Source organism: Nelumbo lutea, chromosome 7 (genome assembly GCF_056320005.1).
Source record: "Nelumbo lutea isolate HS-2025 chromosome 7, American lotus-T2T, whole genome shotgun sequence".
NCBI lineage: Eukaryota > Viridiplantae > Streptophyta > Magnoliopsida > Proteales > Nelumbonaceae > Nelumbo > Nelumbo lutea.
The window spans coordinates 59,816,546-60,093,024 of NC_142690.1; the positions used below are offsets into that span (position 1 = coordinate 59,816,546).

The 276,479-nt window shown below is 39.0% G+C and overlaps 9 protein-coding genes across 23 annotated transcripts; 5 read left to right on the top strand and 4 right to left on the bottom strand.

The window, feature by feature from the left end:
* The first annotated feature begins 9,589 nt into the window (after positions 1–9,589).
* Positions 9,590–12,077, top strand: LOC148846606 (uncharacterized). Its single transcript, XM_088955984.1, has 2 exons — positions 9,590–10,205; positions 10,325–12,077. Exons 1-2 carry the CDS (start codon positions 9,742–9,744, stop codon positions 11,667–11,669), a joined length of 1,809 nt encoding a protein of 602 aa, XP_088812110.1. The 5' UTR covers positions 9,590–9,741; the 3' UTR covers positions 11,670–12,077.
* Positions 12,078–19,654: 7,577 nt separating this feature from the next.
* LOC148846607 (cationic amino acid transporter 5-like) lies at positions 19,655–22,212 on the top strand. The gene has a single exon (XM_088955810.1). It carries the CDS (start codon positions 20,287–20,289, stop codon positions 22,063–22,065), a length of 1,779 nt encoding a protein of 592 aa, XP_088811936.1. The 5' UTR covers positions 19,655–20,286; the 3' UTR covers positions 22,066–22,212.
* A 1,647-nt stretch (positions 22,213–23,859) lies between these two features.
* On the bottom strand, positions 23,860–34,625 carry LOC148846608 (uncharacterized). Of its 5 annotated transcripts, none has more exons than XM_088955811.1 (8): positions 34,029–34,625; positions 32,892–33,041; positions 29,669–29,845; positions 24,916–25,004; positions 24,757–24,821; positions 24,445–24,547; positions 24,211–24,321; positions 23,860–24,119 (listed from the first exon to the last, which is right to left on the bottom strand). In XM_088955811.1, the coding sequence occupies exons 1-8, from the start codon at positions 34,168–34,170 to the stop codon at positions 23,994–23,996; spliced, it is 963 nt and encodes a 320-aa protein (XP_088811937.1). In that variant the 5' UTR covers positions 34,171–34,625; the 3' UTR covers positions 23,860–23,993. The 5 variants fall into 5 exon arrangements, with proteins under 5 accessions (XP_088811937.1, XP_088811938.1, XP_088811939.1 ...); XM_088955812.1 differs by having other exon boundaries at positions 23,860–24,129; positions 34,029–34,504; XM_088955813.1 differs by having other exon boundaries at positions 23,860–24,136; positions 34,029–34,504.
* A 29,977-nt stretch (positions 34,626–64,602) lies between these two features.
* On the top strand, positions 64,603–179,216 carry LOC148846609 (S-adenosyl-L-methionine-dependent methyltransferases superfamily protein). Of its 11 annotated transcripts, XM_088953557.1 has the most exons (12): positions 64,603–64,717; positions 64,855–64,945; positions 69,425–69,537; positions 103,600–103,825; positions 103,943–104,098; positions 134,757–134,979; positions 171,905–172,091; positions 172,987–173,171; positions 173,790–173,808; positions 173,887–173,927; positions 177,496–177,563; positions 178,892–179,100. In XM_088953557.1, exons 3-11 carry the CDS (start codon positions 69,450–69,452, stop codon positions 177,523–177,525), a joined length of 1,155 nt encoding a protein of 384 aa, XP_088809683.1. In that variant the 5' UTR covers positions 64,603–64,717; positions 64,855–64,945; positions 69,425–69,449; the 3' UTR covers positions 177,526–177,563; positions 178,892–179,100. The 11 variants fall into 11 exon arrangements, with proteins under 11 accessions (XP_088809683.1, XP_088809680.1, XP_088809681.1 ...); XM_088953554.1 differs by lacking the exon at positions 177,496–177,563 and having other exon boundaries at positions 178,892–179,216; XM_088953555.1 differs by lacking the exon at positions 177,496–177,563 and having other exon boundaries at positions 103,943–104,077; positions 178,892–179,216.
* Positions 65,039–68,112, top strand: OTP84 (Tetratricopeptide repeat (TPR)-like superfamily protein). Its single transcript, XM_088953545.1, has one exon. The coding sequence runs from the start codon at positions 65,190–65,192 to the stop codon at positions 67,878–67,880; it is 2,691 nt and encodes an 896-aa protein (XP_088809671.1). The 5' UTR covers positions 65,039–65,189; the 3' UTR covers positions 67,881–68,112.
* On the bottom strand, positions 179,159–182,918 carry LOC148846611 (ALA-interacting subunit 1-like). Its single transcript, XM_088953558.1, has 8 exons — positions 182,371–182,918; positions 181,454–181,512; positions 181,263–181,337; positions 181,067–181,180; positions 180,869–180,939; positions 179,919–180,216; positions 179,512–179,801; positions 179,159–179,405 (listed from the first exon to the last, which is right to left on the bottom strand). Exons 1-8 carry the CDS (start codon positions 182,675–182,677, stop codon positions 179,351–179,353), a joined length of 1,269 nt encoding a protein of 422 aa, XP_088809684.1. The 5' UTR covers positions 182,678–182,918; the 3' UTR covers positions 179,159–179,350.
* A 31,976-nt stretch (positions 182,919–214,894) lies between these two features.
* On the top strand, positions 214,895–216,957 carry LOC148846612 (Leucine-rich repeat (LRR) family protein). The gene has a single exon (XM_088953237.1). The coding sequence runs from the start codon at positions 215,310–215,312 to the stop codon at positions 216,561–216,563; it is 1,254 nt and encodes a 417-aa protein (XP_088809363.1). The 5' UTR covers positions 214,895–215,309; the 3' UTR covers positions 216,564–216,957.
* Positions 216,958–239,885: 22,928 nt separating this feature from the next.
* On the bottom strand, positions 239,886–246,515 carry LOC148846613 (cytochrome P450 714C2-like). The gene is made up of 6 exons (XM_088955985.1): positions 246,218–246,515; positions 245,946–246,116; positions 245,033–245,259; positions 241,871–241,996; positions 241,366–241,764; positions 239,886–240,411 (listed from the first exon to the last, which is right to left on the bottom strand). Exons 1-6 carry the CDS (start codon positions 246,513–246,515, stop codon positions 239,986–239,988), a joined length of 1,647 nt encoding a protein of 548 aa, XP_088812111.1. The 3' UTR covers positions 239,886–239,985.
* A 19,376-nt stretch (positions 246,516–265,891) lies between these two features.
* Positions 265,892–268,017, bottom strand: LOC148846614 (cytochrome P450 714C2-like). Its single transcript, XM_088952942.1, has 5 exons — positions 267,718–268,017; positions 267,326–267,552; positions 266,952–267,199; positions 266,445–266,805; positions 265,892–266,317 (listed from the first exon to the last, which is right to left on the bottom strand). The coding sequence occupies exons 1-5, from the start codon at positions 268,013–268,015 to the stop codon at positions 265,892–265,894; spliced, it is 1,560 nt and encodes a 519-aa protein (XP_088809068.1). The 5' UTR covers positions 268,016–268,017.
* Positions 268,018–276,479: the final 8,462 nt, after the last annotated feature.

Genomic DNA, 276,479 nt, shown 5'->3' on the forward strand with positions numbered 1-276,479 from the left:
GAATCAAAGACCACAATCTCATCTAAGTCGATTAAGCAGCTCTGGCCTGAAATGTCTTCTAACCTGCAACTCATCAAAATAGGAAAATTGGTCACAATATGTCCTAACTCCCATCAAAAAAGTTCATGCATTACAAAAGAGCAAGCAACGTGGTTCTCAATTCTTACCTCCTGCATGACTCTCTCCCTAGCACTCTGCATTGTATGTTTGCCCACGAGTCCTGCAAGGAGATGGTCTGCTCCAAGATTTGAAGTTATAATGATCACTGTGTTGGTGAAGTCCACAGTGCGCCCTTGGCCATCAGTCAGTCTACCATCATCAAGAACCTGTAGGAGGGTTTTGAAATAATATGACACTATAAGGTTTCCGCCTCACAGCCTCAGTGAGCTGCCCGCCTTCCTCATGTCCAACATATCTGAAATCCCAACTTAAATGTGAGGAACAAAAACTCATTTTCTGGCAACAGAATGTTGCTCCATGTACTCTGACATGTCAATCCTCAGAAGCAGGTTCTCATCATCAAAGAGTTGCTCAGCAAGTGCCTTGGCAAGCTCAGTCTTACCAACACCAGTTGGACCCAAGAAGAGAAATGAACCAGTTGGTTGCTGTGGTCGACCCAAACCAGCTCTGGACCTTAACACAGCCTCTGCAAAAGCACTCACAGCTTGGTCCTGTCCCACAACTCTCTTGCGCAGCCTCTCAGCCAGCCCGATCACCCTCTCCTCATTTTGTCCAAGCCTGGTTGGATTCTACCTGGTAATCACATTTGCATATTCAGGATCGCCGCAAGATTTCTGCGACAATTGGGCTCGCCTGATTACCTTAATCAAAGAAATTGAGATGGCTTGGTTGAGGATTCGTTCAAAGGAGTTCACGGCCTCTTCTCCACTACCAGCATTGGCGACTGCTTGCCGGATGATGCCATTTGGGTCAGTTATCAATGCGACGGCCATGTGAATTGGAGTAAACTGCACATGGCCAGAGTTCATTGCCAGTTCATGATCCCCAGCAATGGCCTCGTTTGTTTTGTGAGTGAACTTGTTTAACAGGCCGGTGTTGAAAAGGTGAAGTAACAAGAAAACAGAAGGTAGAAGAATCATACCCTAACATTTTTCAGTCAAAAAAATGTTTAACAGGCGGACTCACCATTTAGGGGCAGTTTAGTAATGAAATATTCATTTAGGTTGACGTGGACAATTTGGGTCATTGAACTTCAACCGTTTAGGGACAGTTTAGTCATGAAATATGTATTCTAACAGAGTTTTAGATAATAAAATCCAATTGACATAGTAAGTTTTAGAGTTTTGAAAAGTTATGATGAGTTTAAGAGAATTCATAAAAAGTGATGGTGGGTTTTGGACAATTTCCCTTTTTTTTCCTTCCTCTTCTTACAACTTAAATATCTTCCAATATGGGCTGCCATGACAGTGAACGAGCAGCTCTTTTGAATTTCAAATCTTTTTTTGAGAGACCCTTATACTCGTTTGTCTTCTTGGAAACGCTTAAACTGCTGTAACTATCGGGGTTGGATGGAACCCCAACCCCGATAGTTACATACTTAGGACTAATACTGAACTGGTCTCCACCTCTGCTTCCAAATCTACTGCCACTAGTCTTTTTTTTATTATTATTATTTTGATTTTTTGGTAAGGGATGCAACATTTATGGTCTGAGTATGCAACATTCAAAGCTAGATTCTGATATCGTAAATTGCCGTTTATAGTGTCTCTATTTATTCTTTATGGGGCGGAATCAACTCACTTCATTAGATAATTGAAGACATTTAATTCAGCTTTTCTGTTTTTTTTTTTTTAATTCAGCTTTTCTAAATACCATTACACGGTATTTAGAACTGTAATGTTGCGTTTCCATTTTTACTGTGCGTAAGCACAACGTAGGTGATTGACTTTAACATACAAAAAACACATTTGATTGGGCATCTTTTAATTTTACAGTTTCATCACATGGATTCTATGGATGAAGTATATATATATATATATACCCGATTTGCCGGTAGGGGCATATCGGACGAATCGATACTACATTTTGTGTCTTTTTTATTTTTTTTGCAACTGGTTCAGGGGTAGCCGGTTTAGGGCTCCTCCACCCCCTGAACCGGTCAGACCCCTGATACACCCACTGTAGGGGCGTATTGGAGGGGTCCCGGAATGATACGTATCGGCCGATATGGGCCGATACGTGTCAATACTTTGAACCTTGTATGTATATATATATATATATATATCAAGGGGTATCCTATGAAATGTTTTGGTTTTCAGACCTTTTAAGAGGTTTAAAGATTAGTACCATCCTAATATATCTATTTGTAAATTTATCAAACCGAAATTGTTGAAAACCATCTATACAAATTTTGCTTGTCCGAAGTAGTGATACTCTAAACCAGTGCTTTAAAAACCAATTGGAAGGCTAAATCATTTTTGCCTCCAGGTCACCCATTTGACTATATGGGCCGAATGCGTCAAATCATGTCACATCATCTACTAATAAAAGAAATGTATAATTATATGTAACACATATTTTATCAATAAATAATGTATAAATATATTTTATAAGGTCAAAAGGGAGGGGGTTGCCAAAAATAGCAGTATGGGGATGGGGGCGGGGGGACGGGGGTGTTGCTTGGGATGCATAGATCTCAAAAAGGTATCAAAAATTAAAAAAAAAAAAAAGATCATCCCAATCAGACATTAGAATGCAAAGTTGCGTTGCATATACATTTATTGTGCAGCCCGTGACCGACCTGATGACCAGGTTGAATGGATCAACAATTCAACTGCCCGGATTGGATGGTTATTTGACCAGGTCACTATTTTGAACAAATATCAAGTTTTTGTATATTCAGAACTAGAATCAAGGCCGGCTGCCTGCTCAAATTGTTCAACAAATTAGGTCAATCATGGATTTGAAAACATTGCTTTGGACCATGGGGAAAATGTCAAAAAAAAACTTTTTTTTTTTTGGGTAATAAAGTCTTTCATGAACTAAGACACTCAAACAGAACAAACCCCAAAAAGTCTTGAGAACCAAGAGGGCAAAAAACATTCCCACCATTTGGAGTGTGTCCTGATAGCACCTATATGTGTGATATTATGATAAAATATTGTGCGGTGTATTTTGTGTCAAAACATCTCATTTTCCTGAATGTTACCACGAACATTCTCCCATCCCGGTTTCTAATGGCGAGAATTTTGTTCATACGTTAAAAAAGTTTGAAAAGATTAAATGTAACAACCTTGTTAACAGAGAAGATGTGACGCCTTTCTGATGAAGTAATAATTCACCAATTGAAGGCTTTGCTTGAACAAGAGGTAACATCTTAGACTGCTTGAAGACCAATTAAAAGAGTATTTATCTTCTTATTCTCCATGCTTGCTCGCTACATCATTGATTAAATTAATTATTATAAAGTCAAGGGGTGACGTTAATGAGGATACAGATAAGCTTCTCATTCTCAATTCGAGTTAGCATGAGCAAACCTAACCTTAACTGAATCAGGGAAAAATCCATACACACATACAAGTGAGACAGCAGTGGGTTCAATTGGGTAACCAGCCTTTGTTATCAAACTGACTCGGACATTGAAGATGGTCTAAGGACTAACAGACGGAATGCATTATATAAATTATAATAAACAGAAACTACCTGCGCTATCTGACTTCCATGGAATAAATCATCTTTTCTGCATACCTGACCAAAATGCACTATATGAACTCTTGTACTGACGGTTTTCCTCTTTATCTTTCTGTTCCTCCATCTGTTCTGAAGAAAGTCAAGCTTAGAAATGAAATTCCATACCATTGCACTTCTTCTTCTTCCTCTTCTTACAACCTGATACGCTCAAGTTATCTAACAAGAGGGAGAAGGATCTAGAATAAGGAGAAGAGAGAGAGAGTTTGTTTGTAGAAAAGTCAATGCCAATTCCATTCATTCAGGCTATATTTATAGCCTTATTGTGCTACAAGCTGGGAGTAGAAATAGGAACTACTGCCCCTTAATCTTAGGAGCTTATCAACAGAAAAACATAATGCACTTATCTAGGAAACAAAATGCACTTATCTAGGAACAGAATTGAAGACTTATCTAATGCACTTATCTATGAATAAAATTGATGACTTATCTATTCTAACTGAATGGCTAAGGCTTATCCCAAGTAAGAGCTAACATGACTGGGTCTTCTACTGCTATCCACTTTGACCGGGTCTTTGGCTGTTGTGCGCCTAGTGCATGCATGCACATGCACGTATCATTTCCTCCCCCCCTGAAGGATCCTTGTCCGCAAGGAAGTCGAGATAAGATTTTCTGAAGCGCAATTCATTCTCCCAGGTTGCATCCTCAGCTGGCGCCCCAATCCATTTGACTAAGACTTCGGATTTTGGGTGGAAGTAGGGGTGATGGGTCCCAAGTGCTTCCGTAGCAAACTAACATGAAACACATTGTTGATTTGAGAGCCGGGGGGCAAGGCTAAGCGGTAGGCTACTGGACCAATCTTCTCAATGATTGGGTATGGCCCAAAATAACGTGGGACGAGCTTCATGGAATGCCGAAATGCCACCGATGTCTGTCGGTAAGGTTGTAGCTTCACATACACGAAGTCACCTGCTACGAACGAGACTTCTCGTCGGTGCTAGTCCGCTTGACATTTCATCCAGTTCTAGGCTACCTGGAGGTTATGTTGTAGCTCGCGTAGGATGATGTCCCAGTCACGCAAGTATTCGTCAACTACCCCTACTCGAGCAATACCCGGTACATAGGTTAGGAGACTAGGGGGTGGGATCCTGTAGACTGCTTCGAAGGGTGTCATTTTGGTGGAAGAGTGAGTGGAGGTGTTATAGTTGTATTCTGCCCAAGGAACCCACTCTAACCATTTTCGCGGCTGGTCACCTGCAAAGCACCATAGATATTGCTCCAACGTTCTGTTAACAACTTCGGTTTGCCTGTCGGTTTGGGGGTGGTAACTTGAGCTCATACACAATTTCGTCCCATGCATCTGAAAAAGTGTCTGTCAGAATGAGTTGATGAATACCTTGTCACGGTCACTAACAATGGATGTTGGTACTCCGTGTAGGCGGACAACGTTGGCAACAAATGCCTTCGCGACTGTGGTGGCAGTGAATGGGTGTTTTAAGGGAATGAAGTGGGCATATTTTGTCAACCGATCCACAATTACCATGATAACCGTGTACCCATTGGAGGGAGGCAATCCTTCGATAAAGTCCATGGAGATGTCTGTCCACATTTGAGTAGGAATTGGTAATGGCTGAAGCAATCCCATTGGCTTCATGCAATCTGTTTTGAAGCGTTGACATACGTCACATTGCTGCAAGAACTCCTTCACCGTCCGACGCATGTGGGGCCAAAGGAAGTTGTACTTGATGCGAGAGAGGGTCTATGAAAACCAAAGTGTCCCCCTACAGGGGATGAGTGGCAGTCCACCACCACCTCTGAAATCAAGGTGGAGGCGGGGCTCAAATAAATCTTGTCCCCCTTGAACCATACCCCATCCCGTTGAAGCAACTTGTGGGGGGGTCGCCTTTTCATCAATTCCCCATAAAAGGTGTCTTGTTTGTCCTCTTCCTATAGCGTTGGCCACCAGCCTACGTATGGTATAGAGATGGAAAGAAACTGAAATTCAGCCATACGTGATAAGGAATCCACACCTTGGTTCTCAGCCCCTTTTTTATACTCGATCTCATAGTCGTAGCCCAGTATCTTTGGCAGCCACCGCGTTTGTGCCGGTATTGTTATCCTCTGCTCGAGTAAATATTTAAGACTTTTTTTGTCAATGCAGACTGTGAATGGTTTCCCAAGCAGATATGGGCGCCATTTCTTAACAGCTTTGACAATAGCTAACATCTCCTTCTCATAGGTGGATAATGCCTGAACCTTTCAATGCTTCACTGAAGTAGGCCACTGGTCGGTCTTGCTGAATGAGGATGGCGCCAATCCCGGTTCCACTCGCATCGCATTCAATCACAAACTGTTGGGAGAAATCTGGTAGACGTAGGATTGTCGGTGAAGTGAGTGCCTTCCTCAACTGCTGAAAGGCCAGCTCTGCTGCCTCGTTCCATTGGAATCCCCCCTTTGGTCAATAGTTGGGTTAAGGGAGTTGCAATGCTTCCGAAGTCGCGGATGAACTTCCGGTAATATCCTGCTAACCTGAGGAAGCCACGAACCCCCTTTGCTGATGTCGGTGTAGGCCATGCGCGAACAACTTGTATTTTGGCTGGATCAACGGACACGCCTTGTTCTGAAATCACATGACCTGCGAAACACCAAATTGACATTTTGACATTTTTGCAAATAATTTGTTAGAGGATAATACAGTTAGAACAACTCTCAAATGAGATAGGTGGTCTTCTCATGATTTAGAATAAACCAGAATGTCGTCAAAGAAGACCAAAATAAATTTCCGGAGGTATGGGCGGAAGAGGTCGTTCATGAGGCTTCGAAAAGTTGTAGGTGCATTCGTCAAGCCAAACGGCATCACTAAGAACTCGTAATGCCCTTCATGTGTTCGGAAAGCCGTTTTAGGAACATCTTCTTCTTGCACTCGAATCTGATGGTATCCCGACCGTAGATCTAGTTTGGAGTAAAATTTGGTGCCGTAGAGCTCATCTAATAATTCATCAATCACGGGGATGGGATACTTGTTTTTAATAGTGATTTCGTTCAGTGCTCGGTAATCCACACAAAACCGCCAAGCTCTACCAGCCTTCTTCACTAGCAAAACCGGCGATGAGAATGGGCTATTGCTTGGTCTTATCAGCCCTGCCTACAAAAGCTCCTTCACCATCTTCTCTATTTCAGTCTTTTGGTAATACGGGTATCGATATGGCCTCACACTAACCGGTCCTTTGTCGGGAAGTAGTGCAATCCGGTGGTCATGTGGTCGTTTAGGAGGCAGGCTTGTGGGTTACATGGGAAAATTCGATGAGAAGGTGGTCCATCTCGGGTGGAAGAAAACCTGGTTGGCCGCTGCTATGTGAAGGAACTATTTGAAAAAAAAATCATGTACCTTGTAACCCATTGCATTCCTTGTTGGTTAAGTCTTCGATGCTGGCTCATCCCAATCCTTGGAAGGTGCAAGAGAGTCCCTCCTTTTTGAACGTCAAGGTTAGTTGTTTGTAATCCATCTCGATGGGTCCAAGCATCTCTAGCCACTGTACTCCCAACACCAACTGGCATGCTGCGATGGGAAGAACATAATAGTCAGCGGTAACGGGGTGTCCTTGAATGAAGAGGGTGAGAGCTCGGCACTGCCCCATGCACTCAATCTTTTCACGATTGGCCACCATAACTTGAAATCTCTTGTCTCGGTTCACTAGCAACCCAAACTTGGAGACGATGGCTTGGTCAATGAAGTTGTGGGTGTTGCTGCCATCAATTAATACGGTCACATTCTTGTTTTTCAGTTTCCCAAGAACATGTATAGTTTGCGGGTGCTCAGCTCTTACAATAGCATGGAAGGAGATTTCAAAGATGGCTTCTTGGTTTTCTTCCTCTGATTCGACAGTCTCCACGTCCGCCGGTTCTGGATCCTCAATCATGAACAGTTGTGGACGTGCACAACGGTGGCCGGGGGTGAACTTCTCATCACAGTAGTAACACAGTCCCTTCTCACGACGTTCTCGCGCCTCCTGGTTGGTGAGTCGCCAGAATGTTGGGGAAGGAGCACTGGAAACCTGGTTTGCGTGCGAGCCTGGTGGAGGCCCAAGTACTCTGGCCATGGGGTTGGGTGACGCCTTCTAGGTTGTCATGGCTGATGGGGATCGAATCGGCTAGCTAGCTCTCCGCTGTAAGTGATTTTGTTCCTCAATTAACCGGGCCACTCCAATCGCCTCTATCAAGGTTCGAGGCTGCTTGATCTTCACATCTAAACGAATGTCATCACGAAGTCCTGCAATGAAACAACCAATGAGAAAACTCTCGGGCAGGCCGTCAACTTGGTGAGAGAGCCTCTCAAAGGCTTCTTGATAAGCCATCATAGTGGTGGTTTGCTTTAGGCGGGTTAACGCCTCTGATGGGTCCTCGTAATCAATGGGGCCGAACCGTTGTAACACCGCTTTGGAGAGTTCTTCCCATGTGAGCGGTCCACGATGCTTGGTCAACCACCTGTGCCACTGTAAGGCGATGCCTTCCAAATGGAAGGAAGCTAACTGCACCTGTTGGTCCGGAATAATATTTTGAAATTCAAAATACTGTTCCGCCTTATAAATCCAATCGCTTGGATCATCCCCGTTAAATTTTGGGAATGACAGCTTGACGTGTTGATGAGGGTGGTCATGGGTGGAGCTTGAACGGGAAGTATGGGGATTTGAGGATTCTTCATGGGCGAAGGGGTTGGTCTCGGGAGTGGTATTGGGAGTGGTTCATGAGGCTCGAAGGGTTTGGAGTTCGGTTAGCACTGCTTGTAAGACAGTGTTCACTTGGTCGATGCTCGACTCATGTTGCGCTAAGGTTTCATTGACCTGATTGCGGAACTCCGCGTTAGTCTTTCCACGGGTGTGCATGGTCGAATCGGCTCTGATACCAATGATACGCTCAAGTTATCTAACAAAAGGGAGAAGGATCTAGAATAAGGAGAAGAGAGAGAGAGTTTGTTTGTAGAAAAGCCAATGCCAACTCCATTCATTCAGGCTATATTTATAGCCTTATTGTGCTACAAACTGGGAGTAGAAATAGGAACTACTGCCCCTTAATCTTAGGAACTTATCAACAGAAAAAACAGAATGCACTTATCTAGGAACAGAATTGAAGATTTATCTAATGCACTTATCTAAGAACAGAATTGAAGACTTATCTATTCTAACAGAATTAAAACTGAATGGCTAAGGCTTATCCCAAGTAAGAGCTAACATGACCGGGTCTTCTGCTGCTATCCACTTTGACCGGGTCTTCGGCTGCTGTGCGCCTAGTGCATGCATGCACATGCACATATCACAACCCCAATATCTTCCATTGTGGGCTGTCTTGACAATGAAAGAGCATCTCTTTTGAATTTCAAATCTTTTCTCACAGACCCTTCTACTCGTTTGTCTTCTTGGCAAGGGCTGAACTGCTGCAATTGGACCGGAATACGTTGTTCTGATTCCTTCCATGTCATTGCCATCGACCTTCGGAACCCCAATCCAGATAGTTATGTACTTAGCACCAATTCTGAATTGGTCTCTACTTTCGCTTCCAAATCTTCTGCCATCAGTGGAACAATCGCACCATCGCTTTTCACACACAGCCATCTCCGCTACATTGATCTCAGCTTCAATAATTTTCAGTTTTCTAAGATCCCATATGAGTTTGTTAGCCTCAAAGTCTCACTTACCTCAACCTCTCAAATTCCAAGTTCAATGACTCCATTACAACCCAGTTTACCAATCTTTCCTCCTTAGAATACCATGACCTTTCATGCTCTTGCCCAATAGCCGATCTGTCAACCCTGTCCTTTAACATGTCTTCAATGAGGGTTTCCTTAAAATCTATGTCCACTTACATTCTAATGGTCACCTGTCGATTACAATTTTAAATTGGTTGCGGGTGTTAGAAAACCTTAGAGAACTTAGATTGAGTGGTGTTGATATGTCTGAGGCATCTATGGTAACTAACTAGGCAGAACCCATTTCATATCTTCATGATCTTAGTTTGCTTTATCTGTCTGATTGTAAAATTTTTGGTCCTATTCCCATAGACCATTTTCTTAAACTCACTCATCTGAGTTCTCTAAACATGGATTTCAATTTTCTTGCCTCCCCAGCCCCAGGTGAGCTGGTCAATTTGACATCTCTCTCAGTCCTGGATTTGACAAGCTCTCATCTCCAAGGTTCACTCCCCTACCTTCCTCAATTGCAAGAACTTTATGTAGGTGACAACCAAAATCTAACCATTGATCTGAATTCAATGTTTGCAAAACCGTGGCCCCATTTGCAGAGGGTTTCTATTTCTTCAACCAATGTAATTGGACCAATTCCAAATTTGATTTGGAACATCAGTACTTTGGTTGAATTCTCTGCTTCTAATTGTGGAATTCAGGGACCAATACCCCCTTCACTGTTCAACCTTTCAAACTTGGAATTTCTTGACCTCTCTTTCAACCTCTTAGAAGGACACATTCCATCTTCAATCTCCAATGTTAAAGGTCTCCGTTATCTAGCTCCAGAACAACTTGGAAGGACCAATACCCAAATCAATCTGTGAAATTTCATCATTAGCATACCTTCACATGGGAATCAACAACATCAACGGAACAATTCAGATTGCATGGACCAGCTGTCTAGTCTCCAGGTTTTATATGTGAGCGACAACAATCTTGATGGAATCCTCCATTTCTTTCTTTGGTCAGGAACTCCAATCCAGTTGTAGTAGGTTTAGGCTCAAGTGGGCTAACTGTCATAATAGACAAACACCCATTTCCATCTGAGTTTCAGCCAAAGATGTTAGATATGCGGTCATGTACCCTAGGGGGTGGTATCCCAATTTTCATTTCTAATTTGACCCAACTTGCATTCTTAGATTTAGCAAACAGCCTCACTGGAACAATCCCTTCCTGGCTGTTCAAACTTCCGAAACTTGCTTTCCTAGATCTGTCATACAATGAGCTCCAAGGAGTCCTCCCACCTACTATTCAACTTCAATCTTTCTACGTACCAACAACATTGCATTTAGCAAGCAATAAACTTCAAGGCCCTATTCCTCTTTTACCTGAAACCATAGAAATTGTTGATTTGTCAGCTAATAATTTCACTGGAGTAATCCCACCACAGATTGGAGAACGACTACAGAATGTAAGATTCTTGTCCTTCTCTGGGAACAAACTTACAGGTCCCCTTTCACGTTCTTTCTGTACGCCAGGTAACGTTGTCCTGCAGAACCTTGATTTCTCTGACAATAGTTTTTTTGAATCAATCCCTTCCAATTTAGGAAACTGTAAATCCCTCGTTTCTCTAAACCTTGGTGCGAACAACCTCAGAGGAAGCATCCCAAACGAGCTCACGTGGTGCAAAAATCTGAGCTCCCTCCAACTAAACGATAACATGCTTGATGATTTGTTTCCGAAATCCATTCAAAATCTTGAGAGGTTGGAGTTCTTGAACCTGGGAAAAAATAGCTTTGAAGGAACAATTCCTAACTTCATTGGAGAGCTTCCTAATGTTCGTATTCTTGTGCTTGCATCGAACTCTTTTGATGGGTTGATCCCAAAAGAAATAAACAACTTACAGAAGCTGCAAGTCTTGGACCTCTCCAACAACAAGCTCCTTGGTCCCATCCCCGAGGGATTAGGCAATTTGAAGATGCTAAAGAATCGACCCAAAGATGGGGTCTTGCTCGGTTACATGACCTCATTCATGTACAGTGGAGTGAAATTGGAGATGGTAATCAAAGGGACACTTCGTCGATATGATGCAGTATTCAGCTACACTAGTGGAATTGATCTTTCAAACAACTCTCTAACAGGAGAGATCCCGCCAGAAATAGGACAATTACAGGGTCTATACATGCTCAATCTATCGCATAATAAACTCTCAGATGAGATCCCAAGTAGTATAGGTAACATGAGAGGCTTGGAGTCGTTGGGTCTCAGCTTCAACTCTTTCACAGGAGAGATCCCAGCATCATTGACTTCATTGGACTACCTTTCTATATTGAATTTGTCTTAAAATAATTTGAGTGGGAGGATTCCAACGGGGATGCATTTTGATACATTGAGGGGAGATGGAGATGGGGACGGATCACCTTTCATGGAAATGCTCTTCTCTGTGGCGCACCTTTGGAGAAGACATGTAATGAAACTGGACCCATTGATTCTGGTGGTGGGGTGGATGATATAGAAGTTGGGGCTGGAAGAGAAGACTTACCATTTTACTTGGCTTTAATTTTGGGCTATGTATTTGGGTTTTGGGCACTTTTCGGGGTTTTAGTTCTGATGAAAAATGGATGGTTCTGGAAATCATATTGGAGGATGGTTGATATGATGGCATTGAGGATCTTCCACTATCTATGTAATTCTATGTAATTTATTTATTTATTTATTTATTTTTGATAGAGGAAAGAAGGATATATACAAATACACACATATACATACACTTATATGTACGTTCATAGGCTTTTTCATTCCTAACATTAATCTGGATCTCCTACCCAAGACACTATAATTGTATATTGGCAACATCTCCCTATGAATGGTAATATAAAGATAAGGAAGATGTTCTCAATGTACAATTGTAGTCTCTTGTGGGTAGGAGATCCAAACACCCCCATAGTTACAAACACATCCCCCCACCACCACCACCAGAATAAAGATAATAAAACAAAAAAATAATTTCACCAAATGAAGTTGGAAAAACAGATTTTGAATGCAATAGCAAAGTTAACAACGAACATTTAAATGAAATAATCACATTATAAACCCTGTTATTCTTAGATACAAGCATGTCATCAACAAAAATAGATCCTTCCCAATTCCAAAACAACTCAACTTAGCTGATCACTTCCGAGTGTAATTTTTGTTCAGAAAGATTAAATTAAACACCTGAATATCAAACACCAAAACCCTAGAACTATGAAATCTATCAAGGGTAACCGAGATTATTTTGGGGCCATAGATGCGACAAGAGGGAGTTCTTGAGTGTTATTCACCTTTTTCTAGTGTTTTCAACCCATCATTGAACCATTCGAACTGTCACACAATTAGGATTTCAGGTTCGGTTCTGTTAAAACCCGTTAGTCAGAAATTGTTGACTTGGTCAAAAACTATCTGACCTAGGTGATTTAACCGTCAACCCGTTCAACCTGGTACTAGGTCACAGGTTGCACACTCAATGCATGCAAATTTTTTAGGCCATAACTTTGCATTTCGATGATCGATTAGGGTGATCTTTTTTTTTTATTTTGGATAACTTTTCGAGATCTAGGCATCTCAGGTGCCTTACCTCATTATTTTTGTAAAAAAAAAAAAACTTTTTGGCCTAAAATCACAATTTTTAATATTTTTATAAATAAAAAAATAAAAGCATAAATTAAATATAAAATAATACATATATGATATCTAAAATAAAAATAATAATATTTTTATAAATAAAAAATAAAAAACTGAACCGCGGTTCCCGCAATTCGGTTGGGGTACATGGTATTTTTTTGAAATTGAACCGATACACCAGTTTTTAAAATCCTCAAACCAAATCAATTGGTTTTGGTTTTTGACCAATTCAATTCTTTGATCTATTGGTTTTTATCTTTATAATATATATTTTATAAATAAATGTATAAACATACATAATATATTATATTATAAATAATATATAATATATTATTATAAACATAATAAATTTATAGATAATATATGATATATATGAAATATATATAATATATATAACTTAGTTCGGTTAACCATCGATTTTTAGGTTAATAGATAACCAAATCGGTTCTTCAGTTTTAAAAAATATTGAACTGTTCAGTTTGGTTAATCATCTTTTCGGTTTGATTTTCTCGATTTGGATCAATTTTTTTATTTTTTATGATTATAAACAAGCTATGCGCAACATGATTTTTACCATTAAGCAATCCTACCAAAAGAAATTTACAATTAAAACTAATCAAATGCCATAAAAAGATGACAAGTGTGGATAAAAATAGGACGTTGGATTTTAACATTAAAACCTTAATGTCAGGTGGAACACAACAAAAAAAAATTTACAACTATGTTTTTACTTTTTTTTTTTTTTGCTTTTTGAAGTAAAGGTTATAAGGCAGATAACGCTATAAACTAATTCATTAATAAACTTGGTCAACAATCATATGACACAATATTATCAAAAAAAAGATGGAGTAATAAACCAAGCGTACGTGCATAGCATGAAGAGATGGGGCATGTTTAGACAATGAGTGAGTGAATTTATTGCCTGCTTGTGCAATACAAGATACTGAGTGTGGGGTCGTCTCCCAAGGGGCTTGAACCGGCTCAGTCCGCTTTTTAAATGGAGTTGTCACTTAAATTTTTTAAATGGGAATTTGTGAAAATCTGAATTTTTAAGAAAAATATTTTTTTTTAGTGATTCTTGACACAATGAGGATGAGATCTATTATGGGTTTAGGGATCAAGGTACAATGTGGGAAAGTGTTAGGCACCCCACACACTAGCCTTTATTTCACTAAATTCCTAAGGCTACGTTCGGGGTGGAAAATTGAACCAAGGTAAACTTTACACCCCAGTTCGATTTTACTGGCGTTTGGTAAACATGTAATTTTATGTCGAAATTTGGTGTAAAATTACATCTTCTTCTCCTCCTCTCTCTCTCTCTCTTCTCCTTATCTCTTTTTCTTCTTAGGTGAATTTCAAGCTTTTCATTTCAATCGATGTATCTAACCAAAAGGTTACTTCATCGCCATCGTCCACTAAGTCGATGCATTCTACACTAGTTCCAGTTAACTCGTTGAAACCCTTCAATCATCACAATAACCAACATCATTATCATTCTTCTCCAATGGGGTTTCGTCATAATCAGAGGAGGAATGCATTGAATAAGAGGAGAGGGAACAGAGAGGAAGATGGGTTTCGTCATAATCAGAAGATTCAGAACTATTCAAATACGTGTCACCACAGCACCTTTTGTGATTGGAATTCCATTTGAGGGTTCAATCTCTGGCCGAGGAACCCACATCAACCGTTTCATGGATTTGTTAATGGTCCCGCAGGGTTTCTTCCGCCACCACCACCACCACCTCTTTGGCATTCTTTCCCTCCTCTGATTGCAATTGTCAATCCTCCTTATGTCAATGTTCTTCCTCCATATCCCCCTCCATTTCCAGGCTGCATGCCTCCGTATGGGTATTATAATAATGCTTACTTTCCACTTACAGATGCATACTATGGTCCATTGGTGCCACCGCAGCACCTTTTGTGGAAGCTATTAATGGCAGACCATTAGCACCTTTTTCTCTTTCCGTCATCGCCGCTGCAACTGGTTGTAGCAGCAAATCTGAACCCCTATGGCCTGTTGGGTTGTTATAGACATTGTGAGCTTTGCCGTTCATGGTGGATATCCTGTTTTAGGGCTTGTTTCGTGGTTTTTACTTTCAAGGGTTTGGTTTGGTGGTGAGGTGAGACACAACGGAGAGGTTAAGGGAATGCGTCCAGTATGAAATGGTAGATTTGTCTCTCTTCCAGTGTGAAATGGTAGATTTGTCTCTCTTCCGGTATGAAATGGTAGATCTCCAGAAAGGTCAACGGAGAGGTGAGACACAACGACAGATCTATCTCTCTTTCGTTCTCTCTTTCTCTCTTCTCCTCCTCCTTTTTCTTCTTCTTCTTCCCCTACTTCCCTCTTCCTTCTCACCGAATTTACACCTTGACAACCAAACAAGGTAAGTGTAAATATTCAAAATGAACCGGATTTAATTTCCATCGATCACTAAATCGGTTCATTTTTTCCATGGTGTAAAATTTGAATTTACACCTCAAACAAATGCAGCCTAAGGAAATTTTAATAATTTTATGGCTTAAAACAACATATAATAAGCAACTTTCTATAAATATGGTTTTTTGCAAGATTTATGCAATTTTCTATAAATTTTTTGGTATTTTTATGCATTTTGTGAATTTTCTTCAATTCTGTAATTTCTGAATTTTTCTTTTTTTTTCAAATTCTATAAATTTTTTGGTATTTTCATGAAATTTCTGCAAAATTTTTGTAATTTTTGCATTTTCCTGTAAATTTTTTGCAATTTTGTAATTTCTACATTTTCTTATTTTTTCTACAAAATGTCTACAAATTTTTTGGTATTTTCATGCATTTTTTTATTTTCTGCCATTTTTTTGTAATTTCTGCATTTTTTGATATTTTTGCAAATTTTCGGGTATTTTCATAGTGTTTTCAACCTACCATTGAATCAACTGGTTGAATTGCTCAAACCATCACCCAATCAAAATTCCAGGTCCGATTTGAGTAAAATCTAGAGGTCAAAAAACCATTGACTTGGTAAAAAACCACTTGACCCTGACTGTTGGACCATTGACCGTCCAACCCAATGACCAAGCCACAAGTTGCATACTAACTATATATGCAAACTTCAAGAGGCCATAACTAGGGGTGTTCACGGGTCGGGTTGGGTCAGTCTATTGGGGTTTTCTCAACCGACCTGACCTGGTCGGGTTACCTGAGGTGGAAACCGAAACCGACCCATCGATAGGCCAAACAGACCTAGCCAGTTTGAGTCGGGTTGGGTCGGTTTGGGTCAATTTCGGTTTTGCTCCTGTACAAAAGGACACCTAATTGAACTCTAATTGTAATTGCCTAATGGGTTGCCCATTTGGTGTAAAAGACTATAGAAAGTTAGAAACTAGGATAGATTGCCTATTCTAATTGTAACTGCCTAATGGGCATTCTAGTTCTAGTAGAATACTAGTTATAGTTAAGTAGGAAACTACTCAAACTAGGAACTACCAAACTAGTAGAAGACTAATTCGGTTCGGGTCGGATTGGTTTCGGTTTTCACACAAGAAAACTGAAATCAACCCGATATATCGGTTTATATATTTGTCCAACCCGAAACTGACCGGTACTAATGAAAACTCGGCCGACTCGAGTTGGGTCGGTCCGGGTTGGTCGGTTTGGTCGGGTTGGGCATTCTTATGAACAGCTCTAGCCATAACTTTGCACTCCAATGTCCGATTGAGGTCATTTTTTTTTATTTTGGGTAACTTTTTGAGATCTATGCATTCCCAAGGGGCCATAGATGCCTTGTCTCACTATTTTCGCGAAAAAAAAAAAAGAAAAAAAAAACTTTTTGGCATAAAATTACAACTTTTAATATTTTTTACAAATAAAAATGTAAAACTAAATTAAAAAACATAAATTAAATATAAAGTACTTCATATATTATATGTAAAACATAATTATACATTATTTATTGATAAAATACATATTATACCTACCTACAGTGTGGCACGTTTTGACTCGTCCGACCCGGTCGGTCGAACCAGTGGTCAGCAACCCAGAGACAAAAACAATTCAGCCTCTGGGCTGTTTTTAAAACACTGTATTTTCATGCTTTTTTTTTATTTTCTGTGAACTTTTTGTAAATTCTGCATTTTTGTGCAAAATTTGTGCATTTTTTTTATTTTTAACATTTTTGCAAATTTTCGATATTTTCATGCATTTTTATTTTTTATTAGAGGAAAAATTAGAAATCATGACTGATTCCGATTTCAGCCTCGTAATAAACTAAACAGCATAAATCGGAATCAATTGATTCCTGTCTATTTGGGTAGGGAGTAATAAGCCATTGCGGTTTCGAATCCGATTCTAATCACAAACAAAATGGACCTAAATGAGAGCCAATTTGGACCCTCTAGAATTCTCACCAAACATAACTTTAGGTCGCCTATATAGGGCCCACCTAAGAAGGCCAAGAGTTGTTGTGCTGCCTGAAATGATAGCCCTTCAAGTGATCGACTTACAGAAATTTGGGTCAGACTTCTCGCCAAACATAATTTATATGCTGTCCATGTGGGTCCCATCTAAGGACAGCTAGAAATAGAAACCGCTACAAAGCCTATAATAGCTTATCCAAAGTGCCAGCTTAGCTGATGAATTCAAACGGAAGTTAACTTTTGCTAAGCGATGGACTAACCGTTATAGAATATGCTATGATAGAGGCGTATCCTAGTAGTGTGGTTCGATATGTTAATGTATTAGTGTATATCGTATAATATCAGTCGATAAATCACTATATCGAAACAGATTTTGACAACAGAAGTATGAGTGATTCATTATAAAAAATGAGCATATCGTGGGCGTAATTTGATCAGTGGTGGTCCGGAGTGGCACTGCATACCAGAGCATGTGACTTTACCATTAATCCATCCTTTATTTCTTATCAAAAAATGAAATAAAATAACATTTATTAACATTAATGTCTACATGCAAATCTGCAATCTAAACATGCAACATGCACTTATATTCAATAATTTCAACTATAAATTAAAAGAAATAATATTTAAAATTAATATTTTATAAATCAATGGAATAAATAATTTATCAAATCCACATATGTAGCAAAAAATGATTTTTAACTTAAAAATTTATACAAATAAAAAATATTAATAATTAAATAATTATTTTAATACCTAAAATTTATAAATTGGCACATGATATGTATCCTAAATTTTTATGAATTATTAATTAATATTTTAATTTGCATTAAATGACATTGTATTTATTATTTAAAAAATAAAATATTATTTACAAAATATTTGAGAATATAATATAAATTGAATCTATCAAATGATTCAAATCCACTAATCTACATTTATATAAAAAATAATCTTTTATTTTATAAAATCTATAAAAATAAAAATATTAATAATGAAATAATTATTTTAGTAATAAATTTTATGAATTTTCATATGCTATGCATCTTTAAATTTTAATAGGTTTGATATATTTTAAGTTAAGATTATTTGTTTTTATAAATTATTAATTGATATTTTAATTTACATTTTATAATAACATATTTATTGTTTATAAAAATGAAAATATTGTTTACCAAACATTTGAGAATTAATTTTTGAGATAATTTTTTTGTTAATATTTAAAATTAAAAATAGTAAAATAGAAAAAAATGATATAATAATTCAAATGTAATAGTTGCATATGTTTTGTGCCTTGGACTTCAATAGAAAATAAAGTAATTATAGCTTTTTACATGTATTAATTTGTAAAACTCTATATAATTCGTGCCTTCGACTCTTGATTGATACATTAATTGTAATATATTTTTTTCATATATATCATTAAAATATGCAATTCCTATGTATTTATGCATTATTTATAGTTATTTTGGCATTAAACTTATTGTTAATAGTATATTTATATAATTTGCATACATTTTCCCAATCTAAGCGCTTCCATATTTTTCGTGAGTATCCATGCGTTTTCCAAGTGTATTCGTATCAAGTTATCAAATACAACACCCAATACTGATACTTTGATCCTTGGTTAAAACATAAAATCATAGGCTTAGTGGGGTCATGACAATAAATAATCAAAGACTTTGATTTACTTATTTCAGCACAAGACTAGGACACTGTCATAGCAAATGTGGATTGGTCTAACGGACCCTAATCATGGAAGAATAAGGCTAATGGGAGGAGAGTAGAGTGCTTAGTGGAAAAAGCGCCAAATATCTAGTCTAGTCCTGTCATGACCATGGAATGACAGCCTTTTCATGGTTGTGCTTTTCATATGCTTTGCAATGGTGATGGAGAGGAGTAAGTTCGGTCTACCTCTTCTCCTTGTTTTTTTATTTTGGGAAAAAAAAAAAAAAAAAAAAACTCAAACCCTAACAGATGCAAGCCGTAAAAGTTGAAAATGGTTGGAATTATTCAAATTAGATCTGACGTTAGACAAACGCCGTAACAAATCGTCTCTCATTTAAACGTTGGGACAAGCAACTCTGATGTGAATTAATAATTCCAGCTGGTCCAATCAAAATCTTGGGACGGATGCTTTCATCCATTCTTATATGAGAGATCAAATTAGCCCCCCACAAGATTGTCCCCATAACGTCTCACAGAACATCTCTGCCGTGTATTGAGAATATCTTCCAAGGGGGGGGCTGATTTGAATTCAATCCTTAATGAGCGAAAGAGAACTCCACATAAATAAGTTGCATTGCATCCACTAGTCCCACTCATCTGGTTTCAATTTATGGATGGAAACAATTTCTTTTTCGTTTTGGTAAGATATGACATGGGGATGGAGCCCAACACGCTACGCCACGCATTGGTCTGACCAACTTCTTCGTCAAGCCAGTCGCAGTCGATTTGATCACTACTTATCAATTACTAACATGATCTACAACCAATAATGCATTTGAACCTGCACATCCAGATTGATTTGAATGCTGAATATAAGAACAAAATTAACTAGAGAGAATCAAATGCCAATAATGCAAAGTAAAGACACCCCTTCTGGCATCTGGCTTCTTCCACAAAAGTCATCATCTTAATTTGTCGTTCCTGACAGACATTAATGACCATGAGCTAACCCGGCCCCTTTGGAAGTTCTCTGAATGGCTGAATCCCAAGCTGTGTCAAGCTTCGAAGTAGTCCACTACTCCACTTCTTTCCATGGATTTCAGAGACCCCTGCAGATTCTTTTTTGTGAAAAGAGACCTTGAGATTCACTGATCATCTATAAATAAATCAGTGAAGATTCCATACACCAAGATTCACACCCATTATTGGTTCTTATTGAGAAAAAGAAATCTGCATTCATGGGTTCAATGGGCGAAGTGGGTGATGGCATCCAACCCAGAAGCTATTGGAGATGGAGCAAACAGGATTTCTTCCCTGAACAGTCTTTCGAGAGCTGGAACAGCTACAGATCGGCACTCTCACAAACGTGTTTCAGATTCAAGGACCGTCTCCTCAGCCGATCTGATGATGCCAATGAACTGGGAGAGCTTCGGAAACAAAGCGAGAATGAGATGAAACGTTGCCTCAACTGGTGGGATCTTATCTGGTTTGGGTTTGGGTCAGTGATTGGAGCTGGTATCTTCGTCCTAACAGGCCAGGAAGCCCGTTACCATGCAGGCCCCGCCATAGTCTTGTCCTACGTTGCTTCAGGTATTTCAGCACTGCTCTCTGTCTTCTGCTACACGGAATTTGCAGTGGAAATTCCAGTTGCTGGAGGGTCATTTGCTTACATGAGAGTGGAATTGGGAGACTTTGCCGCGTTTATAGCAGCAGGGAACTTACTTCTGGAGAGCATCGTCGGTGGTGCAGCAGTTGCCAGAGCTTGGACTTCTTACTTCGCCACGCTTTTGAACCGTCACCCCAACTCATTAAGAATTCACACAAATCTTGCAGAGAACTACAATCTCCTTGACCCAATCGCTGTGGTAGTTCTGATAGCTGCTGCAACGCTTGCCATGATCAGCACCAGGAAGACTTCTTACTTCAATTGGATTGCATCTGCAATAAACACTGTGGTGATACTGTTTGTGATAATTGCAGGCTTCTCCCATGCCAACACCTCCAACATAACGCCCTTCCTGCCATATGGGGCTAAAGGGATTTTCCAAGCAGCTGCAATTGTGTACTTCGCCTATAGTGGATTTGACAATATTGCCACCATGGCTGAAGAAACAAGGAACCCATCAAGAGATATCCCACTGGGTCTGCTGGGATCCATGTCTATAATAACAGTGATCTATTGCTTGATGGCTCTGTCACTGAGCATGATGCAGAAGTACACAGACATAGATCCCAATGCTGCCTACTCCGTGGCATTTCAAAGCGTTGGAATGAAATGGGCCAAGTATCTGGTAGCTCTAGGAGCACTCAAGGGGATGACCACCGTTTTATTGGTGGGAGCGCTGGGCCAGGCACGCTATACTACTCATATTGCAAGGGCGCACATGATACCACCCTGGTTTGCACTGGTTCACCCCAAAACAGGGACACCCATCAACGCCACTCTCCTCATCACCATTGCCAGTGCCTGCATTGCTTTCTTCTCCAGTTTGGATGTCTTGGCAAGCTTGTTATCTGTGAGCACACTCTTCATTTTCATGATGATGGCAGTTGCCCTACTTGTGAGGAGATACTATATGAGAGGGATCACTCCTAGAACAAACCTCTTGAAGCTAGTCATATTTCTGCTGATCATTATTGCTTCCTCGATGGGTACTTCAGCTTACTGGGGCTTGAGGCCCAAAGGTTGGCTTGGTTACACAATTACTGTTCCTTTATGGATTCTGGGGACATGGGGGATTTCAGTATTTTTACCTCAGCAGCGGACTCCTAAAGTCTGGGGTGTTCCCCTTGTCCCATGGCTGCCATCCTTGTCAATTGCAACAAACCTGTTTCTCATGGGTTCCCTTGGTCCCCAGGCTTTTGAGAGGTTTGGCATCTGCACCTTTGTTATGCTTGTTTATTACTTCTTCTTTGGGGTCCATGCAACCTATGACGTGGCCCAGAAAAATGCAGAGATGGGATCACCATCAATGCAGAAGGAACAGCATAAATCTGAAGTTAGTTGTTGTTGTTAGTCATTGAATGCCAAACTCCATAATAGTTGGCCTTGCTCTCCTTCCTGGAACATAGAGAAATGAACCTTATGATCTACTTCCAATAACTTGTTGTGAACCCTTAATGTTGTATACCCATCAATTCCACTACTTGTTCATATTCAGAAAGCAGGGCTTGTCATTCCTTCCTTCTCTTAAAGGTCCAATGTCTAAAGTTGACGCAAGTAATGTTGGCATATCTAAAGTTGAGAAAACATGGTAAAGCGCACCTGATGGCACTGTCTCTATGTTGTCTTTTCAAATCAAGTGATCAAGGATCACAGTTGTACCATTGCAACTTACAGACTTCCATGCTTAAGAATCTTTAGATTAGGGAAATAAATATAAATATTGCTATAATAAGGAGGAGAACAAGAATTGAAATATAATTTTGCCTTTGGCTTTATATGGATGGTGTCAATGCTAAATCTTCTTGGGATGGCAATTGGGTGGGTTGGTAACTTCAAATGGGTGATACGGATTGAAGAGCAACCCAAATCATTATATTGACAAGTAATGAGAAAATTTATTAATTAATCAACAAAGGAAGTAGAGTATACAATGAAGCTTCCCAAGAAGAGCCATGAGCTGCAGCCTCAAATACAGAAAACCCATGCACCCTTTGTTTAGCTAAGTAGCCCGCAATCTCATTAACCGATTGATTGAATTCTTAGAGACAAATTTGTGGTCAACCATTTAAATCTTCTCATTGATTCCCTATAAGACCAGATTACAGAATCCGGGTCCTTAAGCCACCCAATTATTAAAATGGAATCCCCTTCGATTAAAAGTTTATCAAAATTCAGATCTTTTAGCAATCTGTAATCCCTGCAGGACTGCTTGGAACTCCATAACATGAACTTCAACTGTTGTTAGAAAGATAGAGCCATGTCTATATACATGGATTCACAAATCTGTAATCCATAACATGAACTTCAGCAAGAAGTAAGGTGGTGGTTGCCTCGTGGGATTGGAAGCACTTTAAAGGAGTAAAGGACCTTCAATCGTTGATTTGAACTGTTAAGTTGATCTCATGATTCCAGTATGAATCCTAGAACTTTATACAAGTAATGGAAGGTGGGTTCTTCATTCATTTGGCTAAATCCATCTTATTGATGAGACAATATTTGATATCAATAGGGCTATAAGTGGGTTAGATTCAGATCAGATTTGGATTTATCCGAATCCGCTTTATTGTTTTAAAATAAAAAATTAAAAAGCTCAAAAAAATAATTACTTTTTAAATTATATATATAATAAATTTATATAAATATAAAATATTGATTTTATTAATTATTTTTATATATTTGTATATAATATCTATATCCATATGCATAAGGACTTCAGAGTCAATCGACAGCCCTAGTTGAGAGCCTACTTCCCATGCCATTTCAATAAAATAAAATCACCAGGGCCTCATAATAGCTCCTAAAGGAGATCCCTCTATTATAAACAAAACCCAATAGATGACCTTAACCAAGGTTCAAAATATCACTACGCCCGATACGCCAGTATCAGCGTATTGGGCGAATCAATACAGCTTTTTAGTGCTTTTTTTATTTTATTTTTTATTTTTTTTCGCAACTGGTTCAGGGGAGCCGGTTTAGGCCTCCTCCACACCTTGAACCGGTCAGACCCCCGATACACCCACTGTAGGAGCGTAACGGAGGGGTCCTGGAACAATATGTATCAGCCGATACGGGCCGATACGTGTCGATACTTTGAACCTTTAACCTTAACCATTTCATCAATCAACATTATCGGTAATGGCTATTCTTCACTCAAGTGGGCACATGGTGTTTCCACGTAGATATATCTTCTTCCAATTACAGCAAATACAGAGGTATTAGTACAAAATTATTGTCATTGGAGTCCCAAAAGACCAGCACAACTGCAAGGTTTATGAGGTCTTAAGCTGCCGCATCTGCAGAAGAGGAAACCTTCTTAGTAATATAAACAGGATCTCCCACCTTAATAGCCTTTCCCTTCCCTTGAGTGAGTGATTCCCTGCATACTAAATTCTGGCCAAAGAAAACCTGCAAGCACCTTAACCCTTTAATAGCCTAAAAACATATTACCATTTAAATCAGATATACATTGTTGCATGGTTCAAATCGATTGTCTTACCTTTCCCTGATGTTTTCGGCCCGGAAACAAGACTTTGTCTGACCGGAACTTCATGAGTGTTTCAGTTGGCTCAGGTCCTGCAATGCCATTTTCTTGATTGATTGTGGGCACCTGATGAAAATAAGAATTTTATTTATTCAATTGTAATATTAGAAGCTTGTGATCCTCACTAAATGTCAACTTGTAATATTAAAAAATGAATATATTAAATAAGTGGTAAGGATAACCTTCTACCTTGCAGCGTGAGCATAGCTTGACACCATTAAATGTCAACTTGTTTATTTTGATTTCAGTCCACAAATCTTCTGAAAAAGGATCACATCCATCAACAAGGATGCTGAGAAATTCACAGAAAAACAACTTATCAGCTCTCCAAGCCATGTTGATTAACCCATGATCTGATGGTATGGATATAAAGCATTAACTTTGGACATAAAGATGTAATAGAATGTCCAACTATGCATGCTATTAATACCAATGCTTTCAAAATTACATTTCAAAACTTGAAACTTCCATGAAAAGAATCAAGATATATTTTTCACATACTTGGGTCTGAAGCGGTTAACAGATAGGGGCTCCCTAAGAAGCTCATTTAATGCATTCAATGATCCCTGCAAAGATGGAAATTATTCAAGATCATGGTTTAGGATATCTCTGGAATCTGGGACTCATTATGTTAGCATTTGACTAATTGCTTTGACTGACCTGAGAAAGCAACAAGAATGGATACCCATCTGAAAACATGGTGTTGTATCCATGAGCATATGCAGGATCCACGGCCCTAGTTTCCGATGCTGCAGCCATAAGCAACAGATAATGTACTTGTCAACTAAGGTGCACACGTTCATTGATAAATCTATGTCCTTGACGCAAAGAACATTAAATCAAAACATAATAAGATAGAATTTCAATACAGCATAATTGAGATAATCATCATAAAGATTTTTTCAAGGTATATACTTTCAGACACTGAAATACAGTTGTTAATTCATGATCTTTTCTTTTGGTCTTTTTTATATACTAAAATCGGATGGTGGTGGATGCATGTTCTACTCTAGATACTGATGGTAAAATTGTTAGTACTTCTATGATCAATCAGATTTATATGGAGGGCATATACAAACTGACATGATATAAAACATAGTCAATTGCTTGAAACCCATGAAATTCCCCAACAAACTAATTTATTGCAAACTGAAGAAGAAACTTAAGATGAAATTCAAAGGTAATCCACCAATATGGAACATCACACAAAATAACCAACCTATCAAAAAAGAGTTCGACTATGACGCCAAAAAGACATGATACCAAAAAAAACTTTATAACCCAATCAACCGGCATCATAAAAGTGGTAACCAATCAGGTGGGATTTCATCAACTTTCACTGGGGGTTTTGATTGGTCAAAGTCTTTCCAGTATCATGTCTTTCTGGCATCATAGATTTTCCCATCAAAATATTGTTCAAATAGAATATGAATTCACTGTGTAAGACACAAGAGCTCCATATTAAAACAATTTTTTTTTTAGAATCAATTGCAATCTTCAGCAATTTTTTCATAGTAAAACAAACTTTTGTTAATATAAACAATAGGAATAATAGAACTGAAATAAGTTGTTAAGGTAGCACCTTGATACAGCTTAATTATAAATATCCAAAGGTACAACAATTGAATTTTCAACAGTAACCAAAACTGTCTCCAAACACTTATCTACTCGTCTGAGCAAAATCTGATAGAACTAGCATCCAATCCATAACCATTTTACCTAATATCAACCATAATTCTTTCAGTCCAAGATTTGCTTTTAAACAATCTCCCATTTCTCTTCCATATTCCCCAACAAACTCCAAATGGGATGTAACTCTAACAGATTTTTGCTATTTTGCTTCCTTGAAAAACATGGAGAAAAATCACTTCTGAAGTTTTAGGCTGTAAACACTGCATTCCTAATAAAGATGAATAGAACTGCTAGATGAAGTCCACCTTAAAAGAAATAATAAGATGTTTTACATTCTCCTCTTTAAGACACGTATAGCATATGCTGACCATGCTAAACCCTATTCCTCGTTAGATGGTTTGCTGTCAATATGCTGTTTATTGCCACAAACCATGCAAACCCTTGGGGCAATTGAGTTACCCCAAATTATAGAGAAATCTCAATATGTTTCCTTGTAAATGCAGAATAAAAATACTTGACTGAGAAAATACATTCCTTCCACCACAGTTCATCTCTCTGCAAAATAGAGACCCTCACTTCCTCTAGCTTTCTTAGCAACATGGTACATCCTTCCACCTCCCTAAAGAGTAAAGGTCTCCTAAACTTCAGACACCACACCAATTGCTCTCTCTGATCTCATAGCATCTATTGATCTCATTATTGTGCAAACTAAGCCTATATAACCTTGGACAAAGATCACAAAGTTTCCCCACTCCACATAACCACATCACTCATCTTCTCAACCATCCACCAATGTTAACTTTGTAAAATTCTTTAAACTTTGATGAATTGACATGATTCCCTTCCATACACATTCCCCATATGAAGAAGATACCTTCCTAAAATCCCAGTCAAATCTAACTACCCCATATTTACCAACAATCACTTTTCTCAAAAGAGTTTCCCTCTCCTTTTCTAAATCAAACCCCCATAACCTTTTTTTGGAAAAAGGTAAAATATAATGTATTAATATAAAAAAAAAGTAAGTGAACCTCTGTACAATGAAATTATACATGTATATTCAATTTAGGGACCTCCAAAAGAGTCCACTCTCAAAAAAGAAACAGAAAAAGTGTCATCTTTAAATACATTGCGTATAGCCAATTCCTAAGTTCCTCTATTGCCAAGTTAATCACCCCTGCTTCTGAGATTAATTCTGTTCAAAAATTCTGTTATTCCTCTCATACCAAATGGCCCACATAGTCACTACTAGAATAGTTGACCAGCAAACTTTTCCTTTCTTGGACATGCCCAGACACTGCCATTTTTCTAAAAATGCTTTTACTGAGCTAGGAAAGCACCACTGTAAGTTGAATGCGCTGATAAAGTGATGCCAAATATAAGCACTAAACCTGAGGTACAAAAACAGATGGTGTGATGTCTCCACCTCTGTGATGCATAGCACACACATCTGGAATATTGAAGCCCCTCTTCAACAACATTTCTTTTGTATGACACTTCTCCAAAGTTGCCACCCATATGAAAAACTTTACTTTTGATGGAGAAGCAGCTCCCCAAAGAACTCTACTTTTCATGTATTGCATACCATATAATTTAAAATTGCATAAATAATAAAATTTTCATTATTGGATGCCATAGGCCCAAAGCCTGTCCTGGGCTTGGGCTTATATTTTAGGCCTAGGGTCCAGGCCAGACCTGGGCTATAACCCTTATCATAGGTCCTAAGCCTGGCCTGACCCATGATCACCCCTATCCTTTTTTTTTTTTTTTGAAAGTGATCACCCCTATCCACATCTATCATAACAGTTTTCAATAGATTGACCATAATTCCATTAACAATTTAAAGCTCTTCAATATAGCCCTCAAATAACTTGTTCAACTGATGCATCAAGGAAAATTAGGAGTACTTAGCATCAACAAACTAGTGTAAGGGATATGAGTGCAACACTAGAGGTCCTCTCTAGTATAAAAAAAGGGCAGCCCAGTGCAGGAGGCTCCCGCCAATGTGGGGTCTGGGGAGGGACAGATGTACGCAGCCTTACCCCTGCACATACAGAGAGGCTGTTTCCAAGATTTGAACCCTGGCCACCCAGGTCAGAATGGAGCAACCCAACTGTTGAGCAAAGGCCCACCCTCAGGTCCTCTCTAGTATCTTTTCATTAAATAACTCCTTGACAATAAGAGTTACATCCTCCTTTAAGTTATGCCAGCATAATTTGAAGAATGCTAGATTAAAACCACCAGGTCCTGGGGCTTTGTCCCCATTCAACTCCTTAAGACTCACATATTCCTCCTCATCAAAATCCCTCTCTAACCACCTTGCTGTCTTCCTTTAATTTATCAGGAACAAGATCCGCAATGAACAAGTTCTCCATGTATTAGCTGAAAGATCCCTTCTTCAGGTCATGGTTGAAAAAACATCTTTAACTCTACAATGTTTAGCAGACAATATGAAATCCAAAAAGAACCCAAGAAAATCCCAAACTATCCATAAGAATGACAATAGTTTGGATAGTATCCAGCAAAGACTTCAGTATAATAGAAAAGTTAGCAGGAAAATTCTTCAAACAGAAGTTGTAAACCTGAGACTTCTACATTCCTATTTTATGGATTTTCCTTTTAATTTTGGTTGTGCAGAAGCAAGATTGTGCAATCAGTGGCTCCATAAACTAGATAAAAAAAGAGTAAAGAAAAACCACAAAAAACAAAGGATTTTATGTGGTCTAGCATTATGTTCACAGGAAAATACAAGCAGAAAAATATCCACTAATAGAAAAAGGAGTTACAATAAGAATCCAAAATCCAAATAAGAATGTCAAAGAGAAACTCTCTTTCCAGGAATAATGCTTTCTCCCAAAGCTATATTCTTCCAAAGAGAAACATTCTTCTCACACTAATCTCACAAATGGATCTCTACATTAAACGTCAACAACTCAAAACATGGGAATACAAATTGTATAAGACCCTAAAATCTATAATCAAGGAACATCCAATGATGAACCTAAAAAATTTCACATCCCAAAAGATATCTCGTCGAGGACACAAGTCTCTCACTAAAAAATGTCCAAAATCATACAGATGTAGGACCCTTTTCCTCATACCAAATGGGACATTAGTTCAAGTAATAAAAAGACAAGACAGGGACAAAACAGAGAGAAAGAAGGGTTTGGGAGCAAAAACCATGAGAGTTCAATTGGTCCTCTCTAATAACATTTATAACAAATGATGAAATGACAAGAATACCCCTGTGAACATGAAACAGCAATGCTACAATATCAAGATACCACCAATGATTTCAACCCACTGTTGACCCAGCCGGTCAGACCGGTCACCCTATGAGCCAGTCACAATACCAGTTTGGGCCAACCTCCAATTCACTACTTCACCAAAAAAAAAATTGTTGACATGGACCTGTTGACTTGGGCAGTTGATCCATTGACCCATCTGACCCATTGAGTGGGTTACCAGGGTCTCTTTTTTATTTTTTTGGTTTTTTTATGTTCATGACATCATGGGTTAACCTGTTAACTCGGACAGTTGAACCGCTGACCTCGAGAGGACAATGGTTCAAGCTCCAGGTTGGGTTTTAAAGCAATGGATACCACAATAAAACTGAATAGAATGTGGTATTAGTTTCCAAATGGGAAACTACCCAAAGAGACCAAAATATATGACTTAGGACTTAAGGAACTACTTCCAAAAGTTACATTAGTCGAATCCAAGGATTGTGGAAAACCAGAATCCCGGAATTAATTGATCCTTAATTCCATTTAAGAAATACCTGCATTAAAACGCACTAAACAGCTAGGTTTCCCAAGATAGTTTGAAAACCATTCAGATGCTTCAGCTCCTTCATCCACTGCAGAACCAGACCACTCCCATACAGATACATTGTCAATGACTTCGGAAACTTTGCTCAAAGAAATCCTTAGTTCATCCATCCCAGGAGCTCTTAACACTGCATGGGAAAGTGAATAAGAAATAGGTTAAAGGAAAACTATAGCCATAAAGCCCACCCCTTTGAAATGTAATCCATAAAATCTACATATAGAAACCAAGACTAATGTTTTTTCATTTTAAATATTATCTCTTCTCAAAGAAAAAGATTAATTTTTTCATTATAAACTGCAAACTAAAAGGGAAAGCAATATTTAAGGTTTCTCAAAAAGTAAAATATAGTAGTTGAGTGGTTCATCCATATGAAGAACAATTATCCCTCAGAAGGAAAGGAAGAAATAGGAAGAAATACATAGAAATCTTCTCCATGCTTCTAAGTATCAGACTAAAAGGGGAAAATTTTATTTTTTTTGTAATAAGAAAAGTAATTAAAAATTAAAATAACTGACTACTCAGTTACAAAATCCCAAAAAAAAAAAAGGAAATATGTCAACTTTGGCATACTGTTTACGGTGGTAAAACATGGGGCTGATCATTCCACCAAGCATCAAACCAAACTTTGATTCTTTTTATGATACCAATATCAGATCTAATAAAATGAATAAGAGATGGATTTCTTTTTGTTTTTTGAAAGAAGATGCAAAAAAGGATACATTTTAACGATACCATAGGTTTTTTCTATCGACTTGAGTTCATTAGCGCATGCTAAGAATGACTTTACCCAAAATGAAGAGATTTAAAAACCTCCATGGCAGCTTCCCCAAACACAACATATTTCCCAAAGAGATGCAACCCTTCTCCACCCCCCTCAACCCAATAGGAAATACTGTCACAATTGTTCAATCCAATCCCTCATTTTAGCAGACTTTCTTGATTCTAAAGGTTTTAAAAATAAGATAAACATGTATAAGTTTACTTCCTTGGAAAGGTAATTAAGCTTCTAAAATGCTGCTGCCACTTTTTACATTTCTCCATGACAAGGTCCTGACAAGAAGTAAAGTTGGGCTTTCCTCCAAGTAGAAGGTCCAAGTATCTAATAGGACACTTTTTTTCTATGCATTCGTAAATGGCATTAAACCAGACATGTTCTAATCATCCATATGAGCCCTTATAATATTTCTGTTACTCCATTTATCTTTACACAAGAGAAGCCTCAAACAAATGCATAGGACCATCAAAGGATGAAAAAATTGGATATTTGCACCCTCTTCTTCTTCCTAACTCATATCCTTTATTAATCAATAAGATTAACATGAGAAATTTAAAGAATTCCTTTATGAGAAATTTAACATGAGAATCACACATTGTACCAATCTTTTCATTTTGTCATCTTTTCCTTTCTCTCTTCTCAGCTCTCACTTAATCTGCGACAGATAACATAGTATAAAAGCATTATCTATCATGATCCAATCATGTAAAGTACAGCCTCAATCTTCACTAGGATGTAGAGAAGTTGGAACTCAAGCCAACATATATGCATATGGATCTAATCACAAACCTGGGGAAAATGGTGGTAAAGTGATAACTGACATCAGATAGTTCTAAAGGCTTGTTGGAAGATTGTTATATTTGTTAACTACTCAACCAGATATTGAATACAATGTAGCCTTGTAGGTATTCTCGGCCAATATATGCACTCTCCAAGAATGTCAATGTCTTGGTGCAACTGAACATGTGCTTAGGTACTTAAAGAAGCATCCTGAAAGGGAATCCTTTTTTTCTAAGCATAATCATCTTAGAGTAGAGGGATACACAGATGTGGATTGTGCTGGATCAACTAATTGAAGTCAAGAACAGCAGTTCACATTGAACAAAGAAAACACCAGCTGAAGAAAACTTTTTCCATGACTAAACAGATCATTTGTGTTCTCCCATAAAGCAAAAAGTACTCTATTATGTTGAATGCAACTTTTTTTTTTTTATAGATATCATGTTGAATACAACTTTGAGGCCTGTAATGAAGGAAATTTCTTCAATTTGTATGAATGGCACGGAAGATCCATACAGTCCATTTTTATAGGACAACATCAGAGAAGTGTTTTTGTCCATGTCCATCTGATAGATCACTGTGCTTTACTCTTCTCCAGTAAAATAATAGCCTTTTTTTTGAAAAAGGTAACTTGTAGATGCACTAAAATAAAATAAAAAAAGATACAAAAGACTGGAAAGTATAATAGCCTTTAAATATTACTTTGTGGAAACTTATTATGAACTCACTCTAGATTGCTTCTGAATCAATAAACTTATTATTATTCATCAAAAAATATTACTTTTGTGGAAAGTATACTATATAAAAGACTGGAAAGAATGGCTACTTTGTGTTGTGGCAGGGGGCAAATTGTCTGAAGTTTGTCATTTGGAAATAAGGTACATAGAAAATCATCTGGATCCATTTTGCAGTCTCACCTCAGCTGCCACAAGTCATAACTACCTGGTAGAGGGATTCCAAACTTTTTTCCATTAAGACAGAAGACTTGGCCTTATACACACACACACACACACAGGAAGGTGGGCTTTTGCGCAACAGTTGGGTTCCATTACAACCTGGGTGACCAGGGTTCAAATCTTGAAAACAGCCTCTCTGTATGTGCAGGGGTAAGGCTGTGTACATCTGTCCCTCCCCAGACCCCGCATTGACAGGAGCCTTGTGCACTGGGCTGCCCTTTTTTATTTATGATGAGTATAAAAAAGTTCAAGAATAATTTTCATTCAAACTTAATGATGATATCTATCCATTTTTTTATATGGCATTTTAATGTGTAGCAAGCAAAGGTTATTTGTCTGAAACTTGTTATCAGAAATAGGGGTAACTAGACAAATTACATAGATCCATTTTGGGGTGCCACCTCAGCCGCCACAAGTCAGAACTGTGTAGCAGAAGGATTCTAGACTTGTTTTGCTTAGACAGTAGATTTGATCTATATATGATGGGCATAAGAAAAATGTTAGAGAGAAAAAAGAGATTCAAAGATTACTAAATATATTTATCTATTGATTTATATTTGATGTTTGTATATGTATGCAGATAGACAGAATCCTAGAGAGAGAATCAAAGAGAACAAACATGTGAAATAAGCACATACCATCCAAATAAATAACATTCATACCTAAATATGAGCTATTTGTGGGTTCCCAACCCTCAACAAATGCGTTTTGTGGAAGCTCTACTTCAACTAGTGCAAGTTTTGGCTCAACTCTTTGAGTATAAGCTCTTCCTTTGGAATTTATTACTACCCATTGTCGATCCCAATGTAAGCCTGTTAATTCAACCAGAAAATGAACCAGTTGCAATCACCATCAGTTTCATGTCTTTTTATCTTCTAATGTTAAGTGGGAAACAATATAGAGCAATAAAAAATTGCTCAAGGTTATATCGGTATTAATCAAAGCTTTAGACAGAAGCTGTAGAATAAAATAAGTCAATAAAGTATACTAGCATGCATCTAGCACCTTAGAACCCAAGTAAAAAACCATGATTCATAAGAGAGAGAACCGTGCATCCTCTATTCACACTTCTCAATTTCTTTCTGGTATACTTACAGACTTCAATACTTCAATCCAATATACAGCAACTCCATTTTTCTGATCCATTTAAGTGTAGCATTTCTAATTCACATCTAGATATCACAACGGCTTTCTGATTCACTTTCATTCTTAAATTTTTCATTTAAGTTTAGCATTTCTTTTATTTTCACTCGCGTGCTCTATTAAGTATGGAAACGTAAGACAATAAAAGATAAAAATACAGAGTTAACGATTGTGAAAGGACATACATAGTTCAGCTGTAATAGTTGACACCTGATTAATGCACTTAAATTTGTATCCTAAGAACTGGATTCAATGACAAGGGCCCCTTAAGAAATGAGAGAATCTTCATCAAACAAGAGGACCGCGGAGGATACGGGTTAATAAGCTTTTCTAATTATGTCTATATGACAAGTTCGTTAGGAGTGCATGCAGCCACAATTCAATTGCTTGCGATCCATGGACATGGGGTTTAGTACTTAAGTCTCTGTTTACAAATGATTTTTGCTAAAATATTAAACAATGAAATAAACGTAAGACAGGAAATTAATGAAACAGATAATTGCAGGATTGAAGCCTTCGTAATGAAATAAGAAATAAGTAGATTAAGGAATTGAGCCTAATTCAATAATTACTAAGATAAGTAAATTGCATATTAGAAGTTTCCATGAATAAACAAGATATGAATAGACTGAAAATGTGGGTGGTGTTTAGTTTACCAGTAGAAGTGATGGGTGCTTCGAAAACAGAGATTCCTCGGCATGATTTAATTGGGTAAACGAAGATTGATGAAACTGTAGCTGCAGGTTCAGCTGCAGCACCTCCAAAGATGGAGCCGAAGATCGCTGAAACCTTCTCCATTTCTTGCTTATTTCCAAAGCTCTCTTCTCTCTATCTTAAGTCGCTTAAAATACAGATACTTCCCACGAGAAACATGTGCATTGAGAAAATTCAATCACTTAAAAAAAATTCCATAAATGCATTTGATACGCCTGCTGTATAGTATATGCATTGAACTAGATGAGGTGAGAAGACCAGGAGAACAGAACACGAAGATGTCGTGGATTGTGACAACGTTCATGGTCCCATCTCAGATATCGGTGATGTTTGGTACCGTTTACGTTTTATCAGTAAACGTTTATTGATGTCCACATAGGCACCATCTCAGCATTTTCTCTCTGTTGCTCTTCTATTTACATAAAAAATATAAAAAGTGAATTTTTGTTTATATACATATCAGCCGGTTTGTAGAATTTATTTTTTGAATCTTTCACAAACCGCAGGCGTTTATTTACGGTTACGCTGAAGTGGCGCCCAATTGTCATAAACAGTTGCAATTATTGCATTTCTCGGTTTTACCAGTATATAAAGTACAAACGTTTATTCAATAAACATAAACGGTACCAAACACATATATCATCACACATATTGGTTTATTTGGTGGGACCATGGGAGGCTTTTCTTCCATAAAAGGGGCCAATGTGAGGATGTTTTATCTATTGTAGATAAAATCAACCCACCAATGCCTCAATGTTCCGACTTCCGACCTATTCGAATAAAGAATTTTATTTTTTTATTCTTCAGAAGTAACAAATACATTGGATAAATTGTTCTTTTAGAAGTTTTTTTTTGTTCTATAGAAACAGAACTAACGCTTGGATAATGAAACTATTTCTTAACATCAGTTTTGCAAATTCATCCACAATAAGTCTAAAATTAACTATAAATAAGTTTTGGTTCATAGGAATAATTGAGTCATTTTTACATCTTGATGTAGGGTCTGGTCATTGTTAAAGTTCATTCAAAATTTTAAAGTCAATGGCCAATAAATTAGAAGCTGCAATTTATCAAAAATAAATAAATAAGTTAGAAGTTGCAATGGTTTTGGTTTCTCTTGATAGGGTATGCAGTAGCAATTTCATAATTAAGACAAACACTAACACCCAAACCATCCTAGTTAAGCTAGGCATATTTTTTGTAGAATTTTCCAAAGAGCTTGTCTTGGTGTTCTCTTTGTAATTTCTTCTATTTATCTCTCTAATCTACCATTAACTTCTACTCTCTTCTCCTCCAACAATATCAAATCTAATGATGTAGGATGAGCCCCATGGATACTTATAACGTTTCATCGTCCTACCAAATCTCATCTCCTGATTTCATAATTTTTTATGTTAGTTCACAATCTAGAATTTTCATCCTTATGCAAGACAGACTCGAAACTACACCAAACTTGGTCAAGCATTTACATTCATCTAGGGCAAAATACTTACAACGTTTCATTGAAAAATTCCAATCATAGATGGAATTTGATGCCCACATCACTACTATGGTCAAGCATTTACATCCATCTAGAATTACTACTATATCCCATCAAATGTGGAGTCCAAGGCAACTCATTGATCAATCAAAATGAGTATCAATGCTTCACTGAAAAAAGGGAATAGAATAACCAAGACAAGTCATCACATTCTGAACAGCCTAGGCATGCATCAATCACCTCTTGGTGACAAACTCATGAAGGAAGATTTGGTCCGACCTCTTTATTATGTGACACGTGGCAGAAACGATAGCTCGGCAAAAGGGGCCAAGCCTAGGCGGGAACAAGGGGACACATTTCACCGAACTGACCCACCTTGTAACAGCTCGGGATGGACTTCGCCGAACTGCCACCTTGTAACAGCTCGCGATGGACTTCGCCGAACTGCCACCTTGTAACAGCTCGGGATACACTTCGCCGAACTGACCCACCTTGTAACAGCTCGGGATACACTAAGCCGAACTGACCCACCTTGTAATAGCTCGGGATACACTTCGCCGAACTGACCCACCTTGTAACAGCTCGGGTTACACTTCGCCGAACTGACCCACCTTGCAACAGCTCGGGATACATTTCGCTGAACTGACCACTTGTAACAGCTCGGGATACACTTCGCCGAACTGACCCACCTTGCAACAGCTCGGGATACACTTCGCCGAACTGACCCACCTTATAACAGTTCGGGATACCTCCGAGCTCAAGACCGCCTCGCTCAGCACTTCGCATCATCCTCTGGACACCAAAGCCAAACAAGTCGTACCATGCCTAACACTAGGGAAGTCCGTGCCCGAGGGTGCCACGCCTGACTGACTTGGGATCTGACGTTTGGCAGCAGCACTCTAAACGGCCACCTGCTACCGCCACTGACGCCGCCATCTCCAGTTAGACGGTTAGGCAGTGACGGTTCTGTCTCAGCAGAAAGGACAATGGCCGAGTTGACAAGCACAAGGGTAATCATACCCGATCTGACAAGGGCCTCGGGACGAGTACACGAAGTGACTATAAAAGCCCCCTGCCCCCCGACAACGGAGGTATGCAAACTTTGCGCTATCTGGTATTACCTTGCTTTTGAAGGATTCTAACTTGAGCTTCGGAGCCTCTACACCGGGTTCCCCCCGGAGCTTTCCCATCTCTTCCGTTTCAGGTTCCCTGCTACAACGTTCGGAAGCAAGGCAGCGGACAGTTAAGACCAGCCGGATCGCGCTCCATCAATTGGCGTCGTCTGTGGGAAACGCTTCGAAAAGCCTCCCTCCAAACTTCGATACCCCCCTTTTTTCTTCAAAAAACCCAACACTCATGGCCTCCTTCAGCAACACCGGACGTGGCACAGAGACAAACGCCACCGGGGAGCAACTTCAAGTCCCCGTAGTGTGCGTTGGACAGTTCACCATCCCCCTTTCGGCGGATGGGATCCCCATCTTGAACACGCCACAAGCAGTGGCACCCGTAAACCCTCCTACCACAAACGTCCCCTTTCCTCTCCCCATTGAGACAACCTTCACTGAACCAACTGCCGTCCCCCTGGCAGCTAGCCAAAACCGATTGGAGGACCTGATGCAATGCATGCGGGCAATGCAAGCCCAAATGCAACAGTTCCAACAACACCAGCTTCACCAGCACCAAGTGTTGCACAACATCTCCCAGTATCACTATCAACAGCAGTTCCCCCAACTGCCACTGAACCAACCACTACTTCCACCTCGCCACCCCGCTCCGAGGCCGGTCAAGGCCTCCCCGCAGGATGGGCGCCCCCGCCAGGCGAAGGCCTCCCGGCCCCTGAACCACCCCAACAGCCAGGCCTCGTCCCCAGGCCAAAGAGAGAAAAATGTCATCCCCGCCTCGCAACCCGCATGCGGGTCGGGAACCTCGCCCGCGAGGTCGGCACCCCGGCACTCCAAGCCCGAGCTCCCGCTCACCGAAAACTGATTCAGCGCCCTGGCGGCAGACTACAAGCACTCCAGGCCCATCGAGCTCGGTAACACGAAGGCCAGCAGCGTCAGCACAAGGACCGCTCAACGGCGAAGGCACCGACGAAGTCGCCAAATCGCCACCCGCGCCTTGTCGGAATTCAGAGGCAAAGACACGAGCTCAGACGAGGAAGGGGCTGCCCCGGCTCTCTCCGTTCCTTCCCCCCTCGCATCGGAACTCCTGGCGGTCCCCTTACCCAGAGACTTCAAGCTCCCACCTCTGGACAAGTACGACGGGTCCTTCTACCCCGACGACCACGTTGACGCCTTTCATTCGCAAATGCACCTCGCCAAGGCTAGCAAATCGTGCATGTGCGTGGCCTTTACCACAACCCTCAGGGGGGTAGCCCACACTTGGTACAGGAACCTGGCCCCCGGGTCGATAAAGTGTTGGGCCCAGTTCATGCAAGTCTTCACCACACACTTCGTCACCAGCCGACGGTGCCCCAGAACAGAAGAAAGCATCTTCGGAGTGGTCCAAAGAGAAGGAGAATCTATTCGGGGCTACATCAAGCGGTTCAACAAAGCATGCTTGCAAATACCGCGGTTGGACCCCGCAGTGCAGCTCGCGGCGGCCAAAAGAGGGGTGACGCACAAAGAGTTCAAATGGCACATGGGGGCCAACCAGCCCGCGACCGTGGCCGAATTCCTCAAACTCGCGGATAAGTTCATGAGGATAGAGGAAGAAATCAACCAACGAACCGAAGGCGGGAATGAGAAAAGAAAGAGAGAAGGCGAGCTCTCCAACCCGGTGAATAGAAAAAACCCGACCCGGGAGCCGAAGTCGAACCAGTCCTTCCGGGCCCCCCTAGTAGTTCGGATGGACTACACGTCGTTAAACACGAGGCGGACAGAGATCTTAATGACGATCAAAGACGCTCCGTACGTTAAGTGGCCACCTCGCCTAAAGGGAAATCCGAACGAGAGAAACAAGAATTTGTATTGTAGTTTCCATAGAGACCATGGTCATAGCACCGAACAGTGTAATAACCTCCGGGACGAGATAGAGGGACTCATCCGTCGCGGATACTTGAGAAACTTTGTACAGCACAACAATAATAAAGCAGGTCGGCAAGGGGAGCACGAAAAGGATGCCCCCGAGTCTAGCAACATACCTGCCGAACCATTGCAGAAGCAGCCTCCGGAAGAGAGGCCAGTTTGGGGAACCATCCATGTAATAGTGGGAGGTTCGGTGGTAGCGGGGTGTACCTCGGCAGCAGCCCGGACTTCAGTTCGCGAAGCGGCACTCGAAGAACGGAACCCCCCAAAGAGATCAAAGACCAAAGAACCAATCTTTTTCACGGAGGACGACGCGCGAGGAGTCCACTACCCCCATGATGACGCGCTTGTCATTAAGCAAAGGATCAGCGACTTCGAGGTCAGGCGCGTACTCGTAGATTCGGGCAGCTCAGCGGACATCCTCTTCAAATCAGCATTTGACCAACTGCAGTTAAAGAGGAGCGAGCTGAAGCCCGCGACCACTCCCCTGGTAGGTTTCAGCGGAGAGGAAGTCAGGCCCCTCGGAAAAGTAACTGTCCCTATGGAAGTCGGCACATGGCCTTGTGCGGTCAGACTCAACCATGATTTCCAGGTAGTCGGGACCCCCTCCCCATACAATGCCATAATAGGGCGGCCGATCACGCATATCCTACGGGCGGCGGTCTCCACCTACTATTTGGCCATGAAGTTCCCTACGGACTTCGGTATAGGGGTAGCGCGGGGCGACCAGCTCGAGTCCCGCAAAGTGCTACGTTGCCGCCCTAAAGGGAAAAACCAAGGCGGCCGACGACCTCGAACTGGAGCGGCCGGCGGAGCAAGGTGAGGAGCGAGCTTCACCCACGGAGGAAACAGTCGCAATCCCGACTTCAGCTATGGACCCAGCTCACACACTAAGCATCGGAGCTTCCATCGAAGACCCCCTACGAGCCGAACTGGTATGTTTTTTACTTCAAAATTTAGATATTTTTGCCTGGTCCGCGGCCGACATGCTCGGCATTAGCCCCGGACTGATAACTCACAAACTTAATACTGACCCTGTAGTCAGACCCGTTAGAAAGAAGAAACGCAACTTAGCCCCAGAACGCTGGAGAGCGGTCGACGAGGAGGTTGAGAAGCTCCTCGCAGCAAACTTCATAAGGGAAGTCCACTACCCGAGCTGGGTGGCCAACCCGGTGTAGGTAAAAAAGGCAAGCGGCAAGTGGCGCATGTGCGTCGACTATACCGACCTGAACCGAGCTTGCCCGAAAGATTGCTTCCCCCACCCCAGAATTGACCGCCTAGTGGACGCGACCTCGGGAAACGAGTTGCTAAGCTTCCTAGACGCCTACTCGGGCTACAACCAAGTTAGGATGGACCCATCCGATGAGGAAAAAACCAGCTTCATAACCGAGTTTGACCTGTATTGCTACAAAGTCATGCCCTTCGGACTAAAAAATGCTGGGGCAACTTTCCAAGGACTTGTAAATAAGCTATTTCGGCCCCTGATTGGTACGAAGATAGAGTGCTATGTAGACGACATGGTCGTTAAGACTCAGTTTTCACAAAAGTTAATACAAAACTTAGATTCTGTTTTCCAAATCCTGCGTCACTTTAGCATGAAGTTGAATCCCAACAAGTGTGTCTTCGACGTCACCTCGGGCAAGTTCCTAGGCTACATTGTCAATCGACGCGGTATTGAGGCGAACCCAGACAAAATAAAAGCCATTCTAGATATGAAACCACCTCGGAAAGTAAAAGAGGTTCAGAGGCTAAACGGCCGCATAGCCGCTCTAAGCCGCTTCTTGTCTAAGTCAACAGACCACTGCCTACCCTTCTTCAAGGCAGTCAAAGGCAAAGGGTTCGAGTGGACCCAGGACTGCCAGTTCGCGTTCGATGAACTAAAAGGTTACCTCGCTAGTGTGCCAACCTTAGCCCGGCCCGAGGTGGGCGAGGTCTTACAACTGTACCTCTCGGCGAGCGACGAGGCGGTCAGTTCGGTACTAATAAAGGAAACAGACCGGGTCCAACGACCCATATATTATGTTAGTAAAATTTTGCAGGGAGCATAGGCAAGGTACCCGGAGATAGAAAAACTAGCATATGCCCTAGTAATAGCAGCTCGTAAACTCCGCCCGTAATTCCAGGCTCACACCGTCATCGTCCTAACTGACAAACCTCTTAGACAAGTTTTACTCAAACCCGAAGTCTCCGGTCGACTGACGAAATGGGCCATCGAACTCAGCGAGTACAACCTCCAGTACAAACCGAGAACCGCTATCAAGGCCCAAGCTTTGGCAGATTTTATCGCCGAGTGCACTTTCAGCCACGAAGCCCCACAGGTCGAGCCCGAGGTCCCCAGTTGCGGCGAACCCGGAGCTCCTGAGCCCATAGAGTTTGAACCCCGTGAAGTAGCACCCAGTGTGGCATCTCTCCTGGTCAGGCGAAGAGCGAATTGGGATGAGGAGCCCAGGATCCTTCACGTGGATGGTTCCTCGAACCGGCAAGGCAGCGGAGCTGGAATAGTCTTCTGCGGCCCGAGCGGCACAAAAGTAGAATACGCACTACGGTTTGAGTTCGCGGCATCCAACAACGAGGCAGAGTACGAAGCACTGATCGTCGGGCTGGACATAGCGCGAAAGGTTAAGGCAAAACACTTGGTCATCTGCAGCGATTCTCAGCTCGTGGTAAACCAAGTTACCGGCAAATACGAAGCACGCGATCTCTCCATGATCGCATATTTGGCCAAAGTAAAAGAAGCCATGCTCAACTTCCGGTCACACATCATCAGGCAAATCCCGAGGTCCGAAAACACTGAGGCCGACGCCCTGTCCCGGTTAGTCAGCACGAGTCACAACAATATGAGAACTGTGTACATAGAGGACTTACCTCGGCCTAGTATTCTCGGGGGGACAGAGGAGGTCGCTCCCATCTTAGAAGCAGAGCCGAGCTGGATCGATCCACTCGCGAGCTTCCTGATAGACGGAACCCTCCCTGCAGAATGCAATGCGGCCAAGAGGGTGCAGCACCAAGCGGCAAAATACGTCATAATAGACGAACGGTTATACCGACGGTCGTACACGCTCCCCTATTTGCGGTGCCTGCGACCTACCGAAGCCGAGTTTGTACTCCGCGACACTCATGAAGGCCTGTGCGGCAGACACTTGGGGGGCAGAGCACTTGCCCAAAAGGCACTTCGACAAGGATACTACTGGCCAACGATGAAGGCAGAAGTTGTCGAGCTCGTCAAAAAATGCGACAAGTGTCAGAAGCACGCTAACATCCACCATCAACCTGCCTCCGACCTCAAATACCTCGCCAGCCCGTGGCCCTTTGCACAATAGGGCATCGACCTCCTAGGGCCATTCCCACCAGCAACAAGCGGAAGAAAATTCTTAGTTGTTGCAGTAGATTACTTTACGAAGTGGATAGAAGTCGAACCTCTGGCAACCGTCACGGCTCGAAACATACAGAACTTCTTTTGGAAGAACATAGTATGTCTGTTCGGGTTACCTCGGGTTCTAATCTCCGACAACGGCAAACAGTTCAAGGATATCAAGTTCCAAGAGTGGTGCCAGAACATGGGGATTCGGCAAAAATTCACGTCAGTCGCGCACCCACAGGCAAACGGTCAGACGGAAGTAATGAACAAAGCCATCCTGCGCGGACTGAAAGCACGTCTGGATCGAGCTAAGGGATTGTGGGCCGAAAAGCTACCAAGTGTCTTATGGGCTCACCGAACGACCGAAAAAGCAGCCACGGGAGAAACCCCCTTTAAACTCACCTACGGCACAAAAGCGGTGATCCCGGCGGAAATCAAAATACCAACGTTGCGATTAGAAACATACGACGATCGGACGAACGGAGATGAGTTACGCACCAACCTCGACCTACTGGACGAGGTAAGGGACCTCACGCACATCCGAACAGCGGCCTACCAGCAGCAGGTAGCTCGCTACTACAATAGCAGAGTAAAGCAACGAAGCTTCCGAGTCGGCGACCTGGTCCTCCGTAAGATTATGGTGCCCGAACCCGGCGTCGGCAAGCTTGGACCTAATTGGGAAGGGCCCTATAAAGTAAAAACAGTGCTCGGGGGCGCATACGAACTCGAAACCTTGGAAGGCAAACGAGTACCCCGAACGTGGAACATCATGAACTTGAGGCGATACTACCTATAAACCACCTAGCGAAGTGGACGAAATCAGGCCATGCGCCACAAGGCAAGCCGAGGAACTTCAGCACATTATCAGCTCGGCAAAAAATCAGTTCGCGGCATAAAAGACCACGAAAATTTAAAAACCCGGCAAAGAAACAGCTCGGGGAAAATGAGCAAGGGGAAAAAGACACTCCATTGCAAGAAACAGTACACTGGCAAAAAAAAAATTTACATGCCCGAAGCCACTTCTTCGCCATTGGAAGGCACTTCAACAACACCCGAAGGCCCTGCCTCTCCTTCAGAGTCCGGCTCGCCATCGGCAGCATTGGCCACCTCCTGAGTTATACGCAAAGTGGTTATGGCACTTACATCGAGGTCGGGGTATGTATTCTGGATCATCCACCGGCTCAACTTGAACCCCCTCCTGTAAGAGTCCACCATCAGATCGTCAAAACGCGGGGAGGCAATGTAGTCTTCAACTGCCTTCTTCTTGGCGTCTTCAATGCCTCGGGAAAAAATCTGTGTTCTCTCCCTAATGTCCTCCTGAAGATACTCGACTTGATGCTGCAAATCCAACTTCAAGTCCACCATATGCTTGACAACTACCCCCATGGCCTCGGCGTCACGCTGAGACCTCGCCTGTCTGGCCATCGCAACGCGAGCAGCCTTTTCAGCAGCATAAGCAGCCGCCTCAGCAGCCCGGGTATTTGCCTCTGCAGCACGGAAGGCTTCTTCAGCAGCATGAGCGACAGCCTCAGCAGCTCGCGCCTGTCGCGAGCTCCTCTCCACTTGGGCTGCCAAGGCATGAATCGAAGAATTCACCTACCCAAAGAAACAAGTGAGCAAAAGGACAGCAGAAGCAACAGAATAAAAAAGGAAGACATAATCTAACTTACCACCATGGCATGTGTTACGGCGCGGCAAGCGACCTGATTTAAGGGAAGATTGGTCCACGCCGCGACCTCCTCGGGGAAAGTAGCGTCCCTACTCTTCTGAAGAGCGTAGTTCGGCGTCAACACGCTCCTAAACTCCCCTTGAGCTCCCGAGCCTGAGGGCCCAGCCCGCGCATGAGCAGGAGCACTTGAGTACGCAGGAGCGCCCGTATGAGTGGTTTCAGCGTAAGTAGCCCCGGCAGTCTCGTGCACCGGTGGAGTCACTTCGGGCTCCCTGGGCAGATCCTCTGGCATATGGTCTGGGGCTTGGGGCTCCTCATCCAGGGGCAGCTCGTTACGAGTTCGCTTGGCGACCCACTTCCTCCTCTTCATACCTTGGAACAAACGCCCCCCACGAGTTCTCTCCGCATCCATCACACCTACAGAAACGAGTTCGACATCAAAAAAAAAAAAAAAGCCGCATAGCCAGAAACCTACCCGAACTTAGGCCGGCTGCAAAAAGCTTAGCCTCCATTAAGTAGTGGTGGCACTTTAAGCCTTGTCGTGCCCATTGCCGGAGACCCTTCACCGTCTCTTTATCAAGAGTTACGCCCAAATCGGGAGCGGCCTCACCCCACCCGGTCTAAAAGGGCTATCCTTATGCACTTCGCACGCCAAAGTAGTCCCGCTTCCAAGCCGGGACCTTATTAGGAAGATTGTGCAGAAGCTTGAAACCCTGGCGAGGAGTAAGGTAATACGCCCGTCTCCCCCCTAGAAGAGAACCCGCCTGTCTCTTGAGCATCAAGATAGAGGAGAATATCTCTAAGTCTAAGGGAAAGTTCTGCTCGCAAAAAAGGGAAATTGTCCCCACCAGGTTCCGAATAGAGTTCGGATGAAGCTGGCCAATGGTGACACCAAAGTGGTTTATGACTTCGACGAGAAGGGGATGGAAAGGAAGTCGCAACCCTGCAACAAGCTGCTCTCGAAAAATCATGATCTCGTCGGGACCATGTTCCCAAGGAAAGCTACCCGAAGGAATAAAATATGTGTACCCCCCAGGAAGATTGTAAGACAGAAGTATGGATTGAAGCCCCTCAGGCGTCATGGTCGAAGGGCCAAACCGGTCTAGCATCCGACCTCGACGGGAGGTAGACGCCAAACTGCCCGAAGCGACTCGACCTGCTGGTTCGTAGTCTTCAAACTCCACCTCAGGATCACTGAGGCAGTCTAGGGACACGGCTCGGTTGGTGGAACCTACATCGACCCTACTCGAAGAGTCGTCTGAGCTATCAAAGCTAGACATTGGGGAAAAGACGAATTCAAGAAAGTACTCACCGGAAGGTTTGAAGAAATACCAAAGAACCGTGAACTGTATAACCAGCCTTGACGCGAGCTGGAAAAGACTTGGACGCGAGCTGAAGGGTTGGACGCGAACTCAATAGACAAACCGCAGAAGTGACAACAACCGGGGTCCCCCACTATTTATATCTACAGTAACCAAGAATCGACCGTGCAGACCGAAGACGATCCGACGGCCCACGTTCTTACCGACCGCACGACCCTTAAGGTCGAGACGTGACAGGCGCACGTCTTTCTAAAAAAAGCGAAACATCAGCGCGTCTTTTTGAAACCGACGTCGCTTCGACACGCGTCTTTTCGAAACTGACGCGCCACACGTCTCCCTGACAGTCGACCGTGCACGTACAGCAGTGGCGTGCCTTTTTGAAATGACCCGCTGTCACGTCCCAGTGGCGTGAACTGGTTTGAAAACGCGCGGTCACAACCACCAGCGTTCTTGAGTAAGCACGTTTCCAGCATTCTCGAAAACCGAAAGAACCCTAGCAAAAGCGTCTCGTACAGTGAAGGTTTGAAGGACGGGACAAATTCACCAGCTATCTCGCGAAAACTCCCCGCACCATGGCAAGACCCTCGGCGCAAGGAGTGGGGGGCAATTGATGAAGGAAGATTTGGCTCGACCTCTTTATTATGTGACATGTGGCAGAAACGACAGCTCGGCAAAAGGGGCCAAGCCTAGGCGGGAACAAGGGGACACACTTTGTCGAACTGACCCACCTTGTAACAACTCGGGATGGACTTCGCCGAACTGCCACCTTGTAACAGCTCGGGATGGACTTCGCCGAACTGCTACCTTGTAACAGCTCGGGATACACTTCGTCGAACTGACCCACCTTGTAACAGCTCGGGATACACTTCGCCGAACTGACCCACCTTGTAACAGCTCGGGATACACTTCGCCGAACTGACCCACCTTGTAACAGCTCGGGATACACTTCGCCGAACTGACCCACCTTGCAACAGCTCGGGATACATTTCGCTGAACTGACCACTTGTTACAGCTCGGGATACATTTCGCCGAACTGACCCACCTTGCAACAGCTCGGGATACACTTCACCAAACTGACCCACCTTGTAACAGTTCGGGATACCTCCGAGCTCAAGACCGCCTCGCTCAGCACTTCGCATCATCTTCTGGGCACCAAAGCCAAACAAGTCGTACCATGCCTGACACTAGGGAAGTCCGTGCCCGAGGGCGCCACGCCTGACTGGCTTGGGATCTGACGTTTGGCAGCAGCACTCTAAACGGCCACCTGCCACCACCATCTCCAGTTAGACGGTTAGGCAGTGACGGTTCTGTCTCAGTAGAAAGGACAACGGCCGAGTTGACAAGCACAAGGGTAATCATACCCGATCTGACAAGGGCCTCGGGACGAGTACACGAAGTGACTATAAGAGCCCCCTGCCCCCCGACAACGGAGGTATGCAAACTTTGCGCTATCTGGTATTACCTTGCTTTTGAAGGATTCTAACTTGAGCTTCGGAGCCTCTACACCGGGTTCCCCCCGGAGCTTTCCCATCTCTTCCGTTTCAGGTTCCCTACTACCCCGTTCGGAAGCAAGGCAGTGGACAGATAAGACCAGCCGGATCGCGCTCCATCACAAACCAAACATAACTTGTAAATGATTGGGTTTGCAGTGGGAACAAAAACATATATAAGAAATTCCAGAAAACATATATAAAAGAAAAACTATCATCTTCTTCTGCCTCATCTTCCAAAATTTGTTCCCCCTCCAATGACCCCCGGCGGTGCGCGAGCTTCATCAAACTTGACTTAAAGAGGGAACATTACATCAGCAGGGGAAGAAGAGAATTTTGAGCAAGAAAACCGGTCCAAATGGCAACGTTAGAAAGATGAGTGATGAGATTTCAATTTCATATGGAGGAGATTAACATTAACAGTTGTAACAGACTCTGTTATTGCAATGGGAGCAAAAAAACGATTTCAGGGTGAATCTGGCCGGAGTTTAAAATAGATGCCAAAAACTATACATGTTGACACTCGCCAGTGTATTCCGCTCACCATCCGGTTGGAGACAAGTTGAGATCTTTCTTCCTCTGAGATTTGCAGCAGCAAGTTTTGGAGGAGTTCACTGTCGAACGAAAAGGTTAGTAGGGCTTTCTATTGTTTAGTGCAAAAATGCGAAAACACCCCTTCTATCATGTTTATGTCTATCACACGTGTTCGTAAATATGGGCTAACGTAGTGGAAACCGCGCGTACCCTGCGAACACGTTCTTTGGGAGCATCCATTTTTTTCACTCCCAAAGAATGCGGAATTTGGGTGTTGTTCTCACGTGAGAACAATGTGTTTTTTATTGTATCAAACACGTTTCTGCTCCGTTGGAACACCACGAACGCGTGAAACACATTTTCAGGCAACGTTGCTAAACAAGGCCCAAGAAAAGAGCCACACAGGGTAGGGGTAGCTGAGATCAATTTCTGTCAAAACAAGCTCGTGCTCATTGAGTGGCAACAGCCTCTTCAACCTTGCATCGGAAATATCTTGCCATCAAATAAAATAAAATGTATAAGTACGGAAATATCTAATATATGTATTAAAGGAAGGTCTTTGTAACATATCCCCACCATTCAAATACGTGGCCAACTTTAACTTTACCAAAAAAAACATCTTACAAGTTGGTTATTCATATTTTCAAAAAGAAAACTCACTCCTTATATACATAAATTGCTTTTGGCTATATTTAAATTTTTAAATTCAAACATGTGGCACTCTAAGACAGGTGTCATGCATTCATTAATAGTTCTTTAGAAATGCATGAGAAGTGGGAAGCTACTGATGTGGCATGATTTGGCTGCTCCCTCATGTCAGATGATTCGGATTTTTCCTAGTCAGGGCCGAGTTGGGAGGTGGTCGAGATAATGTGTTCAGCAAGGGAGAGGGTTAGAGTGCCTGGTTATATTTACCCGGGGAGGGCACTCCAATGATTAAGTCAGAATATGTTTGAGGATTCTATAAGAAATTGAGAGAGCTTGAGAGTGTATGTACGTGTGTACCTTTACAAGTAGAAGTGAGTGCCTTATATAGGCATTAGTGGTCTAAGCCCTCTTTCAACAGGCTTTAGCTTCTCATGGAGTCGTTTCCGCTTAGATGGGCACATTAATATGTCAGTTACGAGATCTGCGCGGAGGTTACGATCTACCCAAGTAACTCTAAGGTGTGAGATGCAGTAGGTCGGTCTAACGGTCAAGGTATCGACGCTCTGAAGATCTCGGGTTGGTAACGTACTGTCAGTCTAAGTCAACGAGCTCTCCCTTGCAGGTTGCTATGGATTCCTATAGCTTGGCTGACTTCCAGAACATGTCGCTGTGATTTAAGGAACCTACCAGTTCGGCCTTGCTAAGGTGGAGATCGGCCTGGACGAGGTGCTCCAGACTAACTTGTCGAGCTAGTTTGCTTACTCAATGCCGATGTGTCATTCAAGGGCCACATGTTGCAAGATTATTCAGAGGACGAAACTACCCCTCATCAATTGCCCCCCACTCCCGAGTCTACATTAGCTCGGCGAAGGGAGTAGCTCTTAATAAGATAATTGGTCCGACTAGTATGACTCGACCCGAGGTCGGGCTAGTTCATGACATTTTTCAAATTTCAAATCTAAAAAAGAGGCGCGCACTATGGGCGTGTATATTCCAAATTTGAAAAAGAGCACGCTCCGCAGGCATGCAAATTTTGAATTCAAAATCTTCTACATTCATCGCCAGCTATAGATTCAGTGTTCGTCTCTCTGTCCAATGGGTTATAAGTATGGGGTCCCCACTGAGGTCCCACTTGCACTATTTTTAGAGCTTTCTAGGGTGGTGTCTAATCAGAGGAGGTCATTGTTCTATGTCTGCTCTATCAAGGTCTTGTTGGCAGCTGTCCGATTTCCTTTATCCTTTTCAATGAGTATCTTACGTCTTTCGATGTCTCACAGCCCGTCCGGTAGTAGGTCGTTTGACCAAAGGTTGGATGACGAAATAACTTCCTCAGCGGAGGACTCTATCAGGGAGTTCTGTGCTGGATCTTTAGTAGGGAGAAGGCACAAAGTCAAGCAGGCAATAGCCGTATTTGGTATGACCGAGCTGTCTGGGGAGCATATTGTGGAGCTATACCACACTTATCAAATCCCTAGCGAATATAATTGCATCGAGGCGTGTGTTGATCGATATCTTTGGAACCATGATCGGGATGTTGTATGCATCTATGAGGAGGCGCTGGTTGTCGGCCTTCGATTTCCTCTTCACCCTTTCATTCTTTTGGTGCTGAGGTACTATGGTGTTTCTTTGGGTTAGCTCGTCCCTAACGCAATTCGGACCTTGGTGGGGCTGATTAGCTTGTGTCGCCACCATAACTTCCCTCTGAATTTGGATGTCTTTTCTAGTTTGTGTCACATGAAGAAAGTCTCTGGAGCCCCTTTCCACTTCTATCTTTCTTTCCGAGGTGGCTACAAGGTGTTGACAAAATTTCCCAATAAAATAAAGGACTGGAAAAATAGGTTTTTCTTCCTCTCTAGGGATGATGACTAGGGTGTGAGCACTATTTGGCATAGCGATTGTCGGAGCTTCGGTGAGTGTTCTAATGAAGAATTGCATGCCATGATTCAAGAGTTTGTCAGTTAGAGAGTTGAAGCAAAAAGTGTTTTGGCCGAGCCCATGCTTATATAGGTTGGCCTAAGTGGTGTAGGTAGGTCGGCCATTGAGTTATCTGCATTTGCATTCAATATTTATTGATTTTAGCTCGGCTAATTATTTCTTCTCTTTTTCAGATATGGTGGGTATGGCTTCAATGTTGGCGGCTTCCAAGGAGAAAAAGGCTTCAAGGAAGAAGTGAAGGGCGAATCGCCGCTCCTCGATGGAGGGGACCTCGTCCAGCACCAAGGTGAGGTCGCCACACCCTGCTCTTGTCATCAACCTCAATGGAGGCGGCAAATCGATGAATACTGATCAGCACTCAACGGATCCAACTGCCTTTTAAGCTCAGGTTGGCCAGGAGGGGCGTGAGGCCGACCCTTACACCTTGGACATTCCTTACTTCACTCTGAACGTCGACGTCTCGATGCTTGATCGTGTGACTGATCCTCGTTATGCTCCTCAGATGGCTAGGGGGATGATGCTCCCTGAGGATGTGCAGTACTTCCGTGCCTTGGACCCGGTAGAAGTTGGAGGTCGCCATTTCATTGTCTAGGTTCATCTCTTTATGGGGTTTTTGATCTCTTAATGAAACTTTTCAGATTTTTGCTCTCACCATGTTTTTCTTTGGTAGGCTAATACCACCGGGCATATCTTTTTGGACCAAGTCCACACAAGCTATATGGAGAGGGACGAGCTGCAAGCGAGCATGAACGTGCTACAGACCCAAATGCGTGACGTCTAGATTAGTGCGGAGGACCGTTAGTGTTTCTTCGGGATGAGAGAGAAGATGCAGCACGAGCTGGCTGAGGCTCGTGATACTATTGCTGCCCAAGAGCGCCAATTAGATGAGAGGCAAACGAAGTATGCCCAAGACATTCGCTGAGCTAAGGAGGCAGTCATTACTCATTTCTTGGAGTCCCCTGAATACGAAAAGAAGAAAACGGAGGATGCCATCTCTTCTATGAAGAAGGGTTTCAAACTTTGTCGCCACAACTTAAAGATGTTGCATCTTACCTTCAACTTTGGCTCTCTCTCTAAAAACAACGTGCCAAGTGAGCTCGCCACATAGGTTGATGAGGAGCCTCTAAACTCCTGAGGAGGATGAGGAGGAGGATGCTGAAGAAGGGGACAAGGAGGGCGATGGCGAGTTGCAGGGTAGCAATGAAGAGTAGCTCGGCCTGTCAAGTGATTATGGGAGCCTGTGTGCTCCTGTAAATTTCTTTGGGCCTACGTGCCCTTTATCTCCGAATCTAGTAATACTATAATTTTTTTTGTGGTGTACATGTATGGAAGTTGACCGTTTCTCTTAATGAAACTTTTCCTTTTACATATGGTGCTTCCCCTTTGGATGAAACTTTTCTCTTTTGTTGTTTAGTTCGGTCGGATTCTTTAGCGAATTATCATAATTGTAGCTCATAACTTGTCTATTGTGCTCCTTAACCAAGTTGTTGGTAGGTTGGACGTAGCTCAGAACACTTCTTTTCAAAGATATTTCCTTCACAGGTTGTCTATGTTCCATGCTTGGGGTACCACTTTCCCCTCCAGTGTTTCGAGCTCGTACGCATTTCCACCTATTACCTTAGAAACTCTGTAAGGGCCTTCCCAGTTCAGGCCCAGCTTTCCTACACCGGGCTCAGGTACCATAACTTTTATGAGTACCATGTCGCCAACTATGAATTGGTGTTTCTTGACTTGGGCATTATAGTACCGAGCCACCCACTATTGGTATGTTGTGGTCCGAATGTAGGCCAGGTCCCTAACTTCTTCCACCAAGTTAAGGTTGGTTCGTAGGTCGTCTTCGTTAGTTTCTTCACTAAACGCTTCAAACCTCAAGGTCGACACTTCCATCTCTGTCGGTATCATGTCCTCTATTCCATATGTGAGGTTAAAGGGTGTTTCACCTATCACTATTTTGATAGTTGTTCGGTAGGCCCATAACACACTGGGTAGCTCATCCACCCACATACCTTTAACTTGAATCTACACACGATACTTCTCTAGAAAAAGGTCTACACATTCTGAGTTGTAATGGTGACCAACAACTCAGCTTCTACCCATTTTGTGAGGTAATCAACTATCACCACTAAGAATTTCTTCTGTCCAATTGTTGGCGGGAAGGGGCCCAATATGTCGATCCCTCATTGTGAAAACAGCCATGGACTAGTCAGGTATTTGAGGTTGGTTGTTGGTTGGTGCAGGACGTTGGCTTGCTGTTAGCACTTGTCGCATTTTTGTTCCAGCTCGATTGCATATGCTTTCATTGTGGGTCAGTAGTGCCCTTGTTGTAGAGCTTTTTGTGTGAGGGCTCTGCCCCCCAAGTGTCCTCCGTCCTTCATGAATTTCGTGTAATATCCGATCTGCTTTAGCTCGACATAGACATCGTATGTAAGGCAATGTGAAAAATCTTCTGTAGAGTTGTTCACCTACAATCACGTTATGAGTTGCTTGTCGCTCTATTCGTCGAGCTGCATTTCGTTCCTTTGGCAATATACCTTGTCGTAGGAAGTCGACAAGTGGATCTATCTAGCTCGGCTCTACTATAGTTATTTGGGCGACCTCTTCCACCCCCTTCTCTATTAAGGGGCAAGGTAAATCCTCTATGTAGACCATCTTCTTCATTGAATCAGTTGTACTGGCTAACCTAGAGAGGGCATCGGCTTTACTGTTTTTCGATCTCGAAATTTGTTGGAGATGCCAAGAGTGAAAGTTGGGCAAGAGTACCCTTACCTTGGCCAAGTAGGCCGACATGGCAGGTTCCCAAGCCTCATATTGTCCATTCACTTAATTTACCACAAGTTGTGAGTCGCTACAAACCATGAGATGTTTGGGCCCGACTTCCTTCGCCAGCGATAGCCCGGCTATAAGTGCCTCATACTCGGCCTCATTGTTTGAAGTTCGGAATAAAAACTAGAATGCATATTCCAGCTTCACCTCGCTAGTTCCATAGAGTATCAACCCAACTCCACTTCTGCTCTGGTTGGATGAGCCGTACACATGGAGTATCCAGGGCTCCTCATCCCAGGTCAGGATCTCCCGAGTTAGGGTAGGTGCCGCACTAGTTGAAGCCTTTAATGTGGTTGCTTGCTCGGTAACTTCCGGGGTCGATGAGCTAAAGGTACACTCGGCGATAAAGTTAGCCAGGACCTACGCCTTTATCACTGGTCGCGACTCATAATGGATATCATATTCACTGAGCTTGATTGTCCACTTCATTAGTCTACTCGGGACCTCAGGCTTCTGAAGGATCTTCCTTAGAGGTTGATCGGTCAGGACTATGATACTGTGGGCCTACAAGTAGGGTCTTAGCTTCCGGGGTGCTAACACCAAGGCAAAAGCGAACTTTTTTATGTCTGGGTACCTAGTCTCAATAGCGTGCAAGACCTTGCTCACGTAATAGATAGGTCGCTGAATTTTTCCTACCTCTCTTATTAGGACCGAGCTGACTACCTCGTCAATCGCAGAGAGGTAGATCTTAAGCTCATCCCCGGTCTTTGGTCTAGTTAACAAGGGGGGTGAACTTAGGTATCTTTTTATCTCGTCAAAGGCGAGCTGATACTCTTCGATCCACTTAAAGTCTTGGTTCTTTTTTATTTCCTTGAAAAAAGTAAACACTTCCCAGTCGACTTAGACATAAATCGACTTAGGGCAGCTACTCGACCAATTAGTTTTTGGACTTCCTTAACTGAGCTAGGAGGTCACATATCTAGTATTGCCTAGATTTTTTCTGGGTTGGCCTCGATACCACGTCGGTTGGCAATGTATCAGAGAAACTTACCTAAGGTCACAACAAATATACACTTGTTTAGGTTAAGTTTTAGGTTATATTTTCTTAAAACATTGAAAATGAGGTCTAGGTCGGCAATTAAATCATTCAAAAACTGAGTCTTGACAACCATGCCATCAACATAACACTCAACTTTATTTCCAATTAAATATAAAAATACACTATTTATAAGTTGCTCCAGCATTTTTTAATCCGAAAGGCATGACTTTGTAACAGTACAAGCCCATCTCGATTACAAAAGTGGTTTTTTCTTGGTCTATCGAGTCTATCGAGATTTGGTTGTAGCCAGATTAGCATCCAAAAAACTCAAGAGCTCGAACCCTGAGGTCGCATCTACCAGGCGGTCTATTCGAGGGAGAGGAAAGCTATCTTTAGGGCAAGTTCGGTTCAAGTCGGTGTAGTCGACACACATGCGCCACTTGCCCTTGGCCTTCTTTACCTGCACCAGATTTGCAATCCAGCTCGGGAACTGGACTTCTCTTACGAAGTCCGCAGAGAGCAGCTTCCCTATCAATTGAATTTGGTAAGTTTGTTTCTTAAAAAAACAATAGAAGATTGTCACTCCATTTTTCATGTTTAGGGCCGATTCTTGAAGCTCTCAGATTTGGCTTCTTGAAAATGTTCTTAAATTAGTTTCTGATAGCCATACGAACCAATAACCAAAAAGTAGAGCTTTGGCTATTAACAAAGTTCCAAGGTTCTACATCGCGCCTGGTTCATGATGTTGTCATTGGGTGTATAAGGTGCTCAAATGTGCAAAGGAGCCACAACAACGTCTTTGTAGTAGAAGAAGACTAAGATAATAGGGGAGAGAGAGAGACTGTAGTGGAAGTTGAAGGTTAATGGCAAGGACTACTGAAGTTGATTGGCGAAAAGGGGGGTAGAGGGTGAAGGCAAGAGAGAAAAAAAGGGGAAGGAAGGAGAGGGTTAGGGCACGGGAGAGACAGAAAGCAAAAAAAAAAGGAAAAGAAAAGAAATATCAATATAAATATATTAAGTTGGAATGCTTACAAAAGAAAGCCACAGGATGCAAGAAATGAAATCTCATAGTAATTTTTGTTTTTTTCTTATAAATTACAAGAATGCCATTCTCTCCTACCAACTCTCTCTCTCTCTCTCCTTGCAAATTACAAGAATGTCATTCTCTCTACTACCAACTCTGTCTCTCTTGATCTCTTGCTTTTTTTCCTTAAAAATTACAAGAATGCCACTCTCTCTAATTGAGGGAGACCTCGGCTCAGCATCTCAACTACTAGGGGACCTACAATCAAAGGTAGTTGAGCTCGAACTTCTGAGCTTTTGACTCGAGCCGAGCTCAAGCTCAAGTCTCTAATTCGAATCGAGCTCGTGCTCTACGATACCTCAGCCACAGAGGGAGACCTCGACTCAACACCTTGACAACTGAGGGACACCTCAGCTCAGCACCTCGTTTGAGACCATAGCTCGACACCTTGCCTGCTAGGGAAACTCAACTCAACACTTCAACAACTGAGGGAGACCTCGGCTCAACACCTCGGCTGCTAGGGAGAGTAGCTGAACTCAAACTTTTAAGATTTTGACTCAAGCTAAGCTCAAGCTCAAGTCTCTAATTCGAATTGAACTCGAGAGCTCGAGCTTGATAGTTTATGAGTGAGCCCCAATGTGTATGAAAGAAGCCTCATGATGCAAGAAATGGAATCTGATAGTATTTTTTACTTATTTTTCTTATAAATTACAAGAATGCCACTCTTTCTCCTACCAATTCTCTCTCTATCTCCCACCAACTCTCTCTTTCTTTCCTTATAAATTACAAGAATGCCACTCTCTCTCCTACCATTTCCTTACAAATTACAAGAATGCCACTCTCTTTCTTACCAACTATCTCTCTCTCTCTCTCTCCTTATAAATTACAAGAATATCATTCTCTCTTCTACCAACTCTGTCTATTTCTCTCTCTCAATTTTTCCTTAGAAATTACAAGAATGCCACTCTCTCCAACTAAGGGAGACTTCGACTGCTAGGGAGACCTCGGCTACTAGGGGACCTACAATCAAAGGTAGTCGAGCTCGAGCCAAGCTAAGATCGAACTTCCGAGCTTTTGACTTGAGCCGAGCTCGAGCTTGACGACACCTTGGCCACTAAAGGAGACCTTGGCTCAGCACCTCAACAACTGAGGGATACCTTAGCTTGGCACCTTGTCAACAAAGGGAGACCTCATCTCGACACCTCGCCTGCTAAGGAAACCTCAGGTCGACACTTCAATAGTTGAGGGAGACCTCGACTACTGGGGAGACCTACAATCAAAGGTCCAACGAGCCTAATCAAGTGCGTACATAGGGTGTCACCTCAGCCACTGAGAGAGACCTCGGCTTGGCACCTTGACCACTAAGGGAGACCTCGACTCAGCACCTCGACAACTGAGGGAGACCTTAGTTTGGCACCTCGTCAATAAAGGGAGACCTCGGCTTGACACCTTGCTTGCTAAGGAAACCTCAGCATGACACTTCAGCTGCTGAGGGAGTCCTCAGCTTGGGACCTTGACAATTGAGGGAGACCTCGGCTCAGTGCCTCAGCTGCTAGGGAAACCTACAATCAAAGGTCTCACAATCCTAATCGAGTGTATACATAGGGTCTCACCTGGGCTTGGCACCTCAGCCATTGAAGGAGACCTCGGCTCACCACCTCGACAAATGAGGGAGACCTCAACTTAGCACCTTGTCAACTAAGGGAGACCCCAGCTCGACACCTCGCCTGCTAGGGAAACCTCAGCTCAACACTTCAACACCTAAGAGAGACCTCAACTTGACACCTCAGCAATTGAGGAAGACCTTGACTCGACACCTCGGCCGCTAGGGAGACCTATATTCTAAGGTAGCCGAGCTTGAACTTCCAAGCTTTTGACTTGAGTCGAGTTCAGGATCAAGTTTCTATTTCGAATCGAGCTCGAGCCTGATAGTTTATGAACAAGCCCCTTCAACGCAAGGCCCCCTCCGCTAGTAAAAAAATTGAAAAACTCTAGTCAATCTCTATTAGAGAGACTTGTAAATGGAATAGCTTGAATGTGTTGAGCTGATGTGTTTTATTATAATTGGCCCTACAACCTACTAAATAGTGAGGGGCATTAAGCTAATCCATGTTAGACAGTTTTGTATACCCTTAGTTTCAATCAAGATGATGTACTTTATGAGTTTATTGTAAATGAATAAAAGTGCATATTTGATTCATGTTCCCTTGGTGTGTTTCTGTGTAATACCCTTAAATTGGACACTTAATGAGACTTGTGTTAATTTAGAATGTTCATAGCCAGTGGGTCGGTCTGGGGAGACCTATCCTGACAAGGCTAACACTATGATGCCACCAAGTTGGTTGGGGTGACCTGTCTCAGCTGCCAGGGTGAGACCCTAGGCACATACAGTGTAGGATTAATTGAATCTTTGAACTGGACCAGATTCTAGTATTGCCCTGGACTTTGGAGATTGATGGGCAAAACTGGAAAGTTACACCCGACCCCTAGACTCGATTATGATACTGCACTAGGTGTCAGATTGAGTTGTCTTTGATATACCAATCTGTGAGATCCTTAGCGGAGGTCAAAACCTGGGTATGTTGGGACAGTCTGAGAATTCATTTGAGTGGGTGATCATAGTGACAGGATCAACCCTTTGTCGAACAAAGGTAATGATCGGGGATGCACTCTCTCTGATGGAAACCAAGACTGTCAACACCCGATTTCAACCATTGAGATTTGTTTTGCAAAATATATTTTATATGAGATATGAAAGTATATATATTATGGTCTCGAAATGATTTGCAAAAGGTTTTAATTCCCGGGATCCATATAAGCAGAGAGTGCAACACTGTTCCTTACAACCAAGAGAGAGGTCCTCTCTTGTCGGGCAGTGTATGATCATTATGGGTTGAGAGGTTAAGTGTAAGACCATTGAGGATAATACCTGATGGGCTAATCTTGCATCTGCTCACAGTCCCTGGGTGTTACAAGGTGGCTTGGCCCAGGGACCACTTAGGGTAAGTGTTGGGTCCATAGAGACCATGAGATGGTTTTCAGGGGGTGCCCTGTCCATAACAGTGTATTCGGCTAGGCCTTGTAACAAAGGTTGGGCTGAACCCATGTAGCTGATGTGTAGATCAATATTTAGGTCCCACGCCATACAAGGAAGTCCAACTGGGCAGCAGTTTGGAAGGCTAAGTGAATACATAACCTTAAATGAGCCTTAAGCCCATTTCAAACAGGGCTGATTTGATTAATCACTTAAAGGGGCGAATTCTGAGATGGATCAGCTGATAGGATTGGGCCTAGACCCTATCCACTTAGAGAGTCCAAGATTTAGATCTGGTTTGCACAGGGAAAACTGTGCAATTTTCTTGATTTATTTATTACATTTGGTCTGTAAATAATTTTTTTTTTGTTTTTAGACTCAATGTATAGGTATTTGATATGATGTAATCATTAATAGAAATAGGATTTCTATTTATTTTTATTTTGGATCGAAGATGACGGCGCAGAAAGGGAGATTTCGTAGAGAAGGAGATTTCACAGATGGGAGACATAGAATCTGCGATTTGCAGTTTGTGAAACTGCAATCTGTGATCTAACATTTGTTTTGCAAGATGGATTGTGCGAATAGCCCTGATTGACTGATTCTTGTTTTTCTTTTGTCAGATCTTTAATTTCATATTATTTTCTTGAATTAAAGATTTAATTAAAGATCAAACCCTAGACCCATTCGAACCAAGATTGGTTCAAACTGGACAAATCTATGGTTTAATCAAGGCTGAAAGTCGACCCTATTTTTCCCACTAATGGGCATGAGGATTGACATTTAATTAAATTGTTAATTCGGCCCAACCTGTAAAGGCCCAGTTTTAAATAGTTAAAACTGCTAAAAGCCCTCTTCAAAGTATAAAGCTATATGGGCCAAACTGGGTAACTCTACTTCAGCCCATATACCTAGATAATATTAATGGTTAATATTATGGATTTAAAACGGGATTAATGGGCCTTACAGATGATTAATTGATTGGATCAATTTATCCCTGCATGAGATGTATGGATGTGTGATGTGCTACGTACATGGGCCATAAATGTTTGGCCCATGCTCATTCGACAGTGGCTCTTGTGCACACCATGGCTGAATGCACATCATTGCCATGGTGCCCCTTTTGGTCATTGGATGACCTCCCTCTGTGGTGGGCCCCATGCCTCATCGAGAGGTTACGTGCGGAACCCTAGCCAATTTAAGGCCCACCAAAATTTGACTTTATGATAGTCAGTGGGAGCCACTTTGGTTTGACCTAAATCATACGAGGGCGTAATAATTGTTCCCTCTAGCTAATATGATTGCATGTGATAGGGAGATTCATATGATGAACTCTCTAAAGGCCTTCCATCATTAGCATAAGGATGAGTCCTTCAATAATGAGGAAATGCACCAGAAAATGGGCTATCCATTTGCTGTTAGGCTTGTCTAAGTGTTTCATAAGATGATAGGGGCGTCATAGACCGATGTGAGAGGGGCTTCACCAGAAAATGGGAACTCTCTCATAGTATATTGGCGTTCACGAATATGATGGGTAAGCACTCACTGGATAGAAAAGGTTTACCTGAAAACGGCTCTGAACCTTGTCTGACAGAGGCCAAAGGGAAAACTCATATGATGAGTAGATATGATCCTTCACAGAAAGGTGGTGGGGTTATGCAGCTGAAACAGTTGGTTCCATGCACCCTATGTGACTTTCCACATTTCCAGAGGCAACCTGTAGTCTCCGTCACTAAGAAAAGAGATAAATCTCAGAGATGAATAAATGGAAATGGAACGTAGATTAAAATCCATATATATAATGAACATGAATCAAATTAGGTTATGGTCTGATGTTTGCTATTTTATCAGAAAATGGAAAACGGATCATTTGCAAAGCTTCTTGTCGACAACAAGCTTAAGGGCCCAAACTATGCCGACTGGTACAGGAACCTTATGTTGGTCTTAACCTCTGAAAAGTTGGATAAGGTAGCCAAAAATCCTGCCCGGATCATCTGGGAGATAGGGCTTTTGAGGCCCGTAGAAGAGAATACCAAGAATGGGAGGAGAGAAACTCCCTTGCCCGTTGCTATATCATTGCCTCCTTAGACAATCCAATTCAGAGGCAGTTTGATCAAATCGAACTTGCTAAGGACGTATTGGATAATCTTAAGACAATGTACGAAGAGATGAATTGTTCTATTCGGTAGAATGTCTTGAAACAGTTCATGACCGCGCAGATGTCCAAGAGCCAACAAGTTCACGACCATTGTCTCCGGATGATGGGTTATATCAACGAACTGGAGGCTCTTGGATCCGGGCTAGATCTGGTAACATAGATCGATGCTATTCTCAACTCTTTGCCTCCGTCCTTTAATCCATTCATCATGAACTACAACATGAACAAGCTGAATGTCAGCTTGTAGGAACTCAGCAATATGTTGCAGAGGGCTGAAGAATTGATTTAAAATGATGAACCCATTGCCATGCTTGTTGAAACTGGCAAATCGGGCAAAAAAAGGAAGGCAAAGAGAAAGCCCCAGAAGAAGGCTGCCAAACCTAAGAAGTAGAAAAAAGACAAAGCATCGGATGCCTGTCACTTCTGCAAGAAGACCGGCCACTGGAAAAGAAACTGTCCTACCTACCTAGAATCCATGAAAAGTAATTTTGAAACTTGTGTTATAGAAACCAATTTATTGGTAGCTTCTACGTCCTGGTGTATTGACTCCGAGGCTTCAAATCATGCGTGTAACTCACTGCAGGGGTTCAAGGTAAGCAGAAGGCGGAGTGAAGGAGAAATCACACTCTACTTGGGGACTACTACAACTGTTGTAGCCGCGGCCATAGGAACTGTGGAATTATTTTTTAGATAATGAACAATTGTACTGAAAGATTGTCTTTATGTACAAAATTTAAGGAGAATTTTGATTTCTGTCTCAAAACTGTGTGCAGATGGTTATTCTATCTTCTTTAGTAATACGATTACTATTAAAAGAAATAACAGATTCATCGCATATGGGGAACTGAAGAACGGTCTCTATGTTCTACATCCTTCTCTATAAACTAACATAACCGAAACTACATCGGCTGAAATCCCCAATAAGAGAGCGTGTGATACAGTTAATCCCACGTGTATGTGGCATAACCGACTTGGCCACATCGGTGTTGACCGAATCACAAAGTTGGTAAAGGATGGTCTTTCTTTTGTTAACCTAAAAGATCAGCTCCTAATCCAATTAGGAGCTGCTTATCCAAATCCTATTTGGATCAGCCTTCTCTTTAGGTGATAAGGATAAACCCTTATCTTATCTGAAGATTAGATCAGCTAATCTCATTAGGAGGTTTCTAGATCTGAATCACATTTAGATATGGACTCTCTGAGTGGATAGGGTCAAGACATTATCCTATCAGCTAATCCATCTTAGAATTCGCCCCATGATTAACTAATTAAATGGCCCAGTTCGAAATGGGCTTTAGGCCCATTAGGCTTATTTACTCACTTAACCTTCCTTACTACTGCCCAGTTGGGCTTCCTTGTATGGCATGGGACCCAAGCATTGATCTATATATCAACCACATGGGTTCGGTCCAACCTTTGTTACAAGGCCTAGCCGAATACACTGTTATGGACAGTGCACCCCCTGAAACCCATCAAATGGGCTCTATGGGCCCAACACTTACCCTAAGTGGTCCCTGGGCCAAGCCACCTTGTAACACCCAGGGACTGTGGGCAGATGCAAAATTAGCCCATCAGGTATTATCCTCAATGGTCTTCCACTTAACCTCTCAGCCCATAATGATCATACATTACCCGACAAGAGAGGACCTCTCCCTCGACTGCAAGGAACAGTGTTGCACTCTCTACTTATATGGATCCCGGGAATTAAAACATTTTTGCAAACATTTTAGAAACCATAATATATATACTTTTATATCTCATATAAAATATATTTTGCAAAACAAAATCTCAATGATTAAAATCGGCTGCCGGTAGTCTTGGTTTCCATCAGTGAGAGTGCATCCCCGATCATTACCTTTGTCCGACAAAGGGGCCGATCCTGTCACTATGATCACCCACTCAGATGAATTCTCAGACAGTACCCAGGTTTTGACCCCCGCTAAGGATCTCACTGATTGGTATATCAAAGACAGCCCAATCCGACACCTAGTGTAGTATCATAATCGAGTCTAGGGGTCGGGTGTAACTTTCCAGTTTTGCCCATCAATCTCCAAGGTTTAGGGTAATACTGGAAATCTGGTCCAGTTCATAGATTCAATTAATCCTACACTATATGTGCCTAGGGTCTCACCCTGGCAGCTGAGACAGACCACCCCAACTGATTTGGTGGCACCACAGTGTCAGCCTTGTCATGATATGTCTCCCCAGACCGACCCACTGGCTGTGATGTTAGACAGTTTTGTATGCCCTTAGCTTCAATCCACTTTGATGTACTTTTGACATTTAGTGTAAATAAATAAAATGCATGTTTGATTCATGTTGTTTGGTATATTTCTGTGTAAGACCCTAAAATTGGACATTTATAGAGACTCGTGTTAGTTTTAAATGTTCACAACCATTGGATAAGTCTGGGGAGATTTATCCTGCCAAGGCTGATACTGGTGTGCCACTAAGTGTTGGGATGTCTTGTCTCGGCCATCAGGGTAAGACCCAAGGCACATGCAGTATGGGATTATTTGAATCCTTGAACCGGACCAGATTTCCAATATTGTCTTGGACCTTGGAGATAGATGGGCAAAACTGAAAAGTTACACCTGACCCCTAGATTCGATTATGACACTTCACTAGGTGTCGGATCAGGCTGTCTTTGATATGTCAATGGTAATGATCAGCCCCTTTGTCGGACAATGGTAATGATCAGGAATGCACTCTCTTTGATGGAAACCAAACTGCCGACAGTTGATTTCAATCGTTGGAATTTTGTTTTGCAAAATTAATATATATATATATATAAATGTATATGTACAGTTTCGAAAAGGTTTGCAAATGGTTTTAATTCCCGGGATCCATGTGAGTAGAGAGTGCGACATTGTTCCTTGCAGCCGGGGGAGAGGTCCTCTCTTGTCGGGCAGTGCTTGATCATTAAGGGCTGAGAGGTTAAGTGTAAGACCATTTAGGATAATACCTGATGGGCTAATTTTGCACCTGCCCACAGTCCTTGGGTTTTTATAAGATGGTTTGGCCCAGGGACCACTTAATGTAAGTGTTGGGCCCATAGGGTCCATGTGATGGGCTCAAGGGGTTAATAAGCTTTTCAGTGAATTCGGCTGGGCCTTATAATAAAGGCTGGGCCAAACCCATGTGGCTAGTGTGTAATCAATGCTTAGGTCCCATGCCATACAAAGAAGTCCAACTGGGCAGCAGATTGGAAACTAGTTAAATACTGAACACTTAATGGGCCAAAAGCCCATTACGAGCTGGGCTGATATGATCATCCATATATGGGGCGAATGTGAGATTAATGTTAGTAAAAGGATTGGGCTTTTGACTTTATCCATTATGGGAGACAAAATTCAAATCAGATTTGAATATGGTAATCTCTTGATAAGATCAGGAGTAAACTAACTTAATCTGCATATAGGATTAAGATAATCCCCTATCCAAATATTGATTTGGATTAGGATAACCCTTAATTAGGAGGTTTTCTTAATCAAGAAGAAAGGAGGAGAAAACCAATTCAAAAATATCATATTTCAAACCAAGGGTTTTACAGTAAGGAAGAAAGATTTCTGCGTACAGAGATTGGATCTCACAAAACTCCACAGAGAGGAAAAACTATTCAACCTATTCATCCCAGGAGTTCTCCTCCAGCCGCCGCCATCCCCTCTTGTAAGATTCGATCTTTGCAGAAGAAAGAAGTTAAGGAATCAGTTCTTGACATCAGTCTTGTAGAAAAGACTGAAAAGGATTTGGTGTTCCGAGTTTCCAGTGGGTTTTTGCAAAGGATCTAGTGTGTAGGACGCATCCTACTGGTTCCGTTCCATCCACAGCTGTGTCATTTTCAGTAGGAGCAGATTTTGGTGTCTTTTTTGGGCGTGAACACCAACTTTGGGAGATACTGTTTTTCCAGATCAGGTATAATCCTCCAATTTTCTTTTAGTTTAGATCTGGTTCGATTATGGTTCAAGTAGAATTCTTGAATATTGTATTCTAAATTTAGGGAATATGATTCTCAGTTGGGAGAAGGTAGAAAAATTTTTGAAATTCGCCCATCCATTCCGCACCATCATGGCATCCATTAGATGGATCCACCATTCTTTCATGTGAACATTCTAAACTAACACGAGTCTCATTAAGTGTCCAGTTTAAGGGTATTACACAGAAACATACCAAGGGAACATGAATCAAATATGCACTTTTATTCATTTTCAATAAACTCATAAAGTGCATCATTCTAATTGAAGTTAAGGGCATATAAAACTGTCTAACATCTTTAACAACACAAGCATTTGCTTGCCTTTCTAATCTTACAATCGGTACCAACAATACTCTCGCAATTGCATTTATTGATGCTCCCCTATTTTCTTTGTCTTTTTCTTGGGATCAACTTCTCTGTTTGAGGGTGATAAACATGATTGAGAGTGACCATCAATTATTAGATGATACCATTAGATTTGGGCATTTGGATATTTGGTAAAGAAAACTAAATGACACCCAAGGACATTTGTATTCTTTCACATGTCATTAGTTTTATAAATTTAGGTACTAGATTGATATATTTTAAACTTTAAGGACCAAAGTGAAACTAAGCATAAAGTAAAAAAATACTAATATACAATTTTATATATAAAACCAAACACGGGAAAGTGGAATTTTTACACCCCATCCCACCCAAAGCCTTAGATTATTTTGAGCACCTGGGAGTTGTGAAATTTACATCTACGCCCTACAAGCGTCTCATAGCATATCCCTACCGGCTACCGTTTATTGTGAACATCTCCCATTGACAACTTGGGGAGATGTTCCTAATGGATGTTGAGATGTGTATGTGGGGCGTTTGTTGGGGGCGCAGATGTGATCTCGGAGTTATGGCGTTGTCGTTGTCGCCACTTTTATTTTTTTATTTTTTTTGGAGCAGTGGTGAGCATGAAATAAGAAAAATTGAGAAATTAGTGCAAAGAAATTCTGAAATTGAAAATTCTCTCGGATATAAGCCACGTGGTAAGTAATAAGGCCCGCTAACCAAAGACGGACGGGTCTTATTTCTTCTCCTATAGTCCCATCAACAAGACTACCATCAAATGGTGGGTGGGTAAGTAGTTGTGGTTCCCGAAGCTTGATGGTCAGCGAGAATGTGAGAAAAGTCTTGAGGTAAGCTGCTACAGTGCTACGAGTTCTCATGCCTCCCCAGCCCCTCTCACCCTCAAAACTCCTCCATTTCTGATTTTTGTTTCTCTGTAAAATAAAAAAAACTCTAATCTTTTCCTTATCTTATCTACACATCCAAGACATTCACAGCGCATAACCAGAGACTGAATAAAAGGGTCTGGAGCTCTCAACTTAGACCCTACTGTCCGTCTCGAGACCATTATCATTCAGGTACCAGCTTGATGACCTTGTTTTCCACATTTCAGTGTTCTTGTTTCGACTGTATGTGACCTTTTATCTTAATGGCCGAGCAAGGTCGTTTTCAGGAACTTCGCTGTTCCCCACCATTATATTGATGCTCAGGAAAACTATTCTGAAGTTTTGAACTTTTGATAATGTCGATATGCACATTCTTTCTAACGCTATAACTTCTATATGGTTGGAACTTTAACTTTCCCAACTGTCATAACTACCAATGGCTTCCACACAAGGGCTCGTTCCCATTTCTCTCCCTCTTCCTTCCCACATACTGTCTTCCCGCCAAAATCAACTACCGACCATTCAAAAACGAAGCCCTCAACTTCCTCCTCTTATCAACACCACCGTCAATAAGCAATCCAAACCTAAGCCTGAATTGCGGTCAGCATTCTGGTGGATTGAGACCCTCCGGTCACATACCCGATCAAATCTCTTCCGAGAAGCGCTATCTACATACGTTGAAATGACTACTGCGGGTATCCCGCCTGATAATTTTGCTTTCCCAGCTGTCCTAAAGGCTTCTACCGGCCTCCAGGACTTGAATTCTGGCAGGCAGCTTCATGCTGCTGTCATCAAACTCGCTTACCAGTCATCCTCGGTGACTGTAGCCAACACCCTCCTGGACATGTATGGGAAATGTGGACATATAGGTGATGTACTCCAATTGTTTGATAGGATTTCTCAGAGAGATCAAGTGTCTTGGAATTCAATGATTGCTGCATTGTGTCGCTTTGAGGAGTGGAACATGGCACTAGAGGCCTTCCGACTTATGCTTTTGGAAAATATGCAGCCAAGCTCGTTTACTTTGGTTAGTATCGCACTTGCCTGTTCCCATCTTATCAGGCGGTATGGCTTGCGCTTGGGAAAAGAAGTTCATGGGCATAGTTTGCGAAGGGGTGATGGGAAGACATTTACAAATAATGCATTGATGGCAATGTATGCTAAATTGGGTAGGGTGAACGACTCAAAAGCATTGTTTCAATGTTTTGAGAATCGTGATATGGTTTCATGGAACACCATAATTAGCTCATTTGCACAAAATGATCGGTTTGGGGAGGCATTAGCCATTTTTTATCGTATGGTTCATGAAGGGACTAAACCTGATGGGGTCACCATTGCCAGTGTTCTCCCTGCTTGCTCCCACCTGGAGATGTTGGACATTGGGAGGGAAATTCATGCATATGCCTTGAAAAATGATGATCTCATTGAGAACTCTTTTGTGGGTAGTGCACTAGTTGATATGTACTGCAACTGTGGGCAGATTGAAAGTGGTCGTCGTGTTTTTGATGGGATCTCAGAGCGAAGAATTGGGCTTTGGAATGCTATGATTGCTGGTTATGCACAGAATGAACTCGATGAGGAAGCACTGAAGCTTTTTGTTGAGATGGAAGTGGTTGCTGGGCTCTACCCAAATCCAACAACAATAGCCAGTATATTACCAGCTTGTGTCCGTTGTGGAGCATTCTCTTGCAAAGAAGGTATACATGGGTATGTGGTGAAGCGGGGTTTTGAGAGGGACAGATATGTGCAAAATGCCCTTATGGATATGTACTCTAGGATGGGGAAATTTGAAGTTTCAAGGAAGATTTTTGAGAGCATGGACGTTAAAGATATAGTTTCTTGGAACACCATGATCACGGGTTATGTTATTAACAATCTGCATGATGATGCACTTCTTCTGCTACAGGAGATGCAAAGAGTCACAAAAGAAAAAGATTTGGATGATGATGTTTATGAGGACGAAGAAAGTTTTTCATATAGACCAAATTCTATAACACTCATTACAGTTCTTCCTGGATGTGCAGCCCTAGCAGCATTAGCAAAAGGGAAAGAGATCCATGCTTATGCCATTAGAAATGCCTTGGTATCAGATGTTGCTGTAGGAAGTGCACTAGTTGATATGTATGCAAAATGTGGTTGCTTGAGCTTATCAAGAAGAGTGTTTGATGAGATACCCAAACGCAATGTCATCACTTGGAATGTTATCATAATGGCTTATGGGATGCATGGACGAGGGGAGGAAGCACTGAAATTATTCAAAACTATGGTGGCTGAAGGAGCCTCGGGAGGGGATGTGGAACCCAATGAGGTTACATTCATTGCAATATTTGCTTCCTGCAGTCACTCTGGGATGGTCAATGAAGGCTTAGAATTGTTTAGGAGAATGAAGGATGACCATGGTGTTGCACCCACACCAGATCACTATGCTTGCATTGTTGACTTGCTTGGTCGGGCTGGCCAATTAGAGGAAGCGTATCAACTAGTTACAGCTATGCCTCCTGGTTCCGATCAGGCAGGTGCCTGGAGTAGCCTGCTTGGGGCATGCCGGATACATCAAAACATAAAGCTTGGCGAGATTGCAGCTGAGAGTTTGCTTAGGTTGGAGCCTAATGTGGCCAGCCACTATGTTCTGCTCTCAAATATTTACTCATCTGCTGGGCTATGGGACAAGGCAATGGAGGTAAGGAAGAATATGAAAGAAATGGGTGTTAGGAAAGAACCTGGGTGCAGTTGGATTGAGCTTGGTAATGAAGTTCATAAATTCTTGGCTGGGGATATATTACACCCACAAAGTGCTCAGCTCCACACTTTTCTTGAGGAGTTATCAGAACGGTTGAGGAAAGAAGGATATGTGCCTGACACTTCATGTGTTCTTCACAATGTAGATGAGGAGGAGAAAGAATATCTTCTTTGTGGACACAGTGAGAGGTTGGCTATAGCATTTGGTATACTAAATACCCCTCCTGGAACTACCATTCGAGTCACCAAGAACCTTAGAGTTTGTAATGACTGCCATGTGGCAACTAAGTTCATCTCAAAGATCGTGGAGAGAGAGATCATTGTAAGGGATGTAAGGAGATTCCACCATTTTAGGGAAGGGTTTTGTTCTTGTGGGGATTATTGGTGAGAGGCCTGAAAACCAATTCACTTAAGAATTCATTTTAAGAGGCAAATGCTATCTGGGGACTGGGTTTAGTTGTCCATTATGCATAGGAGTTGTAATAATTCTATTGATTTCTTGATCAAGTTAAAAATTGTATATCAATATATTTTGTTTTTTTTTTGGAGGTTAAAACAAGAAAGCTTATATTTGATGAAAATATGAAAAATTTAATCTCTTTTGGATTTTCTTTGGGTTGCATTTGTTGTTGATAATCTAGCTCTCTAAGTTCTACAACTGTTGATGTTTATTTTTGTTTATCTTAAAAAAAAATACTGAACCTTATTCTAACCAAATACACATTTAGATTCCTTGGTTGAAATTGATGTTGCCACAATAAGTAGAGAGTTGTACCGTGGTGCTCAATGTGCTGGGCCCAAGAAGGGCTGTAGACCAAGATATCATAAAAAATCCAGAATGGATTTCCTCAAGGATGAAATATATCATTCATTATAATCTGGAATGTTCCTGAAGCATTGGTTAGGTCAAATGGCATAACCTGAAATTTGTAGTGACTGTCGTGGATTCTAGCTGCTCTTATTACCTTACCCTCCATAAACATCATCCCCTTTTTTTCCGTTGCCTCAAGAAGTTGGAGTTGTACAAGCTAACCACATCTTGTGGAAACAACCATTTTGTGCAAAAAATGACCAAAAGTTAGGTCCTTATCCAGTTCACCCCTCCCAAGATCCCAAATGGTTGGACAAAGCACTTATCAGATGTCAATAATAAGCCCTTTTCTTGGGCAAATTTTCTATTTATAACTTTGACCGTTTAATATTTGTTGGGGAACCACCAATGTGTGAGGTACAGGATTAACATGGACTGGAGGTTGACCAGGGCAACCTAGAGGGTCCTTTCTGTGATGGATGGTTGAGATATGTCAAATCATTGTTCTATGTGGCAGAAGCTGGGTAGGCCATGTAGGGAAGCTTCTGACTTTACCTGGTTAGGAAATCTTTTTCATTTGCATAATTTATTAATCATAATGAACATAAATGTTCTTGTTTCTTGTTGGTTTTCTTGTGATTGTAGGCTGAGCCTCTGGTTGTGGCCAACTGGTCCATGTAGAATTGTACCTCAATGGGTACAACAGGAAATTTAGAGATGGCAGGCTGAGCTGGGCTAAGCCTGCAAAGTGATGCTGCAAGTTGATCTTGTGTTGATCACCTTATGCTTGTCATGGAACCAAAGTGAGTCTGAGCGCATCCTAAACCTTATGACCTGCATGGCCAAGGCTTAGCTGGTGGTTAACATCCTTAAGTTTTTAAGTAGATCCACATGACCATTTTTTGGGGGAAAACAATTTGGAGGATAAGACTATTCTCCAGTCTCCACATCCATGATGACATTGTATTGTGCAAGATGAATAGGTTTACTTTAACTCTAGATTTAGCTTTATGCAAGGTAGAGCCAAGCTTACAAACACTCAGTGGCAGTGTAATATAATTCATGCTTCCATTTTCCAATTTCATGGCATAAGGCACTGATTCTATCCATTTTATTATCAGTTTGGCGGATTCTCTTATGTAGAAGATGCAGATTTCTACCCGCCTGATAAGGTCTCTGTCTCTTCCTTCTCCTGTTTCAACCCCACTTCAAGAAATTGTCAGCAGCCAAAAGGGTTCTCTCTCTCTCTCTCTCAAATATGTATTTTTGTATCTCCCCGACTCCCTCTCCCTTCTCTCCATGTATTGTCCATGTAAATGCTAAATTTTAACTCTTGCTGCTTTTCTTTTCTTTTCTTATGTTCTTTTCTGGGCATTTCGATATCTTTAATATCATTGTTTTATGCATTAGTTTGATTTTCTGCCTGAAAAACTTCAAGTTTTTTGCCTGTTGAATTTAGTTATCAGTAAAGAATGATAAAGGTTTCTTCCTTTAATTGCCTCTATAGTTTCATTAAATGAGAAATGGATTATGACAATTATGCGTGTAACTATTTAGTTCAATACCAGTGTTGTGATGAGTGATTGGCATGTGGGCCTGCTGGATTAATTAAGTGTTTTGTTGTTCTTTTCTTTTTTTTTTGATAAATAAGAAGGATAAATTTCATTAATAAAAACTAATGCAGTTACAAGCTTCCCGTGGAGAGGCACGAGCTGCGTCCTCTCCTAACAGTAGGAAGAAAGACAAAAGATAGAAAACAGATTCAGTCTACAATTGAGCCCAATACAAACTTTCCCTATTTACCCCTTGCTTTGCAAGACCATCAGCCATAGAGTTTGCTGATCTCCCCACCCATTGTATTCTCACTGTCAAGCTTCTTGTTAGGCAGTTGAATTTTTTAATTTCATTCTTAAAACACCACACTATAGATTCCGGATTTTGTAGCCAGCCCACTACCACCTTGGAGTCCCCTTCTATTATCAACTGTTCCACACCTATCTGCACTGCTAACTGTACTCCCTGGATAGCGGCAGCAAGTTCCACCCTAGTAGAGTTTCCAACTCCTATGGGTCCTGAGAAAATAAGAACCACATTCCCACTGTCATTCCTCAGTATTTCTCCCACCCCTGATGGACCTGGATTACCAAGACTAGTTCCGTCGAATTTCTTTTCTTTTTATGCCCCTTGTATGGCTAAAGTATCTGGTAGCCCATATGCTCTCCTCCTAATCCACCCGAACTCAGCATTTATATCCTTTGCTAATCTTTCCACTTCCCTGAAGATATGTTTAAGAGTCCATGGAATATGTCTGTTACATCTTGTCCAAGAAATAACTACTTTTGAATCACCTTCAACTTCCACTCGTCAGAAACCTAATTGCTTTGCCAACTGGATTCCTTGCAGTAAAGCCAGTAACTCTGCCTTTACTGAGTTTGTAATGCCAATTGGCCCTGAAGATCAGTTCTAGGGTTTCTATTTGGGAGTAGGGACCAAGGGAACTTCATCTGTTTTTTTTTTTTATTTTATTTTATTTATGCCCTACTATGTTTGTTTGAGGCGAGTTGCTGTTTGGCTACTAGAGAGATCTGATCAGAATCAGATCAAGAAGGGGATTGCATAGGGGAGTACCAGTTTCAGGATTTATGAGGATTGAGGAGGGCTAAGTACTGTTGAAGGGTATTTGGTGTAGCCTAACATAAAAGAAGAATAAAACAACAATAAATCCAGTATTTAATCAACAGAAGTGAGAAGAAAATAAGAAGATGAGTCCAGAGCAAGAGAGGAGAGAATGGAAGAAGAGGGAGATGGAGAAGAGATCTGTTCATACCTCTCACCAGTTCCCTAAATGTTTTTGATTAGAAGAAAAGGGCAACCCAATGGACAAGGCTCCCACTAATGTGGGGTTTGAGGAAGCTGTTTCCAAGATTTTAACCCTGATCACCCAGGTCACAATGAAGCAACCCAACCATTGCACCAAGGCTCACCCTCTAAATGTGTTTTATTAGAACTAATCTCAATTTAAAGTATAATTACAAGGTGCCCTCAGTAGGTAACCTAACTCAATAACATAAAGAATGAAAACAATAATATGCCCATAAACAGAGGCCCACTAATCTAGGAATAAAGATTAATAAACGAACAAATAAAGAGAAAAGACTAAGGTCCATTCGGCTCAATATCTCTACACTCCCCCTCAAGCTTATTATATGTGTCTATTATGCCCATCTTGCTTATATAGTGTTGTTGCTTTGCCTTTGGAACTCCCTTAGTTAAGATATTTGCTAATTGTTCCTTAGATGCTGTTGAAACTGAAGAGAGGAGAGGAGACTTGTGTGTTTCGACAATGAGGGTTCTGAGAAGAGTTTTCGAACAGTCTCTATCTCAGCCCTCTAACACTGTTTTATTAGATATATTTGAGTAATTACAAGGAGGCCCTTAGTTGGGCAAGAATTTACAAAGCCAACTGTCCTTCAGATGTGATGAAAGGAAGACACACTTCACCCGAAGAGACCCATTCCCTAATGAAGTGTCGATCAACTTCAATATGCTTGGTTCTATCATGTTGCACTGGGTTGTGAGCAATGTTGATGGTAGCCTGATTATCACAGTACAACATCATTGGCTTGTCATATTCAACTCCAAGTTCTTCCATCAAAGATTTTAGCCATAATAATTCAGAAACCCCATGTGCCATGGCCCCGTATTTTGCTTCAGCAGAAGACCGAGCAACAACCGATTGTTTCTTGCTTCTCCAAGAAACAACATTACCAGCTACCAAGCTGCAATACCCAGAGATAGATCTTCAGTCATCAATGTTCCCGGCCCAGTCAGCATCGGTGTAAGCTTCAAGTTTCATATGACCATGCTTGGCAAACAGAATACCCTTTCCGGGGGAGCCCTTCAAATAACTTAGGATTCTCTCTGTAGCTGCCAAATGAGTGTCCCGAGGAGCATGCATGAATTGGCTAATGCAACTGATTGCATATGCAATATCTGGCCGAGTCATGCATAGATACAAAAGTTTCCCAAGAAGTTTCTGAAAGATTTCTTTGTCTTCTAACAATGTCCCTTCTGAGGCTGAGGGTTTATGACTCATATCAATAGGAGTAGCAGCTGGTCTAGCACTCATCTTTCTAGTTTCAAAGAGCAAGTCAAGAACATACTTTCTTTGGGAGATAAGAATCCCATCCTTGGATCGAGCCACTTCTATGCCAAGAAAGTATCTCAATTCCCCCAAATCTTTAATCTCAAACTCTGTATGGAGAAAAAATTTTAGATCTTGAATTCCTGAGGCATCATTACCCGTCACTACAATATCATCTACATACACAATGAGGTATACTGCTAGAGGTCCACTCCTCTTCACAAAAAGAGTATGATCGGACTGTGTCTGCACATAACCAAAGTTAACAAGTGCTGTTCTAAATCTCTCAAACCATGCTCTAGGGGACTGTTTGAGTCTATAAAGAGATTTCTTCAGCCTGCATACTTTCCCTTTTATATCAGTTCCATACATCCCTGGAGGAAGAGACATGTAAACCTCCTCATGTAATTTACCATTCAGAAATGCATTATTCACATCCAATTGATAAAGGGGCCAGTCAAAGTGAGCAGCTAAGATAGAAGAACCCTCACAGATGTCATCTTGGCAACAGGTGCAAAAGTCTCTAAATAATCAAATCCCATATGTCTGTGTATAGCCTTTTGCAACCAGCCTGGCCTTGTACCTTTCAATGGTGCCATCAACTCTGTATTTGATAGTAAAGACCCACTTGCAACCAACAGGATCCTTCCCTTCAGGCAAATCCACCACTTCCCATGTGTCATTCTTGTGTAGGGCATCTATTTCAGATTTCATAGCATCCCTCCATTCTGGAATCTTAAGAGCTTCTAACACAGACCTGGGAATAGGATGAGAAGCAACAGAAGAGAGATAGGCAAAATATGAAGGTGAAAGCAAACTGTAAGAAAGGTGCTTGGAAATGCAGTGTGCAGTGCACTTCCGTTTTCCTTTTCTAACAACAATGGGAATATCAATGTCAGGGAAGGATGAATCCAAAGGTGCTGAACCAGTACCTGTTGTCTCTTCTGTGACTGGAAGTGTATGAGGCTCATGTGTTGTAGGAGAAACAACCTACACATTTCTGGATCTTTGCCTTCGATACACCTTGAGATTGAGGACAGGACGAGGAGGTAGGGTACCGGGACAAGGAGAATGGAACGACTGATCCAACCTTGATTCATTTGAGGGAGAGACAGACACATCAAGGGACTCAACAGGGACAGGAAGAGGAAGAGCAAACACCTGTGTCAAATTCTCCCCCTGTGGACAATGTCCTTCTGGAGAGGAACCATAAAAAGGTGAAGACTCATCAAAGGTGACATCCATTGAGACATACCGATTGCCAGACTTTGGATCAAAATAGCAATAACCCTTATGTTTGGGGGAATAATCAAGGAAGATACACTTTTGGGCTTTGGGTTCAAACTTATGCCTTTGGACACTTGGAACATGTATATAACAGGTGCAGCCAAAGACATGAATAGGAACAGGAAAAAGGTTTTTGTTCGGATGAAGAAGAGTGAAGGGAGACTTAAACCCCAAAACCCTGGATGGCATGCAGTTTATAAGATAGGTAGCAGTAAGTACAACATCACCCCAAAACCTGGTAGGAACATGTGAGGCAAATAAGTTACTTTTTGCAACTTCAACAATATGCCTGTTTTTCCTCTCAGCAACCCCATTCTGTTGTGGGGTCTTAGCACATGAGCTTTGATGAATAACCCCCATGTCAGAAAAATAGCAGGATAGGTTTTTCTCAAGGTATTCTTTTGCATTGTCCGATCTGAAGATTTTAATCCTGGTATCAAATTGGGTTAGAACAAATTCATGGAATTGTTTTACAAGTCTTGGAACTTTATCACGGGATTTTATCAGGAATATCCAAGTGAATCGTGAAAAGTCATCAATAAACATGATAAAATATTTGTAACCACCCATGAAGGGTAAGTGGTAAGGCCCCCACACATCAGAATGCACAATATTAAAAGGAACAGAAGATCTTTTATTTCTCAAAGGATACTTGCTTCTACAATGCTTTGACAATTCACAAGACTCACAATGAAGACTGGACAGACTAATTCCCTTAAACAGTTCAGCGAATAGATGACTCAAAGCCGAAAAAGACAGATGACCAAAACGACAATGACACAACATAATTCGACTAACAGACTCTGAAGAGACAGATCCAAGAGCAACATTCCCAAGATGATCAGTGCATTGTTCCGGAGTATCAAGCAGGTATATTCCGTTCGCCTCATGGCCACTTCTAATCACCTTCTGAGACTCCAGATCCTGAAAAACACAATAGGAAGGAAAAAAGGTTACACAACAGTTTAGTGACTTGGTTAATCTGCTCACAGACAATAAATTTGTATTTAGTTTAGGTACATGAAGGGCAGAAGGGAGGTACAAGGAATACGTAGCCTTGATGGTTCCCTTAGCAGAGATAGGGGCAAGTGAACCATCAACTAAAGTGATTTTATCACGTCCAGGAAGTAAGTCATATGAAACAAACAAGGTAGATAGATTGGTCATATGGTCAGAAGCACCTGAGTCAATAATCCAAGGGATCTTGAGATTACCTGAAGAGGTAGCATGATTAGCAGAAGCCCTTATACCTGAATGAGCAAATGCTGAAGCAGTTGAATTTCCTGAAGGGTCGGTAGCAGAGGTCACATCACTCAACTGACTGATCATCTTCCCAAACTTTTCATATTCTGCTCTCATGGCTGCCAACTGTGCAGAAGCAGACATCTCTTCACTATCTGGCCCGGCAGCTACATTTGCACTTCCTGATCTTTTACTATCATATTTTTTCTGAAACCTGATGGGAACAAGATTATGATGTAACTTCCAGCACTTGTCTTTGGTGTGCTTCGGCCTCTTGCAGTACTCACATACAACTTCTTTCTTTCCTGTGCCATTAGAAGTTCCAACATTCCCTTTAGGTTTAATCCCCATATTGGCAAAGTGATCATTAATATCAGCCCCTTGAACCTGAACAACCTTTCTGCTCTCTTCACTACTCACCAATGCATAAGCTTGTGACAAAGATACACTCCTTGGAAAGAATATTCTGTTTTGTGATATCATATTCCGGGTTTAGTCCAGTTAAGAAATCAAAAACCCTATTCCTTTCAACCAATTTTCTGTAGGTCTCTGCATCATTAGTGGTGTCCCAAGTTACAGCTTCTATTAGGTCAATCTCTTGCCATAAGGATTTCAGGGTTGAGAAATATACAGCAAGAGGTTTCTCTCCTTGCCTTAAATTCTTTACATCACTTCTCAATTTATATGCCCGGGCCACATTGAGTTTTTGGGAATAGGTTTCTGCAACACTGTCCCAAATTTCTTTTGCTGAATTCATCCATAGGTAGTGTTGACTGATTTGTGACTGCATTGAGTTCACAAGCCACCCAATGACAGTGTAATTTTCTTGCATCCACTTTTCATAGGATGGATCATCTTCTGGGGGAGCCTTTTTACTCCCGGAAATGAACCCCCACTTTCCTCTACTACAAACATGAATCTTTACTGATTGTGACCATGCCATATTATTAGTTCCATCTAGTTTAACTGTGGTCACAGTCAATAAGGAATCACTTGGAGTCCCCTGACCCAGTCCATATTCAGCACCACTTTTGTTTTCAAACTCTGAGGAGTACATCATGTAAACACTCCAAATATGATTTCAGATGACTTCTACAAGTATGCTGGATAAGAACAAGCAATAACTGAGTTCAGCCGATCACAAGGAGACAACACACTGAGTTCAGCCAACCACAAGGAGGCAACACACTGAGTTCAGGCTTCAAGAAGTAATCAGAAACTCCTAGGCACTGTGCACTCAGCCGAAGTACCTTTTCAAGGTTGTACACTCAGCCAAGAAGAGTAAGTACCAATCGGTATTACTGAATAAGCCTTTTCACAAACACAGTGTGGGCAATAGAGACAACCCCACTGTCAAGGAAGAGAAAAGACCCCAAAAACTGTTCGTACAACCCTCTAAAACAGCCGAACAAGAGTAACAGTACACAACCTTGTTACAAGGATGTTTCGGTAGGTTTTAACAGTCCAAGAAGAAGAGAAAAACAGCCCAGAAATTTCTGGGTTAAACCAGATTTAATGCAGTTGAAGGTAGTACAGAACAGCTAGGATTTTCGGACAGTTCAACAGTCCAAACACAGTCGAAGGTAATGCAAAACAGAACCAGAAAACTGAGCAGAACTTACAGTTCGAGCTTCAATAGTCCAAACACAGTCGAGCTTCAAAAACAGAACCGAGCTATTCCCCTTCCCCTTTTTTCTTCTTCTCTGATTCTTCCTGGTCACCGAACCCCTTCTCCAAGAGATTCTAGTCTTGGGCTCATCCAATGACCTCCAAGAATCAGGCAGTACGTGACTAAGCCTCCAGCCCTAGGACGTTCAAGTTTAGATATGCTCTGATACCATGTTGAAACTGAAGAGAGGAGAGGAGACTTGTGTGTTTCGGCAATGAGGGTTCTGAGAAGAGTTTTCGAACAGTCTCTATCTCAGCCCTCTAACACTGTTTTATTAGATATATTTGAGTAATTACAAGGAGGCCCTTAGTTGGGCAAGAATTTACAAAGAACTTAAAAAATAACTTAATATTGACAGGATGGGCCCAAAATAACAAGAAGAATAAACCACCTATGGGCCATTCGGCCCATCTTCTCTACAGATGCAATGAATGATAGACATACTTCCCTTGAAGTTACTCTCTCCCATATAAAATGTCTATCCACCTCAATGTGCTTTGTCTTGTCTTGCTAAATTGGATTATGAGCAATGTTGATAGCCACTTGATTATCTCAATATAACATCAAAGGCTTATCATGAGGAATGCTTAATTCCTCTAGGAGAGATCTTAGCTATAACAACTTTGAAACACCATGGACCATAGCCCTGTACTTTGAAGATCTAGCTAGCACTGACTACTTCTTACTTCTCCAAGAGACAATGTTCCCTACCACCATAGCCCAATAACCTAATGTAGTTCTTCTATCATCTATGCAACCATCTCAATCGACATCTATATAAGCCTCCAATTTCATATTTCCATGCTTGGCAATGAGAATGCCCTTTTCTGGAGTTTCCTTTAAGTAACATAAAACCTTTTTTGCTGCTGCCATATGTCTCTAGGAGCATGCATAAATTGACTAAATACACTCACAATATAGGAGATGTCAGGTTGTGTCATACAAAATATAGGGCCTGTTTGGCGTGTCTTTTTGGGAAGATCTTCTAGTAGCTCTGACATGCAAAAGATGCATTGAGCTTTTGCATGAAGATTTGAGCAGCCCAAAGCATGTTTGGCAGATGTGCATCTTTCCGCGTGATATTAAAACGCAAAAGACGCGATAAGCTTCATTTGGAGCTTCCTGAAATCAGCCCAAAATGGCTTCTTGTGTCTTTTTGGTGTTCCATCTTTTGGCGGCTAGATCACTGGGAATGATCTGAGTGAGATTGATAGTTTGAAGAGGAACTTACATAAGGAATTTGAAATTAAGGATCTTGGAGAACTGAGATACTTCTTAGGCATCGAAGTTGTAAGATCGAAACATGAAATTTTTATCTCTCAAAGGAAGTACGTCTTGGACCTTCTTCAAGAGACATGATAGTTTGGAACAAAGGCAATTAGCACCCCTATTGACCAGAACCATAAAATCAATGCAACAGAAGGTGAACCAGTAAAGGACATTGGGAGATATCAGAGACTTGTGGGTCGGCTGCTATACTTGTGTATGACAAGGCCAGACATCTCCTATGCAGTGAGTGTAGTAAGTCAATACATGCATGCCCCACGAGTCCAACATTGGGTGGCAGTTGACAGGATCCTTGCTTATCTGAAGGGACATCCAGGCAGAGGCATATTATTTACTAATCATGGACAGTTGAAACTAGAGGCTTATACAGATGCCGATTGGGCAGGATGCCTTGATGACAGGAGATCAACTTCAGGAGTGTGCACCCTAGTTGGGGGTAACCTAGTCTCATGGAAGAGTAAGAAACAAACAGTGGTGGCAAGATCAAGTGCTGAAGCTGAATACAGGGCCATGGCGCATGGAGTTTCAGAACTTCTCTGGATTCGTTCTCTGTTAGAAGAAATTTGTGTACAAGCAGAAGAACCCATGATGCTATATTGTGATAACCAGGCAGCAATTAACATTGCCCATAACTAGTCCAACATGACCGAACTAAGCACATTGAAGTGGATAGACATTTTACCAGAGAAATGGTGACTTTTGGAGAAGTATGTCTTCCATACATTGCTTCTGATCTACAGCTCGCTGATGTTCTCACAAAGGGTGTTGCAAAGAACAAGCTGGAGCATGATCTACGCAAGTTGGGAATGTGTGACATTTACTCCCAACTTGAGGGGGAGTGTTGAGTAGGCCGGTTTGTCTTGTTGAGTGGCCCGATTTGTCTTTAGTTTGTTTTTATTTAATTAGGAAGTTGTTGGGCCTTCGGCCCATTAGTTTTTTTTTATTTTTTAAAGTTGTGACTATTCAGTTTTGGTAGCCGCCCTACTGAGGGCATCCTTGTAATATCTCATCTTTAAGTTAAATATAAATATGAGGGGCTGGCGGCTTGGGTTAACTTTCTCATAACTCTAGTTGACCTCCTACTCTTTTCTTCTTCTCCTTCCTTCTCTACTGCTGAAATCTTCACCTCCCCCCTCTTTCTCTCACAAGAAGCTTGACTGAATCAGCAAATAGTGATTTCTACTGTAATTATTTCTTCTCTCAAACACATACTCCCTCTCATCCTTCCTCCAATTTTTTTTTTCCAATCTAAAGCCCTCCAACTTAATTGTACCATCCAGAAAAATACAACTCTGATCTATTTAATTCTCTGATTATCGAAGAAAATGTTCCTCTTAAACTGAACTCCTCAAACATGAAAAATTTGTTCTCCAATGGAAAGGACCTTTGCCACTTGTTCAGTTAATAGTTCTAAACTTAGTTAACATAGACAATAGGGAAAGTGGCCTGAGAATCTCTCCTCATAACAGAGAGAGTGTGATTAGATTGAGTATAATTGTAGCCAAAACTGACAAGAGCATCATGGAACCTCTAAAATCTTGCTCTAGGAGACTAGTTAAGTCCATAGAAGGACTTCTTCAATTTGCACACTGTGCTTTTTACCTCTTTACCATGCATACCAGGGGAAAGTTACATGCACTTCTTCATTAAGCTCTCCATTCAAAAAGGCTTTTTTAACATCAAACTTATAGAAGGGCCAGCAAAAGCTTGCTGCCAAGGATAAGAGAACCCTAATTGAAGTCATCTTTGCTATTGGAGAAAAAGTTTCTAAATGGTATATCCCATACTTTTGAGTATAACCCTTGGCAACTTGGTGAACCTTAAATCTCTCAATAGTGCCATCAGCCTGGTACTTAATAGTGTAAACCCACTTTCACCCAACTGGTTCCTTCCCATTAGACAAGTCTACAACCTCCTAGTTTTTTCCCTCTTCTATGTAATGCTTCTTTTTCTATTCTCATAGCATCCCTCCATTTAGTGAGGAAAGCTGGGATGGAAAGAGGGAGGGAAGGTCAGTTCCTGCGAGCTAAAAGATGGAAGAAAGTTTTGAAGGTGGAAGCGAAGACTTTCATCTTGGAAGAAATCTGGACTAGAAATGGACTCTCTCTAAAAATTGTAGAATCGAGGAAAGCTTCTTTGCTTCTTGAAGGAAGGGCGGTACCATGGTTCCAAGGAGTTCTCGATGGAGCTAAAATAACAGAAAAAACAAGGGAATGGAGGTTCTGTCTATTGGAACAGAACAGAAAGTACGTAGATGAAAGAAAAGAGAACAAGTACGGGAGGTTTTTGCGAGTGCAGGAACACTTTGGTGAGGGGCTGAAGTAGTTTACCTGTTTCCCTGAAGGAAGGGAGGCTTCAGGATGGGACCAGCTAGCAGAAGCAATTCAGGAGTTTATGGTGGTAACTAATGACAGAGAAGGTGCCCTAAAAGATGGTCAAAAAATTAAGAAACAATCTGAAGGGCAGTCAGGGAAAGTTTTCAGGGAGATCCCAGGAGAGGAGGAGATAGGGACGGAAAGTAAATTGCAGATTGATGCTGGACTAGGTTTGGTGAAATTGTGGGTGAACAAACCTAAATAGGATTGGCAGCTTAAACTTGTCCTCTTGGTAAACAAGAAAGTAAAAGATCGGAAGAGACTGGTGAAGAAGTCCAACAGATATTGAAGACTACAGAGGTGTTGCAGATTTCTCCCTTTGACGACCACAAGGCTGTAGTGTATTTTCAGGGGAGAGCGAGGTGTGGTGGTGTTGGAGCAATGGAAGCCTTTATGCAATGAACAGTTGGTAGAACCCACAGAACTTATCAATCTGAAAATTATTGGGTTGCCTTTCCATCTATGGAAGATGGAGCTGTTCAGGAAAGTTGCGAAGCTATGTGGTGGCGAGATGGTTTCCTTTGGAGCAAAGCCAGAGCTTATCCCAAGGTCTTTGGAATTAACTTCAGATAATGTAACTCAGGGTTTGGATTGCAACATCTACTGAAGCTAGATGGTGGAGATTGGGGAGGAGTGGGAAGAAGAAGATGATGTGGCTTCCAAGGTTCGAGTTAACACTGGGAAGGAAACTGTAAAAGCAAGGGATAGGAAAGCAGTACCCCAGTCTTCCACTTTAAATGGCAAATCAGAAGAGTGGGCTAGGACTTTTGCTCAGGTAATAACGTCCAAAGGTGGAGAAAATCTGTCAGAAGACTTTTTGAATTTGAACAAGTGTCCAAAGGTGGGGACAGGTGGAGGTAGATTGGAACAGCAACTCATTTGATATGGCCTAGGCATGCAGTCAGGGAACCAATACTAAACTTTAAAAAGACTGGGTCAGGTTCAAAATTATAAAGATGGGCCAACGGTTGAGGTGAGGGGTACTAGTGGGCCCAGTCATAAACCTCAAGTGGATGGGCCTGGAAATAAGACTATAACAGCGAGTAAGCCCATAGTTAAATCAGGTGACCACTTAAATAGGCACGTGAGATGGAACAAAGCTCAAAAGACTATGGACATTTGCTGTGGTATATCTTCGTCCTCTTCAGATTGTTCTGCAACTGGCTCGAAAGAAAAACGATTGTCTGGTCTGACCTTAGCGTGGCAGCCAAGACAGGTCTCTTACTCTACTAGCCCAGATAAACCTAATCTGAGATATAACCGCATGAGGTTAGGAGAGGAGGATTCTGCTTCAGACTGGGTAAGTGTAGATGATGAGCCTCTGAAAGAGGAGTTGTATGTTGAAGAGTCCAGCTATGGTAGTATACAGAGTAAATGTCGTTCAAGGATTGGGGAGGAAGATGACCCAGGATTAAAGTTACTATTCGAAGAAGAGGCTTGTACACTTCCAAGAGAGTTGGTTCGGCCTAGAAAGGAGTTGGAAAGTGTGAATAAACCCTACTTGTTTCTAGGTCAAAGTAGAGAAGAAGAAAGAAGAAAGAAAAGAGAAAGAAGAAGGAGAGGAGAAGAGTGTTCGGCCAGACTAGAAGAGAGGATGTTCAAAAGTCACTCTCCTAGCCGACCCACTTGACTTTTATTCATAAAAACTTTTACAAGAAAGGCAATTTTGTCCCTCGTAGAAGATGGGACACATAACTTAAACCCAGATACAATAGACATTTCACTTTCAATAAGATACACCAGAATGACCAAAATACCCCTGACTCGAGCATTCTAACACTCCCCGCAAGCTGGAGAGTATATATCATATAGTCCCAGCTTGTTACAAATGTAATCTATTCTTCCTCGAGACAATCCTTTTGTGAAGATATCTGCCCACTGATTTCCTGAGCTCACATGAGATGTAGTTATTACCCCACTTATCACTTTCTCTCTCACAAAGTGGCAATCCACCTCAATATGTTTAGTTCTTTCATGGAAGTCAGGATTGGATGAGATGTGAACAGCAGCTTGGTTATCACAGTATAGTTTCATGGGTTTGTCAATTGAAAAACCCATCTCCTGTAGTAGGTTCTTCAGCCATACTAGTTCACATGTGGTATGGGCCATAGCCTTGTACTCAGCTTCCGCACTACTTCTTGCCACCACTGTTTGTTTCTTGCTCTTCCAAGTTACAAGATTGCCACCCAGGAAGGTACAATACCCTGTGGTTGACCTCCTGTCTGATATAGAGCCATCCCAATCAGCATCTGTGTACCCTACTATCTCAAAAGTTCCTCCCTTTTGGTATAACAAACCACGACCTGGAGCACCCTTTAGGTACCTAACAATTCTCAGAACAGCTTCCCAGTGAGGAACCCGGGGATGTTGCATAAACTGACTCACCACACTCACAGCAAATGATATATCTGGTCGGGTAATGGTCAGGTAGTTCAACTTTCCCACCAACCTTCTGTATCTTCTAGGATCATCAAACTCTTCACTTGCATCCACACTTAACTTGGCATTGAGTTCCATAGGAGTCTTTGCTGGTTTAACACCTAACAACCCTGTTTCTTCAAGTAGATCAAGAACATATTTCCTCTGACATAGGTTGATCCCCTGTTTTGACCTCGCAACTTCTATTCCTAAGAAATATTTTAGCTTCCCCAGATCTTTCGTATCGAAGTGGTCCTGTAAGAATTTTTTCAGCCTATCAATTCCATTGCGGTCACTTCCAGTTATGACAATATCATCCACATACACGACTAGCAAGATTTTTCCATCTTTTGAGTTATAGCTAAACACGGAATGATCAACCTGACACTGTTTCATCCCAAAGGCCTTCACCACTTCACTGAACCTGCCGAATCATGCACGAGGAGATTGTTTCAGTCAATAGATTGCCTTTTTGAGCCTGCACACCTTACTAGCCTCCCCCTGAGCAACAAACCCTGGTGGTTGCTCCATATACACCTCCTCAACAAGATCACCATGTAGGAAGGCATTTTTGATGTCAAGTTGTAGGAGAGGCCAATCATACATAGTAGCCAATGAGATCAACACCCGAACTGAACCAATTTTAGCCACAGGAGAGAATGTCTCCATATAGTCCACACCATATAACTGAGAATAGCCCTTGGCCACTAACTGTGCCTTCAATCGTTTCACACTGCCATCAGGAAGATGCTTCACTGTATAAACCCATTTACACCCAACAGTGTGCTTACCAGGAGGAAGGGTGGTGAGTTCCCACATATGATTATGTTGTAGAGCAGAGAGTTCTTCTTCCATGGCTTGCCGCCACCCTAGAGAGGCAAGGGCTTCCTATATAGTCTTGGGAATGGGAACCGATGAGAGTAATGATATAAACTTGCAATGAGAAGCAAAAAGGTGAGCAATGGAAACATAGTCTGAAATGGGATGAGAAGTACAAGTACGTTTACCTTTCCACAAAGCAATAGGGATGTAAGAACAACATCACTCCAAAAGTGCTTTGGGACATGCATATTGATCATCAAGGACCGAGCAGTTTCAAGAAGATGTCTATTTTTCCGTTCAGCTACACCGTTTTGTTGTGGGGTGTAGGCACAAGAAGTTTGATGAATTATTCCATCATGTTCTAGGTATTGCTAAAATGATGAGGAGGTGTATTCTTTGGCATTATCGGAGCAAAGTATTTTCATATGAACACTAAATTGAGTGCGTATTTCAGCATGAAATTTCTGAAAAATAGAGAACAATTCACTATGGTCTTTCATAAGATAGATCCATGTCATCCTTGAAAAGTCATCAACAAAGATTACAAAATACTTAAACTCATTGTATGACACCACTTTAACTGGACCCCATACATCAGAATGAACTAAAACAAAAGGACTTGAGACACGACTATCAGTTCTTGGACTAAATGAGACTCGATGATGTTTTCCCAACTGACATGACTCATAATCTAATGATGAAAGATGACTCAAGGAAGGAACTAGAAGCTTCAAAGCCTTGAGAGAGGGATGACCAAGTCTGCAGTGCCATTGGAGAGGAGTAAGAGACGACTGAAAAGCCACTGGAGGGCCACCACCATCAAGGTAATACAAACCACCGGCTTCATGCCCTCCACCAATCTTCGTCCCTGTCTTGAGATCCTGAAACACACAAGAAGAAGGATAGAAGGTTACAAAACAATTAAGGGACTTGGTTAATCTACTAATAGACATAAGGTTAAAAGGGAAGGGAACTTAGGAACATATAAAACAGATGCTAAAGACAATGAGGAGAAATCAACATCACCAACACCACAAATAGGAGATGTAGAACCATTAGCAAGTGTAACTGTCTGAGATGTGGAGGAGCGAGAAAGGGAAGAAAATACATCAGGAGTCCCAGACATATGGTCCAAGGCTCCAGAATCAATGATCCGGGGTGAGGCTTTGGAAGCTAAAGAAGTCATACCTGAATGGGCAAGTGTAGCTGTGTTCTGCTGAGATGTTTGAAGGAACTACTCATATATTGCCTGTGGTACACTCACCATTTCCTGCCCGGAAGCACAAGTGGGTGTGGAGGGGGTTGGGGCAGTTTGCTGGCTTTCAGTAATTGTGCTACTACTCTTAGATGTAACATGGTTAGCCCAAGTGTTGGGTGGACCACGCAAATCATAGCAGAAATTAACTGTGTGCCCCTCTAAGCCACAATGTGTACATTTTCTCTGAGCATTACCCCTTCCTTTTCCACGGCCTCCCCCTGACTCACGGCCTCCAGTTCGGCCATTGGCCCGGTTAAACATGTGTTCACCACGGTTGCTTGGAGGGCCACTGCTGCCATCACCACTTCTACTTCCACGACTACTCCCTTTAGTCACTACCAAACCAGATCCATCAGAGAAGGAAGAGTGTTCCACTGGCTCAATGGATGCCCTCTTAAGACGGGCAAAAACTTCTTCAAGTGAGGGGAGAGCTGATCCCCCCAATATCTGTGCTCTGACAGGTTCATACTCAGCCTTCAAGCCCACAAGAAACCTAGTCACATCAAGTTGTTCACGTTGCTGTTGTTGGATATGGACATCTGATGTTAGAGGGTGATACACATTTAGCTCATTGCGGATGTTCCTCAAACTTGCATAATACTTTTCTAAGCTTTGACTTCCTTGCTTCAAATTGAAGTACTCTTGGTATAACTGATATACCCTAGTTGTGTTGTCTTGTCCAGAGTACAACTTTTTAGCATTGATCCCAGATCTCTTTGGCTGTATCTAGGAACATGAAGTTCACACTAATCTTTGGTTCCATGTTGTTCCAAAGCCATGTCATTATTTGTGCATCATCTTGTTCCCAATCACTGAACCCAGGAGAATCAGAGGAATGTTTCTCCTTCCTCACATGTTTTACTTTCCTCTTGGCCTTCAAAACACCTCCATAGATCTTGCCCATGGTACATAGTTCTCACCATTCAACTTGATGGATGTCATTTGAACACTTAGATAATCTGAAGAAAGCATGATGCCTGTTTTGTTGTCATTCCCAACTACAGTTGAAGCCATCTCAATTATTTCTCCTTTGAATATACACCACAATCTCACACTTGTCACAAGACTTATCTCACTTACAATACCACCAACCCACTTTCTTCAACTGCACATTACACACTACACTCTAAAACTGAAATCATTCAGTCAACACATCAAACACTTGGACTGCACACTGCAGGACCATTTACCACCAACACACCACTTCTGAAATTACTCAGTCATTTCATCGAACACTTGTTCTTCATACTGCAGAACTGATTACACACAAGGTCTAGGGGTTCACTTTTAAGCATTTAGAATCATAGATATGTCAGCCACCACAACACAATCAACACCACACCACTGCTGTCGTGGACATCAGCAGTCTACTATTCTTTCAGCACACATGTGAGCAAGAAAACACAAAAAAAAACACATGACTGATATGTGTATCAGTTTCACCCAGCACCACAACAACTAACTTTCGAAGCACACAAAAAAAATCAGCATTCACAGTCCATTTCTGAACACACGATAGTAGTGTCCATACCTGTATATGTCCAACCCTCTTCGTACACTGAATAGAGGGTCTAGTATACCACTTCAACGACCACCACAGCACCGGCCAGAGGCACTCACCTCCAGGCCCTCAAAACGACAACTCCTTTTCAGCCCTTTATCGAGTCTTCAATCAGATCAGCTGTAGGATGATGAAACCTATTGTGAAGCTGGCGGCGAAACCAGGAAGAAGACAGCAACATGAAAACGAACACCAGACCTTAATGCTCTGATACCATGTGAATAAACCCTAGTTGTTTCTAGGTCAAAGTAGAGAAGAAGAAATAAGAAAGAAAAGAGAAAGAAGAAGAAGGAGAGGAGAAGAGTGTTCGGCCAGACTAGAAGATAGGATGTTCAAAAGTCACTCTCCTAGCCGACCCACTTGACTTTTATTCATAAAAACTTGAGTTACAAGAAAGACAATTTTGTCCCTCATAGAAGATGGGACACATAACTTAAACCCAGATACAATAGACATTTCACTTTCAATAAGATACACCAGAATGACCAAAATACCCCTAACTCGAGCATTCTAACAGAAAGAAAGAAAACAGGCGTGGGTGAGGAGAAAACCGAAACAGGGAGAAAAGGGGATTCAATCCTTTGTAAAGACTAGGGAATGGGTGCTTGTATGGTGTGTGTTGGCAATCTGGTTCCTCCGAGCAGAGCTATAAACTGCTGTTTCCCACTGCAATCAATCCAAATTTTGATTTCGAGGGTCCTATTCCCAGCGAAAGTCAAACAAAAGGGGTTCAGGCTATTCCAGCAACTCATATTGCGTCTTCTTCCTCCCAAGGTTTGGATTGTTTTCAGGTTCAGTTTTTGGTTACTAACTCGGTTTCCCCAAGTCCTGTGTGTGTCTGGCCTACAGGTTAATCTAGCCCAGCTATAAAGCCTACAATTCATTTGATTCGGGACAAGTGACAGAGGTAGTGGGGGAGATAAATTCAGAAGCAGAAGAGAGAGAACTAGGGGACAAAATTTGGGAGTTGATCTTGGAACTATTTAGAATCAGAAAGGAAGAGGAGCTGAGTGTGAAAGAGGGTAGGGTTGAGGAGGAGATTATTCAATTTCCCAATACAGTGGAGAAAAGTGGATACAATGGAAAATCAAAAGGACAACGGAAAAAGAAGAAGAAGGGGTCAGGTAAGAAACTAGAAGGAAAGGAGAAGGTGGAAGAGTCTAGTAAGAAGGTAGGAGAGGTTGAAGAGTGGGGTGGTTTATGATCAAGCGAATGGGGGTAGGAAGGATTGAAAAAAGGAGCAAAGAGGGTGGTTTGGTTGGGGCAACCTGAAATGTTTGTCTATGAAGTTAATAAGCTGGAACGTAAGAGGTTTGGGGAGTTCATAGAAAAGGCGAGTGATCAAAGACTTCTTGAGAAGAGAAAAGCCAGATGTGGTCTTAATACAAGAATCAAAATTGACTGAGGTGGACAAGAAATGGGTGAGGGGCATCTGGTCAACAAGAAATTTGAGTTGGGCCTTTGCACAATCGTGGGGAGCTTCAGGGGGAATTATTACTTTGTGGAGAAATGAAGGCTGGGAGTGTGGAGAAGAATTAATTGAGAACTTTTTGGTGTGAATAAAATTGAAGGGAAAGGAAGATGGGTGGGCTTGGGTGTTAACTAATGTCTATGGTCTCACCTCTTACAGGGAAAGGGAAGGTTTCTGGGAAGAACTAGCAGCCGTTAGGGGTTTGTGGGATGGCCCTTGTTGTTTGGGTGGGGATTACAACTTTATAAGATTCTTGAACGAGTCCAGTAACCTCAGTCGTAGGATTACATCTAGCATGAGGAAGTTTAATCTCTTTGTGGAGAATTTTGAATTGCGGGACCTCCCTGTTCAACAAGCAAATTTTACCTAGTCAAACTTCCAAGAAAGCCCTACCTGTTGTTGATTAGATATGTTCCTCTTTATAGTGGATTGGGAAGCTGAATGGGGGATTTTAGGTGTTACAGCATTGCCGAGACCTATTTCAGATCATTGCCCAATCAGGTTGTCTCAAGAAAGACTAGATGGAGGCCCGTGCCCTTTTAGGTTTGAAAACATGTGGTTACTTCATCCAGAGTTTCTAGCTAAGGTAAAAGAATGGTGGGAAGTGGACCAAGTGGAATTCTGATGGAAGGGGTATAGGTTTTACAAGAAACTACAACTCTTGAAAACTAGACTCAAGATTTGGAACAAAGAGGTTTTTGGTAGATTAGAGCAAAGGAAAGTAGAAATCAGTCAGAGAGTACAGGAGCTAGATGGACTAGAAGCTGAAAGAAGGCTGGGGGAAGAGCGTAGGGTGGAAAGATGGAATTTGAAACAGGAACTGGAAGATCTTCTTAGGAAGGAGGAGATAAGTTGGAGGCAAAAATCCAGAAGCAAGTGGCTAAAGGAAGGGGACATCAATACAAGGTTGTTTCATTCATTGGCAAATGGGAGGAAAAGGAAGAATTCTGTTTCAAATTTGGAGTGGGATGGACAATTGTTGACAAGGGAAGATGATATAGCTCAAGCTTTGGTTAATCACTTCAAATTAGTGTATGACAACCCAGGGAGACCTAGTGAGAGCTTAGAGGACTTGGAGTGGAGGGTGGAAGATAGTGTCTTATTGGAATCTTTGGAAAAAAGATTTGAGGCCCAAGAAGTGAGAAATGCGATCTTCTCCATGGATCGATCTAAAGCTCCTGGGCCTGATGGTTTTTTGATGGCCTTCTATCAAGATTGTTGGGAGATAATTAGAGAGGATTTGTTGGAGGTTTTTGAAGAGTTCTATGAGAGAGGCAAATTTAACTCGGGAGCAAATGCAACTTTTATTGCCCTGGTTCCTAAGAAGAAGGACACTCTCCAACCAAAGGATTTCAGACCTATAAGCCTGGTAGGAAGCATGTATAAGATCATCTCTAAGGTCTTAGTGCTAAGATTAAGAAAGATCCTCCCATCTCTAATCTCACCGTATCAAGGGGCCTTTGTAGAAGGAAGACAAATTGTAGATCAAATACTTATTGCTAATGAATGTGTTGAGGTGAAGAGGAGGAGAAAGGAAAAGGGGTTGGTTTGCAAATTGGATCTTGTAAAGGCATATGACATGGTGGACTGGGATTTTTTACTAGAGGTTCTAAAGCGGAGAGGGTTTGGGGAGAGATGGTGCAATTGGGTAAAGAGATGCATTTCTTCATGTCATTTCTCAATATTGGTGAATGGTGTAGCTAGGGGTTTCTTTCCTGCAAAGAGGGGTATTAGGCAAGGAGATCTATTGTCCCCATTCCTCTTTACCCTAGTAGCTGATGTGTCGAGTGCCATGATTTCGAGGGCTGATGCTAACAATTTGATAAGAGGTTGGAGGATTGGTAGGGAGGAGGTGGTGGTCACACACTTACAATTTGTAGATGACATCATCTTGTTTTGTGACGGGGAGGAAGGGGAATTACGAAACTTAAAGAGTCTAGTGCTTCAATTTGAAAGGAAGTCCAATCTTAAAGTGAACTGGGAAAAAGTTGTGTGGTAGGGTTCAATTTAGGGGGAGAGGAGGTGGATTCCTTAGCTAGGATTTTGGGGTGTGAAGTGGGGGGCTGGCCTTTGCAATATTTGGGGCTACCACTCAAAGTGAACCCAATGGTTGAGAATTTTTGGTACCCTGTAATTGAAAGATTCTCCAAGAGGTTAGCAAATTGGAAGAGGAATTACATCTCTTTAGGGGGTAGGATAACCTTAATCAAGTCAACCTTTGGCCAACTTGCCAGTTTATTTCCTGTCTACCTTTAGAGTACCAATGAAAGTAGCTAACCGGTTAGAGAAGATAATGACGGACTTCTTGTGGGAACTAGAGGATACTAAGAAGGATCACTTAGTGAAGTTGGAGGTGGTTTCTAGGAGTAGGGATGATAGAGGCCTTGGGTTAGGAAATATAACATTAAGAAACACGGCTTTGCTGGGGAAATGGATTTGGAGACTACTGATGGAACAGGACAGACCTTGGTCTATTGTGATTGTTAGTATTCATGGATTGGTAGATAACGGCTGGGATGCAGGACTCAACCCTGGGGCTTCTCAGTGTTTTCCTTGGAAAGCTATTCAAGGTATTTTGCCTCTTATGCCTGCTTATTTCAAATATGATGTCTGTGCTGAAAATAAAGTCTTGTTTTGGGAAGATGTTTGGGTTGGTGAAAACTCCCTTAGAGATAGATTTCCTTTTATTTACTCCTTGTTTGAAAACAAAAGAAAAGTGATCTCTTCAATGTTTGTTGATAACTCTTGGGATTTGGGCTTGATAAGAGGTCTAAAGGATTCTGAGATGGGGATGGTTGATGATCTGATCACTCAGTTAGGGGATTCTTGATCAGTCTTGTAGAGAGAGCAGAATTTGGAAACCTTCCCCTTCTGGTTTTTTCAATTGCTCTTTTTTCTATAACATTTTGCTTCAGACCTCTAACCTTGTAGGGAACTTTCCTTCAAAGGAGGTGTGGGCTAGCCCTGTACCCCCAAAAATTCATGCCTTTTGCTGGGAAGTGGCACTCCAAAAAAGCAACACCTTGGATTTATTGTAGAAAAAGAGGCCAAATATGTGCCTCTCCCCCCATGTTTGTTGCCTCTGTTTGGGTTCTGGTGAGACAATTTCACATTTACTAATCTCATGTCCCTTTGTGTTCTTTATTTGGTCTTGGTTCTCTTTTCTCTTTGGCTGTAGGTGGACTCCCTCCTCGAGCGTGGTGAACCTCTTTGATCCAGCTTTTTACAGGCAATCAACGGTTCGTGGAAGGATTATGTGGAGAGCCACTAGAGCTGCTATATTGTGGTCAGTGTGGGAGGAAAGAAACAATAGGATCTTCAAAGGCTGTTGTAGATCCAAGGAAGAGGTTGTGGAAGGAATAACTACTAAGTTTATCCATTGGTTGAAATCTTGTGATCTTTTTAAGGATTTCTCAGTTGAAGACATTTATAGAAATTGGGGTATTGTGGCATCTACTACTACTTCCAAAGCTATGATACAGGAAGTTTGGTCCCCACCGGCACAACAAAGGGTGAAACTGAATTTTGTTGGAAGCTCTATAGGTAATCCAGTCCCATCTGGTATAGGAGGTGTTTTCAGAGAAAATGAAGGCAAAATAATGGCTCTGTTTTCAGGTCCAATAGGAGTTGGAGATTCCTTAAGAGCGGAAATCTTGGCTGGCACTACATCAAGGTGTAAAACTGGCCAAACAATTGGGGCTACAGCAGATTGAGATAGAGAGAGACTCCAAGTTGGTAATTGGGTGGATGCAATCAAGGCAGCTGGAAATTGGCAATATAGACAGCTGGTAAGGGAAATTCTTAGCATAACAAGGGAGTTGGGTGTTTGGTTCAAGTGGGTAAGGAGATCAGCAAATGGTTTTGCTGACGCCCTAGCAAAACAAGGGACTGTAAGGGAGAGTCTTTATTGGGCAGTGTTATAATGTTTGATGTTTATTGGATCAACCTTTTCTAATAAGGGTTGACTTCTATATTTCAGTTTAATTTATCTCTAATGAATGTTATTGTTTCTGATAAAAAAAAAAAGCTTTAAATACAAACTTAGGGATGGGATGAGAGGAAATAGAGGTTAGGAAGGGGAAAGCATAAGAAGGGTGCTATGGAATACAATGAACAGTGCATTTCCTTTTAACTTTTTCTTACAATGATAGGTAGATTAAGATCTGGGAAGGTGGGTGTTGGAGAAGGGGATTCAGGACTTGTTGTCTCTTTATTAATTGGGAGTACAGGAGGCTCAGTTGAAGAAATGGGAACAACCTACTCATGGTTGTGCTTGTGCCTTTGGTTATCACCACTGAATAATAGGAATAGTAAAAATTAGAGGATTAGTAGGAGGTGTAGGAACAAGAACATGAGGTTTGGGAGGAGAGGAAGACTCAAAAGGAGGAATAGAAGAAATAGTAGGAGACTTAATACAAGGCTCAACAGGAGAGAGAGAGAGAGAGAGAGAGTGCAAACAACTAATGGGGTGCTCCCCCTTAAACCCTAAGACCCGAGAAGGCATACAATTAATAAGATAGGTAGTTGTAATGATTGCATTTCACCAAAAGTTTACAGGTACATGAGAAGCAAAAGGTATATACTCTTGGCAACTTCAACAATGTGACTATTTTTCCTCTTTGTTACTTTATTTTGCTTTGGACTATAGCTACAAAAGCTCTGATGAACACTCTAATCTACTCAAAGTAGGAGGTAAGACTCTTATCAAAATATTCCTTAGCATTATCAGATTGGAATATTTTGATACAAGTATCAAACTGGGTAAGTATGAATTCATGGAATTCTTTCACAAGCTTTGGTACTTTGGCACAAGAATGCATTAGGTATATCTAGGTATGTCAGGGAAAATCATCAATAAATAAAATGTACTTATAGCCACCCATGCAAGGTAAATACTAAGGCACCCACACATCAATGTACAATATTGAAAGGAAAAGTAGATCTTTTATTACTTTAAGGATAAGAATTTCTACAAAGATTAATTATGATAAGCTGGCTGTGACAGTAGAAATCAAGTGGAGGTAGAGGGCTAAAGTGGTTTGGTTGAAAGAGGGGGACAAAAACACTTATTTCTTTCATAGAATGGCAAATGCTAGAGCAAGAGCTTCTTCAATCAGTAAGTTGGAGTGGGAAGGAAGATTGGGGGATTCTGATGCAGAAATGAAGGTAGTGACAACTAACTTTTATAAAAATCTTTATAAAGAGTTTTGGACTTTTAGACCGTTTCCTAGAAACCTTCCTTTCAAGCAGTTGAGTGAAGATCGGATTTCTTTTATTGAGAGACCCTTTATGGAGGAGGAAATTAAAGCTGCTATTACCATGTTGGTGGATGAGAAATCGCTAGGGTTGGATGGTCTTACCAACCTCTTTTGTGTTAAATGCTGGGACTTTGTGAAGCAAGATATTTTGAATGCCTTTCAGGCATTTTATCACCTTCATTCCAAAAATTGAAGGGTCAGTGAATATTAAAGATTTCAGACCAATCAGCCTTCTGCATAGTTTTTGTAAGATCCTAGCTAAAGTTCTTGCCGAGAGAATGAAAGGGGTGTTAGGAAGTGTTATCTCAAACAATCAAAGTGCTTTTGTCCCGGGGAGGCGGATGCTTGACTCTGTTCTTATTGCTAATGAGCTGATTCACTCAAGAAGAAGAGAGGGTGTCCTAGCCTACCAGGTTTGATTTGCAAACTTGATATTGAGAAGGCTTATGACCATGTTAACTGGAGGTGTGTTGATTTTGTGTTGCATCAAATGAAATTTGGGCAGAAATGGAGAAACTGGATTAAAGTGTGTATAACCTCTCCCAAATTTTCAGTTTTGATTAATAGTCAGTCAGCAGGGTGGTTTGATAACTTTAGGGGTCTAAGATAGGGTGATCCCTTGTCCCCCTTGCTCTTTATTTGTGTTATGGAAATACTTACTCTGTTCTGCAAAAAGGCAACTGACTCTGGTGATTGGGAAGGTTTTGCAATCGCTCCTGAGGGGGAAAAGGTCAATATTCTCCAATTTGCAAATGATACTTTATGTTTTGTGGATGCTTCTCCTTCCTAGATAGATTTTATCCTTGGGATTTTAACCTGGTTTGAGGTGGTCTCTGGGCTCAAAGTCAATTGGAACAAAAGTCAAATCATTCCAGTGGGTCAAGTAACCAACATAGTTGATTGTGTAGTGGTGCTGGCATGTCAGATTGGATCCCTCTCAGTAAAATATTTGGGTTTGCCCTTGGGGGCAAATTGTTTAGCTTCCTCGCTTTGGGGTCCAGTTATTGAAAGAATGGAGAGGAAATTAGCATCATGGTAGGCAAGATATCTATCTTTTGGGGCTAGGGTTACTCTGATAAAAAGTACCCTTTCCAATTTACCTACTTATTTCCTCTATCTTTTCCCCATCCCAAACAAAGTAGCTAAAAGACTGGAGCAGCTTCAGAGAAGTTTTCTTTTGAGGGGTTGGGAAGTGGAGCAAAGAATTCACCTAGTCAATTGGGATCAAGTATGTATTCCTAAGGCTGAAGGTGGCTTAGGTATAAGGAAGTTGAATAGCTTTAGTTCTGCCCTCCTTTGTAAGTGGATCGGGAGGTTCTCGGCTGAAAGCAATGCTTGGTGGAGATCCCTCATAGCTGGTAAATATGGGGTGGAGTGGGGCAACTGGAGATCTAGGGATCCTCCTCCAAGTTGGGGCAATTCTCTTTGGAAAGGTATCATGAAAAATTTCTCTGTCCTCCTGGAAGGGAGTTCAGTCAGGATTGGTAAAGGGGATAGAACTAAATTTTGGAAGGACTCTTGGTGCTTGGATGGCCCCCTAGTTGAGTCTTTTCCCCTTCTTTTCCAGTGTGCTTCTAACCAAGAAGCATCTGTGGCTGAGTGCTTTTGTTTGGCTGGAGACTCTGTTACTTGGACCCCCCTCTTTAGGAGGAATCTTTTTGATTGGGAGTTTGAAGAGATTGTGGAGATGATGACTCTTTTTCAGAAGCAGAAGATAGACCTGCTCTCGGAAGACAAATGGTGCTGGAAGTGGAATCCGGATGGGGAATTTTCTGTCAAATCCCTGGCTTCTAAGCTTTGCAGATTGGGTATCACTGATTTCCCAGCTACACAGATATGGAACCCTACAAATCCGTCAAAATCCAATTTTCTGATTTGGACGATGTCCCTTGACAAACGTCTTTCCAGATTGTGAGGCGGGGCATTCAAATTTTGGATTTATCTTGTGGTCTTTGTGGGTTCCTTACTGAATTGACAGACCATTTGTGTATTCACTGTCCGTTTTCCTCTCAGGTTTGGGAGCACTTTCTCAAATCCATGAATATCAGTTGGGTTATGCCAAGATCGGTTAAGGAGCTCCTCTGCTGCTAGAATGTCAAAGGCCTAAGCAAGAAAGGGAAAATGGTGTGTAGGACTATTCCTGCTGCTGTCTTGTGGTCCATTTGGGCTGAGATGAACAGTAGGATTTTTTGTAATAGAGCTAAGAGTCCTGAAGATTTAATTCAGAAAGCAGTGGGCAAGCTGATCTTTTGGGTATCTGTTACCGAGGAGTTCAGAAGTCTGAATTTGTCTGTTTTATTTCGTTCTAACTCCTGTGGAGATTGTAATTGCTGTGGTTTTCAGACTGCCTTTCTGGGCCTGAATCCAGCTTTTATGTGTTGGTTTGAATAAAGTTACATAACCTTTTTCCAAAAAAAAAAAAAAATAGTTCACATGACTCACAATGAGATCTGGATAAACTTATTCCCTTAAATAATTTAGGAAACAAACGACTCAAAGAAGAATACCAAGAGAACTGCAGAAAACCTCTACCAACTAGGCCTCATAAATCTTTAAGCATTCAGCAACTCAGTTCTCCATACACACTTCCAATCGAAGAGTGTATGGCTTAAAGAGAGAAGAAAAATATAAGCTTGTGTGATCTGATACCAAGAAGAAGAATATAACAGCAATACATCAAGTATTTAATCAACAAAAGTGAGAAGAAAAGAAGAAGAAGAAGAGTTCAGAGCAGGAGAGGAAGGAATGGAAGAAGAGGGAGATGGAGAAGAGAGCTGTTTGTCCTTCTCTCTAGTCCCCTAAATGTATTTTATTAGAATTCATCTCAATTAAGAGTATTATTACAATGATGCCCTTAGTAGGGTGGCTGACTCGATAACATAAAGAATAAAAACAATAACAGGCCCATAAACAGAGGTCCACTAATCCAGGAATAAAGACTAGTAAAATAACAAATAAAGAGAAAAGACAGGCTCATTCAGCCCAATGTATCTACAAATATAAGCCACTATACCTAGGGTGTTTTTGTGATATTTTGGCTGCTGCCAGGGGTATTTTGAAGTTTGGTTGTGTGCTACAGCTCTCCAAAGCACCAGTTCTTCAATTGTAACAGCTTCATTTGGTTGTTAGAAGGCCATGGATATCTTCAGTGTCAAGAGAAGTCACTTTAAAAGACAATAGAACTGCCAAGAGGGTTTCCAGCATTGAAAGCCCCAGTCTGCATAACCTGCAGATAACAAATGTGCTATTAGATGTGTATAATTTTAGTGAATTGTCCATTTTATCCAAGCTGTTTGTTTCCTCAAGAGGTCTCATGGGATACATCGTTGAGTAAACAAAAGAACCAGAGGAAGATGCTGGTTATGCAGCTGTGTGTAGGGAAAGTGCAGTTGTAATGTCCTGGTTATTTGCTTTTATGACTTAAGGAATGCTAGGACAGTTCAACACTTTCCTACTACAACCAAGATTTGGGAAAAGGTCTCCAAGACCTATGACCAACATAAGAACATGCTAGAATTTACAGATTGACTTAGGATATAGTAGCATTGAAGCAAGGGGATATGTCTTTATTCACTTATTTGCTACACTGGAAGGATTGTGGGAAGAGTTAGATCATCACCTTGTAATTGATTGGGAGAGCACGGGAAATCAAGAGAAACATGACAAGCAAGTAGAGGAGGGTAGAGCATTCTAGTTCTTGGCTGGGCTGGATTCCATGTAGGAGAGCATATGGTCACAGATTTTGGGAAGTGGTGAGCTGCCAGTTTGCAATATGTCTTCTATTTGGTTAGGAATGAGGAAATGAGAAGGAAGGAGATGTGAGTTGATAGTCATCCACAGCCTGTGGAACATTCAGCACTGGTTTCCTCAACTCCTAAAGGGGGAAAGGGTGTTGATAAGAAACATCTCAAGTGTTATCACTGTGGGTGTGAGAAGCATACTAAGACACATGTTGGATCCTGCATCCACATCTAAAACCAGCACCATTGAGGAAGGGGAAGTCACCTCACTAGGGTCACATGTTATGGGGGAATGTAGCTACATCTAATGTTATAGAAGGTATTCTGAGAGTACACTCATGATTACTTCACCAATGGGATAGATGAATGGTTCCTCCAGTAATGGGAATTTTCTAGACTTTACCATGGATGAGGCAAGATTCTTAGTTGAACGATGGTTTGGTTAAGGAGAAACCCTCTAGCTTCTTCTTCTTCCTTTAAAAAAGGTATATAGCTTCTACTTATAGTGCTACTAGTCCTATTCCTTCCATTTCATGGACCATTGATTTAGGTGTCATTGACCATGTGACTCATCAATCCTTGCTTACTACATACAAGCTCTTGTCTAGCCAATATAAGGTACGAGTAGTTGATGGTTCTCTCTCCAGCGTTTCTGGTAAGGGGGAGGCGTGAATCTTAGCAACGATCCCTCCCTTAAGTTTGTTCTTTATATCCCTAATTTTGCTTCAATTTTGTTATCTGTGTCAGACTTACAAAAAATTTGGATCGTAGTAACTTTTTTCCTACCCATTTTGTCTTGCAAGACAAATTGATGAGGAGAATGATTGGTAGAGGTCATGAATTTAGAGGCCTTTATTACTTTGATGAAGGTGTCAGTTCTGCCCTACATTTATCTAGCTTAAGTAGGAGCAACAATGAGTCCGTAGCAATTTGTGGCATGCTAGGCTTGGTCATGTGTCTTTTTCTTTGATGAAAGAGTTGTTTTAGTTAGTCTCAATTTAGAGTTCTTGTGAAGTTTGTCAAATTTCAAAGCAACATAGAAACATTTATGAAGTATCTAATAGATATTCTTGCTCCCTTTGATTTAGTACATTATGATGTTTAGGGCCTTTGTTTCCATGGACGACTATTTATATATATATATATATATATATACTAATAGTAGGCTAACCTGGCAACACCTTGGAATGCTATTCACAACACCCTTCCTCAATTTCTCAATTTTATCAGGTATGAAGTTTGTTCTAGCAATGCTGTTCGCTTTTGGGAGATTACTTGGGTAGGAGACACTCCTCTAAAGGACCTTTTCCCTTTGTTATTTTCTGTTTCTTTGTATAAAAAAGAGGTGTTCTCAAAATTTGTCTCACCCTCGGGAACACCCTTGGCTCCTAATTGGGATTTTGGGTTTCGTAGGGGACTAAGGGTTGATGAAATTGAATCTCTCTCTGACTTGCTATGTTGCCTTAATTAGGTTTGCTTGGATCCATCCAAGCCAGATAAAAGGGTGTGGGCTCCTAGACCCAAAGAGACCTTTACTTGTGCTTCTTATTTCAAGTCCATCTCTTAGTCTTCTACTCAACAACCCTTTCGTCAAAGGAAAATTGGTGTAGGCCAGTTACCCCAAAGATTATAGTGTTTTGTTGGGAAGTAATCTATGGGAAAGTAAACACTCTAGACAACCTACAAAAAAGAAGACCTTTCCTCTGTATTTCTCCCAACTAGTATATCCTCTGCAGAGCTCACAGAGAGGATTGTTACCATCTACTAATATCTTGTCCATTTTTTGCAAACCTTTGGGCTTGGCTACTTTCGTTGTTTGGGAGTAGTTGGAGCTTACTAGCAGAAGTTCGCATGATCTTTGACCATTCTACTTTCTCTTGGCCTACAAAAAGAGGGAGACTTATGTGGAGATGTGCTCGCACTGCCCTGATCTAGACTCTTTGGGAAGAAAGTAATGCTAGAATTTTTCAAGAAAAGGAAAGGAGCAGTAAGGAACTAAATAATTGTGTGTTGCATAAGGCAATCCTTTGGCCAAAGACTTTGGAAATCTTTCATCAATTCTCTTTTAATGACCTTTGGATAAATTGGTCAACAGTAGTGAAGTGTTCACCCTTAAAGGACAAGTTAATTACAAGCTGGTCTCCTCCACCTGAAGGCTCACTGAAGTTGAACTTTGATGGAAGTAGCATGGGTAATCCAGGATTATCCAGAATAGGGGGTGTTCTGAGAAATGAGAATGGAGAGATTGTCTTGCTTTACTTGGGTCCTTTAGGAGTTGGAGACTCTATCAGGGCAGAGCTATTAGCTGCTATACAAGGGGTGCAATTTGCAAACCAGTTTGGGGTGCAAAGTCTGATAATTGAAGGGGATTTCACAGTGGTGGTGGGCTAGTTGAAAAAGCCTGAAGATGCTATATGGTGCTACAAGAACGAAATGAAGAAATTCAACTGGTTGACAAGGAATATGTTGGTTTCTCTATAGTGGGTGGGGAGATCAGCAAATACTTTGTCCGATGTGTTAGCCAAGCAAGGGATAAATAGGGAAGAATTGTTTTGGGCTCAGCTGTGATTCCTGTATTTTTTTCCTAGTTTAATTGTAAGATTCTAGGAGGGGCTGCAACTTGTGCCTCTCCCTTGGATGTTGTATGAAATCACAACTCTAAATCAGTTTTTGAATTAATAAAAGTTTACTATTACTCATCAAAAAGAAAAAAAAAGCAGTCTAGAAAATTTCTCCTTTTTTTGAATTTTTTATTTTTTTATTCCATTTCATTTTTGAAACAACCAATGAGATGTTCTTCCCCATAAAAAATTACCTAATCTCTCTCTCTCTCTCTCTCTCATGTTGCCAATAACCTAAATAATATCCTCTCCTAAACCACCTCCCCCACTATCTCCTACTTTCTCCTAAATTATCACTAATTCTTATTTATCTCATAAATTATCTCTAATTCTTATTTATTTCCTGAATTATCTCTAATTCCTATTTATATACCAAGTTTCTCTTCTAAATTATCTCTAATTCCTATTAATCCTCTCCCCCACTTTTTATCTCTATCTATCTACAGAAAGTTTAAATTAAAAAAATTAAAAATTATATAAATATTCTAACAGAATTATATAATAAATTTAAATTATTGATTAAAAGAAAAAAATAATTATAATAAATTTAATAATATTCATATTATTAATAGTTTTATAATTTTACAATATTCATCACGAAATTATGTACTAACAAAAGAAATTTTGGTTTTTTGGATTATTCAATTTAAATATTATTTAAATAAAAAAATTACATTAAAATATAAAATATTATTTAAATATTTCAATAACTAAATATCTTAAAAAATATTAAAAATATCTAAATAATTATGTAGAAAAACATATAATGTTATGTATTAACTTTAAAATAAAAAATTCAACTAACAAAAATTTTAAATATTTTATATATTGTTTCAATATTTAAATAACTAATTATTTTAATTAACGAAATATATAACATAACTAGATTTTAAATAGCTAAAATAATGAAATTATGTAATAAATTCAAAAATTTTCTTAAGACTAGAAAAGTAATTATGACATAATATTCAAATTAATAATGATTTAATAATATAAATTATTAATTAAATAATTAATTAATATTTTAAAATTTAAATAATGATACTATTTAAATAACTAAATAATATTGTAAATAAGTAATTTCACTTATATCAATTAATAATTATAAAAATAACTTTCAAAAAGTAATGTATAAGTCTAGTTTTGTTTTGTTATTTAATAGAAAATTTTCAATAATTTTTGGAGATGAAAATACTATTATTTAACTTTTTAAATTTGATTTGTTGTAATTATTGTATTTTTTTTATAATTTATTGATTAATATTTGTTAGAGATTAAACTATTATTTAGATTACACTATTTATTGACTAATTTAATATATCTTGTAGTATTTATGGTATTTTCATTAATAATATATTTTCAATGATTGTGTATTTTTGCTATACATTTTCAATAATTATTGGAGATTAAACTATTATTACTTGTTAGAGATTAGGATAATAATTTTGCTGAAATTAGGAGTGTTCACGGGTTGGTTTGGTTTGGTTGTAGGCTATTTGGCCAACCAAACCAACCTGGTTAGGTTGGGGAGTTGGTCACCCGAAACAGACTGACCATTAGTGAAGACCGGTCAACTCGGGTTGTGTTGGTTTGGGTCGATTTTTGACTTGGTCGGTTGGTTCAAAAGATTTAAACTTAAAAATTTAAACTTAAATTTTTAAAAATTATAGGTCCATTATTACAAAGTAATTTGAAAATTAAATTTATGATATAAATTATTTTTGACTAAGAAATATGGAAAATTTTCCACTTTCCCTATTAAAAATATAAAATATTAATATATATATATATATATATATATATATATATATATATATATATACATATATATATATATATGGTCGAACCATTCAATTTTGATCGATTTATAAATAGGCAAAGCAAAATTGATCTAACCTGGTCGGGTTGGGAAATTGTTGAAGCAAAGCCGACTAAAAATACTAGAAATTGACCAACTTGACCCGAATTGGTCGGGTTCATCAGTTTGATTAACAACCTTAGCTGAAATTAATTATTGTTATTTTTATTGTAAAATAATTATTAAAAGTACTATACAAAATATAAATAATTATTAATTATTTAAAAAGTTAAAAATATAAAACAATTGTATACTCTTATGTGTTTCTATTGTTTAGCCTTCACTTAAGAAATCCTGTGCATTGCACAGGTCTCTACTAGTTTTGTCTTTTTTATAGATCATTTTTCAAGATATATGTGGATCTATTTATTGAAAAGTAAGGATAAGGTCTCTCAGATTGCAATGGTTTTTTATAAGATTATTGGAACACAATATGGAAAAGGAATTAAGCAATTCTATTTGGACAATGCAACTAAGTATTTTACAAAACTCTCCGAATATGTTTCTTGAAAATGAAGGGGCAATACATCAATTGTCTTGTGCTGATACTCCTCAACAAAATGGGTTGCTAAGAGGAAGAACAAGCATTTATTAGATACTACTCGGGCCCTTTTGTTTCAGCACAAGGTGCCAAATAGTTATTGGTGACAAGTAGTTCTTACAACCTCATATCTAATAAATAGGATGCCATTTTGGATGTTGGGAATGAAAACTCCTTTCTTTGTCTTGTGTCCTAACCAAAATGAGTTTCCTTTGCCACCTAGAGTCCTTAGTTGTGTTTGTTTTGTTCATGTCAAGGATCCTATATGAACATAGTTGGATCTTAGAACTCTTTTGTGGTATTTTCATTGGGTATTCTCTTTCACAAAAAGGGTACAAGTGCTATGATTTTGTCTCTAGAAAAAAGTGTCACCAATGTTTTAAAATGTGTGGGAGGTGTACCTCCTGGCGAGGCACTCCCAAAATGCCCTGAGGCATATGCCTCAAGTGCAAGAGGCGTACGCCTCATGCACACCTGATATAAAAAGACTGAAAAAAGGAAAAAAGAAAAAAAGGAAAGGAAAGGAAAAGAAAAGAAAGGGAAGGGAAAGAGAAGAAAATAAAAAGAGAAAGGAAAGGGAAGGGAAGAAAAGATAAGGGAAAAGAAAGTGGTCTGCCCCTAGCCCTTTCAGTTGGGGGGCTCGCCCCCTAGACCCCCTTGCCCCCCTTTTCAATGCAGCCCAGCTTGTTCGCTCGCTCTTTTTTTTATGAGGGTATTGTAGTCTTTGCTCTTTTTAATAGAGTATTAATAGAACACTTTTTTGAAGGATCATATAACATACACTCAATTTCCCCTTTCTTGGTTCTTTCCTTCTTTCTCTTCTTCCTTTACAATTAGATGTGAATCAGTCTTCTAGTATCAGATTTAAAATCAGTAATTAACAATGCAAATCAGATCTGAATAATAGTGCAAGAGCTGTGTATGTCGAAGAGAAGAGGTAAGAGAAGAAATAGTCGAATAATTCAGCCTTCTTCTCTAACCCTATTTTATTAATCTCTAATAATTAATGATGACAAGTATGCCCTTAAGTGGGCGGCCAGCTTGGCAATTACATAAAGAAAATAAAACAAGAACAAATAACAGGCCCATTAAGTGAGACCCATCAACATAAAATAAAAGATAAAAGTAAAGGATATCACACAATACACTTAAAACACTCATCTATTTTTTCACAGTACCATGTTCGAGACTAGAGTTTGAGTTTTGAGAATAGAGAAGGATAAAGCAGAGAATGGAAAAAAAAAGAATTCAGGAAGAGAAGAAATCGGTCTTCTTCCCTGGTTTATTATATACTATGAACAGCATATCAAAAATTACAATCGGCCTCGGGCATAAATTGCCCCTAGTGCTTTTAAAACACTGGTTTGGTTATGCATTGGGTAATAGTAGACAATATTAGCTTGAACGTTGTGAATTCGGTAAAAACAATGGAGATCTTCAAGGGGTACATGGTGGATGACATCCTAAGAGGTTGGGGAACAATTGCATCATCATCATCATCAGTGTTCAACCAAATCCTGGATCCCCCCATCCCCCAAGCAATAATAGGGTTAAGCTCAACTTTGACGGAACTTTGACGACTCTGGATCCTCTGGAATTGGAGGAGCAATTAGGGATGGCGGGGTTTGGTTATGGCTTTATTCTCAGGAACCTTCTCCTATAACAAATGTAATTAGAAAACTGGCCCTATGACCAACATGATGTTCTGCTAGTTCTCATTTCTCAATTGGCTTTGGGTTTTCAGGTGTTGCAAAGGTTGTCTTGAAGAAGGGGAAGACACAACTCTTTCGGTATGGAAGTCCAATGGTCTATAGTGGTGCAGTGGACAGAATAATTGGTAGACCACCACCCAAGACTGGAGACATTGTTCTGGTGGCAGATGGAACTGAAAAACCAATAGGATGGGGCTTGTACAATTCAGTCTCTATGTTCTGCGTTCGACTTATGCAACTGGAAGAAGAGGCAGCAAGGTTGAAATTCCAATTAAGGCCTTGAAACATGTTCCTTTTGTACATGGGCTGATTATATATCTTGGACATTTTATTAGTGATACTAAATATTTATTTATTTATTTATTTTTGTTGCAGAGATCCATCTTGTGCATTGAACATGGAGAAGCTCCTTGAAACAAGAATTGCTGCTGCTACAGAATTACGAAAAAATATAGGGCTTCCATCTGCAGATACAAATGCATATCGTCTTGTTAACAGTGAAGGGGACAGGCATGCATCATTACAGATTTTGTAACACTCCCATATAAAATGGTTGTTTTTTCTGTTGTAGTTTAACTCAAAATCTAAAGTTTTACATTTTGTCTTCCTCTTCTGTAATTATGTAAACAATGTTTTCCTGAGAACCAAGATCACATCTGCACCCCACAAACGCCCCATATACACATCTCAGCATGCATTAGGAACATTTCCTAAAGTTGTCAGTGGGAGATGTTCCCAATACACGGTTAGGATATGCTGTGGGGCATTTGTGGGGTGCCCTCTGTGAGGTGCAGATGTGAATTCCTGAGAACCACTATATCAGATGTGCATTTTTGAACAGAAGAGATAGCCATTTACTATATAAACTGCATACATAAATTCATCTCTTTATCGCACCTTGAGTATTGTTTTACTTTTCGCTTGTTATGTATAAACAGTAGACTTGGTGAAATGTCTATCTGTTTTTAGGGGGCATTATGGGTTAGGCTGGGTTGAGCATTGGGTCCATAGCATCAAAATGTAAGAATTTAATTATTTCTAAAATTTTAAATTCTATGATGTATAATACATGAAAAAAATATTGTATGGACCCAAGCCCCACATTGCCTAAGAATCATAGTGGGACTTGCCTTCATCTATACAAGGCTTTGCCTAGGAGGACAATTCTCATATGTGAGTGTAATACTATGAGTTGACGCATGAACATGTATAATATAAATTAAAAAATTTATATAAAATAAAATATATTTGTATATATAACGTATAACATATAAAATATAAAATATAATAGTATATATATAATTTATTACATAAAATACATCATGTAATATTTTATAATGGAAATATGATATATTATTAAATATATTACATAAATTGTGGGTAAGGCCATGCCGGGCTGGGCTTTCAGTGTTGGGCCCAAGCTCAGCCTGGAATTTTGCGGGCCTGGGTCGGGCTGAGCTTGCACACAAAACCTGGGTCCAGGCCCAGAAATTTGCAGGTTGGGCTGGGTGGGTTTCTGCAATGTTTACAAATTTTTGGGCCCAGGCCCATAGCATTGATATGCTGTATTTACTTACTAAGCAATACAGCATAGCAATGATAGCTTTTTCTAGGAAATATGACATGGTGGTACCCATGGAAATGGAAATGTCATGGAAGTATTAGGAAATATGTCGACATTTTAAACTGTCTGTTATAAGGTGTTCATGTGTATCAGTGGAAGGAAGAATAGAGAGGAGAAAAGAGAATGAAAATGAGAGAAAATGGAGTTGTTGTCCCCCTCCCTCAGCATAACATTATAGACATTTTGAAAAAAATACAGAAAGCCCTTAAGGGACTTATAAATAGGAAACCAAATTACAAAACACCCTTGACAACTTCCAAGTTACTTTTCAGTACATTCCTCAAGCATCATACTAAGTTGGCTATGAATAACTTCATGTTAGTTTAAGGGTGGGCGTCTGAACTGGAGAGGCTAAGTGACGAAGATTTTCAGGCGGTGAATAGGTGGAAGTCTGAACTGAACATTGAATCGAAGAAAATTTTACTCAAGAGTGGAAGGGCCAGAGGTAAAAATCTGCTAAAAGTTAGGGAAGACAGGAAGGCGATGATACTTTTGTTTGAGGAAGCAATGCTATGGTTGAAGGGCTTTATTGATGGTGTACTACAACCGTTTAGGACAGTAGGTTGGAAAAATGTTTTAGAGCTGGAAAAGAAGAAATACGAAGTGGAGCTGAGGCGCAACGGGAAAGGCTGGTTCATTACCATAACAGAATACTTCAGCATTAGGAAACAAATGGTCTGTTTACCGGAAGGGAAGCAGACTCAAGGTCGGATGGTTTTTGCAGATGAGTTGCAGCAGTTTCTTGTCTCTGTTGACAGACACTTGGAGCAGGAGCAAGAACAAAGTACCAAAGATAGCCCTCTTAAATGCTCGATCCAGCCATTAAAGCAGAGCTCCTTTAGCTGTGGATAGACAATATCGAGCTCTAATAGAGGGATGAAATTGTGGTTTGAGGGTGAGCAAGGCGATTGGGAGCGGAGAATGGTGATAGCAGTTAACAAGGATGTACAGGATTGGAGGAAGGTACTAAAATCAGTGGTGCACAACTTGAATCTGGAAACTAAGGTTGATCTGAAACCATTCTCAGACAGGAAGGCGGTGTTAAGAATTGATGACAAGGTAAACAAGGGCTTTACAACATTCGAATGTGGAGAAGGTATGGTCCAAGTCCAGAATTGGAAGCCATTGTGTAATGAGATGGAACATACTTGCGGAAGCTTCCTGCTAAAACTGGTAGGACTTCCCTTTCATCTCTGGAATGAATAAAATCTGGGAAATATAGTGAAGCTGTTGGGCGAGGAAATGGAGGAAGTCCGGTTGCAAGAGCTTTGAGCTGCGGAGGTTAGGATTGTTGGGGTGAAACCAGAATCGCTCCCAAGAACAATCGAGGTTCTTGCTGATGGAGCTTGGTTTAGAGTTTGGCTGGTCTCAGAGGTAGAGGCGGAGCTTTGGGGATGAAGAACCAAGGTAGTGTTAAACAGTGTATGCCTTTAGCTCCAATCAGATTGATGTACAGATACATTTATTGTAAATGAATAAAAGTATATTATTGTTTCATGTTGATATTGGTATATTTTTGTGAAATTACCCTTTAAATTGGATACTTATGAGACTCGTGTTAGTTTATAATGTTTTCAGCTGTTGGATAGACTTGGGGAGTTTATCTTGCCAAAGCTAACACTGATGTGCGGCCAAAGAAGTTGGGGCAGTTTGTCTCAGCTGCTAGGGTTAGACCCAAAGCACACACAGTGTGTGTTTGGTTGAAACACTGAACCCAAACCATTTTTCAGTTATACTTATGCCTTGGACCTTGGAGATTGTTGTGCAAAATTTGAAAGTTACGCATAACCCCTAGATTTAATTATGGTACTGCACTGGGTGTTGGATTGAGCTGTCTTTGGTATGCCAATCAGTGAGATCCATTGAGGGTCAAAACCTGGGTATGTTGGGGCAGTCTGAGAATTCACTTGAGTGGGTGATCATAGTAATAGGATCGGCCCCTTTGTTGGACAAAGTAAATGATAGGGCTTACACTCTCTTTGATGGAAATCTAAACTGCTGGTAGTGGATTTCAACTGTATTTGAGATTTGGTTTTGCAAAATATATTTATATGATATATATATATATATATATATATATATATATATTATGCTTTGTGAAAAATGTTTGCAAAAGATTTTAATTCTTAGGATCTATCCAAACAGAGAGTTTGACACTGTACCTTGCAGCCAGGGGAGAGGTCCTTCCTTGTCAGGCAGTGCTTGATCATTATGGGCCGAGAGGTTATGTGTAAGAGACCATTAAGGGAAAATTACCTAATGGACATTATCTTAAATCCATTATCCTTGGGTCTTTATAGGATGGCTGAATTCAAGGATCATTTAAGTGTAAATGTTGGACCCATATTTAGCAGTGAATTTGGCCAAGCCTTTTCACAGAGGCTAGGCCGAACCCATGTGGACTTATGTGAGGTCATTGTGGGGTCCCACGCCATACAAATTAGGCCTAAGTTGGCCATGCAACACCCTTGGTTCGTGAGACTTATAGCTGATGGGCCTAAGGCCCATAATTATTATGATTAATTAAGCTATGTCACATGACAATTTAAGTTGTCATGTAACATGTTGCGAATCTAGGTTTTGATCTGGGTATGGACTATAGAGCACCTAATCTTGTAAGAAGATAATGCATATCTCTAATTAGAGTTAGATCTGATTTAGATCTGGATTATCTCCTAATTAGATTAGGAGATATCTCCATAAGAGATTATAAAATAGGAGGGCGTGGACCAGTTCAAGAGAGCTTCATATTTTTGCAGTTTCTAGTTTTCTCTGCACCCTTTTGTCTCCCAGTTTTTTCCCAATTCGACATCAGCTATTTGGGACTGATTTAGATCAGTTTTTCTTTGATTTTTTCAAGAAAAATTCAGGGTATATCAGGCTCATCATCCTCAGTTCGATCTAAGCAGTTGGATCTCAGTTTTGCAGAAAACTGTTACTGAACCGGCTTCAGGAATACACTGCACCATCTTCAGTGGAGGATGGTTTTAGGACTGATTTGGGCATGAATTTCCACCTTGGAATCTGCGTTTGTGGTATCTGTATCAGGTGTACATCTCCCCCTTTGATTGGTTTCAAATCTGGTCCAGTTCAGTGCAAGACCGATCCTGAAAATTGCAGTTTTTCAAAACACAGGGAATTCGATTCCCAAAAGGACTAAGAAATTTTTGAAATTTCGCCCAACCATCTAGCATGGTTCGGTGATCCATATGATGGATCCTAACCCTTCCAACAGGTGGAACTGTAGAAGATGATGCTGACGTGGAGGGATGGAGTACGTGGGGCACACAAGTGGTGGAGAGAAAGATTGAAGATCAGTGTTGGCCTAAAGGGGAAGCTGGAAAGTTAGTGGGAGAAACCCAAAAGACGCACAACCTATTAAAAGAAAAAAATTTGAAATTTTTTTAATCAAGTGGAATTTTAGGGGCCTGGGCTTCATTTGCTGATGTAGTTAAGAAGGGGGGTGGACCGGACAAAGGGTTGGTGTAGGCTGGTCTCTCTGAACCAGTGGGAGGACTGACCTGTTCAATCAAAGGGTTGAAACCCAGTCCACATGACTGTTTAAGTGAGCACGAGGATCGGGGGAAGTTATTGGGGACTATAGACGACAAAAATCGTCTATCTTCTTCGAAGAAGGCTTTTAGGGGTGCTCAAAGGCCTACCAAGCGGACAGAGAAGAACACAAGTTCCTTATAGTGGGTTTCTCGCCCGGATTTTGATATACCCAGGCAGGGACGATCATCACAGGACCGACCAAATCCCAGGTACGCTAGATATTGCAATGAAGAGGAGGGAATCGATGAGGGTTGGGTAGACTGTGTCCTAGAAGAAGCAGAAGTGGAAGAAGATTTTGACGGCCAGTCTAGCATAGGTAGTGTCGTGTTTGAGAAGCTTTCAGAGGAAGAGATCGCTACAACTCTTAATCTTGATATGTTGTTTACAAAAGATCCAGAAGCAGAACCTCTTCGCTATGCCAGGAAAGAGCCAATCAACAGAGTGGAACACATTTCTAAATCTGGGGGTGAAAGCTTTGACTCACACTCAGAAGCTCCAATTCCAAATGACTTTTCCGAACAAGAACTTTGTAAGGAAGTATTTGAGACTTCCTAGAAGCAAGATGGAGATACAAAAGTGAGGGACAAACAGGAGGGTGAGGGAAGAGATCTCTGTTTAACAAAGGGGATGGAAAGACAAACCTATCAAAACCGAGTCAAGGAGCTAGATACATCCCACACTCCATTTCAGGGTCTGACAAGCTCTGCTTCCAATTCCAGCACTCCCATCCTACCCCAACACAACCAAGGTAATTGTGTCCTTTCAGTTTGTGATACTAATGTTTGCTCTGTGTCCTGTGTGCCAGATATAGATCCCAATCTAGAGGTTGTAGCTTGTGAAAGAGGGGAAGGGGTAAGAGCTAGTAGTAGAGACAGGGAGGGTTAGGAGAGAGGTAGGAAGTGAAGAAGAAGCAAAAAGAAGTAAAAGAATTCTGGAAATCCTTGAGTTCTTATTAAATGAAGTAGTGGAGAATAATCTATGGAAGGAAGGGGCAGAGGGAGTTAGTATAGAAGGAGGTAGAGGTGGGGAAACAAAACAGGAAGAGAGAAATAGAAAGCTAGATGAAAGAGAGCTAACTAGTGAGGTTCTGTTGCAGCATTTGTATAGAATTTGGGGTGTAAATTGAAAGATCCAAAAGACCTCAAAGTGTTTTTACAGAAAAGGTGGGGAAACAAAACAGGAAGAGGGAAATAGAAAGCTAGATGAAAGAGAGTTGACTTGTGAGGATTCTGTGGCAGCATTTGTACAAAAGTTGGGGTGTAAATTGAAAGATCCAAATGACCTCAAAGTGTTTTTACAAAGAAAAAAAGAAGAAATTAAGGTTAAAAGGAAAAAAAGTGAGTGAGGTTGAAAGATTGATGAAGGATGTGGAAGGAGATAAAAGTTTTGGTGTTAGAGGGGAAAGAAGGAATGGGAATAAGTGAGGGTAAAAGGTGTAAGGGGTGGAGGACATAGATAAATGAGGATCATAAGCTGGAATATTAGAGGGTTGGAAAGTGCTAGGAAGAGAGCAATAATAAAAGAGGTCATCAAGAAAATAAGTCCAGATGTAGTACTATTGCAGGAGACCAAAAGAGCAGATTTTGACATTAAGTGGGCAAGGAGTGTATGGAAAGGTAGGGGGATTAGTTGGGCGGCTCTGCCTTCCTGGGGATCTGCCGGGGGTGTTGTGACAATGTGGAAGAATGAAGTACTTGTAAGTAGGGAGGAGTCAATAGGCCAATTTTTAGTCTCCTTGAAGTTTAGACAAGTGGAGGATGGATTCGAATGGGTGTTAACCAATGTCTATGGACTGAATGATCATAGAGAGAGGAAGTTATGGGAAGAACTGGCTGATATAAGGGGATTGTGGGAAGGGCCTTGGTGTTTAGGAGGTGATTTCAATGTAATAAGATTCTTGGAAGAAACATATAGTCCTCGGTAGAGGTCGACCACGAGTATGAGGAAATTTAATCAATTTGTGGATGCCTGAGAACTTAAAGAGATCCCATTGTCACATAGTTGTTTTACTTGGTCCAATCTTGAAGTGAATTTGATTTGCTCCAAGTTGGACAAATTCTTATTTTCAAATGACTGGAAAAACATTGGCAAAATTTGAACTCTAGAGCACTTCCAAGGGTGACATCCGACCATTGGCCTATTGTAATTTGTAAGGAGGAGGTGAGAAATGTAGGTCCTGTTGCTTTTAGATTTGAAAACATGTGGTTAGGAACCTAGGATTTATTAAGAAAGTCAAAAGAATGGTGGTTAGAGAGCAATCCAATAGTGGAATATGTGGAGACTGTGACTTGATATATCTTATTAGTATAGTCCCTGTTGTATATTACTTATGTATCTTATCTTTTTTCTCTTTCAGCCCTATATGGGTATTCTTGTAATTGTACATATCTTTTAATGTATAAGAGACTCTTTGAGGTGGGGTCAATTTCATCCTTGACACCTCTAAAATTATTCTTGTTTTTTTCTCTATTCAGCCGAGAGTGTTGACATGGTATCAGAGTAGGTTGTTCTCTGATCTATCCTCTCTCTTTTGAACCTCACTAGAAATAATAATCTTTTTGTATCAGGGCTGTTTTGGTCAACCCTTTTTTGTTAAGTCTTCTCTGCGCAACCAGCAGGAGAGATTTTATTAGATCTCTCTTGGGAGACTTTGGTTCAAGGCCAAACTTAAGATTTGGTGTTGCCTAGACCTAATCCATTCTCCATACAAACAACATTTGATTCCATGAAGTTTTTGAAGGAGTTCTGATCTTCTTAGGGCGGCAATACTGTACAATTTTCTTTTTTGGACTGCAACAACTTTGAACTTCAAGCCTTCTTGGGGCAGCAATGCTCTCTAGATTGAAGGGTTTTCTCAAGTTCTTTTTAACCTTACACTCAAATTTTGGTTTGGAATCTTCTAAGTGAAGGGAAGGGAGATCCATCATATGGATGGCCGAACCATGCAGGGTGGCTGGGCGAAATTTCAATTTTTTTTTTCTCCCTTCCAGTTATCCTATTCCCTGATTTAGAAAAACAACATTTTTCAAGGTTCATTCTTGAAACAAACCAGACCAGATCTATAACCAAGATTAAGGGAGGGATATACCTGATACAGAATCCACGAAAGTAGCTCCCAACGTTGGTTTTCATGCCCAAAGAGGTCACCAAATCCCACCTCCACTGAAGATGACACAACTTAGGATGAGGCAGGATTAGCAAAGCAATTCTTCAGCAAGATTTGCAATCCTTCAGCAAGGATCATGCAGAGGATGTGAGCACAACTTCAGATCTGATTCTTCTGGCAAGAATCAGAATCAAGAACAATTCTTGATCAGTCCAAGACAATGGAGATCGAACTGGGTAGGGCAGCAAGAACAAAGAGAAGAACTAGATATGCAAAAGTGTTTAACAGAAGGATTTCTCTCTCTATTTATAACCTCTCTGGATCAACTTCCTAATCCTATCAGGAAAGGGTTCTTTGATCCAAATCTTTATTTGGATCTGAACTCTTAAGTGGATAAGACATGTCTTGTCCTCTTGCTGATCTAGAAGCAGATCTAAACTCAAATTCACCCACTATTAATTAATTTAATTAACCCAGTTTGAATTGGGCTTTAGGCCCATTAAGTTATCAGGCTCACTTTCCTTTTAATTTGCTCGTTAGCTTGGCTCTCTTTGTATGGCGTGGGACCCTAACATTGATCTCCACAAAAGCCATATGGTTCAGCCTAGCCTCTGTTACAAGGCTTAGCCGAATTCACTACTGAATACAGTGAACCCCTAAGCCCATCAGTATGGGCTCTTAGTAGGCCCAACATTTACACTAAATGGTCCTTGGGTCCAACCACCTTATGAAGGCTCAAGGACTATGGACTTAACTGAGATTAGCCCATGAGGTAAAAGCCCTAAATGGTCTTACACTTAACCTCTCAGCCCATAATGATCAAACACTGCCCGACAAGAGAGGACCTCTCCCTCGGCTACAAGGTACAGTGTTGCATTCTTTGCTCTCATGGATCCCGGGAATTAAAACCTTTTTGCAAACATTTTGTGAAATTATAATATGTATGTATATCTCTATATAAATATATTTTGCAAAACAAATCTCAACAAGTTTGAAATCAATTGTCGGCAGTTTAGGTTTCCATCAGAGAGAGTGCATTCCCTGATCATTCACTTTGTCCAACAAAAGGGCTGATTCTGTCACTATGATCACCCACTCAGGTGAATTCTCAGACTGCCCCAACATACCCAGGTTTTGACCCTCACTAAGGATCTCACTGATTGGCATATCAAAGACAGCCCAATCCAACACTTAGTGCAGTAGCACAATCGAGTTTAGGGTTTAGGTGTAACTTTCCAGTTTTGCCCATTTGTCTCCAAGGTCCAGGGCATAATTGGAAAATGGTCCGGTTCAGGATTTCAAGCAAACCCACACTACATGTGCTTTAGGTTTCACCCTAGTAGTTGAGACAAGCCACCCCAATTGACTTGGCAACACATTATTGTTAACCTTGGCAGGATAAACCTCCCCAGGTCTATCCAACGGCTGTGAAGATTTTAAACTAACACGAGTCTCATAAGTGTTAAGTTTAAGGGTATTACACAGAAACACACCATAGATAACATGAATCAATTATGTAATTTATTCATTTACAATAAATGTAAAATGTACATCAATCTGATTGGAGCTAAGGGCATACACTGTCTAACACTAGGGGCTATTTCGATCAGCCCCAGATACTTTTATGTTCTTGGAAAAGATTTCTGATATATTGGTAAACCACAGTTTTCTCTCAATCGATTGAATCGATCAACCTATAACTCTAGATCTAGTGTTGTCCTAGGGTTTTCTTGCTTCCTATTTATTTGTTTCAGATTTCAGAATTGATATTCGAGAGATTTTAGATTCGACAATCCTAAACTTGCCTTTTTTGGACTATTAACTCGAGTCCTTTATTGTTGAAGCTGTTTATGGTATTTTATTGGGGTCCCTTGACTTCAGCATTGGAATACTTGTCTTTCCTAATGGACTAGAGGGAACTGTTGCTGAATTTGGTTTTCTCTGATATCCTTGTGTTTGGACTATTATCTTTTTGCTGAAATGGCCTATGGGATTGGCACTGCTGCTGTAGCACATGAAAGTAAGAAATCTACTACTGGTGGTGATTCTTTTGTTAAAGGTGATTCTCTAGCATCCATGGTTGAGGAAAACTTTCGACAACTGGTAATTTCTCCAGTTATTGTTCTTCTCCTTTTCATGTTTGGATCATTGACTTTGGAGCTACCAACCATATGACAGGAGCCTACCCTAACCAATCAAGTAACCTTACTGAAACCCATCACAAACATATTGTTATTGCCAGTGGTGAAAAGTTAAGCACCATTGGTAGCAGTGATCTGTTTCTTAAGCTTTCACCCACTGCATCCTTCTCTCTTACCAAGACCTTTCTTGTTCCTAGTCTCACTATAAATCTGATTTTTGTTGACCAATTAGTTGATGAAGATAACATTCTCATCTTTTCTCATGATGGATGTTTGATTTAGGACCAGAACACTGGGAAGGTGAAAGGGAAGGGGTGCATGTTGGCCCGTCTGTTTGCATTGGAGTTAGAGAAGTCTCAAACAATATCATCAGCTTATTTCAGTTCTTCAACTTCTAGTTCCTTTCTGAGTCAGAGACTTAATGTTTGGGACTTATGGAATAAGCGTTTGGGTCATACACATGTTGAGAAATTAAAATTTTTGTTTAATTCAGATCTTATTAAGAATAAAGTTTCTTCCGTGCAGACCTTTGATACATCTTGTGTTTCCTATTGTTTAAGTAAGGATTGCGCTTTACCTTTTCCTCACATGTCTGAGCATGCTACCTCTCCTCTTGAGCTTATACATAGTGATGTCTGGACTGCATTTGTCACTTATTGACTTGGATACACACTTTGTGTTGTTCATTGATGACTGTACCAGGTACATGTGGATATACTTTCTTTGCCACAAGTCAGAGGTGTTCCCAACATTTAAGCTGTTCCATGCTATGGTACGGGTTTAGTTTCAGTCACAAGTGCGTATTTTCTATTTGGATTCAAGGTAGACTATTCTGATGGAGACTTTTTATCTTATTTGTAGAATCATGGAATGCAAGTGCAACGAAGTTGTCCAGATACTCCTCAGAAGAATGGCGTGACTGAGCGCATGAATTGACATATTCTTATTGTTGTGAGGACATTATTGCACGAGTCCCATACACCACCTTCTTTTTGGGTAGAGGCAGCCAGTACAACTGTGTTTTTGATCAACTAGATTCCTTCCTCTGTTCTTGGTAATATGTCCCCCTTTTAGAAGTTGTTTGGTCGTTCTCCAGACTTATCTATGCTTCATGCATGGTTTAAAGTATTGATACGATACGCCTCGTATCAGGCATACCGTATCGTATCTTTTGAAAAATATACGGTCTGAAATGCCTGTTTCCAGGGGTTTCAGAACCCCAATTTTTTTTAATAATAAAAAACATGTTTTTAGCTTCCCAAAAAACCAAAATTTGAAAAAAAAAAACTAAAAGGAAGCGTTTCGACCATTTTTAAGTACCGATACGATATGGTTGATATGTGTATCGTATCGATACTTTGAACCTTGGCTTCATGTTTTTGGATGTGTGTGCTTTGTTCAGCTTCCCTCTTGTGAACGTTCTAAATTGTCTGCACAGTCTATCATGTGTGCCTTTGTAGGTTATAGTCCTGACCACAAAGGATTTTTTTTGTTATGATCCCTCTATTCGTCGCATTTGTATATCACGTAATGTTGTTTTTCTTGAGCACATTTATTTTTTTGCTAGAATTGCTAGATTGTCTGTATCGTCTGTTTCTGTTTTGCCAAACTTTGATTCAAAGGATGCTCCACATCCTTTTGCTAAGAAGGATCTTTTCGTCTTCTCTTGCAAGCGGTTACGTGCTTCAGTCCCTGCGCCTACGACTCTCCTTCCTCTTTGTTCAAATCATCCTCTTACCACTGCTCCTGTAAGTGATACCTCTATTTCAAATACTCACACTTTTGTTCCTCTTTGTCGTTCTACTCATATATCTAGACCTCCTGACCGCTATGGTTTTCCTTTAAATCATAGCTCTTTATTTGCTATCTTATCTTCCACAGGTATTCCTCGCTCCTACTAGGAAGCCAATAGTAGCCCTCCTTGGAAGGAAGCCATGGATGTAGAGATTCATGCTTTACATGAGAATGACACTTGGGACCTTGTGCTTGCTCCTCCAGATGCATCCATTGTTGGGAGTCGTTGGCTTTACAACACTAAGTTTAAATCTGATGGATCTCTTGATTGATAGAAGGCACATTTAGTTGCCTAGGGATAGAGTCAGGAGTATGGTATCAATATGAAGAAACCTTTGCTCTTGTTGCAAAGATTACCATAGTCCGTGCTCTTTTAGCATTGTCTGCTGCTTAATTTGGGACCATATGCCAGTTTGATGTGAAGAATGCCTTTCTTCATGGTCAGTTGAAGGAGACGGTCTACATGAAGCCTCCTCCTGGATATTGCAGTGATTCTTCTTTAGTATGTCACCTCAAAAAATCTCTATATGGTCTAAAACAAGTTCCCCAGGCATGGTTTGAACACTTTCAAGATGTTGTAGTTGTTGCTGGATATAGCTAGAGTTCTGATCACTCTCTCTTTGTTAGGCGACGACCTCAGGGCATTACCATTCTCTTGCTTTATGTTGATGACATGTTGTTGGCTGGGAATGATGTTGAGGGTATTCATGAATTGAAATTGTTATTTCATAATTCCTTTCACATAAAGGACTTGGGCCCTCTCACCTATTTCTTGGGACTTCATCATGGTGATCGAGGGTATTTTGTTTGTTAGTAGAAATATGCCTCAAACCTTGTTAAACTTGTTGGTCTTAATGATGAGAAGCATATTGATACACTTATGGAGCTAAATCTTAAGCTATCTAAATCTGAAGGTCCATTACTTTCTGATGCTGCCTTGTCTCGCCAAATTGTGGGGTCCTTCATTTATCTCACTATTACTTGACCTGATATTTCTTATGCTGTTCAGGTTGTTAGTCAATTTGTTTCTTCTCCTCGTTCGCCTCATATGACTGTTGTTCATCGCATCATTCGATTATGTTAGAAACACATATTTCTCATCGCTTTCAAATAGTGCAGAATTTGATGAGCAGCCTACAGATGAACTTCTTTAGGATTATGCATAAACTGACTTATTACACTTACATCATATGCAATATTCGGCTGTGTGTGTGCAAGATAAATGAGTTTTCCAACTAGTCTTTGGAACATCTCCTTGTCTACACTTGCATTCTCGCTGGCTTCTCCAAGTTTATGATAAGGATCTATAGGCGTGGAAGCTGGTTTACATGCCATATTTCCTGTTTCTCTCAAAAGATCGACAACATACTTTTGTTGAGAGATAAAGATGCCTTGTTTAGAATGTGCAACTTCAATTCCGAGAAAATACTTTAGTCTCCCCAAGTCTTTTATCTCAATTTCTTTGGCAAGATAGTTTTTCAATGCTTCCTTCTCCTTTTTATCATTCCCAGTAACGATTATATCGTCCACATAGACTAATAGAGTAGTAGCTCCCTCTGAGGCTGTGTGTTTGATAAACAATGTGTGGTTACCTTGACTTTGCTTGTAACTTGTACTAAGCATCACCTTTGTAAACCTTCCAAAGCATGCTCTCGGAGACTGTTTGAGACCGTATAGTGCTTTCTTCAACCTACAAACTTTGTTCCCTTTAATGCCTTCTCCAAAACCTGGTGGAATGTCCATGTATATCTCCTCTTCTAGATCACCATGGAGAAACGCATTCTTTACATCAAACTGTTGAAAATTCCAATTATAGTTAGCAGCCAAAGACAACAACACCCTTACTGTATTCATTTTAGCTACTGGGGCAAAAGTCTCTTGATAATCTACCCCATAAGTTTGTGTATATCCCTTGGCTACCAGTCGTGCTTTGTACATTTCTAATGACCCATCAGATTTGTACTTAATTGCGAACACCCATTTACATCCTATAGCCTTCTTGTTTCTCGGTAGTCCCACAACTTCCCACGTGTTGTTCTTTTCTAGTGCCTCCATTTCCACTCTCATGGCTTTTCTCCACTCCTTATTAGAAAGTGCCTCAGCTAGAGTATTAGGAATTGAAATGGTGTTAAGGCTGGCTAGAAAACTTTTATGGGGTTCAGAGAATCTTTGGAACGACACAAATTTGGCTAAAGGGTACAATGGGCGTTTGGTACATTCTCTGGTTCCTTTTCTCAGGGCAATAGGTAGGTCATACTCATACTCAGATTGTGAAGGTACAGGTTCAGGTTATGAACATCCCTCAGTTCTAGGATTAGGAGTTGAATCTTGGACTTGCACAAGTTGAGGATTTGGATTTCTTCTCCTAGAGTAAACCTGCATATATCTCACATCATCATGCACATCATTGGTGGGGTTAACAGTGTCTGGATTTAATTCAATGGTCGGGTTGTTTGACTCTTGTTGAGGCTCGGAAATGTGGGGCTTAGAGGAATGTGACTTAGAAGGATGTGATTCTTGATGGTTGGATGACTGTGAGGAGGGTAATACATCTAGGGAGAGTAGATCCGAGGCCTTATCTTCCATTAATGAGGGCTCCCCCTGAAGATATGGTTGAGTGAAAAAGGATTGTCTCTCCTCAAACGTGACATCGATGGAGGTGTAGAATTTTCTGGTGGCTGGATGATAACATTTATAACCTTTTTGAGTTGGGGAATATCCCAAGAAGACACACCTGATTGCTTGTGGATCTAATTTTCCCTTATTATGGACATCAACAAAGGTAGTGCAACCAAAAATTCTTGGTGTGAGATTATTTGAGGTTCGAATATCAGGGTAGAATTGCGAGATGACTTGCATTGGGCTTCGGTTGTCAAGAACTTTAGATGGTAGTTTATTTATGGTGTATGCAGCGGTAAGGACAACTTAACCCCCGATATTGTTTTGGGACCCGGTTTTGAAAGAGAAAGGCTCGGGTGGTTTTCAATAGATGGCCATTTTTCCTCTCAGCTACCCCATTCTGTTGGGGAGTGTTAACACAGGAGGATTCATGCACAATGCCTTCTTTCTGGAAAAATGGGGACAAATTCTGATTAAAATAATCTGTAGCATTATCAGATCAAAGCCTTTTAATTTTCACACCAAACTGAGTTTGGACCATGTTATGAAAGTTGGGAAGAATGGTGCCCACATCAGATTTAGACTTAAGAAGAAAAATCCATGTGACCCTAGTGCAATCGTCAATAAAGGTAACGAACCATCTAGAACCAGTAATGTTGGGAATTCGAGAAGGGCCCCATATATCCGAATGAATCAAATAAAAAGGGATTGAAGATTTTTTATTGCTGATTGGGAAAAAAACCCTTTTGTGTTTAGCAAATTCACTAACTTCACAATGAAAGTTTTCAACATCAATCCCTTTAAACAAGGAAGGAAACATTGCTTTTAAAATAGAAAATGAAGGATGACCGAAACGAAAGTGATGATGCCGAATTAAATCTTTATTAGAGGTAGATAAGAATGACTCGTGTGTGACATGCATAACAGTGTGAGATGGTTTGCTAGTTGCTTCAAGGTAGTAGAGTCCATCCCTTTCCTTAGCAAGTCCAATCTTCTTCCCCGAAACCTGGTCTTGAAATGCACAGTAAGAAGGAAAGAACACAACATTGCAGTTCACATCCTGGGTGAGTTTATGTATAGAGATAAGGCTTGTGGATAACTTAGGAACATGAAGCACATTTTTAAGTAATAGGGATGGAGTAAACTGAATATTCCCAATTCCTGCCACTATGGTGAGAAAATGTAATGAAGAGGGTGTCATGTAGTCAGTAGCTCCAGAATCAAGAATCCATGGAAAAACACTAGTCGAGACATGTAATCTTAGAGATAAAGACTCACCCGAGAGAGCAAGAGAGGTAGAACCACTTCCTGGTTTCAAGGATCCCAGGAAACTCCTTAGTCTTTCAATTTCTTCATCATTAAATGGCCCCTGTCTTGAGTGTTCTTGCTGCGGGATTGTGAAGACATTATGGGCCTGTTGAATTGCTTTTGAAACTCCTCGATTGCCCCATTCCTTGCTGGATGTGGGAGGTTTCCCATGAAGTTCCAGCAGCGATCTTTTGTGTGTCTGGGCTTCTTGCAATAGGTGCACCAGAGGTTATCGTTAGAGTCACGGGTGGTTGTGTCACAAGTCAAGTTGTGATTGTTCTCACCCTTTGATGTATCTTATTAGTATAGTCCCTGTTGTATATTACTTGTGTATCTTATTATTTTTTTCTTTTTCAGCCCTATATGGGCATTCTTGTAATGTTCATATCTTTTATATATAAGAGACTCTTTGAGGTGGGGGTCAATTTTATTCTTGACACAATGACACCTCTAAAATTATTCTTGTTCTTTTCTCTATTCAGCTGAGAGTGTTGATAGAATGGGGTGGAATGTAGTTTCAGAAAAAGCTCCAATATCTGAAAGTTAGAATCAAGGATTGGAATCTCTTAGAGTTTGGGAGACTAAAGGAAAGGAAGCAAATTGCCAAGGAAGGGAGGGGTTGTCTTATAGAAGAGGATAAGGGGCAAAGTTTTTTCATGCTGTGGTAAGTGGAAGAAGGAGAATGAATTATATCTCAAGTTTGGAGATTGAAGGGGCAACAACTTCCAATCAAAGAGAAATTGCAGGGGCCTTTGTGGATCATTTTAGCTCTAGTTTTAGAAGATCCATAAACAATAGGGTGTGGCTTGAGGGGTTGGAATGGCCAACATTGCAACTAGAGGATAGGGAATGGTTGGAAAGGAAATTCGACTTGGAAGAGATAAAGGCGGTAGTGTTCTCTATGGATAGATCAAAGACATCAGGCCCTAATGGTTTTACGATGGCTTTTTATCAAGATTGTTGAGAGATATTAAAAGAGGACCTAAGGTTGGTGTTTGATGAATTCCATTCTAGAGGACTGATTAACCTTGGGCTAAATTCCACATTCATTGCCTTGGTTCCCAAAAAAAGAAATGCAAGCCACCCGAGGGACTATAGGTGCTGTACATTTGAATAACTAAGGTGCTGTACATTAGATACTTATAGCAACCTTTATAAGATCATCACTAAGGTGCTGTACATTAGAATTTGGAAGGTTCTCCCAGCAATCATAGAAAATAACTAAGGAGCTTTTGTGAAGGGGAGGCAGATAACAAATTAGATACTTATAGAAAACGAGAGTTTGGAGGATTTCAAGAGATCCAAGAAAAAGGGGGTGGTTTGCAAATTGGATTTGGAAAAAGGCTTATGACTTGGTTGATTGGTCTTTCCTGTTGGAGGTTATGATCAACTTTAGGTTTGGAGACAATTGGTGCAAGTGGGTGATGGGTTGCATCAAGAACTGCCATAACTCCATATTAGTGAATGCGACAGTGGTAGACTTCTTTCTAGCTTTGAGAGGGATCAAATAAGGAGATCCCCTTTCCCCTTTCTTATTTACTTTGGTTGCAGAAGTTTTGGGGAGATTAACTTTTTTTTGATTAGAAAAAAATCTTTCATTAATAATAGAGAAATTAAGATACAATCGATAAAGATTGCAGATGAATAAACTGCCATAACTCCATATTAGTGAATGGGACAGTGGTAGACTTCTTTCCAGCTTTGAGAGGGATCAGATAAGGAGATCCCCTTTCCCCTTTCTTATTTACTTTGGTTGCAGAAGTTTTGGGGAGATTAATTTTTTTTTTGATTAGAAAAAAAATCTTTCATTAATAATAGAGAAATTAAGATACAATCGATAAAGATTGCAGATGAATAAACTGTAATCTCCAACAATCAGTTACAATTCTGCCCAATACAATGAAGATCTATTTGCCCCTTGTTTTGCTAGGGTATCCACCATCCCATTTCATCCCTTTTGACCCAACCAAATTGAGAGTTGAACTTCCTTACAAGTGTGCCAATTTCTCTGAAAATAAATTTGAGCTTCCAAGGTATTGATGTGATGTTTTTGGACACTACTTGCTAAACTACCATATGAAACCTATAGAACCATGCTTTTGGAGTTTGTTTTAATCCATATAGAGGCTTTCTCAACTTTCACACCTTATTTCACTTTGGCACAAAAACCCAGTGGTTGAACCATATATACCTCTTCCAGATCACCATTTAAGAAGACATTTTTTACATCAAGTTGGTGCAACTCACAGTCAAGATTTGTAGCCAGTTGTAGATCCCACCTGCAATAATCTGAAATAAAGAAAAGAAAAAAAAATAGAAGAGAAGAAGATTGAAGAAAGATGTGAGAGAGAAAAGTAAAGGAGGAAGAAGATGGAAGAAAGGGAAGAAGAGAGAGAGTTCAAGCCTCACTTCATCCTCTAATGATTTCTTTTATTCTTACGTTGTAAAAAATAAGGGAAATTAAATGAGTGCCCTTAGTAGGGCATCCATCACTAAAGAGACCAATAAAAACAATAAAAAAAAAAGAAAATACAGGCCCATAACTAAGGCCCAATACCTATTAGCACAAGTCATAAAAAATAAAGAAACTAAAGCCCATTCAACCCATCATCTCTACACTTCTTTTCAAGTTGAGCATAGATATCAATCATGCCCAACTTACTCACACACTGTTGTAACTTTGCCTTGGGGACACCCTTGGTCAGATCATTTGCTAACTGTTGCTCTGAGGCAATAAAAGGAAGGAAAACTTCTCCGGAAGCTACCTTTCTCTTATAAATTGCCAATCAACTTCAATTTGTTCTGTCCTATCATGCTAGATTGGGTTGTGAGCTATGTTGATCGTAGCCTGATTATCACAGTAAAGCATTAAGGGCTTATCATGTGTAATACCCATTTCTTCCGGAAGTGACTTGAGCCATAACAACTCTGAAAATCCATGTGCCATTGCCTTGTACTCTACCTCAGCCTAAGACTTGGCTGTTTCTAATTTCTCCAGGAGGCGATGTTCTTTGCAACCAAGGCACAATAACCCAATGTAGATCTCCTATCCTCAATAGTACCAACCCAATCGGTATCTGTGTAAGCTTCTAGCTTAATGTGTCCATGCTTAGAGAAAAGGATACCCTTTCCTAGAGTTCCCTTCAAGTAACACAGAACTCGTTCTGCAATAGCCATATATGTGTCTCTAAGGGTATGGCAGTTTTGGTAGGGTCTGTGGTGTTTGTGACGGGATTTCAACATTGTCGTAAGTGAAAGAATGGTAGGATCCTTCTAATGGATGCCATGAAAGGTGCGGAATGGGTGGGCGAATTTCAGAAATTTCCTACATTCTTCCAACTGGGAATCATATTCCCTAAATTTAGAATACAATATTCAAGGATTCCACTTGAACCATAATCAAACCAGATCTGGACCAAAAGGAAACAGGAATGATTATACCTGATCCGGAGAAACAATATCTCCCAAAGTTGGTGTTCACGCCCAAAGAAGAAACCAAGATCCGCTCCTGCTGAAGATGACGCAACTGTGGATGGAACGGAACCAGTAGGGTGCATCCTACACACTGGATTTTTCGCAAGAATCCTCTGGAAACCTTGAACACCGAATCTTTTGGTCTTTCTTGCAAGACTGTTGTCAAGAGCTGATTTCTTGACTTCCTACTGCTGCAAAGATCCAATCTTGCAACAGGGCATGGCGGTTGCTGGAGGAGGAGAAATCCAGGGACGAAGAGGGCTGAACTGTGTCTCTTCTCTCTGGAGTCTGTGAGAGATCAAATCTCTATTCGCAGGAAGTATCTCTTGCATACAAACCCTAGTTCGAAATCTGATATTTCTGTTAGGGTTTTCTCCTCTTTCTTCTTGATTAAGAAACCTCCCAATTTTTTGGGAGTTATCCCAATCCAAATCAGTATTTGGATAGGGGATAATCTTAATCCTATCTGCAGATTAAGTTAGCTAACTCCTGATCTTATCAGAAGGTTACCAGATTCAAATCTAATTTGAATTTGGTCTCTTAGAGTGGATAAGGTTAAAGACCCAATCCTTTTACTAACATTAATCTCAGATTCGCCCCATGAATAGGTGATCATATCAGCCTAGTTCGAAATGGGCTTTTGGCCCATTAAGTGTTCAATGTTTAACTAGTTTCCAATCTGCTGCCCAGTTGGGCTTCTTTGTATGGCGTGGGACCCAAGCATTGATCTACACACCAGCCACATGGGTTTGGCCCAGCCTTTATTACAAGGCCCAGTCGAGTTCACTGAAAGACTCAGTGGCCCCCTTGAGTCCATCACATGGACCCTATGGGCCCAACACTTACATTAAGTGGTCCCTGGGCCAAGCCATCTTATAAAAACCCAAGGACTGTGGGCAGGTGCAAGATTAGCCCATCAGGTATTATCCTAAATGGTCTTACACTTAACCTCTCAGCCCTTAATGATCAAGCACTGCCCGACAAGAGAAGACCTCTCCCTCGACTGCAAGGAACAGTGCCGCACTCTCTACTCACATGGATCCCGGGAAGTAAAACCTTTTGCAAATCTTTTGAAACCGTACATATATATATATATATATATATATATATATATATATATTAATTTTGCAAAACAAAATTCCAACGATTGAAATCAACTGCCGGCAGTTTGGTTTCCATCAGAGAGAGTGCATTCCCGATCATTACCATTGTCCGACAAAGGGGCTGATCCCGTCACTATGATCACTCACTCAGATGAATTCTCAGACTGCCCCAACATGTCCAGGTTTTGACCCCCACTAAGGATCTCACTGATTGACACATCAAAGACATTCCGATCCGACACCTAGTGATGTGTCATAATAGAGTCTAGGGGTCAGGTGTAACTTTCTAGTTTTGCCCATCTGTCTCCAAGGTTTAGGGCAATACTGGAAATCTGGTCCGGTTCAAGGGTTCAAGCAATTCCATACTGCATGTGCCTTGGGTCTTACCCTGATGGCCGAAACAAGCCATCCCAACACTTGGTGGCACATCAGTATCAGCCTTGGCAGGATAAATCTCCCCAGACTTATCCAATGGCTGTGAACATTTAAAACTAACACAAGTTTCTATAAGTGTCCGGTTTTAGGGTTTTACACAGAATTATACCAAACAACATGAATCAAACATGTACTTTATTAATTTACACTAAATGTCAAAAGTACATCAAAATGGATTGAAGCTAAGGGCATACAAAACTGTCTAACAGTAAGGAGTGAGATGAAAGTGGGGAGGGAAAGGAGAGTCAGTGTGGGGATGAGGAGATTTGAGGCTTTCATCAACGAGCAAGAACTACTAGATCTCCCCCTAAATGGGGGGAAATTCACATTGGTCAAATGGCCAATATCCAGATATCCTTAGATGGCTGGATAGGTTTTTGCTTTCTAGAGAGTGGGTGGATCGGCTGGGAGTTTTGGTTCAGGAACCACTTCAGATTCTACTATTGGACCACAAACCCATCATTCTAAGAGATTTTGCAGGAGTTTTTGACCCAAAACCTTTTATATTTGAGTATTGATAAAAAAAACCCTTTATATTTGAGGACATTTGGCTTCTTCAACATAACTTTGTGGCTTGGGCAGAAGAGAAGTGGAGAGGTTTTCAGGTAGAGGGATCAGTTGGGTTAAAGTTGATGAGGAAACTTCAGCTGCTCAAAGAGGAGTTGAAAGAAAGAAGGGAGAGTTAGGGAGTAAAGAAAGTAGAAAGAAAGAGGTGTTGGAGAAGTTGGCCAAGCTGGAGAGGCTGGAGGAGGAGAAAGAAATTTACCCAAGAGAGGTTAGAATGGAGGAGGGGCTAGAAAGAGAGTTAGAGAGATTGCTGTTGAGGGAAGAGGTGAGTTGGAGGCAGGGATCAAGGGCTTTATGGTTAGAAGAGGTAGATAAAAATACAGACTTCTTCCATGCTTATGCTTGTGGGAGAAAGAGGAGAAATCTAATTACGAGGGTAGAGGTCGGGGAGGAAGTGGCTGAGGATTGGGAAAATATTCAAAGACTAGTGGTGGAATTTTACAAAAAGTTGTATTTAGGCAGGCAGTGGTGTTGCATATCTTTGGGTGAGGTTGAATCAAAAGTCTTGAGTGAGACAACAACTGGTTAGTTAGAAAGGGAGATAGAGGTAGGAGAAGTAAGGGAGGCCTTAAAAGAAGATGAATGGAAACAAAGCTCCAGGTTCAATTTTAATTTCACAAAACAGTGTTGGCACTTTTTGGAGGACGATTTTATGCAGATGATTAAGGAGTTCTGCAAGATCAAATTGGTAGAAAGGAAAGCTAATGCAACCTTCATTACAGTAATACAGAAGAAAGTCGGGGCTGTGAACATAAAGGATATAAGGCCAATCAGCTTAATTTGCAGCCCTTATAAACTCTTGGCCAAAGTGTTATCAAATAGGCTGAGAAAAGTGCTTCATGAAGTAGTAGGGGAAACTCAAAGGTCCTTTGTGGAGGGAAGATAGATTCTAGATAGGGTGATGGTGGCAGGTGAATGCATAGACTCAAGGCTGAGAAGTAGAAGGCCTGGTCTAGTATGGAAATTAGACATAGAAAAGGCTTATAATCATGTGGAGTGGGGATTCTTGGAAGAAATTTAGAGGCTGATCGGATTTGGAGAGAAATGGAGGAGTTGGATATTTGGGTGCATCTCTTCTGTATTACTCTCAGTGATACTTAATGGGGTATCCTCAGAGTTCTTTCAAACTTCTAGGGGGCTGAGACAAGGGGACCCTCTTTCCCCTTTTCTGTTTGTGCTGGTGATGGAAATTCTAAATCTTCTGACGAAAAGGGGAGTACAACAGGGCTGGCTAGAAGGTTTCAATGTTGGGTCAGAGGGGCCGAACATTTCCCATTTACAATTTGCAAACGATACCTTCATTTTCCTAAATGCGGAGGAGGACCAAGTTTTGAATTTAAGAACAGTTCTGGTTGATTTTGAGTTGCTATCAGGCATGAAGGTGAATTTGGAGAAGAGTACTCTTTATGGAGTTGGAGAGATTAGTCAGGAAGAGATGTCCCTATTTGCAGCAATTCTTGATTGTAGGGTAGGGGAGCGCCCTTTCTTCTACTTAGGCCTCCCAGTTGTGGCCAAATATGGGTCAACAAGTACATGGAAACCTCTTATCGAGAGGTTGGAGAGGTGGAAAGCAAGATACCTCTCCTTAGGGGGCAGAATCACCGTCATTATGTGTGCTATCAAGTCTTCCCACCGAAATTAAGGGACCTAGGAAATTTCATCTAGTTAAGTGAGGTGTGTAGGCCAAAAGCCCTAATGGGGAAATGGTTACAAAGGTTTGGGTTAGAAAAATAAAGGGAGTCTTTGTGGAAAAGGGTGGTGGTAGGGAAGTATGGGGTGGTGAGATTTGGGTGGGAACCGAGGGTGGTATCAAATTCCTATAGGGTGAGTGTATGGAAGGGCATAATAAACTTTAATCAAGACTTCATGTCTTAGTAACCCATTACCACGAAGTCAGAGCGGATAAGGTGATTTGGAGTCCTAGGTTCAGGAGGCATCAAGAGGTGGAGGAATTCATCCTTTTATTGGAAAAGTTAGAATAGTCCAATATTTCTATAACAGTTGAAGATGGACTGTGGTGGAGGGAGTGTAAAAATGGGAAGTTCATAGTGAAATCTTTCTACATGGCTCTCATCATGGACAAGACATCTTCAGACCAGCTTGGAGGGATCTGGGGAAACCTAGTTCCTCCAAGAGTAGAAGTCTTTGCTTAGCTGGCTGCAATGGATAATGTTCTCACAATGGATCACCTGAAGAATAGAGGTTTTAGTCTGGCCACCAACTGTTATCTATGCAAATTTGAAGAAGAAACCGCTCTCCACCTATTTGTCAAGTCTTAACTAGAAAACTTCATTTGGAAACTATATTTCTTCCTATTTGGGTTTTCCATATTCCAATCATCATCAGTAGCTGGACTCTTTTTAGGCTGGCCAAAGTTCAGAGGAGGAAAGAGAGCAAAAATAATTTGGAGCTGTATCCCCTTTGCAGTGTGTTGGTCTCTGTGGGGGGAGAGAAATGTGAGGTTATTTGATGGAAAAGAAAGAAACATTGAAGATCTTGTGGCTTCAATCAACAAACTTCCACTGATTGGGTTCTCTCCCGTCAAGAGTATGAGCAATTTAGCTATTCAGGTTTTACAGAGAATTTCAGGGACATTCTTGAGATTCAAGCTTGCAATATGCATCAGTTTAGTGTTATATGAAGTGTTTTTGTTTGTTTGATTATAGATGGGCACTATGGATGCTTGATTGTAATGGGGTGTCACCAACAGTCTACCTGTTTTTTATTTTGTAATAAAATTCTCTCTTACCTTTCAAAAAACAGGACCCCCATTTCCCTCTATTGCGAACATGAATCTTTATTGAATGAGACCAAGCTAAAAAATTGGCTACATCCAACTTTACTGAGGATACTGCCCCTAACAGAGTCTCCACGGGCCCTCCTAGACCAAACCCGGAATCGATGGAGAGTTTCATCTCACCTTCAGTTTGCTCCATTGGCCAAAATGGAGATAAACAAAAATCAAAATAGGGTGTTACTAGTCAAGACTTACTGTCCTAAGTAAAAAATTGCGCTTCAAACAGCCAAATTAGGGTTTTCACTGAACCTGTCAAAATGGGAGAAAGGGAGAAAGTCTGGCTGCTCCTACCAGAGGCTTCAGAAACTTCTCCAACTTGGATTGATCTGAAAGATGGTTAGAATGCTTCTATTCTATCCCCAAGCACCACTTCCAGACTCCCTCTATACCTCGTAATCAAAAGGTTCTCTAGTTAGCTAGGGTTTTCGGGAAACCCTCCAAGAACCTGCCTTGGGCCCGAAACCAGCACTGCAATCTTCTCCAAAAGCCTCCTCTAACTGGGCTGAACATTTGTTAATCAATTAACCAATCAACTCTCCATACAACCTATGTATGAGATTAAGAAGAGAAGAGAAGGTCGGACCACCACTCTAAAATCCCATCTGCAATAATCTGAAATAAAGAAAAAAAGTAGAAGAGAAGAAGATGGGCGAGAGGAAAGTAAAGGAGGAAGAAGATGGAAGAAAGGGAAGGGAGAAGAGAGAGAGAGAGAGAGAGAGAGAGAGAGAGAGAGAGAGAGAGTTCAAACCTCTCTTCAGCCGCAACAATCTCTTTTAGTATTTTGTTGTAAAAATAAGGACAATTACATGAGTGCCCTTAGTAGGGCATTCATCACTAAGGACAACAAGAAAAAACACGAAAAAATAGGCCCATAACTAAGGCCCACTACCTACTAACACAAGTCATAAACATAACTTAAAGAAAAAATAAAGAAACTAAGGCCCATTCGACCCATTATCTCTATATAGCCAATGATGGAACTTGAATTGAATTCATCTTTGCCACTGGAGCAAATGTCTCATCATAATCAACACCATAGACTTAAGTGTATCCCTTGCTACGAAACTTGTTTTGTACCTTTATGCTGTTAGAGGTGCAAATGAATCAGATCATGATCCGATTTGATACTGATCCTATTTTTTTTTTCGGGATTCAGATAACCCTTTGTTGGATTTTTAAATAGGATCGAATTGAAAATCAGGTTGAATTCGGTCACCCCTATCCTATATATATATGTATATATATATATTATAAATATATATATATATATATATATATATGTATATATTTATAAACATGTTTACTTATAAAAAGACATGTATATATTAATATGCTTATTAATATATTTATTTATAAATATGTTTATATTGTAACTTTGTAAATTTTTTATAAAAAGATATGTATATCTTAATATATATGACGAGAACAGTTGAAAAAATACTTATATTTTTTATTTTCTTTATATAAACTGTTATATTTTTTTTCTTTTACTAATTTATTTAAATTTTTAGAATTTGAATTGGATTGGATGAGATTCGAATGTTCGATATCCTTAATGGATTCAAATTCGAAACCCCCATTTGTGAGATCCGATTGCATTGAATCTTGGATATGTGCTATCGGATCGCATTTGGACACACCCTGATACGAATCAGATCTGATCCGTTTGCATCCCTATGTATTGCCCCATTCGCCTTGTGTTTCACTATGAATGCCCATTTACATGTAACTAGGTCTTTCCCTTCTGGAGGATCCACCAACTCCCTAGTATGATTCTTATGGGGGGCATTAATTTTCTCCTTCATAGCATCTGTCCATTTGGGGAAAGTTAAAGCCTATGCCACACTTTTGGGTATGAAAATACTATTAATGATAGGCAGGAAGACACAATAAAGGGGAGAAATATGGTCATAGGACACATAATGGGTAATGGGGTGTTTGGTAGGGCATGACTTGATGGCCTTTGATCATCAAGATCATCCACAACTAAAATGGAAGCAGGGGAATCAATAGGAACAAGGGTACTTGGCTTAGTTGGACTTACCCCCCGTGATTCTGATGATGTTGGTTGCTCGGTATCCAATAACTCAACATCTTTATAGCATTGTTGACCTCTACGTCGCTTATGTAGGAAGACATGGAAAGGAGCAGGATTTGGAATGGAAGGAGTATAGAGTTGATGGACTTGCTTCTCCTCCATACTATTCTCTCCTTAAGGAGAAGCAACACAGAATGGTCCAGACTCAAAAAAAAAGGAAACATCCATAGAGCCAAAGTACTTATGACCAATGGGATCAAATCACTAGTAACCCTTTTGTGAAGAGGGGTATCCAAGGAAGATACATGGGATAGACCAAGGGTCTAACTTACCATGAGAAGGATACAAATCATCAACATAGGCATGGCAACCAAACATTCTCATAGGATAGGAATGGAAAATAAAAGGGATTAAGGCAACAATAACTAATAAGGGTTATAGTTCAATACTCTGTAGGGCATACAATTGATGAAATGCAACAATAATTACAACATATATCCAAAAACCATTTAGGTATATTCATATGCAACATTAGCTCTTGTGCTACTTTAAGAATGTGTTTGTTATTTCTTTCTTTTCGCAATATTGTTTTTTTGTGGTGTTTTTGCACATGAGCTCCGATGAAGTGATCCATGGGAAGCAAAAAATTTATTGAGATCACCATGGAAGTATTCTTTTGCATTATTTGATTGAAATATCTAGATCTCAACATGAAATTGCATAAACACCATCCTTTGGAAATCCCTTATAATTTTTGGAACTTCGTCTCTAGTACACATGGTAAATACCCATGTATAGCTGGAAAAGTCATAAATCAGTGTGATAAAGTACTTATAACCACCCTTCGATGTTAGTGGTAGGTCCCCAGATATTTGAATACACAATATTGTAGAGAAGATGGGCCGAATGGCCCATAGGCTGTTTATCTTTTTTTATCTTTTATGTTCTTTGCTGCAATGGGACTTAATTTGGGCTTTTATTCTTTCTTGTGTTATGTTTTTTAATTTTCTGCCCAACTAGGGGCCTCTCTGTAAATTACTAAAGTTTAACTTAATGAAGTAGAATTAGGGGTGTAAGAGAAGAGGTTATGTTCGAAAATCTCTCTTTCTCTAAACCCTAGTTGTTGCCACATTCTTCTTCCTCTTCTCTCTTCTTGAAATCTGATTTCTCCTACTTTCTTTTGATTTTTTTGCAACACTTTAAACAACCCTTTCTTTTCAAAAGGCTGTTTTTCTTCTTGGTATCAGAGCAGGCTCGACTTTTTCCTTTTTTCACATCTTTTTTCCCATACACAGTGTGTATGGAGAATTGAATCGTATGAATAGTTAAAGAAACCTATTTCAGCCTAGTAGTTTGTGGTTTTTGGAGAGAAGGGGACTGGTTTTGTAGTCCTCTTGACATATTCAAGTGTGTTGCTTGAAACCCTAATTTTCTGGAGAAATCTGATTGCGGGCCCCACAGGGAGTTTGACCTGGTCACTCAGTGACTGAAAGTCTTCTCATCCTTTGTCTTGAAGATCGATTCAAGTGGATTGGTGTTCTGTGAAGTCTACAAGGAGTGGATGAGATTTCTCTGTTTCTCCCGGGTTCCGAGTGTGACGCAGGTATCTGGTACGGTTGTATAGAGGTTGAGTCACAACACAGTTTTTCTTCTGTCTTCATTTGTTGTTATTCGAAGTTGTTAGAAGTTATTTTTGAAGTATTTTAAGAAGATGAACCCTTCAGAAGTTGAAGTCAAGCATGTTGCTGAATCCGGACAAGTTCCGGGAGCCTCTGTAGACTCTCTACTGGCTGTGACCATAGTCATTCTAGATGGAACTAATTATTTGGCTTGGTCACGACCAGTAAAAATTCATATTTGCAGTAGAGGCAAATGGGGTTTTGTCTCCGGGAGCAAAAAGGCTCTCTCGGAAGATGATCCATCATATGAAAAATGGATGCAAGAAAATTATACTGTTATTGGATGGCTTGTGAACTCAATGAAACTGCAGATTAGTAACACTATTTGTGCATGAATTGAGCAAAGGAAATTTGGGATAGTGTTGCTGAATCCTATTCCCAGAAATTAAATGTGGCCACGACTTACAAGCTGAGGAGTGATGTGAAGAATTTGAGATAGAGGGAGAAACCTTTAGCTATTTATTTCTCAATACTGAAGTTACTATGGCAAGAAATTGATTTGATAGAAGCTGTAGCCTGGGACACCCCTAATGATGCTGAGGCCTACAGGAAACTTGTTTAGAGAAATAGGGTGTTTGAGTTTTTGACAGGGCTGAATCCAGAGTATGACATCACAAAGCAAAATATCTTATCCAAGGATAGTGTTTCACTGTCTCAACCCTATGCCTTGGTAAGTAGTGAAGAAAGTAGGAGACTTGTCCAGGTTCAAGGGGCTGGTCTAAATGATCACTTTGCTAATATGGGAGTGAAACCCAAGGGAATTACAGGGACTCCAAGTAGCTTAGGGAAGAAAGAAATTATTTGTGAGTATTGTAAGAAGCCAAAACACACTAAAGGCAAGTGTTGGAAATTGCATCCTGAGCTTCTTCCTCTTCGGTTTCAAAAGAAGTCTGATAATATGAAAGTAGGGAGTGCCAATATTGCTGCCGATCCATCAAGGCTACAAATTCCTTGGTAGTTCCTTCTACTCTTCATGTACCCAAGCTAAATACAAATTTGTTATCTGTAAGTAGCCTAAGTCATTGAACTGTTGTGTAACCTTTTTTCCTTCCTACTATGTTTTTCAGGATCTAGGTTCTTAGAAAGTGATTGGGAGTGGCCATGAGGCTCGGCCCGAGCCTGACTTGATACTATACATTAATAATAAAAATATATTTTATTTAATAAAAAAATATATACAATAATTTTTCTTTGTTCTCTTTTTTTTCCAAGTAATAGTGAGATGTTTATTATTTATGTTTTCAAATTTCTGGCTGGGCTCAGGCTCGAGCCCGGGCCTTGGGCTTTATATGAGGGTCGGGCTCGGGCTCGGGCTCAAGACTTAGGCCCAATGGTTGGGCCGGGCTCGGTCTCGGGCCTGCGTGTATTTTGTTGATACATATACAAACTTGGCCCGAACCCGGCCAGGCCCGACCCGACCCATGAACAGGTCTACCTGTATTCTTTGTACCACAACCAGTATCTCAGCTCCTATAGAAGCACCTGAAAGTATGATAGAATGTTGCTATCCTTATCTCTTAAGACCCTTCCTATACCCGAAAGTCCTGGATTACCTTGATTACTACCATCAAAGTTCAGCATTACCACACCCTCTATAGGAGGTCTCCACTCTACCTATAGTCTATTCTTTTTTGGGGCTGTGGAGGCCATCTCTGCCCAACTTTTCTAGAGATCATCAAAGGAGTTATCTCTAAACAGATTTGAAGTTTTCAGCCAATGAATTGTTCTTGTCAAAATACACTTCTTTATTTCATTGATGCTTCTTTCCTTTTCTTGGAATATTCTAACATTCCTTTCATCCCAAATAATCCACAAAGTGGCTGCTTTAATGCACTTACACATTAGTTTCCCTCTCTTAGTTGGCTGCCCAAAAGTAGATGGATCAAAAAGCAAGTTTACTTCAGAGGGCAAGGTCCACCTGCACCCAAACAACATAAAGACCCGATTCCAAATATTAGAAGCAAAAGCACAAGATAAAAGCAAGTGGTGGTAGTTTTCATTATGCACTTTACACAAATTACACCAGTTTGTGGATAACCAAAGAAAAAGTCTCTTCTTTTGCAGGTTATCCATACTACTGAATATTGACCATAAAAGGCTTCCCAGCAGAAAACATCTACTTTAGGGGGAATGGGCCTTGCCCAGATTTCTTTGACAGGGAGAGAGAGGGGCAGCACAAAGGGTCTTGAAATAAGAAGCACAAGTAAAGGAGCCATTAGGAGTTAGAGTCCAAATTCTTCTATCAGGTTTAGAGAGGTCCAAACAAACAAAATCCAAAAGAAGCAAGTGCTCAGAGGCACAAGCAGATTCATCATCCCTTAAACCTCTATGAAACCCAAAATTCCAATTTAGAGTCAAGGGGAGAACTGGGGGAGAAAGAAATCTTGAAACCATTGATTCTTTTTTTATTAGTAGGTGGCCAGTCCAAAGGATCTCTCCACCCAATGAATGGCTCAGATTGACTGTGCCAACCATCCATGTAGGTGTAGCAGAAATAGGGCAGGTTGTGTAGGAAACTCCATACTTGACGACCTTTTTTTTTTTCCATTTGCAACTATGCATAGGTATAATTTGTACACATGGCGTGCTTGTAGGCGTATGATTTAGTCAAAGAGTACATTGTTTAAAAGGAAATGTTTTAACTTTTATCATTATCAATAGGAGTAAATTTTGTTTTTTCACTGCAGATGTTCACATTATCTTATATCTTATACTATATAATGCAGATATTTGCCTTGGTTTCTGTGCAGATCATAAAATTAAAATGAGTATTTGCATTAGGTTTTTTGTTTTTAACCTTTTATCTTGCACAGGTGCATAACATGTGCTCATAACACTAGTAAAAACTGTGATACACCCTCCTTGTTTATGTTTTATCTTTATAATGTTACACTGTATTTTCTCCAAGCAACTTTTCTAATTTTTAATGTCTTCATTGCTTTGTTGAAGGTTATCTGGCCTTATTATCGATATTTTTGGAGATATAGCTGTAATAGCTTCATCTGCTGCTTGGGTTGAGAAATACAAATCAGAAATAGAGTCCTGCATCAACAGAACTAATGAAATTAATCATATAAAATGGAGACCATCCATTGATATATTGAAAGAAGAAGGATTGGACGTATCAGATCTGCAAGAATCTCATCCACAACTTTCTCTTGAAAGGGTAAAGGTATGAAACCCCTTGATTATGTTAGCAATATGAGGTTCAAGTATGCACTTGTGCAGATAAGGACTGCATAAACATTTGTAATTGGTTTCTTATTTGGTACCATGTCAAAGATGAAGAAACATATCATATTCATTATAAGTCCAAAATAAAGTCTAACAAAAGGTTGCAATTGCTATTGTAACATTTTTTTGTAACATATTGTTTTCTTAGAGAATATCCTCTGTGTTTGTAATATGTTAATGGAAAATTTGAATTTCCAATTATAGATAGGGGAGCAATCGAGGCAAGCTGAGCTGAACTTCTATATGTCTTGGCTCAGTTCAACTAAAATACTATTAAGCTCAAGTTCGAGTTCGATTCGAACTCTATTTCATGGTTCGAGCTCAGTTTGGTTAGAGATTCGATGAGCTTGAGTTTGGCTCGAAAGCTCGAAAATGAATATTTTTATATTTTATAATATATGGTATATTCTTATATTATATAGAATATAAAAATGTACATGTATTTATTAATTGAGCCAGGCTTGCAAGCCTTCGAGCCAAATTTTTTATTAGTCGGGCTCGAGTTCGAATAATTAATCGAGCTTACCTCAAGATTCAATCAATTCGAACTTGATTAGAATCAAACTCAAGCTCGAACTATTTGATTAGAGCTTGATTTGATTGCAGACCTGGTTACAGAATCACATAGTTGATGTCAAGACTTTGCTTGTAACATATCTACACCCATGTACATATTTTACAAAATATATCTGAGTAACCTAATAAAGGAAGTCTAAGGTGCCATTTAATAACAATTAGTCATTCAGTTCTGCCACTTCGACTGTTGTCAAACAGCCCTTAAATGTGGATGGTGGCCTAAAGGGGGCCATCTGTTTCCTTGTCCCTTTCTTTTCATGGGGCAAGTTTCAGTTCAAAAACCTTTGCCCCATGTCGAAATAAGTTCTTTCTTATGGGCTCAATTTTAATTACAAAACTAAGACTTAACAAAGCTACTATGATTTAGGGAAAGCTCGAGTGCTATAGGCTTAACTGGAATAGGGAGGGAATGCATGGCCAATCCAGAGGGTTTCTTAATCTGGCTGATTGCTATGTTACCCAGATATGGCTGGACAAGGTGGTGGATATGGAATTTACTGTAAAAATTGATGTATCCAACATAATATGATACCCTTGTACAGGGCAGGTATTCTCGTATCATAGATGGAAGATCTTGATTGGCTCCATAATTCATCCATGATGGCAGAAATAGATCGATCATGTAGAGAAGCTTTGTCTGCTTAGATATACTTACTTTTTAGTAGAAGATGCTGAAAGTTGTTTTAGTGTGATCTTTGTGAAGAAAGAAGAAGAAGATGAAGAGTTTCAGCGAGAGAAAGAAGAGAACAAGAAGAGAAGAGAGTGGGATGTCGCCAGAATTGAATAGATCTGGCCGCCAACCCCTCTTCGATTTATATACTTTATAAAAAGAGTGAAAAGTACAATGATACCCTTAGTAGTTCAGCTACTTTAAGTAGCTGAACAGTCACAACTTAAACTTAACATAAACTAATGGGCCTAAGGCCCAATAACTTCCTAACTAAATAACATAAATAAAAAATAAAAATAAAGTTGGGCCCAATAACTTAAAATCGGCCCAAACTCAACACTCTCCTCAAGTTGGAAGTAAATGTCACACATTTCCAACTTGTGTAGATCATGCTCTAGTTTGTTTCTTGCAACACCTTTTGTAAGAACATCAGCAAGCTGCAAGTCAGAATCAATGTATGGAAGACAAACTTCCCCTGAAGTTACCCTTTCTCTTATGAAATGTTTGTCCACTTCAATGTGCTTTGTCCTGTCATGCTGAAATAGGTTGTGTGCAATGTTAATTGCTACCTGATTATTGCAGTACAACATCATAGGTTCTTCTACCTCAATACCAATTTCTCCTAACAAGAAACGGATCCAGAGGAGCTCGGAAACTCCATGTGCCATGGCTCTGTATTCAGCTTTTGCAATTGACCTCACCACAATTGTTTGTTTCTTACTTTTCCACAAACTAGATTGCCTCCAACAGAGGTGCAAACTCTTGATGTAGATCTCCTGTCATCTAGGCATCCTACCTAATCAACACTTGTGTAAGCCTCTAGCTTAAATTGTCCATGGTCAGCAAATAGTATGCCTCTACCTGGGTGTCCCTTAAGATAAGCAAGAATCCTGTCAACAGCCTCCCAATGTTGGACTCGTGGGACATGCATGTATTGGCTCACCACACTCATTGCATAAGAGATGTCTAGTCTTGTCATACATAAATATAACAACCACCCCACTAGTCTCTGATATCTCCCAATATCCTTCACCATCTCACATTTTGATCCATTAATTCTATGATTCTAATCAATAGGAGTACTAGCTGCCTTTGTTTCAAGTTTCCCTGTCTCTTGTAAAAGGTCCAGAACATACTTCCTTTGAGAAATAAAAATTCCTTGCTTTGATCTTGCTATCTCAATGCCCAAGAAATACTTCAGCTCCCCAAGATCCTTAATTTCAAATTCTTTGTGCAGACTTTTCTTCAAACTATCAATCTAACTTAGGTCATTTCCTGTAATTACAATGTCATCCACATGAACTATCAAAACTGACACTAGGGACCCCCTCCGCTTCACAAAATAAGTTTGGTCTGGTTGAGTCTGAGTATAGCCAAAAGCAATCAAGGCTTTTTTGAACCTGTCAAACCACGCTCTGGGAGACTGTTTTAAACCATAAAGAGACTTCTTCAATCTGCATACCATTCCTTTTTCAGCATCACTGTAGAAACCAACAAGAAGATCTATATATACTTCTTCTTGCAGGTCCCCATTAAGAAAGGCATTTTTCACATCAAGTTGGAAAAGGGGCCAAGAGTATTTAGTAGCAAGAGAGAGAAGGATCCAAACAGAATTAATTTTTGCAATTGGTGCAAAAGTCTCCAAGTAATCAATGGCATAGGTTTGAGTGTACCCTTTTGCAACTAGTTTTGCCTTGTACCTTTCTATACTTCCATCTGCCTTGTATTTAACTGTATAAACCCATATGCATCCAACATTCTCCTTACCCTCTGGTAGATCCACAATCTCCCACGTTTGATTTTTCATTAAAGCTTCCATTTCTTCCTGCATAGTTGTCTTCCACTCAGGTTTGGAGAGAGCCTCACTAAGACCCTTGGGTATAGACACAAAGTCGAGGGAAGAAAGGAAGACTCGATAAGAAGGAGAAAGTCCACTGTAGAAGAGATACTGTGAGATACAATGAGTTGTACACTTTCTCTTCCCTTTTTTGAGTTCAATAGGAAGGTCAAGGTCATCTGAAATGGGGTTAGTGGAATCAATAGAAACTAAAACATCAGAGGGAGCAAGAGGAATACTTGAGTCAATGTTGGCCGAATTTGGAGTCTCCAAGGAGTCGATAGGAAGTGATGTGGGTTCTTCTATTGTGGAATCAACCTCCCTGTGAAGTCGTAGGGGCTGTCGTGAGAAGCACCGAGAAACAGGATGCAAGAGAGGTGGTAAAGTAGGTAACATAGGAGGATTAGACACAAGAGGGTCAGACACAGATGTGGACACAGGGACTGGAACCAGAAGAGGAATAGATTGCTCACTTCCTTCCCCAAAACACTCCCCCCGAGAAGAACCCTTCTAGAAGAAATGTGACATCCATAGTAACATACCGACTCCCAGAGACTGGGTCATAGCAATAATATCCTTTTTGATTTTCTGCATACCCAAGAAAAACACACTTCTTCTCCTTCGGATCAAGCTTTGGGCAGTGAGGACCAAGAACATGAGCAAAGCAAACACAACCAAACACCTTGAGAGGAATGTGGAACATTTCCCCCTCAGGAAAAAGAAGGCTGAATGGGTTGCTATATCCAAGAACACAAGAAGGCACCCTGTTAATTAGAAAGATTGTTGTGAGAATTACATCACCCTGAAATCGAACTGGAACAGTAGATATTATCATCATGCTCCTTACGATCTCAACAATGTGTTTGTTCTTCCTTTTTGCTACACCATTTTGCTGTGGAGTGTAAGAACAACTGCTCTGATGAATTACTCCATACTCTGATAGATACGTAACAAGGTTCTTCTCAAAATATTTCTTGGCATTGCCTGACCTGAACACTTTCACTCGTACCCCAAACTGTGTTAGCACCATTTGATGAAATTGTCGAACCAAGGATGACACCTCATCACAGGATCTCATCAAGTAAATCCAAGAATACTGAGAAAAATCATCCACAAATAAAAGAAAGCATCGGTAGCCACCCATAGAAGGAACGTGGTATGGTCCCCACACATCAGTATGAATAGCATCAAAAGCAGATGAACGTCTTTTACTACTAGCTTTAAAGGAATGCCTACAATGTTTTCCAAGCTAACAACATTCACACTCTAAGTTGGACAAATTAACATAAATAACTTTGGTAATAAGAAACGCAAAGAAGGAAAAGACAAATGTCTCAACTAATTATGCCAAAGCATAATCTGACCCATAGACTCTGACTCAAAATCCCTACTGACATGATGACTCTGATGACTGGGAAGCGCATCCAGAAGGTAGATTCCATACACCTCAGGACCACTCCCAATCGTACTCTTTGAAACCAAATTCTACAAAACACAATGGTTAGGAGAAAAAATCATTGAGCAATTCAAGTTCTTAGTCAAACTACTAACAAATAACAAGTTATTACTCAATTTGGGTACATGGAGGACAGAGGGTAGGGAAATGGAATCGGTTATCTTGACAGACCCCTTCCTAGCAATGGGAACACGAGATCCATCAGCTATGGAAACTCTGTCTCTGCCAGAGCAGAGTTGATAAGAGGAGAAAATAGTGGAAATATGGGTCATATGCTCTAAGGCTGAAGTAGAAACATAGTTTGCAGTGGCATGTGAACTACCTGTATGAGCAAAAGAAGTAGAATGTCCACCACCAAATCCACCTGTACCTAGTTGTCCACTTGATAACGGATTAGGTCTGACTGTTTCTCGCTGATTAAGTAACTGCCCATGTCTCTCAAGTTCGGCCTTCACTACAGCAGCTGCAACAGATTCCAAAGTAGCTGTAGTAGGAGGTCCAAGTAAGTCACCGGTTACTGCCATGTTCACATTTCCCTTCTTGTTTTTGAGTCTATTCGGCAAAAGGTGAGGGTGAAGCTCTCAGCAGGTATCTTTCGTGTGTTTAGGCTTCTTATAGTAGTCATAGATCAGGTCCTTCTTTTCTTCCTTCCTGATTTCATTTGCACCCCTGTCTCCACTCTGTTTAGGTTTCACAGTACTAACCATAGCTGACTGCTCAAGACCCGAATTCTTCATCATCACATTCCTCCTACTCTCTTCCCCTGATACAAAGGCATATGCTTGAGAGAGAGTAACACTATCCCTGGAAAGGATATGTTGCCTTGCACTGTCATACTTGGGATTAAGGCCAACAAGAAATTCAAAGACCCTATTCTTCTCTATGAGCTTCTGGTAGGTTGTTGCATCCTTACTACTTTCCCAAACCACTATCTCCAGATGGTCAATCTCCTGCCATAGGGTTTTAAGGGCTGAAAAATAAACAACAATAGGTTTATCTGCCTGTCTGGTTGCAATAACCTGGTTTCTCAATTGGTAGGCCCTAGCAACATTCTCACTCTGTTGAATAGGTCTCTGCAACCCCATTCCAAATTTCCTTAGCTGTATTTGCCCACAAAAAGTTTTTACTTATATGGGGCAACATAGAATTGCGCAGCCAAGTCATTACCATATAATTTTCTTGTACCCACTGGGAGTAGTTAGTTTCAGGTTTCACTTCCTCACCAGTGATATACCCCAACTTCCCACGAGCACCAATGGACATCTTTGCAGATTATGACCATTCTAAATAGTTTGTATCATCTAACTTAACTGTAGTGATGGTCCCATCCTCGAAAAGGTCTTGATACCTCTTCCCCCTTGTCCCATTTCACTCCCCGGTTTGTTTTCAACTCCGTAATCCTCCATTATCCCCAAAAAAGGGTTAGAAAATCACTTTAAGATGAAGAAATATGAAATAATTTCCTTCAGGCACCATAGACACCCTTCTGGTACCCTAGATGCTCCTCTCACAAAAGATTCCTTTTCCGCGGGAGCTGGAGAAGAGAGAGAGAAGAAGCAGCCACTCCCTCTAGAGGCCTCCAAAACAGGTGGGACTTGGACCATCCCCTTCAGAAAACTCCAAGAAACCCTAAAAAACTAGGGCGCCACTTCCTATGTCAAAATTGAAGAGTCCTACAAAAACATAACTCTTCCCCTTTCTCCAGTTCTTCCTGAATTTGATGGGAAACCTTAGACCAACTACAGGGCAAAACAGATCCATGAAAAAATCCAAAAACTGGGCTTACCTGAGGTCTTCAATCAGCCTCTCATATCGCCATGCAGTCGGCCGATCTAGTGCTGCACGATGGAGTAGCTCAAGAAACCTTCGGCTTGCTCTGATGCCAAGTAGAAGATGCTGAAAGTTGTTTTAGTGTGATCTTTGTGAAGAAAGAAGAAGAAGAAGATGAAGAGTTTCAGCAAGGGAAAGAAGAGAAGAAGGGAAGAGAGTGGGATGTCACCAGAATTGAATTGATCTGGCCACCAACCCCTCTTTGATTTATATACTTTATAAAAAGAATGAAAAGTACAATGATACCCTTAGTAGGTCGGCTACTTCAAGTAGCTGAACAGTCAAAACTTAAATTTAACATAAACTAATGGGCCTAAGGCCCAATAACTTCCTAACTATATAACATAAATAAAAAATAAAAACAAAGTTGGGCCCAATAACTTAAAATCAGACCAAACTCAACATTTTTCTCTTTTCTTTTTTTCCCATTTAAGTACTTGATATGCCAAAACATACATTAAAACATGTATATATGTCACCTAAGCATATCGTGTATGTATCCATATGTTGTCTAAACCACTTTGTGAATTCATACACTTTGATTTTCTATACATTCTCAATCTATCTCAAATCTTCCTAGCCCTCCAATTGGGATTTAAAATTGTTAAGATGTGTTGAATAGGGGTAGTTTAGTCTTCTTTTGTTTATTAAGTAACTTGCTTATGTGGCAGTGTTATTAGAGTTACTTTACCCCACACTTAAGTAAGGGCATTTCTGTCTTTGTAAACATTATTAGAATCTAATATAGGTTAAGGGGGTTGACCGGATGGGTTAACCATCAAATTTTCGACTGACCCTCTTCTTCTTCTTCTTCTTCTTCTTCGGACTACTGTAGCAGTAGTCGAAACATGGCATCAGAGCCATGCTCCTGACCTACGTCAGTTGGTAAAGCACCTCAGAATTGTTCGTGACTCTTCACCTTCGTTTCTGGTCAGTTGATTGATATTCGCAAAGGAAGGTCGATTCTCTCTTCTTCTAGTGTTACTAATATTTCTGGGCAGAAACCCTACAAGAAGTTGTTAGTATTGAGTAGAACCTAGAGAACTAGGTTCATTGTTGCCCTAGGAAGGGCTGCGTGTGCAGTAGCCGAATGGTGTAGGGCTGCTGTAAGTTGTTGAATGGTGTTAGGGCTGCTGTAAGTGGCCGAGTGGTGTAAGGTAGAATGCAGTGACCTTGCCGAACTCCTTGTGGTTGTGTAATGCCCTCTTAAGTGTGTTAACCAAGTCTGAACTGGGTACAGCAGATTTGGCTGTGTTATGGTGCTTGAGTGGTTGTAAGAGGGCCTCTACTTGTGATTAGTGAATGGTAAGCTGATGCTTATGTGGGACGTAAGTGTGTGAAGTCAGCAGTAGTGTGAATAAGAACAAGTGTGTGCTTCCACTGTGGTGTTTTGAGGCTGCAATAGGTGCTGAAATATCAAACTGTGAACAACATCAATCAGCTTGTAGCTGAGAAGTAAAGTTAGAGACAACTGTGAAAGAGTACAATGGTAGCAATAGGAGATGACTACAATGATCCAAAACCTAGTGTAGTAATTTCCTCTGACTACCTAGGGGTACAAATGACCTCAATTAAGCTAAATGGGGAGAACTATGTTCCATGGGCTAAATCAGTGGAAGTTTTTCTCAAGGCAAAGAAGAAAGTGAAGCATGTAAGAGATGAGAAGCCACTGGTTGACTCTCCAGGGTTTGATGATTGGGAACAAGAAGATGCTCAAATCATGACTTAGTGACAATAAACTGGCAGACCGAACACCTCCCACATCTACATCTACTCCTGGGAAGGAGATGGTGAGTGTTCCGCGTGATGAGTATGAACGGTTCCTTCAAACTACTTCACCGCATACCACTACCATATATGCCCAATCAGGTATTGCTTGCATGTCATCTAAAACTCCTTCCTAGATTATTGACTCTGGAGCCTCAGATCATATGACCGGGACTCCAGGTGTGTTCTCTTCTCTTTCTGAAACCTCCACATCACAAACTGTTACACTTGCCAATGGGTCCTCATCTCCCATTTGTGGTGTTGGTAATGTTGACTTGGCTTTTGTCCCCTTATCATCTGTTTTATATGTACCTAAGTTTCCATTCAATCCTATGTCTGTTAGTAAAATAACCAAAGCTCTTAACTGTTCCGTTATCTTCTTTCCTTCCACTTGTGTTTTTTAGGATCTCAAGACGGGGAAGAAGATTGATGGGGTGCATGAAGCTGGTGGATTGTATTACCTTGATGGCGGTGGATCTTCAATTGCACTTCACACTTCCCTTACTCCCCTACAATGGCATTGCCGACTGGGACATCCATCTCTCAAGGTTCTCAAGATGTTGGTTCCATCACTGAGTCAGTTGTCAGTTTTACAATGCGAGTCATGTCAGTTTGGTAAACACCGTCGTGTGTCCTTCAGTCCAAGAGTTGAGAGTCGTATGTTGAGTCCTTTTTCTTTGGTTCATTCAGATGTTTGGGGTCTAATCAAAATAGTCTTATAATGGGTACAAGTATTTTGTCTCCTTTATTGATGATTGTTCAAGAATGACATGGATTTACTTAATGAAAGAAAGAAGTGAATTATTTTCCATTTTTCAAAAATTCCATGCTGAAATACGCACACAATTTGGTGTTCCAATCAAAGTTCTCCGTTCAGATAATGATCGTGAATACTTTCTTACTGCATTTCAATAGTATTTAGAACATCCTGGCATTATTCATCAGACCTCGTGTGCTTTCACCCCTCAACAAAATGGGGTGGCTGAACGGAAGAATCGTCATCTTCTTGAAATTGCTCTGTCTATGCTTCACCATATGAATGTTCCTAAACGGCTTTGGAGTGATGCTATACTCACTGCATGTTTTCTCATTAATCGGTTGCCCTCTTTTATTCTTCATGGTCAGTCCCCCTTCTCCATCTTGTTCCCCACTTTATCTTCGTTTCCATTAACTCCTCATGTCTTTGGTTGTGTGTGCTTTGTTCACAATCTGAGTCTTGGGATAGACAAGCTAGATGCACCCTCAATTAAATGTGTCTTCCTTGGCTACTCTCGGACTCAAAAAGGGTACAAGTGTTATAATCCCATTGCCCGAAAGTGCTATGTCTGCCCTGATGTCACCTTTTTTGAGTCTGTCCCCTTCTTCTCCAGTCATGAAGCACCCTTGTCCTCATCCTTACCTCCTCTTCCTCTTCCTGTCAGTGATTCAGTTCCAGAGGCTATTGTTGGAGTAGACTCATCTCCTCATCCTGTGCCGGTCACCGATTCAGATCCAGTCATGAACGACCACCGATTCGACAAGTGTATACACGTCGAACGACACCGGCCCCTCCTCCTGCTTCTACCTCATCTACGGATCCTCTCATGGCTCCTATTGCTGAACCTTCAGATCTTGACCTACCCATTGCCTTACGGAAAGGTAAACGTAGTTCTACACTCCATCCCATTTCCAATTTTGTTTCATTATCTCGTCTTTCTACCTCACATCGCCAGTTTGTTTCACTTTTGTCTTCTATTTCCATACCTAACAATGTTCAAGAAGCTCTTAGTTCACCTGGATGGCGGCGGGCAATGGAGGAGGAACTTTCTGCTCTTCAACATACTAAAACGTCGGAACTTACTACTCTCCCACCTGGTAAGCATGCTGTGGGCTGTAAATGTGTGTATACTGTGAAATACTTGCCAGATGGTAGTGTGGAGCGTTTGAAGGTTAGACTTGTTGCTAAAGGTTACTCACAGTTGTATGGTGTGGACTACATGGAGACATTCTCTCCGGTGGCTAAAACTGGTTCCGTTCGTGTCCTAATTTTCTTGGCAGTTATGTATGATTGGCCTCTCCTTCAACTTGACATAAAGAATGCCTTGCACCATGGTGATCTAGTGGAGGAGGTATATATGAAACAACCACCTGAGTTTGTTGCTCAAGGGGAGGGTGGTAAGGTGTGCAAGCTGAAGAAAGCAATTTATGGGTTGAAGCAATCTCCACGTGCTTGGTTTGGGAAGTTCAGCGAAGTGGTGAAGAGTTTTGGAATGAAGCAATGCCAGGTTGATCACTCAATGTTCAGCTATGACTCAGAAGCTAGGAAGATTTTATTAGTGGTCTATGTGGATGATATTGTCATCATTGGTAGTGATAAATTGGGGATTGGCAAACTAAAGGTATTTCTGCAAAATCATTTTCAAACAAAGGACCTTGGAACATTAAAGTATTTCTTGGGAATAGAGGTTGCCAGGTCAAAACAAGGTGTGAATCTATGCCAAAGGATATATGTCCTTGATCTATTGGAAGAAACAGGACTGTTAGGTGCAAAACCGGCTGAGACTCCTATGGAACCAAATGTTAAGTTGAGCAATGATATAGGAGAAGTATTTGAAGATCCTGGAAGGTATAGACGTGTAGTGGGAAAGCTGAACTATCTTATTATCACGAGACCCAACATCTCCTTTGTAGTCAGTGTGGTGAGTCAATTCATGCAGAACCCTCGTATATCTCACTGGGATGCAGTCCTTAGAATTGTGAGGTATCTGAAAGGAGCTCCAGGCCGTGGGCTATTGTATAAACCAGGAGGAAAACTTGAAGTAGTTGGGTATACAGATGTAGACTGGGCAGGCTCAGTGAGTGATAGAAGATCTACTACAGGCTATTGCACATTTATGGGAGGAAATTTTGTGACATGGAAGAGTAAAAAGCAGACGGTTGTAGCCAGAAGCAGTGCTGACGCCGAATATAGGGCCATGGCTCACACTACTTGTGAATTAGTGTGGCTGAGGAATCTCCTACAAGAAATTGGGTTTCACATGGATAAACCTATGAAATTGTATTGTGACAACCGAGTTGCACTCCATATCTCATCCAATCCTGTCTTTCATGAGAGAACAAAGCACAAAGAGGTTGATTGCCACTTTGTGAGAGAGAAGGTTCTTGCCGGAGAGATAAATACAGAACATGTGGGCTCCAATGACCAGTGGGCATATTTGTTTACAAAAGCTCTAAGCTCAGGGAAAGTGAACTATCTATGTAACAAGCTGGGATTATATGACATATATTCTCCAGCTTGGAGGGAGTGTTAAGATGTGCCGAATAGGGGTAGTTTAGTCTTCTTTTGTTATTAACTTGCTTATGTGGCAGTGTTATTAGAGTTGCTCTGCCCCACACTTAAGTAAAGCCATTTCTGTTTTTGTAAACATTATTAGAATCTAATATAGATTAAGGGGGTTGACTGGATGGGTTAACCATTAGATTTTCGACTGACCCTTCTTCTTCTTCTCCTCTTCCTATTCGGACTACTGTAGCAGCAGTCGAAACAAAAATATTGGTTTCAGTGAAAATGTTAACAACTTAAAAACAAGAAGAATAAGAAATATGTTGGAAATATTGATATTGGTAACTTTTTGATGGATAACAGAAATAAAATATTATTAAATAAAAGATGATACACAGAGATTCATGATGTGGTTTAGCCGAGGCTAACTGTTGAGGATTTAGACAAATTGTGTTGTCTATAGTGGTAGTTTTTGATTATTTATTGTTTAGATAGGAAGTGGGGACCACAACACTCTTGTTGGGTCATTTTTGAGCAGTTATTTTAATTGTTTTATGTGTTAGCCATCCTATAAGGGCATATCGGTCTTTGTACTCTTTATTATTTTAGGCTATAAATAATAGTGAAGAGGAGGGCGGCCAGCATTATTGCTCTCTTTTCTCTCAAATCTCTTCTCTTCTTCTTCAAGAAATATTCTTTTCTTTTACAGATCTTTATTTCAACACCTTCCTACTTGGTATCAGAGCTTGGATAAGGTTTCTTGAAGTTTTTTCTATGCAGCCCTAGATCAGCCAATTGCATGAGGAGATAAAGGGCTGATCGATCTACTTCAGATTGCACAATTCTTTGATTTTTTGGTGTGATCTTGTCATCAAGAGGGTGATCTATGTTTTGACATCAAAATCATGAAGAACTAGAGTGCGGGGAAGAGTCCTAGTCAAGTTGGATTCTTCAATTTTGATATGATCTTGGGCGCTCAATTATTTTTGGACTTCTCTAGGTATTCTATAGGGGGTGGTTAGGTTTCTAGAATTTTCTAGGCCTTCTGTAGTGGCTGATTCACTTTTCTCTTTGGTGGGAGACAATGGGAGGAGAGAGATTTCTCTCCAGATAGGGTTTTCTTCTTCTGGAAAGGTTGGTAACCTTTGTGTGTGAGATCAATTTGATCTTGGAGGCTCTCTACCTAATTATTTTTTGCTTTTGAACTGTTTTAAGTAAAATGGAGTTGGAGTACCGAGCAGAAGTCCATCAATAACATGGGTTTGGGTGTTGGAGGCAGTAGTGATACTTTTGGGTCTGGAATTTTTACTACAATGAAGTTTGATGGTACAAATTATGTAGAATGGGCACAATCAGCCAAGATGGCTATTGGTGCTTGTAGGAAATTGGGGTACATCACTAGGGAGGAGAACAAACCTAATACAGATCCCTCCCGGTGGGTACAAGAGAATTACATGGTAATGACCTGGCCGTGTAACTCTATGTTACCTCACATTGGTAAAAATTTTTTGTGGGCTAATATTGCAAAAGAGATTTGGGATGGAGTGATTGAAACCTATTCCCAGAAACAAATTGTAGTTAGAGCTTATTAGTTAAAGAATCAAGTGATTAGTACAAAACGAGGAGATAGACCTCTTGTCACCTATTTCTCTATGCTGAAAACTCTTTGGCAGGAGATCGCCACTTAGAAACTGTGGTTTGGGAGAGAGTGAATGATGCAATAACTTATCAGGGGTTGGTAGAAAAGAACAGAGTTTTTGAGTTCTTCGTTGGGTTGATCCCTGAATTTGATATTGCTAGGCAACATCTCCTTTCTAGAGAAAGTGTGACACTTTCTCAAGCTTATGCCTTTGTCTCTGGGGAGGGGAGCAGGAGGAATGTCATGTTGAGACAGCTTGGCATTGATCAATCAGCTATGGTTAGTCTTGACGGTATAAAGTCGATTGGAAATAAGAGAGAGAAGGGAAGAAAGGAAGAAGAGAAGAAGAGCGATTGGCAACAATAAACAATAGTTATGGTGGCGCCAGATTATATTAATATTTATAGGTGTAGAGAAGATGGGCTGAATGGCCCATAGGCTGTTACTGTATATTATATTTATGTTCTTCTCTGTAATGGGCCTTATTCTGGGCCCATACTCTTTTATGTTCATCTTTTGTAATTTCTTGTCCAACTAAGGACCTCTCTTGTAATTACTAAAAGATTAACTTGATAAAAGTGTATTAGAGAGTTAGAGGGAGGTTAAGTTCGAACTCCTCATCCTCTAACTCTTCTTGCTGCAGCTCTCTTCTTCTCTAATCTTCTCTTGCTAGTTTCCTTTGTTTCAAACACAGTCCCTACTTCTAGGACTGTTTTTCAACTTGGTATCAGAGCAGGCCATTGCTTGGCGTGTCCCTCATGTGGTTCTAGTTCAACCAACTACATGTGGAGGTTCTAGGGCTGAGAGTTTACAGTCATCCGCCTGATTCTTGGAGGTCATTGGAGGGTTCCCAATCTTCTACACACTTGGAGAAGGGTTCGGTGACCAGGAAGAATTAGAGAACAAGTTGCTTTGCCTGATTTAAAATCAGAGAAAAGGGTTTTCGAAGTCATCCTAGAGGACAAGTGTTCGGCCTGGTTTATAGTTCAAACTAGAGACTCTTACTGTAAGTCTTTGCTCAGTTGTTTCTGGGTTAATTTTTTTTTACTGTTCTGGACTGTTAAAAGTCCGAAGTTTCTTTGGAAACAGTACAGCTATTCGGCTATCCTCTGGTCTGATCTAATCCAGAGATTTTTGGGTTGTTCTTCATTTCTTTTCTGGACTGTCAAGTAGCCGAAATACCTCTGGAATCACTACTGCTGAGATTGCTTCATTCGGCCACTATTGCTGGACTGCTCCTACTCAGAAATTTCTGGGTTGCTTTGGAGGTCCTATTCGGCTGATTATTGGGTTGGGAAGTTGCTGAGACTGTTTTAAAACTAAGTGATACTAGTCTCATCTTCATTCCAGCCCCTTCTTGGACCTATACTGAACACTTTGAAGTGGTTTCTTCAGTTAACAGTGGGCTGTTAAGTATTGCACACTGAGTGTTCAACAAAAGGTCTCTTAAGGACTGTGATCTTTTGTCTTCCTCTTTGGGACATCGGCTGTTAGAATCTGAAATACCTTGTGATTGGAGGTTGCTGGGTGTCTTTTTGAAGGCTGAAACAGTAAAGAAAGAACTACCACCGAACTTTGCAAGATGGATTTCTCAAACCTTGAAAACAAGAATGCTGCTGAATATGGGCAGATTTTGGGAACCCCAACCGATTCTATGCTGGCTGTAACTACAGTCAAGCTTGATGGGACCAACTATTTGGCTTGGTCACAATCAGTGAAAATCCATATTTGTAGCAAAGGAAAATGGGGTTTTATTTCTGGGAGTAAGAAAGCTCCTTCAGAGGATGATCCATCTTATGAGAGATGGGTACAAGAAAACTATACTGTGATTGGGTGCCTTGTGAACTCAATGCAACCACAGATCAGTCAACATTATCTGTGGATGAATTCGGCTAAAGAAATCTTGGATAGTGTTGCAAAGACTTACTCCCAGAAGTTGAATGTTGCTAGAGCTTACAAATTGAGAAGTGATGTGAAGAATCTAAGACAGGGGGAGAAGTCACTTGCAGCATACTTCTCAACCTTAAAATCTATATGGCAAGAGATTGATTTGATAGAGGCTGTGACTTGGGATACCCCTAAGGATGCTGAAACATATAGGAAATTGGTTGAATGGAATAGGGTCTTTGAGTTCTTGACAGGGCTGAATTTTGAATATGATATTACAAAGCAAAACATCTTGTCCAAGGAAGATGTTTCATTATCACAAGCATATACTCTGGTTAGCAGTGAAGAAAGTAGAAGGCAAGTGCAGGTTCAAGGAGTTGGTATCAATGATCATTTTGCAAATATGGGAATGAAACCCAAAGGGGTTACAGAAGCTCACAGTGGCACAGGAAGGAAGGAAGTGGTGTGTGAATATTGTAAGAAGCCGAAACACAAAGGACAAGTGCTGGAAATTGCATCCCAATCTTGTACCTATCAGATTCCAGAAGAAGAATGATAGTAGAAAGACAAGAAGTGCACATGCAGCCACAGGCATAGATACAGAGGTTGAATCTACCAGTGCACAGTTGGCAGCCATGAAAGCTGAATATGAGAAGTTTGGAAAGATGATCAGTCAGCTTGAAGGTGCATCTTCATCATCCATTCCTTCTAGAAGTTCAGCCACCATTGCATTTGTTCACTCAGGTATAAGGGCTTCTGTTAGCCATGCATCCACCTCAGGTAAACACAAAACCCCTTGGATCATAGACTCAGGTGCTTCTGATCACATGACCAACCTTTCCACTTTATTTGTTTCATATAATTTACTTCCTGGCCGTGACAAAATCACCTTAGCTGACGGTTCTCTTGCCCCTATTTCTGGCAAGGGATTTGTCAAGGCTACAGACTCCTTACTCTTATCTTCCACTCTTCATGTGCCTAAATTAAATACCAACTTATTATCTGTAAGTAGCCTGACCAAATCATTGAATTGTTGTGTAACATTTTTCCCTTCTCACTGTGTGTTTTAGGACCTGAAGTCTCAGAAGGTGATTGGGAGTGGCCATGAAGCGAATGGAATATACTTGCTCGACACCCCTGGCCAATGCTTTGATCATCCCAAGAATGTTGCTTTTGGTTCTACTTTTTCAGGGTCTGTTAGTCAAATTATGTTGAGTCATTGTCGGTTGGGTCATTTACCTTTTTCTGCTTTAAGCCATTTGTTTCCAAAACTGTTTAAGGGAGTCAGTGTGTCCAGTCTCAATTGTGAGTCATGTCAGTTGTCAAAGCATTGTAGAAAAAAATACCCTGTGAGCAATAAAAGATCCTCTTTTCTTTTTCATATTGTGCACTCTGATGTGTGGGGGCCATACCATTTATCCTCTATGGGGGGTTACAGATATTTTATCTTGTTTATTGATGACTTCTCTAGATTCACCTGGATATACTTAATGAAATCCCAGGATGAAGTCTCAAGACTTGTGAGGCAATTTCATGAGCTTATTCTAACTCAATTTGGTACCAGAATTAAGGTTTTCAGATCTGACAATGCAAGAGAGTATTTTGAGAAGAGTTTATCCTTGTATCTTTCTGACATGGGTGTTATTCATCAAAGCTCCTGTGTTAGAACCCCTGAACAAAATGGAGTTGCTGAGAGGAAAAATAGACATATTGTTGACGTTGCAAGGAGCCTTTCGTTTGCCTCACATGTTCCCACAAGATTTTGGGGTGATGATATACTTACTGCTACCTATCTCATAAACCGTATGCCATCCAGGGTACTAGGGTTTAAATCCCCCTTCAATCTTCTTCATCTTGACAAGGATCTCTTCCCAATTCCTCTTCGTGTGTTTGGCTGTACCTGCTATGTTCACATTCCAAGTGTGCAAAGACACAAGTTTGAACCGAAAGCTCACAAATGTATCTTCCTTGGTTACACCCCATACAAAAGGGTTATTGTTGTTTTGATCCAAAGACTGGTACCCGACATGTCTCTATGGATGTTACCTTTAATGAACTTTCTCCTTTTTATGGTTCCTCTCAGGATGGACATTGTCCATAGGGGAGAGTCTGTCACAAGTTTTTGCTTTTCCTCTTCCTGTCCCAGTTGAGTCTCTTGACAAACCTGTATCCTCACCAAATGAGTCAAAGGAGGATCAATCACTTCATACCTCGTGTCCCAGGGACCCTATTTCTTTACCCCCTCGTCCTATCCATAATCCCAAAGTGTATCAAAGGCAGAGATCCAGGAATGAGCAAGTGGTTTCCTTTACAACAGATGAAGCTCATACATTCCCAATCACAGATGAGATAACAGGTACTGTTTCAACTCCTTTGGAATCATCTTTTCCAGACCTTGATGTCCCCATTGCTGTTAGGAAAGGGAAGCGGAAATGTACTGCACACTGCATTTCCAAACACCTTTCTTATGACCTGCTTTCTCCTTCATACTTTGCCTATCTCTCTTCTGTTGCTTCTAACCCCATTCCTAGGTCTGTCTCAGAAGCTCTTTGGATTCCAGAATGGAGAGATGCCATGGAAACCGAAATGGATGCTCTACATGCAAATGGTACTTGGGAGGTGGTGGATTTGCTTGAAGGGAAGGATCCGGTTGGGTGCAAGTTGGTTTTCACCATTAAATACAGGGCTGATGGAACTATTGAGAGGTACAAGGCTAGGCTTGTTGCAAAAGGCTACACACAGACATATGGGATTGACTACCTAGAGACTTTTGCCCCTGTTGCCAAGATGACATCTGTGAGGGTTCTTTTATCTCTGGTAGCTCACTTTGATTGGCCTCTATCAGTTGGATGTAAAGAATGCATTTCTGAATGGTGAATTACATGAGGAAGTCTACATGTGTCTTCTCCCAGGGATATATGGGAAAGATATGCAAGGAAAGGTATGCAAATTGAAGAAATCTCTTTATGGTCTTAAACAATATCCTAGAGCCTGGTTTGAGAGATTTAGAGTTGCACTTGTTAAATTCGGCTATGTTCAGACACAGTCGGATCATACTCTGTTTGTGAAGAAAAGTAGATCTTTAGCAGTGTATCTCATTGTGTATGTTGATGACATTATAGTGACTGGTGATGATGCCTCAGGCATTCTGGCTCTTAAGTCTTTCCTCCGTACAGAATTTGAGATTAAGGATCTGGGGGAGTTGAGATACTTCCTTGGCATAGAAGTTGCCAGATCCAAGGATGGGATCCTTATTTCCAAAGGAAATATGTTCTTGATTTATTGTCTGAAACTGGAAAACTGGGTGCAAGACCAGCTGCAACTCCCATTGATACGAGTCACAAACTTTCAGCTACAGATGGAACTCTGTTGGAAGACAAAGGGGTTTTTCAGAGACTTCTTGGGAAGCTTCTGTACCTGTGCATGACTAGACCAGATATTGCGTATGCTATCAGTTGCATTAGCTAGTTCATGCATGCTCCTAGAGATACTCATATGGCAGCAGCAGAACGGATTTTGTGCTATCTGAAAGGCTCTCCAGGGAAAGGAATCCTATTTACCAAGCATGACCAAATGAAACTTGAGGCCTATACTGATGCTGATTGGGATGGAAATATGGATGACAGAAGATCTATTTCAGGATATTGCAGTCTGGTGGCTGGTAATGTTGTCTCTTGGAGGAGTAAGAAACAATCTGTTGTGGCCAGATCCTCTGTAGAAGCAGAGTATAGGGCCATGGCACATGGGGTCTCGGAATTGTTGTGGCTAAGGTCCTTAATGGAAGAACTTGTGATTGATCATGACAAACCCATGATGTTGTACTGTGATAATCAGGTTGCCATCAACATTGCTCACAACCCGGTACAACATGATCGAACCAAACATATTGAAGTTGATAGACATTTTATTCGAGAAAGAGTCTCCTCCGGAGAAGTGTGCCTTCCATTCATTACTTCTGAAGGACAATTGGCAGACTTTCTCACCAAGGGCATTTCAAGGCAAGACTTCATCATGACATTGGCAAGCTGGGCATGATTGATATCTATGCTCAGCTTGAGGGGGAGTGTAGAGAAGATGGGCTGAATGGCCCATAGGCTGTTACTGTATATTATCTTTTTGTTCTTCTCTGTAATGGGCCTTATTCTGAGCCCATACTCTTTTATGTTCCTCTTTTGTAATTTCTTGTCCAACTAAGGACCTCTCTTGTAATTACTAAAAGATTAACTTAATAAAAGTGTATTAGAGAGTTAGAGGGAGGTTAAGTTCGAACTCCTCATCCTCTAACTCTTCTTGTCGCAGCTCTCTCTTCTTCTCTAATCTTCTCTTGCTAGTTTCCTTTGTTTCGAACACAGTCCCTACTTCTAGGACTGTTTTTCAACTATAGGGTGACTAAAAGAATGGGAAAAAGACCCTTGTGCCCCTGCTGTAAATAAAGTACAATAACAGCAAATAAAAAAGACTTTAAACCGACCAAACATACCCTAACAAGACAAAAAAATAATAAACAAGAAATAAAATAAACTATTTCAACACTCCCCCTCAAGTTGGAGCATAGATGTCAATCATGCCCAACTTGTCACACATCATTATGCCGCACATGATGAAGACCCTTGGTGAAGATGTTTGCAAGATGTTCTTCTGATCTGACATATGGAGTGCTTACTTCTCCATTCACATGTTTCTCTCTAATAAAATGCTTATCCACTTCAATGTGTTTCGTCCTATCATGGAGGACTAGATTAGCTGCAATGTTGATAGCAGCTTTTTTATCGCAATAGAGTGACATAGGGTTACTAACTGCAAAACCCAATTCACCTAACATGTTTCTTATCCACATGATTTCAGCAACCCCATGAGACATGGCTCTGTATTCTGCTTCAGCACTGGATCTAGCCACCACACTTTGCTTCTTACTTCTTCATGTGACCAAATTTCCTCCTACAAAGGCACAATACCCACTAGTAGACTTTCGGTCATCAACTGCCTCGGCCCAATCAACATCAATATATATTTCCACCTTTAAATGTTCATGTTTCTGGAACAACAAACCATCTCCGGGAAACTTCTTGAGGTATCTAAGCATCCTCTCTGCAACTTCAAAGTGAGTTGTTCTAGGATTGTCCACGAACTGGCTAAGGACACCTACTGCATAAGCAATATCAGGCCTACTCATAGACAAATACAAGAGTCTCCCTACAAGTCTCTAAAACTTCTTCACATCTTTCAAGAATTCCCCCTGACTATCTCCCAGCTGATGGTCAGGTTCAATTGGTGAGTCAATTGGTTTCACCCCTAGCAGCCTAGCTTGCTTATATCTTCTAGTAGGTCTAATACATATTTCCGTTGAGAAATAAAGATGCCCTTTTTAGAGTGGGCAACTTCAATTCCAAGGAAATAACGTAAGGGTTTCTAGATCTTTCACCTCAAATTGAGTGGCTAAGAATTTCTTCAGTTTCTGTATTTCAGTCTCCCAATCTCCTATGATCACTATGTCATCCACATACACAATTAAAGCTGCAATTTTCACTTCACCTTTCTCCACAAGCAGAGTAGTCTGATTGGCATTGTTTGAACCCCATATAAAGATTTTTTTATATAAAGATTTTTTTAACCTGCACACCTTCTGCTCACTGCCTTTGGCACAAAAACCTGGAGATTGAGTCATGTACACTTCTTCCTCTAAGTCACCACTCAAGAAAGCATTTTTAATGTCTAACTGGTGAAGTTCCCAGTCAAGATTTGTTGCTAATGAGAGAAGATTCCTAATAAAATTCATCTTGGCTACTGGAGCAAATGTCTCTGCATAGTCTACTCCATATACTTGTGTAAAACCTTTTGCCACCAATCTGGCCTTGTACCTTTCAACAGTTCCATCATCCTTATGCTTCACTGTGAACACCCACTTGCATCCCACTGGTTCCTTCTCTTCAGGAAGATCCACCAACTCCCAAGTGCCATTTTTATGCAATGTATCAATTTCTTCATTGCATTTGTCCATTCCGGTTTGGATAATTCTTTTGCCACATTCTTAGGAATAGAGACACTGTCAACGGAAGAGAGGAATGCACGATATGAAAGTGAAATATGGTCATAGGACACAAAGTGAGAGATATGATGATTAGTAGTACAAGATCTAACACCTTTTCTCTTAGCAATAGGAACATCAAGATCATCACTAATAGGGGGATCAACATGGTGTACACCTTGCGCCTTAGCCCAGGCGTGTGCCTTTTGAAAAATTGACGCTTTTTTACTGTTTTTGAACATAATGGCTAGGCCAGGAGCGGAGACCCGGACCCTCGTGCCACGCCCCTCGAGGGAAGCCCAAACAAGTCCATGTTATGTCTTAAATTCTTAGTTTGCTCGCTCATCGAAGCTCCGAAAATCCCCAATTTGGTAATGTTGTTCATTCATTCATCCTAATAAAATTTCTTAAAAAGCAATTAAAACTATAGAATCATTATTTTCTGTGTGAAAATTAAGAATTTAAGACCTAACATGGACTCGTTTGGGCTTGCTTCAAGGGGTGTGGCACAAAGGCGGCTCGTAGAATTAGGAACGTAATATGTTTTACATTACATTAGCTATGTGAAGTAATGCACTTGAGTGAAAAAAGAGATTAGAGGTTTTACATGCTTGAAAATGTTTTATATGTTTGATTTTATTTTTAAATTCTCAATTGAATATGATTTACATCTTATGTTTATGTATTTTAATTTTAGATAATAGGTTTTTTGAAACATTATTTTAAAGTTTAAGTTTATATTTTTTATTAGTATTATGTTAAATATTTTTTGATTTTTTTTGAATTTGTTGTCATTTTTCTGAATTTTCTAACATATTTTTTAAATTTTTTAGCAATTTTTTTTGTATTTTTGCGCCTTGCTTCAAAAGTGTGTGCCTTGCCTTGCACCTTGCACCTTAGGCGCAAATTAACCCCTACGCCTTTTTTGCGCCTTGTGCTTTTAAAACACTAGGTGTGTTTCTCCTCAACCCTATTCTCCCCCTGAGGAAAAACCGAGTAGAAATGTTGACTCTCAAAGAAAGATACATCTACGAAGATATAGTACTTGCATGAGGTGGGATCATAGCAACGATAACCCTTTTGAGATAAAGGGTAACTAAGGAAAACACAAGGAGTAGCACGAGGATCAAGTTTAGCGCAATTAGGGGACAAGTCATAAACAAAACAACGACACCCAAAAACACGCATTGGAATGGGGGACAACGGAGCTGTAGGAAACAAAAGTTGATGTGGGGCCTTATACTCTAGTAACCGAGATGGCATACGATTGATGATGCATGTAGCACATAGAACAACATCCATCCAAAAACGTTTCGGAACATTCATATGGAGTAATAAACCACGAGCTACTTTGAGAAGGTGATGATTTTTCCTTTCAGCAACATCATTTTGCTGGGGTGTCCTAGCACAAGAGCTTCGATGAAGAGATCCACACGAAGCAAAGAACTCCGTGAGATCACTATGGAAGTAATCTTTTGCATTGTCCGACTAGAAAATATGAATTTCAGTTTGGAACCAAGTGAAAACCATGTGTTGAAAGTCTTTCACAATTTTGGGCACTTCATCTCTAGATCACATAGGGTAAACCCAAGTATATCTAGAGTAGTCATCAATCAAAGTAATGAAAAACTTATGTCCAGCCTCAGTAAGTAGAGTAACAGGGCCCCAAACATCAGAATAGACAATATGAAATGAAAAATCAGATATTTTATTTCTTAAAGGAAAAGAACTTCTACAATGTTTGCTCAATTGACATGTCTGACACTGCAACTTACAAATTGACAAAGACTTGAATAATTCAGGGGCGCCTAGGCAATGGAATATGAACTAAACTATTTTATAAGTTTGGGAACTAGGAAGGGAGTATAGTAGGTTCAACTGTTAAAAATAATAAGTGCAGGAAGCCAGTAACTAGGAAGGGAAGAAGAAGAAGAAGAAAAATAAGAAGAAGAGGAGGAGGAGGAGTATGGGGGCGGAGCCCCTGTTTTTTCGAAGAAAAAAAGAACTGAAGCTGGGCTGGAAGAGAAGAAACCCCTGTTTTTTCGAACCAAGAAAGAGCACTGAAGCTAGATTTAGGCGCTCGCCTAAGTCTCTGGGCATTCGCCTAGTATACAAAACTTAGGCGTTTGGGCGAGGCGACACTATAAAGCCGCCTAGTCGTCACCTTGACAATTATGGGTTTAAGGCACATTTCAGCTTGCTTTTTCTAGATGGGGAGATATTTCATATACCTTTGAGAGTTTTTGGGTGTCTCTCCTTTGTTCACATTCTTGGTCCTCATCGCAAGAAATTGGATCCTAAGGCCAAGAAATGTGTTTTCCTTGGGTATGCTCAAAACCAAAAGGGGTTTGTTATTATGATCCAGTGTCGAGGAGTAGGTTTGTTACTGTGGATGTTACCTTTTTTGAATCTACTTTCTTTTTCTTAGGTGGTTCTCCTTAGAGGGAGTGTTTTGGAGAGAGGAACTCACAACCTATCTCTCTTCCGGTGTCATTTGTTCCTTCATCTGATCCACCTATTCCACCATCAGTAACTACAATCCCATGTCTTGATCCACTACGACCAGCCTCACAAGTCTATCAATGCCACCAGAAGAGGGTTGACTCCACACATGCTCAGATAGAAGAACCTACACCACTCTCCATCAATCCATCTGAGATCCTAGGTTTGGTTGATACAGTTCCAGGTATTTCCCTTGAGCTTGAGCCTGTTATTTCCCCTAATAATGATGTTTCTGTATCGAACACTATTGTGGCAGTCTACATTCCATTGCATTTCACACCATCTCTCCTATAGTGCCTTATCACCCTCTTACCGTGGTTTCCTTTCTTCCTTGGATTTTGTGTCTAAACCAGGAATGCCAGTGAGGTTCTCTCCAAACCTGAGTGGAAACTCTCTCCAGTCCTTTTGAGAATAAAGGACTGTTTAGAACGGATGCAAAAATCAAAATAAAATAACATAAACCATTCTTCTAAGGAAGAAAAGATGAAGAAGAAGATGGCAGCAATAGGGGTTCAGAGTAAGAGAGCTTCGAACCTTAATCTCAACTCTTACACCCCTAACACTATTTTATTAAGTTAAACTTTGATAATTTACAAAGAGGCCCTTAGTTGGGCAAGAAATTAAAAGAACATAACATAGAAAGAATAGGCCCATTACAGCAAAGAACATAGAAGATAAAAAGGATAGACAGCCTATGGGCCATTCGGCCCATCTTCTCTACACTCCCCCTCAAGCTGAGCATAGATGTCAATCATGCCAAGTTTGTCAGTATCATGCTGAAGTTTAGCCTTGGGAATGCCCTTGGTGAGGAAATCTGCTAACTGTCCTTCAGAGGTGATGAAAGGTAGACATACTTCACCAGAAGCCACTGTTTCTCGAATGAAGTGTCTGTCAACTTCAATATGCATAGTTCTGTCATGTTGTACTGGATTGTGAGCAATGTTGATGGCGGCCTGATTATCACAGTATAACATCATTGGCTTATCTTGCTCAATCCCCAGTTCCTCCATCAATGATTTTAGCCACAATAGTTCAGAAACTCCATGTGCCATGGCTCTGTATTCTGCTTCTACTAAAGATCGAGCAACAACAGATTGTTTTTTGCTTCTCCAAGAGACAATATTACCTGCCACCAAGCTGCAGTACCCAAAAGTAGATCTTTTGTCATCAATGTTTCCAGCCTAGTCAGCATCTGTATAGGCTTTAAGTTTCATATGGCCATGCTTGGCAAACAGATTTCCCTTTCCAGGGGAGCCCTTCAAATAACACAGAATTCGATCTATTGCTGCCATATGAGTATCTCGGGGAGCATGCATGAATTGGTTGATGCAATTGACAACATATGCAATATCTGGCCGAGTCATGCATAGATAAAGAAGTTTTCCAAGGAGTCTCTGGAAGACTCCTTTGTCTTCTAACAATATTCCATCTGAAGCAGAGAGTTTATGACTCATATCAATAGGAGTAGCAATTGGTCTAGCACCCATCTTCCCTGTTTCAGAGAGCAAATCAAGAACATACTTCCTTTGAGAGATAAGAATCCCATCCTTGGATCTAGCAACTTCTATGCCAAGGAAGTATTTTAATTCCCCTAGATCTTTGATCTCAAACTCTGTATGAAGAAAAGATTTGAGATCATTAATTCCTGAAACATCATTACCAGTCACAACAATATCATCAACATACACTATCAGGTAAACTGCCAGGAATCCTTTCCTCTTCACAAAGAGAGTATGATCAGACTGTGTCTGTACATAGCCAAAGTTAACAAGGGCAGCCCTAAACCTCTCAAACCATGCTCTAGGGGACTGTTTTAGTCCATAAAGAGATCTCTTCAGCTTGCATACCTTTCCTTTCATATCTGTTTCATACATCCCTAGAGGAAGAGACATACAAACCTCCTCATGTAATTCTCCATTCAGAAATGCATTCTTTACATCCATTTGATAAAGTGGTCAGTCTAAGTGAGCAGCCAAAGATAGAAGAATTCTCACAGAAGTCATCTTGGCAATAGGGGCAAAGGTCTCTAGATAATCAATCCCATATGTCTGTGTATAATCTTTTGCAACCAGCCTAGCTTTGTACCTCTCAATGGTTGCCATCAGCATGATATTTGATAGTAACGACCCACTTATAGCCAACTGGATCCTTCCCTTTAGGCAAATCAACCACTTCCCAAGTGTCATTCTTGTGCAGGGCATCAATTTCTGATCTCATAGCATCCCTCCATTCTGGAATATTAAGAGCTTCTGACACAGACCTGGGAATTGGGTTAGAGGTAACAGAAGAAAGGTAGGAAAAATATGAAGGAGAAAGAAAACTATAAGAAAGGTGTTTGGAAATGCAATGTGCTGTACACTTCCTATTACCTTTCCTAATAGCAATGGGGATATCAAGGTCCGGGAAAGATGGCTCCAAAGGGGCTGAAACAGTACCTGTTGTCTCATCTGTAACTGGAAGTGTATGAGGCTCATGTGTTGTAGGGGAAACAACCTGCTTATTTCTGGATCTTTGCCTTTGATACATCCTGGGATTAAAAAGAGGACGAGGAAATAAAGGGGGAGGAACACTGGGACAAGAAGAGTGGAATGATTGATCCTCCCTTGATTCATTTGAAGGAGGAAGAGACTCAGTAAAAGACTCAACTGGGACAGGAAGAGGAAGAGCAAAGACCTGTGACAAATCCTCCCCCTTTGGACAATGTCCCTCCAGAGAGGAACCATAAAAGGAAGAAAACTCATCAAAGGTGACATCCATTGTGACATATCGAGTACCAGTCTTTGGATCAAAGCAACGGTAACCCTTCTGTGTGGGGGAATAACCAAGGAAGATACACTTGTGGGCTTTTGGTTCAAATTTATGTCTTTGGACACTAGGGATATGTACATAATAGGTGCAGTCAAAGACATGAAGAGGAATAGAAAGAAGCTCATTGTTCGGATGAAGGAGACTGAAAGGAGACTTGAACCCCAAAACCCTGGATGGCATACGGTTTATAAGGTAGGTAGTAGTGAGAACAGTATCACCCCAAAACTTTGTAGGGGCATGTGAGGCAAACAGGATACTTCTGTAGCTTCAACAATATGTCTATTTTTTCTTTCAACAACTTCATTCTGTTCTGGGGTCCTAACACAGGAGCTTTGATGAATAACCCCTAAGTTAGTGAGATAGCAGGACCAGTTCTTCTCAAAATATTCTTTTGCATTGTCAGATCTGAAAATTTTAATCCTAGTATCAAACTAGGTTAGGACAAATTCATGGAATTGCCTCACAAGCTTGGGAACTTCATCACGAGATTTCATCAGGAATAACCAAGTAAACCGAGAAAAGTCATCAATGAACAAGATAAAATATTTGTAGCCACCCATAGAGGGTAAGTGGTAAGGCCCCCACACATCAAGTGCACAATATTAAAAGGAGAAGAAGATCTTTTATTACTCAAGGGATAACTGTTTCTACAATGCTTTGACAGCTCACAAGACTCACAATGAAGATTGGACAAACTAATTCCCTTAAATATTTCAGGGAATAAATGACTCAATGCAGAAAAAGAAAGATGACCTAGACGAATTCAAATCTGGTTCAAAGGGGCTGGTTTAAGGTCCACCCATCCCCTGAACTGGTCGTAATCCTGAAACTCCCCCTGGAGGGGCATATCGGGAAGCCCCCAATACGATACGTATCGACCAATATGGCCTGATACATATTGAAATTTCGAATCTTGCTCCAAACTACCTTTAATATATTCTTTTTGGAGGCTATGGAAGCCACCTCTGCCCAACTTTTCCAAAGATCATCAAAGGAGTAATCCCTAAATAAATCTAAAGTTTTCAGCCACAAAATTGTCCTTGTAACATTCCTTTACTTCTTTGATGCTTCTTTCCTTTTCTTGGAATGTTCTAGCATTCCTCTCCTCCCAAATAGTCCACAAAGTGGCTGCTTTGATGCACTTCCACATTAGTTTCCCTCTCTTAATTGGCCACCCAAAAGTAGACAGGTCAAAAAGCAAATTTACTTCAGAGGGCAAGTTCCACTTGCACCCAAACAACATACGGACCCAATTCCAAATATTAGCAACAAAGGAACAAGATAACAACAAGTGGTAGCAATTCTCATTATGTACTTTACACAAAATACCCCAATTTGGGGACAAACAAAGATAAGGTCTCTTCTTTTGTGGGTTAGCCATAGTGTTGATCTTACCATAGAAAGTTTCCTAGCAAAAGACAACTATTTTAGGAGGGATGGGCCTAGACCAAATTTCTCTGGTAGGGAAAACCGAAGAGGAAGGGGTAGAACAAAGGGACTTGAAGAAAGAAGTGCAGGTGAAGAAACCATTTAGAGTTAGAGACCAAATTCTTCTATTAGATTAAGAGATGCCCAAACAAACAGAGTCCAGAAGAAGCAAGAGTTCAAAAATATAGGCAAGTTCTTCATCCCTTAAACCTTTGTGAAACCCAAAGTCCCAATTTAGAGTCAAAGGGAGAACTAGGGGTGAAAGAAACCTTGAGACTGGCTTCTTTTTAAAAAGGGAGATAAAGTAGAGGGAGGGGAAGCAATCTTTTAGAGGTTGAGTGCCCACCCAAATATCTTCCCAAAAATGAATAGAATTACTAGAGCATACGTCATATCATACCTTACAAAGCTAAGGAATTTATGGAGAGTGCCAAAGATTGACTTCCAGGGTGATGTAAGCAAAGCCCATTGAGATACCCCAGCATCCCATCCAGTCTCAGAGCCACCATGAATACTTTTTTTTCCTGAGAAAAGTTAAAGTATATTTTTATTAATCAAAAGGTCTTTTGTACAATGAGAAGTTGTACAAAACAAACCAGAAGGACCTCAAAAAAAGGCCATCCTCAAAAAAGTAAAAAACATATATAACATCTTTAAAATCAGTATGTATAGACAATCAATTTCTAACAATACCTATTGCCATATTGATGACCTTAGCTTCAGAGGAGGCTTTGTGATCAAAAACCCTATTATTCCTTTCTAACTATACAGCCCAAAGAATCGCCATGAACATGTTAAGACACAAATAAGTGGAACAGAGGGACACGTGTACAAGAAAAGGCCACATCAGCCTTTAAGTAATGTGACTGAAAGCCAACCACTCGAACAAACTACATAACAAACTGGACAAGTGGAGAAGTTGGGATAACAGAATTGTAACTAAGTGTTATAAATAAAGAAAGGATGTCTAGAAGAGAAGACATTGACTCTAGGAATTCAGTCTCTCTCTCTCTCTCTCTCTCTCTCTCTCTCTTTCTCTCTCTCGTTACAGGAGGAAGGCTTCCTCGATGGAGCACAAAGTCGATAGCATGGAAGGAGAAATGCAAAGATTATCGGCGGACATTAAAGAAATAAAAGAAAGCTTCGCGTCCTTGCTTGGGCGACTGGAACAGACACCACCGGTTTCGAATCAAGAAAGGCAAGAAGAACACAATGACACCAGTCATCAAAGCGGATCAGGAACCACCAAAACGGCAAGAATCGAGCTTCGCGTCTTCGTAGGGGGCGATCCCACGTCCTGGCTTCTATGAACCGAAAGGTACTTCGATTACCACGATACGCCTGGACCTGATCGTGTTCCACTTGCTTCCGCACACCTGGAAGGAGAGGCGATCGTCTGGTACTAGTGGTATTGACAATGACACCCACGAGCCACATGGGCGGACTTCACCGATGCCTTAACCATGAGATTTGGTGTCTTGGCTTTTGAAAACTATTATGAAAGCCTCGCCAAGCTACGACAGACCAGCTCCATCAATGATTATCAGATGGTGTTCGAAAGGTTAGTTGTGCGCGTGCAAGGGTGGCCAGAAAACGCACTGGTCGGAAGTTTTGTCGGTGGACTAAAGGAAGAACTGCAGCTGGAGGTTAAAGCCATGCAACCCACCACCGTTCTTGATGCAGCAGCCTTAGCTCGACTCTGTGAAGACAAACTGAATCGGGCAAGAAGGATTAATCGACCCCTGGGAGCTGCGGTCAGACCAGGTATACCAAATCCAGAACTTGGTATCTTGGGTAAATCGGAGTCCAGACCAGGAGTGGGAATCACAAGCAAGGAAGCCAACTCCAGTTCAGGCCCCGACCCAGCCAAGAGGTTAACCTGGGCCGAGATGCAAGCCCGACGAGAAAAGGGCCTTTGTTATGCGTGTGGAGACAAATTTGGATTGGGCCATCGCTGCAAGATCCAACAAGTATTCTTCCTTCAGCCCGAAACCGAAAACGCAGAGGAATTAGCAAACACCGACGAGCCAGTGGACAACCAAGAATGGGGGCAATGGACAAAAGAATATCCGGAAGTATCCCTGCAAGCCTTGATCGGTCTTGCCTCCTCTCAGACTATGAGGGTAACCGGACTGATACAAGGGCGCCATGTATCGGTTCTTATAAACAGCGGCAGCACCCTCAATTTCATTACTCAAACATTGGTCAGACAACCAGGGATTCCGGTCCAACCATATATAGCATTTTGGGTGCACGTAGCTAATGGGAGCAATCTGGCGTGCGACAGTACATGCACAGGATTAAAACTGAAGATACAAGGACATGAGTTCGAGGTAGATCTACATCCCCTGGAAATTAGTGGAGCAGATGTAGTTCTCGGAGTCCAATGGTTAAGGCAACTGGGGCCGGTGATATGTGATTGGGCTCGTCTCACAATGGACTTTCAAGTGGGCAAATCGCAGGTGCATATTCAGGGCTCATTAGCCTCGCCACCATAAGAAAGCAGGCAGCAGACCTAGCCCACATCATTTTAATGTAGATAGACTCCCACAGGAACGGCCCAATTCTAGCCCAAGGAAGTAACTCCAGCAGATCTGAAGAAGTCCACATACAACTACAACAGTTACTTCAGAAGTTTTCAATGATCTTCCAAGAGCCTAAGGAACTACCACCGGAACGTGCCCATGATCATTGCATTCCCTTGCTTCCCGGAATGGCACCCACAAATGTAAGGCCCTATCGTTACCCCTATCTTCAGAAACTAGAAATTGAGAGACAAGTGCAAGATATGCTTGGTAGAAAAATTATACAACCCAGCCATAGCCCATTCTCCTCACCGGTATTACTTGTGAAAAAGAAGGATGGGACCTGGCAGTTTTGTATAGACTATAGGGCCCCTGAACAACATTACTGTAAAAGATCGATTTCCCATACCGGTAATCGATGAACTACTAGATGAACTAGGCTGGGCCACAATATTCTCCATACTAGACCTGAGATCGGGATATCATCAAATTCGGGTCCATGAGGGTTACATCCACAAGACCGCCTTTCGTACACACGATGGGCATTATGAGTTTTTGGTCATGCCGTTTGGGTTGACCAATGCGCTAGCTACATTCCAAACACTTATGAATGACATATTTTGACCCCATCTGCGCAAGTTTATACTAGTTTTTTTTTTTTTTTTTATGATATACTTGTATATAGCGCTACATGGGATGAACACCTAGTGCATCTACAAATCACTTTGGAACTACTAAGGACTCATAAACTCTTTGCAAAGGAGTCAAAATGCGCATTCGGACAGACTCAAGTACACTACTTGGGGCACGTAGTCAAAAATGGCACTGTAGCGGCAGACCCAAAAAACATCTCAAGCATGATAAATTGGCCCCAACCTCAAAATGTTAAGGAGTTATGGGCCTTCTTGGGTCTAACAGGGTACTACCAGTGATTCATCAGAGGGTATGGACTGATTGCTGCGCCCTTAACAAGTTTACTCAAGAAGAATGGATTCTGTTGGACTAGGGAGGCCCAACAAGCCTTCTAGACGCTCAAAACAACTCTCATCCCCACCGACGCTCGTACTTCCAGATTTCTCAAAGGACTTCATCATTGAATGTGATGCATCAAGCCAAGGAGTGGGTGCGGTTCTCATGCAAGAAGGAAGGCCACTGGCATTCTTCAGCAAAGCATTGATAGCACAAAAATGGGCCAAGTCAGTATACGAACGAGAACTGATAGCAATTGTTCTCGCAGTTCAGCGGTGGCGACCCTACCTTATAGGGAGGAGGTTCATCATACGAACTGACCACCATAGCCTGAAATTTTTGTTGGAGCAGTCAGTATTATCCCCGGAACAACAGCAATGGATAGCCAAACTACTCGGCTACAATTATGTCATTGAATACAAGGCGGGGCACACTAACAAAGTGGCAGATGCACTGTCACACCAACCACAACTATTTCCATTACTTCTCATGGCCCCAACGTGTTCCTTCATGAATCGGTTAATGGAAGAAGCTGAAAAACACCCATAACTGAGCAATCTGCCTTCACAGGTCCAAGAGGACCCTACCATCCACCCAGGGTACACAGTAGAGAATAACTTGTTGTATAAACATTGATTGGTGATACCACAGGATTCAGCCCATATTCAGCAGCTTCTTGAATTGTTCCACTCATCACCAGTAGGAGGACACTCAGGAATTTTGCGCACTTACAAGAGACTAGCCACCCAATTCCATTGGAAAGGCATGCGGAATTCGGTCCAAAAATTCATAGCCGAATGCGTCATGTGCCAGAAAAATAAGGCTGATACCCAGTGTCCAGCAGGTCTGCTACAACCACTTCCAATTCCTACACAAGTGTGGGCTGATATATCCATGGACTTCATGACGGGGCTCCCCCTTTCCTATGGCAAGTCTGTCATTCTCGTAGTTGTTGACAGACTCACCAAATACTGCCATTTTCTCCCTCTCTCTCACCCCTTTACAGCTTCAATGGTGGCTGAGGGTTTAATTAAGGAGGTGGCACGATTGCATGGTACCCCTAACTCCATTGTCTCAGACCGTGACCCAATTTTTATGAGTCATTTCTAGGCAGAAATTTTCTGGTTACAGGGAGTGAAACTCTTCAAATCTACCAGTTACCATCCTCAAACAGATGGGCAAACTGAGGTGGTCAACTGGAGTTTGGAAACCTAAGGTGCTATGCAGGGGATAGGCCACGTCAGTGGCTCAAGTGGCTTCATTGGGCAGAATGGTGGTACAGTACCACGTATCACAGTGCAGCAGGAATGACTCCATTCAGGGCTCTATATGGACGGGACCCACCTACCCTACTCCTATATGAGAAAGGGTCTACCGCAGTAGCATCAGTGGAAGACCAACTCCTCCAGTGGGATATGGTGTTACAAGAGCTCAAATCCCACCTCTGTCGAGCCCAACAATGGATGGCAGACTCTTACAACAGAAAGCATAGGTCCGTCCAGTACCAGGTTGGGGATCAAGTCTTCCTTAAACTACAACCATACAAGCAAGTTTCAATAGCAGGCCGCGGGTGGAACAAACTGAGCCCAAGGTACTTCGGTCCATTTCGGATTGTGGAACGCATTGGGTCCGTGGCATACAAACTTGACCTTCCAGCGACATCAAAATTGCACCCCGTATTTCATGTATCTCTATTAAAGAAATGGCCGAAAATGGGAGCAATAACAACAACAACCCTCCCATCCTTCTCGAAAGATGGCCAAGTTCAAACTGAGCCCACCCAGATAACAGACTTCAGGTAGGTATGCAAAGGGCATCGCATCAAACCAGAGGCATTGGTGGTATGATCAGGTTTCCCACTTGAAGATGCAACTTGGGAACCTTACTTGGACTTACAGAATAGATTCCCACATCTTGACCTTGATGGCAAGGTCTCTTTCGAGGGAGGAGGGACTGTTAAGACACAAATAAGTGGAACAGAGGGACAGGTGTACAAGAAAAGGCCATGTCAGCCTTTAAGTAATGTGACTGAAAGCCAACCACTCGAACAAACTACATAACAAACTAGACAAGTGGAGAAGCTGGGATAACAGAATTGTAACCGAATGTTATAAATAAAGAAAGGAAGTCCAGAAGAGAAGACATTGATTCTGGGAATTCAGTCTCTCTCTCTCTCTCTCTCTCTCTCATTTCAGGAGGCAGGCTTCCTCGAAAAGCCCTGAGTTATGCAGTTACCTAACAGAATACTAGCCACCACCTCATGCTATAATCTCTTTCTCTTTCCATAGGCCACTTTCAAAGACATTTGCCTAGAAGAGCTTCATTCTTTTCATTCTTACTAACTTCCCTAGCCCTAAACCCCCCTCCTTTTTATTTCGGTTCACCACTTCCCATCTGATCAGATGATCCTTCTTTTCTTCCCCCAACTCCGACAAAAAATCCTATAGAAAGTAGATTGGCAGATTGGCAAGTTTTGCTTTGATTAAGGTTACTTTGCCCCCCCCCCCCCCCAAACTTTTCTTCTTCCAGGCCTCCAACATTTTTTCAAACTTCTCCACCATTGGACTCCAAAAACGACTTTCCTTTGGGTTAGCACCTAGGGGAAATCCTAAATAGGTCAAAGGCCACTTAGAACAAGTGCAATCTAAGCAGGAAGCAATAGTCCCCAATCTGCTCCCCCCCCAATCCAAGTTGAGCCCAACCACAACTCTTCTCAAAGTTGATTTCCAAATTAGAAGTACTCTCAAAAAATACAATCAGGTTCTTCAAATTCCTCACTTTCACTAGGTCACAACCCTCACAAAAATTATAATGTCGTCTACAAACTGAAGGTGAGTTACTAGAACTCTATTTCTACCAACTCTCCACCCTCTTGTTGACCCAATCCTATTTGCTTCTGATAAAGGTTTGCTAAAAGCATCAGCAACCAAAGTAAATAAGAAAGGGGATAGTGAATCACCTTGTCTTAGGGCCCTACAAGCTAGGAAGAAATCATTGACTACCCCATTAACTAAAATAGAGTAATGGTAGGACATAATGCAGCTGCTAATCCATTTACACCATCTATCCCCAAAACCACACTTCCTAAGCACCTCTAGCAAGAAGCTCCAATCCACTATATCATAAGCCTTCTCAAGATCTAATTTACATACAAAGCCTTGATTACCTGATCTTCTCATCTCCTCCACGCATTCATTTGCTAGTAAGAGCTGCCCAAGATTCTGCCCATTTGTATTTCTGAAATTCATCAATTTAGTCCTTCTAAGGCCTCAAAGAGCTGCTCAAGATTCTGCCATCATGAAATCTCATATCTCCATAGGCCCTGGATACAATGCCATTATAATTCCTTCTTTATTTCTGAAGTACACCAGTACACCACCAATCCTTGACTAGCCTGTATTTGTTTTTGATAAATAATATCACATTTCATTAAGATCAAGAGGAAGATACAGTCCCTTGGAAAGGCACGAGATGCCACCTCTCCAACACAGGAAACCCAAAAAACAAAACTATAAAAACTATAACAAGGAGTACATGAGTGCTACCTACAAGATTACAGTGTTTCCCTATTTGCCCCTTGTTTTGCCAAAGTATCAGTGAATGTGTTTGCCGATCTTCCCACCCACTGTACTGTAACAGACATGTTTCTTGTCAGCCATTCATACTTCTTTAGCTCATTCTTGTAAATCCATGCAACCTTCTCTGAATTATTTAACCACCCCACTACTATCTTAAGAGTCCCCCTCAATCAGCACCTGCTCCATGTCCAATTCTTTTGCGAGAAGGACTCCTTGTATGGCGGCTAACAATTCTGCCCTAACAGAATTCCCATCTCCCAATGGGCCAGAGTAGAGAAGGATAATCTCTCCAGCCTCATTTCTTAAAACAGCAGCCATCAAAGTTTGATTTTATAGTAGAAATTTTAGAATGTTATAAATATTAATATTTGAGAATTTTATTTAAGGGTTTAAAAAACTATTGTTTGACTATACATTATCCTATAATATACATAAGTACCTTTTGTTGATATATAATTTATGATTTATATATTTTTGATAGATAACTATTTAACTTTATTGAGGGTTTAAAGAATAATACAAAGAGATATGTACAACATGCCAATTGTCCCATGGACGATGGGCTGGTTAAGTCCCACATAACCCAATTAATTCTTTTGAAGATAAAAAAAAAAGAAAATTCATTGATGAAGATGTAGGAACCCAATGGAAAAGGGACTCTCAGTTCCTTTCTTAGATGCGTTGTCTCCTTATGATGTATCAAACTGGCCATGCCACTATGAACTTGAAGTCACCTCCCAAGTTCCACCATTACTTTTCAGTGATCTGCCTACTTTTGGTGCTTATAGGACAACAAACAATTCAGCTATTGTAGAAGCACCATAACTAATCAGACCTGAGTAGATAAATAAGATGGTTGCTTGTTCATTACTACACACCCCAATCTCTACCTGAGAGTCCCAGGTTAACAATGCCTCATCCATCAAACTATCAAAGTTCCGCTTTAAACTAACTAGTAATAAGGTGTGCAACCATTTTTTTAAGGTTTGGACCCTGAAAAAATTAAATTCATTCTCACAAGTCACAACTCATTGGTACAATCTGAATTCTCCTTAAACTTTTTTTTTTTATTTAAGTACAGTTTGAACTGAGCTCAAACTGTTCATGACCACTTCAGACTACTTTTAGCTTTGTTACTAGTTGCAAGATCCTCACTGAACACAATTTCTGCTTTGCTTGGACCATGGCTCCCATTAGGAATGGATCCCACCTTTCAAAAAGGGGAAGGAAACCCACCTTGTCCATTTCCTATCAATCATTCTTTGTGAGTAAAAATTTTGTTCAAGTCCTCATCCTCATATTGTCAAAGAGTGAGCAGGAAAAGCATGATATTAGATAAGAAGAAAACGATGGCTGCTTGTTCACCATTTGATTTGCATTGGTTGATGCAAATATTTTCGAAGGCTTCTTTTCATATTATGGAATTTTGATGTATGGAATTCGTTAATGGTGTTTCACTGCTTGATCATGCAGGTAAATTATTTTCTTTAAAATAACCAGCAGGTAAATTCATTAGTGGAATTCGTTGAATTACAGAAATCCTATCATTGAAGGAGATCCTTGTGTTGTAGTTGTGTGGTTGAAGGAAAACGAGGGCCCTTGAAGGTACAGGCATACTAAGATAAAAAATTTTATGGAGTTAACAACCACTTATTATATTAATAAAATTCAGCAGAATCGTTATTCATCGAACAGAAAAAAAAAAAAAAAAGATAGATAGGTATATTGGGATGTCTGAAATAGGTTACTGGGCTGCTTATATGAAACTGATAAAAAAAAAAATTATTCAATAAGAAAAACAGTAACATGATCATACTGCCTCTACTATAGTAGCCTCAACCACATCAGCAACAGATATAAACTAAGCTGTTCCAGACATATACCTTGTTCCTTTCTTCCCCTTCATTTAAATAGCTTCTTTTGTTGATTTCTTTGTTTTTAGTGGGGAAGCACATTCTTAAGGCCTGTTCACTTAAAAGAAAATTACCTGTTCTCAAAATAACACCATCACAGATCCAAACCATTTCTTCTGTGGCTAGTGATTACTGTTGACTTCATTTTGCAGATGCTTTAGTTCTCTGACATTGTAAGTTCTTTATGCCAGGTAATGGAAAATGGTATTTCTTATGCAATATCATTGGAGGGTCAGAAGACAGGATTTTATGCTGATCAACGTGAAAACCGGAAGTTCATATCAACAGTTTCCAAGGGTTGTAAAGTTCTTGATGTTTGTTGCTACAGTGGAGGCTTTGCTCTAAATGCAGCATTGGGTGGTGCCATAAATGTCATGGGTAAATTTTTGGATGCTAATATTTCTCATGTTACTATGTTCCATCAATTAAGGTTCTCGCTTTACCATATCAGAAAGATGGGCTGACCATTGACATCCAACCGTGACCACTGTAGCTCTTATACAAAATGTACCTCTGAACAGCTTCAAGATATGAGAAATAATATCATGCCAACTATGACGAAAACAAGTTAAGTTAAGATCAAAGGAGTTATCCAAATTAGATGACCACAAATGAAGCACATGTTTTGGTTTCTGATAATGGAGAATTCAAAGAATGCTTCTGCATTGAAAATCTGCCCAGTTCCTTCTTTACATGCCCTCCACATATCTATGATACTATTGCCAACTCATCAAGTTATAACCTCTGCACATAGTATTGCTAGTTCTTACCAGGGAAAATGTTGATTCCTGTAATATTTTGTGTTGGTACCTATGAAAATGGAAACATATCATGGAAATATTAGGAAATATATTAACATTTTAAACCATGGTGGATGTCCAGCTTAGAAGGCATTCTTGTGTTATACATTTTTCCTTGATTTCTCAATAAAGAGTTCCCTCTCTATCTTTCTTTTTTCCTCCATGGTTGACTGCTATAGGGGGTTTTTTTTATTTGCTCTTGATCGATATGCTTCAATTGATTGCTTGTTATTAGTGCTTATTCTACTCGTTTTCTGTTTTGTGAAGATTCTGGTTGCTTTAATTAGTATCACCTTCTGGCACACGGTTCTTTGTACTTCCTGTCCTTCTAAAGGTGGGGTACTAGAAGCCTTCAGGATTCCTGTGGAACATCAATATACATTAATGTAGTTTGAAGTGAAAGTTGTAATCACTGCATGCAGGTGTTTCTGATTTTAGAATAAGTGTGATTTAATTCTTATATTACCTCTCAGGCATTGATACCTCATTACCTGCTTTGGAGCTTGCAAAAGAAAATATTGGTCTCAATAACCTGGATCCAAGAAGCATTTCATTTTTGAAAGTAGATGCTAGTGAGTTCATGAAATCAGCTGCTGCAAGGCATGAATCTTGGGACTTGGTTATTTTGGACCCCCCAAAACTAGCACCTCGAAGAGAGGTATTTATTATGTTATCTTGTTTAATTGAAACAAATTGTTTGGTCTTTGAGGCCATTTATTTCTTAATATTCTTGATTTAGTTTCTGGAAAAGAAAGGATCCTTTCTCTTCTGAGGTTGAGTTTCTCAACAAGGATCTCTTCAGGTTTCTTAGGTTTTTGAGTCAAAAGCTATAGAAAAGTAGTTTGCTTTAATAATATTATGTCTAAATTTCTATTAATTGTTTATAATTTAGCAAGAAATGAAAATAAGAACACCAAGGGTGCCATTCATGTCAGTCACATGCAAGATGAAATTACATCTCTAGTCACAAAAGATCCATGGATCAATACTAGCAAGATGAAAGAGAGCAGGGATAACAAACATTCTAATTATACATCCTTGGTGTACCGTACCTATTTGTATACATGTTTGATGTATGTTTTGATCCTTACAATTTTCAGTCCGTTCTTTCTTTAAGCATCAGTTAATTTATTTACTTTTTAAGCTATGAAACATCTGGCATTTCTTTTCATCTTGTGAAGAATTCATGGTCCAAATACCTATTCTGTTAAAAAAATTTGCTCAATTTATTCTTGAGGACAAACTAATTCCTCTTTCTATATATCTTTTGTTCTAGGTCCTACAAAATGCATCTGGTATGTATAGAAATTTAAACTCATTAGCCATGCAAATAACAAAGAGGGGTGGTCTTCTCATGACTTGTTCATGTTCAGGGGCTATGATCCAAAGTGGAAAGTTTTTGGGCATTCTTCAGGCAAGTAATTGATTTTCTCTATCCTCTACGAAATATTTCTCAGAGTATCTTACCAATCTCGAGATTTTGATTTCTTTTATGAAGACAATCACCTTGAGGAAAATTCTTAACGATGTAGAAACTGTTAGAACTTAGAAGTGGTATTTTGTGTATTAGAGTAGGCAGCAGGGAAGTTTTGTCCTTCTAATTTAAAATTACTAAAAGAGGGAGTCTAGCATTTTCATGGATTTATTGAATTCCTATTATAGGTGCAGGTAGAGAACTAATCCTCTTCACACCAGTTTTCTCTATTTCTGTTTCCCTCTTCTCTCTTCTTTCCTTCTATTGTGTTATACTGGTTACAGGGATCACAGGATTGTAACATAGTATCATAGCTGGAACTGATTGAGACATGTGATCTATTATCCTCTTCTCTAAACTTGGGCTCACAGATTTGGGTCTATTCTCTCCTAAGATCTCAGGTCTGTGGGCAGGGTGACATCAGATTTCTTTATGGCACCTGTGGTGGCTGGTTGTTTCTGTGGCCACTGATTAAAGTTCCACTATATAACAGTCTTCAAAGAGGAACATGGTGGTGGTGATTATGAGTTGAATAATTGAAGAATTTAAGATGTTTCTACATTCTTAACAGATGTAGAAACTGTTAGAAGCGGTGTTTTGTGTATTTGAGTAGGCAGCAAGGCAGTTCTGTCCTTCTGAACTAAAATTACTAAAAGAGGGAGTCTGGCATTTTCATGGAATTATTGAATTCCTACTATAGGTGAAGGTAGAAAATGAATTCTCTATATATCAGTTTTCTCTCTTCTCTCCTTTTTTTTTTTTCTGTTTTGCTATACTGGTTAAAGGGATCACAGGATTGTAACATGGTACCAGAGTGGTCTGGAACTGATTGAAACATGTGATCTGTTCTCTTCTCTAAACTTGTGTTCAGAGATTTGGGTCTATTCTCTCCTATGATGTCAAGTCTGTGAGCAGGGTGATATCAGATTTGTTTGTGGCATCTTTTGTGGCTAGTTGTTTGTGCAGTCATAGATTAAAGTTCCTCTATTTGATAAAAAGTCTTCAAAGAGGAACATGGTGTGTGGTGATTATGAGTTGAATAATTGAACAATTTAAATGTTTCAGAAGCTGGCTACAAGGAGATGACTAGTGCTGCAAATGATATCCATTTGTCCAAATTTTATCCAGCTAAGGGTGATTAAAATTCAATCTGTTTTGTAATATGAATCTTTCCCTATCCAATCCGATATGATCTGATTTGGTTCAATTTAAGTATATATTTTCTTAAAAAAATTATATTGCATCTATGTAACATTGATTTGAATGCCATATTTTTACTAAAGTCACAGGTTAAAGTTTCATAAAAGTCGGGTGAGCTCCTCCGGATAATATGGTAAAGTTGTTTTCCAAATTCTTTTGCCTAGCCAAGGGTGCACTTGTTTGGACAGTTTGAGATGAGAGGAATGCAAGAAGCAAAGAAGGGATTATTGAATGTATAACTACTAGGTTGGTCCATTGATGAAGTCCATGGAGAGCTTCTCTTCTTTTACAATTGATGAAGTTGCATTTTGATGGACGCAGTAGGGGAATCCGGGGCCATTAAGAGTGGGAGGTATATTTTGACTTTAAAAATGAGAATGGACATCATCATCCAAGCCTTATCCCAACTATATGGGCCGGCTACATGAATCCTGTTTCACCATTTCATTCTGTTTAATTGTTAAACTATTAAATGAAAATAGGCATGTGATTGCACCATATTCAGGTCCATTTGGAGTTGGATACTCACTAAGGGCTGAGATTATGGCTGTTATGGTGTGCAACGAGCAAGGAATATGAAGTTGAAGAAATTAGTCCTTGAGGGTGATTCAAGTTTGGTAACATGCTGGGTGCAGCATAGAGAGACTGCTTTATGGCAAATTCAAGTGGCTGACTCAATACATTGAAGTGAGAATTAGTTGGGTAAACAGGAACGCTAACAGCATGGCAGATGAATTAGCTATGCAATGGGTGGAGAGAGCACAAATGTTTTGGGTGCAATTGTAAGAGAAAAAGAGCATAGATAGCAGAAGCTCTCTCTCTAGATGGGATGTTGTACACATTTATCTCATGTCCTTATAACAAGGAAAATATCAAAACCATTTTTAGTTCATTTTATTAAGAATATTATAATATTTTGAACATTTTTAATTTACCTTATTAATGCTATCCAATATCCAATTTCAATCCAACATCAATTAGAATCTGAATATATACAAATCCAAATTTATCTGATTCGATGTGATCTGTTTGCAGCCCCTAAGGATGACAGCAGCATCATACCAGAATTGAAGTAGTGTTGGAATGCTGTCTTTTGGTAGTATAACTGTGTCTACAGTGTGTGAAAAGTCCGTAAGGATGTAGGCAGCCCTGTTTTTACACCTGTTCTCAGTCTAGTTCAGCTTTAGAGGTGATTACATGAATCTGTTTTCGTGGTAGAAGTCTCTTCGTTCTAATAGAGCATTAAGTCCATTTTACCTTTTTCATTTAAATGTCTAGGGTCCTAATCGTGTTGTTTCCTATGTGTAGCCAAGTGGAAAAATCATCCACACTTCGAGGTTACATGTGCTCTATTATTAAAGATGTCTATTCCAAGGATTTATTATAGTAATGCTACTTCTTGTTATCTCATAAATCATATGCCCTCCTTTATCCTTCATGAGAGGTTTCCATTTTTCTTTGTTGTTTCTTTCATCGTCACCTTGGTCTCTTACTCAATGTTTTGAGTTGCTTTTGGCATAGTTTTCAAGGCGCCAAGGAGAGGCTAGGCGATAGGGGGGAACCTTGTCGCCCAGTTGCCTAGGAGATGGAGGGTAGTTCTCTAGGTCCCATAACCATATTTCCTTAATAATTATTCATAATTTTCATAAGAAAAGTATAAACTTCATGTTAAAGTATAAAAAATCAGCATATTCCAACATATGCATGAGAAGAAAAAGAAAGAAAAGAAAATTCAAAAAACATAGGGGCCGAAACCCCTATTTTTGTTATTGCAAAAGAAGAAAAGAAAAGATGGAAGTTCTTCCTTTTGTTATAGGAAAATGTGTTGATCAGACAACATTTTAAGTTCTTCCTTATTGGTTCAGGTTTTGAAGTCTTTGAGGGTTCAATACAGCATTTAACAATGTCTGTGTTGATTAAACCCTAACTAATAAGAAAATAATAAAAAGAAATTAGCATATAAACACAAAATGAATATTTTAGTTTAATAATGTCTATTTTATAATTATAACCTCAAAAAATTAAGAATATAAAAGTATCTTATAGCACACTGTACAAAACTGCTTGGCGATTAGGCGAAATGAACCTCCAAGGGCGCCTTGACGAATATGGCCTTTGGTTTGAGGTTTGGTATTGGTTTTGATAGGTTGGATGCTCAGGTTATCAAGTTTGTTTTCCTTGGGTACCTCAAAACCAAAAAAGGGTACAAGTGCTATGGTTTAAAGCTACATAAGCCCCATATTTGTCATGCTATCTCTTTTTTTTTAATATCCCACACTGCTATTTTCTAATGCTGATTCGATTCCAGATGTATCATTGGTTCCTTGAAGCAATATAAGCCCCATAATTGAAGTAGGACTGGAATACACTTAGAAGGTATGGTTGCTTTTGAAAAGGTATGCGCCCCATGTTGTGCACTTAAGCCCTTGCACCTTGCACTTTTAAAACAGTTACTAGAATAGGCGGCATAGCAGATTTTTCCTACTCTAAAATTACCAAAAGAGGGCAGTTTGGTCTTTTAATGTAATATTATAAATATAAAGGAGGTAGAGAACTATTTCTCTCCACACCAGTTTTCTCTCTTTCTCTTCTTTCCTTTCTTCTTTATTTTCTGTTCTGCTATAGTGGTTACGGGGGTCACAGGATTGTAACAGAAACCATACCAAGAAAAATTCCATAGTGATTTGGTTTTGGTTATTATTTTCTGATAATGACTTGGCCTTGGATATTTCTTTCTTCTGATTCTGTGAAGCTCCTATTTTCTCCTCTGTTAGGGATGCAATGATGCACACACATCTGCCACAGGCACAGGCTGAAGGAATTGATTTTATTGGAATTTTGGTTGTATACTTGTATTGTTTGTAGTATTATTGATTGATGGTTTATCTCAATAAATTCCACTTGCCATTTAAAATTTTGCGACTATAACCTGGATATTATATAGGAGCATAACATGCCAGGTAGCAACCAAAAAGCACATATGGTGCTGATAATCATTCTCATGTTTGAATAAAAAGTAGATTTACTGAGCTTAAAAACGGAATTTGGAAATTTTACCCATAGGCTAAGATCTCGGTTAGTGTTTTTTGTCCCTCAGTAGTCAGTCTATGATTATAGGATCTTAATTTGGAGGTTATTTTTCTTAATGGAGGTGGCTTAAGCTTCATTCTTTAATTTGATCTTGGATAGATCACTGCATTTACTGTTTATTCAGGATGTTATGTATACAGTTGATATCGACTGTAACTCCTTTTTTTTTTAATGTCATATTGACTGCAAATCATGGAAAACAGGAACAAGACAAAAATGCTTGGTGATTGGTAACATGCTTTTTTGAGCAACCGATTGCTTCCACTTTTTGTCAAGTAGCCAATAGAAAAGTCCTAGCACAATCTGAATGCATTCCTGAACCTGATAGAGTACAGCATCTCTTTCGAAATATCAAGGATGTTCATGTGTCCACATGTAGTCAAAAAAATTTAAAAAAAAAATCCCAAATATGAATGATAGGATCAGATGTATGCTCTACTAGATTTGATGATAATTTGGTCGAAGAATTATTGATTAGAGGACGGCTGCTAATGTATTGATCGTTTAAATCTATGCATGTACTGGAATTTCTTTCTGAAGCTGATTATGGTCATCCTACAGGTTTTAAAGTTATTCACTTGATAGTCATTGATATTTTCCCAATTCTTGTCCAGAGTGCTGCTTCGATGGCTGGTAGAAAAGTCACTGTCCTACGTCAAGCTGGAGCAGCTTGTGATCATCCTATGACCCATCCTATCCAGAAGGCGCATACCTTTCCAATATCTTGCTTAGAGTACTGTAATATGCATCAAGATTTATGTATAACAAATGCAAACCATGTTAGTTTTCTAGTTTCCTTATGGCATCTTCATTTCCAACAGAAGTTTGTTATATTAAATAATTAATCTCTTGTCAGAATGAAAACTAGTTAATCACTGCAATTTTGTAAAATTGAAATTGAATAGAAGTATTTATATAAACATTCTTTTTCCCCTGAAATGATTACATGAGTTATATTGATGTTCTAATACAAAACCCTACTGGGGGCAGTCCATACTTTACAAGCAAAGTCGTTCAGATCGATCAACATGCGAATCAGTACATTCACCATGTATGACAACTAGGAAAAGTGCTTAGTGCCCCGCAGGAGTTCTGTTCCATGACAAATATGAGGGATCCCCAAGCCGCCTGCAAAAAGAAAGATCAATAATGTCAGTAAAACTAAGGTAACATTAAAATTACCATGTGAGGCAACTGGTTCTGAGAAATTTTCTGTGGTCACAAGGATTGTTACCTTGGCTTCACCAGGTATGTAACAGTGAAGGCTATGGCCAAAAAGAAGCACAATCCACCAACTGTGAGGTATGCAATACCAAGAAAATCATTCTTTCCTCCAAGCCAGCTAGTGGTAGAAAGCACAAGCTTCTTCTTTCCCCCAAAACTATATGTGTTGTAATTGTTCTCCAGCGTCACCTGTATGACATCATTTACTTGGAGGTCTACCTCTATCTTTCCATACAATTTCCTGAAAGTTGGGAGAGCTGCAGTTCTCATCCATACAATGAGGTCTTCCTGTTCACTCAACTGTTGCACGAAATGCATCAAACTAGGTAAGGGCTTTGCCTCTTGCATAGCCAGATTAATGAACAAGTAACCCAATAAGTTGATGTTCCATAAAGATGATGGAGTTGATTAACTTACTGGTATGGATTCATCCAGAGACGCACCACCTCTAAGAGTTCCATTTTGAAAATTCTTGGGGTAGACATCACTGCCAAACTTCCCCTCTCTATCACTCTTCCAGGAAATATCCTTCTTGTTCACTGTCAATTGTTGGTTGTTGCGAGAGAAGTTGTATGTGTCATTGAACAAGCTCCAAGCTATGAGACCACAAGGCACAATCGGAGACTCACTTGAGGTATCTTCAGGCTTACAACTGCTCGTGTCATTTGCGCTCTTGGGATCATGAAGCTGCTCGTCACTTCGGCTCTTGACATACCTAGGTCACAAGGTATTGTCAAATTGAGAGCCATGGAATTTATTATAAATATCTACGTGGTTGGAGTAAAAATAAAGTATCACGATAATAAAATGTAATGTACTTTCCAAGTGAATCTGCCAGTTGGTTCATTTAAAGAAGAATTATACATGACACGATTTTTCCACATAGCAACTTATTTGAGGCCCAAAAGGCCAAAATGATTCCTCATATCTCTCTCTCTATGAATCCCTGAAGACCTTGCCCTATTTTCAAAATAAGTCTGTTTATGGACTTAGTTTAAGATAACAATTGATAGCTCAGATGGTTACTATAGTTTGAGGAAAGGCTGAAACCTACAATACAAAGTGGTGGGGACTGCATGAGTGAGGTTGCTAGCTTCCCTACATGGCCTACTTAAAAAAACCTCGTTTTATTGTTTCTTATACCCATAAGACCTCTACAAATGATGCTCAAAATACTTTCATATGGAACTATGCTTAAAACATCCAGAATTTCAACCTCATTCTTAAAGGAGCACATGAATAGGTTGCATTTTTATGTTTTTCAGGTGGGATGAAGATATAAGTTTTTCTCATGAATAGTTAATTACTTGATAAAATTTCTTATCTACAACTTTGGCATCAATGGTAGAAATGGAAAAGGCCGATACCTGCGATGATTCTGATAGAAGTTGTCGAGCTGATAATATACATAAATAGGCTGTTTCATGTGTTTTGGGACCTGCAAGTGGATGAATATCACTCGCACTTTCATTCTGATGGGACTTGAAATAAAATGGTTCATCTACAACATGGGTTTCAAAAGTTTTTCTTTCAAGCAAAGAGAGGTTGTTTGCAAAGATCCTTACTGTTAGAGTTCTTTTGCAGGTTTTGCTTGCTGTGCCCTGTATAAATTTGACTTTATCGCCTCTTGAATCTGCTGGTATGCATTCGGTCTCATATCTATCAACAATTTCAACAACCTGCCAAAAGAATCAAAATCAATTGAGGGTAAAGGACCACAGAAAAGGATGTATAAGAGGTTGAATCAATTTTAAGACATACATCCCGGGAAGCGAGCAGTGAAGCAACACCAATGGGGATGAAGATGATACTAACAAGCAAAAATGCTGAGATCACCTGCAGGAAATATGGGGCTTGTTAGATGATACCAGCTCTGGTCTATGCTGAAGACATGTTAAGGAAAAGATAAAATATGGGGAAAAGAAATTATAGATCTCTTGAAGCTTGCTTACCCATTTTGGTGTAAGAATTGGCTTACAAGCTGGAAGCTCCTGTTGAGTAAACCTCGAATCTGAAATGCAAGTAAGATTATACAAAATCATTGGACATTATGAACATTTTAATTAATATTCTCAGATAATTGCTTCCTAGAAAAAAATTAAGAAAAGTCTATTCTATAACAGAATCTTAACCCTTTAAGACCAGCCAATGTTTGCGATTGTTCATTCCAACTCCAGTTATCCCAAGTGGGGAGAGTATATTGGAGAGAAAAGTTCCATAAACTTAAAAGCACAATTCCGAGAATAATTAGATGTCGAAAATTAAAGTAGTTGACCCTCTGGATTAACCAAGCTAATTAAAGCACAGTTTCATAAAAAGAACTCATTTATCATTTGGGAATTAATTTTTATGAGAAATAATTAGAGAGAATAATTTGCTTTGCTAGTTTATCCTACTAAATATGTTTTCAATCTCTTTTTTGGGTAAATATGGGATTAAAAAAGAGCTCAACAGTTCCATTAATCACCAAAAACAGCAGGTTGGAAGAACCAAGGCAGGTGGAATTGAGCTGCTAGGGTTCAAACCTGCAAAAAGTAATATTCCAAAACGAACACCAAATAATAACTGACACACAGCAAACCAAAAAGTCCCAACTGATACATCGAAGAAGAGAAAGAGCATAAATAAAAGAAAATAAATAGAAACACTAAACAAGAGCTCAGAACGCAAGCGAAACGCCCATGAAAGTGAACAATAAAAGCAATTATGAAGAAAAGTAATGCAAGAAGCACCACGTAGAAAACCTAAAAGAACAGAGATTTCAGAGATTCGAACATGTGGGTATCACGGAAATCCGTCTGGGCATCTACGAATTGACGCTTAAACCCGAAAAAACAAGAAAAATATGAGACTTTGAGGAGATACTTACATTTGGGTCGCTTTGAATTCCTCCTGGGTGGTGAGGAATCGGCCGATCCACCGCCTGCGGAGCTCGATGCATTGTTCGAATTCATCGAACAATTTAATAGAAGAAAAAGAAAAGGGAAAAAAGAACCACCTAAAACAGGGAAAGGAGACGGAGAGGAAGAGAGAAGGGCAGAGATATGAAACCTGATTCCGAGGATGAATTTAGTTCGGAATTTTAAGAGGTGCGAAGTTCTTCTCTGGCTCTTTCTTCCTCTGGTTTGACTTTCAAAATAGGAAAGTAGAGAGGAAAGAAAGAAAAAAAAACACATGAGAAATGTCTCCCTCTCTATATTGGACCCGTCGGCCACCCTCGGAGAAAGAGAGAAAGAGCAAGGAGCCAATGACCAATGAGAGGTCAAACAGAAAGAACTTCAGAAACGCGGTGCGGTTGGTTGCTAATTCCTAATTGGTAGATTAGTTAATGAGCTTATCATCATAATGGCCTCCTTCTAGAAACATGGGATGGTTGTAGTACAGTAGATCTATTCTTCTTCATGATTAATTGGTTGCATTGCATTTTATTGGGACCCATTGATTGAACGATTCTAACCGTTCAATGCCCTGCCTTCTGGTTGACTATTGATCTCAAGCGTTGATTTTGGTGAAATCCCTAGGCACAGCTTCTTGGTTGTTAATCCCTTCTTGCCCCATAAAATAAATAATAAAGAAAAAAAGGGGAGTCGCTGTGCTGTATAGGTGGGTTCCATTAGTACATCCACATGTCATGATTCTATGCTTAAATAACTCTTGTCAAAACAACTTAACACATTTCCATCAATAGTTTGAATGAATGATGAATCCAATTCTCACTTCTCATACAAGTATAAAGGTAAATTCTTCTTGGGGTTTGAAAAAAGAAATAATCTTATTGATGTTGAGTTTCCAATTCATGTATTTGCCTGAAAAATAATTGTTTCATCTCCATGATTGAGTTGAGTTTGTGGACAAATCACCCAAGTTGTGGTTAGAGAAATAATTTGATTTAATTAAATATTAAATTAGATATGATAGAAAACAATAAGAAACTGAGCTGAATGTGCCAGGAAGGTTCCTCTCTTGGCTTTCCACTTGCCTCTTCCTTTCATAAATGCAACCCTCTTTTCTCTGTTTCTGGGTTCCCTTTTCTTATGCTCAAAGGATAATCACGTATATGAAAATTGAAGAAAGGGAAGAATGGAGCTTGGTATTCCTCGGACATGATCTCAACTGGTAAAAGTTGAGCCATTTATTTGAAGTGAGAATTGTTTTTGTTTGGGTCAACACATCAGACCAGAATTCTGGGGTCAGCCGCTGCAGTCCCAAATTCTAAGAGGATCGATCACCCATGACCCACCCAATTGTTGTGCACCACCACGCACGCGTACCTTGGAATAGGTTTATTTGGAAGAAAAAGAGCAAATGGGTGATGGGCCTGCTGGGGTGGATTTGGAAGAAAAGAGCAGTGAACGGGGTGATGTTGTAAAGGCATTTTTATTGGCAGATAGTGACAATGTTAAGAAGCCCAGCCCGTCTACCAATCCAATTCCAAAGGACCAAATCCATGAAGAGATTGGATCATGGGTTAACCGGTCATCCATTCTGTTGACCCAATTCCCATAATACCAAAATTATAGTGAATAATGTAATGTTACCGAAAACTTGCTAATGATGGGGAGGGCAAAGGGGATGGAGATATGGACGATGAGTGGGATCAATGGTCAAGTGAGACGAGGATTTGGAGAACAATCACTTTGGAGGACATGATGAATGAGCAGAATATATATATATATATATATATATATGACCATTTTGGTGGTTGGCTTTTCTGGAGGTTTATGGGTGTTATGGGATAAGAACAAATGCAATATCGATGTAATCCTATATAATGAAAGATTACTTCACTCCCTTATTACTGATTTGTCTAATCAGAAATTAATCATATTTCTGCACCTTTGTTTATTCTCCCCCAAACAATACTAATCAAAATTTGGTAAGGGAATGGTTAAAAAACATTGCTGAAAATACTAACAGGGAATGGTGCCCAATTGAGGACTTCAATGCATTTAGGTCCAGTGAAAATAAAAGGGGAGGAAGAGTTGTTCTTCCTTCACATACAAGGGATTTCAATAATTTAATTAGTGACTGTAACCCCCTTGAAATGAACATGACTGAAAACCAATTCACATGGAGAAACTATCTCACATGGGAGAGGTTGGATTGGGTTCCCATTAATGATGAGTATAGAAGGGAGTTTGCTGATGCAACTCTCACTAATATGTCCTTTCTATCGTCCGACCACTCTCCCATCCTTCTTTCTACTGATCCCTCATCTCTCGATCTAAAGGGGTCCAAAGCCATTCAGATTTGAAGCCGTGTAGTGTGAGGACCCAAATCTTGTTGATATTACTACTCAATCATGGAGCCTTAATGCCATTGGATCTAGAACCCTTCAATTTATATATAAAAAAAAAAAAAAAAAGAGTTTTTAGTCCAAATTTTAAACGCGAAGAAATCTTCTGAGCTCAAAAGGATAGAATTGAATGGATAAAATTTGGAGACAAAAATAATAAATTTTCCAAATAGTGGTTACCATCAGAAGAAATATGAATAGAACTTTCAGATTAAAAAAAAATGATGAGAGAATGGATGGAGGACCAACATCGATTATCAAATTTTATTATCAAAAAATTTGAAGATAAATTTTAAGTTAGAGAATGTTAATGGTGTGGATTCTTTAATTAAAAACATCAGCCCGTGCATTTCAAATGAGCAAAACAAGTTTCTTTGTAAGGAAGTTACAAACCAAGAGATTTGGAAAGCTTTAAATTCGATGAAAGATCTCAAAGCTTTAGGTGCAGATGGGTTGAAAGTACTATTTTATAAAAAATTCTGGAATATCATTAGAGATACAGTGTGCAATGTAGTTAAAAAATTTTTAATTCTAAAAAATTAAACAAAATTCTTAATGAAACATTCATCACTTTAATTCTCAAAGTTAAAAGCCCAAAAAATGTTAACAATTTCAGGCCAATACGTCTTTGCAATGTTATTTACAAAATCATTACCAAAATTCTAGTCAACAGACTTAAACCGATTCTTGAATCAATTATTTGTCCCTTCCAGAGTGTACTTATCCCAAATAGGCAAATCAATCACAATATTTTTATTGCACATGAAATATTCCATTCAATAAGAAAGAAAAAAGGGAGATCGGGTTTTATGGCCTGCAACGTTGGTATGGAGAAGGCTTATGAGAAACTTGAATGAATTGTTATAAAGAAAGTGCTTACAAAGTTTGGCTTCTAAAAGAAATGGATTGATTGGGTTATGACTTGCATTAAATTAGTTTCTTACAAAATATTGATTAATGACTCCCCTTTTATAAAATTTGAACAATCTAGGGCATTAGCTAGGGGGATCCTTTCTCCCCTTACATTTTTGTGTTATGTGCGGAGGCTTGAATTAGAAACCTAGTTTCCTCAATCAAGCAAAAGAGCCCAACTGGTTTCAAAGCCTCAAAGGGTGGTCCTTATATTCCAATCCTTCAATTTGTAGATGATTGTTTGATTTTTGGAAAAGCCATCATCCTTGGATGTGTGAAGATAAGGGAGATCCTTGCAAAGTTTGTAGAAGCTTTGGGACAAAGTCCAAACTTTGCTAAGTCAACTCTTAAAATTTCAAGTAACATCTCTTCTAAGCTACAAAAAATTCTATTAAAAATGCTAAGAATCCCTCCAAGAGAAAAAAAGGTTCCACTTATTTGGGAGCTCTTATTCTTAATGGTAAAGTGTCAAAAGTGTTGTTCAATAATCTCAAAGATAAAGTCAATAATAAACTCACTGGATAGAAGAGAAAGTCTCTCTCTCTCTCACTTGGTATGGCCACTCTCCTTAACTCTACTATCAGCTCAATGCCACAGTTTATCATGAGTTCATTTAAAATTCCAAATAATGTAATTGAGGAGATTAACAAATGTCAAAGGAATTTTCTTTGGTCAAAAGGCAATGATGAAAAACCCATTCATGATGAGTTCGGGGAAAGTTTGCCTCCCCAAGAGATGGGGTGGTATGGGCCTTAAAAACTTACATTGGGTCAATGAGGCTTGCTTAGCAATGTTAGGTAAAATTTTAAAAATAAGCATAACATGTGGGTTTAAATGGTCTCCCATAAATACCTTAGAAACGACTTCCTTTGGAGTACTAAGCCTAAGAGTGGGATTTCTTGGCCATAAAAGGGAATTTTAAATTCCAAATATTTACTCAAAAGGAGTATGGGTTGGATTGTGGGCAAAGGAAAAAACACAAAGTTTTGGAATGACAACTAGTTAGATTTGACCCCAGTTGAGGAAAGAATAGACAGAGACCCTTCAAGGGTTGCAATCGAGCAAAATGAATTACTTGTAAGCGATGTTATCAATCATGAAAGATATATTTGGGAGGAGTATAAGATTTACAATTTAGTCCCCCCCCCCTAATTTGGAATAACATTAGAACTATCTCCATCCCTTCTTACTCAAATGATGATAAATTGATTTGGATATTAAACTCCCAAAGGTCATTTTACTATTGGATTTGCTTACAAAGAAGCTATTATTATGCACAAGGATCTAGGTGACCTAGACTTGTAGCTTAGCAAAACCAGGCGGCTTAAGATTCCTCCAAAAATCAAAACTTTTATTTACCTGCTACTAAACTCTAGGCTACCTACAAAAGCCTTCTTGAGGACTAGGGGTGTTTCCATTGATGGAGTTTGTGGCTTTTATTATGATGAAATTAAAGATACAGATCACACTTTTAAAAATTGCTTAGATATGTTGCCTAACAAGTCTAGAGTATCATAAACTCTAATGTTAAGGGGCCAGGTGATAATGACTCTTCGATTATGGAATGGTGGAATGGTTTGTTTGGTAAGTCCAATATGTCTGATACTACGATTCTTGTGAAATCTTGTTTCATTTTTTAGCAGATTTGGAAGAACATAAATGAAAAAAAAAAATCACAACCAACGCTAGCACCCTTTGGTCATTATTGATAGAGCTTTATCTCTATATGTTAACTACAATGTAGAGAATATAGATACCTTGAGCCTTAATCAAACAAAAGTATGGAAGCCCATCAAATGGAAAGAACCAAGAGATGGCTCTATAAAAATTAATTTCCACACTTCTAGCAAATGATAAAGCTGAAAGTGCAATCAGTTGCCTTGTGAGAAACCACATTGGAAATATTCTAGAAGCCAAAGCTTATTTTATTGTAAAATCTTCAATCAATATAACAGAGGCTTAGGTTACGTGAGAGGCCCATAACTATGGATACAAATGAATTGGATCATATTCGAATCAAGGTATATCCGAATCCGTTCTAACACTAGTAAGAGCTGATCCGATCTAATCTAAACATCCGACTGGATCTCATAAGTATGGATTATAATTCAAATTTGATGAAGAAGTCGGATTTTCAAATCTGATCTGATCCGATTTAAATTTAAAACAAATAATAAATTATTAAAAGAAAAATAAATATAATAATTAAAAAAGAAAAACAAAAATACAAGTATCTTTTCAACTATTTTCATCATATTTATACTTGCTTTTATAAAAAAAATAATTAATATAACAAATTTATAAAAATGTAATATAAACAATATATGTATAAATAAATAAATAAATAACGTATATATTAGATCAGATAGGGGATGTTACCAATCCAATCTAATTTTTGATAGGATCCTATTTCTTGATCCAATCTGGAGATCCGAGCAGGGGATATCCGAATATGGAAAAATAGGACCAGATCAGACCAGGATCTAATCCATTTGCACCCCTACCCATAACATTGCTCTTAACTATAGGGGTCTCCCCATCTGTGTTGAAGGAAACTCTTTTCTGGTGATATCAAGCTTAAAAAATAAAGTGGACATCCTATGGAGACTAAAGACCATTGCTGAGGATTACTTGAAGCTAGTTGGAGCATTGGACTGCGGAGTCACTTACACCCACATTTTCATGGAAGCCAATCAAGTTGTAGATTGGATGGCACATCAAGCTCTTTCATCCTCTCTCAACACTCTTAGTTTTTGGTCTTCCTCCACTCCTAGGGATTTAAGTATTATCTATTTTAGTGATTCTTGGGCCGAACTATCCCCGCCTTATGTAGCACTTCTTGTTTCTAAAAAACAAAGAAGCTTGCTAACATTCAACATCTCTCTCTCCATCTCTCCTATTGTTGATGATTAAGACCTAGGGTTCTAACAACCTGCTATCATAGAAAAACCGTCATTAGACATCTTAGAGTTCTTTCCCAAAGTAGAATCTCCAATGCAAGTAAGGCAAAAGCAATAGGACAAGCTAGAGGAACAATAGAGTAAGTGTGTAATAGGATGTGTTGTACCTTGGGACAAATGGCCTTATATAGAGGAAGAGCTCAAGCCACGAAGAAGTAACAACTTTGATTGAACTAGGTTCCATACCAAGGTGTTCTATGTGGAGATGCTGAGGTAGCAAATACGAAGAGTTGCAATCTGGACTGTCCATCCTCATTTGATATGGATCGTTGGTGGCCCTATAAAAGGGAAAGGTGTGAGAAACTTGACCTATCATTACCTCATTCTTGAGTCTTGGTGTTCTTAGGTTGGCTCACTACGTCATCTCCATTTCTCTCGCTTTTCTAAGTTCTTTCAACATTTTCTTCAATTTGATAAGGTTCTCTTCCTTTTAATCACATTTTAGTGGTGATGTCTTCTTCTAGATTGAATTCCAAGTAGAGCAGTTCAAGCAACTTAAGCAGCTCAAGGTCAGAGTCTAAAACTTTGACCTCAAAGTCCCATGGGGGTAGTATTGGTTGATGTGAATAGCAAGGCATGTGTCCTTTCTCCAACTGGTCTCTCTAGGTTAGGTTCTGTTAATAATATTATATTCTTAAGGAGTCTAGGCTTAGGATTTTTGAGTAAGAGGAGAGAGTTTGTTCTTACAAGTAGGGTGAGCTCTATATATACAAGCATAGTCTTCAAGAGAGACTTAGGTTTCCCCTCCATGACTTGGTCGATAAGGTTCTTTCGCATTATGGCATGGCTTTGGTGTAGCTTGTCCAAAACTCACTTAGATTAGATTCTTGGTCGGTATTATCTTGATGGATCATCATCATAACATCCCCTTAAATTTGAGAATGTTCTGAGTTCTATTCATTCTAAAGTGCTATCTACTTAAATAGGCAAGAAAGGTCTCCATGGTACTCCTTCCTCCATTTATGACTAGGAGAGTTATTATTATTTTTAATTTCCCACAAGTAGGGTTAGCCTTGTAAGACTAAGTGGGGGTGTCCTTTAGACACCAAGGCATCCAAGTTTTCCTTCAATGATGGGACAACCTAGAGGCAAAGCTTAAGTTAACCACTTTTTGATCGAAGACATATTGGTTGGTGTGGATTTGAGCCCAACTCACCTAGGAAATAGACTTTTCATAGTCATCTTTGATTATTGCTCTTCATTTATTTTGCTAATTTCAACTCATTTTATTGATGTAGACTATGAGATGGTGGCAAACAAATAAGGATTGATGACAACTACCAAGAAGAAGAAGGGGTCTCAAAAGGCCATTGGAAGCAAAATGAGCTAGCTCGGTTCCTAAGGCTTCAAAATGAGGTAGAAGCGACATTGTAATCGTTGAAGGCAAGTGGCCTTCCTCCCATAAGTCCCAAGAAAATACCCTTAGCCCTTACTGAGTATCCAATCCTCCAACTTGAATGATTGGTGATGACAGGAGATTCCATTTGGAACAATCAGGCCACCTTGGAGTTGGCCTGGGGTGTCTTTCTTCCTAGAGATTAAAAAGAGCTTATGACTTTTCCTAACTTGGTGTTGAAGAGTAAAGCCTTCAACAAGGTCATGGAATTAAGGATTTTCTTGTAATTTACTTTGGCTTTGTTGCCCTTATCCATCCTAATCTTCTTCTTTTTTTTTCTTTTTTATAGATTGCCACAATTTTCAATGACCTTTGTGATCAAATAAGGGTGATATCTAGTAAATTTTCGAATGTGATCAACGAGTAGGATTCCTTTAAAGTCAAAGTTGATGAGCTAAAAAAGGGCAATATAAAGTAAAAGGACATGTTTACCAGTTAGAAGGAGCCTCTTCTTTCTCTTAAATAAAGGCCATTGGAAGCAAAATAGAAGGCTTCAAAAGTATATAGGAGAGCCTTAGAGACTAGTCTTATCTTTAGAGTTTCTTGATTTTTCACAAGTAGGTAGAGAAACTCTTCTTGAGCTCCAACCTTAGCTCCTTAGATGCTTTTTCCAAGGAAGATATCATCCCAACTTTGAATGAAACTTGGGATATTTAGGTTGACATTTTTGGTGAAGTGGCCAAGGGAAACCAATTAGCTCAAGTGACCTTTTTTTCTGCATGTTTTGTATTTTTTATAAAATATATACACCTCAGGCCATTGGGTCTAATTTTGTAAAAAAAAAATACTTCACAAAAGAAAAACTCATTATCGTATACTTTGAGTTCAACTCCATGCCATGCTTCTCGTCCCACCTCCTCTCCATTCGAAGGGTGAATAAATGCTTAGATTGGTTGTTTAATAATTCAGCCAAGCTCTTTAGCTCACTATCTCTTGCTAAACTAAGTTAGGATGGCTACCGTTTTTCCTTTAACTTTAAGCAAATCAGTTTGACTATGAGATCAATTTAGTTAGTATTGGTTAGTTTTTTATTCATGTTGGTTTTACTATCATTTCCAACCAAGCTTAACTCTAGTTAAGACTTTAGTTTGAGCTCATAGTTTATTGGATGCTTTATCTAACCGAGTTAGTATTGGTCAGTTCTTGAGTTAAGTTGATTTTACCACTATTCCCTGTCGAGAACTAACCCTAGTTAGGACTCTCAATTTGAGCTTGCAACCCTTCATGTATTTTCATAGGGGAGTAAAACACAAAAACTAATAGAAGATGATGGAGAGAATTTATTAGTTTTCAAAGTTTCATTTACAAGGTATAGTGTTCCCTTCAAAAGTCTTGAGTTGGTAGGTACTCAACCCTAGCACTTTGGTGAATTCATATGGGCCTTCCTAGTATGGGTGTAAACAAATCAAATTCGAATAAAATCAGACAATATCTGAATTCAAATCCGATTAGAAAATTTGATATCTGAATTCAATTCGATATTCGATGGATATTGAAAATTAATATTCAAATTCGAATCTGATTAAATATTTGAATATTTGATTCGATTCAAATCCGACCAATTAATTATTTTAGGTAATTAATAAATATATAAAATAAATACTTTATTTATATAAAGTATATAAATATTTAAGTTATTTATATAATTTAATTATTTTATATATAATATAAAACACTTAAATATTTTATATATTATATGTAAGAATTAAATAATTGGTCGAATTCGTATATTTTTCAAAACGAATAAGGTCATATATGAATTCGACCAATTCAATATTTGAATTATCTGAATTCAATTTGATTATGTTGAATCTCGAATTCAAAATCGGATTTTTGAATACCGTTGAGACCCCTACTTCCTAGTTTGGTTCTAGTTCCCCAAAACCTACCTTGGGGTCTTTGGTCTTCCTTATGATGAGGTCTCTTGTCCCAAACTATCTTACATTGCCATGGACATTTGTCGTATCTAGTCACCCTTTGTTAGTAAGTTGTTATTCGGGCCTAGGCCTTTTCTTTGATTTCCTTCAACAAATCAATGTTGGCCCAAAGATTTTCATCGTTGGCTTCTTTTTTAAACAATTTGGTCAACATGGTTTGTAGGCCGATCTTTGCGATGATGACTTTCCATTATGAATGTGAGATTGATAAGTACTTCACCGATGGGAGATCTACTTGTAGTTCAATAGGCCCAGAGCATGTTTGAAAACTCATCCACCCAAAGACTTTTGGCTCGATTAACTCTGCTTTTCAACTTATGAAGGATAGTCTTATTAGTGATGTAAATATAGCTACTACACTAGGGATAACTAATCAAGGTGAAGTATTGCTCTGTCTCTAGTCCTTTACAGAAGTATTTGAACCAAGCACCATCAAATTGCTTGTCATAGTCAATGATATTCACGTGTGGGATCCCAAACTAGAAAGTGATTGATCTTTATATGAATCTATAAATGTTCTTCTCAATGCTCTAGGCTAGGGGCTCAGCCTTGATCCACTTGTTGAAATATTCAATGGCTACAACCAAGGATTCTCTACCTAGCTACTGGTAGAAAAGGCTCCAACATTTCCATTCCTTAGTGAGTGAATGACCAAGGGGTGTTGATTGAGATTAGTGAGATCATTGATTCATAAGGTATGTTCTAGTGTTGTTGACATCAACAATAGCTTTGGACAAGTCAAGCTATGTCTTCTTTTATAGTGGGCTAGAAGTAACTTGGCTTTAGGGCTTCATGGGCCAAAACTCTACCCCCATGTAGTTACCATAAATCCCCTTGTGGATTTCTCTGAGGGCATACTCCCTTCAATGGAAGTGTAATGAGTTGCTCTGCGGATGATCTTTTTTGCTTCAATTTTATTTTTAGGTAATTTTTGGCATAAAAAATCTAGAATTGGGTCCATCCAACTTGGTTCAGTACCAACATGGAACACCTTGTTAGCAAGAACTTCCTTAATTGTTGGTCAAGCCAATTCCTTCACACAAGCTAACATTTTGAGGTCAAAACTTATTAAGCTCACTAGCTAGGACAAGACATGAGCCTGAGCATTCTATGCCCTATGGATCCACTTCAATGTGAAGTAGTTTGGATAAGAGCTTATTCTATAAACCTTATGGAGATATTTTTTCATTATTATCTCTTGAGCCCCGTACTCTCTATTGATTTGATTAACTATCAACTAAGTATCCTAAAGGTGTTTAACCAATATGCACTCATCTTCTTAGCTAGGCATATTCCAACAATGAGCGCCTTACACTTATGTGACTGCAAATTCTAGGATGATGTTATCTAGTTTGAGGAGGATAAGTCTTGCTCTACTTCCCTTCAAATTGGACAAGCCATCTACATGTAAAGTCTAGTACGGTGGAGCCTTTTACTCCTTATAAGTCTACTTTCCCTTATCAAAGAAGGTACACTCAACAATAAAATAAGCTAATACTAGCCCTTTGATAGTCAACCTGGGCCGATATTTGATGTTTAATTTTTGAGATCCACTACCCATTTCATTGAATGGCTAGATGTCTTCTGCTTCTGTAGAACCTACCACAGTGGTTAGTTGGTGTAGATGATTATAGTGTGGGCTTAGAAGTATGGCCTCAATTGTCAAGATGAGATCACCAACTCAAACATGACTTTCTCCAAGTTTAGGAACTTCATTCTACATCGTGAAAATTTTCTAACATAGTAAATTGGCTTTTGCCCCCTATGTCTTCTCGTAGCAACACCAAGCTTATCACATCATTCCCTACAAAAATAGAATATCTCGTCCCTAGGGTTTAGCTTTGTTAATAAAGGAAACAAACACATGTATTTCTTTAGTTGATGAAAGGCTTCTTGAAACTCCTTAGACCATTAGGAATCTTTAACCATCTTTAGGGCCTTGAAAAAAGGCAAACGCTTTTCAACCAACCTAAACATCAATTTGTTGAGAGTAATGATGCAACCTATGAGATACTACACCTCATTCACTGTATATGGAGGAGACAATTCAAGGATAGCTAAAATTTTCTTTGGATTTACTTTTATGCTTCTTTCAATTATCAAGAATCTAAGGAACTTATCCAAGATGATGCCAAAAACACACTTATTCAAGTTAAACTTCATTAAGTACCTTTGAAAGATGTCAGAATATCTATTTAGGATTAGTGACATGTTACTCTACTTTCAATTTATTGACTAACCTTTGGTAGGTTGCTCTCACATTTTGTAATTCGAAGGGCACTACCTTGTAGTAGTAGAGGCCCCTCCTAGTGATGAGGGATTTTTTTCCTGGTCGGATAGATGCCTAAGGATCTAGTTATAACCTAACAATTCATTCATGAAGTTTAGCAACTTGTACTTCAAGGTGGTGTCAGCTAGCTAATCAATCCTTGGGAAGGGAAATTTTCCTGTTGGACTTCTTCACCATGACTACATTGGCCAACTAATTTGGATAATCTACCTCTTAGATGAATTCTACTTAGAGAAATTTGTCTACTTCATTAATAAACTGCTATTTTTTTATGGTGAAGTTTCTCTTCTTCTGTTGAGATGGTTTGTAGTTTGGGTCTACACTTATCCTATGATTTATGATAGAAGAGTTGTGGTAGACCACATGAAGATGTCAGTGCTAGATCAAATAAATCTTATAATACTAGAATGAAGATCACTTATAAGAGATCGGACTTGCACCATCATGTCCAAGATAGGGGTGTTGTCCATTGGTCCAAGCTGTCCATAGCTAGTGCTTTCCAAGGTTACAACTTGCCTTTTAAGGATAGAACATAGTATTAATACGCCATGGTGTGGTTGCCTCAAACTTCACCAATGTCGTGGTTAGTAAGGAACTTTATCACTAAATGGTAGGTGGACAATGACCCTCATCACATTTAAGTTCAAATATTCGATGATGATATTATAGAGCAAGCTAACATTCACCATTAGGAAATCAATCATGAGGTAACCTGACACAATTTCTCTCCAATTGTAAGGGGGGATGATTTTACCCTCAAGTTGCACTATCTCTTCAAGAAGCTATCCAATGGACTAAAGGAAATTTGGCCTAATTTTCATCTTCATGAAAGCTTCATAGAACATGATTTCAACCAATCTACTATTGTCAATAAGGATTTACTTCACTTAGTAGTTTTCTATAGTCATAGTGATCATATAAGCATGTCAGTATGAGGCCTGTAAGTCCTCTATAAGTCCTTATTGGAGAAGGTGATCATTTTATCAACCTTCAAATTCTTTTGTGCACTTTGCAATCCTTATATATTGAACATACACTTTCTATTTCATTCTTCAAGTCATAGTGGAACTTATAATATTTGTCTTAGTTCCTCTTGTTGGGGTGCGACCTAGTTTTCCCAACCAATGTACATACTCATTGTTTGTTATTTATATTAAGATCTAATTCCTTGAGGCATTGAGGGGGTGTAATTCTTAAAAGTTTGGAGGGTCTTTGGGCCCCTTGAGACCTCAAACTTGGATGCTTTCTTCCTTTAGTTTTTCTTGATCTTCTGTTCATCTCAGCCTTTTTTCTTATTCTTATCTTTTTGTCCTCAGCTTCTTTTCTACTCACTTAGTCATTGGTGTTGATGTACTTCTCAGCTCAAGCCAATATCTTGAACATAGTGTAAGGTAACAGGGATAAGGGTAGCCTTAGTGTCTTAAAGGTGGACTAAAAAATGCCTTAAAAACTAAGGAGATAGGTTGCGGAAAGGTTTGGGAAAATACCTAAGTCTGAAAAATGTTGTAGATAAACTTTGGAAATGATGTGTAAGTGTTTGAATATTTAGCCTACTGGCCTATTTATAAAATATAGAACGTAGTCTTAATGTGTGGAGGTGTGAGGGATATGATATTCCCAGCCTCAACTATTATTGTGAAAATATATACCATTTCTTTATCCTCCAAGAGCACGTCCCTGAGGACCACATAGCTGTTAGAGCATGATATTGAGGCCTTTCAAGAGTGTGACATGTGTTTGTATAACATTAGGTACAATTGATCATGGTTTCCTTGAGACAATAATTGCACATCTACACCCTTAGAGCGGTTCTCTAGTAGTAGAGCTCTATTTTGGCCTCACGAGGCTAGATGTCTCATAAGGTTGCATTTTTTTAATTTTTGGGCCTAGCAAGGTTGAACATGAGTTAAATTATATTTTGACCTTGCGAGGTCAAATGTTTTCATAAGGTTAATTGGCCTCATGCAAGACTGGTGTGGTCTTATCTCATGAGGTTTCCTTTGCAACTTGGCAAGGTTTGATCTCATTCAGCTTCACCAGGCTTTACTCGATGTAGATCAGTGACTTTTATCCCATTTTGTCCATGTGAAGTTTCATCCTATGAGGTAGTCTCGTTAGACAATTGGCATTGCTTATGTACTAATGCCTTAGCATTGGATCAATGTATATAGGCTTGAGGCACTTGTCATTTTTTGTCTCATTATAATCAAGATTGGTAATGTCTTATAATTCTGGCTACTGATGAAATGAAAAATGAAGTATTCATTGAATTGCTTCCAAGAGCTTATGGACCGGGGTTGAAGCCCTAGATACTACAGTTGAGTTGCTTTTCTTAGAGTCAACAAAAATGTTCAATACATGATGGCTCTTAAGGCACCACGTAGAAACATATAAAATCTTCGAAGCTTACCAAATGATCAATTAAGTTTCTCATCGTATCATAAATGCTCAATGCTTGGATGAGTGGGAGCTCCTTGGTGATCCCGAAGTTGTCTAGGATATTTGTTTTCCTAGTTTTCACTTCTTACAACATGGTTCCAAGCTCGGCATCTAGCTCATTGATCCTCCTATCATGGTCGTCATCTCTCATGCTTAGTCTTTTAGATTTGTTTTCATTGACTTGAATTTGGATGGAGCTTTGGATTGTTCTAACCCTAGTAGCTTGTTAGGTCAATGTGCTCTACAACTCCTTGATCAACTTCGAATGTTGTCCTTTTGAACTGGTGGATTGGCTTCTAAAGTACTCCTTTTGCATTCTAGCCAACCATTGGTAGGTTGGCCACTGGTAAGCTATCTCAAACCTTGAACTTAACAATGAGGGATTAGACCTACTCAATGAGCTAATTGAATTGATCCATGGTGATGACAACTTGTGGTGGTGGTTGCCTTAGAGGAATAGAGTCATTTTGGGCCTTTAAGTTTGGGTCTTTCTCGTTCTTTGTGCCATGAACCTTTGGTTGTTTTTCTCATAGACGTTGCCACTTGTTGTTGCTTAGATATGCAACAACGAGATGATTAATTAGAAGACCTAGGGTTTTGATGACTTACAATCAAAAGGAAAAAAAACCATTAGAGACCTCAAAGTTATTTCCTTGAGGTGGAATCTTTGATGCCCAAATCAAACAATGAAGGTGTAAAGAGAGCAAGAGGCTAAGCTAGAGGAGTAGTAGAGTAAGTATGTAATATGATGTGTTGTACCTTGTGGACAGGTGCCTTCATATAGAAGAGGAGCCTTGGGCTGAAGAAGTAATGGTTCTGTTGATTAGGTTGGGTTCTACACCAAAATGCCTCTTTACTCAGCCGTCTATTTTTGTAATAAATGTACACTCATTTTGGACTCCTCATTCCTCATCAGTCATGTTGGCAAATTTGGCTTGGGCAATGGAGTGCTTTTTTTATTAGCAATCGATATTTAGCCATATCACCTTGCACTACTCATCTAGAATACTATGAAGGGAAGCATTTAGATTAACACAATATCCCAGATATGTGGTGCACGATGAAGTTGCTTTCCATACACAAAAGAATAGGAAAATAAAATATAATGTGGCAATCTAATAGGTGTGTATATAGTTAAATTACTTATCCATCTATAAATATTTTATACTTTGGTGGAATCTAAAACTGAAAATGTGGATTGGGTAGAGTTTATGTGGTCCATGTAACTTGATGTATTACAAACACTAATGGATTGGGTGTGGGTTACGAGAGGTGGCAATTGTTTTTATTTTAGAAAATAAAATCATTCACAGTGGTGTGGTTTAGTCAATAAGTGAAGCAAGGAATTGAGTGAGATAATGCGTCATGCAGAGAAAACTCTTAAGCAGCTAAGGCCATGTTTGATTCAATTCTCATTATTTTTCATATCTTTCCAATAATAAAATTCTACAATGGACAAAAATGGGTAGAAATGAGTAGAATGAGAAAATGTTGCTACAACCCAAATGCTTATTTCCAAAAAAAAAAAAGAATTCTTTTGATGGCAAGAATGAGAATAAAAGAAGCCATGTGCTTTGGAGTTTAAAAGTATTATGGCTTTTAGATTAGTATGTTTTAAATGCAACTCTTACCAAACGCTCAAAAGTACCGTTTGAATTTCAACAAACTCTTGAGGTCTCCGTTTTATCCCATAGTTTGTGGGCTTCTGGATAACTGGATTTGTTTGAATCTAAGGCTTAGGTTTTCATTCTGAATTGGATGGAGTGTGACTTTGGCTGTCCGTTTTATCAAATAGTTTGTGGGCTTTTGGATTTGTTTGAATCTGCTGTCCAAAGGCTCTCTTCACAAAATATATTAGTCATACCATACTGCCATGCCTTCACAGTTCACGCAGGGAGAGAGCCCTGAGGACAGCACAGTTTGATACATAGGTGTGATTGAATTCAAATCAAGTTTGATACATATCATGTGGCACGATTTTTATTATTTATTTTGATTCATCATGTGGGCATGGTATTACTGCCAGCCTTTTTAAAGTAGACCTGTTCATGGCCGGGTTTGGGTTTGACTTTTATTAAAATTTTAATGGGTCTAGTTCAAATGTTCAAGCCTGAAACAATGTAAACTTGAGCCCGAAGCCTGGCCTGTGAACAGGTTGGTTTTAAAGCCTATAGTAGAAATATTGAGTGAATATTCTCTCTTAATGGGCCTTTGCCCATCAGGCCATCTACAACTTGCATTTGTGAAGAATAATTAGATTCATAGGAAAATCTATAATGCGAGAAAGACATAGTATGGGAAGAGTTTTAACCAATCAAATTCCACCCATAAATTTTAATAGATAACACATGATCACATTTATGGTTCTAATTGATTGGTCAGACGTTTTTCAGATATCATATATTTTTTCTATATCATAGTCGATCTCTTAGATTTCATAGTGAAAGGATTGGTTAGTGCAAAGGCAAAATTTCAGACTGGCAAGCGTGTGTAAATGCAGGTTTGGGTGTGAGAGCAGTCATTTCATGTAAATAAATAAATAAATAAAATATAAGGTAAGAATTAGGGTTAGGGGTGATAATTTATGTTTTCAGTGTTTCAGTCATCATATCGAGGCAGAAATATTTAGATACATGGATAAATATGAAAATTATACCATTAATTAATCGTATCAAATTTTCAAATACGGATATACATGATTTGTTATCGCATGGGTAGTATGATACAATCCTTGTAATTCCTTTATTCAAATTAGTTGTGTTCGGTTGATATGATATGGTTTGATAACCCATTTAATTCTATATTAAATGATTTATATATATATGTATAACCCAAATTAACATGAAATCAGCACAATTAATTTGTTTAAATTAACCAATAACTAGACTTAGATAGTAAAATAAACATTCAATCACCTATTATTTAAACAAATTTATAAAAACTATTTAACGTCATCTTTAGCTACCGTCATAATTTTTCATCAAAATATAATTCAAACCAACATCCCTAAATTAAAACTAAAACATATACATCCATGATTCGATACTTGAAACTTCAAAGGTAATGATATAAAATTTTAAGTTATTTTCGGATTAAATGGATCAATTTAAAATTGATATGTTTATTAATCGTGTTAAATAGGTCAACATAATTTTAACAGAAATGCAATTAAGATAAATCTAAACTTACTAATATTATCATATTAATATATCATAGGATTTTTAAACTTTTTGCCCTGAATATCAATAAAATATCATCGGCCGCACTAGTAAGGATTGAATCTAATCCACCCTTCCCTATAATCAAAGAATAGTCAAGACCAACATTGGACAAGCCCTTTTTATATTTTTAATAGACATGATGATATGGATGCGAAACCAAGACAAAAAATCACTTTGCCTTTTCTGGCATTATTTTTACTATATCAAGTGGTTATTTGCCTTGGTTTCACGTCTAGATCGCCACATGAAAATATGATCTATTTAAGTAGTATTTTACAATGTGAAAGTTTTGTTTTCTACTGTTAACAACAGTAAAAAATGATTTCTTACACGTGCCAATCAACTAATAGAGTCGTAATCCAAGTCAAAATCAGATAGGTAGACTCTAACTCTATGCATTTCATCAGCCTGTGATGGGAGTGCAACTTAAACAGGCTGAGGTTAAGCTTATGTAAAAAACTTGAATTGCTTGGTCGAAAGATTCGAGCTAGGGTGTCAATGGTATTGGAAAATTCAATTTTGAATTTGATATTTGATATAATCGAATTAGATTTGGATAATTCAAATAATTAATTAATCGGATTCAGATATCCTATGTGAATTCACATCGAATAGCTAATCAGATTCGAATTCGGATATGATCTGATTTGATTCAATAAATATTCAAATTCGACTGATTATTTAATTCTTATATATAATATATAAAACATTTAAATGTCTTATATAATTTATATATTTATATACTTTATGTAAATACAATATTTATTTTATATATTTATTAATTACCTAAAATAATTAATTAATCAAATTTTCTAATCGGATTTGAATTTGATCCATTTACACCCCTAACCAACCCAAGCTTGAAGCATCCTAAAATGCTAACTTGGGCCAAATCAAGTAGATAGACTTGGGGCCTATTTGGGAGGGCTTCTGCATTAGAGGTGAGGTGAGATGATTCAACCGTGGTGGTTGAACACCCGTGCTTCAGAGAAACTACCTCTACCAGGAGTAGCTTACTTATTTCAATGGTATTTTTAGTGTTTAGAACACAGTGAAGGGCTTTCTGGTTTCACCAAATACAACTTCTGACGTTACTGTGCAGGGCGGCAGGGCCTAGCTTGGAATGCCAGAAGCTGGGTCGAGAAAGCCCTCCCAAATGGGCACTTAGGCTATGTTTAGTTTGAAGGAAAACGTAGGGAGAGGAAGAGAAAGATAGGAAAACTTATATAAGGTTTGTAAAGATTTCGTTATCTTTTCCTTCCTTTCCTTATTTTTTTCCTTCAAACCAAACACAGCCTTAATGAAAACATTGAATATCATCAGCCTATGAAATGATGTAAAATTAATCTCTAAGACAACTGTCCATGGGTTAGGCTTTATTTGTGGTTTGCTGCCATGTTAGGGAGCGCGGTACTTTATTTGCAGAGCGGGTCATATGAAGTGTCTCTACTGTAGTCCGTAAGGCTTAATTTAGTTTGGAAAGAGTACAAATATAAATATTTTGTATACAATACAAATACATACAAAAGGTACAAAATACAAGATTTTGCATTCTACATATCTGTATTTATACTCTTTCCAAACTGTGCCTTTTGGAAGGAGTACAAATACAAATATTTATAGTATAAATATAAATAAGATTCTGCACTCTACATATATTTGTATTTATACTCTTTCCAAACTGTGCCTAAAAACCATAATGAACATCAATCCGCCATGGAGAAATAGATGGGCTCACGCTACTGGTTAAGGTGTTAATAACCAAGGGATGGACATTTCAGATAGGGCTGCAAGTCAGGTTGTCCAATTTTAATAATTTCAACTTCATCGGGCTTGAATTAGGTTTTGGGCCTTCCAATCCAATAATCCAACTCAATCCAAATTGCACCACTTGGTTTCAAGAGAATTTTTCTTACGGGATCCTTTCGGCATTTAACATTTTTTTTTTATGCTTTTTAAACAAAGATGACTTCCCACATGAGTTTGGATCTGCTCCTCACAGTACATAGGCTGTGTATATGGAACATCTCGTATTTGTAAAAATGTTCCAATTACACGGCCAAAACATTCTGTGAGGTCAGTGTGAGGTGTGTTCTGTGAAGAGCAGATCGTATTTGTAAAAATACTCCAATTACACGGTCATGTTTAGAACTTTAAAAGTAAACCATTATATTCAGGTTTCAGAAAGCTTTACCAATCAACTGAATGTAAAAGCTGTTGACAATTTTATAAACTAAAATCACTAAGGGTTTGTTTGGTCCGCAATTAAAATTAGAATCAGAATCAAAGCTAAAATTCATCGGAATCAAAATAGAAATCTATTGCAATCAAAATTGAAATAGTCTATTCGTCTTTTCTGCTTGATTCGGACGACAGATTGAAATTGAAATTAAAATCAGGTGGAATGAATTTTCATTTTGAAAGGAGGAGGGAATAAAATGTCATTCCACCAGAAATGGAAATGAGATTTCAGTTCCACCCAACCGATCAGTCATTCCAGTTCCGATTTCAGACCTCTATTTGCATGAACCAAGCAGACCCTAAATTCAGGTCTCAGAAGACTATCAATCAAATGAATGCAAAAACTGTTGATCCTGAAACCCATTCAGCAATTTACAAACACAGTTATTATATATCTCATCTTCCTCATATTGGTTCTGGTCTTTCCCAGAAAATTTCCATTCATAGAAATATGATTCTAGCATGAATGAAAAAAAGATTATAAAAATAACAAAAAGGTATTTGAAATCTGAAAGTAGCTATGTAATTTGCGTTGGGTCTAGAGTAAAAGAAAATAAGACTAAAAAATAAAATAAAAATACTGGATAGATTTATTTTGGCCGAAACTTTACATATGTCAAATATTAAAATAATATCATATATAGTATGTTGAAATAAAATGGATGATGCTATAACCACATAAGTAAGACAAAATTTGAACATCTTAATAGTTTTCACCATATAGACAAACAGAGGAATCGGAGCTTTAGGATATTGAGTTGGCTTTTATGTGGGTTGTGCTTTTCGGTTGGATTGGGCCCAAAAACAAAATCCTGATCCAACCTATAGTCTTCATTGAACTGTGCTTTTTTCTTTGAACTTGGGTTACGATTTTCTAAGTCACATTTCACAGTCCCGAGTCATGTGTACTGAGTTACTCACTTCTATGGTATGACAGTATGAGCAAACAAGCAGAGTAAATTGTGGAGTGTGACTGAGTGAGGGAGACATGCAGTAAAACAAACAAGTGTCATTTTTGCTCAGATGTGACATTTGATATTTTAATGTAACAACCATCCATCATCAACAGTTGATGTGAAATTCCATTGGGGAAGGCTCTTCTGGACAAAGTAGTTGTGATCGCTTTGTCAATGTACAAAATGGTTGAAGGTGTCCTCCAAAGGAATACAGTTGACAGAAGCTACAATTCGTGAATGATGAATGACTTGATTTATTTTCTCATAGGCATGAGAATCTTCTGAGCTTGCCTTTGAATTCTAGTTATTATCAAACAGTAACTCAAACTTAAAATTCAAGGCCCGTTTGATTGATGGGAATAGGGGTTTGAAATAGAAATTCGAATCAATCATTTTAATTCTAACTGTTTGGTTGGTTGGCTTGATGAAATGACATTTCCCCATTTGAAGGAATGATCATTCTCTCCTCCTTTGATAATAAAATCTCATTCCATCTAATACCAATTCTTATTTGTTATTCCAATTTCTATAGGATTTTGAATCCAATTCCAATTCTAATTGTGACTATGAATCAAAGGGACTATATTTGTTTGGGGTCTCAAGCGAAGTAATCAAGTTTCATGTTGAACACAGTGCACAGAAGATAGCAACGAGCAGAGTGTTAAATGTTGACGTTTAATGTCTTCAAATAACGAAGAGCAATTAAAGAAACAGATAGGGAACTTGAGAGGGGTTATGAGGGCATTTATTAACAGCTTTCATTGCATACATGTGAGAAGGTCATAGTCTCTGGGGCTTGGAAGATGTCATTAATGGGTTCTTAATGACTTGTTTCTATTAAATGGTTTCAGTTGGCCCATTCATTTAGAGAATGCCAATGGGTTGAATCATGTTCATGGCCAGTCATCCATTATTAGTGATTACTCATGCATGCTATGAGAGAGAGAGAGAGAGGGGGAGAGTGTGAGAGAGTCAAATTAGATGTCTTAATGCTTTCTTATTGGATGGCGAGATTCAACCTTGATTTGCTCAACGTTTGGATCCGGGCTTGGGTGACAAATGACAGCCCATTATGTCATGACCTAGCCCAAGACAGGATCTGGGGCTCTGTGCTAGATAGACAAGTCAAGGACCACCATTTGGATCCTGCCTGACCTGGTCATTTATGTGGCTTAATTGCTTAATTATATTAATTATTTCACATACAATATTATGTGGAATTGGAGTGGCTGTGAAGTATCCTTTTCTACTTTATTTCTGTTCTTAGTTTGGCTTTGGCATGAATAAAATATTATATAAATAACAGATATAATGCCAAGGTGAAGATGGGCAACTTGGGTTGGGCTGGAAAAAACTGCACTCAAACTTAACTTTAGTACGATCTCGGTTTGTACCTTATTATTTGCGGTGCAAATCTGAACCCCATTCTAATTTTGGTCATGGTTAAGTTTTGTATCCATTTGTTTATAATGATGATTTATATTCTTATCTGATACAAATATTTTGTTTTATCTCATTTGCATTTATTTATGGTACAGATTTTACATCCAAAAAATTAATGCAAAATTTGTATTATTTGCCTTCTACCTTAATTTTCTCTCATGTGAAGTCGTTTTACCTCCTATCTCACTTAAAACAAATAATCCTCCTACCTCCATTTTCTTTCATATAACGTTGGGATCACATTATTTCACTTCCTATTATAATTTTTACATACAAGTAAGACTGTGTTAAATTTGATGCAAAAATCAGAATTTACACTATTGCAAAATGAATTTATACCACAAACCATATTTTTCAAACCGTAGTTGACCTGGATGGTTGGATCATCCAGTCCGGGAACTGTCTAGATAACCAGTTCCATTTCACCTCTGACCTGGTCCTTTGCCAAAAACCATTAATTTGGTCAGAAACCTATTAGTCCGAACGATTAAATCGTCAACCCAAATAATAATTTTTTATTATTCTTTTTTTGTTTTAATTATTATTTTTTAAATTGCAATAAATTATCTATTCCAACTGGGCGATTTAACCGTTGACCCAGGAACTGGTGGCCAAAGCGGTTCTAGTTAGGAATTGGTAAAACATTGCTATGACAAAACCTCGATAAAAAGCTAATTAATCGAGCCTAAGCAAAGTTGAATTTCTACTGGTCCTATTAACCAAAATCTGCCTAATGTTTTATGTGGAATCTACCACCTACAAAACATACAAAACAGAACATGTTATGAACACCTAGGCTTGGGTCAATAAAACCCTTAAATTACTATACTTTTGTCCAATTTCCCCTGTTTGTGAACGAAGATGATGCCATGGACGGAGTCCAAATCCACTCCGACGAACTTAGTCGAGTCTTCTCTAGTAGACTGTGTTTCAATCTCATGAAAAGGATAAAAGGATGTGGTTTCTTCTTGTGTGTATGCGTATGTGTATGTCTCATGCCTACCCTATTCACGTGAGCTAAGTATGAAGATTCATCTGCTGGCTGACATCCTCCGTCAACTTCTCACGGGCATCCATCTTTTTCTTAGATATACTCATGAAGATAATCTCTGGTCTCCACGACTCATGTTGAGCATTGAGCAAGGAAAAGCAAATCTCCCCTCTCACTTGTGAAAGTGGAAGTAGGGTTATCAATATTTCTTCTCCTTGTCCTCTTTTGGGATCTTTGACTAGTCGGTTAGTCCATTCAAACCGTGAATATTGCCATTTAACTGGGACCCAAAAAGTCATTGGGCATGGGGGCCACTGGTTTAACCATCTGGTCTAACTTTGAGTATGGCAACATTGTTTTCTGACTGTGTTTGGTAAGAGTGCAAATGCAGACTTACTCCGCATTGGCAAGAGCCTTGTGCACTAGGCTATCCCTTTTAATAGGCTCCATTTGGTTGCATGCAAAATGAAGGGATAAAAATGAATAATTTTCAAAATAGTGTTTGGTTGTATGTAGAATTGTTGTGAAAACAAATATATTCTGAAACAATGACTGATGATGCTTGTAGGAAAAATGCTAGATGTCATTTTTTGCAAGGTTTTAAAGACTGACCCAGAACCAGCAGAACCACTTTGGCCATCTGGTTCGAATGGTTGGCCTGTTTTAACTTAAAAAATAAAATATTAATAATTAAAACAAAAAAAGGCAAAAACTATTATCTGGTTTGACCACTCAGGTCAGCAGGTCGCTTATCAAATCAACGATTTTTGATCAAGGACTGGGTCATGGATGAAATGGAATTAGCTGCCTGGACGGTTTGTTGGGCTGAACAGTCTGTCTGCCTGGGTCAATAACGGTTCGAAAACACTGATTTTTGGAGTACAATTGGCCCTCATGGTTTAAATCTCGAAAAACCCAAATGCTACTCAACAATTTTGATTAAAAAAAAACTCTTTTTTCCTACGGAATATTATAATTTTCTAAGAAAATTATTTATTTTCCATCTCTCTCAACTTGAATCCATGTCTAGTTTCATAGAAAATAAGAGAGATAAATGAAAGTTGAGGAAAAATTGTTAAACTATTTGCGAAATTAAATTTATTAAGAACTTTCCTCAGCTTGTATTTGGTGGGCTTTCACGCAACACGATTTCCGGCGTTCCATGAGTTGAGCCGAGACACCCGGAACACCATGAAACTGTATTTTGTTAAAAATCTGAAAAACCAGAATTATACTTGTAAAAACCCCCAAAATCCACTCTGATCGACAAAGCCTATGTCATGTAGCTTCTCCCAATTGGATCGATCAACACAGCTCAACCAACGGAGAAGCCGTCCCAAACGGGCTCTAAAAAAGAAATGGGTTCCACAGGACGGTTTGGTCCAAGACGATGCCAAAATCCAAGAAAGACAAAAGAATAGACGTAAAATGCTTTTATCTTACTCAAACATAGAATGGAATAGGCACAAGAGCCGAAGCATATCTAAACGCAGGCCTTGACCTATTGTGTGGGCCCGGCCCAGTGGTATGAGTTGATCCACCACATTCCACTGACCACATTAAAGTAAGAATGTCATCATTGAGTGATCCCCGGACCGTTATACGCGTCCCACGGCCCATGGGCCCGTCTCGTGGGTTGTGATTTTGATTCTTCACATTCCTTAACGCGGAAACAATGAAACATTACAAGTTTACAACTCAGTAGTGGGTCCCATCCCATACATCCTTCGAGTCTTGACAAATGGCCGGCTACCAGGGCCCAAAAGTCCAAAACCCAAGGAGCTCCATCCCAATCCAACACTAAAGGTTTATTGTCCAATTGAGACGTTAGGTCCTTACTTAGCCGGTTAGCCCAGTTTTGAACTGGACTGTTTTTACCGGTTTTAGCCATTAAAGAGGCAGTCCGGATTTGGTAAATGAAACTGGCCCCGAAGGTTCAAGTCTCGTCGTGTCGTGGTATCATTAATGGAAATCACACAAGACGGAGAACGTTCAGAGTTGGCCTGGCCAGATGGAGACACTAGCCTTGATTTGGTGAGTACGGTTGCATGTGATCACGGGATCCCAGTCATTCTCCCAATTCTTTACTCATTCATTTCATCTCATGTGAGACTGCATTTGAAGCTTCCCCTGTTCCAAAAAGCAGAGCTGAGAGCACGCACCAGTCTGACTTCATTCAACACACTTCATAAACGAGGCCTTTTCCCCCTGCGGAGTGGTGACTGGTGACTGTGAGTCTGTGAGTGGAGAGAGAGAGAGAGAGTAAATCATGTCTTTGTCTTAGGTTCATAGAACAGTGCTGAATAAACTGCTGATTTGGGCTACAGAGGAAGCTACTTTTGATGGACAACAACAATGATTTCATTCACCTTTTCTTATGTCCTTTGTCTCCCTAGTAGTCCTAGATATATTAGTCCCTTAGATGCAGAGTGCAACGGCTTGATACCCAATAATCCTAATCCCTCTTGTTCTTCTGCATCTGCAGGGACCATTTCTAGCCAACGTTTTGTATTTAATTTTGGACTCAAATTTTGAATTAATTTTTTTCAAGATTTTTGTAAGTGAAGCCACTACGCCATACATGATACATCCCATGAACTTATCACCCCTCTTGAATTTAGTAAATGAACTACATTTGTGATGTCACCCACTTTGCTATATAAGATTGACTTTATGGTGAAATGCTTTATTTTAGTAGGTTTTCTATTATGTTTATAAAAAACTTCAAGGAGTACAAATACAAATATGTTGAGTGTAAAACTTTATATTTTATATTATTTTGTATGTATTTGTACTGTACATATTTATATTTGTATTCTTTCTAAATTGAGCCAAAACTTTGTTTATTATATTCTACTTGAATTGCACTGCTCTTCACATTTTTAAGGGTTTTAAGTGTGTTAGATTCTGAGAGATGAACACACATTCTAACTTAAGTGTATATTATGATAAAATTAAATAATTTTTTGTATTAAGGGTTTCATGACATATGTTTCTAGGGTCAAGGCAAAGTAGGGATTCTTCAATTAGTTTAGTGCGAAATGGGCTATTGATTTATGGAAATTCTTGTTTTCTTTTGTTAGAACTTAGAACAGAAGGGGTAGCACGCCCCCATATGTAAAAAAAAAATTAACAAATAAAAGTTAGAGGATAGAAATTCTTTTTAGGAAATTGGTAAAGACACCATTTTGAAATTGTTTTGAAAAAATACCCATGGAAAAAAAGGATAGAAATTCTTTTAGAAGTTCAGCTGCAAAAGGAGAAAGGTGTCCTGCAGCTTCTCCTACTTATTGTTAAGTAATATGCTCCCTCTCCTTTGTTATTATGACAATATTATGATAACCTTTCAAGAAAGGAAAATTTTATGTAAGTAAAGAAAGTGACAAATTCAATAGCAAACCTATTCATGGGTCGGTCGGGCCAGGCTTTTCCTCTTTAAAAATAGAAAATGACCAGGCCTGAGCCTGAGTCTGAGCCCGAGCCTAGCCCTGCCATCAGGCCTAGATATTGGGCCCAATCTCAGCTTTGCATAAAGCTCTCAGGTCGAGCTTGAGCCCAAAGCCTAATCTAGACAAATATTTTATATGACATTAATTATATATTATATATTTTAATATATTACATCAATTATTATTATAATTATAATAATAATAATAATTATAATTATTATTATTATTATATTTTTATTATATATATAATATTATTGGGCCGGGTTTATTTAGGAAAGCCCAAGCCCGACCCAGAAAACAATCGAGCCTGATGTTTAAATCCTGAGCCTGAGCCTATGGACTTAAAACTTTGTCCAAACCTGATTTAGAACGTTCCAGAATGGGCCAACCCATTGTGCTACCTGGCCCATGAATAGGTCTAAGTGCCAGTAGACTGTTCATGGGCCAGGTAATCTGATAGCCTGACCCGACATGCCCAACATGTTCTTAGTTGGGATTGTACATGAATTTAGGTATACGGGCTCGGGCTTGGGCCCAAAGCACTAGGCCCTACTTTTTTTGGGCCAAGCTCAGGCTTTCTCAGAACAGCCCAGTCCAAGCCTGAGCCAAACTTGACAATATATTATATAACAAAAATATATTTATAATATGTCCATTTTTGTTCCTCTTCTCTTTTCTTAAGCCATGGTGAGATATTTCATTATTTTTGGGTTTTGGGGTATAAATAAGTTTTATTATTAAGTAAAAAAAAATAATATATTTTTTTTAAATTTTATTCAAACTTTGGGTTTTGTATGAGGTTTGGGCTCGGGCTAATGTATTCTATTAATATAGAGACAAAGCCTGACTAGATCCACTCTGGCCCGTGAATAGGTTTAAATACCGTCTACATTAAAAAGCAAAGAAAATGAACTAATTAATTAAATAGAGATATTGCAACTAAGGCTCAGTTTGGAAAAAATACAAATACAAATATGTACAGTGCAAATACATACAAAATATAAGGTTTTATACTCTACATATTTACATTTGTACTCCTTCCAAACTGATCCTAAAGTAAATAAGAGTCATTAATTGCTTCTTTGATTGATGTAATAATAGTAAAATATCAAGCTAACAAGCGTGAAAACATGGTTCAAATTTGAGAACAATTTACTTTGGGCCAAAGGCTAGGTTTATATTCAGCCAAACTCTCCTAAGACCCCAAATATATAATTGGGACCAATATTAAGTAATGACCATCTTTTTAGCAATTAAAGTAAATGTAGGAGGTAAGCATGGAATTCACCCAGTGGACAGAATTTCTTGGGTAATTATAATATTTTGAGATTCTGGAGTTTTTACTCAAGTAAAATTGTGGCAATACTTCTCAGCTTCACCACCTCTACTTATGTAGAATTTCAGTGGTACTTCTCTTTTCCTTTTTCCAGCTTTACATGGAATTATGTTGATTATAAGGAAACTTAGGAACTTTAGTTCTTCACATAGTAAAGGGAATATACTCTTTACCCACTTCTAGTTCTGGGGAGAAATATTCTTAAACCTTAATATTCTCTTTCAGACCTTTACTCAGTCTCCCCATTTCCAAAATACTTTCTTTTGAAGTAGAGGGAGATACAGTTCTTCCTTTTTTTTTCAAAATAAGGGAGAACCATGAGAATTCAGATATGATGCCTCAAGAAAGAGAGCCCTCCTATTTTTAGTCCAAAAGGGGGCTAAAAGAGCCTAATTGACTAAATTCCCAAGGAAAAATGACCTCAGTTTGAAAGGCTTAAGATGCCCTCCCACCCCACAAAATCTTTTATTCTTTTACTTTCTAAAAAGGGTAAATTTTCGTTAATTTTATTAACACAAAAATTGTTTATTACGTTACCAATTATATGCCATCCTTAAGTCTTAATGATAATAATATGACTGGTGGCATAGTCCCATTCATATTACTATTTAGTTTTATTACAATCTGCTTGAACATTATGTGATTAATGCAATATCTATTAATGCCCAGTTGAAACCAAACAAAGAAGAAAATAGGGACATGAGGACCACTGGCTATATTAAGAAGAGCATGCGGTTTTGATGGCACGCCTCCTTTTTTTTGGAGGGATGCTGGCAGACTTGGTCCACTAGTCTAGATTTTCTTGGTCCTATTTTGGATTATAATGAAACTTAGTTGATTAGTATCATGCAAATTTTGCATTGCCAATAGGTGCAAATAAAAAAAAATGTGCAAATTTTGCATCAACCATGTCTCTAGGTCTGGTTTTGGACCCTAAAATTGTCCAATTGTGCAACAGACTAGACAGTTGGACCATTTGATGTGAGAATCAGTGATCAAAACGGTTTCATTTCCAATCCAAACGTTAAAACTATGATAATTCAAGTAAGCAACTTGTTTGTGCAATTTATTTGATGCTACTTGACCTGAGGTTTTCTTGAACCGATGTCGTAGTCAGATAGTCCTATCAACTGGGTGGAGCCGAGGTGGAAGGACGAAACCATGCTCCAAGATCTGAAACCAAGAAATGGTCAAAGGCCTAAGGAGTTATTCTTCAGGTAGATACTCTGATGCTCAAGTTAGTCAAGAACAGTGGGCGGTCGGACTGAGCAGTTAAGAGAATAGTGCTGGTCCGGGCAGAATAAGAGTATGGGTGCTTGAAGTCAAAAGTCCCTTACCTTGAGTGAGAGTTGCCTTTTTATAGTCGAAGATACATGCCTTGGTCGAATGAGACTTCCAGGATTATCGGAATGAGGTTTGCCTACCGAAAGACCTGATCCCCAACGGAACTGTCCTCCTTATCCGTATACGCTCTCCTGTCTAGGTCATACTTATCCGATAACGTAATATCAACATGGCCGAAACGATAAAGCGACCACGAAGATGACAAATAACGCCCAAAGCCAACTCAACCATAACCCTAACCCAAACATAAGATGTTAATTGGTGTCACCACTTTGTATGCTGGGTGAGTTTGTGAGTATCCAAGAGTTGCATGAAAAGATGTTAATTGGTGTCACCACTTTGTATGCTGGGTGAGTTAGTGAGCATCCAAGAGTTGCATGAAGTCGTTGTTTACTAAAATTCTGAGAAATCATTGTTCTGGAAATAAAGAAAATCCCAGTTACCACATCTAGTTTCTTCTGTCAGAACTTGCATAATTGAAAATAGTGTCATTGAATGAAAGGATAAGGTTTTCTTCCCACGCCTAAAGCTGTTGACTGAAATTTGCATCAATCTTCACTGCACTTCTTCTATTAGAATCTTGTCATCTCATTTTGTAGGCCACAAAAGGCATTGATGCATCATGTGGATCCCAAAAATTAAGAATTCCACTCCAATAGTTTCAGCTTGAGGACAGCCTCTACTGTCAACAGGAATTAAGCCACCCACAGTTCACATCCCTTGCATGAAACAGTGAATGGTGAATAGTCTTTACCACATTCTCAGTATCTGGATATTCTGGACTCTGGACTGGCCCCCTTCCTCTAAAGCTAGTTTAGTACAGCAATTACAATAGAAGGTACTTGCTTGCTTCCATTACAATTTGCATTGATGGAACTTTCTACCCCCAACATGGTCTGAATCTGACATGGCAGTTCTATTCCCTTGGTTTGATGATGCAGCCTTTTATATTGTTCATTTGGGTCCACGTCAGACCCCTAGCTAACACACTATCCACCCATTGAAGTCCTTTTTGTTTAAAAGGATAATTGATTATTTGTGTACATCCCTCTCCTGAATTTTCATTAGGGGTGCAATTTGGGTTGGTCCCTATTAACAGTTTACACTTTTTTAGGCTTGGGTCCATTAAAATTTTGATAAAATTCCAAACCTAACTCACTAAAATTACACCCTAATTTTTATTGGCTCCCCACTTAGCCGAGTTGGAATCTTCAACCAATAAAACATGTTCCAACGCTCTACTAATTTGATTTGATTTGACACCACACATCTGGCAATGAAATTAAGACCCACCACAAAAGTGGGACCTACAATGCATGAGATGTATGGTGCCAGATGATTTTGGTAGGGTGTTGGAACTTATTTGGTTGGCAGGTGGTTCACACTTCACTGAGTATGCCCCACCACACATTCTAATCATGCATTGAGAACATCTACCATTTATGTGGATAGTGTGTGGGGCGCACTCTGTGGGGAACCAATCCAAATTCACCTCTCCTTTAGACATGGTTTATTTGTAGTGCAATTTCATTTGCACCCATATAGCATGAGAGTACAAATTATTTGATTGCAAATTCTGATCTGTTCTTGTTTCAACTTTGCTTTTGTTTATTTGCATTATGAATGAGGTAAAAATAAAATATGAAGCAAAAAAGAAAAAAAAAAATCCAAAGCAAAAACTTATTTGCACCTAGCTAATACATTAATAGTATCATAGTAGTACAAATGAAATTGCACTGGGATGTGCCCAAATCACTTTTCTGGTTTTGTTTTTCTGCGCACAGTAAATTTTTACCTTCAGGCTTCAGCCAAACGCGGTAAAGTTCACAATCCTTCCGGACCTTCCCCACCATTGCTTTGTTTCAGTACAACCAAAACCATTGTACCAGAAGGAGCTAATAAATAAAATATTTACAAAAAATAAGATAACGTGGATTTGTTGACTAATCAAAGGACATCAGTCTACCAACTCCAATTTTTATTTATTAGTCAAAGAGACAAAGAGTACTGATTCCACGAGGGACCACCATCACGTGAGCCCTCTCTCCTGACAACCATCCGATCGGAATAAGCAGAACCGGGCCCACATCCGATGGTCGTCTTCACATGAGGATGGTCAAATAAATCATTATTTTCAGAATTTAATAAAGAAAATATACCCTACCATGACCATGTGAGTGAATCTATGTGGGTCCAGACTCCAAACTCCAAACAGGAGATGTCGTCCCATCAGGAGAGAAACAGAACCCTTTCCCACTGTAGCGTCACGACGGTTCAGAGTTTCATCAGTCCACCGCGTAGAATTTGGAGGAGAATCAGAAAGAAAGGAGAGATTAGGGATTTTTGTTCTAAATAAAAATTATTCTTTCGAGAAGCCATTGTCAATTTGTCCTTTGGCTTGCCCAAATGGCTGTGTGGTCAGATCTCAGAACTCAGACAATGGTTGGTGAGTGGTGGCTGCGCTAAGCGCCAAATCATCTTCAATCTCTCGTTGTTTGGCGTTTGGGTTCTCCTTTCTCTCCAAATTTGTACTCTTCGGACCAAATTTGAAAACAGGGCAACAAATTACGACCCGTTTGGTTCACGGGAATTGGGGTCTGGAATCGAATTCAGAATAATTGTTTGATTGGGTGGAATGGGAATCTCATTCTCATTTCTGATGGAATGGTGGTATTCTCCCATTTCCATTCCAATTCTAATACGAACCAAACAGACTGAGAATAAACAATTTTGAGGGATTTTAATTTCGATTCTGTGAACCAAACGGACCCTTAGTGCTTTGAAGTGCTGGAATGGAAATGGGACCCGTACTCCGGTAAATCAAGACCATTCATTTCATTAGATATTGCTTGTGCTTTACATTATTGTCTTTGATTGAAGTTGCTGCCATTGACGCTGCCATAGTTGAGCTTGTCTTGTACTGCGGTTTGCAAGCTGAGATAATGGAGGAGGTTAGTGTCAGGCTAGCAACCGGCATTGAAATTTTGCTAAAATCTGAATCATCAAAACCATATGATGGCCCACTTTCGAGTGGCTGATTGGATAGGACTTTTCCCATACAAAGTGGGGCCTGTGGTTTATGATAGATCCCAATCTGACCGACACAAAAGTGTCCTGTACATGATGGGTTTCTCAATTGAAGCACAAAAGCATGAAACTGGGCCTCAAAAAGCCTGGAATTTGGTTGGTCAATCATGATGGACGGCCAAAAAGGCCAAACAACGCACATTCTAAGGGTTGAGAGACACACTCCATAGTCCATATATTTGATATTTCTCATCCCTCCCAGAGAGATAGAGAGAGGGAACAGTATTACAGTAGTGTAAAGACTAAAAGATTCACCTCTGGAACTCTGAAGCTCTGACCCCTCTCTCTCTCTCTCACTCTATTAAGCGTCACTGTCGAAGATCCACCGACCGTCTATCATGGGATCGCTTCCATCCTTCCTTTGATCCTCTTCTCTTCTCAGGCCGCCACTCCTTACTCCCCGCCTCCATGATTCTCTCTGTTTCTCTCTCTCTGAGACTAAAACAGCAGACCCCATAACCCTTCTCCATTGTTACTTCTTTCTTTGTTTCTCTCTGCTGGCTCGCTCTCATGGCCCGAATTACTACTCCTTTATGTCTCCTGCTATTTCTCCTGTTTATTCACAATTCCTTCCAACAGCCGCTCAGCAATGTCGATCTCGGGGCCCTTCAGACCATTAAGAGCATTCTAACGGATCTCCCTGGCTCTGATTTCTTCTCCACCTGGGACTTCAGTTCAACAGATCCCTGCAACACATTTTCCGGCATAATCTGCTCCCTGGACGACAATGTCACTCCTCCTCTGCTCCGCGTCGACACTCTCACACTTGGCACCGGCCTCGCCGACTCACCCGGACTTACCGGCTCACTCACCCCTTCCCTTTCCAATCTCGACGCCTTAACCCAACTCATCCTCTACTCCGGCATTGCCTCCGGTCCCATCCCTTCCGAACTGGGCAACCTCAAAAACCTCCGAGTCATCTCTTTAACCAACAACCGCTTATCCGGTCCAATTCCCACCACCTTGGCGACTCTCCCCAACCTACACACTCTCGATCTCAGCGGCAACCAGCTCACCGGTTCAATTCCACCGGGCCTCGCCGGGTTACCCGAGCTCAGAGTCCTGATCCTGGCGTCCAACGGCCTCTCCGGAGAGCTGCCGGACGTGACCACTCAGCTCCTCCACCTGGACCTGAAGCAGAACAACTTCTCGGGACGGCTGCCGTCACTGCCGTCGTCCCTCCGTTACTTCTCCATCTCCCATAACCAGATGTGGGGCCCACTCGACGCACTGGATCCCCTCTCCGAGTTAGTGTACCTCGACCTGAGCATGAACCAGTTCAACGGCAGCATCCCAGAGTCACTGTTTCATTATAGGCTGTCATCAATGCTGCTGCAACGGAACAATTTATCAGGTGGGATACCGAGAGCAGTGTCCGTTGATGTCACATCGTACGGTGAGGGCTCGGTCGTGGACCTGAGCCATAACTTTCTGTCGGGAGAGTTATCATCAGTCCTGGCAGGTGTGGAAAGCGTGTTCTTGAATAATAACCATTTGATGGGAATCGTACCGGAGGATTACGCAAGAAGCGTATACGAGGGCAACATGAAGACGTTGTACCTGCAGCACAACTTCTTCTCCGGCTTCCCTTTGGATTCCGGGCTGTCCTTGCCCGACTCCGTCTCATTGTGCTTGTCTTACAACTGCATGGTCCCGCCGGTGGGGCTCACAGCATGTCCCGCGAGCGCCGGCGACCAGCTTTGGAGGCCGGCGTATCAGTGCTCGGTGTACAACAACGGCACCACCGTAGAGGGTGAACCATAGAGACTGACTTCAATTGGATTGTGCGTGAGTGTTTTCACTCTTTTCTCTTTTTTTTTTTTTTTTATTTTACCTTTCTTTATATTTGTGGGGTTTTTGTTGTCATTTTTGTGATGGTGGCGGTGGTGGATGTTTTGGCCTTGGGTGAAGGATATCTTTTGCTTGTTTTTTTATTAGTTCATTCTGACCTTCTGTAAGGGAGGAAGAGTGGGAGAGTGACGATACAAAGGTAGGCACGAGGAGTGGTGTATAGTGAGTGAGTGGGGATTGTGGTTTGTTTTCAGTTTTTCCCTTCTTACTATTAACAAGCAAGCATGTTTATAAAAGGTGGAACTAAGATTGTATTTGTATGTGTTGTAATCGGAAAGGGCAAAATATATAAAGCCTTTTTTTTTTTCTTCTTCTTCTCTTCATACCATGGTTTTCAAGCTGTTGGTGACTCAGGCGGTTGAACCGTTCGGCCTGAAAATCATCCAAACAACCAATTTTATTTTATTCCGGAATTGCTTCTTAGCAAAATTAACAAATAAAATAAAATAAAATTAACTTGATAAAAATTTGCTGATTTGGGCAATCGAATCCATTCGACCAAGAGGTTTTTTATTTTTTAAATTGCAACAAAGTATCTGTATCAGTTTTTAAAACATTGAGGAATACAGTAACATAGACACAGAAGGAAAGTTTATTTTAATATAATTTATTTGAGCAAAGAGGATATTCTACAAAAACAAATAACCAGAGAGAGATATAATGATTAGTTTGTTAGTGGGGGAAGACTGAATAGTAACTTGGAACCCAAGTTTTTGGGAAAAAACCAAAAAACTTAACTTTTACTCTTTTGATTAAAGAAAAGAAAGGCTGCAAAAGTGAACTCAAAGGTTTCTGGTATCAACACTAGTGAAGGTGATGTTTTACCAACTGAGCTAAAAATGAGGAAGAAGGAATTGCACCACCATGATCTCAATTCTCACACTTGCTGCCACCATTGCAGTCATGATCAGATATTTTTATGTTTCCATCTTTTCTTTTTTGCATTTATTAATATTTTTTCGGATTGCAGTATTATATCCCTGTCCATACCACTGAGAGCCTACAGTTTTGTAGGTTTGATCTTTTGAAGGAGTGACTAATGTCATTTTGAGATTGAATTCTGATATGCTGAACATAAAATGCTGATTACATCCTATGCACAAGACATCGCAGCATACATTGAGAGCATAACATTTTGGGGGCATTCTTTTTTTTTTATTTATTTTTTATTAAGAGAGGGAAATTTAGTCAATAGAATTTTACTTTCTATTGATCTAGAATCCCATGTTTTTTTTTTTTTTCAGATTAATGTGGGGATTAGAGAAAGTTTATTTTCAGATTAATGTTTACCCATGGGTATCACTTACAGGGGCAAGTGATACACATCTTCTAAGTGGGTAAATAATTTTCCCACCAGGGGGGGAAGTTTCCAACACTTGAATGGGACAAAAATGCTCCCTTTAATAATAGATTCTTATAATTAAAATGGTCATTTCATTTTTTACTTGGAAAATAAAAGAACATGGATAAACACACTTACTAGGTAAGTGTTTTTCAAGAAAAACTTACCCAAGTAATTGCACTTACCCAGATAAGTAACTTATCGAAAAGCGAATGGGCCCTTTGCGGTAAACAACTTGGTGAGGGGGTGTGGTTAGGGATGTCAATAGATTGGGTTTAGTATGGGTTTGGCTTTACCATAAAACTGAACTCCAATATTTCCACCCAACCCAACTAAAAAACATGCAGTTTTTGGATAGAGGTGCATGCAACTTGGGTGGGTTGAAGTTGGGCTTTTGTCAAAATTTGACAAACTCAAGTTTCACCCTTAGTTTCAGAACCCATTCCAACTCTATAATAAGGTTCAACTCTATATCATGACCCATCAAGGTGGGTAGGGCTGTTCACGGATCGGATTGGGTCGGTTTACTAAGGTTTTTCCAACCGATTCGACCTGGTTGAGTTACCTGAACTTGAAATCAAAATCGACCCAATATTAAGAAAAACTGACCTGATCGGTTTGAGTTGGGTTGGATCGATTTGGGTCGATTCCGGCTCTAAGTTCAACCATGCTTGACAGAAACTCAACTGCAATATATATATGTGGGGACTGTGGCACCACAATATGTGAGGTAGTGAATGCGAGAAAATCCTTGTTTTTGATAAACAAGATATTCCTCTAGTCCACAATTTGGACTTTGGAGAGGAGAAGAAGAGCATTACCCATATATAATAACAATAGGAACTAACTACTAACTAGGAAGTAGGAGCTAACTACTAACTACTAAGTTGGTTCGGTTCGGGTCGGTTGATTTTCACACAAGAAAATCGAAACTGACCCGAACCATCAGTTTATGATATTTTACAATCCAAAACTAATCGACACTGAAGATAACCCGACTGACTCGGATTGGATCGGTCCGAATTGGTCGATTTGGTCGGGTTGGGCCTTCTTATGAACAGCCCTAAATGTAGGCCAGCAAGTCCAACCCAAACCCAATTCGAATTAAAGAAACAAAACTGTAACCAAACCCTATAGTTGAATAAAACGAACCCTAACTTATCCCCTTTTAGTGTCGGGTCAATCCAAACTTACCATTTAACCCGACCCATTGCCATAGGCACGACCCACATGGAAGATGGAATATGTGGGGTTAGGCAATTGGCAAGACCTTAATTAACTGATATTTTTGTTTCATATTCTCCATAAATAATTTCCCATATCATGATCAAGAACTTAGAAGAATACGGAGCAATATCTCACTGGCAGAATATGTATTGGATGTTATTAAGTCAAATACATGATTAGATTCCACAAGAAAATAAACAATAAACAATAAATATTAGAAGCTAAGGGATGGTATCTAAATAAGATACATCCCTATGGGCCAATTATTAGTTCCGATTCCCAAATGCGGGTGGTTGATCACGAGCTGGGCTTAGCACCTATTTTTAATGTCTCTAGTCTGGGTCTGGGGTCGGCATAGACTGGACCCCAGGCTGACGTGTAAGCCCAACCCAGCGAGGCCTGGCCTGGTTCCGTATTTATGATTTAAAATATGTTGTAAGAACAAAGAGATGAAAAGACATTTGCTGCCTGTTCACGAGCTGGGCTTTGGGCCCAAATTCTCACTGTCTCGGGCTTGGGCTTTGGGCCGGGCCCATTAAAATTTTGACAAAAGTCAAGCCTGAACCCGGCCCATGAACAGGGTTCCATCAATGATGCGTCTGAGGAGAAATAAATATATATACAGCCGCAAACGGATGAGATCCAAGGTAAAGGGTATATCTGATCGGTTCCATCTGAATCCAATTATAATATTTCATAACTATTGAATGAATCGAATTGGGGTATATTCAAATTTGATCTGTTAACTAAATGAATTGATTTTTTTATTCAATCCGATTTGTTAGGATCAACAGAAGTATCCAAATCCGCCTCTTATAAAATTTAATTCGGATCTAACTTGGATCTGACCCCATTTGTTTCTAGCCCTAAATATAAACAACTTTATCCTTGTGCAAATGGAGAGACTGTTTTTAAGATTTGAACCTTGGTCACAATAGAGCAACCCAACTATTGTGTCAAGGCCCACCCTCATTATTTTTAGTACTAGTGGGGACCCGTGCTATGCACAATTTTATTATGCGAAAGCTAAACAACAGAAATACATAAGAGTATATAATTGTTTTATATTTTAATTTTTTTAATAACCAATCCAATTGATCTCGACCCAAGTTGGTTATTTTCTAGTATTTTGTATCAGTTTTGGTTCAGCAATTTTCCAACCTAATCAAGTTAGGCCAGTTTCAGTTTGTCCATTTGTAAATTGACCAAAACAGAACTAACCCAGCTATATATATTAAATATAATTTGACTAATATGGAAAAGTGGAAAAATTCCTATAATTCTTAGTCTAAAATATTTTATATCATAAATTTATTTTTTAATAATATCAATGCAATTTGTTAAATTTAAATTTAAATTTTAAGTTTAAATCTTTTAAACAAACAAACCAAACTGAAAATAGACCCAAACCGATACAACCTAAGTTGGTGAGTTTTCATTAATGGTTAGTTGGATTTGGGTGGCAAACTCCCAACCTAACTTGGTCAATTTGGTTGGAAAAACAGCCTATAACCGAATTGCACTGATCCTTGAACACTCCTAATTTCAAGTAAACTAATAGTCTAATCTCTAATAAATAATAATAGTTTAATCTCCAATAATTATTGAAAATTTATAACTAAAACATACAATTATTGAAAATAATTTTATAATGGAAATGCAATAGATATCTAATAAAAATACAGTAATCACAAAATTATAATAAATACTGAAAATATATTAATTTAGTTAATAAATAGTGTAATCTCAAATAATATTTTAATCTCTAATAAATATTAATCAATAAATTATAAAAAATACATTATTACTAAAAATAAATTTATAACAAAAATGCAAGAAATTAAATTTCAAAAGTTAAATAATCGTTGTTTAATCTCCAATAATTATTGGAAAATTTTTGTTAAATAACAAAACAAAAATAGATTTATAAGTAATTATTGAAAACATATTTATCAAAAAATACAATAAATAATCACAAGTTATTTTCTATAATTATTAATTGATATAAGTGAAATTATTTATTTACAATATTATTTATTTATTCAAATAATATTTCTATTTAAAATTTTAAGATATTAATTATTTATTGATATTAATATTCCATAAAATTATAATCAGTACTATTATTACATAATTTGTTATTACCTTTGCACAATGTTAAATTATTATTAATATGGATATTATGACATCTATTATAATAAATTTTCTACTTTTAAGAAATTTAAAAATTTTGTTGTTTCAACTATTTAAAATTTAGTCATGTTAAACATTTCATTATTTAAATATTTAAATAATATGTAACATATTTAATTTTTTTTCATTATTTGAATTTTTTTTATTTTAAAAGTTATTACGTGTTGTTAAATATTTTTTATATAATTATTTATTCATATTGAATGTTTTGTTAGTTAAGATATTTAGTTGTTGAAATATTTAAATAATATTTTATTTTTAATGTTAATTTTTTATTATTTGAATATCATTTCAATTGAATAATTCGTAAAATTATAATTTATATTGTCACTGCATAATTTCATGATGGATTTTGTAAAAAATATTGAACTATTAATAATATGAATATTTTTAAATCTATTATAATTAATTTTTTGTGTTTTGATTAAATATTTTAAAGTTAGTATATAATTTCGTTATAACATTTAAATAATTCCAAAATTTTTTAATTGAAACTTGCTTTAGATATATGTAAATAAAAAGTAGGGGAGAGGATAATTAGGAATTAGAGATAGTTTAGGGGAGAATCTTTGTACTAAATTAGAGATAATTTAAGAGATAAATAGGAGTGAGAGATTAACTAGGAGATAAATAGGAATTAAAGACAATTTAGGAGAAAGTGGTGCTACTTGGCTAAAACATTAGAAAAGAAAATCCCTCTTTCATTATGGTTGTTAGAATTTAGAAATAGTTTAGCCTATGTTATTTCCTAATTAGTTTAATGGGTAATTATGTGAAATTCAAAAAAAAAAAAACAGAAAATTATGAAGGGGATTTGGAGCAAGGAGGGGCATGGTGACATGCACCGTCTTGCTATACATATACTAGCGGGAACCCGTGCGATGCAAGGGCCTTGTTAAAATAATTTGAGGCAAAAGGAAGTAAGGGTGAAAGTTGGATGGACCCAATCCAAGCCCAACCCTAATCAAACAAAACTTTTGCATAGGTTGGGCTTGAGTTTTTGAACTTCATGTTAGGCTTGGGCCAAAAAGCTTAGGCCTAATTAAACTCAAAGTAGGCTTAGGTTGAGGCTTTGGGTACTGATCTGATGCAATCTAAGCCTGTCCCAACATTTTAGATTATATACATATCTATATATTATCGATCTATTTTAGATGGAGATTGAGCTACAAAGATCAATATGCCCATGTCCAAGCCTAGCCCAAGGGATGGCAACGGAGTGGATTGAAGAAGGGTTTTGTAAATTCTAGACTCTACCTACCTCCCTACACCTCCCAACCCGTACCCAGAGCAAAACCCATAGTGGGTCATTGGATTTTGAGAATCCAAACCCTCCTTACAAATGAAAATGTAAAACCCTCCTTGACCCCACATTCAAGGATAGGGGTGATAGAGTTTAGAACCCACATCTAATTTCTTATTATATATAACTAATAAATAAATAAACAACAATATTTTCAAATATTTGATTAAGACATAAAAAACACATAAACTATCAATTATCCTTCACATGGAAATCAAAATATTATGAAATTCAACACTTAGTATACAAAAGTTTATATGGTTTCCAACAATATGTGGGTTGGGGATTGGAGGGTCGGGTTTAGCCTAGTACCATACTTTACTCGTAACATACGAGTTATAGAATCCCAAAACACGCCCCATTGGGGTGGATACCCATTGGGTAGGGTAGAACTTGTGCCTAGGTTGATAAACTCAAGTTTAACCTTGAGTTGGGCCAAGCCTAAGCTTGATGCTTGAGGCTTAGGATTGGGTTGACCCTTAATCCAATCCAACCCACCCAAGTTGCACCCCAAAAAAGAGGAATGTGACATTCCTTATTGTATTAGTTTTTATTTTTTATTACATTGTTTTAACTTTTACTAAATTTTTATTTAGTATTAGTTTTTATTATTTTAAATGGATTAAAGGAATTCAAATTAATAATAATTGAATGTAAAACTAATAGTTTTATTAATTTTATAATTTTACAAAAAAAAATCGTAGTATCATTATCAAATTAAAGATTTAACTTTGAAACTAAAATTAAACATATATTAATTTGTGTTTACTTTCTTTTTAAATAAAAAATCTTGTATTAATAAAAATTATTAAAATATTTTATTAATTTGAATCATTTTATATATAATTTTATATGGAAGAAACTTAATCTACTTTAACCAATAAAAGTAAATTAACTAAATAAAAGTAAAATATTAAATAACCTAGGTTAGACGTACACAAAGTTAACTAATTGCTAATTAATTAGTTTTAACTAATTAACTTAATTTAATTAAGCTAATGAAGTAAACTAGTTAATGTACTGAAGTTAATTTAATTTAACTAACCTCTCCTTGATCCTAGCATGACCTACCTAAAAAAACAGAAAATCATGAACAAAAAAAAAAAGTACCGACCATTTGTAAAACTTTTCAAGAAAACCTTTTAAAAGAATAAAATGAAACATATCCTAATTTGTGCTCCAAAGAACAGAAGAATACAACGAACAAAATGCAATTGTAGCATCAGCTATGGCACGTCTTCCCTCCATTGGATTTACCCGATTACCTTCTGTTAATCAATTGCTGAAGGAGAGTAGGAAAGAGTACAGCAGAGTGAAAAGGCGTTACGGGAACAGAACCGAGAGTATTGGAACTGGAGATTAGATAGAGCTGTAACTCAATTGTTGAAAGCTTTCCTACTGGATTGAGTAGAAGATAAATAGAGAGAATAGATGGTAGAGTTTCAAACGTGGAAAGGTTTCCTACTACATTCGGATAGAGGAGAGAGTTTGAAAGGTGGGAAGGTTTCCTACTATATAGGGATTGGTTTCCTATTATATTGGGCTGGATTCCTGAAATCATGATATATATTATACGTCTAATTACTTGGGTCTAAAGAGAAGATTGTTAATTAATTAAATAAATTAAATTATTAAACAAATATGATTAATTAATTAAATAAATATCATAACGAATAAATATGGTATTTATTTTAAATTTTCAGTAATGATTTCAAAATAATCATTTTAAATTTCAGTAATTATTTATTTTTTGTAATTTTAAATGATTTTTAGCAATTTTCAGAAAATATATTCAACATTCTCTATTAATAAATGTGGTATTTATTTTAAAATTTATTAAAATTTTAAAACTACTGAAAATATTAGTGAATGGAAAGCATAATTACTTTCAATAGTAAAATTTTTAATTAAATAGTTTACTGTAATTATGGTAAACAAACCTAGCTGAAGAAGTTTGTTTGGGATTAAAGTAATTAAACAAAAATTATTGAAGAACACAATAACACAGTAAATAACAGAAAATGGGTCGGATCTGAGATGGACAGAGCAAAGATCCGACTCATTTGAATAATCTCTATTACCCACTTTGCATCTACAGTGATCGCTGGAATGGGCAATCACAGTAGATGCTGAATGTAATAGTAAACCTCTGCAGTAGAAAAACGCCAAAACCGGTGCAATGAACACAACCCTTCTTCCACTTCTAGTGTGAATCTGTGATATCACCTAAATCAACAAAGTGACTCACTTGTGGGGGAGGTTTTAACTGGTAGCTTAGAGGTATGATGGCAGTGATTTCCAACTGAACTTCATGAGAATCAAAGCACCATTGAACTGTAAGAGGAGAAGATGGTGGTTTAGAAACATGATAGGGCGGAGCCCTTGTTTTGCTGCCTAGAAGAAGAAAGACGATTCCCCTGGTTTGGCAATAAGTTTTGCTTACTTTGTAGAGTACAATGGGCTAGAGCTAGACTTTGTAGTTCCACTGGTGAACCTTTTAATCCAATTATGGTTGAACCGCAATAGGAGAAGCCTAGGTTAGAAACACAATGAGTTGCACAAAAGAGAAGATGCCGGTGTTTCACTAGGAAGAGAAAGACCGCGAGATGCATTAGGAGTCCGATTTTGGGTTGAATGAAAATCATGATTTCGAATCGTGATTGATTCTAACTCTACTAAATTACAAAGCCTTAATTTTTTATTTTGCAACATAATCACAATGCCTTAATTGATATTTTCGATTATTGATTTGCAAGATTTGTGCAAGGTAGGGCTGTTCATAAGAAGACCCAACTCGATCAAACCGACCAACTCGGACCGACCCAACCCGAGTCAGCCAGGTTTTCTTCAGCACTGGTCGGTTTCGGGTTATAAAAAATCATAAACCGATGATTCGGTTCAGTTTTCAGCATCGATCCATCGGGCCACCCAGCTCATGAACAGGTTTAGTTGTCTCTATCCTAGTTACAACCTACTTAACTAAGTTGTCTCTCAAACTCAGTTCCCTCCACAACTGGATCCATGGATGGGCTACAAAACATTAAGGAAATGCTGGTTTCCTTTGGGAATGTAGAGCCAGAAATAAACACTTGAACATCAACTAAATCACCACTTAGAGCTGAAACCGACCCAAACCGACTCAAACCAATCAGGTTGGTTTTGTTTAACACAAGGTCGGTTTCAGTTTCAATTTCAGGTAACCCAATCAAGTCAGGTCAATTGGAAAAACATTAGTAAACCGACCCAACCCGACCGATGAACAGCCCTAGTGCAAGGGTGGCAAATGGGTGGATTGGGTATGGATTGAGTACCAAGTCACCCATATTGAACCCACTAACTCATTTTCCACCCATGTCAATGGGTTAAAGAGGGCCACAACGCACTCTGACCGTGACCCACCCATACCCACCCAATTGACCCTCTAATTGATACCTAAACTCACCCTTTTTGACCCTCTACTTTTTCTTTTTTTAGATTAACATTGATCCTCTAATTCAATTATTCAAATTAGACCCTTCTGTTTTTTACCTGTTCTCAATTCCAATTGCATAAAAAGCATACGGCTATATATTTAAACTACAAAAACCAAAAAACATAAAATTCATTTTTTAAATGAAAATGAATGCATAAAAACATAATAAGTAATAAAATTTATATATTTCGAAAGTGTAGAAACAACTTAGAAAATAATAAAAAATATAGAAAATTAAAGAAAATACCAAAGATTGCATCAAAGTATAAAAATTGCAGGAAATGAAAAAAAAAAAAAAGGAATTTGCAGGAAAATGCCAATAATTGTAAAAATGCACAAATTGATAGAAGATATTGAAAAATATGTATGATAAAATATTCAGAAAATATATTTTTCCGACAAAAAATAAAAAATTGCAGAATAATAAATAAAACAATAAGAATTCAAAATTTTATATATTTCAACTAAAAACAATAATCACAAGAAAGGGATCCAAAAATGATAACAAAAATTTACAGAAATTATATACCTCAAGTAAAAATAGAAAAACTACAGAAAACACAAAATGATGATTTTTATTTTCAAAAATTATATGTTTCAGCCAAAGATTAGAGTTAGAATAAAAGAAAATTGCATAAAATAAAAAAATAATTGTATAAAATATACAAAAAAAAAAAAAACGAATCTCAAAAGATTTGCCTACGGTGGTACTTCTAGGATCAGATGGTCTCGTCTTACTCACCGACGTCATCTATTCCTGATTGCTCACCCCTGTTTCTCCTCCGTTCAATCATCAATATCGTCCGCTATATTCAATCACAAGCATCATCTCCTCTCTTCAATCGCTAGTCGTTGATTCAAATCTTGGGGAGAAACTCTATAACAGCTCTGAAACCTTCATCTGCCACTTATGCGAGACCATTACTGGTGGTGGGGAGACAGTGGCAACGAGAATCATGGCAGTGACTTGAGAGAGCCCTAAACGACGGCAATGAGAACGGCAACAACGAGAATTGTGACAGTGACTTGAGAGAGCCCTAAATGGCATCCGTGAGAACGGCGTCAATGAAAATCGTTGGTCGTTTCGAAGTTTAGCAATCCCAAACAAAGGAGAAAATAAAAAAACCCTAACTGAAACTGCTGAAGTTGGAAAATTTTCAAATGAAGAAGAAATGGAGGGTTAATGGATAGCCCTCCACTCCACCCAACCCACCTTGACCCTAATGGGTTGAGTGACCCATCTTGACCCGTCATTAGAATGGATGGATTGGGTGGATTAATAAGAAGAATGATAGAAATGAGAGGGACTGTTTTCTTATCCTATCACATGTCCTCTCACTATAAATGTGAAGTAGAAGTGGGTTAGGGCATGATGATGTGGCTTCGTGAGAGAGGGAGAAGACATTCATGACATAATTTCATGAAAGAGCAAGAAAGGATAAAATGAGAGGGGCTGAGTGTTCTTCATTGGACAGGTCCTACGTATTGGGCCCTGCCCCGACCTGAAAATGTCGATAGTATAATGTTTGTTGTCCATATATTTGACTAGGCATAATATTTTAATAATATCATATTCATATTGTTATCATATAATGCCGATACTTGCAATTGGTTGTTGTCTATATATTAATCACTCACATGACACATTTTAAAAAAAAGTACAATAAAAAAAATTTCAAAATCTAAATGTCTTTTTTCACTTTTTGCAAATATTTCACTTTTAATAATACATTGCTGTTTGTTGTCCATATATTTGACTTGAGAGGCACAGCCCATCCTGGGAACAGACTAGATCCCTAATAATAGGTGATAAGCCCGTCCCATGATCACCCTTCCAGGTCCAGGATGGCCTACACAAAAACCTTGGATCAAGCCCGAAAATTTTTGGGCCAAGCTAGGGGTGCAACTTAGGCCGGATTAGATTGAAGGTAAGATTAGGGTTAGGGTTGAAAAACCCGAATCCAACTTTAACTTGTGGGGTTAGGGTTAAAAAGCCTAACCCAGACCTTCCAATTTTTTTTTTCATCAACCACATCTATTTGGCTTGATGTACTTGGTTTAGCTTTTTTGAGTGTATGAAGCAGATCATCGAAAAAATTATGAAAGCCAAAAAAAAAAAAAATGCTGGAAAATTTGTGCTTTTAAAAGTATAAAAGTATTTTCAAAAAATATATCCAAACATGGCCCTATATTTCTTGACAAGCAGTGGTTAAATTACTTTGAGTTATTACAGAAGAGGGACGGGTAATTAATGCTAATCGGGTCAAATTCCGATTGAATCCAGTCACACATCGGAATCCAATTTGATTATTGAAATTTCAAATTCAAACCCCACCGGAAAGAGGCTGCTTTCAGTATATTTTTTTTCAATAAATGCTCTTTAATTCCTATGCCTTTGTCGGAATCCTATTACATGTTTGTATTTTCATTAGCATCTGTTTGAATTCAAACATTTCAACAAGCATTTCATGTGCATAATTGACTTAAGAGTCCCCTTCCCCAACCCTTACCAAAAGAAACTAAACATTATATAAATCCAGCTTATGAGGGTTTCCCTAATTTGAAGAACCTTAATTATTATTTTCCTAAAAAAAAAAAAACCTTAATTTGTGTTAAGTGGGTTGCCTCAACTGAAGGATTTCAAATACCTCGGGTCCGGTTTGGGCTCGGGCCCAACAAATGTACGGCCCATTATAGGCGGCCTTCCCAGTAATCAAAATTCCTAAACTGTTCATTTCAATTTTCTGTGTTTTGGTTTTCAAAATTATTTAAACATACTTTGTACTACGGGGTGACAAATACCCCTGAACTTTCACTTTGTGACAAATACCCCCTCACCATTAAGTTAGATGATGTAATGTGTTAAATTATTAAGATACCCCCTGAATCAGCTTTATTTTCTTTTTTTTTTTTTCACCCTTTTCTCTTAAACCTTAATTAACAAAATATACCTCTATTTTCTCCAAATGAAACCAATAAACAAAACAAGAGTAATTTCGTTGGCAAAGAAAAATGTTTTTTTATTTTAAATCTTGTTTAATTTCACTGACATGAATATCTATTTTCATTTTAAAATATAAAAATTATGCACTCCTTTTTCAAGTAAATCAAGAAAAACCAAATGAAACCATAAATTTATATCTATTAGAAAGAAATGAATATTGAATCCAGGCAGAAATATGCAAGGATCTATTGGAGCAATCGAGAGGACTTTGATGTTATATTTATAAAACTAATCGAATCTCAAATCGTTCAAACAAATAAGAAAATAGTAGTAGTTAGGAGATTTAAAAAATTTTAGAATGCTAGATGAAAATTTTTTACAGAACTATAATAAAATGGGTATTTGTCAAAAAGTGAAAGTTCAAGCGGGTCTTTATCATAAGTGAAAATTCAGGGGGTATTTATCACTGACCCATAACACAGGGTGCTTCGTAATTTACCAAAAAAATTTTGCAATCAACTGTTCTTTGTATTGAAACCAACAACTCACAAACCTAGCCTCAACTGGTTGGGCTCTGGTAATGCCATGTAGAGATCTACTAGAATGCAATCGTCAAAGGCACACACACATACTCACTCACGGTCCAATAACACAAGGAATTCCTTGTATGGCTGTTCAATCAAAGGACAAATCCAGAAACCTAGGGTTTTGCCTACTTGGATGCCTCGTCTAGTAACGACCCAAAATCCTCATCTAAGAACAAGAACAAGAAGTTTTTTTTTTCGTTTTTTGTATGGTCAACCAATTTCTTCTATGGCTGGTCAATCAAAAGAGTTTCTTCTAATAATAACCAATAAATTCAATCATCTTGTGAACTAGATATGAAGATTCAAACAAAACAAAATCAACCATGTTGTTGAATACCCCCAAAATTGTGAAATTTCAACTTTTAATCACAGGCACAAACTCACTACAAGAAATTTGGTTTTAACCGGCGGTTGTATTTTGGCGGTCACGTCTTCATGCCAGCAAAAACCAACATCTTCGAAAATAATTAAACCCAATTAGGGGCCGGCGGTCATAGTTGAACTAAAACAGTTCACATAACCTCCCGACGTTTCTTATATGGAAATAATCAAAAAGTTAGAAAATCTTCCCGCAAAAACAACTAGTCACGCCAAATGAGGGGTTCGTTAATACCAAACGACGAAGCCCTCGCCAATTTCTAATAGTTCCTCTTCTTCGTGCTTTATTTCTTTCTTATTTTTCTTTCTCCACCGAAGCCACAACCACGAACAGTCTCCATCAACGGAGTGTTTGAAAACTCGAACAGAGTGTTTGCATTGAAGCCAAGTGTCCACTCGACTACATACTGTTTCGCTTCTGGTACTTCATTCCTGTTCCTGTGACTCGAATGCATTCTTGTGAATTGAATACATTCCTGTTTAATAATGCTTTGGTTAATTATGCTTTTGTGAATCGAATAAATTCCTGTGGCTCCATTCTTTTTCATGTGATTCCTGGTACTCCATCTTAATTCATTGATTTATTGTTCTATTTCGTTGTTGGTTATTGGGAATTAAATTCTGGGGATTGATTTATATTAGTATACTCATAGGATTTCTCTATGATCTGGGGATTAGGTCATTGACCTTAATTCTATAAACAGATTAACTCAGTAGAGACCCTCTCTTAGTTGTTACACAAATTATATAATAGGCCATCTCTTTGTTGTTAGTTTTTATTTAAGAGAAAATCATAAAATAAAACATTGAATGAGAAGAGAGTCCACTGTAACATCAAATGCAATGGTCATATTCAATAAAGAAAATGTTATACAGGTTGCAAGAAAAATCAGTTAATGGGGAACTCAGTTTATGTTTTCGACAATGAATCCTTTTTTAATTGAAAAATATTAATTCATTATGTTCTGTGAAAAAATGAAGCCCATATAGTTGGAACAAGGTTTAATGGTGTTCAGAGAGCACCTATCTTGACCACATGTATAGAAAAAGATTTAGCAAATATACAACTTTTTGAAAGGGGAAAATATGAACCACAAAAGTAATGACAATGAAGTGATCCTTCCCTCACATAGAGTGTGCGTGCAATATCTGTGAAAACATGTCAAGTAAAACTAAATTTAAAGGCCCAAAAAGAGAAATCTTTTAGATTCAAAATAGAAAATGTTGGATGATTGCCAACATTCAATTTGGCCTTTAGGGGACAAGTTTCCTTGTACCATACGTTGACTTTCAATCATTGGAATCATCAGAAGATTTATTCTAGAAAAAACTTCAAATATCGAAGTTGTAGGTTGGCCTAAGCTTGCTGAGCTAAATGAGATGGACTGGAACAGCTTAGAAGAGCTTGGAAATTCAACTCAGAGTCAGGGTTGTCTCCCATGAGATAAACTTATGTACACCGAGCTAGCTTGGCTTGTTGATGACCCTATTCTTGCATTTTACATAGAATAATTAGGGGTGAGCAAAAAGAACCGAAAAACCGAACCAACTGAAAAATCGACAAAATTGGTTAGCTGAACCAGTTGGTTTGGTTTTGGTTTGATATTCTTAAAAAACTGACAGTTTTGGTTCGGTTTCAGTTAATCTTTTAAAAAAACCGGTGGTTAACCAAACCAACCGATATGTTGGTTCAATTGGTTTAGTGTTTATGTTAGTCTTATTTATGTTTTAAGTTTTTAGTTATTGGGTCTAAACTTGTTTTATTCTTTTTTATGTCTAGGTGTCCCATCACTAATCAGGGGCATTCTAGTCCGTTCTTGTAACATTACTTTGTAAACATCTATATAAGGTTATATGGCCGTCTGGAGTGTGTATGCCGCCATTCTCAAATCTTCTTCTTTTCTTCTTCTTCTTCTTCTTCTTCTTCTTCTTCTTCTTCGGTTGCTGTTCTCCAGCAAACATGATATATTACTAATAATATATATTATATTATATTATATATATTATATTAGACAGTGTATGCCCTTAGATCCAATCAGATTGATGTACAGATACATTTATTGTAAATGAATAAAAGTGTATTATTGTTTCATTTTGATATTGGTATATTTCTATGAAATTACCCCTTAAACTGGACACTTATGACTCAGCCATTGGATAGACTTGGGGAGTTTATCCTGCTAAGGTTGACACTGATGTACTGCCAAAAAAGTTGGGGTAGCTTGTCTCAGCTACTAAGGTTGGACCTGAAGCACATGTAGTGTGTGTTTGATTAAAACATTGAAGTTTGACCATTTTTCCATTATGCCCTAGACCTTGGAGACTGATGGGCAAAACTGAAAAGTTACACATAACCCCTAGACTTGATTATGGTACTGTATTTGTGTGTCGGATTGGACTGTCTTTGATATGCCAATCAATAAGATCCTTTGTGGGTAAGTTTGAGAATTCACTTAAATAGGTGATCATAATGATAAAATCAGCCCCTTTGTCAGACAAAGTGAATGATCAAGACTTTTTCATAGTACCTTGGGCCCCACGATAAAATGGGTCCGCACTTATCAAATAGAAATGTTTAACCTAAAATGATAATGAATTTTGTTTGATGGAGGCCAAAGGGAAAGCTCATTGGATGGGTGGATACTTGATCCTTCACGGAAAGTGGTGGGGTTATGCAGCTGAAACAATTGGCTCCATGCATCTATGTGATTTCCCACATTTCTAGGAACATGCAATGTATCATCGTCACTAAGATAGTAGGAAAATCTCAAAGATGAATAAATGGAGATGGAACATTGATAAAAGACCATTCTATGTTAGATAACATGAAACAATACTAAGGTTGTGGACTAATTATTATTGCTTTTTATTAGAAATAGCACACAGACAATTCACCAAATTGTTGGACGACAACAAATTAAAAAGACTTAATTATGCTAACTGGTGCCATAGCCTTAATTTGGTGCTCACGTCTGAGAAATTGGACAAGGTTGCTAAGAACCTAGCACCGGAACATTCGGGTGACAGGACTTCTGAAGCACGTAGGAGAGAGTATTAGGAATGGGAGGAGAATAACTCTTGCTCAGTGTTATGTCGTAGCATCTTTAGACAACCCCATCTAGAGACAATTCGATAAAATCAAAATCTGCAAAGATATTCTGGATAGTCTAAAGATAATGTATGAAAAGCAGAATTGTTCCACTAGACAAAAGGTCCTCAAGCTATTGATAACCACGAGGATGACCGAAAACCAACCGGTTCATGACTATGTCATGAGGATGATGAGATATATAAATGAACAGGAGGCTCTTGGATCCCAACTCAACGATGACACAAAGACTGATGTCGTCCTAAACTCTCTACCCTCGTCTTTCAATTTGTTTGTCATGAACTACAACATGAACAAACTAAAAGTTAGTTTGCAAGAACTCATCAGTATGTTGTAGATAGTGGTGACAATTGGGCAGGTTGGGTTGGGTGGTAATAGTAGTTACATGCATGTTATTTTTACACAAGCAGCGAAGCCATTTGACTATATTTGGATTTTGGGTTTGACCGAACCACCTAGGTTCAAACTGGTCAAACCAACTTGGACTATCTAATTAGATTATCTTCGAGCTAATCACATCAAGGGTGGTTGAACCATTTAGATTTGGATCAGTTCGGTCAGATCGGACCGGTTCAGAGACTTGGACCAGCCCTTATCATGTTTATGCACAGGTTGGGGACCAAACCGGCTGACCCGAAGCGGGTCAAGAGAAGAAAATCAGATTGGTCCAAGTTCGGGTCATGTTGTATGAATATTGGTCGGACTAGACAGTCCAAACCGGGCAAAGCAACCGGGTGTCGAACCATCCCGTATGGACCCAATTCGAATTCGGGTCGACCCGGATCGAAGTACTAGGTTGGGTCTGGCTAACCGACCCAAACAAACTAGATTGAGGTGATCGGATCTATTCATATTTAGACCAAGTTGAGCTGGTCCAGACTCGGTCAAGTTGATTTGGAGTTATGTCGAATTGGGTGAAGTTTGTTGATTTGAGACAAAACTAAAGTTAGTAAATAATTACTAGAAAATTAATGCACTAATTATAAATTATTTCATTCAAAAGAAGAAAATGAAAAAAATGGCTAAGGAATTAATACTTATTTTTGTAGTGGTTAATCCAATGGTTATCCACAACCCAATCCAACCCAATCCATTTAAATGGGCAGTTGGGTGATCAACCCATTTCCAACCCGCCAAGTAAATGGGTGGGTTGGAAATTGGGTGGGTTCAACACATTGGGTGAAAAATTGCCACCCTTAGTTGCAGAGGGCTGAGGAACTGATAAAGAAAAATAAGTTGGTAGCCATGCTTGTTGAAGGTGGCAGATCTGGAAAGAGAAAGAGGAAGGGTAAGAAGAGGCCTCAGAAGTAGGCAAGCAAACCTAAAAAGCAGAAGAGAGACAAGTCATCAAATGAATGTCACTTCTACAAGAAGACTAGACATTGGAAGAGGAATTGTCTTTAGTATCTAGAATCCTGCAAGAACAATGAAGGTAATTTTGAATATCTTGTCAAAGAGACCAATATGTTGGTCACTTCTGCATCCTGGTGTATTGACTTAGGGGCTTTCGCTCACACATGTAACACATTGCAAATGGCTGAATGATGACAAGGTGGTGCTTTACTTGGGGACTTCTGCAACTATTGCAGTTACTGCTATACGAACAGTAATTTTAATTTTCAGAGAAGGAATTGTAACATTAAAAGATTGTCTTTATGCACAATTACTTAGAAGAAATTTGATTTTAGTTTCTAAGTTATGTAAGAATGGTTATTCTGTTTTATTTAGTGATAAGATTACAATTAAATTGAATAACAAATTCCTTACTTATGGAGAACTTGAGAATGGTCTCTATGTCTTCCGTCCTTCTTGGAAACAAACATAACCGAAAATACATTAGTACATATCCCCAAGAAAAGAACACATGATATGGTTAATCCCACGTGCTTGTGGTAATACTGACTTGGACATATCAATATAGAATGTATCATAAGATTGGTGATGGATGGTCCTTTAGATTTTCTAACTGTAGAAGATCTACCAACTTGTGAGCCTTGCCTCTAAGGCAAGATGACATAATGGCCATTTACAAGTAAGCCTGAAAGATCTATAGGCACACTTGACCTAATACATACAAATGTATGTGGTCCCATGAATGTTAGGACACGGAACCAATACTATTATTTCATAACTTTCACCGATGATTATTCTCAGTATGGCTATGTATACCTAATGAGACATAAGTCTGAATCCTTTGAAAAGTTCAAAGAGTTTAGAGAAGAAGTCAAGAAATAGTTGGGGAGACACATCAAAACCCTTCGGTCAAATCGATGAGGTGAATATCTCTCCGACGAATTTAGGGACTACTTAAAGATTAGTGGGATTATATCACAGTTGTTTCTTCCTACTACACCACAATTAAATAGTGTGTTAGAGAGAAGAAACCAGACTCTATTAGATATGGTCCGATCATTCCTTGTACATTCAGAGTTTCCTTTATCCTTTTGGGGGCATGCATTGAAGACTACAATATACGTGATAGACCATGTTCCAACCAAATCAGTTCCTAAGACTCCTTATGAGCTTTGGACCCGCAAGAAACCGAGTATAAGACACTTAAAAATTTCCAAGACTAGTCATTGCCTATTTGTAGGCTACCCCAATGGCTATGTAGGGTATCTTTTCTATGACCCAAAAGAACAAAAGTTGTTTGTTAGTTGAAATGCCTACTTCTTGGAAGAAGACTATATCTTGAACGATCATCATCAAGAAGTTGTTCTTAATGAAGAGAGCTCAGGAGTAGTGAGATATATCCCACAGATTCCAAGTAACACCCAACTTAGAAGATCTACCCACATGTCTAGACCTCCAATTTGTTATGGTTATGATCAAGAAAGTTACTTGATGGAAGCTACGAATAGTAAGGAAGATCTTGTGACTTATACGGAAGCTATGTTGGATATAGATTCTTTGAAGTGGGTAGATGCCATGAAAGTCGAGATGGACTCAATGAAAACCAACAGAGTCTGGACTCTCATAGATCTACCCCTTGGGATGAAAGCAATCGGTTGCAAATGGATCTACAAGAGGAAAAAGGCCCTGATGGAAAGGTTAAGATCTATAAAGCTTAACTTGTAGAGAAACTGTACACTCAGAAAGAATGAGTCGATTATGATGAAACCTTTTCGCTTGTGGCCATGCTTAAATACATACGGATTCTGTTAGCTATAGTTGCACACTAGGACTATGAAATTTGGCATATGGATGTTAAAATCACATTCCTGAATGGAGATCTTACTAAAGATATCTATATGCAATAGCCACAAGGTTTTGTTGCCTTGGATTAAGAATACATGATGTGTAAACTGAACAAGTTCATTTATGGGTTAAAGCAATGTTCCAAAAGTTGGAACATTCAATTTGACTCAATGGTCAAATAGTTTGACTTTGAGCAGAATTTGGATGAACCCTATGTTTACAGAAAGACAGTGGAAGAAAGGTTATGTTTATGATTTGTTGTAAGGCTTATTTAATTGTTACTATATAGCTGCTGTTAGTAAGCTGACTTCAACACAATATAGTATGCATTGTCTGTGATGAAGGGCTCATCATTTCTCACATGTTTTGAGCTTTGTGAATCAACCTCTGTACTTATCAAACATCTTTGTTGATCAACTATGGACTTCTAATAAATGGGAACAACCTCAATTCGCATGGCGAAACTGTTACACCTACAAGCTTTGATTCATTGATGATAACAATGAATTTCCAACATGCACTTTAAGTTATCTTCTCCCTGAGCGAAGATGTACCTCAGTGTCTTCCAAGTGATTTATACTCAATGCTGAGAGCAGAGGTGCTGGCATTAAAGTTGAGATGCGTCTCTCTTGTTAAATATATCAAGGGGTATTTTTAATCATAAAGGGAAATTGAAATTTTGATAAAATATAGGGAAAATTCATGATTAATACCCTGTACTTTGGGCCTAGTGCCACTTTGGTCCATGAACTTTGTACGGCAATTCAGTACCCAAACTTTCAAAGCGTGCCAATCGAGTAGTTATCGTTAACCAACCTTTACCAACTGTTTAGTGGCATTTGAAAAGACACAAACACCCTTCAAGTGTCATCTAATTTTCTTTATCAACCATCCAAACATTGACAATAAATGAACAATCCCAAATCCTTGCCTCTTCTATTCAAGAAAGTTAGAGTCACGTCTTAATAGGTATTTTGGTGACTCCAACTTTCTTGAATAAAAGAGGCAAGGATTTAGGATTGTTCATTTTTTATCAACATTTAGATGGTTGATAAAGAAAATTAGATGACACTTGAATGGAATTTGTGTCTTTTCAAATGCCACTTAATGGATGGTTAATGGGCTGATTAACATTAGGTACTAAATGGACATGTTTTAAAAGTTCGGGCACTAAATTATTGTATTTTAAAATTCAATGACCAAAATGCACTAGGCCCAAAGTACAGGGTACTAATAAGAATTTTCCTTACAATATAAGATGAAATTGATATTACATGAAAATGACCCTAAATGTTTCACTAATAGAGGGTCTATTTGTGTCAAGTGGGGCCAATTATGGCCCCCCTAAATGTTAAAGTGCTAGGGTTGATGTGTTCTATCAATCTTAAGGCTTCTGACATATTGATCAAGCATTCACATTTGGTATCAAAGCCTACCATCACGTCTGGAAGTTCAAAACATTAAGAGGGCTACTTGGGAGAAGGACTACTTAGACCACAGTGAAAGCTACCATGGAAAGGGCTATTTGAAGCAAAGGGAAAGCCACTATAGGGAAAGAGCTACCTATTTCTAGAATTTTTACATGTAGGATATTGCTTTGACTATTGATTTTGTTCATACTTATTTGTGTGTCGACTCAATGAAATGCCTTTAATTTCCACCCGTGTTCATTTTTTCTAGCGCAAATTTCTTGAACTATTCCTATTAGTTAGTTAATTGACTAATTCTATCTTTATTGTTTATATTTTGTTTTAGATTACCTCTAAGTTTTCTAATTGACTAGCTCTACCCCGCCATCAGTATCCATTAATATTTCGTCAAAATCCATACACATGAGAAACGTATAATCGGTGGCTATCATTTTCATTGTAATTGCTGATGGCGTTTGATGAGAGCTCCACCTAGAAAGACCTCCGTCTGTTAGACGTTGCTCGGACGACCATTTTCATTGTAATTGCTGCCACTGGTTTGGAGACAGGGAGGAATGCTGAGGGATTTCTTCCTAATCTGGTTTGTGATGTTGGCATTTCCGGAGATCTCAACCACAGCCCCGTCGTTTCCAAGGAAACCCAAGAGATTGTTCATGCCGTTACTCCGGATCAGCAGCTGGTGTCACCTGTCGTTCCCAAGATCCAGATTGAGCATCGGGTAGTGTTCTCTGACAGTCAGTCCTTCGTCACTGTTGTATATCGTCAATTCTTGCAGGATGTGGTATCCCCTGTTAAGTGAGATCTAGAGATGAATACGAGAACCAAAACCTTAACCTTGGATTCAGTGAAGTTGTAATGCATGTGAAGGCTAAGCCAATTTGAAACCACCGGCTTATAATCGATCATCCGTTTCATTGCCATAATTGGAATCAGTACCCGACCCAGGACCTCGTCTCTTCCTACCCTATTTGATCATCCACAAAGACCATCAGATAATCTTCTAATGGCTCAGGGACGAACATTCTGTCCTCGTTCTAGAATGGATTCGAAAGGCTTTGGTTCGATGTAGTCGGATTAGATATGGCTACATCGAACTCACCCGTGGAAAAAGAGGGTGAGTTTTTTGGGTTTTCTGGGTTTGGGTTTCCTTCTAAAACTCATCTCAAACTCACTCGTGAGGCCCTGCAAGGAAGGATGCTATATATGTGTTCAATGCATCGGGAGTTTAGACCAAGCCAGAATAATACAGGAAAGCAGTGCAAACTTTAAACTCTGTAAATAATACAGGAAAGCAGTGCAAACTGCAAACTCTGCAAATTGAGACGTGTATTGAGGATGAAAAAAGAGGTTGCGTCAACATCGAGAGACGAATGTCCTCTTTTTTCTGGATAGCCGCAACAATAGCTGCAGCTACAATAATTTCAAACGAATCTTCATCTCCTTTGGTTCCGTCCTATTTCAATCTACCGTAGCCATGTCTTCCCCGGACAAAAGGGGTCCTCCAAGTCGTCCAGCCACAGTGGCAATAGGAGGTAACCTCTCTAATTTGAACCGTGCGTTTAGTCCCGACTTCAGTGACCACTGGGTTGCTGATTTTTGGGTTTGGGATTTCCTTCTGAAACTCACCTCAAATTCAATTCGGTTTCCCCCCAAATCGTTGATTTTGGTTAGCGAACTGCTGAATCGGGCGGTTAACAGTTTAAACAGTTTCGACTTTTTTTATTTTTTTATATTTTTTTTGAAATTTTTTTTCTTTTTTTTTTATTTTTTTATGTCAGCATGGTTCGAGCGTTTGATTCAAACAGTCAGACCGTTTGACCTAGTAACTAAACCCTTGACCGTTTCGGTTTTAAAAACCATTATTCCTTCAGCAGGCTGTAATAGATATCTAGATTTAATGGAAGGATAAAATTGATATTTCATCATTTCCATTAATATGACAATCGTCAGAAAACTTGAAACTAAAATAGTAAAAATAGAGTCAATCAATTAGATAAACAGTAGAAATATTTCTACAACCGACTTTTGCACTAAAAAAACATTATAAAAATTAAATACACAACACCCAAACAACCATGCTCAATTATGTATTATAAACATACCAACTATGTAGAGCTTTTCCAATGTTTATTATCATAGCTAGATGCAAGTCTTAGACCTTCCTCACAATAAGATTCACTCCATCATCAGGCTGTATGATAATTTTAAACACAGGGGAGTGACGATACTTCGGAGAGAGTGAGAAGGAGAAGTTTGAGAGGATTACAGCAAGGACGATCTTCAATTCTATTGTGGCAAAGTTGTGTCCTGCACAAATCCGAGGCCCCATGCCAAATGCCAAGTATGTTTGTGGAAGCTTACACGCACCTGCAACTCCATTAGCAAACCTCTCAGGATTAAAATTGCAGGCATCAGGTCCCCAGAGTTCAGGGTCTCGGTGTAGTGCATGAACCGAGAGCCAAATGTTGACGCCTTTAGGCACAAGAAGTTCTCCCAACTTGATATCTTGCAGAGCTTCTCTAGACATGAACAAGCCTGGTGGATACAACCGCAACACCTCTTGAATTACCATTGTTGTCTGCCATGCCATGCATCAATGCATCATTGGAAGATGTAGTAGAGTCCACTAAAATTAATTTCTATTGTGGATATAAAGTAATGACTCAATTATTTCATCGGCCTTGTTCATTTTTACTTAGGTAAATATGTTTATCCAAGCAAGTGTTTTTTCGGGTAAACCTATTCTAGCTTGTAGAGAGAGAAAATGCTTATCGACTTCAACAAATTAAGATGCGAATAATTTATTTACCCACTTTGCATTAGGGGTGTCAATTGGACTAGATTTGGTGTAATCCAATCCAGTTTAATGTGAATCCATTATAAATGGATCAGGTCCAATCCAATTCATTGAATATTTTGGACCATTTTGGATTGGTCTAATTCCATATCTGGACCATCCAATCTATTCAAATTTGTCTTTATTTAGATTTGTTTCAATCCAAACCCAGCCTGTTGACACCTATATTCTTATTTTATATGAGTGGATGGACCAGGTCCAATCCAATCTAATAAATACTTTAGACTATTAAGTTTGGATTGGTCCAATTCAATGTCTTGTTGGTCCGTCCCATTTGGTTTTAGTTTAAATGAGGTCCAATCTAAAACAGGTATATTGACACTTACTTTCAGGTATACTCATTTACCATGGGTTTCAAAACTGGACTGGACCAGACGGTCAGACTGGAAAAACCGAGAATCGGCTAGGTGGCTGGTTTCGTTTTTCCCCAAAACCAGGATTTCTCAAAAAACCGTTGATCTTGATCAGCAAACTGCTGAGCCGGGCGGTTAACCGTTCCAAATGGTTTTGCCCATTTTATAGTTTTTTTTTAGAATGAACAGACCATTCGGGTCAAACTGGTAACCGGACCGTTGACCGGTTCGGTTTTAAAAACTATGTCATTTACTGTGCGGCAAGTGAATGCGATTGTTGTGATCAAAATGCCTCCCCCACAAATTAACATACATAACATACCGTTTTCATCTTGCGAAGCATATCTACATCAGGTAGGCCTCCCCCACAAATTTCTAGTATCTCGGCACGACAACGGTCTTGCCATTGAGGATGAGAAGCCAGTAGGATCAAACACCACAAGGCTGAAATTGCAGTAGTTTCAAGCCCAGCAAAGTAGATGTTCTTGCAATTGTCAAGGACGTAGTCTTGTGCTGTGTATGGACCAAGATTACCATCCTTTGCACCCTCAATAATCATCTGTAATAGATCTTGCTCATCACCTTTATCATTTTCATTTTCTGTACTACGTTCCTTTACAATCTTTAGAATCGCTGAACGGACCTCTTTCTCCAGCTTCCATATTTTTCTGTTATTCTCACTCGGAATGTATCTAAACACAGTATCAATGGCCAGGAAGTCCTCTGAGCATGGTTGGCATAGTCAAGGCATTTTGAATATCTTTGAACTTTGAAATTAGATCAAGGGATTTGGTGAAACAGCTGCCAAACAAAACTTTGGAGATTACAAGTGTAGAAGTGCGTCTAATGTTCTCATCAGCTCTTATCTCTGCAACTCCTCCTTCACTTTCAATTCTCCCTTGCCATGTCTTCACTATCGAGCTTGCAGACTCCACCATTAAGTTCACCATGCCCTGCAATAATAATATTCTTGGACTCAAATTGACTCAGACAACGACTCTTCCAGTTTTGTATGTAACTAGCGGACCCGTGCTATGCCTTGGAAAATCTGAAAATTTTAATAATTTTATTTATTATTAATTAATATTAAATTAATAATCAAAATGTGTTGTTAATTAATTAAAAGTATTCAAAGTTATTGTTAATATCTAAAATTTCTATAATTGTATTTTTCATTTAATGTTGATTTACAAAAAATAATTACTGTTAATTTAATATGAACAAATATTGTTTAATAAATTTAGTTTTATTAAGAATTTGTAGTAATTTTAATATTTGTTATTACTTTTATTATTTTTAAATGAAATTTTGATTAATTTTAAATAAACAAAAACAATTACAAAAGCTAACATTTTTTTTTTAATTTCACTAATAATTAACAATTATATAGGAATGACAGTAGGGTGGGTTCAGGGCGGGGCACTCCATCCCTGTCCCTACCCCATAGTTAAGACACTCTACTCCATCCATGCCTAGTCCTCGGTGTCAGGTGGGTCCAGGGCAAGGAAACCACTCCTCAATGTCAAGCGAGTTCAGGGGCAAGGCACGCCACTCCTCAACAAGGATGGGGAATCCTTGAATTTTCCTGCCCTGTCCCCAATATTGGGCGGGTTCAAGTAGAGGTTTGATTCGGGTCGTGCTGGGCCGACACAATACAACTAGTATGCTACTAGCACAAAGTGCGAGCCATGCCATGCTGATCCTTGTGGTGTCCCAAGCCATGCTAGCCCTCTAGGCATCCCAGGCCGTGCTTCCCTCCCTTGGGATAACTTGGGGGGTTGGTTAGGAACGACCCACGTCCCGAGCCTAGATGGGCCCGTGCCATGCCATGCCATGGGCCGGGCTGGTCCATGGGTTGAGCATTGGGCCAAGCCAGGCCGTAGACCAAGCCAATCTATGAGAGGTCCATTTAAAAAAAATTAAAAAGATGTTTAAATTTTTATTCCGTATGATTTCTAATGTATACAATTGTTTATATATACAATTAGACATATTCATGGGTCGGGTAGCCTGATGGTCCAACCCGACTTGACTCGTTGTTTTTCAGCCTTGGACAAAATTTTAGGCCCATGGGCTCAAGCTCGGGCTTTCTCAAATTAGCCTGACTCAATACTATTATATTTATAAAAAAGTACTTATGTTGTATATAATAAATGTAATATATATATGTATATATATGCTTCTTAAATTATTAATAAATATCAATATACTATTAGGAAATATAAATTATTTTATTAATTTATTAAATTATTACTAAATTAATATAATATTATTTTAAAAAATTATACTAAAAATAAGACATTTTGTATATAGATTGGGCTTTGGGCTTGCACATTTTTTTTTGTTAATGAAGAGGTCCATGTTAATTAAAAAACTATGATTTTTTACAAATTAAATTTTTTATTTAATTCTAGTCTAATATAAAAAACATATAACATTTCTATATATATTAATATAAATTTTGTTATTTAAATATTATATAGTAATATTTACCATATATGCATATAGCTTACAAGTTAAACTTATTAAGAGTTGTTTAGCTTGGGCCTTATCTGCTAAAGTCATCATTGGACTCTAAAAGTTTGATACCCAATTAGACTTCGAATTTGATTATCCTTGATAACGTGTGAGCATTGTGTTTATCTCAACTAGACCTAACTCAAAAGAAAATAGTTGCTTGAGCCTACAAATTTATAGATCTAATCGGGTTAAGTTCAGTTATAAACAATTTGTTATTTTTTATTATTGATTATTAAAATATAGTAATTATTAAATTACTATATTTATTTAAAATACAATAATTTATAGAAATTATTATATTTTCAAAAATTTTGCTAATTTCTTGGCTGAAACTAATTAAATGTTAGCTTGAATTATAATTACTGTTAATAACAGTTTAAAAATAATTATCATTAATTATATTACTGTTAATAATTAAAATTAATTTAATTATTTAATTATTTTTAGTATTTTAGTTAATCTTTAGGTTTTTCAAAATTTTTGAATTTTTAATTATTTTTTGGTTTTTTCATTATTATTGAATAATTTTTGCATATGAGTATTTTCACTAATTTTCAGTATTTTCAACATTTATTTTTGCATATTAATCACTAAAAAATTAATTTGCATTTGTTTTTGGTAAAAATAAATTATATAACTAAACAAATACCATAGTTAATAAAAATAGAGCTAATTTTTAATATTTTTTAATAATTTCTGGCTTGGGTATTTTGTAATATTTTTTGATATTTTTAATAATAAAATACTATTAATTGTACTTTTTAATTATTTTCAATAAATGCCCTTAATAATATAAAATATTGTTAATTTTCAAATTTTTTTAAATTTTTAATATTTTAATTATGTTTAGTTTTTTCAGAATTTTCCAGATTTTTAATGAATTAAATTTTCATGAAATTTTATCATTTTTAGTGAGTCCATTATGCACAACAAAGGTCTCAACTCGTAAGTTATCTAATAATATTATGAAAGCTATCAATTAATATTTTTATATTTAAATTTCTTATTTTTATTAGTGTTTATTAAGTTTGACTTTTAAGTGGATTTGAAACATGTTTTTAATATTTATTAAGTTATGTTAATATTTATTTTTAGTGAAAGTTTAGTGGATTTTTAAATTAATAATTTTTTTATTGTTTAACCTCAACCTATTTATATTGTCTATTACTACTCTCTCTCTTTCTCTCTCTCTTAAATGTATTTTTTAAATGTAATAATAACATGCATTAAAATAAGAGGGCTTGAAAAATCCAAAAGTTTCTTTAATAGTTTACAACTTTATTAATCTAATCAAGATAAACAATGACTACTGTTTATATTTTTAAAACAAAAAAAAAAAAGAAAAGAAAAGTACAAAAAATGAAGAAAATAGATAAATAACTACTCTCAGATAGAGAAAGAGAGAGAGATTTGCCATGCATTGATTTATGAAATACTTATTGTATATGAGTAAAAATTTAATTACGTACCTTAACCTTATCTATGGATAACTCTGGAGCTATGGTTTTCCTTTGGTGAGACCAGATTGCCCCATTTGATGTCAAAATGCCCCTCCCAAGCAAAGGACCAAATTCATATTGTAGGTATCCAGACTTCCCCAATGCCATGGATGCACAAAGGGTCATTTCCTTGGCCATATTAGGGTTTGTCACGTACAATATTTGAAGATTGCCAAGGGAAAACGTGAACAAGTCGCCTGTATATAATCACAGTTGATTAACTATTTATTATTTAGTAAATACTAGCTTAGAAAGAAATAAAAAAAGGAATATATCATATAAGGATCAATTGATGATTGATCAGAAATCTAAATGATCAGTGGTGGGATTGGGTTTCATCCTCAGGCCCATCATATAGTTGATTAGTTTCCAAAGCATCAAGGCAATGTTAGGTGACAGAGGGGAGTGGGCTTGCCTTAGGTGATGAGTTCTTTTAAATGGAAAATATATATAAATCCCAAGTCATTTTCCTTTGTTTCACAACAATGGGTGGTATGTTCAACCAATAATTATATTGCTAATAAATTCTCATGAAAATAAGGGGCTGAGACTTTGATTCAACAAGGCATCCACCAACTTGTGTGTTGTTTGAACCAAAACAAATAAGAAAATAATATAAAGAAAATTAGTATAAAAACTAGTATAAGATTTCATATATATATATATATATATAAATTCAAAAATGAAAAATTTAGTTTAATAATATCTACTGTATTATATTAACATTATCATAAACTAAAAATATAAAAAATATTATGTGGCCCCTTGTACAAAAAAATGTCAGTGCTAGCTAGAGAAAGTCCACACCCCTCGAATTTGGTCAGATTTGCTCCTTACAGCAGAATGCCGCTGCAGGAACATCTCTCCATGAATGATAACATACTAGTAAGAAGATGTTCCAGATGTGCACGGCTCCACATGCTGTAAGACTGGTGTGGGGAGCGCTGTAAGAGGAGCAAATATGAACTCCCACCACTCAAGGGTGCTTTGCCACTTGAGATGGAACATCCCCACCGTGTATTAGGAACATCTCCAGATGATGACATCATCTGTTCTGATATTATCATAGGGCCAATACATGATAGGGATGTACTTTGGGGCATTGTGGGGTGGCCCCTTGTGGGGCAGAGATGTAAACTCATAATATACACATACCATATTCCTTTCTCCACTTCTCAAAGCAAGGGAAGAGAGTAGAAGCAAAATCATGTGATAGGTTTTCCTTGTTGGAAGTCATAACTGCTGTTGATTTGGAATTTTGTATCCTCTTTATCTCTAGACCATTCCCAAAGACAAAGGTAGGGGGAGGACCTCTTATCCCTTGCTTGTGGAGCCTAGATCGAAGCAATTGTTGCTTTAACCAAAGAACCCTGTAAAGATGAAAAAACAAGCTAAAGAAACCAAACAAGGCCAATGGAAACAACATCGTAACAGATGCACGTTGAAGTTCCATAGTATCTAGCTTTCTATGTTTCCTTTTGTTCGCCCTCTGCCCTTATTTATACATGGGTTTTGTAGTGGACAGTTGAGTAATTAAACATTCTTTAATCACCAAAGTCGTTGTAATCAAATTTGAAGCTTGTTGATTGCTGACTTTCTACGTCCATGATGTCAACATAAGTTGGGTGGTTGGAACTTGTAGTTAGAAAATTGGGTCTCTTAGCTCAGCTCATGTGGTAAATTAAAGTAGCCGATCTTGACCGTTGATGATTTTTTTTTTCATTTCTTTAATATATTTTTTTATAGGGAAAATTTATGATATAAAACGAAGAGCTTTAACCAATTAAAGAATTTGATTAAATACCACCTGATTGGTTAATATGTGCTTATGATACCAGTTGATTGGTCACAAGACTTCATTTGAAACAAGTACAAATACAAACATGTAGATTGTAAAATCTTATATTTTGTATGTATATTATACTGTATTAATATATATTTATATTTATACTCTTCCCAAACCGAACCCAAGACTTTTGAATATATATATTTATACCAACTTGATTTATAATATTATACAATAATTCAAATTAATTGATTTTTAATATATATATATATATATATATATATTATGTTATTTTCAAACTAGTCCATTCATGTGCTTACATTTGACTGAGGAAAGGTTTCCATTCTCTCTCCGTAAATGTGTATCACTGGTGGAGAGTTCCACCTTATACATTTTTCAATTCCAATAACACCCTTTCCCTTTTTTATTTCTTTCTCGTTGGCAGTCTATAGTTATACCATGTATGTCTTTGTACGTAATGTCTACCCTATTTGGATGGATTTATTAAAGCTCCCAAAGGATGGCAGTTATATGGTGGATTAATTCATCTCAAAATTAAGCAAAAATGTTTCAATGGTTCATCTAGGGCATTCAAAGTAGGGGTGAACATTCGGTTTGTTCGATTAAAAATTAAATCAAATAAACCAAATTTTACAAAAACTGAACAAACCGAACCAAAATTTTTTCTTTCGATTGCTTTCGTTGATTTGGTTAAAACCGAATATATCTGCTTGCTACTCTCGATCTTTCCTATGCATGTGTGCAAGTGCATCGGAAATTTACATGCAACTAGTTGATTCAGTTGGTCTTAAAGATTCCTTCCAATTTCTATTCAAGTGGATGATAGTCAGCAGGCTCTTTCAGGATGCGGCTTCTGACATTTAATTTTGATCTAAGCCCCACACAAGAACATAAAAAATTATACAGAAAAGTACGGATAGGCCTAATGCAGATTTTTGAATTCAATTATAAATTTATAAACATTCAAGATGTCAAAAACTCAGATTCTATGCGTTCATACCCGCCTGTGAATTGTGAATTGACATCAAATCCAAGCTGACACCTACTTTAAATGTGTTTTTGAACCTAAAATTTCTGACCTTAATGGGTGCCACTGTGTTGCAGTCACGAGTAATAAGACTAATATGAAACTACTCCAATAGTTTTACCGAAATACAAATGCTCAACCACTACGGCTAGCCAAAAAATCTTTTAATCACGAGATTCTTTTTGTTTTTTAGGTAAAATAGTTACAAGATTCATTCATTCGTTTATTATCCAGAATTAATACTTATTCAACATATGCAGTACTAATACTGCAGACTGCAGCCAATTGTAATTAAGAGCTTTGGGGGATCGATGCTTTTCTACACTGTTTCGTGTCCTGTTGTACTTGTAATTAGCTTATTTAATTTCTTCTCCGTCATAACTCATAAGGTGCTTAATATAAATGTACATAATGCACTCATGATCTAACAAACTATTTTCATTATTTTAATAACTTGCATCGGAAGAAGAAAGAAAAAAATAAATAAATAAAACTTGTGAGGGGACAAATGAGAAAAGCATTATTATAATATTGTTGCAGTATGCCATTTTCCTATCAAATCAATTTGACCTGAGACACGAACTCATATGAGATCCAACACAAAGAGAGAGAGAGAGAAAATTTCCAACGCTCACAGATGTTGCAAAGAAATCGATTTCAGATCTGAGATCCGAGAATTCAGATATCAGTTCTCAGATCTGCGTATGTTGCCGTTGCCTTGCCACCGCTGTTGCCATTATCATTTCTGGTGAATGTCAAATCATCCTCTTCCTCATCTTCCTTCTTCTTCCCTCCTTCTTCATTGAAACATAAGGTTCAATTGTTTAGTTTGAATGAATGGCTCGTTCTCATAACAAAAATTACAAGCAAGAAAATTACGAAACCATTTTGGCCACTGATTTTCGGGTCGACGGTTCGATCATCCGGTTCGAACAAATGACCCATTTTGACAACAAAAATTACAAGTAAAAGATTGAGTATGTGAGGTCCATTAAGCAGTCGAGTGTGTGACTCATACGACCCGAAAACAGAACTATTCTGGCCACTGGTTTTCAAGTTGACGGTTCGACTGTTCGATTCGAAAGGATGGCCCATTATGACAACAAAAATTACAAACAAAGAATTACATAACCATTTTGGCCCTTGGTTTTCAAGTCAACGGTTCAACCATCTGATTTGAACGGATGGCCCGTTCTGACAACAAATATTATAAGTAAACAATTGAGTGTGTGAGGTCCATTAAGCAATATCATATGTGTTATGTCATAAGAGCGTGTGACTCATACAACCCGAAAATGGAACTGTTCTACCCACCAGTTTTTGAGTCAACGATTCAACCGTCTGATTCGAACGGACGACCCGTTCTGACAACAAAAGTTAAAAAAACAATAAACCACCAGAAACCGTTGAACGAGTCAACGGATTGATGGTTTGAGCATTCGGGTCAATGGATCGTTGACCGATTCAATGGTTTTTTTCCAGGAACCGGGATTGGAGTAAAACGAAACCAGTTGCCTAGATGCTTTCCAATTAAAAAAAAAATAACAACCCGTTCTAACAACAAAAATTACAGACAAAAAATTGACTGAGTGAGGTCAATTAAGCAATACCATTCGTGTTATGTCATTTGAGAGTGTGACTTATATGACCCAAAAACAAAATCGTTTTGGCCATTAGTTTTTGGGTTGATGGTTTGACTGTTCGGCTCGAACAGACAACTCGTTCTGACAGCAAAAATAAAAAAAATGACCAAAATTCATTAAACAGGTCGATGGTTCAACTGTCCAGGTCAATGGGTCGTTGACCGATTCACAGGGATTGGGGTTAGGATAAAATGGAACTGGTTGCCTGGACGGTTCCCAATTAAAAAAATAAAAAAAGGAGCAAAGCCATTGAACGGGTCAACGGGTTGATGGTTTGACCACCTAGGTCAATGAGTCATTGACCGATTCAATGGTTTTTGGCTAGGGACCAAGATTGGGGTAAAACGGAACCAATTGCTTGGACGGTTCCTGGGCCAAAATGTCTGTCTATTCGGGTCAATGACAGTTCGAAAATCATGGTTTTTATGCTTTTGGGTTTTCACTATTCAAAGGTTTCTTCTACTATGGGCTTTATCGAAGTGTGTGCAGTATGTTCCTTTTTTTTTTCTACTTTTTTTTTTTTTTTGTATTTGGCCTTCTTCTTAAGATCCTCCAAAATGGTTTAAGGTTTACCACCATTTTATTTCCTCCCTTTTGGTTTCTCTTTGGGTTTTCTAGTGCAATGTTTTTTTTCTTATTTTCTTAGAAGACAATCTGCTTTTTGATTGCATGTATTTTTAGCTCTATCTTAAAGTGAAACTTTGGACTCGATTTTTTTTCCTTGCTTTTTCTAGTTTGGTGGATTTATTGCCAATATTTTTGTGTTTAAGGTCACTTTGGATTTATCTTTCAAGATTTCTAAATCCCTTGCAATGGTCACCCTTTCCATGACTATGACTATAAAGTTATTTTGTCTAATTATTGACGTATAGAAAAAATGACCGAAAACGGAACTGTTCTGGCCATTGGTTTCTAGGTCGATAGTTTGACCATCTAGTTCGAATAGATGGCCCATTTTGACAACAAAAATTAAAAATAAAAAAAAGTAAAAAAAATGGCAAAAAACCATTGAACGGGTCGACCGCCCGAGTCATCGGGTCATTGACAGATTCAACGATTTTTGGCGAGGGACTGGGTTTGGGGTAAAATGGAACCGGTTGCCTAGATGGTTTTTGGGTCGAATGATCCTACCGTCTGAGTCAACTGGGAGTTCTCGATGTGAGACAAAGAATAACTATAAAGTAGAACTCAGAACAATCACTGTATAATTGTGTTCTTTTATATGAGAATCTATGCTGAAGCAATATTTAAAAATCAAGCATATGATGCTCTCTTTTAAATCTTTATATAAGTTTCAAGACTTGAGTAATTATAATTGCAAGTTTCTTATTAAGAAACCATTGTCTTTTTTAATGTGCAATTTTATTCCCGCACCTATGAAGCAGGGCCCTCCACTAGTGATACATTATTATACTATTGTTGTAGTATGCCATTTTTCTACCAAATCAATTTGACCTTATGCCATTTTTCTACCAAATCTCTTGTCACATTCAATTGGCGAGGCCTATACCATGTTGAGAATAAGACTGCGTTTGTTTTTATATAAATGTCCAATCGGACTATTTATGCAATGTTTTTGAACTATCATTGACCCAGATGGTCAGACCATTCGGCCAGAAACCATCCAAGCAATCGGTTTTGTTTCACCCCTAACCTGTTCCTAGGTAAAAAATCATTGACTTCATTAGAAAACCACTGACCTAGGTGATTGAACCGTTGACTCGTTTGACCCGAACAGCGGTTCATAGTTTAAAAATGGTGTAGAGAGGATGAACTCAGATCTGAGATCGTCTAACACAAACTCAAATCTAAGATCCAACACAAAGAGAGAGAGAAGAAGAAGAAGAAGAAGAAGAAGAAGAAGAAGATCTACAACACTCACAGACAATGCAAAGAAATCGATCTCAAATCTCAGATCTGTATCTATTGTCGCCGCCTCACCGTCATCATCGTCATTATCATTGTCGGTGAGTGTCAAATCATCTTCGTCCTCTTCCTTCTTCTTCCCTCCTTTCCTCCATCCTTTCCTTTCTCTTCTTTTATATTTTTCCCTTCTCCTTCCTTTCTTTCTTCCTTTTCTTCTTTCTTTTTTTTTTTCTTTCTCAACCAAAATAATCTCTTCTCTCGTTCTCCTTTCTCATATAAATATTTTCCCTAATGTAAACCATTTGAACCATTTGACCCGAACGGTTAAACCACTGACCCGAAATTGGGTTTGTGAATGTTTGTTTATCATACAAAAGTGAATTAATTAAGCGGTGAAAAATGTTTTTTTTTTTTTGAGGTATTCATATGGTGAGGAGTGCATTACTATATCCATTCAATGGATACAAACTTGTACTCTTGGGATCTCAATGTAAATAGGCGTATTTATTCTATTGTTTGAGTGCGAGAGAGACTACTGTTCATCTCTTTACTTTGATTTGAAACAAACTAGAGGAATACAAAAGGGTTTACAATTGTGAACCTGTTTTACAAAAGGGTATTTGTGTTTGTATCACAAACAAATGCAACCAAATTGATGTCCACTCCCATATAGATAGAAGCAAAGTTTTAGAACTCCAACCCCAACCCCTCTCTATCTTTTGGGAAAATTTCCGATTAGTACCCGAACTTTAAAATGCAAAAATCCAGTACCCGAACTTTCAAAATGTGACAACCCAATACCTAAATTTTCAAAATGTGACAGTCCAGTGCCTGTCATTAATCAGCAATTGACATTTGAAAATTAAAAAATACCCTTCGAATGCCATCTAATTCTCTTTATCAACCATCCAAAGGTTGAAAAAAAATTGAACAGTCCCAACTCCCAGCTTCTTCTATTCAAAAAAGTTGGCGATTGTTTAAAAGAATCTAGAATTTGGGACTATTCATTTTATTGTCAATGTTTGGATGATTGATAAAGAGAATTAGATGACACTTTTCGGGCATTTTTTACTTTTGAAATGTCACTTAACGGCTGATTAATGGACTGGTTAATGACAGGTACTAGATTGTCACATTTTGAAAGTTCGAGTACTAGATTGGCACATCTTGAAAGTTTGGGTACTAAATTGCTGCATTTTAAAGTTTGGGGACCAAATTGTCACTCAAACCAAAGTTCGGGCACTGGATTGTCACATTATGAAGGCCAATGTGTCTATCTGTAGAATACCATAATAGAATTGTATGTAAAAGAGAACATAAATATGAGAACTCTATCCATCCAGTTATCAAAAATCTTCACATAAATTGAAAGATGGACAAACAAAGAATTAGAAACCAAAATTTTTCACTCTTATTGAAACCGATATATCTGATTGATGCTAATTACCATTGTTGTTATTAAGAAAAATTTAACAAATATAATTATTAAATGCAACCAATGGTGAGCATCAGAAAATGGCTCACTTGGGGCTGATTTGGAGTCACCACTAGGCCTATTCATGGGCTGGGTCAAGCTAGGCTCGGGCCAGGCTTTTGCTCTTCATTAATAGAAAATTTTCAAGCTCAAGCCCGAGCCTAGCCCGACCAACAGGCCTACAACTTGGGCCTAAGCCTGGCTCTCATAAAAAGCCTAAAGCTCAGGCCCGAGACGAAAGCCCAACTTGGGAGTCTGAGCACTGGTGCCTGAGTTCACCTCTAAGAGTGAGAGAATGGTGCCTAAGTTAAGTTTTCCGATTCCTATGAGTTTGAGAGTGAGAATGAAAACTGAGAAAGTGAAAAGATAAAAGATAAAAATAGTGGCAACCAAAGAGAGAGTTGAAGAGAGAAACAACCTAGTTTTGGTGGCGCCAGCCATTGGTGCTTGAGTTCGCAGAGTGAAAATATGAGTCTGGGTTCACCGGTTCTGAGAGTCTGAGAGTGATAAACTGAGAATGAAAAGAAAAGTGAGAATTGAGAAGATAGAAGATGAAAATGGTGTTGGCTAGAGAGAGAGAGAGAGAGAGAGAGAGAACTCACTGTTGGAAAGAGAGAGACAACCTAGTTCTGGTGGTGTCGGCTACTAGTGCATGAGTTCATAGAGTAAAAACGGTGCACCCGGGTTCGCCGATTCTGAGAGTCCGAGAGTAAAAAATGAGAATGAAAAGAAAAGTGAGAAGAATTTAGGGCTAGGATTAGGTGGTTTAGGAATTTAGGGTTTAAATTATATAAAATTCAGGTCAGGCTTTCTTGACAAATCCCGAGGCCAAACCAAAAAAATCGAGTCGGGCTTTTAGGCTCAAGGTCAAATCCGCAGGCTAAAATGCATGTTCAAGCTCGTCTAGGAGCCTGGCTGGGCCGGGCCAGCCCGTCGGGCAACCCGACCCATGAACAGGTCTAGTCACCACCCATCATTTGAAAGAAGTGGAGGTCATGGGACCTTCGAGATTTACGTTTAAAATTGTTTTTTTCTTGATAGCAACTCCAAACCCAAGGTAATGATCCAACTAGTCACACTAAGACTTGAATGAGAGAAGAAAGGGATTAGACCTCTCTCCCATTTGCAATAGGTGGTATCCATATGGGGAAAAGTCCAAAAACATACACTAATGTACAAGCTATTATCAATGGGTGTGAATTGTTGCAAAATACAAAATGGAAATTATATAGCAAAGAAAATAAAAGAGATGAGACAAAATAAAAAGGCCACTATTATGTGAAAAAGAAAATCTTTTAAAAATGAAAGGACAAGAAATTAACTTAACCTAACTAAAATGAATGATATATGCATGAACAGGAATGGTAGTGGTTTAGTGCTTTAAAGGACAAATTACAGTTAATCAGCCATCTAAGAAGAAAATATTCACTACCCACAAGATGGGAATCATTCCTACAGTTAAAATGACATCAACATAGCCGTAACTATCGAATAGCTACCTAACTAATTTCCATTGTGTTTCTACCCATTAAATAAGCATAAGGCTAATGACAATCGTTAAATCCACACCTTTTCAAATCACTACCAATGCATGAGGGAAGTGATTCGGCTTCATAACCAAACTCAGTATACAAGAAACAATCCCAATTAATCCATCGAACATGAATTTACATGAGTTAAATTAACAGATTTATAACATAAATGAATGATTCAAGGTATGTAATGGAGATCAAGGTGCTGGCCAAATGGCTCAAGCTAATATTCCCAAATATTCTCAAGATCCTTTGCAAGGAATCGGTGGTCCAATGACTAGGGTAAGAACAAAGAGGATGAAAGAGGCTTTACAAGGCTTAATCATGGAAGTGCATGGCAAAGAGGTTGTTCTACAAGATTCTAAGACTGTTCTAGTAGTTCCCAAAGCTTCACCAAGGATAATCACCTATCTTTATGTGCAAGACGATGAGCAAGGCTTAGAACTTGAAGAACAAAGTTTGATGGGCTTGGCGCATGGACATGATAAGAAAATTCCCAATTCATATGCAAAGATGTATTGATGGGCTTGTTTTTATCTTGTTTTGTTTACTTTGACTTTTCTATGCTTAGTTGTCATTAGTTGTAGTCTTTTAAAATGATTCATATTTCAAAGCAGATTTGTTTTCCTAAATTAAAGAGATCCTCATCAGATAGGTGTTTCCTGATAAGATAATCATTAGTTAGGAGTTTCCTTATAAGATTAGGAGTTTTCTTATAAGATAATGATGTTTACATGCCTATATAAATGCTACAACTATGTAATACGAGATCAATCAATAATACAGAGGTATTTTCAACAAGCTTAGCTTTGCCTTCTTGTGTTCTTGGTAGAATACAATATCTTGACTTATCAAGGGAGTGATCAACCTTTGTGGCGTCTTCAAGATTGGGGTCTTTAAGGACTTAGTTTCCTTAAGGTTCTAATCTGATCAAGTACAGCTTGTTTGCTAGCTTTTGGGTGCGCATAACAACTTGATTCAAGAGTTCCTAGAGCAAGTCGTCTAGCGGGTTCTTATCAGTATGATGTTAAGTTGTCTTTAGTTATGAATATTCGAGCCAAAAATACAAAAGACAAGTTAATCCACCCACCGAATTGATGATTTGTTAATAAATGAATCAGGAATGGCATCGGATAAAGTAGGAAAAATATAAGCAAATGTATCTATCTATATTACTATGGAATGGGTGTATTCTCCTTGCGCTAAATGGAATCTATTCATGCATGCAGATTGAAGGTCTCACCTGCAAGGAGTTTGTGCTTGCGTATAGATGGAAGCTTAACCATGCGAGAGTCTCACATTGGTTTTGAATCTCGCTCTTCGAGCGAGAGAGGGAGACTCCAATGGTGTCGCTGTTAGCAATCTCTAGTGTAGTTAGAATAGGTTGAAGCTTCGAGGACCATTCATCCTTCTACGAACCACCACCACCCCTAACACAACTTCCGAGTTGTCCTCTTGCTACTGTGTAGGAAACCGCCGCCACGCCATCTGTGTCGGTTGAGCCATCGCCTCTGCCCAAGGAAGAAGACTGGGTTGAGGTAGATGTAGGAGGGCTTGGGGAGTTCACATCTCCACCCCACAATGCCCCACAATACATTTTCATTGTGTATTGGGAACATCTCTCGATGATAGTACCAAAACCGATGATATCATCATCGGGAGATGTTCTCAATACACGGCTAGGGATGTGTTGTGGGGTGTTGTGGGGGGAGATGTGAACTCGGGCATGGGCTCCTTCTCAGGGTTGAGTTAGGCTCCTTCTCGTATCCAGAACTGAGGTAGGCTCTTCTTGTATTCAAAACCAAGGTAGGCTTGCTGCCTAAACAGCTACTATCCTTCCACTTCCCTCCAAATATAAGAGAAATCTCTACAACCCTTAAGAAACCTATTTCACAAGACAAACAACTGTTGTTGTCATATTCTTCTCCCTCTTTTAAGCTCTTTCTCTCTCCCATCTCTATAGCTTTGTTTTTAATCTTCTCACTTCCTATCTCACTATCCCTTTCTAACCCTCGTTCTCTCCTCTATCCTTCTTTCCCTTGTGTCGTAGTAGTGCTTTGTACCCTTTTTTGTTATGCCATGGATGTGTGCAACATAAAAAAGGTAATAAAGCGTCCCTCCCTCCATTCTCCCTATCTATCTCTTTCTCTCTCTAAAATTTTTTCTTTTTATGTTATTGCTTTCAATTTATTTAGGGTTTCTTGCAGATAAGGGCAACTTTTTTCTTTTAATATCAATAAAAAATAATATTTTTATATAATAACTAAAACAGGGTAGCTTTTTTGGAAAAGAAATAACAAGAAATGGCACTATTGTTCATCTTCCTCCTCTACCTTTGTATTCATGTGAATGGATCATAAGATTCCATCCAAGTTATAACCAGAAATGCTCTTCATGTCTCAGAAAGAAAACCAACGGTCGCATTTGACTCTTTGGCTTGTTTGGCAATCTCCGACAAGGTGTAGAAGGGATTCGTTGTTGTGTTGGTGGCACCATGGTAAGATATGCCGAGGAAGGTAAAGATGAACTCAAAAGAGCTAGGCAGTAGAAGCATGGCCACTTGACCTATAAATGAATTCCTTTTGCTTTGTTGTAGCCTGCACCGAAGCATCTTGAGACATTATAGTTACAAAAATAAGTTTCACACACACACACACACATGCACACACAAAGTTCTGGTTTGAGGTTGGCCATGATCTTGAGGTTGTTGATGTCACTTTGACTAAAGAAGCAAGAAGACATTACACTGTGCCACCTATGATTTTACTTGACATGGTTTCTCATGAGGACTCTAGTCATAGTTGTCGCCAGTGACCTTAACCTACCATAGAGGAGGAAGACAAGCAACAATGCCTTTTCTTGATATTTTTCCAAAAATGCTTTTATATTTTAGTTATTATATAAATATATTATTTTTTATTGATATTAGGGGAAAAAGGTTGCCCTTATATGCTAGAAACCCATTTATTTATGTGGTTTTTTTTAGACGCATTTTATCACATTGTCTCTTGGATTGGAATCTTCGTTCAATGGATGAGCAGATGGAGGAATTTTGATTCGAAATTTTGTAGGATTGTATTTCTGAGTATCTTGGATGAATTGGAAAGGTTTGATCGGTTCAAATGAGTTAGGATCGAGGGGACCAATGAAAATGCTCAGAATGGAATATTTATTTAATGACAAGCAGATGGAGGAATTTTGAGTTGAACTTTTGTATGATAGTATTTCTAAGTTTCCTAGATGAATTGACAAGATTTGATTGGTTCAAATGCGTTTGGATTAGGGGAATTCAGGGTACAGGTGGTCTGATCAATGAAAATGTTTAGAATGAAATCTTAGTTCGATGGGTGGGCAAATTGAGGAATTTTGAGTTAAAATTTTGTAGGATCGGATTTTTGAATGTCTTGGACAAATTTATAATATTTGGTTGGTTTAAATGTATTTGGATCGAGGAATTTGATGTACGGGTGGTCTAGCCAATAAAAAAGGCTTAGAATCAAATCTTTGTATGATGAAAAGGTAAAGCGGATATTTTAAGGGCTAAAATTTGATGGGTGGTCAATGAGAGTTTTAAGAAAGCATTGGTAAGGTTTGGGGGTCTTGGGAGATATATTGTGATACATATCTGTGGCTATAAGAGTGACGGGTAAAAAGAGGACTTAAATTGGAATCTTTTCTATAAAAAGGGAGAGATGAAAGTTTTAGGTTTGGAATTCGGCGGATGGGTTGACCGTGGAGTTGATTAGATGTTTTGATGGGTTTGGAGGTGTTGGATTATATGTTATGATGGAGATCTTGAATTTGGAGAGTGACTACCAATGATAATTACCTATTTAGAATCTTTTTAAATAAAGGATGAAATAGTCATTTTGAGATTTGAAATTTAACAGATGATCAATCGAGAGGTTGGTGAAGGTTTTGGTCATTTCCAATGTATTTGGATTGTGGGTTTTAGTCATAGTGTCTGGTTCATCAAAATGGAATCTTTGATGAGTGGATGGCGAAATCATAGAATCTAAGGTTGAGATTTGGATCATGGGTTTTAATTGTAGCGTCCAGTTCATCAAAATGGAATCTTTAATGGGTAGATGGCAAAATGAAGGAATTTATGGATAAAATTAGGTGTGATTGGATGTTTATAGGTTTTGTTTCATATTATGGGGTCTGATCATGTAATAGGTGTGGTGATGTGGCACAATCGTGGCCGTCAGAAGGGAATCTTGTAATTTTAATAGTAGATTTGATGGTGTTTAAGTCAAAATTTGGTCTTTTAGGGGTTGAACATGTTCTTCAGAGAATAGTAGAGTCTGATCAGGCATCTAGAGTGTGAGGAGTGGGTCAGAGAGGAGACTGAGCAAAAATCGGGTGTGTGATACCAATCCTTGTCCATTTTTCCCAATTATTCTTCTTTGTAGAGTGCCTTCTAATTGTAGGTATGTATGATAATTCTCTAGAGAATACAAATTACATAAGCAATTATTAGCTTCTTTCTCTTACTATGGGGTGTGGTACAGTGCTAGTATTGTGCTTTGGGTTGAGCAATACAAATTTGTGTAAGATTTTTGTACCTGAAATATTTTGAAATTTAAATTTATCAATATAAATTGCCATTTTCACTTAAAATGTCAAATTTAATGTTTCTTATAACAAGCCCAATTTTTTAATTAAAATGATGTTCAAATATAATGTGATGATACATATTTCTCACATATTTGTATTGACCAACCCAAAATGCAATAACAGTACAATGCTACTGTACCAAATACCCTCTATCACTCTATGGATAGAGTGAAGATCAAGCATGCAGTCCAAGCAATAAGCCCACTCCAAACCTAGTCAATGGTGAAAAAACCACCCTGACTAGGGTGGGGTGGGGTGGGTTGAAGCCCCCTGGATGGATAAGATTGCCATCTCTAATTAGAGTGTACTCTAAAGCTGTGTTTTGATATTTTTGAGTGTAGAGAAAAAATGGAACAGAATTGCACTCCCAGCTTAATTAGACAGATCGACTTTAAAAAACATGGATTGAATCATTGAAGGAATAAATAATCTATTAACTCCCTAATCGTGATTCATTGTGCTCTTAATTCCGTTTTTGTACCAACATGCATTCACCTACACACACATGTTAATATTATTATTGCAGAGCATAGAGAATTGGGAGAATCACGGTTCAGGCCAGGGTCAGAATTTGTAGGCTCAAAGTACATTTATGGTAGGTGCCAGCTGGGAATTGATGTCAATTCACGGGTGGATATGGGTGCATAAAATGTAGGTTTTTGACCGAAATATTTATAGCTCTGCAACAAAAATCAGAAATCTGCATTAAACCTATCTCGTACTTCTCCATAGAGAATTTAAGTCAGTAATCTCCAGCGAGGAATCAAGCCAATGTGATCCCCTGCAAGTCAGTGATCTGGAATCTATCAAAAAGATAAAGTCTAAGAAAGAACCTAAGAGAGGGAAAAAGTGTTTTGACGAGAGCTATTTGTATTTTTCTATTTGTACATAGAGACGAATTCACATCTGCACCCCACAGTGTTCCCAATGCACGCTGAGATGTGCCGTGGGGCGTTTTTGGGGTGCGCTGGGTGGGGTGCTGATGTGAACTTCATAGAGACTTCTTTAGAACATTTTCATGCCATGTCATCCAAAGAAGCAAGCTGTGAACAACTAGCTTATTCTTAAACTGCTACAATTTTCTATATTTACTTCTCAGTAAATCAGATTAGTTGCTAGACCGGGTTGGTTCGGCTTTTGAGCCGATGTGCATTAAACTATATATACTGGTTTTGAACATCTAAGCTCTTACACAAGGTTTTAATTATTTAATATAATTCCTGATGAGATTGAATTAGGGTCAGTAGGGGTTAGGGAAGGTTGGATAAAGGTTTGAAATCAACTGAAACTTACTTGGGATGCAAATTTGGACAAACCCGACCGATCGAGTCAAAGCATAGGTCATCTGGAAGGTGGGCGTAGATTTTTCTAATTAGTAAAATGGATGTAGAAATTGAAGATGTAGCGGAATGGTGGTGATAAACCATATTTAAGTAAACTGACTGAAACTAAGGTTATGTTTGGTTTGAAGGAAAAGGTAAGGAAACCTTTATAAAACTTGTATAGATTTTTCTGCTTTTCCCTTCCTTTCCCTAATCCTTCAAACCAAACACAACTTTAAATGGTCTTTGTGAAAAATAGTAGAGGGATATTGTTGTCAAAGTTGACATGGGAACTGTTATTCACGCCACACTTGTTTTCCCTTCTCTCCTCTCCCTTTAATTTCCTCTTTCCTCCTTAACTTTCTCTCCTTTGTCCATTGCCCCGTCCCAGCCCTCCCATTAGCCAAGTCACCAAGGGATATAGTCTATTGACCATTCATGTTCTAGTCAAGGTTTACTACAATCAGCCAGCCCATATGAAAGGGAAACATTGAAACTAAGCACTAATTGAATGGTCCTTGTGGAAAACTAAGCACTAATTTATCTATATTTAGTGTGTCAACTCAGCCACTGTCCTCACCACCAATGGCCACCTACGTGGCACCTTCTACTTTAGTATTTATATAAATAAATTATATAATAATGCAATAAATAAATATAAGATTTGAATGCATTGCTGGACAGGCCTAATGTATTTGGGCCCAGGCCCGACCAGAAAATGTCGAAAATATAATGTCCGTTGTCCATATATTTGACTAGTCATAATATTTTAAGGGTATTTTATTAATGTTGTTATCTTATAAAAAAATCAAAATCTAAATGTCTTTTTTCACTTTTTGCAAATAGTTATCGTCCAAATATTTTAAATTATAATACTAATTTTGTGCTAAACTAAAAAGCAGATATTGATTATTAGATCATAGGTTAGGAACCAGGCCCAGCCCATTCTTGGCACAGACTAGATACCTTTAATTGGTGATAAGCCCAGCCCGTGATCACCCTTCCAGGCCCAGGATGGCCTACACAAAAACCTTGGATCAAGCCCGAAAATTTCTGGGCCAAGTTAGGGGTGCAACTTGGGCGGTAAGGGTTGAAAAACCTGACTCCAACTTTAACTTGTGGGGTTAGGGTTGAAAAGCCCAACCCAGACCTTCCATTTTTTTTTTTTTTTTTTCCACCAAGCACATCTATTTGGCTTGATGTACTTGGTTTAGCTTTTTTGAGTGTAAGAAGCCGATCACCGAAAAAATTATGAAAGCCAAAAAAAAGTGCTGTGCTTTCAAAAGTATAAAAGTACTTTTAAAAATATAACCAAACAGAGCCTTATATTTATTGACAAGCAGTGGTTAAATTACTTTTGAGTTATTACACAAGAGGGACGGATAATTAATGTTTATCGGGTCACATTCGGATTAAAACCAATCACATCGGAGTCTAATTTGATTATTGAAATTTCGGATTCAAACCCCACCGGAAATAGGCTGTTTTCAGTATTTCTTTTATCAATAAACACTCTTTAATTCCTATGCTTTTGTCCGAATCCTATGTACTTGTTTTGAATTCAAACATTTTAACAAGCATTTCGTGTGCACAATTGACTTAAGAGTCCCCTACCCCGAATGCACAGCCCATTATAAGCGGCATTCCCAGTAATCAAAATTCCTAAACTGTTCATTTCAATTTTCTGTGTTTTGGTTTTCAAAATTATTTAAACATACCTTGTACTATGGGGTGACAAATACCCCCTGAATTTTCACTTTGGCTCAATTTGGAAAGAATACAGTGCAAATACATACAAAGTAATACAAAACATAAGGTTTTGCACTCTGCTTATTTGCATATGTACTCCTTTCAAACAGAGCCTTTGTGACAAATACCCCCTGACCATTAAGTTAGATGATGTAATGTGTTAAATTATTAAAATAACCCCCTGAACCAGCTTTATTTTTCTTCGCCTTTTTCTCTTAAACCCTAATTAACAAAAAATGCCTCTATTTTCTCCAAATGAAACAAACAAACAAACAAGAGTAATTTCATTGGCATAGAAAAATGTTTTTTTTTTTATTTTTATTTTGTTTCATTTCACTGACATGAATGTCTCTCTTCATCTTAAAATATAAAAATTATGCACTCCTTTTTCCAATAAATCAAGAAAAACCAAATGAAACCATAAATTTATATCTATTAGAAAGAAAGCTCTACCATTTCATTTGAATATTGAATCCAGGCAGAAATATGCAAGGATCTATTGGAGCAACGGAGAGGACTTTAATGTTCTAGCTATAAAATAAATCAAATCATAAAACATTCAAATTAATAAGAAAAGAATAGTAGTTTGGAGATTTAAAAAACTGGCGTGTTGTTGATGAGACAAGTCATAATAGATTCAACAGAAAAGAAGCAACCACTAATTTTATTTCAAACCAAATTTTATGCATTTAGGAAATATAAGAGTACCCAGAACGAGAAACTTACATTCCCGAGGCACAGACGGAAGCAACAGCTATGGAGAAAATGTATTATATCTTTGCTTGCAGAGTTGATATCAAGTAGGGATGTTTTATTTGTTGGTGAATGCTAAGGCAATGATGGCAGAAAGTGTGAGCTCACCTAGGGCTCAGTTGGTAAGCCACCACTAATATTGATTAGGGATGTAAATTGGAGAGGCCCAACCCAAACTTGACCCAATCCAACCTGAGTTTTTACACAGATTGAACCTCAGTCTTTGGGTTGTGGGTAGCCCAAGCTCCCACAACATTTATTATATACACATAATCATATATTTATATATTGTGTTGTTATTTATAGCATATACATTTATGTATATTACATATTTATACTATCATATACATCTTAAACTATTTTTTTCTTTTTACAATATGTCTATGATTAACTTAAAACTCATACCCATGTATATATATATATATATATATATATATATATATATATATATTATTTATTAATTGCATGATTTTGTAAATTTAACAACTAAATAAAATGGCATGGTGAAACTAGATTGATGTAGCCAACCCCATATAGATAGGATAAGACTTAGATGATGATGATGATGATGATGATGTTGAATGACATTTGTGAATATTTTCAATCCATTCTACTCCTAAATTTAGTTACAAAGCCCAATAAAAGATAAATGCATAAAAGATATTAAAAAATTACTTCAAATCAAAGCCAAGCCCGATCCTAACTAAAATTGTTTTTAACTAAGCTTAAGTTGGGCCAGGTCCAAGTTCAAGTTTGAATCTTAATATTGGGCTTGGGTCGATTCTCATCCAATTCACCCAAGTTGCAGCCCTAATGTAAGTTGATATCAGAAACTTGCGTTCACAAACGAGTAAAAGTTGAGTTTTTTTTTTCTCCACCAAAAGCCATATATTCTGAGTTTCCTTTCAGTGTTCACTCACTAACAAATTAATCATCATATCCTCTCCTTTTTTTGGTAGAATGCCCTTCTTGTCCAAATGAACTAAAATATTAATATTGCTTCATCCGGACATTTCAGAAAAAAATAAATAAATAGACCCCTTTCATATGTTTATTGTTGAGAACATAGAAAATGATGATTCCAAGCTTATAAATATTTTAAAATTCCTCATTCTCAACCTGCCACGGTCCGGTCAGGAAAGTGAGGTTTATTATCAAAGTTCCGAGCACAAAATCTCTGGATGTATTCGAATGGTCATCTTACCAATAGGAGTTGCGACGTGGCCCATTATCAGCTTTGCAAGGTGGATACCAGCTGATAGCTAGCTGGTAGATATCACTCATGGAAAGCCATAGAACTGTTGCAAAGTTTTCCTGGCAAGAGAAATAGGCTGACATCTACATCCTCTTATAATTTTGATTTTTCTTAATAAAAATCTAGCACGATGAAAGGGCTAGGGGTAGGGCTACAACTTGGGAGGGGTCAAGTTGGGTTTCTGCTAAAATTTGAATGCACCTGATCAAAGGCCCAAGCCCAAAACAGTGCAAAATGCCAACTCGCGGAGACTCGGACCAACCCAAGTTGCAATCCTATCTAAAGTGAGGGTTGACTGTAACATTGTTGGTGTTTACCTTATGGTGTAAATGGGACTGTGTCGTATATATATATATATAATAATTATGGTATATATATAATTGTTTCTTTTCCTTTTAAAAGGCCATCTTTAACATGGTAAGTCTTCATGAACAAATTGTCATGTAGTGGTGGTTATTGTTCTATAATGCATAATAGTAAGACAATAAAAGAATGAATACTAACGTTAAGCCAAGATTCAAAAGATTAACAAATTAGTTTTATGAAATTCTAACTCAGCCCACAAACACTCAATTGTAACGACCGGACGGACCTACAGGTGGTGCGGGAGTGGCCCTCCCTCATCTAGAGCAAGAATGACTCCTACTTTCTTGGGCTTTCCTCCAGGTTCGGGAGGCGCCATTGTTTGCACGTTAAGAAACCTTGAAAGTCGAAGGAACAGAAATTGCCGAGAAAAACAGGTATTTAAATTCGAGCTGATTGATGAAGGAAAGAGAGAGGTGGAGAACCTTCATTGTTTAATGAGAGGAAAAATGTGAGAGAGAGATTTCAAGGTCTTCTTTTCTTGAAAATGCCCTTAAAATTTTATTACTTTTTTATTGGACTAAGTGAGAATTTTTGAATACATATCTTTTCTTATTGGGTAAATTACAGAGAGATATACCCTGTACTTTGGGGTAGTGACAGATAGGTATCCGGCCTGAACTTTCAATTGCAACACTTGAGCGCCTTGAACTTTCAAAAATAGACACTTAGGTCCATCGTTAGTATTGTTAAACATTACATAATATTAAAAATACCCTTCTAATATATTTTTTAGATCATTCAACGAAGTAAAATCATCACCAGAGAATGTCATCATCGGATAATTTGAATATGTTATTTGATGCCCATTTGAGAACGTCATCATAGGGAGAAGTTTGGTTACCTGAAAATGATCTCAGAAATACATGAGAAGGGTATATATTTTTGACATTATGTAATGCTTAACTGACGGAATACTAGCGGATGGACCTAAGTGTCTATTTTTGAAAGTTCAGGGTATCTATCTGTCACTACCCCAAAGTAGAGGGCACCTATCTGTAATTGACCCTTTCTTATTTTACACTAAAATTCATTACAAAGGTGAAATACACCAAACCCAACTATAGGGGATCCCTACATGAATCCTGTTTGGCCATTCTTCACTTCCATATCATTCATCATCAAATTATATATGGATGCAATAGATGGTCTTTTATACACAACCATCTTCAAACAAACATACTAATTATTTATTACTAGAATAAACACATGCTTTAGATGAAAGAGTAAAACTGAAAACTGTTATAAAATATAATGTTGGTAAATATGTGATTTAACTTTTATGAGGCAAGTATCCACTTTATATAATATAGATAAATATAAAATATATATTACCCATTACAACTATTACCAAAAGAAACTATATGTCTACCCCTTTTTCTAATATTTATTACTAAAACTAAAACTAGATACAAGAATCAAACCTTCCTCACAATAAGCTTCACTTCATCACCAGGCTGTATGATAATTTTAAACACAGGGGAGTGATGGTACTTTGGAGAAAGTGAGAAGGAGAAGTTTGATAGGATGAGGGCGAGGATGATCTTCAGTTCCATCATGGCAAAGTTCTGCCCTGCACAAATCCGAGACCCCATGCCAAATGCCAAGTAAGTTTGTGGAAGCTTGCATGCACCTACAACTCCATTAGCAAACCTCTCAGGATTAAAATTGCAGGCATCAGGTCCCCAAAGTTCAGGGTCTCGGTGTAATGCATGCACCGAGAGCCAAATGTTGACGCTTTTGGGCACAAGAATTTCTCCCAACTTGATATCTTGCAGAACTTCTCTGGACAGCAACAAGCTTGGTGGATAAAGACGCAGCACCTCTTGAATCACCATTGTTGTCTGCCAAGAATCAATCAATGATATATATATATATATATGTAGTAGTCCATTAATCAGTTTATGAGAGAAGAGAGAGTGATTTAAGTTCATCAGAATATTGATCAGATGTATATATATATATATATACCGTTTTCATCTTGCGAAGCATATCTACGTCTGGCAGGCATCCTCCACTAATTTCTAGTATCTCAGCACGGCAACGATCTTGCCATTCAGGATGTGAAGCCAGCAAGATGAAGCACCACAAGGCTGTAATTGCAGTGGTTTCAAGCCCAGCAAAGTAGACGTTCTTGCAATTGTCGAGGATGAAATCTTCTGCAGTATATGGACCGCCTAGACTACCATCCTCTGCACCCTCAATTATCATCTGTAATAAATCTTGCCCAGGTTTATCTTCTGCTGCTCGTTCCTTTACAATCTTTAAGATCATTGAACGGACCTCTTTCTCTAGTTTCCATATTTTTCTGTTGTTCTCAGTTGGAATGTATCTGAACACATTTCCAAATTTCCACAGTATAAAATATATATATATATATATATATATATATATATATATATATATATATATATATATATATATATATCAATATATATGCTCTCTCTCTCTCCCTCTCTCAGATAAAGGCATATATACCTATAGCCAGGAATCCCTTTAAGAATGGTTGACATAGTCAAGGCATTTTGTATGTCTTTGAGCTTTGAAATTATATCAAGTGCTTTGGAGAAGCTGCTGCCAAACATAAATTTGGAGATTATAAGTGCCGAAATGCGGGTCATGTCCTCATCAACTCCTATCTCTGCAACTCCTCCTTCACTTTGAATTCTCCCTTGCCATTCTTTCACTATTGAGCTTGCAGACTCCACCATTAAGTTCACCATTCCCTTCAATAAGATTGGCACATGGGTTTTCATTAAACACTCAAATTGACTAGTTCAGACAAGTGCTAAGTTGAGTCATCCAGTTTTATATATAATTAGCCATTAGTGAAGTACTGCATGCATGGTTACCTTAACCTTATCCATGGATAACTCCGGAGCTATGGTTTTTCTCTGGTGAGACCAGATTGATCCATTTGACGTCAAAATGCCCCTCCCAAGCAAAGGCCCAAATTCATATTGTAGGTATCGAGACTTCCCCAAGCTCATGGATGAACAAAGGGTCATTTCCTTGGCCAGATAAGGGTCTGTCACATACAATATTTGTAGATTTCCAAGGGAAAACGTGAACAAATCACCTGTATATATTAACAGTTGATAATTAAACATGTTCTGTATAAAAACCAAATAAAAAAAAAAGGATTCGTTAATTATAATAATCAATTGATTGATCAGATCATCTAAATGGTCAGTGGTTGGATTGGGTTTCATATCCTGATCAGAACTCAATAAACATTGTTTACCATATTCCTTTCTCCATTTCTCGAAACAAGGGAAGATGGTAGAAGCAAAATCATGAGATAGCTTTTCATTGTTTGAAGCCACCAATGCTGTTGATTTGGAATTTTGCATCCTCTTCATCTCTGGAACATTTCCAAAGATAAAGGTAGGGGGAGGACCTTTGATCCCTTGCTTTTCAAGTCTGGATCGAAGCAACTGTGGGTTTAACCAAAGAACCCTGTAGAGATGCAAAAACAAGCTGAGAAAACCAAGCAAAGCAATGGAAAACAACATCTTGACAAGTACAAGTTGAAGCTCCATTGCTTCTAGCTATTTACTTCTCTGTGTTTTCTTTCTCTCACCCTTTTCCCTCATTTATATAGTTGGGTTTTGTAGTGAACAGTTAATTAAATACTTTTTTTTACCAATTTAGATGCAGTCAAATATGACGCTCGCTAGTTTATTTGAACTTGTAACTAGAAATTTGAGTTCATACCGGTGTCGATCTTCATCTTTGGGTGTGAGTAGGACTAATCAGATCAGTGGTCATTGTTGGCGAACTCCTCACGACTGTATGAAACTAAACTTTGACGGGGTTCAGTTGGAAAATTTTGCTTTGCGCCAGCCATGAAAGTTTTCTTCGAGTCTTCGGTGGTGGAATGGAAGTTCTCAAAGGCGCTATTGGAGGGCCTTAAATTTGCTAATAAAGAGTTGAATGTATCCAATTAATGCTTTTTTTTTTCCGTTGGACGATGCTTTTAATCCTCCTTGCATGGCTAATTAATATAGCTAAATCTTTTATCCTATGTAGATCCATCATCAGTTCTTAATTTCTCCGGTTGCTGTGTTTAGTGCTCCGTTCCAAGATGGGGGAAACAAAGCAGCTCATGCACCTAGCTTGTAGCTACACAAGCCTTAGAAATATCACAAGTCTTTTGTACCTAGTATTTAATAGTTTAGGTAGGTGGTGTTTGGTTCCATCGCCATGTTTTCCACCGGAGATGGCAATTTGCCTTGCCCCAGTGGAGGCACGTTTTTTGATCATTGATTGGGGTTCGGGGAATGTTTAAGGGAAACCCAAAACTCTAGAAACTGGAGATGGGGCGGGGATGGCATTTGACCACTTTGCCCCAGCCCTGATGTCTAACCTGTCCTGATTATATATTATATTATATTATATTATATATAAACTGTTAATTTATATTATATTATACTATATTACACAACATAATATAATATAGCCATAGGTAAGTTTCAGGAAAAAAAATAAATAAATTTGCAATTAAGAATAACGTGCAAGCTAGGCAGGGCACGAAAGATTTGGGGATGATGGGGATGGGGTTGGGATTTCTTGCCTTGATGGGGTTTCAGGTGGGATATTAATCAAAGACATGTGTGATTAATCAGAAAGATTAAAACCTTAACAATATTATTTTATGTTTTTTTTTTTATTTTATTCTTCATCTCCTCTATGTTGTTTGTCGCCCAAGAAGGATCTATCGTAAGTCATAACTCATAATAAACTATGATGATGGAATGAACAATGGGAAAAGATTTGAAGGAGATGGGAGAATTTGTGGAGGTAGGCCGCTGGAGAAAAGCCTTGAAGATTGAAACTAAGGAGCTGCTATTTGAGGAGCTGAGATTAAATGGTAAGCTGAGCTTGAAGATCAGGGAAGCAAAGAGAGGGATGGTGCTGTTAAGACGGGTTGAAGGTAATAGAAGGGTTCAAGGAGTTTGTAGAAGGTGCAAGTAACAAAGGCAAACAAAGTTGTTGGAAAGAGTTTCTCTCAGAAACTGGAAGAAGATTTGTTGTAGAATGTAAGAGAAACCTTAAAGGTTATTTTATATCTTTGACAGAATTCTTTGGCAAAGGAAGAAAGCAGATGGTCTGCCTACCAGAAGGAAGGAAGAGTCAGGGTTGGAAGGCAGTCCATGGGGTCTTATGTGAATTGCTGCAACACTTGGGTGCTAAAAGAGAAGAAACAGTAAAAAGGAAGATAAGCACTTCTACTAGTCTGGTGAGAAATAATAAGCAAGAAACTCTATTAGCGACAACTGGGGCAGGCAAATACAGAATGGGAGTAAACATACAGAGAGGAGATTGGGAAAGTAAGCTAATAGTTAAAGCTTCAGCTCATATAATAGATTGGAGGAAAGTTGCAGATCTATTAATAGCAATTTTAAAGCTGAAGAGTACGTTTATTTTAACACCCTTTGAGAAGGATAAGGCTATGCTGGATCTGCTGGAGAATAGAGTAGAAGTTGAGGCATTAAATATCCAAGCTGCTCTTGGAAGCTTCACAGTATCAAGATGGTGTCCGGGATCAAACTCCAAAGATTTCTTTGTTGAAGATGGAGTGATGGTACGTCTCTTAGGCCTTCCCTTTAACTTGTGGAAGCAGGAAGTTGCTGAAGCCATTGCTTTGATGTGTGGAGGATCTTTAGGAGGTGCCTTTTGGGGAGACCTTTGTTCAGCCTCCATTTTATTGAATGGTGTAAAACCTGAGGAGATTCCTTGAAAGATTGAGGTGCTAGTTGAAGGGCTTTGCTATTCAGTGTGGCTGGCTTCATCCTTTGAATCGTTGCTCTAGAAGGAGGCCCGTAGGGAGGGAGATGAGAAGGTTGAAGAAGTACTACATAGCAAGAAGGAATTGGTTGATTCAAACAAGAAAAGATTTTTCACAAAAATGGAAAAACCAAGACTGGAGAAACAAAAGGGTAGCATTCAGGGGGTGGGTTTTATGCGTGTGGGAGCAGTGAACAGTCTGGAGGGTGGCAGGTCATTTGCAAGTAAGAAGGACCTGCAAGCTAGGCAGGGCACGAAATGTTTGGGGATGGGGTTGGGATTTTTTGCCTTGATGGGGTTTCAGGTGGGATATTTGAGTTCAGGGTCAGAGATGGGACATGCAAAACCCAGCCCCATCCTGTCTGGTTGCAATTCCTAATATTTTCCATTGCAATGATCGCCTAATAAAATAAACAAATAAATAATAAGAAAAAGTTTTCATGTGCTTGGACTTTGGAATCGATGTAAATGCTTATGTTGGTTTGATTTTATCGGTATTTGGATGTAGTGGAGTTTTACGTTATAGATCGGTTATAGATCGATGTAAAACTTATTCTGAAGACATAAATGATTAGTGGAGAACTATCCTAATCCCCCCAAGCCCATCAAACAAAAACTATACAAATGGGTAACGTGACAAGTTTCTGCATATGGAAAGGTTAAACAAAATACTGATGGGGCTTGTCGAGGAAACCCAGGTATAGGAAGTGGGAGAGGTCTGATTCGTGATGAAGAAGGCAGATTTGTCAAAACTTTCGCAAGCCCTTATGATTTATGCACCTCCCTTCAAGCAGAAATAAAAACGTTTCAGGATGGAGTCATGACTTGCATTAATTATGGTTATCTTAATATTGAGATTGAATGTGATAACTCTACAGTGGTAATCATTTTCAATTCATTGATTGTCCCATGGAGTATTCATTACTATCTAGTGGAAATTAAAAGACTTCTGCAACTTCTCTTTAAAACACCAGTAGATTGCTTAGCTAAAATGGGCAGGTTGGTGGAAGGATTCATTAGTTTTTACGCCATTTCACATACCCCAGATCTGGTAAAAAAATTAATTTTTGAAGATCTTATAAGCCTGCCCAATTTAAGAATTAGATAACCTTATTTGTATTTTCCTTTTGGGCTGGGCTGAAAGACTTATGTTGAGAGACTTGTATCTCGGGTTTGGGGGTCCTCTCCTATAATATCTTTTTATATTTGAAATCCATTAAAAAAATTTAAGGTGGCTGCCCCTCCACCTGCAGTAAAGTTTGGGATTTAAAAGAAAATAAAAAAAAAGTAAAATTTTACATCAACAATACTATGTCAGTAAAATCGATGTAAAACTTTAGCTTTTCAAAATTCAACAGTTCCTTTTTTATGGTTTAATGTAAACTCTCATTGATATACTTTTACACCTACAATATTTTACATCGATTCGAAACGTAGCTTAAAAACTAAGAAGTAGAACTTGACCGTAAGTGATTTTTTCATAATATTAGTCAAAGACATGTGTGACTATGGAATTTATTAATTGAAAGTTATTTAAAGAAGATGAGAGATAACGCTTGGAAGGAAATATGGGCGCTACCCTCGAGGTCCGGCCCACAAGTTACGTGTGCAGGTTGAAAATTCACCGGTCACAATAGAGAGGGACTCCATGGATGGTCTTTGAGGAGATTCAACCAATCTGCGTAAGTAAGCAATTTGGGCCGGGTTGGCCCGAACCCAACCCGAAAAAGTTGGATTGGGTTGGGTCAGGTTGATGTTTGGGTTAGGATTAGGTTTAAATTCATGAATTTGACTTTACTTTGTATTGGATTAGGGTTGACCCCTTAGTCAATTTGATCTAATTCGAACCCGACTCTATAGAATATGTAATAGATAAATATATGTTATATGTAATATATAATATACATCGATTTGTTTAGATGCATGATATTTGTATAGCCCCCACCACATGGTATAATGTATTTCTTTTAAGATAATCACTTCACTTAATCCTAATCGGAAAGACTAAAACCTTAATAACATTATTTTATGTTTTTTTGAAAATTTTATTCTTCATCTCCTTTATGTTGTTTGCTACTCAAGAAAGATCTATCGTAAGTCATAACTCATAATAAACTATAGTCATTTCTAACATTTGTTTTTCTGAATTTAATTTGTACCAAAAGAAAAAAAAAAAAAAGAACATCAACTAACAAATACTAATGAAATATGGGATTATGTAGTGAAAGTTGAGTTAAGATCTAATATCGAGAAATTCTATGAGGTTTTATGGGATGGGAAGGAAAGTTGGGTTGGGTTGGGTTAGGGTTAGGGTTGGGATTTAGAACTTAGGGTTGGGCTAGGGTTGGCCTCAACCTGGCCTAACTTGCAGCCTTAAATCTGGAGATGCAGGTCAATGAAAAGCTGCTAGATCGGGACCACAGCAACATAACCAAATATAGTATATACACACAAGGAAGGAAACCAAAAAAAGTGTATCAAGGAGAGGAGATGTTGATGCCATGTACACTATGTATGTGTTTGTTTCTATTTATATTTATTCAATAAATGTTTTTTACTTTATTTGCTAGTAAAACCAAGAAATATATTAATTATAACTGTTTATGACAATTAGGCGTTACTAGGCTCTACTTCAGCGTAACAGTGAAAAAACGTCTGGCCATTTGTGGAAGTTTAAAAAAAAATAACTTCCACAAACAGTTGGCGTGCATAAAAACCAAAGTTCACTTTTATCATCTTCGATGCATACAAAAGAGTAAGAGAGAGAAAATGCTGAAGTGGGACCTATGTGGCAGCATTTATTGAATAAATGCCCATGAAACCAAACACGTTGTATGTCACCGATTAAAAGGAATGGTAAAAAAAAAGAACTTGGAAGCCCTGTTTCTTATTAATGATTAGCTTTGGGATTCAGAAAAAGAAGGGTTTCTTGAAACATCAAATTTTCATTTCTTGAATTGCCTTGGTGATCCAAAATCACCCTAATGAAATGGTACATTAAAGTGCATTTATTGAATAAATGCCCATGGAACCAAACACGCTGTATGTCACCGATTAAAAGGAATGGTAAAAAAAAAGCATTTGGAAGCCCTGTTTCTTATTAATGATTAGTTTTGGGATTCAAAAAAGTAGGGTTTCTTGAAACATCAAATTTTCATTTCTTGAATTGCCTTGGTGATCCAGAATCACCCTGATGAAATGGCACATTAAAATTTGAAGAAATTGACTACTTTTTTAGATGTCACATGGTTGTCATTATAAATATATTATAATATTAATCCAAATCACTTTAAAACCTCAATCAGCTGCATCCCTTTTTTTGTGTATTTCTCAAAAAAACAAGTGAAATGAATCACTTGTAAAACGAATACCTGCAAAATGCTCCAATGCCAAACATCACCATTATTTTCAACTTTTCATGAACTTGGCAAGAAGAGCTTTCCCTTGCCTCCTATAATTTTCCCTTTCTACCAAAAACAAAAAACAAAAAATGAACTCAGACAATGACCTAGTGATCCCTATGATTGAACCATCAAAACATATGACTGGACCAATATATAATGCCATAAGCATGGCCAAATTTTTATGTAGGTTTTTGTATTATGTATGCTAGATAATTATGCATGTATATAAGTATCATTTATAATTAAATAAAGTTTGTAATCAACAAATTCAATACTTTGTATTTATATAAACTTATTATTTTTGTACAAGTTTGTTCCAAAAGTCCAATATATCAGATTTTGGATTTGAACTTTTTTATTGAGAAAGTAACAAACACATAAGAAAAATGACTGACAAGCAAAAAATAAAACAAAACTAGAGAAAAAGTAAAATAGAGCAATGCAAACACAAATATTCACCAACATCTCAACAAACTATTACACCCAATACACTCAAAATTCCCTCTCCTCTTATCTCTCACACTCTCCTGCTCTTCTTTCTTGGCTTCCAAAGTACAAGATTACTTTCTGTACAAGATACAAGAGTATTTATATACAAAAACCCTAAATCGTGTCGGCTCCGCAAACTACTAAGTAGTAGATTTCACGAGTCCACCAACAAGTTCAGCGTCCAACAAATCTGAGGCGCGAACCCAGATATCTCACGAATCCGGATAACCTGTGATTCATATCTATCTGTGATTCTGAATATCCTGTGAGTCCCATGTGCAACAAACTAAACTGTGATTGCTATAAGACTGAATCCATACTGCAGGGGCTCTACCACTCCATACCCTTGAAGCTGGTTAGTAGTGGGTTTCCTCTGCTTCCACCACAGACCACTATGAAATTTTATTTTCGATTTTTTTTAACTTTAATCAAATTGGAGCATAGAATAGATTCACAACTGAAATTCAAGGCACCTCTACACCAATTTCAATAATCAATGGATTTTGATGTGATTGAATTCGACACATGCAATTCACAAGCATTGTTTAAAGAATTTGACAAGGAGCCCTATGACATTCTAAAGCATTTCATATGCAGACAGAAAATACTGACTTACTTCAAGGGGAGCTATTATACACAAAAATAATAATTAGACGTAGAATTATACACAAAATAACGATAAATTTGGCGGGAGTTAATAAAAGTATAGAATAGTTTTTTAGGAATGAACCAACAAAATAATTGTAATATTGTTAAACATCCAATCTTATATTAATATTAGTGTTTAGATTTTTAAGAATCTGAATATAGAATTAATACTATATCAAATGAATATATTGATAGACGTTTCAAATCACAATTGAGCCAATAATGTCTTTTGGACAATTTTATCTTTTTAAAATTCAAAAACTAGAGAAATGGAGGGATATAGAAAAATGGAGAGTGGCTGCTATAGTAGCTAAATATAATATAAATATTATGTTTGAACCATGAATAAGCTTAATGATCTCATGCCAAAATGTAATGTTGATTTGGGTGAGACAAGTTAATCTCTCTCTCTCTCTGGATGACAAAGATAGATTTCCATTGGGTATTTGAATCATCAAGTTTTTTAGTTAAAAGTTTATTTTTGAAAAAAAAAAATGTCTTTTTAAATAAACAAAAATTTTAAAAACATAAATCATTTTTTAAATATATTTTGATATATATCAGGGTAGAACCAGGGGATTCAAGGGAACCATAACTTCCCTTATGATCCAAAAATCTGCACACTGAATACATTTTTCTATGTAAATTTCCTCCCTCCCCTAATTTCTCACCTAATGGTTGGCCACGTATGGCCTATCCATCCCATGATATACATGATATAAATATTATTATAAATAAAATAAATAATATCATATAATATAAGGTTTGAGCGGGGACTTCACTACCTGTCCCGTCAGGCTGTGGAGACTGGGTACCCACTACCCAGCAGGGACAGGAAAATTGTTGTCCCCATAGACTCTCTATTATATAATTTATATATAATATTATTTATATTATATAATATAAGTTCCACTCCCTTTCATGGACTCTCTATATACGTGTCTGACCAAACTCCCTTTCACTGATTTTCCAAACATCTTTCAACTTTAAACATATTTATCCCTCCTCAAGACAGCCTTATATTATGCGTGTGTGAGTATGGGCCCTACCCAATTCGGATGGATTTATGAAAGAAAAACCTATGATGCCCAAAGATATGATATCATGAAGGCTTTGACCAATTAAGATCCCCTCTGAAGACCTACCTGAACGTGTTAAAAATAGGACCATTTATTGAAACACCCTGTATAATTTCGTGGATTTATTAGTTTGCATTTTATTAAAATACCCCTATAATTTACAATTGGTTAATTTAATTGATATTTCATTAAATGACAGTGAAAAATTATAGTTTTAACCTTAATGTCTATTTAAATAAATTTAACGAAAAAGAAAATGAAAATACCTTTTTTGCTCCTAATAAGATACAAGCAACCACTGTATTTGAATTTATTTGGTAAATTTTATTTTCTGTGTGAAGAAGTGTTACGAGTACTTTTGTAATAAACAGCCATGAGACCATGCCCTTAAACTTTTTCCATTCGATTTAGATTATATTACTATTTGCAGATGCCAAAACAAGCACTTATTTATGACAGATTAATTAAAATGTTTTAATAAAATGAAAACTGTAAGATAGATTTTTTTTTTTATTATTATTATTATTGGACCAGAACACACGGCCAAAGGGGATCTAATAAGAAGTTATTCAACCCACTCTACTTGACGGTTACAT

Excerpts from the sequence above, each read along its gene's own strand:
- LOC148846606 (XM_088955984.1), top strand. The coding sequence starts at position 9,742 with ATGGATTTCAATTTTCTTGCCTCCCCAGCCCCAGGTGAGCTGGTCAAT. Across the intron at positions 10,206-10,324 it reads ACCAATACCCAAATCAATCT|ATGGAATCCTCCATTTCTTT; the intron begins GTGAAATTTCAT and ends ACAACAATCTTG.
- OTP84 (XM_088953545.1), top strand. The coding sequence starts at position 65,190 with ATGGCTTCCACACAAGGGCTCGTTCCCATTTCTCTCCCTCTTCCTTCC.
- LOC148846614 (XM_088952942.1), bottom strand. The coding sequence starts at position 268,015 with ATGGAGCTTCAACTTGTACTTGTCAAGATGTTGTTTTCCATTGCTTTG. Across the intron at positions 267,553-267,717 it reads GAAATGGAGAAAGGAATATG|GTGATTTGTTCACGTTTTCC; the intron begins GTAAACAATGTT and ends TAATATATACAG. Across the intron at positions 266,806-266,951 it reads AAAGGGATTCCTGGCTATAG|ATACATTCCAACTGAGAACA; the intron begins GTATATATGCCT and ends AAATGTGTTCAG.
- LOC148846611 (XM_088953558.1), bottom strand. The coding sequence starts at position 182,677 with ATGTGTTTTTTTTTCTTTCTTTCCTCTCTACTTTCCTATTTTGAAAGT. Across the intron at positions 179,802-179,918 it reads CTCTGGATGAATCCATACCA|TTGAGTGAACAGGAAGACCT; the intron begins GTAAGTTAATCA and ends TTCGTGCAACAG. Across the intron at positions 179,406-179,511 it reads ACATACCTGGTGAAGCCAAG|GCGGCTTGGGGATCCCTCAT; the intron begins GTAACAATCCTT and ends TTCTTTTTGCAG.
- LOC148846613 (XM_088955985.1), bottom strand. The coding sequence starts at position 246,515 with ATGGAACTTCAACGTGCATCTGTTACGATGTTGTTTCCATTGGCCTTG. Across the intron at positions 241,997-245,032 it reads TATCCATAGATAAGGTTAAG|GGCATGGTGAACTTAATGGT; the intron begins GTACGTAATTAA and ends TTATTATTGCAG. Across the intron at positions 241,765-241,870 it reads TTAGACGCACTTCTACACTT|GACTTCCTGGCCATTGATAC; the intron begins GTAATCTCCAAA and ends CCATGCTCAGAG.
- LOC148846612 (XM_088953237.1), top strand. The coding sequence starts at position 215,310 with ATGGCCCGAATTACTACTCCTTTATGTCTCCTGCTATTTCTCCTGTTT.
- LOC148846607 (XM_088955810.1), top strand. The coding sequence starts at position 20,287 with ATGGGTTCAATGGGCGAAGTGGGTGATGGCATCCAACCCAGAAGCTAT.
- LOC148846608 (XM_088955811.1), bottom strand. The coding sequence starts at position 34,170 with ATGGAGAAGGTTTCAGCGATCTTCGGCTCCATCTTTGGAGGTGCTGCA. Across the intron at positions 33,042-34,028 it reads AGCACCCATCACTTCTACTG|GCTTACATTGGGATCGACAA; the intron begins GTAAACTAAACA and ends TTGAATTAACAG. Across the intron at positions 24,822-24,915 it reads CATTCTTGTTGCTTTCTCAG|GGATCATTGAATGCATTAAA; the intron begins GTCAGTCAAAGC and ends CCATCTTTGCAG.
- LOC148846609 (XM_088953546.1), top strand. The coding sequence starts at position 69,450 with ATGCAGATTTCTACCCGCCTGATAAGGTCTCTGTCTCTTCCTTCTCCT. Across the intron at positions 103,826-103,942 it reads CTGGAAGAAGAGGCAGCAAG|AGATCCATCTTGTGCATTGA; the intron begins GTTGAAATTCCA and ends TTTTTGTTGCAG. Across the intron at positions 104,099-134,756 it reads CATGCATCATTACAGATTTT|GTTATCTGGCCTTATTATCG; the intron begins GTAACACTCCCA and ends GCTTTGTTGAAG.